The following is a 229398-nucleotide window of genomic DNA, read 5'->3' as shown; positions in this document are numbered from 1 at the left end:
AATCCCACAGCTGGGGGGGGACTCCAGCAACCGAGAATCATCTAAGTCCACCCCCCTGCAATGCAGGAATATGCAGCTGTCCCGTATGGGGATCAAACCTGCAACCTTGGCATTATCAGCCCCACGCTATAACCAACTGAGCTAGAGAGCCAGCGTGGTGTAGTGGTTAAGAGCGGTGGACTCGTAATCTGGGGAACCGGGTTCGCTTCCCTGCTCCTCCACATGCAGCTGCTGGGTGACCTTGGGCTAGTCACACTTCTCTGAAGTCTCTCAGCCCCACTCACCTCACAGAGTGTTTGTTGCGGGGCAGGAAGGGAAAAGAGATTGTTAGCCGCTTGGAGACACCTTAAGGGGGAGTGAAAGGTGGGATATCAAGTCCACACTCCTCTTCTTCTTCTTCTTCTTCTTCTTCTTCTTCTTCTTCTTCTTCTTCTTCTTCTTCTTCTTCTATATCCATGCACATTCTTCCATGTGTCCTTACTTCCAGGGAAGTATTTTCTTAGCTAGGAGGAAGTACCCAGTGCTGCCCAGCAATTTGGAGAAACCAAAAAATATTATGATATTTCAATGGATGGTGTCATTTGTGTGACTTTGAGGGTTGTGGACACACAACAAAGGCTCCAACCTGACCTGGTCCTGAATCAATTGGGTGGGGAAGGGGGTCACAACAGTGGCGTAGCATGGGTTGTCAGCACCCGGGGCAAGGCAAGTAATTTGCGCCCCCTAACCAGTGGATTTGCGCCCCCTAACCCTAACCCCCAGATGTTGCGCCCGGTGCGGCCGGCCCCCCCTGCACCCCCCCACGTTACGCCACTGGGCCACAAAGTCATGCCTAAGTCAGATTTTGGTGCACTATCTTGGTTCAAAATGGTGCCTGGCATGCAAATGCCAATGAAGATCACCCCCACTCTGCAGGAACCCTTGTGCTGAGTTTGGTGGTCATATCTTGAGCAGCGGACCAACCGATTCCAAAAACAGGTGAAGGCACACTGAAGTGATGTTTTGGTCTGCGCTCTTGATTCAAAATGGCACCCGGGGTCCAAATATTGACAGTATCCACCGCACCACCTTTGTGTGGCAACCTTTGTGCCACGTTTGGAGAAGTTATCTCAAGTAGGGCTGCCATACATCCGGAATTTCCTGGACATAGGTGGGATTCGGCCATTGGAAATCACTGAAATGTTTGGGGAAATTCAGATGTACGGCAACCCATGTCGGAAGTGTATATTTTGGCGAATCTCCTTAAAAATAGCTCAAAAACTTCATTTTGTTTTGAGATTTTGCAAAAAAATAAAAAAAAGTCTGAACAACTTTGGCCAATAACAGTTCAAGTTTTGTGTCCGGATTTTCCCTTTTTGTAAAAATGGCAACCCTATCTCAAGAGGTGGCCAAGCCCACAGTGAACAGGCAGACAGACATATAGACAGAAGATGTGGCAGAGTATTTGGGAATGTGGTAGGATATCCTCCTACCTGCAGTTTGATGTGCTACATTCCATTTTCCCACCCCCAACACCACACCACTTCCTAATGGAGCCTGCATGGATATCCAGCCTGAATTCCTACCACTATGTGCAATAGCTTTTAATGAAAAATAAGAAGTCCTGAGGTAAGCACAATTACCAATATTTCCTCTCAGCCACCTTCTCTGTTCTGGTGATTGGTTTCCATGGGAGTTAAAAGGACTGGCTGAGGATCGGATCAGATCAGTCTCCTTTGCCCAACCTTCTGGCTAGAGGGGAGGGAAATCCAAATGTGTGTGTGAACACACACTCACATACTAAAGGCAGACTTAGAAGACACGGAGGTCATATTTGCGCCATACTTTAAGAGAGTACATCATTGACTCAGAAAATCCTCTTGGTTGCCTTGGCAGCCTCCTGTCAAATCTAATTTTTCTGCTCAATATCATCCCTCCCTAGGCTTTTCTCCTTCCCAATTGTAAACTTTCAGTGACAGACCATCCAACATTTCTCGGGTGCAAATAGGGATGTCCTTTTCCATCAGCATAATAATGTTCAGGTAGGTAGCTGTGTTGGTCCTTTGCAGTCGAAATAAATTAAAAAATCAAAAAAATGTCCAGTAGCACCTTAGAGGCCAACTAAGGTGGTTCAGGGTACAGTGGTACCTCGGGTTACATACGCTTCAAGTTACATACGCTTCAGGTTACAGACTTCGCTAACCCAGAAATAGTGCTTCAGGTTAAGAACTTTGCTTCAGGATGAGAACCGAAATCGTGCTCCGGCGGCCCCATTAGCTAAAGTGGTGCTTCAGGTTAAGAACAGTTTCAGGTTAAGAACAGACCTCCGGAACGAATTAAGTTCTTAACCCAAGGTACCACTGTATAAGCTTTCGTGTGCATGCACACTTCTTCAGATACATCATAATGTTATTACAGTGGATGCTTGGGTTGTGAACGTGATCCGTGCGGGAAGCACATTCGCAACCTGCAGCGTCCGCAACCTGCGCACGTGCGGGTCGCAATTCAGCGCATGCGCAAAGTGTAATTTAGCACTTCTGCGCGTGCACCAAAACCCGGAAGTAACCCGTTCCAGTACTTCCAGGTTTGACGCGGTGCACACCCCGAAATCGTGCTACCCGAAGTGTCTGTAGCCCGAGGTATAACTGTATTTATACCTCACCCATCTGATTGGTTGCCCCAGCCACTCTGGGCAGCTTCCAACATATATAAAAACAGAACAAAACATTAAACATTTTTTAAAAAACCACCTTCCCTATACAGGGCTGCCTTCATATGCAGTGGCGTAGCATGGGTTGTCAGCACCCGGGGCAAGGCAAGTAATTTGCGCCCCCTAACCCGTGGATTTGAGCCCCCTAACCCCCAGATGTTGCGCCCGGTGTGGCCGGCCCCCCCTGCACCCCCCATGCTACGCCACTGTTCATATGTCTTCTACAGATTGTATAGTTACGTTTCTCCTTGGCTCAGGGATCGGATAACTCCCTATCCTCCAACATTTCTCCGATGAAAAAAGGGACATTCTGGGATCAAATCAGAAACCAGGACTGTCCCTGGAAAATAGGGACACTTGGAAGGTCTGGGGTGTGTGTGTGTCTGTGTGGAGTTTGGTGTTCATTGAGAAAGGAAGTTGGGACTTCGTTACAAGCATTTTTTGTGTAATGTGGCGTTGAAACAGATGGGTCCCTTGTCTTTTTTTGCCATATACATCTCCCCCCCCTTTTTTTTTTGCTACATCATGGGGAAAGGGACCTTTAGAACCCACGTCAGTCAATTGGATAGAGACCTTATCTGGTTAAAAAACAATCCGACTAATTTGAAAAGCGAAAAGAACAAAGTTTACACAGGAACAGCCCAGCCATAAAGATGCAGCAAGCTTGATAACCTAAGTCGTTGGGATAAAGGGCTTAGTGTTAAATACTGTGTGAGGTCATGCTAAATACATGTTTGCCATTTCGGTGGGTTGTTTATTAACCCTCAGAGGAAAGCCTGTGTCAAATTAACACATTAAGCAGTCTCATAAGTTGCCTAGTTTGGTCTCTTTACTCCTTTCCTTTTTTTTTTTAGACCACTAACTCAGGACTCCACTTGGTGTTCTAAGAGGAGGCGCTACCCGGGGAAAAAATCCACAAGATGATTTGAGCAGGCCTTTCCCCTCCTCCTCCCTTTGTTGAGTTCAGGGCGAAGGTCTTAGCTGCGAGAGTTTTCTCCAGCAAATCCCAGGGCTACTTTACTCATCAAGTGTCAATTGTGTTGCTGCAATCTATTTTCCCTGGGTTTTTCTGATTTCAACGCATAGGTCTTGGTCAAGGGGATGTGTGTGTGCGCACGCAACACACACCTCTCCATCCATATCTCAGGACCGATTTCGCGAGTTCAAGTTCCCAGTCCGCATTGCAATGAAGATAAGGAGTAGCAGCCACACGCAGGGTACATGTTGATGTCTGCTTTCCTTTGCTGAATTGGGGCTATAAAAATTGCACTCCTGAAAGGACACACAGGCGTCCTTGAGAGCTGCTGAATGTTTTTGTATGCACACTGCAGCAGCACAGGGAGGATGTCTTGGAGACACTGGCGGAGGAACGGGTGTGCGGAGGGAGTGGACCGCCACCAGCCCCACTATTCTGGTAGGGTGCCATCGCAACGGCCCTCCCAGACATGCCCCACGCACCCCTGGCACCACACCCCCACAGGCAGCACACCACGCCCTTGCAGGCGACATAGCACGCCCCCGAGATGCGCGCCACATCCCCCCGGACAGTGTGTCACGGCCCCGGGGGCACCAGCCATGCCCCCACCTGCTCTCCACCCCCAGTAGCGGAGCATGCAGCTTCGCCACCTCTTGGAGAATGAGATGCTTGTTGTTCATCTTCTTCTTCTTTGGCGATCACTCGTAGCCGAGTAAGATTGTCTTCCATAAGCACAGTTTTAACAATGAGTCCGTAAGTGACTGTGGAGACCACTGTAAACATGTGTATGCAGCCTTGTAAGGGATGCGGGTGGCGCTGTGGTCTAAACCACTGAGCCTCTTGGGCTTGCCAATCAGAAGGTTGGCGATTCAAATCTCTGCAACAGGGTGAGCTCCCGATGCTCTGTCCCTGCTCCTGCCAACCTAGCAGTTCAAAAGCATGCCAAAAAGTGCAAGTAGATAAATAGGTACCGCTCTGGTGGGAAGGTAAACAGCGTTTCTGTGCGCTGCTCTGGTTTCACCAGAAGTAGCTTAGTCATGCTGGCCACATGACCCAGAAAAACTGTCTGCGGACAAACGCTGGCTCCCTCGGCCTGTAAAGCGAGATGAGCACCACAACCCCAGAGTCATCTGCGACTGGACTTAACTGTCAGGGGTCCTTTACCTTTTTATGCAGCCTTGTATACTACCACACATAGGCCTGAGTTGTTTTCAATTGCTGCTGAATTCCATCCCCCTCCAACCTGTCTGATTTATTGCAATTTATGGCAGAAAAGGTACTTGCTTGAGATATTTTCAGAGCTGGTGAAATAAACATGACTATTTCTCTTTGCCGGAGAGATTCTGTGCCTTTAACAGAGTCAACACAGGCAGAAATTCATCCCAGTATGAAGATACAGTAATGGAAGAAAGCAACAATGCTTGTTAAATTTCTGCCTGCTGTTCAGTTTTTAAAGGCACGGGGCTTCTGCCAGGGGAAGAGTGCTTCAGTTTTGACTGGAGCTCATTCTTATTTTAATGGCACACATAAGAAAAAGTTGGAAAGCAGGAAAATGGCACCTTTGGTGGAATCTGCAAGACTGGCTGCTTTGTGTTAAGGCCAATGAATGTGTAAGAACAACACAATAAACACATTTCTTAAGCTGAGGGTTCAATACCTGCTAAGCCAAGGGCAAATATTTTCTTTTATAAGATTTCTTTCTTTCTTTCTGTAATTCCATTAGAAGATTAGTGAGTTGGCAGACACTTCTGTCCTAATTGGGAACAGCTTTGCTCTCTTGTAGCCCTTGGAGAGTTTCAGTTTCAAGAATTTGGAACTCTGCAAGAGGGGCAAATTTTTGGAGTGCTTCACTTTAAAACTGAAGCAGTGGGTTAGAGGAACAGGGAGAATTACCAGGAATGGGCACCTAACAAGACACACGTGTCTCGCAAAATATTCTAGGGCAACCACTTTCTCCCCAGCAGGTAAACATTTTCATGCAACAGAGATAACAGGGATGAGGAATTTGGCCGCATTGCAATTAGAGGTGCAGAAGGTCATTTGCCAGGAGAAAAAGGGGACAGGTATTTAGAGTACAGTGAGGATGCTAGTGGCATCAAATGGGGGCATGCACCAAACCTCTATGCATGCAACATACCTCAAAATCAAACCCACATTGCCATTGCAGGGTGAATCCCTGAACCCATACACTTCATTATGTATCCACAAACCACACCTGGGACTGAATACACACACACATATGTATGAAGGAAACATAATGTAAGCCATCAGAGCAAACAATTGTAACTGAATTAAAAGTAGAAATAATTTAAAATAGAGCCTCCACACATTAGCAGGATTGATATAAACACGCGCAGAAAGAAACAATTTCAGTAGGAAGCTAAGGGGAAATTAATAAATAGATATGAATTGTATATGCAGTAATAAAAAGATATAAATTAAGTAACCGTAGAAAGGAGGGGAGGGGAGTTGAAGGAAATGTAAATTGGAATTGTAAAGATTTTGTCTTTGGTTTTTGTTTCAAACAGATCTGTAAAACATGAAAATGAAAATAAATTTTATTTTTTTAGAAAAACAGAGCCTCAACATTCTGAGGCTGTGCATCAGAGTCAGTGGAAAGCCAACAGGAAATGGCTATTTGCACTATGCCTTAGTTGTGAACTTCTCTCAGGATAACTTTTTCACCATTCGGAAAAAAAGACACTGGGTTGTGTCTCACACTAGTCCTACGCACAGCAGACCCATAGAAATCAACGAGCCCAAGTTACTCATGTCCAATAACTTCAATGGGTCTACTCTGAATAGGACTAGCATTAGATAAAGGTAAAGGGACCCCTGACCATTAGGTCCAGTGGTGGCTGACTCTGGGGTTGCGGTGCTCATCTTGCTTTATTGGCCAAGGGAGCCGGCGTACAGCTTCCGGGTCATGTGGCCAGAATGACTAAGCTGCTTCTGGCGAACCAGAGCAGCACACCGAAATGCAGTTTACCTTCCCGCTGGAGCGGTACCTATTTATCTACTTGCACCTGACGTGCTTTCGAACTGCTAGGTTGGCAGGAGCAGGGACCGAGCAATGGGAGCTCACTCCGTTTGCTTGTTGATCTTAAATACGTTTTAGTTATAGGATGAAGCTGAAAGGAAAGTACTAGCCTGGAAGAAAACTCCCCAAATCTACATTAAGGAATGCAATTATTAGGTCAACCAAAATATCACAAAATGTTTCCAGGCATTGGCCTGAAGGTGAAATGGGAATGGTGTGCTATGAAGATCATGCAAAAATGTGGTCTATGTTAATTGATCTTGGTGCAGAAAATGTGTTCTGAAAAGAGGCATTAAGTGAAGAGATGATGTCAAAACTTATCCGTAGACCCATTGACACAAGATTACAAAGAGTGTAACTGACCTTTATGGCTGTGCCTATTGAGCAGTAGCTAGACATGCAGGAATGAAAGGTCTTTTTTTACCCAACGGAGATGTTTATCACCTGTTAATTGCTGCAAATCAAGCTGGCTTTACAGGGACAGCCAGAGGCTGCTTCTTCCAAAGCTGGCAGCTCTGATCAGGAGGAAACTGCGGCAGCTTTTTGTCAACCCCCCCTCCCGCCCCATATTGTGCGGAGTAGACAACTCTTTAGGAGCAATCAATAATGTGGTTTGAGTGCAAATATCCCTTTTTTGGATGATGGTGCAGATCACTGCAAATTCCTTCTCTTGGGCATAGCATGACAGCAGGAGAGAGATGACTTCCTGCTTCATTATCATGTTTCTTTGAGGTCAGAGGAAGGTAGGAAGCCCTTAAGAAAACCCACCAATTTTAGCCAGATTATGTCCTCCCCCGCCCCCATCAAAAGCAGCAGGTAAAGGCTCCAATACTTTGGCCACCTCATGAGAAGAGAAGACTCCCTGGAAAAGACCCTGATGTTGGGAAAGACTGAGGGCACAAGGAGAAGGGGGCGACAGAGGACGAGATGGTTGGACAGTGTTCTCGAAGCTACCAGCATGAGTTTGACCAAACTGTGGGAGGCAGTGGAAGACAGGAGGGCCTGGCGAGCTCTGGTCCATAGGTTCACGAAGAGTCAGACACGACTAAACAACCAAACAACAACAATAATGGCCAGCCCCGCCATCTTGTAATTTGGGCAGTGTTCTTTGTGTACAATGTCACCAGGATATTGGCTATCATGTTAAATGACTTTTACTTAACTGTGTGTCATGTAACTAATACAGTCAGGGTTCTGCTTTTTTGTTTTTTTTAAATTGGCCCTTCATCTTGTCCCTGCTAACAGCACCTTGATCCGCAGACCTTAGCAAAGGATGAAGGTGATCTCTATGTCATTGAAGAGTTTCATCTCCTGAATCCTGCCAAGTCAAGGCACAGGAACAAGGCAGGCTGGAGTGTGTGTGTACTTTCCGTCTACACACACTTGTCTGCTGCCTTGGATGCACCAAAGCCATCATGAGTTTAGTAAGCAACTGACAAATGAAAAAGCAAACGATGGACAAAATGAAATGCTTGAAGATCTCAAGAAATTACTTAGCAAACAAGAACACTGAAATTTACTCTTGTTATTTTGCACACAACCGTTCTTCTCAAAAGGTTGCTGCTGCTAGAGGCACTAGTAAAGGTAAAGGGTAAAGGGACCCCTGACCGTGAGGCCCAGTCATGGCCGACTCTGGGGTTGTGGCGCTCATCTCGCTTTATTGGCCGAGGGAGCCAGCGTACAGCTTCCGGGTCATGTGGCCAGCATGACTAAGCCGCTTCTGGCTAACCAGAGCAGCACACAGAAATCTACTCGCACTTTGACGTGCTTTGAAACTGCTAGGTAGGCAGGAACTGGAACCAAGCAAGGGGAGCTCACTCCATTGCGGGGATTCGAACCACTGACATTCTGATCGGCAAGTCCTAGGCTCTGTGGTTTAACCCACAGTGCCACCCACGTCCCTTGCTAGAGGCACTAGCTCCATAATAAATACGTAAATGCTTGTTGGGTTTTATGAATGGAAGGGGGAAGAAAATTCTGAATATTCTTTTGCTGAATCTCCTTTTGGGAGTTTATGGAGAGGGTGGGTAGTTCCAAAGCCTTCGTTGAAAACACATTCCATTTAGTAAATTGCCAAGTTGTTTGTCTCAGGGTTTTTCTTTCATGCTTCCTGGCGTTTATGTGATGGGCTGCTTTTGTAGGCACCATTCACAAGCATGCAGGAAACTGGAGAGTGCAAGGAAGGGACTTTACTAAACTGTGCAATGCAAAGAGCACTTCCTTATACTGAATCAGTCTACTGGCCCATCTAGCAAAGTGAATACCATCCACACACGATATCCGCCAACCACAGCTCAACGAAGCCTGTGCTACGAGTGTGGAAAGCAGGAGAATGCTCTGTGCAGATCAGGTAACTTGGGGAAGTTATTAGATGTAAAAGATTTTCTGGAAAATAACGGGGCTAATTAAGATGGCAGTAGCAGGGGTCTTGGTGGTCCTGCACTTCACACCATGCACAGTTGCGCTGAAAGCCAGGGGTGCAGAATAGCTGATGCTCACCTACGGCCACAGAATCTTAATTTCCTGTTACTTTCTCATGCATCTGTAATTTTTTTTTTCCTTTAAAAAAATATATATATCTCTGGAAGTCAAACAGACTTCTAAGCTGTGTGGTGAAAAACGTCTTCTTTGATATAAAACATGGGTAGGCAAACTAAGGCCCGGGGGCCGAATCCGGCCCAATCACCTTCTAAATCCGGCCCATGGACAGTCCAGGAATTAGCATGTTTTTACAAGAGTAGAATGTGTCCTTTTATTTGAAGTGCTTATCTGGGTTATTTGTGGGGCATAGGAATTTGTTCATTTTTTGTTTCAAAATATAGTCCGGCCCCCTGCAATGTCTGAGGGACAGTGGACCGGCCCCCTGCTGAAAAGGTTTGCTGACCCCTGATAAAATGTTATATCCAATCAACATTTTGATTCATTAGCTGGCTTCTTTCACCTGCAAAGTGGCTTTCTGAGTCCTAACTCCCCTCACACGCTCACTATGTGCAATGTTGCTGGTTAACTAAGCAAGGCAGCCAGGATCCTGTCTGACATGGGTAGCTGCCGTTTCCTGCTTGTCGAACAATAGCGAAGCTTTATCTCTACTTTCTCCCTTTCGCTCTGTCAGCTGCATCTGTCAGACACACCTGCGTCTCCAAAGCACTGTACTAGAATATCCTAGTTTTACGCCAGGACCAAAGTTGGCTCCTGCTTCTATTGCCTGAGCATGGGGTGGGGGCAACTCCCTCATAATGGTCATTCTGACTTGGCAGAGGTCCTTCTCAGTGGAACACCCTCCCATCTGATGTCAAGGAAATAAACTATCTGGTTTTTAGAAGACATCTGAAGGCAGCCCTGTATAGAGAAGTTTAAAATGTTCGGTGCCATATATATATATAGAGAGAGAGAGTTGCAATTTCAAAAACAAGAACAGAGAGCATATTTAACCACCCCTTCCATTTCCCATTCCCTCCCCCTGTCCTCCTTACAACTTCATACCAAATACTGTACAGCATGTATACATATACCATATGACTTCCTTTCCACACTTTTCCTGGTTCCTTTTGCTTTTCTACTACTCCGCATAATCCACATCTTTTTAATCATCCAGTTTGTTATCTATTAAGTACTCTATTTCAACTCTGCTGGATTTACACGAGACCTTCTAATCTATGTATTTGCCTATACTGGTTCTTGAAATAGTCAATGAATATTATCATTTCCTCCACATATTCCTTATCTTCATTTTCTCTTATCCTGTTCGTCAGACCAGCCAGTTCAGCATATTCAAACATTTTCCAGGCCATTCTTCCTTAGTGGGTACTATACTTGTTCTCCACCTTTGTGCCAATAAGGTTCTAGCTGCAGCGGTGGCGTATAGTAGTAAACTCTTTTGTTTTAATGTTTGGTGTCTTACTGTGTTTTCATTTGTTGGAAGCCGTCCAGAGTGGCTGGAGCAACCCAGTCAGATGGGCAGCATATTATTATTATTATTATTATTATTATTATTATTATTATTATTATTATTATTATTATAAAAATAATGGCTCACCCAGAATTCATTTTGTGCTGTACTTTCCAGGCACAGGTTGGCACTTCAAAGCTCCATTTCCAACAGGCTGTTGTTTTTTTGTCCTGACACCTTCCCTGGAAAAACCTGCTTTTTACTGCTGAAATGGAGCAAATGGTAATCTGCAAAAAACCTGATGGCCATTTGCTCCTGAGAAAGTGCCAGGAGTGGTAGGGTTGCCAAATGTCCAGAATTACCCAGACATAGCTACGATTCGCCCATCAACAATGGCGTCCGGGTGGAATTTTCTACAAGTGGCTAAAATGTCCGGCAAAACCAAGACATATGGCAGCCCAACAACTTTGCCAAAAAAGCTCAACAATTTTTGTGTCCAGATTTTCACTTTTTGAAATATGGCAAATCCTAAGGAGGGGGAACCCACTTGGACACAAACTTGGAAGATCCAGAACTTTGCCTAAAAATGCAGCACAAAAGGAAGTCTGGATGAAACCAGCTTCTGCCTCCTGGGAGCAGATTGGACAAGCTCTTTAGCCATCAGCCTCTCTTTCAGTTGTCAGAGATGTTATTTGGAAGAAACTCTGGCCTTCAGGATTGCTATGAGAGTATCCGTAAGCTGGGAACCTGCCAAATTTTCAGGCATAACGTTGAGAGTATGGAATCTTTTGTGCTTTTTAATGGAGCAGAGATATTTTGAATCCATCTCTGCCAACACTTAACATGTCACATCAGTCTTCCCAGCTCAGATTCTAGCTGAAATCTCTCATCCTCTGGTCAACAGTGTCTCTCACAAAGGGAGGTTGCGGACAACTCATCACCCACCAGATGTTGTTGGGATCCGGTTCCCGTTGGCCTCAGCCAGCATGGCCAATGGCCAGGGATGATGGGAGCTGGGAATCCTGTACATCTGGATAGCAGCAGGTTCCCCATCCGTGCTCTAAAGCCATGAGCAGCTGCGGACCCACCATTCTGAGAGCTTGGGAGGGTTTAATGGGTCAAATCCTCTTAAGGTGAATTTGATGGAGTAGTTTGCTTATTCTTTTAACCCCACGTGGTGTGTTGGACAGCAACTGAATGCACAGCTGAAATAAAAACAGGAAAAGAAAGCTTGGCTGTCTGCTAAGCTTCCCTCCCCCAACAATAAATAATCCAGAACTTACTTCATTATCCATAATTCATAATTCTTCTCTTGGGGGTAAAAGGGCAGGAAGCGTTGCAGGTGGCCAGAATTTTTAGTTGCTTTGTCTTCCATAAGGTCAGCCAAGTGTTCCTTTTTCCCGTCTCGCGGATGAAAAATGATGCAGATCGGCCGGCGTCATGCTATTGTTTTGGTCTTATCAGAATTGGGGCCAAAGCATTTGCTCTAACAACAATAACCTGCCGCTCCTATTAAGATGAAACAACGGACCCAATGGCATCTCTGTATGTGTGTGTGTTTTAAAAGTCACGCTTTAGCACAATTGAACAAATGCCTGCTTAAGTTAGGAGCTAAGGTTCCCTGGGTAAACAGCCATTTTTCTTCTCTGAATTATTAACAAAACGTGTTCCTTGACAGCCAAAGAAGGAAACTCTCACCCTCTCTTTAGGTAAGAGAGAGAGAGAGAGAGAGAGAGAGGCCTTTCCATGTGTTTCTCTTTTTAATACGGTTATTGTGGGAAATCCAGAGTGTTTTTCACAAATGCTTCTCTTGTGAGAGAACAGTAGTTTCCCAGTGCTCCAATACAATAATTTTTATTGCTGCAAAATGTGATTTTGCTTCTCTCCTACCTCCTGTCCCCTTTTACACACTAATATTTTCATGGTGGTTGTGATAGCTATGTCATCTACAGCAAATGGGGTTAGCTCGTAGCATGCCAAATATTGCTGTCCAAAGCTCCCTTTACCCCTTGACTAAGCCGCTTCTGGCGAACCAAAGCAGCGCACCGAAACACCGTTTACCTTCCTACCGGAGTGGTACCTATTTATCTACTTGCACTTTGACGTGCTTTCGAACTGCTAGGTGGGCAGGAGCAGGGACCGAGCAACGAGAGCTCACCCCGTTGCGGGGATTAGAAATTTTTATTGATTATAGTTTAGTAATTCTTTATTGTAACTGATAAGTGTAAACTGTTTAATTATTTGCTGATATTTAATTTTTCCATTTACTATTACATTCTGATGGGTTCTCGAATATTGCTTTATTTGATATAAGCTGTTTATTTTAAAGCTCTCGCGACTTTTTGTATTCAGTCAGATTTTCGTTACATGTGAGCCATCTTTGCTGCCTATTTTGTTTCTTCATCTTGCATATTACTAGAAAGGACGTATACAAATTAAAAGTAAAATGGAACGACACAGCTCCTTTCCTTCCCACGGTGGTACATCTTGCATATGATGAAGATTAAACTTCATAATCTTGCTCTGTGGTTATCAGTTGGCACTTGTCAATGTAGCTTACTTGTAACCAGGCAAGATTCACATCCATTGCTTGGCCTATTTCTGCCTCTAGTCACCCCACCCCTCCATGAGGTTGCCTGTTAGGGAATGTGGCCCTTAGGCTAAAAACATCACTTCGCCACAGAAAGATAACTGCACAGAATGCCAGCTCTGTTTTGACCCTAATAAAGTTGGGAAAGGATGATAATGTGGTCCACCATAGCTAAAGAAGCAATCAAAATGGCAGGAGCTGCGTGTGAGGAAACTGATTGCAGCCTGTGATTAGAGCTGAAAGGGAATCGTTGGTGGGAAAATTGGAAGACGCTTCCCGCCCAGGTGGTAGCATTACACGCCACTGATGAAGGAAAAGAACATTGGATTTTTAACTAGAATGCTTTCCCTAGCATTTCAAGGGCAAATCATATCATTAATGGCAAGATGGGCCTTTTCTGCACCAAACACTTTATCAGAATTTCTGCTTGCTATGGCATTTGGTAAATACCTATGGTAGGTAATCAGTCCCATGCTTGCCCCTATTTTCCCTTTGTAAAATACTTTTTATGTTTTTACATTTACAGCTCTGGTGAACAAATAGCTGTGTGAGATAAGAGAGCTAATTGGTCATGGTTTAGGAGCCTGAGGGAACCTTATTTTAATTGCAAGGTGCCTTAGGAAGACTGTAGTGAAGATATGGGGGTCTGATTATAGTAAGCAAATAAAATAAGTAGCATTACTCTTCACGGTTACATGACGATTTGAAGCAGATCATCCATATCCAAATCTCCATTATGAACCTACCCTGACCCTGACATCATCTTCTGAGGCCCTTCTTCGTGTGCCTCTTCCATGGGAGGTCCGGAGGGTGACATCACAAGAATGGGCCTTTTCTGCAGTGGCTCCCTGTTTGTGGAATTCTCTCCCCGGGGACACTTGCCTGATGCCTTCATTATACACCTTTAGGCATCAGGCAAAAATGTTCCTCTTCAAACAGGCCTTGGGCTGATTAATATTCTATAGCCTTTTAAATGTTTTGTGGGAGTGGGGGCTATTGTTTTGTTTTGTTCTTTTTGCCTTAACTATCTATTTTGTGCATTTATCCTGCACTTTTAATCTTGTGAACCACCCTGAGATATTCGGATGACGGGCGGTATATAAATGTAATAAACAAATAAAATAAAGTCCAAGCCCAACACACATTAATTTCAGAAGGTGTTTGCTCATCTCCATCATGCTATGCAGGTCCAGTCAAGTTAGGCAACCAGAAATTCCCAAGAGAAGGCTGCAAACAGATGTTTTAGTCCCCTTTGTGCTTTTTTCTTTATTTCCCCCACTGGAGCCAGTGCTTACACATTTTAAACTCGGCGGCCTGCTGCCACGAAGACCACCCTCAGGATGGACTTGGAACAATAATACTCCCTTCCCTTCCCTGCAGCCAGCTTGGCTTTAGTCTCAGGATTTTGGAGCTCTTGGGAGCCATGGAATAGACAAGCATTGCAGCTGTTAGAGCTGCGACTGTGACAATATCCTTACACTGAACAGCTGAAAACATCTCAGGATGATTTCGCCACCCCTCCCCAAAGCTTACTTCCTTACTCTTGCACTAACCTGTTCCTGGTTTTTTGCCACAGCTCTTTGCTGCTGTATAGCAAGCCACACAGTTCATAGTTAGGCCAATATCTGCACTACTGGAAGCATCAGTAAGATGCTTTATAACAGGGCTGGGGAACCCCAGGCTGAGGGGGACCAAATACAGTGGTACCTTGGTTCTCAAACGCCTTGGTACTCAAACAAGTTGGAACCCTAACACTGCAAACCTGGAAGTAAGTGTTCCGGTTTGCAAACTTTTTTCGGAAGCCAAATATGCTCTGTTTTGAGTGCCACACTTCCGTTTTCAGTGTTACAATGAGGTCTGTCTGTTTTTGCTATTTACCGTATTTTGTGTTTTTGTTTTTGTAGCTGGGTGGAACCTAGTTCAGGTACTGATTAATTGATTGATTGTGTGACTGCAGTACATTGTTTATTGCTTTCATTTTATGGATCAATGGTCTCGTTAGATAGCAAAATGCATGTTAAATTGCTGTTTTAGGGGTTGTTTTTGAAAGACTGGAACAGATTAATCCATTTTGCATTACTTTCTATGGGAAAGCGTGCCTTGAATTTGGAACGCTTTGGCTTTGGAACGGACTTCTGGAATGGATTAAGTTTGAGAACCAAGGTACCAATGTACAACCCCCTAGGTCCCTGGAGTGCTTTTGGTTGACTGGAACGTGTCTACCATGAAACACAGAGGTGTATGTTTTGTATATGTAAAAAAACTCTTGTGTAGCTGGAATGTAGCCTACAGTACAAAGGGAAGAGTCATACCTGTCGCTCCACCCACTCTTGCCTCTGGCCCCGCCCACCATTGACAGGTGTCCTTCACTAGGTGGTCCATGGAGAAATGTCGCAGTTTGCATGTACTACTAAGCCAAGCCATGTGTGAATAGCTCCTGTAGCGAAGATCACAGCTGTCCTCTCCTAGTCCTTTTGCTGCAGCACTAGCCAAGACTAAGACGTTGTTTGCTTAGAATTGTGTCCAAACCTGGGCTCATGGTTTGATGTGCCAAAAACAAACCTGGGTTACAGCTTGTGGTTTTCACGGAGCAAGACAAACCATGAGCCTGGTTTGGATGCAACATGGAGCCAAAATAACACTTTCGGATTGCAATTTTTGCTCCAGGAACCTGGCATTTTTGCTCACTTTGCACTAAATGTACGAACTGGGTCACTGCAGTTTCAGATTCTTGCCCTGTGATCTATATAAGCACTGACTACAGTGGTACCTCGGGTTACATATGCTTCAGGTTACATACGCTTCAGGTTACAGACTCTGCTAACCCAGAAATAGTACTTCAGGTTAAGAACTTTGCTTCAGGATGAGAACAGAAATCGTGCTCCGGTGGCGCGGCGGCAGCAGGAGGCCCCATTAGCTAAAGTGGTGCTTCAGGTTAAGAACAGTTTCAGGTTAAGAATGGACCTCCAGAACGAATTAAGTACTTAACCCGAGGTACCACTGTAACTTTATTTTGGGATTTGAACACTGCTCCAACACTGAATTATCAGAACTGTGATAACATTGCATAACATTTTAAAACAAAGTATCATAATGATGCATTTTTTAAAAAGGAATTCCACCCTTTTAGGGGTGAAATGAGTGGCATTTAAGGCAAAACATTGGGAGCAACAGGAAACAAACGGGGTTAAAAAGTGAAAGGAAGGTAGACCTGTCCAAATATAATTTGGGGCGAGGTAGAAGAGGGAATCTCAAAAGAGAATAAGGTAAAGCAGAATTTTCCAGACTTTTCATGTTGGTGGCAAACGTTTTGGACATGCATCATTTTGCGACACTGTGGGTTAAACCACAGAGCCTAGGACTTGCCGATCAGAAGGTCGGCAGTTCGAATCCCCGTGATGGGGTGAGTTCCTGTTGCTCGGTCCCGGCTTCAGCCAGCCTAGCAGTTCGAAAGCACGTCAAAGTGCAAGTAGATAAATAGGTACCGCTCGAGGGGGAAGGTAAACGGTGTTTCCGTGTGCTGTTCTGGTTCGCCAGAAGCGGCTTAGTCATGCTGGCCACATGAACCGAAAGCTGTATGCCGGCTCCCTTGGCCAATAAAGTGAGATCAGTGCCGCAACCCCAGAGTCGGCCACGACTGGACCTAATGGTTAGGGGTCCCTTTACCTTTACCTTAATTCAGTTTTAGTAGAAAACCAGAGGTTAAAAGAACCCCTTCCCAGTCCTGGGAGGAGCGTGGAGAGCATTTGTGCGACGCAGCTACACACTGCAGCTGACACACTAACATGTCACGACACACAGTTTGCAAAGCTCTGGGGTTTATTTAAATCAATGCAACATTTTTGCAGCTTTGGTTTCATGGGCTCCTTCAGGGACAAATTTCCTCGTTTGCTTCTTTTACAATCTGGTGTCAACAGACAGTGCCCTCCTATATTGATCAAAAAAATACAAGAGGTGATCTCAGCAGCAGAGGATTTTGTGATGCGCCTCCAGGGTCTGCCTGCCTCCTCCCACTCAGCTGCCCTACAGCTGGGAGAGGAGGCAGCAGGGGGACCGTTTGGGCAGCACAGAGCCTGTGCGCGCCCAAGCCATCCTGGAGAGATGCATGGCTCACGCCCGCTGCAGGCCCCACGGTGAGTGCCGCCTGGCATTTCGTCACCCTCCTCAGTGGTGACACCCGGGGCGACCCGTACCCACTGTACCCCCCTTCCTCCGCCCCTGGGTGATCTTAACATCCACTGAGATTCTTTCCTTTTTTTTAGTTTTGGGTGTGTGGGTGTTTAACTCTCTTTCTTTTTCATGATAACCTCCCTTTTTTTCTTTCTTCTACTTAATATCTTTTTAAATTACTAGGCCTTTGGGATCGACACAATTTCTAACCCTGCCAACTGGTAGTAGTTGCACAGATTTTACTGCATGAAATTCATCTTCCAGGAGCATTTTCAGATTTTGCCACAACCACTATATTCTTGGTAATGGCTTTAGCTGCAGCAGAACTAATAAAGACCTTGGCCTAGACTCCTGGAGCTTGTTTTATTCTGTTTTGTGGTTTTTTAATCTTACCTGTAAGCAGCACACCACCCCCAGCACTTCTCAGTGTTCAGAGGTATATAAATATTGAAATTATAAATAAAATAATTTGGGGTTTAGGGATCTGATTTCATGCTACAGTTGTTCGCTCTTCAACAGTAGAAGGTACAGTGCTACCTTGGATTAAGTACTTAATTCGTTCCGGACGTCCGTTTTTAACCTGAAACTGTTCTTAACCTGAAGCACCACTTTAGCTAATGGGGCCTCCTGCTGCCGCCGCGCCGCCGGAGCATGATTTCTGTTCTCAACCTGAAGCAAAGTTTTTAACCCGAGGTACTATTTCTGGGTTAGCGGAGTCTGTAACCTGAAGCGTCTGTAACCTGAAGATCTGTAACCCGAGGTACCACTGTACTGCAACTGCTACAGTTTATTTTATTTTATTGGACTGCTACAGTTTATTTTATTTTATTCATACGTTTGGGAAAACAGAGTCCCATTTTTCACTCCTGTGGTTCCCAGAAATATACTTCTAACAGTGGAGGCAGTAAGCTGTTAGTAACCAAATTAACACATTGCAGATTATATATTAGATATAATTTAGCAGCCGTGTTTTCACTCACATAATTGAGATGGAAATATGGGTACTATATAAAGGCACGTTTTGACTTTCACCTACGATAGTGTCACCAGGTAAATGAAAGACCTCTGTGTGACATTGCATAGCTATTTCACATGACATATAGGTTGTACAATGCCATATCTTCTATTGCTGACCTGAGCTATGTACTGTAATTATACCCGGAGCCCTAACATTTTCAGTATCTAATGAGAAGCATTATATAATCTATTTCAAACAGAAATGAGCCAGTCCTCGGGTTATTCTGTAATGGAAAGCTCTTTGTCAACATAACTGTGACAGGCTGGTTATTTCCTAGTTACATATTTGCAAAGTAAAAAAATGAACCGTGCGCCGAATTTTCTGCCACATAGTCTCTGCGTTTAATTTCACTTTCACAAGAATGATTAATAACTCAACCCTTTGCATCGGCCCCTGTGGACTCACGCCCACAAGCACTGTGGCCTCTATTGAGTGCACATTTACATCCAACTGAAATTGTGCTGTGCCTTTGTGTTTGCGCCATAAAGGTGGGCGGAGCTGAGTGGTTTATTGCAGGTATAGTCAAAGCGGTGCTCTCCCGGTGTCCGGAACTACGACTTCCACCACCCTGCCGTATTGACCATGCTGTCTGGGGTTGATGGGAGTTGGAGTCCCAAACATCTCTAGGGTACCACATTGGCTACCCTTGGGCTACTGGATGAAAATTCGGAGTCATATGTTATTAGGAGTTTGATCCTAAAATCATTACCTTCCCACTAACCAATTATTGTACGTAAAAGAAGCCCCCCAATGAGAATTGCTGTTATTGTTGCTGGTATCTGTCTGTCTCAAGAGAGAATGTGGTGTGCTTCTGGGGGGTGAAGCCAAACAGCTGCATTAGGAGCACCGAAGTTACCTCCCTGGGGCGTTTAGACTGCTGTGTATGGAGGTCCTGGGCTGCCCAGACTTGCTGATGTGGTCCAAAGGAAGCAGAACAATATCCATTTTACATCCTTAAGATATCAGTGACTTGCCTTCTTCTCTTTCCATGGTTCATTTTGCATATCATAAATCCCTGCATATTTTACAAAAACTATACTATTCAGTGGGATGCGGGTGGCGCTGTGGGTTAAACCACAGAGCGTAGGACTTGCTGATCAGAAGATCGGCGGTTCAAATCCCCGTTGCGGGGTGAACCCCCATTGCTCGGTCCCTGCTCCTGCCAACCTAGCAGTTCGAAAGCACGTCAAAGCGCAAGTAGATAAATAGGTGCCGCTCCAGCAGGAAGGTAGACCGCATTTCCATGTGCTGCTCTGGTTCACCAGAAGTGGCATAGTCGTGCTGGCCACATGACCCGGAAGCTATACTCTGGCTCCCTCGGCCAATAAAGCGAGATGAGAGCCGCAACCCCAGAGTCGGTCACGACTGGACCTAATGGTCAGGGGTCCCTTTACCTTTATACCATTCAGTATTCCATTATTACATCCATCAAAACTTGTTTACACTGTTGAATTCATCTTAATGCTGCCAGCATTTTCAGCTGTATACAATTATTTCCCATGTATTCAATAAACGTTTTCCAATCATCTCTGAATGTATGTTCTTCTTGTTCTCTTATTCTATATGTTAAGTCTGCGAGTTGTGCATATTCCATCAACTTAAGTTGCCATTCTTCTTTTGTTGGAACCTCGCTCGCTTTCCATTTTGGGGCTAACAAAACACGGGTGTGATTGGTCAGTTAGTTTAGTATTTCTATTGTTTTACTTGATCTAGGAGGAGGGGCAGCTACCCCCCCCGCCCCCCTGGCTACGCTCATGAGAGCAGTACATTTGGTACCAGCTTTGCTGCAGGAGATGCCCGAAGGAGGTATACAAGGCACCATCCAGCCTTCTTAGGGATTCTACTCCAGATTTGTATAGGGTTTACTTCTTAGCCTTTTCTTCTCCCAAAGATATTCCACAAGGCAGCAGAAGTTGAGGATCAGAGTTTCATCAGAGTACCTTCCCAGACTGATGAGTCCCATCTGCCCCATGCTTCCCTCTACAGCATGTGCAGAAATAGCCTTCTTGGCCATTGGACCCACTGTTGGTTTTGTCTGCTCAGTCCGCTGGGGTCTGTCTTTGCATGTAGACGAAGTCCCAAACTCCTATTGGCTACTGTGGTGTTCGTACAGAGCCCCTGGTCGTCTCACGGACTATTGACCCGTACACCAGTAATCCGCTGCCACCAGCCAGATCCTCCCCAGTAAATCACTTAGTCTCAGTCAGGTTCTTAAGTTAACAAAGAAGAGTGTAGTTTATTGCAGACACAAATAAACTTTCATAGAATCATAGAGTTGGAAGAGACCACAAGGGCCATCGAGTCCAACCCCCTGCCAAGCAGGAAACACCACCAGAGCACTCCTGACATATGGTTGTCAAGCCCCTGCTTAAAGACCTCCAAAGGAGACTCCACCACACTCCTTGGCAGCAAATTCCACTGTCAAACAGCTCTTACTGTCAGGAAGTTCTTCCTAATGTTTAGGTGGAATCTTCTTTCTTGTAGTTTGGATCCATAGCTCCGTGTCCGCTTCTCTGGAGCAGCAGAAAACAACCTTTCTCCCTCCTCTATGTGACATCCTTTTATATATTTGAACATGGCTATCCTCTTCTCCAGGCTAAACATGCCCAGCTCCCTTAGCCGTTCCTCATAAGGCATCGTTTCCAGGCCTTTGACCATTTTGGCTGCCCTCCTCTGGACACGTTCCAGTTTGTCAGTGTCCTTCTTGAACTGTGGTGCCCAGAACTGGACACAGTACTCCAGGTGAGGTCTGACCAGAGCAGAATACAGTGGCACTATTACTTCCCTTGATCTAGATGCTATACTCCTATTGATGCAGCCCAGAATTGCATTGGCTCACACAAGAACCAACTGCACTAACTGTCTCTCTATTTCCATCTGTCTGCCAACTGCTTTCCCAACTGCCATTAACCAACCAAACCTCGGGCTAAGCCCTTTTATAAACAGGTGGGCTCTGCCTCTGGCTTTTCTATTGGTCTACCTATTAACTCTTTCTCTCCCCTGTACAGACATTTTCAAACAAACGGGCAAACGCCACAGCTACTCTCACCTAATTTAGTCAGCCATTTCCTGGGTGTGGCTGCTGTCGCATGCTGACAGCTTCTAGGAGCCACAGGTGAGAGATCTTTGGTGGGGACACCAAAAAGAACAATGTCACTGGAATTATGGGGTCTAGCAAATCGTTTCACAACTATTAACACAGCCATCTGTCATGGGCGCTTTTGCTAAGATTCCTGCATTGCAGGGGGTTGGCCTAGATTACCCTTGGGGGTCTCTTCCAACTCTATGATTATTATTTTTTTAATTAAAGATTTTCTTGATTTACAAAAGTTTGTGCAATGTCTCTCTTTCATATTCCCCCCCCCCCCCATGTAACATTTTTACAAATCAGTTTCATTTGTTGAGACATTAGGAAGAAAAGGGGAAAAGAGGTGGGGGGGGGAAGATGGGGGGTTGGGTGGCGATGTTTCTATTTTACTTATTATATGTAGGATTTGGTGTCAGTGTTGCTTGTGCAGGTTCTTTGCTGTTCACTTGTGTTCATTTGGTGGTGAGAGAGGTTGGGGTTGGCCTAGGCTGTGGTTGTTCATTTGTGGTTGGCTGTGGTGGTCTTTGTTTTCATGTGTGAGTGGGGTGTGTATGCGTTTTGGGTCAGGTTAGCCATACTGATTTGTATGCAGTTGGTTGATTTTTGTTGTTGTCTTGTTGGGCTGTGTATGTGATAAAGGGGAGCCGTAACGGGGTGAAGGTGTCTTCTTCTATTTGTCCCCGTGTCAGTTTCAGTTTATTGGTTAATTTTTCTAGTAGGGCTGTTTCCCATACAATTTGGTATCATTCTGTATACCTGAAGGAGCGTCTCCACCCCCATTGTTCAGCCCGGACACTGAGATCCAGCACCGAGGGCCTTCTGGAGGTTCCCTCATTGCGAGAAGCCAAGTTACAGGGAACCAGGCAGAGGGCCTTCTCGGTAGTGGCACCCACCGTGTGGAATGCCCTCCCACCAGATGTGAAGGAAATAAGCAGCTATCTTATCTTTAAAAGACATCTGAAGGCAGCCCTGTTTAGGGAAGTTTTTTTTTATATTTAATGCTGTATTGTTTTTAACACTTGATTGGAAGCCGCCCAGAGTGGCTGGGGAAACTCAGCCAGATGGGCAGGGTATGTATAAAGAAATAAATAAATAATACCACTACACGAAGAAACCTACCAATCATAACACACAGCATTAAACAAAATATAATGGGGCAATCTGCAAGAGCAAAGAACAGCTGCAGGAAGTTCTGTGAGGAGGAAAAACAAGGTGGGATTGCCACTCTTCCTTCCGGAAGTCACACACTCTCTTAGGAAAAGGTGTTAAGTGTTGCAGCAAAGGATCGTGAAACAGCTGGAATATTCTATAGAGTCCACTAGTTTTGCCGCTCTGAGATCTTCCCAGGCTCTTCATAAGTTTGCTGCTGTTCTGACACTGATGAGGGAGGAGGAAGGATACTTCTGGTTCAAGCCGGTTCACTATTTTCCAAGGTTGCCAGCCACCTCTGTGCAGGAGAGACAGTGGTCAACTAAGAAGGGGACCATATTGAATTCCAACAATTCCCCTTCCCGCAGTTACAGAATTAATATTAAAGGAAACTTGAGCGACTCAGAGGGGAAAGGCATTTGGATCTGAACCAAATTCTTTTGTTATTACTCAGATCGGTTTAACTCCGGATTGCTAATATCTGGGAGGAATTAAGCCTCCGATGAAACTGCCGTTGAGTCACCTAAGAACAATAATTCATTCAGCTCCATTCAGCTTCCCCTCCCGGCTTTCCCTCGGGAAGTCTTCACCCTCTTCTCAGCTTTGTTAGATAAGGGGCTGTGGTTGCTTGAAGCTCTTTTGACAGTGTTGGCAAAGTGTTGAAATATTCTGCAGGCCTTACAGTCTCGTTGATCCTACCTGTTCCTGTCATTTTATTAAACTGCCCTCACATGAATTAAGGAAAATAACATGAGGCACTGAATTCATTACCCAGAAAGGTGTGCCTCCTCTTTGCGGTGCATACCCTCCAACATTTCTCCAGTGAAAATAGGGATGTCCCATTCCTAATTACAGTGGTACCTCGGATTACATACACTTCAGGTTACAGACTCCGCTAACCCAGAAATAATACCTCAGGTTAAGAACTTTGCTTCAGGATGAGAACAGAAATTGTGTGGCAGCAGGAGGCCCCATTAGCTAAAGTGCTGCTTCAGGTTAAGAACAGTTTCAGGTTAAGAACAGACCTCCGGAACGAATTAAATACTTAACCCGAGGTACCACTGTAATAATAATTTTATTATTTATACCCCACCCCTCTGACTGGGTTGCCCCAGACACTCTGGGCAGTTTCCATCATACAGTGGTACCTCAGGTTAAGAACTCAATTCATTCCAGAGGTCCATTCTTAACCTGAAACTGTTCTTAACCTGAGGTACCACTTTAGCTAATGGGGCCTCCCTCTGCCGCCGCGCCACCGGAGCACGATTTCTGTTCTCATCCTGAAGCAAAGTTCTTAACCTGAGGTACTATTTCTGAATTAGCAGAGTCTGTAGCTTGAAGCGTATGTAACCTGAGGTACCACTGTATATGGAAACATAGCAAAACATTTAAAATTTCGAAATCCTCCCTATACAGTGGCAGCCTTCAGGTGTCTTCTAAAGGTTGTATAGTTACTTATCTCCTTGCCTCAGGAGGTTGCATAACTCCATAGCCTCCAACATTTCTCGAATGAAAATAGGGATGCCCTAGGGAAAAGGGGGACATTCCAGGATCAAATCAGAAACTGGGACAGTTTCTGTAAATCCGGAGCTGTCCCTGGAAAATTGGGACACTTGGAGGGTCTGTGAGCGGGTTGGAATAATAACGTCACCCTATTATGGCAGTGGCAAACTCAGGGGGGCTTTTTCCTTTGCTGTACCACAGGTGTGCACACAGGTTTGAGGCCATCATCCAGGAGCATCCCTGACCTCACTGCTGCCTAGTCCCACCCACCCTGTCCTGGTGAGCAATGGTTGCAGCTCCAAGAGGGTACCACTGCCATCACAAACATATACATACGCACATCCCACTTTCGCTGGTGTACCAGTGGAATGGGGAAACTGTTTACAGATTTGTCATCTGTGTGGGCTTCACGTGGGTGACGCTGTGGTGTAAACCACTAAGCCTTGGGCTTGCCGATCAGAAGGTCGGTGGTTCGAATCCCCGTGATAGGGTGAGCTCCTGTTGCTCGGTCCCAGCTCCTGCCAACCTAGCAGTTTGAAATTATGTCAAAGTGCAAGTAGATAAATAGGTACTGCTCCGGCGGGAAGGTAAACGGTGTTTCCATGTGCTGCTGTGGTTTCGCCAGAAGCGGCTTAGTCATGCTGGCCACATGACCCGGAAAAACTGTCTGCGGACAAATGCCAGCTCCCTTGGCCTGTAAAGCGAAATGAGCGCTGCAACCCCAGAGTCGTTCGCAACTTGACTTAACTGTCAGGGGTCCTTTACTTTTACCTTTTTATGGGCTTTATAGATGAACCCCCTGACATGATGCCCACTGGTAGCTGTGTGTATAACTGTTGCCCCTTTTTGGAAGGTTCTTAAAGGAGCTAATTTAACAGCATGCTGTAAAAGGTTTTGGCAGATAGCCCTAACAGGGAAAGTTAAATGTAAACAAAGAATAGCTAGAGGAAATAAGCACAGAGGCACATTTGCAAGAGATTGGTGGAGCTTAATTGCTTATGCAAGTATTTCAGATAACAGAAGGCAAGTCCTTAGGGTGTGCTCCAATGTATGGATTTGTTAAATGTTTCTTTTCTCTTTGTATTAATTCAAATACTGCATTTATTAGAAAATTTTCTGCAGGGTCTGCATATAGAAGCCTCTTGGTATTTTTGTTTCTGATTTTGCCCAGTGGCTCACGCTCCAGATTTTGTAATGTCCTTTTTCTCCTCTGTTCAATTTTTGATGGGTTATGTTTGTTGTGCAACTTAGGTAATGAAAAGCATTTGGAATGTCTATATATAAAAAAGTAATGAGGAAACTGTAGCAGCCGCCCCCCCCCCCCCGATGTTGTCAGATATCAACTCAAATCCTCCCTGAACACTGACTATGTTGGCAGAGGCTACTCAGAGTTGGAGACCATTTTCGTAGAATGCCAAACGTCAAGGGAGAGAATTCTAACCCAGCCTTCTATCTTAACGTATAGTTTTCTATCTGCTGTGATTTGTTTTGTAAGATGGGCATTCAATCAGTCTGAAGTGGCATGATCCAGATACAGGTATACCACCACAGTAGGCACCCTAGGTGGAATTCATCTAAAGATATCAGAGTTTTCTGGAACTGATTTTACTCAAAAAGGCTACGCACATTACTTTTTCAGTAGCCTTGTGAATATTTGGATTTTCTGCCTCTGGAAAACGAAATGTCTAGCGAGAGACCACTGCTGAAAGGGGAGCTTATATATTTCTTTATTTATTTCATATTCATATTCTCCATTTGTTTCTCAAGTAAATAAATAGGTTAGCACAAGAGTTATAAAACAGAAGAGGAAAGGGACTTCCTGAGCCCGCTCATCTAGTAGCCAGATGTGTTAAGTTGTGGATGAACATGTCAGACAACACAGCGATTCTTCAAACAGCTCTTGTTTATTCAGAGGCCAGAACAGAACTGAACTGAAGGGCTCAGTCAGCCTGCTTATATAGAGCTCCAGTACAACGTTACTGTAGTAACTTTCTAAAACTATCCAATCACTGAACGTCACTTTCGATCCTTCATTTGCACAAAAACTATCCAATCACTGAACGTCACTTTTGATCCTTCATTTGCATAACTATCTACACTTGCACAATAGCTAGATAAAAAATAGCATAGGAAAAGCACTCATATTTTCTCCAATGGGAGCTTCCCTCCCTCTGTGCAAATAGCAGATGTGGGGACCTGATTTGTCTTGGGATGGGGGCAGGGAGAGGCTTAAAACCCTCCCCACTTACACCAGGATCCTGATCTTCATTGTGCCCATTATCTGTGAGATAAAAATCTTACACTCAAGAGCAAAACACATGACTAACCTAACTTGTAGTCTGGCCTCATTTGCAAACTCTGTCTGATCTGCATTCACAAAGCTACTACAGTACTGGGACTTAAGGGTGAAGCTAAAGCAGAGGCCAAGTTGGTGTCTTACTCTTGACAGGGAGGGAAAGGAATAAGCAACCAATGGAACTAGTGTAACTTGGCAAATGCACAGGAAATTCTTGGAAATAGGCATGTTAGGATCTGCAAAGGGCCCCTGCATGGTTAAGTCCAGTCAAAGGCGACTATGGGGTTGCAGCATTCATCTCGCTTTCAGGCCGGGGGAGCTAGCATTTATCCACAGACAGCTTTCCTGTTCATGTGGCCAGCAGTACTAAACCGCTTCTGGTGCAATGGAACACCGTGATGGAAACCAGAGCTCACGGAAATGCCGTTTACCTTCCCGCCACAGTGGTACCTATTCATCTACTTGCACTGGTGTGCTTTTGAACTGCTAGGTTGGCAGGAGCTGCAACAGAGCAACGGGAGCTCACCCCATTGCACGGATTCGAACCGCTGAGCTCCTGATCATCAAGCCCAAGAGGCTCAGTGGTTTAGACCACAGCGCCACCCTCACTTGGAATGGTTTCAGGCTATTTTAGAAATAGCCACCAAGTATTATAAGCCTGATGCAAGGTTTTTTCTGGAGTCCACTGCAGAGGAAACGACTTACCTTAAATGGATAGAATATTGCTAGTAAGAAATAGTGGTTTAGTAGTTGGTGCTTCAAGCGCCCATCTATTTTCTCTGTGTCAGCAGCAGAGCTCTCTTTAGCTGACAGTGAGTACCTAAGTAGTTTAAATGGTGCACATGAAACCAAATCCAAGACAGAGGAAAAAAAATTCAGGAAAATAATAATCATAATGCTAAGACCCCCCCTGCTGTTCAGAAGCATCTCTCTTTCCCTAAAGTAGGCTACATAAATATTGATCCTGACTTGGTGTGCCCTAGATTCATTTGCTCAGGCATTAATAAATATGCCGGAAAATGAAATCAATCTGGTTTTCCTCCAAGTAAATATATTCAGCTCTGAGTACACAATGAAAGCTTGGCAGTCTTGGCACTTGATTATGTAACAAAAATGGGTTATTTGTAGCTACCCAATATTTAAAAGGCATTTGCATTGCTTCAGATGCAAACAGTATTAACCATATTCAAATTGGGTTTCAGCCTGGTGGAGAGTGAAATATTTTCCTTCATTGCCTTCACATCTATTCACTCTGTTTTCAAGAGGATGGTCATCCAGTAGTCTGTGGATCAAATCTGCAACCCCAAAGGAATTTCTTTTGGCTTGTGGTAAAGTAAAGGACCCCTTACCATTAGGTCTAGTCGTGACCGACTCTGGGGTTGCGGAACTCATCTCGCTTTATTGGCCGAGGGAGCTGGCGTTTGTCCGCAGACAGCTTCCGGGTCATGTGGCCAGCATAACTAAGCCGCTTCTGGCGAACCAGAGCAGCACACGGAAACGCCGTTTACCTTCCCGCCGGAGCGGTACCTATTTATCTACTTGCACTTTGTGCTTTCGAACTGCTAGGTTGGCAGGAACTGGGACTGAGCAACAGGAGCTCACCTCGTCACAGGGATTCGAACTGCCGACCTTCTGATCGGCAAGTCCTAGGCTCTGTGGTTTAACCCACAGCGCCACCCGCGTCCCCTTGGCTTGTGGTAGTTCCACCTAATTTTAACCAAGGTGAAAATAAATGCTTCCCTGCCGTTTCACTCATACAAAAATGGGGGGGGGGGGTTTGAACTGTCCTATGTCCATTTCAGAATCTCTTTTGGATTTTAAAGGCAAAACCTCAACTCATGCACTTTGTAATTACAAAACCCGTTGTTAGATCAGCCTAGTAAATAAACCTACAAAAGTTACCAGCCTGCTGAGCTGGTGGAAGAAGAGGGGAGAACTCTGTCTCAGCTGCAGTAGCCTTCTTGTTGTTTTACTTGGTGATGATGACAGGCAGAGTACCTCATCTCCCCTCCACTAGAGTGCACCGACGCCGGTGATTCAGGAAGTTTCCCGCACAGGGCACCAAGCCCAGGGGCGCAAAATTGAGAAGATCCATTTGGGTGTGCAAACTTTGGCCTCACACAGGGCACAAATATTTCAAAAGATGACCAAAGCCCACCCCTGCCTGCATGGAATTCCATGGACTCACCTGCAAGCAATTTTCAGTCGCCTCTGACTGCTATGGCAGTGCTTAAGGCTGTGCTAGGTGGGTGCTAGGCAGGTGGCGCTGTGGTCTAAACAACTGAGCCTCTTGGACTTGCTGATTGGAATGTCAGTGGTTCGAATCCCATCGATGGGGTGAGCTCCCGTTGCTCTGTCCCAGCTTCTGTCAACCTGGCAGTTCGAAAGCACGCCAGTGTAAGTAGATTAATAGGTACTGCTGCAGCAGGAAAGTAAACGGTGTTTCCATGCGCTCTGGTTTCCGTCACAGTGTTCCATTGCGCCAGAAGCGGTTTAGTCATGCTGGCCACATGACCCGGAAAGCTGTCTGTGGACAAACACTGGCTCACTCAGCCTGAAGCGAAATGAGAGCCGCAACCCCATAGTCGCCTTTGACTGGACTTAATTGTCCAGGGGTCCTTTACCTTTACCTTTTTACCTTTACTACTCTTCTCCTAACACTCCTGTGTTTCAAGTTGCATCTTACGTTGCTGTACACATCACTACCTGATTTGTTTTCCCCACCTGTATCCCCCCCCCCCAAAATCCTATTCAATTAAGCTTTCATCTCTGGATTTGCAATGGATGCCTGAAATGTACACACCTCTGCCTATCCGCACCTTACCTTTTCAAATTGGATGGAAGCTGGTTTCAAGGAAAGCACATGAATTTGCCGCATTTTTCAAGAAATTACAAGAAACTGATGGATTATGTGGCTTCTGTGTGCTTGGATTCAGACCCCAGTTTTGAAAGTGCACAACCTGTCTGTGTGTGTGTGTGTGTGTGTGTGTGTGAGAGAGAGAGAGAGAGAGAGAGAGAGAGAGAGAGAGAGAGAGAGAGAATTTTGAAATGTTTTGCAAAAAGCTGGAGTCTTCTTGTCCAACTCATTTATTTGCAGAGCTGTGGGCGAGTGCAATCCCATTCCAACTCTCATTAGATTACAAATGGAAACGAAGCAAGCAAAGTGATCTCCAGGGAAGGCTTCTCCTTTTGATTAAATAACCTAATAATTCAACACTACTCTCCTAACAGATAGCAATCTTTACTATGCCTTTGTGTAGTGGGGGCATTTGCAGGTAATGTTGAAGATTGTATGTCTAGAAGAAGGTGGCAGGCCTCAGTTTGCCCCGTACAGCAGGGCTAGAATCTTGTGCTTTGAAGAAAGAAATACTTTGCGACCATAAAATAAAAGTCAATACATGTTTTCTGTTTTCTGTTTGTGCAAATCTGCATAAACCTCCTTAGTATATATCATTCTGATTTCACAAATTTGCTTTCTCCGCCCAATGTATGTTCTGACTAGAGGCCTACGGACCTAGATGTAGATAATTGCTAATCGAGACATGAAACTGCCTAATCTCTGCAGTTCCTGGTTATGTACAGCTCTCCTTTCTAGCTACAGTGGTACCTCAGGTTAAGAACTTAATTCGTTCTGGAGGTCCGTTCTTAACCTGAAACTGTTCTTAATCTGAGGTACCATTTTAGCTAATGGGGCCTCCCGCTGCCGCCGTGCGATTTCTGTTCTCATGCTGAAGCAAAGTTCTTAACCCCAGGTACTATTTCTGGGTTAATGGAGTCTGTAACCTGAAGCGTCTGTAACCCAAGGTACCACTGTATTTCCTTTCCTTTTCCTTTTCTCTCTCTCAGACTTCTCCCTCTGGCTTGAGAAACAAATAAGCTTTCCAGGTTAGCCCTATAACCACAAGAATCAGAAACTGAGTGCTTCATAACAAATACCACAGGTGATGTTCCTTGAGGTTGAACGTGGCCTCTCAGCAAGGGAAACCCACATGACCTGAAAGTGTTGCTGTGCAATGCCAGGTCAATGATGAATAAAACCACTGCCATCCACGACCAGATTGTGGATGGAGGATTTGACCTGGCATGTGTGACAGAGACCTGGTTGGATGAAGCAGATGGGCCTGTCCTTGCCGCTGCTTGCCCACCAGGTTTCTCTTACGCACAGCAACCCAGGTCATGTGGGCGGGGAGGGGGGGTTGCAGTGATTTTTAGGAAGTCATTAGTCTGCACCAGGCGTCCTATTGGGAAGACCCAGTTTTCTGAGTGCATGTTCTGGAAGTTGGGCAATAGGGGCAGTACAGGATTCCTACTGGTGTACCGACCTCCCCGCTGCACCAAGGATTCCCTGCCCGAGCTGCTTCAGGTCGTGGCGGATATGCTCCTGGAGACACCTAGCTTGGTTGTCCTGGGGGATTTTAACATCCATGCCGACACGACCTTACAAGGGGCCGCTCGGGACTTCGTGGAAAGCATGGCCTCCATGGGGCTGTCCCTGAATAAGTCTGGCCCAACTCATAGCCACGGACATGCCTTAGACTTGGTGTTTACCTCTACGGATGTTGGTGATCTGACATTATCTAAAAGCGAAACAAAAGAAGTGCCATGGTCAGATCACCTCCTGGTGCAACTGGACTTCTCCGCAACCCTTCCCCTCCGCAGGGAGGTGGGACCGATTCGGATGGTCCGCCCCCGCCACTTAATGGATCCAATTGGCTTCCAGAGAGTGGTAGGGGATGCTTTATCCCAAGTTGATGGCCTTTCAGCTGATTCCCTGGTGGCACGCTGGAATGCGGAGTTAACCAGGGCTATTGACTGTCTGGCTCCGAAGCGCCCTCTCCGATTGCATGGAGCCCGGACAGCCCCGTGGTTTTCCCCGGAGCTGAGGGTGATGAAACAATCGTTGAGACGGCTAGAGCGCCGGTGGCGGAAAACTCATTCTGAATCAGACCGGACACGGGTTAGAGCTCAACGTCGAGCCTACCAAGTGGCAATGGCGACGGCGAAGAGGGCCTTCTTCGCCGCCTCCATTGCATCTGCAGAAAACAGCAGCAGGAGACTTTTTCAGGTGGTTCGCAGTTTATCGGAACCACCTGTACCACCGGGGCCTGGTAGGGACCCCAAGATCTCCTGCAATGCTTTTGCAAAGTTTTTTGCAGATAAAATCGCTCAGATTCAGAAGGAGGTAGACTCCACCGTGGGAGCAGGGCCAGGGCGGGAGAGTGCTAGAGTTCTGTCTGGTCCTGTTATATGGGATCAATTCCAATCTGTTACCTCCGAGGATGTGGACAGGCTGCTTGGACGAGTGAAACCGACCACCTGTCTCCTTGATCCTTGCCCATCCTGGCTGATAAAAGCGAGCCAGAAAGCGCTGGGCGATGGGCTCTGCGGGGTGGTGAATGCTTCCCTCTGTGAGGGAGCCTTCCCAGACCCGCTGAAAGAGGCGGTCATTAAACCGCTTCTTAAAAAAACATCTTTAGACCCGGCCAATTTGGCCAACTATCGCCCAGTCTCAAATCTGCCATTCTTGGGCAAGGTGATTGAGCGGGTGGTTGCTGAACAACTCCAAGCACGCCTGGAGGAAACGGACCATTTGGATCCCTTCCAATCGGGATTCAGGCCTCACCATGGGACTGAAACTGCCTTGGTCGCGCTGGTTGATGATCTCCGGCGGGCTAGGGACAAAGGTGAGAGCTGTTTCCTAGTTCTGCTGGATCTCTCAGCGGCCTTTGACACCATCGACCATAACATCCTTCTGGACCGTCTAGAGGGGCTGGGAGCTGGGGGCACTGTCATACAGTGGTTCCGCTCCTTCCTCCTGGGCCGTGTCCAGAAAGTGGTGGTGGGGGGTGAGTGTTCAGACCCCTGGGCTCTCACTTGTGGGGTGCCTCAGGGTTCTGTCCTCTCCCCCATGCTCTTTAATATCTATATGAAGCCGCTGGGAGAGATCATCAGGGGGTTTGGACTGGGTGTTCATCAGTATGCAGATGACACCCAGCTCTACCTCTCCTTTAAATCAGAACCAGTGAAGGCGGTGAAGGTCCTGTGTGAGTGCCTGGAGGCGGTTGGAGGTTGGATGGCGGCTAACAGATTGAGGTTGAATCCTGACAAGACAGAAGTACTGTTTTTGGGGGACAGGAGGCGGGCAGGTGTGGAGGATTCCCTGGTCCTGAATGGGGTAACTGTGCCCCTGAAGGACCAGGTGCGCAGCCTGGGAGTCATTTTGGACTCACAGCTGTCCATGGAGGCACAGGTTAACTCTGTGTCCAGGGCAGCTGTCTACCAGCTCCACCTGGTACGCAGGCTAAGACCCTACCTCCCCGCGGACTGTCTCGCCAGAGTGGTGCATGCTCTAGTTATCTCACGCCTGGACTACTGCAACGCGCTCTACGTGGGGCTACCTTTGAAGGTGACCCGGAAACTGCAATTAATCCAGAATGCGGCAGCTAGACTGGTGACTGGGAGTGGCCGCCGGGACCACATAACACCGGTTCTGAGAGATCTGCACTGGCTCCCAGTACGTTTCCGAGCACGATTCAAAGTGTTGGTGCTGACCTTTAAAGCCCTAAACGGCCTCGGTCCTGTATACCTGAAGGAGCGTCTCCACCCCCATCGTTCAGCCCGGACACTGAGATCCAGTGCCGAGGGCCTTCTGGCGGTTCCGTCATTGCGAGAAGTGAGGCTACAGGGAACCAGACAGAGGGCCTTCTCGGTAGTGGCGCCCGCCCTGTGGAACGCCCTCCCATCAGATGTCAAAGAGATAAAGAATTACCTGACATTCAGAAAACATCTTAAGGCAGCCCTGTTCAGGGAAGTTTTTAATATGTAATGCTGTACTGTTTTTAACACTGATTGGGAGCCGCCCAGAGTGGCTGGGGAAACTCAGCCAGATGGGCGGGGTATAAATAATAAATTATTATTATTATTATTATTATCAACCTGACCCTCAGAACTCTCTCTGCATGTTGTACTGCATGATGAACAATCCTTTGACCGAAAGACATACAATGCTGTGCAGACACAGTGCAGATACAATTATTACACTAGTGAAAATCTCCCTACTCGTAGACCCTGTAGGTCAACTCCAGCAGAGTTCTTTGCATCTCGGGTGTGAAGTGGCCTCCTGGAGCAGAGTGCTGCTGAGGCAGGTTAAGGCATTCTGTTGTGAAGCCAGTGAGCTGTGGGCCTGAGGATTGGTGCCAGTGATCACACAGCCAAAGGCTGCTTTATATTTAGCTGCATCCTGACCATATAGGCAATGGCGCACCTAGGCAATGTTTTATATTTAGTTGCATCTAAAACGCATTTGCAAAATTACTCCATGGGACGGAATCCAGGGTTACGAAAATTGCTTACTTAGGATAGTTGTCAAGCTCAGCTGTGCTAAGGAATGAGAATACTAGCTTGCTCTCTCTCTCTCTCTCTCTCTCTATATATAGGAGTGTGTGTGTGTGTGTGTGTGTGTGTGTATGTATGTATATATATGTGTATACACATGAATGTGTGTGTGTGTGTGTAATTGATGAGAACTTATAATAACCTAACAAGCATTGTAACTGTTAAGTTGCGGGTGAACATATCAGACGACACAGCAATTCTTCAGCTCTTGTTTATTCACAGGCCAGAACAGAACTGAACTGAAGGGTTCAGCCAGCCTGCTTATATAGAGCTCCACTAGAACGGAACAGTAACAATTTTCTGTAACTAGCCAATCACTGAACGTCACTTTCGATCCCTTATTTGCATATGTGGACCTGAACTATCTACAGTATCCCCCTGCTGGCCCAGGGTGAGAACTTCAGTACATAACAGTAACTGAGTATTTATCAGCATTGAGGGGCAAGGGGCAAGAACACAGAAGATCACCTGGACTGAATCAAGCAGCTTGTCCACTTCCTTGAGCCTTACTAACTGAAATGCATCCAACACAACAGGACTAGACACTTGAGATCCAAATGATTCAACTGGAGTCAAGGTCCTGGTGGATGCAGGTAATTTTATCTTCAATTTGCTTTGCCAACAGGTCACAGTGAGCCAACTGTTGCCTCTACCTTCTTCTTTGGAATAGACTTCTTTGGAATATTACCTGGGGAAATTCTGCTGGGTGCCACAGTAAGGATGCAATGGGAGGCAGCAAAGTAATCCTTCTGTGGACTCTAATGTTAGCATTGGCCATTGGTATCTTTGGATGGATTTATATCTCTGTATTGCTTTGTGAGTCTTTCATAAATACTTGCAATCTTTATTTTACTCTGCTAGAAGTTGTTTGCTTAACGTTTGCTGGCGCTTGCGTGTTTTCCATTCTGAAAATTGCTGACCAGTTGCCTACATGAATAAAAAGAGTTTTGTGGTGCCTTTAAGAGTAACAGATTTATTGGAGTGTCAGGTTTCATGGGTCCAGAGCCCACTTCATCAAAAATAGGAAGTGATAATCAAAATGGGTTGGTAGACAGATATATCTACCCTGAGTGAAGAAGAAACTAATTTTACAAAGTGAGGCCAAAAAGTCAAGCTATTAGCAGTAAGTGTGTCATAGTATTTAGACAGGACACAAATCAACACAAAACCCAGTTAAATATCAGTATTTCCAATTTAATTACCAATTTATTTGGTATGTGAAAAAGTGTGCATGCACACGAAAGCTTATACCCAGAACAAACCAAGTTGGTCTCTAAGGTGCCACTGGACAATTTTTTATTTTTTTAATTTATTCCAATTTAATTGTTATGGTGGATAGGCGCCTTTGAGTCTGTTGTAGCAGAACTGACACCTTAAAGACTAACAGATTTATTGTGTCGTATGCTTGGGGGGGGGGACAGAACCCACGACAGGTGCACAAAACATTCATAGGTTGCCAAGTGTCCCAATTTTTAGATGTCATTCCTTTGTTTGAAGGTGTCTTCTGTTTGAAAGCCTTCCTGGTCTAAGTCCAACTTAAAGAACCATTTCTATTTAAATTTGAGGAATTATTTCTAAATTTGCCTCTGTATATATAAATAATCTTAAGTCCCAGGTATATATATATCTGGAAGGTGGATTGTAAGCAGTAAGGTCAGAGAGAAATGAAATGCAAAAAAATAGAGAAAGTGGCAATTAAATTAGAGCTAGCATTTAGGCAAAGAAAGCTCACATACCCTTTGCAAGAGCAGTGGATAGGTGTGGTTGCGCAATCAACTTAACATTCATTCTGTTCTTAACTTTCACTGTGCTCCTCACCCTTCAAGCTCTAATTGAATTCTCTCTGTCTATACTTTTTGCATTTCATTTCCCTCTGACCTTACTGCTTACAGTTCCACCCCTGTCCTCTGTACCCGCAAGTAAGGAGGATGCTTCGTGGGCCTGAAGAGAAAGCATATGTCATTTTTAAAAAGTTGTTAGTCTTTAAGGTGCCATGAGACTCTTCGATGTTTAGGACACATAAGGATAATTACCATGGTTGTCTGTGGTTAATTCCCCCTGTACACCAATCAATTGCCTTTTCATCAGTTAATCCTTAAATCGAAATGCATTTATGTGTCATTATAAAAACTGTTTCCGGTGCCTTTTTGGAACACCTTTTGATTGCTAGGTGGTCAGTTGATAGAAGGTTGGTTTTAACATACCATTCTGAATCATTCGTGATGTTAACACACTCAGACCAAAATATAAACAAGTGTGCTCGGAAAGTTCAGTCCCACTGATAAAAGTTATTAATCAAATAAAGCTTTAGATAGAGCCATAGAATCAAAGAGTTGGACCCTGAGGATCAGCTAGTTGAACCCGCTGCAATGCAAGAATATGCAGCTATCCCTTATGGGATCGAACCTGCAACCTTGGTGCTATCAGCACCATGCTCCAGCCAACTGATGGATAAAGCTTGCAACCCTAATAACCAAAGTGTGAAACTGGAGAGGTGGTGATGTATTTTTCTTCTTTCTGGCAGCAAACTTTGAGGTTCCTACAATTTCAATGTCGCTACTACTTCTGCAAGTAAGTGACTTCAGCCTTGCAGCCAACCTTTGCATTAACTGTTATAACAGTCAGCTTTGCTTTGCTGGCTGAAAACGCATTCAGAAGGCTTGTTGGAGAAAAAGGCTCTTTTCTGTCTCCTGTAATGATGATGTCTCTCGCCTGTTGCCAATATCTCTCACTTTAGGACAGAACGTAGCATTTTCGAACCAACATTTGGCAGCATGTTTTGCTGCAGCCTTACACAATGATCGTCGGCGGGAGGAGATGCAGCAGCTACAAGCAGAAGCTGCAGTTATTAATCAATCTGTGAACAGTGAAACCCTCCGGCTTCCTCTGGAGGAAGATCTGAAAAGGCTCTGTGATGCCCTCCAGTATTTCAAGACGTAGTTTGAGCTAATGAACCAGGGGTATCTTGGTCAAGGGAAAAGCCCATAAAATTGGGTCAGCCCAGAGATGGGGAACCTGTGGCCTTCCACATGTCATTGGATGCCAACTCCCATCAGCTCCAGGCCCAAGCCGGCCTGCCCATTAAGTGCGATGTGGCGGCCGCCTCAGGCAGCACCCTGCAAGGAGCAGCAAGGCTTTTCTGCTGCCCAGATCTGCTGCTGGTCTCCCCTGCCTCTGGGGCAGAGAGGGACCGGTGGCAAAGCTCTGAGAGGATGTGTGTGAAAATCCAAGGAGGGATAGGTCTTGAAGATCTGGCAATGAAGTTTAGTTTGCCTAGCACACTTCTGTAAAATATAGTGTCAGAAAATGCTTCTTCAGTATCATCTACCTGATAACCTGTTGTCATTGGTGTGTCTACAGGGTTAGCATCCATCGGGTTTAGTTTGGTTAACACATCAGCCATTTTTTGTGACAGGCGATGCCTTCATCCTACCTCCCACCAGTCAAGTCCTGTGTAGGTCGAATGCCCCCTGGCAGTGTGCAGAACTGCACATGCCATACAGGAAGGCATGTAGGTGAGGTGGGAGGAGAGGGGAATGGATGAAGGCAGGGTTGTGTGTCTGAATGGGGCAACGTGAGTTGGGCTGTGACGGAGAGGTGGCACCGTTTGATCTTAGACAGGAAGGTGCCATGGACCAGTTCTGGCAGAGTGCCCTGGCTCTCCTCACCCAGCTTGAAACTGGATTTGTTACCACGTCTAGCAGCTTTGAAAGCTTTCTTGAGCAAATCACTAGAGCATCCCAGCGCAGGACTGCAGGTTACAAGTCGGTGAAGCCAAGGGAATAGCAATACTTTATATAGCTAAGATGCTGGCACACCCCATGCACTCTCCTTTGGAAGAGTAGGGTGGGCACCACTAATCACAGGTTTTACATCCCAAACCTCTGGACTGGGCCAGCAAGCAGCTACTCCTCTGCAGAGAATGCCCTGCAAAGTTTATTTGTGGCTGGTGTGGTTGTCATAACGTCATTGGAAGTATAGATGGCTTGAAGCCAGACTGTTCCCCAGATGCTTCTCTGGGAGGGAGGCCTCCTTGCTAACAAAGGCAGGCACCAGAAGTGTCTCTCCATCTGGTGGTGTCCAGCTTGGGCTATCTGGTTTCACCGGGGCTGAGTTCTCCTCTGACAACCTGCTTGTCTTTTTCCTGGCATCCATCTCTGCTCCTTCCACTGGTGTAGAAATGGCTGGCTGTTGTGTTTTGATGGAATATATTCCACTGTACAAAGGTGGTGGCCTGTGGGCCACAAGGAAATGTGACCGTTGGGCCGAAAAAAACACTCCACTGGGAATGAATGAATGAATAACTTATTCTATATGAATCCTCTGCAGATGGTGAGGGATGTGGAGGATCTCAACACTTCTTGCACTTCTGGTATATACTCTGCCCAGAGGCAGAAGACAAGAATCTCCCTACAGTGAGATGCATGAGCACCAGGTGCGAGTTCATCGGTCTCACAGCAGAAAACAATTTGGGATGATATGTGCTTTGTACTTCAGATTAGGGGTGATAAATGGAATGGTTGAAATGACCCTAGAACAGGGGTCAGCAACCTTTTTCAGCTGTGGGCTGGTCCACCATCCCTCAGACCATGTGGTGGGCCAGACTATATTTGGGGGGGGGGGAATGAATGAATTCTTATCCCCCACAAATAACCCAGAGATGTATTTTAAATAAAAGCACACATTCTGCTCATGTAAAAACACCAGGCAGGCCCCACAAATAACCCAGAGATGCATTTCAAATAAAAGGACACATTCTACTCATGTAAAAAAACACCCTGATTCCCAGACGGTCCGCGGGCCAGATTTAGAAGGTGATAGGGCCGCATCTGGCCCATGGGCCTTAGGTTGCCTAGCCCTGCCCTAGAACAATGCCAGATTACTCAGTGAATACAGAATAAGGTGCTTAAAAGCAAAACAAAACGTATCAAAATGCCTGAGACATTCTGCTCCCTGAGGCAAATTCCTTGTCAGTCAAGTAGCACAGCACCCGAGTTTGACACAAGAACCATGCGAGTAAGAATGCAACAACTATGAATGGAATAGAATTTGCTGCCCTTTTATGACATCTAAAATCAGCGGCCTGACTCCGCCTAATGATAGGGATAGTCCTGAGGGGTATTTGTGGTGATACAGAAAATAGAGTTGGGTAAAGATATGACATACCACCAAAAAGCCTGTCATAACATTCAGGCTCATGTGACATGGGGCTTATTCTAATCTGTGAGCTAAACCTAAATAAGTCTATGTGCCTTTCTTTTCAGCATTGGCACAGTTTGTGCAGTTTTCCTTTATTCATCAGCAGTGGCGTAGCGTGGGTTGTCAGCACCCGGGGCAAGGCAAGTAATTTGTGCCCCCTAGCCCGTGGATTTGCGCCCCCTAACCCTAACCCCCAGATGTTGCGCCCGGTGCGGCCAGCCCCCCCTGCACCCCCCACGCTACGCTACTTTTCATCAGCTAGTATTGGAAAGACTGCACTGAGAGAGTCATTAATAACAGACTGATCCTGTAGTGCAGGGAAAAGAGCAACAGGGAATATTTATTCATTGGTCCAATGAACTGGCAAAGACTGCAATCCTACACCCACTTACCTGGGATCACATTTAAAGCATTCTCCCCTGCAATTAATAATAATAATGACTGGAACTGTAGTTTGATAAGGATGCTGGTAATTTTAGCTCTGTAAGGGATAAACTCTTTCTCTCTGTGTGTGTCTGTGTGCTTTTAATATATGAGGCATATACAGCCAAACTCTGTGGGACTTCACGTCTGAGTAGACACATGTAGGATTCTGCAGTAATAACCACAGAGGTACCGTATTTTTTGCTCTATAAGATGCACCAGACCACAAGATGCACCTAGTTTTTGGAGGAAGAAAACAAGAAAAAAAATATTCTGAATCTCAGAAGCCAGAACAGCAAGAGCAGTGAAAGCAGCAATCCCTCTTGCTGTTCTGGATTCAGGGATAGCTGTGCAGCTTGCATTCGCTCCATAAGACGCACACACATTTCCCCTTACTTTTTACGAGGGAAAAAGTGAGTCTTATAGAGCAAAAAAATACGGTATTTCACCTCCGATTATCAACTGAACTTTACACACCCCAGGTTTGAATCATCTGTATTGAAATTAATATTACCGTAACATGACTGAAACTACTGAACTAAATCGAAACCGCAACTGAACACCTTCAACTTGTTTTGGTGGTGGACTGATCCAGTGTTGCACCCCTGAAATGTCACAAACATCAGAGCTTGCTTACATCAGCAGGGTCCCTATTTGGCAGCATCTCTGCAGAGGCTGAGACGGGTGTGTGCAAATGTGAGCCGGCTAGTCCTTGATTCCAAATCTCGGTTCAGACCCAAACACAGAATGTGGTCTTAAAGGAGCCACCACTATCTTAGCCAGCAATTCTCCCCAGTCTGGGTTATTGGGGATAGTAATACCGCCTAAACTCACAGGGCGGTTGTGCAAGGTTTATTGAGACAATTCCAGATCTCAGCACGGCACCCATCCCAGATGTCAAACATTAGCAGCAGTATTATCTGCCTATATGACACTGTTGTAGTGCTGTGGTTACTTGTTTAAAGAGCGCCCCACAAAACGACAATTTCACAAAAATAAAGCAAGCGAGTCTCCCTGCCCCAAGGAGCTTATAATCTAAAAATAAGACAAGGAGGAGATAGCAAAGCAGGGGATATAGGACAAGAACATGAGGATTGTGGGCAATAACCCACTTAAATATGAAAAGACAAATAATGATTGTTTCTATGTTTAGACAATATGTTTATAGTTTTAAGTGTGATAAATAAGTTACTGGGGATAACGGGAAAATATTATGGTTGTTGTTTTTGAAAAAGGAGAAAGATGGGAATGTTGGGATAACACTATATTTGTTTGATTTGATTTTTGAAGCTGTTAGTAGTTACATACTTTTTACTTGCTGGTTTTCAGGTGGATGAGCTATTATACTGAAGGTATTACTCAATGTTCTCCTATTCAGCTATTATACTGAAGGTATTACTCAAACTTGAGAACCCTGTATTTGAAAAGGGACTCATGGCACATAAATACCCAAAGAATGAACTGCATTTTGAAGATTAATCTTTTAACGAGTGCAATTTGCCAACAGTCAATCCCTCTTCTCAGGGAACTTGGAATTGTTGCCCTGCAAGGGGAATAGAGATTTATCAGCATCCATAGCAAGCGACAATTCTCAGGTTTCATCTGGGGGCAGTTATGACTGTTTAAATTGGTATGGTTTTGCTTTAGCTGTATAGTACAGATGGGACCTAAGCCTCAGGTTGATTTAAGGGGCTGGAAAAAAAGCTGCATGCTTGTTTACTGGGGAGTTAGTTCCACCATGTTCCATGGGACCTAGAACCACCCATTATTTTGACAAATGTGTTTCTCAAGGGAATCTGTGAGCAAATGGCAGGGGTGCTTAACTCTGACCGGAGAAAACACATTAAAATAACAACCTATGCTCTTTGTAACGGAGATACAGGGTATATTCACAAAATCACTTTCTCTGCATCCATTGTGCTCCCACTGATAATTTTAGAAGCCCTATTCACATGATGTTGGACACAATACACATCAATCCTATAGCTTCTTAACGAATATAGCTGTGTGGCGTGTTTCCCCCCCTCAAACCAGCTTCAATCCGATTAGAAAACTTGATGCGGAGTAAGTGGTAATGTGAACATACCCTAAGAGACATTGCACGTCTGTCCCCACCCCCTGATGTGAGCAACACCATGTAAATATGGCTTGAAACACAGTGGGGGTGAAATGACCTCACTGCATTTCTAGCCAATAATATGGGCAGGCTCATAGTGATTTTAGCTGTCCCACCTCTGTTGCCTTCCAGCCTTGCGCTGACTTCCCGATCGCAAAATAAAGTGTGGAGAAGTCAGTACAGAGTTTCAGTGACCTCTGCAGATGTTGCAAACAAATCCTGATGTTACCAATTCTGGCGACCTTGGAGTGTACCACCATGGCTATATGTTAATAGAACAGAAACAAAAAACCCAGCCCATTGAAATTCACATTATCAACTTGGAACATTCATTTGGATAATGCTAGCTGTGAACGTGGGAGCAGGCCTAGCTCTAGCTCCCTGCACTTTAAGGATGGCCTTGGGCAAGGTGACTTCTGGCAGCTCAAGCAAGTCTCTGTCAGTGCTTTGGGAAGGGGGGAAAAGCACATATACAGCTAGACATTTTGCTGCTTGCAGAGGAGCAGCAATTCACAACACACACACAGAAAGAAAAATGGGCTGGCCAAGTCATTTTGGCTACTGAGACAAAATCTCCCAAGTACCTCTCTCTCTCTCTGAAGAAAAATGCAGCAAGAAACTTAGTAAATAATCTTTGGCTGCCCTTCAATGGTACCCCAAAACACCCTGCCTAATGGTAGGACATGTGTTGATTGTAAACCGGCGTTTTCCTTACTTTTAATGCCTGAAATGCATTATTCTTTTTAAATTTAGAAACAGAGACACACTTCGCTTTTACATCTGAGAAAGATTTATTTTTTACAGTGTTTGAATGCATCCTCTGCAGAAGAAAACTAAATTAGAGCAGTTAATGATTCCTCCTCCTCCATAATTGTGGGCTCATAAGAACATTTATTCTTCTTTATGGTAGGCCAATATGCTGTGGCAGTTTGGGAATTGCCCCTGAAAACCCTTGGTAAATGAGTGTCCCACGGGGTGGTGTGGCAGAGTGTCCCACGGGGTGGTGTGGCAGAGTGGCACTTCCTGTTTTGCCCCAAGTGGCAAAAGGGGACATACCACCCCTGACCTCAGGATTCCAGAACTTATAGTTGTCAGTTCTGAGGGAAGGGGGCAAGGACCCACAGCCCAGCTGGGGCTCGCTAGCTTGGGGAGGAGTTGCCCCATTCCTCAGCTGGAGTAGGCTCAGGCCAGGTCACATGCCTCATCAAGCCCAGAAGGAGTAACAGGCCTGCGTCCTGGCCAGGCCACGTGGGGCTTGCTAGCTTGGGAAGGAGGTGGGCCAGGCCAGATAATTTGAGTTCTGGCTGCAAAACAAACAAAAAACAAACAAACAAAAACCTGCCTGAAGTGATGTTTTGCTCCCTCCATGCCTCTACTTTTGTTTTCATCAGCCCAAAGAAAAGGCTGCAGTCTGCCTTTCCCCACAACAAGCCGCTGAAGGCACATTTGTTGTTATTTCTATTTTTACAATCAAAACAGCTCTTTTGCACAGAAATGCATGCGCACAAAAGAGCAGTATTAAAAAACAAAAGTTGCAAGTGCATTGATTCCGCGTTTCACTCGTGGGGTTATCACAGCCAACGGCAGAGCTAGCTTGCATGCATTAGCCGAGCCCGTTTGACAGCGTCTCTCTGCAAAGGTTAGTTCGTATGCTCGTTTAAAAGCAAAAGTTCCCACTCTGCAATGATATGCAAAGGTTAAGGGCGGGCAGGTACGCCGGGGGGGGGTCAAGGGCAACTGCAACATCGGGCAGTAGGCGGGCAGGAGCAAGCAAGGGCGGGAGACCCGGCTCCCGCCCGACGGGAACGGCGCGGTGCCTTGTGGGATACGTAGTCTCAGCTGGTAGCTTCTCGCGGAGGCCTCTCCGGGCCCGAGAACTACATTTCCCGGCAGCGCCGGGCTTCCCACGCTCCTCCTCGTGGGTGGGTGGGTAAAAGGGAGAAAAGCGGCGCAGGTTGTCACGTTTTGTTTATCGCCGGAGCCCCGCCCCCTGCTACCTCACGAGGGATGGCGTCACCCCCCCTCCTCATGAATATTGAGAAGGCGTTGCTAATAGAGGGAACTGGGAGGCGGGGTGCAAGAGACGAAAAATCGCGCCGCTCCGACGAGGCCTGCTGCAATTAATATTCATAAGGAGCCTCCGAAGTGGAGGCCGGGCCGGGTGGGAGGAGGCGGTGGCTGCTTACTTGCTGCTGCTGCTGCTCCTGATCCTCCCCCCACCCTCCAGTCCCTAATGGCGCTGGCAGCAGCTGCGCGGCGGCGGCGGCGGGCTTGAGCCGAATGGAACGCGGCGACAGCGACGGAATGTTCGCAGTTGCTACATAATCGCGCCCCCCCGCCCCCCGCCCGCCGCTTTGGAACGCGGCGTGTCTCCGCGTTCCACAATGGAACCTGCGCAGCAACCTCAGCGCGGGAGCAGGGCAGCGGCCCCGACGGCCGGCAAGCGGGAGCGGCCCGGCTACGCGGGCCAGGCCGGCACGGAGGGCGGAGGACCCGGCCCGCTGAGAAGCGGCGAGGCAGCAGCAGCCGTTGCTGTCGCAGCAGCAGCAGCAGAGGGTGTAGCCGGGGGCGGCCCGCAGCGGCGAAGGAGGCGAGGGGCCGCGGCTGGCGGCGGCGGCGCGGCTTCCCTCACGCTGGCGGCCAACGGGACTCCGGCAGCGGCGGCCGTCCCCAGCAGCGGCGGCGCCAACTCGCTTCTGCTGCGGAGGGGCAGGCTGAAAAGGAACCTCTCGGCCGCCGCCTCCTCGTCGTCGTCGTCGTCTTCCTCCTCGGCCGCCGCCGCCGCCGCTGCTGCTGCCGCCTCGCTGGGCACCCGCAGCCTGGATCGGAAGGCGCTGCTCCTGCTGCCCAAGCCGCCCCGGCAGCTCCAGCCTCTGCAGCCGCCGGAGCGGGACTGGGTGCGACGGGACCTCCAGCGGGGATGCGTCCATGTCTACTACTACCACCACCATCACCAGCAGCGAGGGGGCGGCGGCGGCTGCTACCTGCGGCCGGTGCTTTGCACCCTGGAGACGACGGCGGCCGAGGTAGCGTCGCGGTTGTTGCAGCTCGGGCACCGTGGAGCGGGCAGCAGCGCCGTCCGGGTCTTGGGGAAGGCGGCGGCGGCGGCAGCAACCACCGCAGAGGCGCGCGGCCCCCATGAAGAAGACGGGGAGGAAGAGGACGAAGAAGAGGAGGAGGATGAAGGAGAAATGGACGGCGATTTTGCGGCAGACCCGTCCGCCGAGCCCGGGGGAGCAGAAGAGGCGCTGCCCGGCCCCGCGGAGGCTTCGACTTCCCCAGCTGGCAGCCTGACCCCGATACCGGCCGGGAGGAGGCCGCGAAACCGTCGGGGGACCCCCAGCGGTTTGGGGGGCGGCGGTGAGGCGGCTCCCCGACCGGGGCGCTTAGCTCTCGGCGGCGGGGAGAACGGCCGCGCAGGTGGCCGCCCCTGCCTGTCGCCCTCCGACTGCAGCCCCGGGCGGGCCTTTCCTCCTCCGCCACCTGCGCAGCTCTACCTATCGGGCCCGCCGCTCTCCTGCCCGTCCCTCCTGGGGGGCTCGGACACGGAGAGCTTCAGCCCCAGCGCGGAGAGCACCTCGGACCGGCTGGATGCCTACAGCGGCGGCGGCGGCTCCTCGTCTTCGTCGGAGGAGTTAGAGGCGGACCCTCCTCCTCCTCCTGGGCCAGCAACGGCGGAGGGGGAAGGGGCCGGATCGGGGCCTGGCCGGAGCCGCCGGGCCCGCCTGCCGTCGGCGCACGCGGAGAACCCCCGGGGGGGCCGAGCCGCGGGGGAGTCCCCCGGCGCGGGGAAGGCGCCGGGAGGGGATCCCTCTTCCGCCGGGGATGCCGCCGCCGCCGCCTCCTCCCCGCCGCAGCCTCCGGCCTTGTACGTGCAGCTGCACGGGGAGACCGCCCGCCGGCTGGAGCCTCACGAGCAGCCCTTGCAGGTCCAAAACGACTACCTCTCGCAGCTGGGATTCCGGGACCTGTGGCGGGTGCAGGAGGAGGGCATGGACTCGGAGACCGGCTGCCTCATCCGCTTCTATGCAGGTGGGTGAGGAAGGAATTATGTATGAAGGGGTGTGGGTGTGTGAAAGGCCCGCACGCTTGTTTTCGTGTTCACAGGACAGTGTGGATGCCATCCAACCTACTACACCCTTGGTGCGCTTCCTCAGAAATGAGGGTCTGCTGCAGAAATGGAGAAAATGTGAGGTGGAACTGGATCTTATACTCTGGTCTCTGATCCCTACCTGCAGGTTAATTGATGGAGTGAGCAAGCTATGCATGAATTAAAGGCCTGTGTGTGGGAGGTTTGGGGAGAGGGGTGTGATCACATCTTGCAACGCACAGTGGTGGCAAATACTTCCCGGCCTTGGCATTGTCATGCTTTGGGAACTTTCCAGTGGAGGTCAGAAGTTTTGGGCTTCTGACACCATCCAGTCATTTCCCCCAGTCATTTTATCTGAAGAAGTGTGCATGCACACGAAAGCTCATGCCAAGAACAAACTTAGTTGGTCTCTAAGGTGCTACTGGACAATTTTTAAAAATATATTTTTACTGCGTCAGACCAACAAGGCTACCTACCTGAATCTAGAGTCATTTTCCCCAGTCTGTTTTATAGCTGGGTAAGGGCCTTGGAGAGGGGGAGGTAAGAGTTGCAAAAGGTGTGTTTGGGGAGGACCTGTTGGAAACTAGCTCAGCTCACCTTGAAAGCTGTTTGCTGCTTAAGTGCTCTTCAGGTACTTCAGGCTAACATGGAAAGGTTGTCCTCTGGGTCATCCTTTATGCTACAGTCTTAAAACAATATACACAATATACGTATACGCTGGAGGTGAGGTCCTTTGAAATTGCTGGGTTTTGCTTCCACGTAAACATGCTTGGAATCATACCATTGTGTAAAGCATTTTCTCCCCCTTCTCTGTTCACCTTAAAAAAGCTACGCACAGAGGCATCATTGTGCTTTTTAGCTGTTTTGTTCAGCTACCTATGATAGGATCAAGTGGCTATTTTTCAAGTACCTGCAAAAATAAAAACGCTGAGTCTTGCCAGATGGAAAGAGGGGGTTATCTCCTCTTAACAATAATTGTCATCATTTTTCCAGGGCAAATTTGCATGTACGGTATATTAATGAAATATCACATGTCGTAATCTGCTGAGTACACAATGTATGGTTCTCTACCTATTTGTAATGGGGTGGGCGTCTAGATCTAAGGCCTAGTTCCAGAGTCTGTTCAACCAGTGGACTCCATGATATATGTGTGGGATTGTGTTTCTTTACATAGTTGTGGGAGCAAGTCCAATGAAGTCTATGAGATTTATCTACACAGCATGGTTTAAGATTGGCTTCTCAATATAGACTGAAGGCAGGCGTTTGTCTTGGTGCCTGGACTTGGTCAATAACAGCACCCGAAAGTCCCTGTCTTGTCAACAACATTTATATTAGTGTTGCATGTTTAGCTGCCATATAGATTTCCTTTACTGCTTGAAAATGTGCACATAGGAAGGTGAGTCATGCTTTGAATGACCTTTCGGATGAGAGGAGGAGCAGCCCTGGGCTGTGCCATAATTGATCTTTCTGTTAAGGCGCTGTAGTTTCAGGGTTAAATTGGATGCCCTGTGTTTCCTTTTGGGTGAAGCTCTCTTTCCTTGTATTGCTTGTTCCGTACAAAATGTGGGAAAGCTGCAAAGCCTGGACCCACCTGAGTGAGCTGAGCTGTCTCCAGACAGATGCATTTTTTTCAGCTTTTCCATTTCATGTTTTAAATACGCTTTGCTTTCTTTGACTGTCATGCAGGCCTGATATGGCAGAAGCCAAATGTAGCCCGACAGCCCCTTTATGTCCGTCTTGTGAGCTCCCTGATGTTCAATCACCATTCCTACCATTTGCTATCCTGGACAGGTGGCCAAACGAGACCCTGGCTGAGCTGTCTTCAGCTTGAATGCGTAACAGTTGTATAAGCCAGCTTTTAAGGAAATGTTTTGCTGGTCTATGTAGGCCGAGAATAGTTGTAGAGGAACAGGAGCTGAAGACAGCCTTGGGTCCAAGTTTCTATTGTGTGAATGGCACGGATAGAATCCATACATTTGAAATCTAAAAATGGCCCTGCATGTTACTGCTTCTCTTCGTAAGCAGGTACAAGTACGTACTGGCTATTTTGTAATCTGCATTATTATTATTATTTTTAATGCAGCATTTCTCATCCTGATGACGTCCATATCTTTTGGACTCCAACTCCCATCAATCCCAGCTAATGTAACCAATAGATGGGGATGATGGGAGTTGTAGTCTTGTAACGTAAGGGGTGGATGAAGCTGGTGAAGGTCAATTGAAAGTAATGAGAGTCAGTGGAACTAAGACTCGAGACACCCAGGTTCAAATAGCTGCTTAGCAGGGAAGCTCACTGGGTGACCTTGGACCAGCCTTCTCAGACTAATCTACCTTGCAAGGTTGTTGCCTGTAAACAGGCATGCTCCCACTGTCATGCAAATAATTCTCCTCTAGCAATTGTCACAATCATGGTGTGATAATAAGCAGTTGTGTTTGCAAGCTATCTTAGTAGCTATTGTAGATTTGAATGTGATTATTATTTTTTGTGCAGTATGTAAAATCCTTTGCCTCTTAAAGACTTGCCAACTTGAGCCCTGGGGGAGAAGAGAAGATAGCTGGGCAAATACACAGAAACGAAAATAACCTAAATTGAGCATGTTAAATCAACTGGGTTATGAATGGATGTTCACTACCTTGGTGCCATGTTTGAATTTAGCCAGGCGCCAGGTGCGTTTTGCGACTGGCGCAGTTCCAGTTGCGACCACATGGAGCTCACTGGATGTCAGGTTGGCAACTGACATCTCCATCTGGCTGGCCCCTTCAGCTTTCTTAAGCAGGTAATCAGAAGAGCTCATTTGTTGCAATTACGGTATATCCCACTTTTTCCTCCAAGGAGCATGTGGTTCATTCCCCTCCTCCGTTAACCCCTACAGCGACCATGTGAGATAGGTTAGGCTGTTACTGCACCACTGCACCAGACTGGCTTCCTAGAGTCCTTCTGCAAATTAAGCTCTATAAATTAAGTAGGTACATAAATATGGGGAAAACCAAATGTCACTTAGAGAAGCACCTGAAATATTTTGCTTAAAGCTTGAATTTTTGTTAGTCTGGATTGTTTCATTTGATTTTGAATGTGGTATAAACCACTTTTGAGGGGGTTTTCCTTTAAAATATAAATGAAATTAATAATAGAAATGAAATTAATAATAAATGTCATTGCCCAAAAAAACCACCAAAAAGGCACGTATACATTCCGTTGTGGTAACTGTAACCTAAGTTTAACGTGCAATTTGGCGATTAGCTTATATATCTGAGTTTCTGACACTGCCTTCATGTATTTTCAAACCTTGTAGAGGGAACCTTGGCTGCAGGTAGGGGTAGCTGACGCAAAGCAGTTCATCCAGGCAGTGCTCTTTTGAAGTACTAAAAAGCTTGGATTTCAGTAACTGTACCTGCCAAAATTCCCTCTACCTGTGTATTGAAGGTTCATAAGCCCTGTTCTTATTTGAGTCTTCTATGTGGAGGTGATGCTGTTTAACTGGCCCATTTACAACTTGCTTAAAATATCTGCTTCCCAGGGGCTTGTGTGTGCAGCGTTTTTGGTTTCTTTCTCTTTTTTTATTCCCTTGCTTGCTCTACAAAGAATTTGCTGCAAATTATTGTTTGCCGTTAGGTATTTCCAAGCAGGATTTTAAAGTTGTGGCTGGAGGTAATTCGCTAGATTTTAAGTAAGACTCCACTGGTGGTTTTTTGGGGGGGGGGGATGTGGAGTGAGGAATACAAGTACTCTAGGGCAGGGGTCAGCAACCTTTTTCAGCCGTGGGCCGGTCCACCATCCCTCAGACCATGCGGTGGGCCGGACTATATTTTGAAGGAAAAAAAATGAACGAATTCCTATGCCACACAAATAACCCAGATATGCATTTTAAATAAAAGTACACATTCTACTCATGTAAAAACACCAGGCAGGCCCCACAAATAACCCAGAGATGCATTTTAAATAAAAGGGCACATTCAAAACGTAAAGGGACCCCTGACCATTAGGTCCAGTCGTGACCGACTCTGGGGTTGCGGCGCTCATCTCGCTTTATTGGCCGAGGGAGCCGGTGTACAGCTTCCGGGTCATGTGGCCAGCATGACAAAGCTGCTTCTGGCGAACCAGAGCAGCACACGGAAACGCCGTTTACCTTCCCGCCCGAGCGGTACCTATTTATCTACTTGCACTTTGATGTGCTTTCTGTTAGGTTGGCAGGAGCTGGGACCGAGCAACCCCGTCGTGGGGATTCGAACCGCTGACCTTCTTATCGGCAAGTGCTAGGCTCTGTGGTTTAGCCCACACTCATGTTATAACACGGTGATTCCTGGACCATCCGCGGGCTGGATTGAGAAGGCAATTCAATTGGGCCGCATCCGGCCCACAGGCCTTGGGTTGCCTACCCCTGCTCTAGGGCAAGCATAGCATGGGTTTTAAAGAAATACACACAAATATTAAGAGAGCAATTAACTATCTGTTTCAAATAAACTGGCAATTCATTCATATATGTGCCTGTTGAATTGCCTCTCCCATCAGTGATTGGAAGTTAGGCTTAGCTGTTTTGAAATTACTTTTCTGTGGCTTCCTAACCCCCTTGCTGATGGTAGATGAAGGTTCATACAGTACTTGGAGAATGAGAAGCAATTAAAGGAGAAACCTGAGAGCACACATCTAAGTCTTTTGACCCATGCATAATTTCCTGAGAGTAAGACTCATTGACATATTGGGAGCTGAGTAAACGTGCACTGTTCAGACAGTCTTAAAATAATCTTAGCACTCTTTATTTCGTTTCATTGGCATAGTCCATGAATGAGTATATGTTGAGGTAATTATGCACAATGCCTGGAGAATGTACAAAATCCTGTTGAAAGGGCATTCCCCAACATATGTTGGCAGGTATGCATATAACTTTGTGGGGGGGTTATTGTTCTTGTTTGTTATTATGGTATGTATTGTGTTTTTTATATTTAAACTGCCCTGTGATCTTTGGATGAAAGACAGTATAGAAATTAAGAGAGAGAGAGAGAGAGGCCGGGGAATGTGTATAATCTTCACAGATGGATTATGTGCACAATGCCCAGGTGTTTATGCACATTAACCGTGCAACTCTCCTTACCTATAACATACACATTCCCAGTTACTGAACCCGAACTTTTAACATCTGGTACATGCAAGAATGGAAAATGTTATAGTAATAAAGCTTGTAATGATAGTGTTTTATTTGAGGAGCTTTTCAGTTTTGTTCTTGAATCTTAATCCTGGGTTGTTGTGGGTTTCTTTCCCCGCAAAAATGAGTTGGTTTTTAATGCTTAGAACGAACTGTTCTGCTTTGGGGAGTGAAGAGAGGGATGTGCAAGTTAACCTGCAGGCTTCTGCAAGCTCTGTAATGTTTGCAGCAGAAATGGGCTCATCAAAGCTTAACTTTCCATTGTGAAATCTATTTATAGTCAGTGCCCGCATAATACATGCCATGCCTTATATTGTAGATTTCATTGAAGTTTCAAAGTGTGAAAACTCGGAAGTACTGTTTTGTTAAAAACTGTCTTGTTTTTCACAAGGTGGGCAGGCTTTTCTCCTCCTCTCCCCCTCCCCCACTTTTGAAATTTGTAATTTTTTCAGGAAGGCGTGACTTAATTATGAAATCTTCAATGGGTTTATGTGTCATGGAAAAATCTACTGAAGTCGCCCAGTCAGACAACATCCTCTCAGCCAGAATGGGTGATGTCAAAAGAGAAAGAATTAAACCACACACCTTCCTTATGTGTTTGATTTCCGTGTTGTTCCTCCCTCTATTTTATTTGCGTGGGTATTAAGCTGATAGATTTTGAAATAAAAGTAGCAGAGCTGGGACTGTCGGTAGGTGAACCTGAAGCATGTAGAGGAGTATCAAAATACATGCTAGTCTGATACTCTGTATTGTTGGATAGATTGGAAGAGGTGGAGGAGCCCTTTCCCGAAAGGCGGAGAATTTCAAACTTTTTGAGTCCCCGGCTCCCTTGACCAACTCCCTTCTTTCTGCGACACCCCTGTGGGGCTCAGGAACCCAGTTACGTCACCCCTTGCCTGCATAGCTTGCCCCTCACCTCTTTTCGAAACCCTCTCTTGTGGAGTTATCCTTCAGCCACCTTTCCCTTCTCCTTGGGAGTCTTCTGGGCATCCGGTTCTACTCCCCCCTGGTCTCTGAGTTGCCTCTCGAGAGAGGTGCCTTTTCACACTGCCCCACAGGGGCCTGGGAAGAGGATGCCCCCAGCCTTATTGGCCCAGTGGCAACAGTGGGCAGTGTTGGGCTTGCATGGTGCAAAGGTTCCCATTCAGCACTGGGCACTTAGCTCCCAGGCAGGCCTTGCACACGGCAAGCACAAGGAAGACAAGGCCTACCTGCCTACCCGACCTCCCATTTGTCTGTCCATTCCCAACAGCAAGGGCTGGCGGACTGGCTGGCTGCGCTCCCTCACCTACTTGCTTGCGAGGCTGCCTCAGCTCCTGGCAACCAGCACCCCTGGCCAGCCCCAGCGGCATCATTCGTCTGCAGAGCTTGGGGCTGCTGCAACAAACAGTCGTGCAATCCTTTGGGAGGCAGGGACACGAGAGGGCACCAGAGGAGGGAGGGAAGAGGGCCAGGGGCCTGTATTACCCGTGGCACCCCTGACCATCCTTCAAGGCACCCCAGGGTGCCACGGCACACTGGTTGAAAACCACAGCCCTAGGGATAAATGGCTTCATGTTTCACAAGCGACTTCATGTATTTATTGAGCCGGTGCCTCGCTGCCCGCCTGCTGTGTTTTCGGTAGCTGGTAGGCAAGTTTGTTAGATGTTAACTGCTTCCCTCTCTGTCCTGCAGCATTATGCTTGGATGTGTGGTAGAAAGCCTTTCGGCAAGGCGCCCTCTTAAATTCCAACGTTGAGTGCGCAGTCACTAGCAGTACCCTGTATTTTAGCACCGTGGAAGCCTCTGTCACAATAAATGTCAAGTCTGCTTCATGTAGCATGAGCGCTCTCAACTACAATATCCAACTTCTCGTCCTGATGCATCTATTCTCTTCTTGACACTTCTCACCTTTGCTCCGTCAGAAATTGTGCTGCTGCTCTTTTCCGTGCAGGTGTTTTGACTCTTCCACGCGCAGCGTAGGGGAAGTTCCCTGAAAGTGTTCCTGAAGTCGACAAGAGTTACCTTGCGGGCGTAACATCTGAGTCAGAAGCTCTGATGTGGTAATGCTTATTGATACCTAACTGAAAAAGACTTCCCATTGGTTTCAAGGAGGAACAGCATGGAATCCTGTTCCTTACATTTAATTACAGTATTTTCCGCTCTATAAGACGCACCAGACCACAAGACGCACCTAGTTTTTGGAGGAGGAAAGCAAGAAAAAAAAATTCTGAATCTCAGAAGCCAGAACAGCAAGAGGGATCGCTGCGCAGTGAAAGCAGCAATCCCTCTTGCTGTTCTGGCTTCTGGGATAGCCGCACAGCCTGCATTTGCTCCATAAGACGCACACACATTTCTCCTTACTTTTTAGGAGGGAAAAAGTGAGTCTTATCGAGCAAAAAATACAGTATCTAGTTCATTGGTTCCCAATTAGCTAATTACTGAGGACCACCTGTTTTCCAAAAGCAAGCCACAGACTCCCTACTTTTGAAAATTTTGATAACTCTATGGTAGTAGTAGTAATAATAATAATAATAATAATAATAATAATAATAATAATGTCCACTGCAAAACAAAAACAGGTCACCTAGACATTCATTTTTAACCCAAGCTTAAGGCATGATTTGGCAATTATACACACAAACACAATGGATGCTTGGGTTGCGAACGTGATCCGTGTGGGATGCACGTTCGCAACCCGCAGCGGCGCGTCTGCACATGCGCGAGTTGCGATTTGGCACTTCTGCACATGTGCAAAGCGCAATTTTGCGCTTCCACAAATGCACGACCACCAAAACCCAGAAGTAACCTGTTCTGGTACTTCCGGGTTTTGGCGGGTGCGTAACCTGAAAAAATGCAAACCTGAAGTGGCTGTAACCCGAGGTATGACTGTATATATAGAGAGAGAGTGTGTGTGTTTCAGTTTCTAACACTGTGTATTGGTGTTTTAGACGAGATGTGTTTGGTTTTTTGCTTTACTTTAAGGAGAGGCAGTGTTTGAAATACTGCAGCTTAACTTAACCATAACTTTTTAACCAGCCTTGTGGTTGGATTGGTTTGTTGGTGGATGAGCAGCATTTGATAAGCATTCATAGCTCCATTATAAGCCTCTTACTCTTAACTGGGGAGCAGTTGGGTTGGGCTTTGCAGAATTACTACCAGAAACCATGTGAGTGGTGTACAGTCATATTTGCTTCTTGAACTCAGGTTATAAACTTCTGTTTCTGCGTAAAAATATGATAATCTCTTAGCTTCACCCATCCAGCTTAAATTATTCTTTAAAAATTAGATGGAGATGAATATGACCGTGGCGAACCAGACTTTAAAATGCATACTTTGCTGTAGCTTCTTATTAGAGTTTGGAATAAGGTAGACGTTTGCGAACAAGCATTTAATCTGAAATGAGAATTGTGCTGCTAAAATTACCCACCTCAGGGACTTTTGAGCACCTTTTTCTTTTTAACATTAAAATGCACTTGACGATAACCATGGTACCTTAGTACTTGGAGCATGGATGGATCTTCAATACAAATTTCTATACGCTGAAGACTTCAGGGTCAGTTGCACATAGTAGAAGCTTCCATCTGGTTGCTTTGTTACATGAACATTTCTCAAAAGCAGTTTTCCTGAAAACTGTTTGTGCTTGATGGCATCATAGACGCCTAGGGGGTCATCTAGTCCAACCCCCTATAATGTAGGAAATTGGTCTCGGTTTGACTTGGAAAAGGCAGATGAGGCTGCAGAAGAGACATCTTCATTTTCAGCTAGAGCATCTTCTTATATATATAATTTTTTATTAGTTTTTTTAACATATCATTTTCAACAGTAATTAAACATACTTTTACATCTTACTCAAATTTTTGACTTCCATCAATCCTGTCTGGAAATTTTCCCATCTAATCTCTCCGTATGCATTTCTTATCTTCCCTATTACATTTCAAACTCATAACCAATATCTCTATCTTTTTCTACTTTGTAACACTTCGTATATTTCTCCTTACAAAACGTCTTGTAGTCCTACTAGCGTCATTTGTTGATTACAGTTGTTGTTCAAATAATTCATATACTTCTTCCATTCTTCTGTAAATCTCTGGTCCCGCAGGTTTCAAATCCTTCCTGTCATTTCGTCCAATTCTGCATAGTCCATTAATTTCGTCTGCCATTCTTCTTTCATCGGAATTTCTTTTTGTTTCCATTTCTCAGCTAGAGCATCTTCTGAGACACTACAGCAGCTTCTCCCAAGCTTGAGCCCTCCAGATGTTTCGAGACTACAATTCCCATCATCCCTGACCACTGGTCCTGTTAGCTAGGGATGATGGGAGTTGTAGTCCCAAAACATCTGGAGGGCTGAGTTTGCCTAGGCCTGCACAACTCCCTCCAGTCCTAGCCGGCCCATTGAAGTGCATTTTCTTCAAAGCAAGTTCTGCTGGGACCTTACTTCCTAGGAAGTGTGCTTAGGGATTTCAGCCATAAATTAATACAATACTTGGAGGCGCACGTAGTAAATGGGTAGAGTCCTCATCTCTCCAACCAGTTTTGTCCTGTTTCACTTTGCCTGGGCTGTTAGTCATTTCTTTTGAGAGCCGAAAGGCCGCCTTGCTGATAATTCTTTTGCCTTTCATCATCCGACACCGTGACTTGGAAGTTTTGTAACAACTCCTCTCTTGGTGATGGCGGTATTGATATACCTTGGAGCTCTTTGCAATTAAAATATCCATCTGTTCCACTTAGAACATTAGACGCTTCATACAATCTGTCAAGTGGTGTACGTCCACATGAAAGCCATTGGAACACAGGGAAAGAGAATTCAAAGCTCTGATCCAAACAGTTTCTCACCAGTTTTTTTGCTTGCTTTTTGTTTACTTATCTTATTGGCTTAAAAAGGCTAAATGGAAAAACTTTCATTCCCCGTCCCCCCGAAACAGGAAATATGGATGGGATTCAGCATTGCAAGGCCACAGTTACCTGAAAGTGCTCTCTTTCCAAGTTGTTGGTTTTAAAAAAATTCTAGAGCTGCACAAATATATTTTTTATAAATACGTTTCCACTCTAATCACTCTTGAGTAACACTTCTCTTTGTTCAGGAACAATGGGCCAGTGTTCTAGATCCACCCGATGAGATTATAATTTTTTAGCATCTGGACATTCTGCAAACGTCTTCCTTGAAGTCCACAATATCACACACCCCTAATTGTGTTTCTGTCTGACCCAATTCAGATGTTCACCTAAACTTGTGTTCCCTAGCTGCTGCTCTCCAAATGTTTTTGACAACAACTCCCATCATGCATGATCATTTGTCATGCTGGCTGGGGCTCATGGGAATTGTAATTTTAAAAAAAATCTATAGAGGTTACCAGGTTTGGAGAAGGTAGTGAGTTATATCTGAGGAGAGGGTCATGTTCCCTGCAATGTGGAGTGAAATTTTACCCCTGTGCTTTATTTTTGCATTTCACAAGTTGTTGAGTAATGAATAGATGCCTATTGCAAACACAGCATTAAGCAAGCTTGGTAGTTTCAAAGTTTTTAACTTTGTTTATGTAATAAAACTAAATAAGCATGCAACGTTAGATGCATACTTCTTTTTTTCCAGGAAACCACATCACTGTCTGTAGGTGAGAGAGTAGAGGGTAGCCTCACCCATTGTTGGCATGTGGTTCCTGGAAGATTGATCAAAGGTGAATATGACACTCTTGCCAAGAAAGGTTATGAATCTCTGCTTTGGATAATTGTGAGCAAACCAGAGGCTGCAAGATTATCCACTTTCTTTTGTGCATAAGAGGAGGAGTGTGAAACATTTGTTTTTATTTTAGAACCATCTGCAGTTCTGCATTATATTCCAGTGTTGGGAGCCATGGTTTATTCTAACCAAAGTTAGTAAAAACTAATTGACGACCAAACTGTGGTTTTAGGTCTTGGTTATTGGGTGACTTTAGAACAAACCACGGTTTTCTGGAGTCTGTTTGTAACATGGAAAGAGGAGGGGAATGGTGAAAGCCCAGTATTTGTTTTAGCTCTTTTGCAATAATCTAAAACATAACTTAGATGGCATGAACCAGACTTAAGTACAGTGGTACCTTGGGTTAAGTACTTAATTCGTTCTAGTGTTCTGTTCTTAACCTGAAACTGTTCTTAACCTGAAGCACCACTTTAGCTAATGGTGCCTCCTGCTGCCGCCGCGCCACCAGAGCACGATTTCTGTTCTCATCCTGATGCAAAGTTCTTAACCTGAAGCACTATTTCTGGGTTAGCGGAGTCTGTAACCTGAAGCGTATGTAACCTGAGGTACCACTGTATGTATCCCGTGTAGGGTAATGGTTCAGCTCTTTTGTTTCTTCTTAGCTTGCTTTAAGAGTGATGGGGGACACTTTTTTAATACAGTTCATTTGTACCCCTGGCTGTCTGCACGCAGTGGATTGCACATTGAATGCTTTCCTTGGGAACATGTGTTTCCTGCTCAATCCTCCCTTTTGTTGATTGGCTTTAGCTGTGGCCTAGTGTTGTGTGAGCTTATGTTGGACTATGTGGTGATCCCTCCCCGCCATGTGTGAACAGTTGTACTTAGGCTGGGGCAGAGAGATTGTATTCGTGGTATATTTTAACTTTTAGTTGGTAGGGTGGGGTGCATATGAACACAATAGATAATGGACACATGAGCTTTTGAGGGAATGTTATGAGCAATTTAAAAGAACACCCTGCTTCTTGTGAGTATCAAGGTGTCCTCTTTTCCCTTTCCTCCTCCTTACAAATGAGAAATGGAGCACAAGGAAGCACAAAAAATTGCGGTCTTGCCTTGCTTGTAGTATTAGCCTGACCCTATTCCGTAGTCTGGGGCAATCTCATCATGTATTGTGGGTTGGCTTTGCTGTTGAAAGATGGACACCTTGTGATATAGTTCTGTCCGTTCTCAAAAGGTGATCACATTTTAGCTTTAAAAAGAAGCAAGATATGATAAAACTTTCCCCTGTGGAACTGGTCCCTTTGCTTCTTCCTCCCATGTAAGTAAGTAAGTAAGTCTTCCATTAACCAAGTTCCCAGTTTTTTCTTAATGGGAAACCGTAGCTTTAGAACAAGTCAGGTTATGGAGACGTGTTTTGAAGGTGGCTTAATACCCTGTGGTGTTCCAAAACTATTATCCATGGTTTCCTGGTTTGGATGAAATGAGATACCTAATGAAATACTTCCTGCTTTGTTCACAGCAATAGGAAAGCCCCATTGTGGACCAATGGTAATTTCAGAAATATACTAAATGAAATTTCAGAATTAAAATAGAAAATGCCTGTGAAGCTGAGCTCTCTGAACTTGTCCATTGTGTGTTCCAAAGCCACTCTGCACAGCAATATATATATGTACCAAAAACCTTTGTAGAAGAGCATTTGGCCAAGGTTTCCTGAAGAACCAGTATAGCTATGCCAGACACAATTTGCTGTGGCTCCTGTTTGGGACTTTGACTGAACTGCTGGCAGGGCTTCTGTTCAGCTAGACTGACCTGCTTGAAGTCCTGGCTTGTAGAAGGTCCTTTCCTCGGTGTGAGTGGCTCATACTTCTCTGTGTGTGGAAAGGTGTGCACACTTTTCAGCATCTGATCTAAACTGTGTAGAACGACAGCTTCCTCACGGAGGATGCAACAGTTGTCGCTTTAAACCCCTGTGTTATGTAGCAACATTATTTGAGCAGGAAGTGACTAACGACGGTGTTGTGCTAATTTTGAAATTGCAGTCGGATGTTGGGTAGGTGGAATTAAGCATTCCAGCTACCTTTTCCTTTTCACGAACCCTTCTGTGATGATATGGGGGATGATGATATGGGTCAGTTGAGTTTGACTGTGTCAAGCCTTTCCTGGTTGAACTTGTGGCTCACCTTGAATTTGGAAAGGGGTCATGGGGCAATGCTGTTAGCCATTGGGCCACAGTGCTTTGTGTTTATAGAACAGGTTGCCCAAAGTGCTTCATGTACGTAATCTCACTAATGTTTTCATCTTATGTAGAGCAAAGGCTGAGGGGAGGAAATACAGTGTTTCTCCAAGAAGCCACTGGGTAAATTATCTGAGGAGAGAGCTTGAATCATGTTCTTCCTGGATAACAACTAGGGCTGGACGATATATCGTCCAAAACTGGTTTGAAGTCCATGTTGTGATACCGATTTCATAATTCTTGACCTGGCAATATATTGTGAATCATGCTGTGTGTTGGGGCTGAGCCAATGTGTGGCTTTCAACTTTGTGATATATCATAAACTAAACATTGTGATATACCGATATATTATGATGTCAGAAATAAGGATGTAACTATGTAGAGTGGAACAGGGTAATGTCCTGGAAACTGCTGCTGCTTAGCGGGTCTAAAACTGATAACATTTTTACTTTAACATATTATTACAACTGTTATTTTATAGTACAGTCATTGGCTCCCAAACAGTCGAAACCCGGAAGTGACTGTTCTGGTTTTCAAATGTTCTTTTGGAAGCCTAGCGTCTGACGGGGCTTCCGTGGCTTCCGATTGGCTCCAGGAGCTTCCTGCAGCCAATCGGAAGCCGCGCTTTGGTTTTCGAATGCTTTGGGAGTTGAACGGACTTCCGGAACTGATTCGGTTCAACTTCCAAGGTGCAACTGTACAGAGCAGCAACAGGGGCAGAAGGAATCATGAGAGAAGCGATGACTGGCTTCTCGGTTTTCCCCACATCACAATTTTTTTCATAGCACGCTCACACATCGTGATTCGTGACATATCGCCATGTTGAATATTATGAAACTGTTACTATGCTGTGGTCTTCAAACCAATTTTTTGATAATGTAGCGATACCTTGCCCAGCCCTAGTTTGTGTGTGCGTGCGCGCTATGCAAAAATCACGATGTGGGGAAGACTGTGAAGCCAGCCGATGCCTCTACATATCTCCATCCTTATTCCAGACATTGTGATATATTAGTTGGTGCAGCCAACTGAATACCCACAGCCTCGGCAAGATCTGTGCCACAGAAACTGAAGTCTCTCTAAATTCAGCACCCATCTTCTGCCTTCTCTCCAGGGGACTTGAAATGCTTAAATAGGCTTTAGATGCCTGATCACAAACGAGCAAAGCATTTTCTTCTCATCTGAAGGCCGAGGAAGAACCAAAAATTGACACTGGTTATGGAAAATGCCTTTTATTTACTTTTTTACAATTGTATCCCACCTTTCAGGGTGCATATTCTTCCAAGGTAGCTTGCAACTAACATTAAAAGTAAATTATGCCAGTGTATAAGGTGTCAGGATCTCTCCCACAGGGCAGTAGGTGGTCACTGGTTTTTTTCTTAGGGGGGTGAACTGTCCAGCTGGCTCTGATGAGGATTTTGCCTGCCTGCCTTCTTTCCTTCCTCTTGTTAAGCTGCCTCCCTTAGACACTTTAAATTGTTAAAAACATTATTGATGGAACAGGGGGACCCTCCTGATCTCCCCGCCCACCGAAAGCTGAGCCCTTTCTCGGTTTCATAGTTTTTTTTCCTCCTCAAAGGCGAGCAAAAGTAGGTCTCTCTCACCTTGACACTCTCTCCATTGTTAGTACTGAAAACAAATCTTTCAGTAATAAGAGGACGCCTGATGTTTAGTAAACAATATTAAGACTGCAGTGTGAGTTGCATCTAAATAGGAATTCCCATTATGCATTACGTTGCCGCCACGATGATTACTTGCGGCTTCCTGACCACTTAGTCTGCTTTTCTGCAATTCAGAATAATGAACATATTAATCAATGCCACTTCACTCGAGTTAATCTGTTCTGTGAGTGATATTGCCGTGCCTGGTTTGCTAAAGTGGTCTGTCCACCTTTCTTACTCCTTTTGCACAAACTAGTTCACTCCTAACCAGGGCAGAGACAGGGGATGTATGTTGGCTCTACTTACTGCCGTTGTATTTGTGTCAATAAGTGTTCATTTATTGCCTCAGTGTTATCCTGCAAGCGTGGCAGTACATCAGATGTGCAACATGTCTTTTTCTTTTTTTCTAAAAAAAAAATACATCAGTAATGCAGCTGGAAGGGACGCGGGTGGCGCTGTGGGTTAAACCACAGAGCCTAGGACTTGCCAATCAGAAGGACGGCGGTTTGAATCCCTGCGACGGGGTGAGCTCCCGTTGCTCGGTCCCTGCTCCTGCCAACCTAGCAGTTTGAAAGCATGTCAAGTGCAAGTAGATAAATAAGTACTACTCCAGCGGGAAGGTAAACGGCGTTTCCGTGCGCTGCTCTGGTTCGCCAGAAGTGGCTTAGTCATGCTAGCCACATGACCCGGAAGCTGTACGCCGCCTCCCTCAGCCAATAAAGCGAGATGAGCGCCACAACCCCAGAGTCGGCCATGACTGGACCTCACGGTCAGGGGTCCCTGTACCCTTTACCTTTACTAGTGCCTCTAGCAGCGGCAACCTTTTGAGAAGAACGGTTGTGTGCAAAATAACAAGAGTAAATTTCAGTGTTCTTGTTTGCTAAGTAATTTCTTGAGATCTTGAAGAAATCAAGACCTAATTGTCCTAATGGTCAGGGGTCCCTTTACTAATGCAGCTTGAGCATGTTTGAACATTCTTGTTTTTCATGGATTGGGTCACTGTGAAAATAAAACTAAAGCCAGAAAGGACTGCAGCTCTTCTATTTTAGTAGCATGTGTCCAACGTAAATGACATATTTGTTCTCACACAGATTGCAAGAGATGAGGTTTAACTGAACATCTTGCACTGTTCTGCAGGATGCTTGTTCTGAATGTTAGGTTGTTGTTGTTTTCTTCACAAAATGATCTTGCAATATTAAGAAGGGGCGCAATTAAGGGGGGGTAGGTGAGAAGAAATATCTATATTAATGTATAACTTGAAAGCAAATGCAAAAATACATATCTCAAGCGTTTCTCTAAAGGCCAGGCAGTGGAACGAAAACTGTAGGCTGAGATACTGTGTAGGCAGCACAACTCATTATCTTTGTTAACCGAATTTATAAAGGCCTGCTTCTCTGGGGGTGGGGGGAAAGAAAACTAATTTTTTCCCCCTCCCATTGCCAACTAATGTTGTTGTCAGGAGTATGGTCACTCCCAGACATTGTCCCTTGAACAAAGAATATTTTGCCAGTATTCCGTTGCCAGTTTACATAAAATGCTGGTAGATAATTCTGAATGCTTCGAGAAAGAAATGCAGTTCTAATCAGAAATAATTGCAATTTGCGGTGCATTTACTATAGTGTACGCTAACCCTGCCTGCTTGTTGCCTATCCTGAAACGTTAACCTGTTTTATGCTTCCTGCATTCCGATCCATTGGTGTCTTTGCTTGCATGCAGGCATGAAACCATGTTTTCCACGCTGCAAAGGGAATAACAGCTGTAGCTGTTTCCCTGTTGCCACCGCACATTGCAACCCATATTTTGGGACAAGCGCTTGCAGTTCATCTTGTTACAGTCAGCTGAGTATCACAAACTAAATTCCTGAAGCCGAGTTGTTAAGAGTCTCCTTCCGAGGGCTTCCTCCAAGGGCTACGAATGATTGGCGCTTAAGAGCTGTGGTAAAATGAGGATGCGCCGTGCACTTAAAGTAGATTATCGTTCATCTTCAGACTTGGTCCAAGTTAAGAATGAGAGATTATCGTGATAGATAGTGGCTGTTGCATGCCTTTAGTTTCCTGCATCATAACAGCTACTGAGATTGTCGTACGCGTGCGACCACACTTGGCTAGATAACTATATGCCAGAAGGCCTGAGCTTCTGTAGTAAAACCTGGAGATATTATAGCTGCACTGAATTAAAAAGGTGTCTACAGAAGAACATATCAAAGTACAGATTTCTTCTGTCTGCATGTTCCTGGTAATTAACAGATTTGGAAAGGGGTGGAGATGTGATATCCCTGGGTTGATATTTGACCAGTGTTTCCCAGACTTGGGTCTCCAGCTGCTTTTGGACTACAATTCCCATGACCCATGACCACTGGTCTTGCTAGCTAGGGATGATGGGAGTTGTAGTCCAAAAACAACTACAGTGGGGAAACACTGCCTTAGACCAAACGAATGGCCCATCCATTCCACTTCTAAATAGTTTTACTTTTTATTGCATTTCTATTCAGTTTCACGACTTTGATGCACAATTTGCATGCATGACTTTTCCCTGATGTACAAAACAATGAATTTGCACGCATGGACCTGATTGTAATTCCTCATACCCACATTGCTAAGCAGGCACTAATGTTGCGTTGCTTGCGGAAAATTGTTTTTAACAAAGTGAAATATCTGTAGGTCAGTGATGCTAGTAACTCTGACAGTAATATTCTGTTTCAACGATTGAGTTGGTATCTTTTGTTTTGGCTATTGTGTTAAACCCCCTACCCCACCTGCCTCCAACCCTGGTGTTCCAGGTGGTCCCCTGGGCTGTTGCCCCTAAATCTGGCCCAGTAATATCCAGTGACTGCAGAATAAGGTCTTGTTTACAGGACATCCACCTAGGTTAAAAGTGGAATGCAGATCTTTTGTGCTGCTGTTGGCTTGCTTCTTGCATATTTGGTACCCAGAGGCAGACTGTACTTCCTGCCAAGTGAAGTGTGCTCCAGGGTCCTCTTTGACAGTGTTAGCTTATATGTGATTTCTCCATATTATGTTTCAGGATTTGCGTGCTGCTGAATCCTTATGATGTGTGTATGAGAGCGATATACAGTGGCACCTCGGGTTACATACGCTTCAGGTTACAGACGCTTCAGGTTACAGACTCCACTAACCCAGAAATAGTACCTTGGGTTAAGAACTTTCCTTCAGGATGAGAACAGAAATCGTGCTCCGGTGGCGCGGCAACAGCTGGAGGCCCCATTAGCTAAAGTGGTGCTTCAGGTTAAGAACAGTTTCAGGTTCAGAACAGACCTCTGGGAGGAGCCAGTGTGGTGTAGTGGTTAAGAGCAGTGGATTCGTAATCCGGTGAACCGGGTTCGCGTCCCCGCTCCTTCACATGCAGCTGCTGGGTGACCTTCTCTGAAGTCTCTCAGCCCCACTCACCTCACAGAGTGTTTGTTGTGGGGGAGGAAGGGAAAGGAGAATGTTAGCTGCTTTGAGATTTCTTCGGGTAGTGATAAAGTGGGATATCAAATCCAAACTCCTCCTCCTCCTCCTCTTCTTCTTCTTCTTCTTCTTCTTCTTCTTCTTCTCTGGAACGAATGAAGTACTTAACCCGAGATACCACAGTAAAGGACAAAAAATGGCTCTAAAAGCAGTTTCGGAGTGGAAAGCATTCTGTTCTCTCTTCTTGCCTGTGCACACAGGACTCAAATTGTGTTTCTGTGCTCCTCTTATTTTGCAGGGTTTTGATGTGACTCCGCTTAGGACATGCTGCGTTGCTAAACTCCAGAATGAGGAGTGCCAGCCTTTCAGCACCCTGTTAATGGCATAGCTTGGAGTCTTAAGGGAAGGCCCTACATAGCTCAGTGGTATAGCATGCAGAAAGTCTTTGGGTTCAACCCCCAGCGCCTCCAGAAAGATTGGCAATTTTCAGTGTCCGTGTGGGGTGTGCCATAATTTTTCTTTTGGATAATGCATGTTGACGGGATTTTGGGTGGGTGGGAGACCAAAATGGAAACCTGAAATGCATCCAAAACTGTCTTAACAAATCTTAACTAACTTCTCCACAAACTTGAAATGTATTGGCATGTAAAATTTTCGGTGACATTTAAAAGTCTAACTGCCTTTCCCAGAAACAATAATGATCAATATATGCCACATGAAGCTTCCGTGTCGTGAAGCTCCTAAGTAGGCCTTATTTTTTAATGATGGGGGGGGGGGGAATATAAGAATAACTTTTAATAGAATCCATCAACAGCGTTAGTGAACAAATAGAAGGATGCATCATCTGGGTTTAGGAGTTGGTTGTAGGCCTATGGAAAAACAGGGGGGCAACCCACTTCATTATTTTTGCAAAGAAAAAGCTCAGAAGAAGAATAAAAAGTTCTGTAAGGAGTAGCAATAATTGTAGATTAACAGCTCTCCAGGTCACATTAAATGCTTTAATAGTATCATCGTATGTAGTGAGACAGTGATCTTATACACAGTAATCTATGAATAAGCCCCGTTAATTTGGTGGGACTTGCAGCCTGCTTTCGTGATAATATTATCTACTGTCATTATCCTAAACCCTTATTTTTAATTATACCCTGCTGCATTCTGCTCAGTAATACACCTCTGAAAAACCTAAAAGTACTCTTTCTTCCTTAAATTGTAATCTCTGCCTGGAGGATCTGTAGTTTCTAACGTCCTATGGGAGTCCAAAAATAGAAGGCTTGCATGATTGAAGCTAGACTATGGCTTTCTTTCACACATTCACTTGTTACTTGATTTGTGAGTGCATAAGAAGAAAAAAAGCACAAAAATAGTTTGCAGTTCATTTTGAAAGAGAAAATATTTCATACCTCTAAAAGGTTTTGCTCTCAAAACTTACAGTATTTGCATTTTAGGCCTGAAGGATGAACAAAAAGTGAGGTTTTTGCTATTGTATATTTGGGTATATCTCCCTTTATCCGCCCTTCACATCTCTATTTTAATTGGACTTGTAAACCATTAATCCTGCAATGGTAGAGTTGGCTCCAGCAGTAATCTGGAGGTCAGTGCTTTGTGCAAACACTCTTAACTCCTCTCAATGCTGATCAGTTTTGGACCTTGTAAGTTTTAGATGCTAACCATGTTCTCATGGTAATCTGCGGTTGGTGACCGAGCACAAGTCTTAATTCCATGGGTTGGCGCTGCATTAAGGGAGATTTATTTATTCTCACAGAGACCCTGGTTTGCAGCCTCTGTTATTCAGAAGAAATACACATCAGAACATATTTTGCCAATGGATTCTCTGTGAATTCCATGTTTTCGATGACGACACGAAAACATCCTTTACATTTTATTATGTAATTGTTATTGTCACTACTTTGAAGAGGCCAATAAACCATTTGTGACAAAAACTGCTTTAAAAGCCTGATAAATCAGGGTTTCTCAAACTTGGGTCTCCAGCTGTTGTTGGACTACAACTCCCATCATCCCTGGCCACTGATCCTGCTTGCTTGGGATGATGGGAGTTGTAGTCCGACAACAGCTGGAGACCCAAGTTTGGGAAACCCTGGTTTAAATTCTTGGAGGATACGTTCATCAGTCATTGCTAGTCAACTGTATGGAGCCTCCCAGGTTCAGAGATGGTAATCATCTAAATATCTGCTACTGATGGGCCTTTCAATGAAAGATGGCTGTTGGTTTCATGCTCTGGTAGTGCACTTCCTGAAGGTATTTGCCTGGTCAGTGTGGGGAAAGAGCACTGTGGCAGAGCTCTTTTATTATGGGTTGGATCCAAACTAAGTTAGTCACGTGTTGGTCAATGGAACTGAAGTGTGACTAACTTTGTCTGGAAACTAGCTTGAAAAGTGTTCAAATGGGTCATGTTGCACTGCTTTGGAGAGGCCGGGTGTTTCCAATAAAAGTGTATACATAAATATTCATGTTTTATTTTGTACTTGGCTATTAGTGCAGATTCTTGAGGGCTGTTTGATCAGGTCTACTTTGTGCCTTCTCCTAACTGAACTTCCTCTACTACTTTTAAGGAACATGAGCTGCCTTATACAGTCATACCTCATGTTGCGTCCACTTCAGGTTGTTTTTTTCCGTCTTGCGTCCCGTGGCAACCCAGAAGTACTGGAATGGGGTTACTTGCGGGTTTTGCCACTCGCGCATGCGCAGGCATGCTAAATTGCGCTGCGCGCAGACGCAGCGCTTCAGCTTACGTTAGTTCTGTGTTACGAACGGGCCTCCGGAAACGAGGTTCCACTGTATGCTGTTTGAAGGGTTTACAAAAGTGCAAAAGTGTAAATATTCTGTGAAAACAATTACTGGTATTCCGCTGTTTCCCTCTCTGGTGTTGGAGAAAGGTTCTTTGATCCAGGGGAGGTTTCTGTTAGTGGAACAGGAGTCAGCTCTCCTTGCCGCTTCTCACACCTTTCTGAACGGTCTCCCAACCCTTTGGAGAAGATTTGGGGGTGGTGGGAAGGAGATGTCATAGGTCCCCAGCCCTGTTGGGATTTGACTTTGATTGGAGCCTTCCGTGAGTGTGAAGGCCAACTCAGGGGTGGGGAGCCCAATGATTATAAGTTGCTTTTAGCAACACACAAGGCAATTCTTGATCCTGCCTGCTGGTCCTGCCCTGTTCATCTTCTTTGTTCACTGTGATTCCTCACTCCTCACTCAGTTGGTAATTTAGTTCCTTTGCACATTTTATTTCTGATTTTTAAAAACATTTAAGTTGTAAGCAAGGGGCTGCATGTGATAGCACTTGGAAAATCCCCCTGTGAAGCAGGTGGAATTAGAAATCATGTGGACAGTGTCTTGTGAATAGATATCCCCCCCACTATGCAACTTATCAGAGGACGTGGCTGAATAAGAAGGCAGTGCATGCTCTGTGAACAGCCACCGAGAAGTTGGGAGGTAATGAATTGGCAAGCACTAAATGTCACTATTTAATTGCATAGTGTTTGGGGAGGGAGAGAGAGAGACTACCATTTTTGGACCGCTGAGCAAGAATGTACCTTTCTAACTATGTCACACTAAATCACTTTCTGAGAGATTGCTGTATCAGACTTGCTACTGTCTAGCTCGCGGTTGAACTTCTAAACTGGGGAACAGGCCTAATCTTGAGGAGCGCAGGACCTGTTGTAACGCCAAGGTTGCAGGTTTGATAGGGATAGCTGCATATTCCTGCCTTGCAGGGTGTTGGACTAGGTGATCCTCAGGTCCCTTCCAGCTCTACAGTTCTATGATTTGAAGCCTCTTTGAGCCTACATGTGCAGTATTTGAGCCATTGTGTTGTGTTAGAATTTCTGCCATCTGTACTCTAGTAATACAGATTGTTCCCTTCATGTATAAGCATGCATTATGTAGTTTAGTCATCTCAACTGAAGTAGGGCCTATTGTGAAAGAAGCAATTAATCAACCCAATGTGATCTTGGGCATGTTCTTGAGACAGCAGTGCTCTCCTTTTCAAGCGCAATTAATATATTTTCCTCATATTATGGCTGCCACTACCCCATGAAACCTTCCGGAAAATTCCAGCGGGTGGTGGCTGCTCCCTGTGGCCAAATATTCACAAGGAGCTGTATTTCCACCACGTATCAACCCACCACTGCATGCTTGGTCTCCCTGTCCACATTGAGGAAACTTTGGGTGTTTTGTGGAAACAAACCACACAATGGGGGGCTGATCCTGACAGCAAGGGGTGGCACCTGAATGGCAGGCTCCATGCCACAGCTACAACAGAGAGGCCATTTTGAGTGATTTCTGCGTGGCACCTCTCTTTTGAGAAGCAGCCGCAAGAGCAGCAGCAAGTGACCTGTTTTGCTTTCATGATGAGGAAACAGATTTGTCATTACATGTGATATTTATTTTTTAGTTCAAAACAGGACGCTAAACGCACAGATGGCGGGAGTGGGTATGGCTGTGAAATGTCCTGTTGGATCCCAAGTAGAATTGGTTAGGGTGTGGTTGAGTGTGCATTTGTGACTGACTTGTAGACAGTTTAAAATGGCCATGTTTTGTCACTTGCAGAGCAGCATTGTAATAGCATGTATGCACATTTTTGGCTTGCTGTGGAAAATGGCTGCTGGGGTGTTCTGATTCTTGTTGACCCAGTTGAAGATATTGCCATCACTCCTCTCTCTCTCTCTCTCTCTCTCTCTCTCTCTCTCTCTCTCTCTCTCTCATTAGGAAGCTCAAATTCTTGGTCTCTTGCCTCGCTGAGGTTTGTGTGTTAAAGACTGGTATCACATCTAGGGCCTGCAGTCCAGAAGTCATCTCTCTCTGATCCAGAAAAATGTACGAAGTAGGGTTTCTTTTTAGGCTGTTCATCATTTTAGCCAAATAACCAGGAATGGACAAGTGTGTGTGTGTGTGTGTGTGTGTGTGTGTGTGTGTAGCCTTTGTAGGACTTTGTTCAGTCTTTTTGGGACAGGGGAAGGACGCCTTTCAAAATATCCTGCCAGCGTTGTAACACATGCCCACGAACCCATTCTGCAGGTTTTCTTCAGACCCTATCTTGACTTTAAAAATGTATTGCAGGATTGCGATAATGGCATCGTCTCGAGGAAATGGGGAAGAGTGTCGGGAGAAGTCACTGGGTATTCTTGTTCGGCACAGACACTTGGAAAGAGCCCTCTTTTTTCCCCTTTTCATTTGTATGCTGCCTAATTATATTATCAAATAAAAGGCTGAATCCATTAAGTAGCCTAGCCTTTGTGAAGCCTCTGAATTGCTTTTAATTTAGCGGCTGCACAGAAGCTGAATTCGGGGCATTCATAGGCCTGTACTATCTCCTTGACTAGCTGCCAGGTCTATTCATGTTGTTCTGAGTGCAGGAAGTTCTCACATTCAGGAGTGGACAAGGGGGAGGGCAGGCTGAGCTTGTGAGCAAGTGAAGGCCTTTAAGAAAATGTGTGTGTGCTCTGGGAAGGTAGCGAGAATTGGGCTTAAATGAAAACTTCCACTGCTTCCTTGGGGCCTGTTTACAGATTGCTCAGTATGTGAGTAAATAATGAGAAGAGGGATGCTGAGGAAAGGGCTTCTGTGGAAAAGTTAAGGTTCAGAAAGCAAGTCTTGTGAGGAAAGTCTGGGGTTTTTTTGGGGGGGGGGTGTGTGTTAGTTTTAGTAGGAAAATAAACCAGAGTTGGGGAACTTCCAGATATGCTCCCATTGCTCCTGCTGGGGCTGATAGGTATTATAGTTCAGCAATATCTAGAGCGCCTCAGGTTCCTCATCCCTGCTTGTAAACAGAATAAGTGGCAAGGATCAAATCTGTGCAGGAACTTCATATTTTAATCTGAACACTTCCTCTCAGTGAATATGCTGCAGGTGAGGTTTCCTCAGCAGTGTGTTTGGTGCTGAAAACTCACGCCTGGGGCTTAGAGCAGTAGAGTTCATAGCACACCTGGCCAGCTGGCTGAAGAAAAAGGGAGAACGTGACAAAAGCTGAATACTGCTCAAGCCTTAATCTTTCGGTGACCTACTGAATATATGAAATTCAAACCACGGATTTGCTGTTTAGTACACAAATGCTACCACTCCTGGTTGGGGAAATGTCATCTTTTAATATTTTGACTCGGTGCCTGTTTACAGTAACTCCACAGAAGCGGAGTAACTCTGATAATTAAGCAAGTGTGGATTGAACTTGCAACCTGATAAAATTGGTCGCAATTTATTGCTCAGTTTAGGTTTTTTGTTGGTTCCTCCTGCGAGTATAGCTCTCACAGTCCTGACAGGAATAAGTCTGCATCTTGGGTTACAAACTGAAGCTGCAATTGTTCTAATTTGTTCTGTTTAAAACTGAGAGAGAACATTGCACCCAAAATTTGTCCTGTGTGATTTGCTTTGTTTGATGGTATAAAAGGCCCCTGAAGCCTGTTTTTTGCCTTCCTCCCTCCCCCCCTCCTTTACCTCCAACGCTTGGAAGATCTCCAGGTTTTCTTTCTGAAGGAGAGGACTATTTTTATTTATTTTTTGACACACCCAATGGAGTACAGGATATGGTATGGCCATTGTGAACATTTTGTCTGCCCTGTGAACTTGCGAGAGGTGGGGTGGTCTGTGTTGTTTCTGTAGAATACAGGTCTTCTGAGTGAAAGGTTTTGCAGCCAAGTGAAGCATTTATATTTAGATTCTCTCCCCAGTTTCTTAGTGTGCATTTCTCCCTTCCATCGTTTGATCCATAGTGCAACATTTTGTCGTTGAGATCTTTCCTACACTAGTCCTATGGGAACTGATTACTTTGGAGAGTATGGAAGACTTCATTGGATCACACAGTGTAATTATAACTGTATATTATTGATTATTGACTTGAAGATATATGTGTGTTTTGTGTGTATATATAATCTTCCGTGCCCATCAAGTGGTGAGCTGTTTGTTTCAACTGTAAGGCCAAACACTTGATGCCGTGAATGAATTCTACAGGAAGGATATACAAGAAAAGGAAGCCTGTTAGTTGATTTTTAAAATCCTGATTCTATTCCTCTAGCCTAGATCCCAGTACGGTATGTCACCCAGAACTCAGGAACCCTCTGTTCCTTCTCATTTAAACTATGATTATGTTGTTTAAGATTTTTACAAGATGGCGGGTAGTTTTTCGTAATGACGTAAAACAGAATGGAGTGAGAGAAGGGTTTCAGTAGAGCGAAGTTGGACTGTAATGTTTTCATTTTATACACCTCAGTTCTTTTGATCATTGTCAACACATCTGTGTTTTCAATGCATTTTGTAAGGAGGATTATGTGTACTTGTTCCCTTAAAAAAAATCACTTCTGTACCATGCAAAGTGAAATTATGAGTAACTAAAATTACATGTATTAAAACCACTTTGCATAATCCAGCTTCTAGTGATTGAGGATTTGAGCAGTGTTCTGGATTGCTCTCTCTCAACCTTGGGGATCTCACTAAGCTCCCCTTTCGCTTCCAAGACTTCAACGGTTTGGAATGATATATACAGTACTCTTATGTTGGAAAGCTGTCTGGACCCTTTGTTAATAATTATTTTTTGTAACTTCTGCCTTGTTTTCAGTGGTATGTATATTATAGGTTTCGACATCTCAGTCAGCAGAGCATGATCCACACTTAATCTCAGGGCTGTGGGTTCAAACCTCACATTGGGCAAAAGATCTGCATTGCAGGGGGTTAGACTATATGATTCTATAGCTTGTAATACAATTTTGAAATGATTTTGGGGTCTTTTCAAGGGCTACAATAAAATATTTAACTGCAACAAAAACCACCAGCAGAAAATTAACACTGCTTGATTTCAAAATTTATTTCACTTACAGAGCCAGTAGCCAGATTTTGTCTTTTCCGTGATACAGTGGAACCTTGGTTCTCGAACAGCTTAGTTGAGGAACAAATCGGCTCCCAAACGCCAAAAACCCAGAAGTGAGTGTTCTGGCTTTCTAACGTTTTCGGAAGCTGAATGTCCGACGCGGCTTGGTTTTCAAACAGTTTCAGGAGTCGGGTGGATTTCTGGAATGCATTAAGTTCGAGAACCAAGGTTCCACTGTAATTCTAAAAGCCTGTCCCTCTGTAATAATTGTGTGTTCACACTCTGGCATTGCATAAAAGTTCCTTTGGGTTTGCTGCTGTGAATTGTGCTTTGTTGTCCTTGTTTTAGGTTGGGGTTTTCTGCTGGGCTGCATTTCCAAGATTCATTGCATTATTTTTATTGCATTATGCTTTTATTTGATTTTTAGGGAATTTAAGGGAAGTTTTTAATGTTTGATGTTGTAGGGTGTTATAAATGTTGTGTTGGGAGTCGCTCAGAGTGGCTGGTGAAACCCAGCCAGATGGGAGGGGTATAAATATTATTACTATTATTGTTGTTGTTGTTGTTGTTGTTGTTGTTGTTGTTGTTCTTATGAGTTCTGTAGGGGTTGTGTGAGATGTCTAATGAGGATAATTTTTATTTTTATATGAAGTAGATGATAGAGGGATTAACTTCCTAAGAAACAGATGTTGAATTGACATTAGCATGAGCTGCCTCTTGTGTTCTGCACTGAACGCAAACCAGAGCTGGGAAGAGGAAGGGAAAGCAATACCTAGGGCTGTAGCTCTCAGTATTTCACTTTCTAAGGAACACCCTGTGCCTGTAATCTGCCTTGCATCCAATCTCTGCCTAAAGCAACAGGCCACTTCTGACTCTTGAAAGTAAGAGAGGAAATAGGTGGGGTGTGTAGTTTCTCTGGGGGACCTCCAGGAGGAAATGCGTTTAGATTCTGCTGGCGGCAACTCTTGATATGATGGACTAGTCATTTCTTTAACATTTGCTGATGCTGGGTAATAGTGGACTTACTGAAGCAGGGTAGGGGCGAACGCCACTGACCCATGCAGCCAGTCTTCTCCTTGTTATTGTGTGAATGCTCTCATGTAAAAGTGTCAAGAATGCAGCCTGTGGTCTCCTTGTGCACCACTCTTGGGCTGTTTCATAGAATCGGAGTTGGAAGGGGGAACAGAAGAGTCATTCCTGCTAGGCAGGAATCCTTTGGCCAACGCAGGACCCTGAAATAAACACTCTCACTCTCTACCGAATGAGCTAGAGCTTAACTTTCCATTACTTGATGAATTTGAGTTGAATATGTGGACTGACTACTGGGAAGCTAAAAGTCTTGGATCCCAAGTTAGTTATCCTGTTCCTTTCCCTCCCCTCCTCCATAGCCTATCCTTGAGAATAAAAGGACCCTCCTGAAGGGGGTCCTCCATGAAGAGTCAATAGTGTGATGCAGCAGCAAAAAAGGCTAATGCTATTCTAGGCTGCATCAAAAGAAATATAGATCCCCAATCAAGGGAAGCCATAGTATTTTTTTTTAAATTATGTTTTATTAATTTTCCATACATTCATACCACATTATAATTTCTATTAAACTTTTCGGTTTTTTACTTCCTTCGGCTTCTCTGCCAATCATCCAAATTCTAATTTCTTTAAATACACATTTCCAAATTTTGATAATTGCCTTTATACCTACCCCCCACTTCTATTTTGCTTTTTTACAATATTTCTTATGCTGTTACAGAGCTTCTCTAAATGCCACTAACGTTATTCCGTTATCACTTATACATTTCCAGTATTCAACTAATTTCCCCCAGTCCTCGATGAACTTTTGATCTCGTAGATATCTAATCTTCCCAGTCAGTTTATCAAGTTCTGCATAGTCCATCAGCTTCATTCTCCATTCCTCCAATGTTGGTATTTGTTCTTGTTTCCATTTCTGGGCCAGTAATATTCTTGCCGCTGTTACTGCATATTGGAAAAGTTTGTGGTCCTTTTTATTTATTTCATTACCATCAATTCCTAAGAGAAAAGCCTCTGGTTTCTTAACAAATGTATATTTCAACATTTTTTTCAACTCATTATATATCAACTCCCAGAAGCTTTTCACTTTCTTACATTCCCACCACATATGATAAAATGTACCATCTTTTTCTTTACATTTCCAACACTTCTTACATGTTTTGTACATTTTTGCGAGTTTTACTGGTGTAATATACCATCTGTATATCATTTTCATAACATTTTCCTTTAATGCAGTACATGCAGTAAATTTAATACTTTCATTCCATAGTTTTATCCAATCATTAAATTGTATATTATGACCAATATCTCTGGCCCATTTTATCATGACATAGCCATAGTATTAACTCTGTTTTGCCATGGTCAGACCACAGCTGCATTACAGTGCCACAATTTAAGAGGGATATTGATAAGCTGGAACGTCTGCAGAGGGCAACCTTGAATGATTAGGGGTCTGGAAACAAAGCCTTATGAGGAATGTTTGAGGGAGTTTGGTATGTTTAGTCTGGATAAGAGTAGGCTGGCACACGGAAGCTGGATCAAGCTTGTTTTCTCCTGCTCTGGAGGGTAGGACTCGAACCAATGGCTTCTTCAAGTTACAAAGAAGGCGATTCCGGCTAAACATCAGGAAGAACTTTCTGATGGTAAGAGTGTTGGACTCTCCTTCCTTGGAGGTTTTTAAACACAGGTTGGATAGCCACCTGTCATGCATGAACTAGTTGAGAATTCTGAATTTGCAGGGGGTTGGACTAGATGACCCTTGGAACCCCTCCCAACTGTACCATTCTGTGATTCTGTTTCTTTTTACATCAGACGACTATTGTTTGTTGTTGACTTGAGGGAGGTTTTTGCTCATTAAAACAAAGTTGCCATTTATTGGCCTGGAGTAGTTTTTTCTCTATGCACTTAAGCAAGTGCAACGGCTTTTGGCTTTTTTTAAAAAAAAATAAAAAAACGAACAACCCACATCAACTGTATTTTTATAAAAAGCTAATTAGAGTCTTGCTTACAACTGTTTTGTGTGAAAGTGCAGTGTAATGTTTTATGTGGTTTAAGAACAGAGGCTGGTCAGCGAGATGTTTCCCTAAATGAAAGAATTTTTTTAAAAAGAGGAGAATTTTTTTTAAGAGAGGCTGAGAGGGTTTATTAATAAAAAGCCAAGGCTAACAATATCAGCTGCTTCAGAACTCACGAGGGGATTTAAGAAGGACCAGGGAGGAGGGGAAATGCAGATTCAAGGAGAGATTACAAATGTAATAAACCCTGTTGCCAGGCAGCCCAGGAAATTAGATCTGGCGTTCCTTGAAAACAAGGATAAATTGGGTGTTTGATTTTTTTTGGAGTGGTGGAAAGAACACAGGAAGGCTGGCGTTGAATACTGCTTTAAAGCCCTTACTTCCTACTTCCTAGGAAAATTTGGTCGGGGCAGACTGGAGAATAACTCTCTAAGCATCTAGGAAACTTTCATAAATATTGTTTGTGGAAATGTCTGCGTCTAATGGTTCATGCTTTTAATTTAATTTTTTTTAAAAAAAAATAATAGCATTGCAATCTTTTCATGCCCTGTTTTCTTTTCTCCTCCCCCTGGACCCAGAAAGACAGTATTCCTCTGCTCAAAGTGAGAGAAGAGAGGTGTGCAGCTGCCGTGAAGGCATACAAATCATGGGCTAGCTGAGAGCGCTGTAGAGAAGTGTCATATATTTGAATGCTTCTAATGTTTTACGTGATTTGTGGTAGAGCCACCGCTGGCGAGCACGTTGCACTTGAGATATTTTCTGTGCCATAATTTGGGTTTAGCAGTTCCCCCGTAGCTCTCTATATTGCATTTTAATTAGACGTGTATATCATCATGAAGCTGCGTCAAAAATTAATGCATTTGGTCTCTTGTCCTAAGAGGGTCAGTTTCTATAATGAAATGTGTGTAACTGTCTCTGTTTGCTTCCAGCACAACAACTAGGCAGTCACTTAAAGGGCACTTTAGTGAGACAGCTTCATACATCCCATCATACTGTGGGTTTATGCAGCTCAGTGTCATCTCAGCTGCCTAATGCCTCTAGCTGCCTCTTAAGAACCCAGGCGGCTTACATGAAAATAACAAATAAAACAATCCAAAATAAAACAAAACCAAGCATCAATGATAGTATATCAGATCCTTCTCTAAGTGACATTTTGCTTTCCCCAGTTGCCCAGAGAGATCTTCACATGGTCGCAATTGGACCTGTGCCAGCTGCAGAATGCGCATGGCTAATTTCTAACATTGCTCCTCTGTGCCAGTAACCTGTGCTGGTGTGGTCGTCGGTTGTATCACGCATCCTCTTGAGAATGGGTAGGCAAACTAAGGGCCGGGGGGCTGGATCCGGCCCAATCGCCTTCTAAATCCGGCCTGCGGAAGGTCCAGGAATCAGCGTGTTTTTACATGAGTAGAATGTGTCCTTTTATTTAAAACGTACCTCTGGGTTACTTGTGGGGTATAGGAGTTCGTTTATTTTCCCTCCCTCAAATATAGTCCGGCCCCCCACAAGGTCTGAGGGACAGTGGACCGGGTGAAAAAGTTTGCTGTCCCCTGCTCTTGAGCCTTGCCTTTCTTCAATTACACTGCAATGCCAGCGAGGGGAATCGGTCAGGGGCCCCCCAGGGTATGTGTGTGTAGTGGAATAAGCTCCAGTGGGAAGCTGCAGGAGTGAGTGTTTTGCTCCTAAATAAAAGTTCTATGAGCACTAGGAAGTGAAGAACCATCATTCCCTCCATTGGTGTCCGATGACTCCTTATTTATAGCTGTTCTGGATTTTACAGAATACTTACCGTATTTTTTGCTCTATAAGACTCACTTTTCCCCTCCTAAAAAGTAAGGGGAAATGTGTGTGCGTCTTATGGAGCGAATGCAGGCTGCACAGCTATCACAGAAGCCAGAACAGCAAGAGGAATTGCTGCTTTCACTGTGCAGCGATCCCTCTTGTTGTTCTGGCTTCTGAGATTCAGAATATTTTTTTTCTTGTTTTCCTCCTCCAAAAACTAGGTGCGTCTTATGGTCTGGTGCGTCTTATAGAGTGAAAAATACGGTAACTCTGCTCAGTATAGTGGGGATTATGTTGATGTCGTAATGTAGCAGCAGCATGCTGACTCAAATGAAGGTTCTTCCTAGCACACTCTGATGTCGATAAGCAGGTTGGATTGCTTGGGTCCAAGCCAGCACGCTGGTAAGATGTTTCTTGTGTTTGTGTGTGTTTGGTTTTTTTAAAGTAGGATTAAACCTTGCTTTCTTGGCTTGCCCACTCCTCCTTGTGACAATAGAATAGGAGAGGTGTCTGTGCGTATTTGAACCTGCAAAACAAGTTCGTCTCCACCTCGGGGCCTATGCCACGCACCCTGCAGGAGGAAAGTATGTAGCAGGGTAGAATCTCCAAACTAGGTTGCATGAAGCTTCATGGGTGTTCATGCCTGGACAAATAATAAGGCCTGTGGCCTTACGGAATGGATTTACGTTTGTGTGGCATAATGCTGGGGCATGAAGGGAGGGGGAGGCACAAGCAAAGCAGTACAGACAGAAACCGTGTGGGCGGCATTCCCTCTACGACAGTAGCTCTCTCACCATTGAGTAGAAACTGGCCCCTATGTCTTACGGTCTGTGCATTGCAATCCATGTGCTTGTCTGTTGTGGTCTTCCAGATGATTGACAACATACACAAGTCGTAAAACAGCACAGCACCTCGTGGACTGTGTGGATCAGAAGTGTTTTGCTTTTGATTTTAATTCAAATGCTGAGAATGAAATCAAAAGGAGGGGGGGGGAATTTGATGCGGATAAGACAGCATTTACAAACAAGGGAGGAAGAACAAGGTGGGTTGTGGTGTTTTCCGGCACATGAACTGGGGAAAATAACATGTATACTTGGCTGATGACACTTGAGCATGAGCCTTGAAAAAAGCTGTCCAAATTCCTTCCTATTTTTTCTTATGTTGGATGATGCACAGCTGACTCAAATAGGAACAACGAATGCTTAAAAAAAAAATCATTGTAACATGGAAGGTGCTGTATTTTCTTTCCAGTGCTGGAGGTTTAAATGCCAATAAATGTGTGTGTGATCTGTAGTTCATGGCCTGGTAGGTTGTGCATGCTTGTTATATAGACAGTTTCCACTTAGAGTCATGCAGGAGGTTGTGTGTGTGTGTGTTTGTGTATAGCAGACACCCCCAACCTTCAGCCCTCCAGATGTTTTGGACTACAGTTCCCATCATCCCTGACCACTGGTCCTGTTAGCTAGGGATCATGGGAATTGTAGGCCAAAACATCTCGAGGGCCACAGGTTGGGGATGCCTGGTGTATAGCCTGAAATGGCAACGGCACCCCTGTAGTATGAAAAACCTATCTGAAAGCGAATGAATGAGACCAGCAGGCACAATTCCCCCCCCCCCCCCCGTCCCTGTGCCAGCTGTTGCTGAGTGGACTGTGTGCTACAGCAATGGGTTTTCAAACCTTTAGAAGTCCCCAAACAGTTCTCAAATGCCTCAAAAGCTGAAGGTGTGCCGTCTAAGGTAAATTAATTTTGGTCATATTATAGAAGTAGGCTGAAAGCACATTGCGATCTAGTTATTTCAGCTTTAAGTCTGTCTTCCTCCGACCCTCTGTCCACTTCCGCCTTTTAGCTGGCTAAACCTTGGGATCTTCCCATATCACTTTTCAAGTGGTTTCCCATTAATTGACCAAGGGCTTTTATTGGCTCATGAAAAACCGCAACCAGCAGGGCAGGGAAGGGGGGATTGTAGTTGGAGACTGAAACTGTTCTCCTCTGTGTTAACTTTGGAAGGATGGGTTAGATCAGTAGTGTCCAAACTTTTTTCAAAGAGGGCCAGAGTTGATGAAGTGAAGGGCCATTGAGCTTTTTTTATGATTTTACCCCTTAGTTGTTGAGCTTTTTTTTTTAGGATTGAAGTTGTCACGGTTGTGTTGTTGGTTTTTTTTGGATTTTACCCCAGGAAATAAACTGCCACAGGGGCCAGATTAAACCGTCTGGCGGGCTGGATTAGGCCCCCGAAATGGACTTTGGACATGTCGGAGTTAGATGTTGCTGCCTGTATTGCCTTCAATCAGTGTAATTAGCTTTGGCTGAATGGCCTAGTGGACCACATGGCAGGTATCCACATCTTGCATAATTCTGCAGGATTCTAGAGCAAAGTGGTAGCTCTGTGGCCACTTCTGAGGATTGTGGCATTTTACAGGGAAGAGAAAAACTGATCTCCAACCCCCCACCCCACCATACCAAATATAGTGAAACCTCTACTTACCACCATAATCCGTTCCGGCGGCCCAACCTTTAGGCGAAACGGGTCACTGGTAGAAGCGTCGTTGTGCGCATTTGCAGATGGCAGCAGCCGCTTGTGTGCAAACGGCAGAAGCTGCTTCTGCGCATGCACGGACCGCAGCAAACCCGGTATTTACTTCCAGGTTTGCCACGGTTGCGACTTGGATCGGGCCCAAGTAGAGGCGGTCGTAAGTAGAGGTTCTACTGTAATTAAAAACATGCCAGGGAGCTGTTTTTAGTTAAGAGTATTCTTGCTTGCAATTAAGCAATGAACTTTTTTCCATGTTACCTTTACCCTCGCTCCCTTTTTAAACAGAATATTAAAAGAAAATGTGTGATTACCCTCTAGATGAAGTGTTATACCTACTCAGAGATTTTTAAAAGATTCACAGGAATACAGTGCGTGGGCATGCAGATCGTTACACACATGTTCTTGCATGCAGTCACACACATCATGACTCGTGATATATTACCAGGTCAAAAATTACGAAACGGATATCACAATCTGGAGTTCAGGCTGGTTTTGGATGATGTATCCATATATCGTCAGCTCTAACGCATGCATGCACACAAACACACATTATCTGCCTTTCCTAGGAATGTAAATAAGGGTTGATTAAGTCACGCCACCAATTCTGGATATTAGTGACTGTCGTAAGCATGTCAGATGCATGGACACTATGCACCTGTTTATGCTTTTTTTGGGGGGGGGCTTTTTTGGAAAGATCTCCCAGCGCATTTTCTCTAGTGTATATAATAGCCTCCAGTGCCTCAATGTATTTTCCCATGTGCAAATATCTTTTTTTATATTCTCTCCTTCTGCACCTGGTGTGGCTTTTGAAGGAGAATGTCTCTAGGCAGGACTCTTGTTTCCTGTTTGGTTGTCTTCATCCCACCCCCTTCCCTGCTCTGGAAGGTGGATAATGCCAAAAGGTAACAGACCAATTTGTGTCTGGGCACAGTGCCATCCAACCACGTGGATGGATGCAGAATCAACCAAGGCAAAGAAAATCCCACTGCTGAAACCGTTGAGACGGCTGGGAAGGATATTTATGGCATGAAATTCTGACGGAGCTTATCGCTTTGCTGAGTGCCCATGTCTAAAGTTTAAAGGCGTTTGTTGGGTTCATTTCTCTGCACTGCCTCTACCTCCCTAGCTGGCTGGATGAAAGCTTTGCGAGCTGGTGGTCATAGCTCCTCTTCATTTGTTGAAGGTTGAGGAGCTATCGATGGCCAAAAGGGCGAGAATATATTGCTTCCCAATTCATTTTTTAATTGCATTGCTGCATTTTTTTGTCCTTCCAGTGAGTCCTGAGTACTCACTGGAAGGACAGATCGTGAAGTTGAGGCTCCAATACTTTGGCCGCCTCATGAGAAGAGAAGACTCCCTGGAAAACACACTCAATTTGTATATATGCAGTGTATGCAATTGCTACAATTAGGTGAAATTCAGTCTTTCTTTTCACAGACTTCTCAACCACACAGAAGTTATTTTGCATTTAGTTTCTGGTTTATATTTTAAAGTGAATTGTAAGTAAGGAGGGTAGTAGGGTTTTTGAGTTTTGCTCAATATGACTGTTAATTGCTCTGGGACTCTTGCACATGCACTCTCTCACACACTTAAAATTAGCATGTGTGAATTCCTCAGCCTATCTTGAGCTGTGTAGGGCAAAAGACTTGAATTTGAGATGCTATCTGTTTAGTGATGTGTACCAGCAAAGGATTGCTTAATTTTTTAAAAGAAAACATTGACTATGCTTTTGAAAATCCTTTTGCTTTTTCCTCTAGCCACACTGGGGTTTTTTTGTTTTGTTTTTAAGGTTTCCCTTCTGCTGAGTAAGTGCATGATGTAATCGGGGATAATGTTATCCCTGGGTTCCATGTTGTGGTATGTGGCTTCAGTGTAGCCTTTTCTCTTTAAGTAGGCTGAAGAGGCTGTTAGTATTAAATAGACTTGTGTAGTAACGAGGAAGCTTTCGAGAGAGTGAGGAAACCCAAGTTTGGCTCAGTGTGCCTGGAAATGTAGCTTTCTGACCTGATTTCCACAGCTTTTTGGACCCCCTTCCGAGTAACCTGGGTTAAGAGATGGGAAAGTTAGAGGCAGCCAAGAGCTATGGATTGCTCAATGTCTGCTGGCTAAGCCACCATTTTGAAATAAATAGCATAAAACATTTGCAATAAAAAATGAAGTAGACTTCTTCTCTGTTGCTCTTGAAAGGGCTGGAACCAGGCCTAGAAGGTGGAATTTCTGGTATTGAGGAGAGGTTGACTTAGAAGACATCCAATTTCTTGTTTAATGCTGGACTCTGTGTCTCCTCTGTTAACCTCCTTAATTAACCATTTTTTATTCCAGAGGCATGTGTATGTGGAGCCTTTGACTATAAGCATACCATGTGGCATTGGGTGACTGTGGCAGTGGAGTTGGATTTGGTCTTATTAAACCACTTAGTTTTGCAAACATTGGCTCTTCCCATATTCCCACTGGTTAACTCTATGGTAAAATGAGGCGGGTGGCACTATGGTCTAAACCACTGAGCCTCTTGGGTTTGCCGATCAGAAGGTCTGCGTTTTGAGTCCCCGTGATGGAGTGAGCTCCTGTTGCTCAGTCCCAGCTCTTGCCAACAGAGCAGTTCGAAAGCATACCAGTGCAAGGAGATAAATGGGTACCGCTGCAGCGGGAAGGTGAACAGCGTTTCCGTGCGCTCTGGTTTCCATCACGCTGCCCTGTTGCACCAGAAGCGGTTTAGTCCTGCTGGCCACCTGACCCAGAAAGCTGTCTGTGGACAAATGCCAGTTCCCTCAGCCTGAAGAGAGATAAGCACCATAACCCCATAGTCACCTTTGACTGGACTTAACTGTCCAGGGGTCCTTTACCTTTTTACCTTTACTCTGTGAAGCAGCCTTATGTGGAATCAGACCCCTGGTCTATCTAGCAGCCATACAGCAGCTCTTATACGCCTTTCGGTGATTGAATTTTTTTAACTGGATATTCCTGTTCGTCATTTGATTACAAGAGGCCCATATTGAAATAACTGTAGTTGTTGGGATATCTGCAGTAGTAACATGGTCATAAGAATCGTTATGGTTTTGACCTTTAAAGTCCTTTGTGGGTTAGGGTCCTCATATTTACGGGACCACCTCTCCTGGTATGCCCCGCAGAGGACTATAAGGTCCATGAATAATCATAGTTTAGAGGTCCTGGGCCCTAAGAAAGTCAGACTATCCTCCACCAGGGCCAGGGCCTTCTCAGTGATGGCTCCGCCCTGGTGGAATGCTCTATCCCATGAGACTAGGGCCCTACAGGATTAAACCTCCTTTTGCCGGGCCTGTAAGACAGAGCTATTCCACCTGGCCTTTAATTTGAATTTTATTTCCCTTTTCTTCCCCCCCCTCCCCTTTTATGAAGATTACCTGCTCTGGGACCCCACAACTAATTCTCCCCTGGCCTCCTCGCTGGCCCAAGTAGGACTAATTCAGCCAGCTAGCCCTGGTGACTATCTAATGTTTATTGGATGGATTTGCCCCAAATTGATTTTTGAACTTGGAATTTTATTGTTATTCATGCTTTTATACTGTATTTTATGCTGCTTCTATGTTGTATTATAATTGTTTTAAATTTGTTGTTAGCCGCCCTGAGCCCGGTTTTCTGAACCGGGAAGAGCGGGGTATAAATAAAAAAATATTTATATGGATGTGTTACATATTTTTTAAAATCCTGCCATTCCCCCAAGGAGCTCAGGGTAGCATGCAGCACGGATAGGGGACTTGTGGTCTTCCAAATGTTGAATTAAAATTCCGATTGTCCCTGACTGTTGCCCATGGTGGCTGGGGCTGAAAGGAATCTGCAAGCATCTAAGAACTGATCAGGTTGAAGAAGTGCTTTGCTTAAAGCCTGTTCTAAAGGTAAAGGTAAAGGGACCCCTGACCATTAGGTCCAGTCGTGGCTGAGTTGTGGGTTATGGCGCTCATCTTGCTTTATTGGCCGAGGGAGCCGGCGTACAGCTTCTGGGTCATGTGGCCAGCATGACTAAGCCACTTCTGGCAAACCAGAGCAGCACACGGAAACGCCCTTTACCTTCCCGGCGGAGTGGTACCTATTTATCTACTTGCACTTTTTGGCGTGCTTTCAAACTGCTAGGTTGGCAGGAGCAGGGACTGAGCAACGGGAGCTCACCCTGTCACGGGGATTCGAACCACCAACCTTCTGATTGGCAAGTCCTAGGCTCTGTGGTTTAACCCCCTGCTCTACCCTGGCTCTTTTATTGAATGGTTAGGGATAGACCTAGTTTGCTACACTTCTCCATGTGTCATTTTGGTGATAAAGAAACGGGTGACTCGTGGCTGAATTTGGGGTGGTGGGCAGAGGACATAACAGAGCTTGTTGACTCTAACCAATGGAAGTAGGTCATGGCCCAGTGTATTTCTAGTATCTCCTTGAATGGGTTTCATCCCACCACCCCTCTCCCAGCTCTCTCTGCCCCTCCTTTTGTGTGCTGTGTTTTTCCAGCCCTCATCTCATGGCATCCCAATTTTTGTCAGCATTGCTTGCTGTGCTTTTAGATAAATGCTTCATTGTAAAACGGATCACAACAAACAGCTATTGTGCTGCTCTCTCTTTTAGAATGAATGTCTCCTGTGTTCTCTCCTGCTAGTAGGGGTAAAAGGGGGACGCTTCAGTCCTTAAGAGCAGGCCATTCTCTGCTTCTCCAAGTCTCTGCCTTTCTTCCCCTTTGCTGCTTTCATCTTCATTTCCACCCTACCCACCCCCTCTCATGGCTAGCTGCAAGACTTCCAATAATAACTTGTGTGTCTAGTGCATTGCATTTCACCCCCCCTTTTTTTTTACAGTGCGAAATGTGTGGCAACTGGAAAGAGAAATCTTTTTAGCAAACAAGCCTGAGGTCTTGGTGGAGTGTCAGACAGGGCTGTCTGCTCTGTTGCAGGGTTTCTTTGCAGGGTCCTACGTCACTGAGAACCTCACTCCGATGTATTTTATACCTGGGCACCCCCACCTAAATATTATATCACAGGTGCCTCATGCAACCCCATTTTACGTGGCCCTGGCCTCTCTGGAAGCTGCCCTCTCCTTCTATCAATTCCAAGCTCTTTCCTTTCTGGTTTCACTTTTTTCTGTGTAGTTTGAGAACAACTCGGGTGGGCACTTATAAATTTGGTATAGAAAAAACCAGCAACAAAACTTTTCCGCTCCTGGTAGGGAAAAGCTGGGAACAAATTGGTAGGCATAGCACACTAAAGTCAGAAAAGAACTACTTTCGCTTGCTTTCCTTAACAGGGACTGTGTTGGTCTCTTGTACTTTATTTACAAAAACACCACTGAGGTATTGAATTCCGCCCCCTGAAAAATCCACATAATTTATAGCTCTTGTGATATATACCTATATTCTCTCTCTCTCTTTCTCTCTGGGCCTGTCACAGCTGAAGTTGCAACTGCTCCCAGTTCATATGTGTAAAACCCTATATAACCTCATGAATATGGTCCTTTTCTTCCTTTCATGGTCTCCATCTGTGTGTATGCAGATCTGTAACCTTCTAGTCCAGCTGTATCATTTGACATGAGCGTAGCTTTTGGTTGCAGTTGATTGCAGATTGATGCTACAGTGTATAGAACTAGGTGGCCACAGGTTCTCTGCTCAGGCAATATATAACTTAACCTTATTGTACACATACAGTGGTACTTTGGTTCTCAAATGCCTTGGTACTCAAACAACTTGGAACCCAAACCCTGCAAACCTGAAAGTAAGTGTTCTGGTTTGCAAAGTTTTTTCAGAAGTCAAATGTGTTCCGTTTTGAGTGCCACACTTCTGTTTTGAGCGTTATGCTGAGGTCTGTCTGTTTTTGCTATTTATTTGGCATTTTTGTTTAGTTTTTGTGACTGTGTGGAACCCAGTTCAGCTACTGATCGATTCATTGATTGTGTGACTGCAGTACATTGTTTATTGCTTTCATTTTATGGATCAGTGGTCTCGTTAGATAGTAAAACTCATGTTAAATTGCTGTTTTAGGGGTTGTTTTGTCTGGAACGGATTAATCCGTTTTTCATTACTTTCTATGGGAAAGCACGCCTTGGTTTTGGAATGCTTTGGTTTTGCAACGGACTTCTGGAATGGATTAAGTTTGAGAATCAAGGTTCCTCCGTACTTCCTTAGGAGTTGTGAGCCTCTGGTAGCAAGTGTTCTAATCCCAATTCTCCCGGTCATTCCCTTCCTGCTTGAAATTCTTCCTTCGCCAAGTGTCTAGTGTATTTATGGCCCAGATGCTGATGCTCCCATAATCCAGCTTCACTCTCAGCCTTATCCTATTGCTGCATGACAGATGCTTGAGTAAAATGGATGCCATCTTCCTTTTTCTGTGGCTGACCCTGCTCGCCTCCTAAAGTTTTGCTCCTGTTTCCCACAATCCTCTTCTGTCAACCTGTGCATTAATTGACAGGAATGCAGTACTGTGCTGTCTCTGCAGCTTGCGTGTCTGACAAAACCCCGTTTCCTCATTAATGATCATGTGCAGTCGCTTTGTAATCTGTGGCATATGGTGACTCCCCCATGGTTTTTCCTCAACCAATTTTTTCTGCTGTTTCTAATCCTTCCATCTCTCTTTCCAGTTCCTGCTCTGTTCCTTTGGGGTCCAGAATCCTTAGCTAAGGAAATATGTAAGCAACTGTATTTCTAGAACGGCACAGATGTGGATGCTGGGAGCTGTGGTTCTCAATTACCAGTTGCCATCCAATAAGGGTTGTAGTTAGCTAAACCCTGCTTGGCCCTGTATGCCCGAAGGAGCATCTCTACCCCCATCGTTTAGCCAGGACACTGAGATCTAGCTCTGTGGGCCTTCTGGTGGTTCTGTGAGGAGTAAAGTTACAGGGAACCAGACGGAGGGCCTTCTTGGTAGTGGCACTTGCCCTGTGGAATGCTCTCTCATCAGATTTCAAGGAAATAAATAACTATACAACTTTTAGGAGACATCTGAAGACAGCCCTGTATAGGGAGGTTTTCAGTGTTTGATGTTTTGTTATGCTTTTATAATTATTGGAAGCTGCCCAGAGTGGTTAGGCAACCCAGTCAGTCAGGCAGGGTACCATTATTATTATTGTTGTTGTTGCTGTTGTTGTTATCATCATTATTGTTAAAACAAAAAAAATTCCTTCCAGTAGCACCTTAAAGACCAACTAAGTTAGTTCTTGGTATGAGCTTTCGTGTGCATGCACACTTCTTCAGATACACACACAATAATTGTTGTTATTATTACTCCTACTCAGAATAAACACATTCAAATTAACAGAACTGTGTCAGTTATATATCTTAATTTCAGTGGGTCTACTCTGAGTAGGACATGTATTGGCTACAATAATAAATTCTTGAGACACTTATTGAGATAGCTGGGAGTAGCCTTTTTCAATGCTGCAGTCACAATTTAGGCATGTGATTGTATTCTCCCCCTGCTCACTGCCCCCGGCTGTATATTAACTCAGAATGCTGGGGGGGGGGTGTACTTTCTCCATGCGACTGAAGCACTGCCTTGCAGGGGCCAGAAATCTGTCCTCCCAACAAACTAGTTACATTGGTATTCACCATGCCGCAAAACAAACCCGTCATCTGGAGAGATTCTGAGGAGTGGAACAGGTCACACTTGGGTCTTGTGAAAGACAGTTGCGTACAATGGCACAATATTTTGCCGAGACAGCCCTGCTGAGGCTACATCTAAACTGCCCCCTGGCTTTAGAAGGAGGGCAAGGCTGCCCCGCTGTGAAGTTGGCCCATGGTCACTGCTCCGTACAAAATGTATGACGGTTTGTTTCAACATTCTGTCGCCGAAACCACGTGGCAGTTACTCTTCCTGTTCGTGAATGACAGAAGTTTGAACCCAATGCTACCTTTTGAATTGTTAATTTTGCTTTCTGCTTTTTCCCTTTTCTGCTTCATTCTACCCCACCGCCCAAAGGAAGGTGGACAAGGTTAGGGCTGGGAGATATCTGGTATCCAACTTCATAAAACATCACGATATGATGATATATCAATGTCTGAAATAAGGATGGAGATAGGTAGAGGCAGTTTCCCCCACATTGTGATTTTTGCAACACAAACACACAAACTTGCATCATGATTTGCAGTATATTGCCAGGTCAAAAATTATGAAAACAGTATCATGATACGGACTTGAAAATGGTTTTGGACAATATATCGCCCAGCCCTAACACATATAATGATTCATGATATATCACCAGGTCAGAAACTTTGAAATTGATACAGTGGACGCTCAGGTTGCGAACGTGATCCGTGCGGGAGGCACGTTCGCAATCCGCAGCGCTGCGTCTGTGTACACGCAGGGTGCGATTCGGGGCTCCTGTGCATGCGCAAAGTGCGTGCTTATGTGTGAGCGCCGAAACCCAGAAGTAACCCGTTTCAGTACTTCCGGATTCGGCGCCATGTGCAACCCAAAAATGCGCAACCTGAAGCGTCTGTTACCTGAGGTATGACTGTATCACGATAGAGGCTTCAAACTTGGATATTGCCCAGCCTTGGCAAGATATCTCTGACCAGGATCACGAGACTTCTATTATTTATGCTTCACTTGGCAGGTGTTTTTTCTTTTTTTTTCTTTTTAGCAGCTTTAACTTCCTAGTATGTAGAACAAACTATCAGTTTTACTCCTCATTCTCTTCTGTTCCTCCCTTTCTACTGCTTCCTACATGGTTTATTGGAGCAAATGTTGACGAATTTAAGAACTTGGTTGGAATTGACTGGAACAATGTGGCTGCAGCAATACGTCTTTTGCATAGCCAGGCTGTTGTGGGGGTAGGAAACATGGCGTACCTGCTCCCCTATAAGTGAGGTTTAAAGTAGCACTAAGCAGTAGCTTAAGGGGACATGGGTGGTGCTGTGGGTTAAACCACAGAGCCTAGCACTTGCCGATCAGAAGGTTGGCGGTTCAAATCCCCGCAACAGTGTTAGCTCCTGTTGCTCGGTCCCTGCTCCTGCCAACCTAGCAGTTCGAAAGCATGTCAAAGTGCAAGTAGATAAATAGGTACCACTTTGGTGGGAAGGCAAACGGCGTTTCCGTGCGCTGCTCTGGTTCGCCAGAAGCGGCTTAGTCATGCTGGCCACATGACCCGGAAGCTGTATGCCGGCTCCCTTGGCCAATAAAGCGAGATGAGCACCGCAACCCCAGAGTCAGTCACGACTGGACCTAATGGTCAGGGGTCCCTTTACCTTTAAACAGTAGCTTACCAAGAAGGTGTACATCTTGCAAACTTCTGAGTCAGCCACCTCTCTTCCTGTCAGGTGTTTTCTTCCTGCTTCTTGACCAGGTGTGGAAATGTAAACTGCAGGCAAGTGGCTCATGAAGTGATGTACAATATTTACATGTGTACGGCACTGTAGTAGGTTACCAGTTGGTCAATGGGCGTCTACGTTGAGTCGGAATAACCGTTCCTCATTATGAAAGGCAGCGTCAGGTCAGGTAATATCAGCATGAGCGTCTAATTGCTGCCTGCCTGAAGGACAATTGCAGCAGGGACTAGGAAAAGAGAACAATTTAACCCCAAGCTATTTTTAAAAAATAAAAAAAGGTTTATATATCAAACTTGCTGAAATCTCAGCCTGCGACTTCTCAAAACAAGTCCATTTCCCTTTGTGTTCCTGCTGTGGTTTCCCCCCCAAGATGAAAATAGAAGCCAGTGAGTAAAACTCCACTTTCTGAGATGCGAGCTGCATCTCCGATTCGAATCTTTGCTGCACAAAGCAGCCAAAGAGCAAGACTGTGAAGAGCCATCGTGAGCCTTGGAGGCATTGACCTGACTATCTACTGAGCCATAAAATAGACAAGGGATGGCATAGGTCATCAACTTTGCAGAAAGCAAATGTGAAAATAATTCTGAGTTGACCTCAAAGGCTGTTCTTGCATCGATGTGTATTAAGCTGCGGTGCCGTCTCTCCCGCTGTGTGTGTTTGTGTGTGCATGCATGCAAGCAAACGTCATTCATCAGGGTAGAATCTGAGGCAGGATAAAATGGATTTGCTGGTGTGTTCCTCTCCCCCCCCCACCCCCACCCCTTCTTCGGATAGCAAAACATGCCAGACGGCATTTTAACACTTGTCAAGAAAAGAAGGAGCAGTGAATTAATCGGCTGGGAAAGAAAATAAGACAGTCGCCATACATTTATTATGCTTCTTGCTCTTGGTCGCTAGTTTAGAAACTGGCTGTGGAATGAAAGGAAACAAGGGAGGCAGCAAAGGGGGCATTCCTCCAGCCCAGAGCCCAGATTTTTAGTCTCTTTTGGCAGCTGCGGTTGAAAGGATTTCTGGCAGGAGAAACGGACAAGACCTTTGTGGCACAGACCTGGAGAGCAGCGTCCAATTTAGAGGTAGACAGTTCAGGACTGGATTGGTCTGTCTTCAAATCTGCCTCCCCAGTCATTGGATTGATCATCTGAGATGGGTGTGAGGTGATGACTTCTAGGCTGATCTGCAAGAATCAGCTGAGAAGTGGGAGTTGCTGTGGGTTCCTGGGGGGGGGGGAGGTTTGGCCACACCAACCTCTGACCTGTGGCCCCCAGAAGGCTAGTCAAGGCTGAATTTGGCCATCTGACCAGGCTCTAGTGATGCAAGAGCCCTTAGAGCAGCGGTTCTCAACCTGTGGGTCCCCAGATGTTGCTGAACTACATCTCCCATCATTCCTGAGCTCTGGCCTTGCTAGCTAGGGGTGATGGGAGTCGTAGTTCAACAACATCTGGGGACCCACAGGTTGAGAAAGACTGCCTAGTAGAGGAGCATCAGCTGAGGAGGAGGAGAGATTATTGCCCTTTGCCCTGATCTTCAAATCATTCCATTTGAAAGTGGGAAAGGGGAGATCTGGTAGGCTTAAGTCAAGACAGGACCCTGATACAGTCAGAGATGCATTGTCTATTGAATTGCAGTCTATTGTCAATGTTCTAAGCATTTTCACCAATTCTGGGGCAGATAAAAAATATGAACGGTTTGCAGAATTCGGCTTATCATGGCTTGGCTTTGCGACACGTGTGAAATACACACAAGTCTGAACGCAGCTACGCCTAGATTACACAACTGAAAGTGTTGCACAAACGTAACAGAGCGTTACTGCTTCTGAGTGACCAAAACGGTGTTAGAGGGTTGAATCTGCATGGAACCCCAAGTTTGGAAGCCCTGTTTTAAGTAGCAAAAAGTCCATGGGATTTGAGGGAGCAGTTGAAAGTAGCAGCCTCTGGTTAGCGTGGTTTGAAGCTGTGCTTCGTTTTAAGAAGTGCTGGTGGAAGTTCATGGGAAATGTTTTTGCCGTAGATACTCCAGTCAGGAATTCGTTGTTATGAAGCAACAAACATGTTAATTATATAATTCCACCCCAGCAGAGCTGGGAACAACCAGACTTACTCATGACTCCAGGCATTTGAATAGCCCATTGCGATGCAGGCCATACATCTTTCTCCTTGAACCGAATCCGATTCAAAAGAGGCTTAAAAGGGAATTTTCCTTTCAGCTTGTGTCCAAAGGTAGCATTTCGCTCGCCTTTCTGAGTGAAACGACTTTTTGCAACAAGGACGGCCACTTGAGTCATTTTTGTACTTGGAAGACTGGTCCAGCATGCCAAATAGATAAACCCCCAGTATATCTTACGGGTCAAAGCAGTAGTTTATTTAACTGTGCTATTCATCAAAGATGCTCTCCGCATGTATTTTGTAGTCAGGAGTGTATTTTAGAATACGAAAGAATCTCTGAAACAGTCCTGAGCACATGAAGCTGAGAACTCAGACTGAAATGGGTTTCAACTACCGATGGAAACCCAAATATTTCACAATACAGATGTGGCTTGAGCTTGCTTGTGTTTTGGCATTTTTGATCTGGCAGGTGGGGGGAAGGATTCAGAAGTTGAAACTATAAATTATAAATTTCATACATAAAAGAACTAACTTGCATTTGAAAGCGCCCTCTTCTTTCGTGATTGGTGACAAAATTCTTTAATTTATGCTTTTTAGTACATTAAGCTTAGAATTAATTGTTAAGGCTGGTAAACCGTTGAGATATTTATAATTTTCTTGTGGGGATGTCTCCAATTCAGGAAGTTGTTGTTTTAAAAAATTGGCTTTTGTATTTTAAACTGTAGTTTTCCAGAAGAGCTAACTAGCTTTGGTGCCATCTCTTGAAAGCAAAGATTATGTGAGAGTTAGAGCTTTCCTCCTAAATTCCTGTCTACTTCTCTTTTTTTAATTAAAATTATTTTCATCTCCCCCTGCACTCTTCTTGCTGCAAATCTTCAGAGAACATTCTAAGCAATGTCAAAAGTTTTTAGTCTCCTTGGGTTCAGTGGGAGAGAGGGCTAAGCTCAACTTAATAAATAAGCACCTTTGCAAACCAGAGTAACTGTTATGGGCGTCACACGCAGTGCAACAAAGCACACTCTGCAGCCTGTTCTATTGGCTAAATCAGAATCATTCTTTCAAGAGCAATTTCAGCAATGGAGGGGTGCCAGGAAAAAATTGGGGGTGCTATAAGCAGCTTACATAAAGAAGCCAATTAAAGACACAATAAACCCTCCAGAAAATTAGATAAAGACATATTGCAACTGTATATTTCGTAGGTGAAACAGAATAATGCACAACATTAAAAATTGGATTCCAGGAGACAGTGGGATAAACACACATTTTTAAGTGACTTTTAAAGGGCATTACTGTCTCCTTCTCACAAATTACCTGAAGGAAGGCATTTCAGATGACTTGTCACCAAGAGAGCCTACATCTCTTGCGTGTGGTCACTAAGGGACAATCTGTTGGTCGTGGAATGACATGAAGGGTTTCCTTGGAAGTCCTTAAAGATCATCTTGGTCTGTACTGGGTGATGGTGGTCTGCAAGGAATTCGTATGCACGCCTATATTTCAGCCCTCCAAAGGAATTTCTTCTTATCTTTTAATCGGATGGGATTAAAACTTTTTGTTCTTTGGAGCAGATTTAGAAGGGATATTGGGGAGTTGCCTCTGTCCCCATTCCACTGGTAGACTCACTCCATTGGATGCCCCCCCCAAGTCATTCTTTTCCTGGGGTAACTTTAAATCAACCCAGCACGTTAAATATACCTACATAGTAATTTCTGCCTTGCAGGAGATCTATTTACAAAGTTAAGCCTTATGGGGAAATGGTTTTTTTACCCTACAGGGGCACATTTGTGTTCAACAAAGACAGGTTAGATTTCCTCTTTTTGGGGGGGTAGAAGGGGGTTGTCTGTGCGAGTGTGAAATGCCTTAAAACGCTTCTGACAAAACGTGGGAAAATTTTGATAATTGGTAGCTTTCCCTTTTCTGTCTGATTAAAGATCGCTAACCGATATTTTCATTAATCACTAAATTATTGTCTAGATGATAGCAAGGGGCTTTGATCGCATGCCAGTGGCATGCAGCGCGTTCTACCAATAAACAATTAATTACAGTGCAGCATTCTGCCAACGGTGATGTAATCACTGCTATACAAAGAGCCTTTAATGTTAACTGTGGCGCGAGAAATTTGGAAGGGAAGCTTTTGGCACAGGCTTTCAGAAGATGATTTTGAAACAGTGGAGAAGAGAACCTCTGCCTTTTTGTGCGCTTGGTTTTACTTTTTTACTTGCAAGGTACAAGTGCAGGCCAAGTTATTCTCCCCCCCCCCCCCCCCGATAATGTTTAAGGCACATTTTTTAAGGAGGAAGGTGGTCTTTCTCCTAAAACTACCCTATTATCATTTGCTGTCTGTTGTCCCTTCCCAACTCCTTAGCTAAATCAAACTAAAGTGTTTATCTCCTAGTTAAGCAGTTTGCAGACTTTTCCATCTGTAAGACGGAAGGGACAATGAAAAACCACTTATTTACCCTGGCTGCCCAGCTGCAGTGTATGGGGATCCCAGGCCTACGTTGCTGCCTGCCTGCTATATCCATTTTTCAGCCTGTTGTGTTTGCACTTATAGAATCATAGAATTGTAAGAACTGGAAGGGATTCCGCGGCTCATCTTGTCCAACCTCCTGCAATGCAGGAATCCACGACAGGTGCTATAACCTCTGCTTAAACACCTCCAAGGAAATAGAGCCCTCCACCTTCCGACGGAGTCCGTTCCACTGCCGAACAGCTCTTACCACCAGAAAGTTCTTCCTGGTGTTTAGTCGGAATCTCCTTCCTTGTATCCTGAAGCCATTGGTTTGGGTCCTTCCCTCTAGAGCAGGAGAAGACAAGCTTGCTCCATCTTCCGTGTGATAGCCCTTTAGATATTTGACAATGGCTATCATATCTCCTCTCAAGTCTCCACTTATCCAGACCAAGCATACCCAGCTCCCTCAACCGTTCCTCATAAGGCTTGGTTTCATCTTGGTCGGCTTCTTCTACACACATTCCAACTTGTCGATATCCTTCCTAAATTGTGGGGCCAGAACAAGACACACAGTACTGCAGGTGTGGTCTGATCAAGGCAGTACTATGACTTCTCATGACCTGGACACTAGAATTCTGATAATGCTATTTTTTTGCTGCTGCACCACACTGTTGACTCCTGTTATTTTGTGGTCTACTAACACCCCTAGATCCTTTTCACATGTACTACTGGCAATCCTGGTGCCCCCCATCTTACATTTGCACAGCTGGTTCTTCCTGCCTTAGCAAAAACACTGAGGCAGGTGGAACTTACGTTAAATAAGCACAGTGTAGGTGGCTGTATACTGACTGTCTTGATAGACACTGCTCTGGGTAATCATAAAAAGTTATGCTATCGAGTGGACGTCTACATTTGGCTCTCCTGCACTTTCAAAGTAAAAGGGCAGGCAACCCCTTGCTATACCGAAATGGGAAGGGGTGGGTGGGAATTTAGGCTCTGATGTAAGCCTAAATAGATTCCCCTCCCCCGCTGCTATTTTTCTGCAAGGACAGGGTTAGAAGCCACCTACTTTGGGCTGACTTCCATTTAGTCTTCTCGTGTACTATTTATAAATGCACGCACCACATTAGATGGAGATAGACGCAGCACTTTTTTTTTTAAAAAAAAGCAATATAAGCAAAAGAGAAATGTCTGCTGCAGGACACTTGGAATCTAAATTGAGATGCGGTGGGGAAACAGAGGGGGAGGCGAGGGCTGCAGGCTAAGCCCTAGCAACTTTAGGCCCCAGATATCAGCAAACCTGTTTCGTTCCCTAACAGAGGGGTGTGTCTTGGTACCTTTCACCATTGCCAGAATTATGAGGATTGGCAGTTCAGGGGACTGTTTTCTCTGTGGCGAGTTCCCTCTCTATAGGGGTGTGTCATCCAATAGCTTCCACTGTTTGCTGAAGGAACACCTCTTTACCCTGGACTCCTAAGAGAGGGATTATTCTGATTTGTAAATGGTTTCAACTGTTTTCCATACTGTATTTTTATATTGTTGCCCTGGAACCTTATGGTGAAACATTGCTAAGAAATCCAATAAATAGTGAAGAGGGGGATTTAAGAAATTCTATTATTTTTGTTATTATCACTGGAGGGGAGAAATGTGAGAGGCAGGGGGGGGGGGAAGAGGACTGCTAATGCAGCTTACATGTACACAGGGATCATTAGAGCTGCAGATATGGCACGAAATTACTGTTCTTGGCAGCTGTCATTGTACTAGCAGGCGACGGCAAGAATGCACTGAACTTACAATGGAATGTGTTCATTGCACAGAGCATGTCATGAATTGAGTTTTGTAGCACTTGCTGGTCCTTCGTTGCTACTCCTTTTTTAATTAGTGCTTGCAAACTATGTCATGTTTCAACGTTTGCTCTGCTCCTTTGCCATTCTTCTGGTATTGCACCAAGTCCTGCTACCTTCCCACCAACTTGCCTGGTACGAAGGAGCAAAGCCATAAATTTTCCAGTTCTGCTTAAACAAGTTTCTGTCTTCTTCTTCTGCTTCTCATTAATGTATTTACCGCAGCCATCACTTGGAACGACATGTTTTCTTCCCCCTTGCCTAAGCACTCTTCCAAAAGAGAGTTTTGTGGAATGGGAGAAAGAGTCTCTTGGGCATCATTTACAGGCTGATCTTTAGCTGTTGGACCCTTTTAAAGCTACTTAATTTTTAATGGCTGCTTATAGATCTGCTGATTGTTCATCTGGATAGGGTTTAAAAATAAAATAAAAAAGCTGCTTAAATGGAAATGGGTAATAAGGACAGAACAATGACGCGTAGACGAAATTGAGTCTGCTATTTCAAAAGCCCTGGCTACTGCTGCTAATAACAACAACAATAGTAATAGTAAGGTCCTCTGCCTGGTTGTTTCAACTTTTTTTCTTTTCTTTTCTCTTCTTCTTCTTCTTCTTCTTCTTCTTCTTCTTCTTCTTCCTCCTCCTCCTCCTCCTCCTCCTCCTCCTCCTCCTCCTCCTTCTTCTTCTTCTTCAGAAGCAATATGACAGGTATATGCAGATGCTAATTTCTGAATTTTGTGTTGGTGCTTTTAGGCCTGTTTAAAGGTGCTGAATTCCATCCTTCCTTTAGTTTCTCATGGGAGATGTAAGAGCGTGGGGAACTGGTGGGAAAGTTCTGCTGGTCCTTCACATCTTGACAAGGACAAGGGAGGGAGAAGAACATTTAAACTGTATCAAATGACTTATTAAATTGGGTGGGGAACTCGTCAGGCTGACGAGCTAGTAGTCCCTGATCTCCTCCATCCCTCTGTGGACCAAATTTTAACAGGTCAGGAATGGTGGGAACTCTTGTCCCAGCAACATCTTGAAGGGAGGGAACAGATCTCCTATCCCTGGTTTTCTGCTTACCAACATTTTTATTAAGAGGTTGTAATAATAATGGGAAGCTTCTTAGTATTACATTGCCGGGGATAGAAAAGAAGAACAAAATCAACAGAACTTGATTCTGAACAACTAGGTCCAAGGGTGTTGTTGGATAGCTGCAGAATGTGCAGATGGTCAGGATTTGAAGAAACCTTGGTGGGCCCAAGAGAACTTGCTTTGTGTGTCTTTTTTTTTTAAATAGTAGTTCTCCACTGCTGCATGGTAGGATGGCTTTTCAAATTGATAGATGTCGATATGGTGCATGTGTGTTTGAGACAGAGAGAGAAATCAGGGCAGAGGGAACTGTTCAAAGATGGGATGAGAAAGAGAAATTCCACTGGGGCAGCACATGAGAGTGTTGAGTAGCTTTTTTCTTTTACATCATAAAAGGATGAGCTCTAAAGTTCCATGGAAAGATCAAGTATTTGAATTAGTCGAAGCGTATTTTCTCTGCTTCTTCATGCCCTTTGGGATCTCCAGACGATGGGCCCCTCCTTCCTTCCTTTATCTGGAAAATCTGTTCCCAGTTTTTTGCCTGGCTCTTCCTATCGTTTAAACACAGCAGCTCACAAGGAAGAAAAGAAGTGTGTCTGTGCTGGATGATGAGCAAGGAGATCATTGCTGAGACCGTGGGCATATGTGGCTGTTGTAGTGGAAAATAGGATGCAAAGTGATAATGGTGTTACCTACAGATGACATCTCCCCACAAGGTTTGCAGCTTCTCCTAAATCAGGAGTGGGAGCCTGTGGCTCTCCCAGATGTTGCTGGACTCCCAACTCCCACCATCCATGGCCCTTGGCTGTGGTGGCTTGGGGCTGATGGGTGTTGGAGTCCAACAATATCTGGGAAGGCCACAGGTTACCTGGCTCCGGCGTAAAGAAACAATTCAGTTGCGCAAGGAGGAGAGGAAGACCTTAGTATTATTATTTTTTTAAAAGGGAAATCTGGTTTGTTGTGGAATATTCTGTACTTTATTTCTCTGAAGAATTTGTCCATGCTTCTATTTCAGATTAGAAGTTAGGGTCTTGTTGTTCCCCATGAGATAATAGCGAGGGCACAATATCTATAATAAAGAGAACACTTTAACTGGTAGGCTGTTTGTCTGTCTGGCCCTGTTTCACACTTCACAAAAAGCCAGAGGATAGATTAGTGTGGTGTTCTGACCTGGCTTGTGTGTTTAAAGATTAAGTCCAGGATCTAAAGAATAACCTTGCATAATCTTAGAGCGCTTCCTTGCAAACACAGAGGGTTTGATGATTATCTTTACTCATGATTGTAACCGTCATTGTGCTATTCTAGCAACTCTTTTTGCCTTTGCCTGTGGGTTTTCAGGGGGGTAAGTCAGGAATGCAGATGGAAGGAACAGCCTGAACATGTCAAGTGTTCTGAGCAAAGACCCTCAATATCCTACCCAAAATATGTATCCTCGTAACATAAAGGTTGTCTTTAGTGTTTATATCAGTGGTTTCTATAGCCTCTTCATTCATGATTGAGGCAGCCCTTGGTGTGTTATTGAAATAGCGACAAATTACTGAAAATACTGAAATGGTGAATCTCCACAAGTGCCTTCTCCGTTCAAGCCTCACAATAACTGTGAATGCGTTTAGACAAAATGCAAACTTAGTTTGATGCAGGAAAGCACAAATTAAGTTTACACGTTTGCTTCTAATGATGACCATTGTAGCTCTAATTTGATTATTTGGAATGTGTGAAATTGCTATCACAGGTCAGCTATGGAAGTTAATTATCTCATTGAAGGCGGTTATATTATGAAGGGATGCAAGGTGAGAGATGAAGAGCCTGTCTCTACTCTGTGTGTGCGTGTGTACGAGAGAGTGAGAGTGAATGTGTCACTTAAGCTGTTAGTAGGAATTCTGTAGCTTCACACACTTACCTTCACACAATGTGTAATTAACTTGAGGAATTTTTTTACCTCAGGATGTGGTGAGGTCAGTACTTGAGATTTACAAGGGAATCTGAGAGATGAATGGGAGATACAGTTTGTCAGTATTAATGGGCAGCTAAATAGAAACTTAGCCCCAAAAGTTAGGAACAAGATTCAAATCCTGACTGCGTAACTCGGCTCACTAGTAACATTGAACCATGAGGACGAGATGGTTGGACAGTGTTCTTGAAGCTACCAGCATGAGTTTGACCAAACTGCGGGAGGCAGTGGAAGACAGGAGTGCCTGGTGTGCTCTGGTCCATGGGGTCACGAAGAGTTGGACACTACTAAACAACAACAACCTTGAACCAGTCTCTCAGGCCTACCTCACAGGGCTAATCTGAGGCCAAAATTAGTGCAGGAAAGAAAGAACTATGTCCATTGCCCTGAACTCCTTGGAGCAAGGGCAGGCTATAAATGCAAACATAAATAAGTGAACCTCTCTCAATAGAAACAGTTTTCTTCTGTGTGTTGCATGCTAGGAATTTGCATTGCCTCCAATCCCTGTTTAAGGACCATCTTAGTCTACCACCTTGTTTCTGGTAGTGACCAACCTTTGGAAGGTCACCAGTAGGAAATGGCCTCCTGCTTCTTGTGAGCTTCTTCAGGTACCCAGCTAGCTGCTGTTGAAAATGGAAGCCCTTTTCGGATTCTATAATTGGATTGAAGTAAGCAGGGGGACGGGATAGAGCAGGAATGAGTGTGCTTGCCCTGCCGTCTTGGGGCTGTTCTGCTTGCCCACCTAACTCACGGAGGGTGATTGTCTTCAGAGCCTTCCATACGATGCTGATGTTTTACAGGCCTGATCTTCAAGGGCCTCTATCCTAGGCGGAGAGCATCTTTTATTGTTGTTGTTGTTGTTGTTGTTATGTATTATTATTTATTATTATTTGTATACTGTCCTATACCTATAGGTCTCAGGATGGTTTACAACACAAAGTTACAGTATGCAAAGCACAAAACACATAATCAAAACAACCAAAACATAAAGACAGTAAAACGTGGCTTTTCACTCAACCAGCTAACTCCTTCTCCCAAGCACATTGAGAGTTATCCTCCAGAGAATGTCCATTATGTCTTTTCACGGGTGATTCTTGCAACTCCGTGAAAGGATCTCACCTTGCAAGCGAAATTTTCCACATTTCCCTGCTGGGCTCTCTTATGAGTAGAGAAGGTTGCATACTGTAGACAATCCCCAACCACAAGTTGGAGGGCAACCAGAATAGCAACAGCAGGGACAGGTGGCTAACTAGTAAGCTGGTTTCACGATCTCCCTCTCATGTTTACTTCACCCTTTTGGAGGGTTTAACCAGCACTTGGTGTGTTTCTGCAACATTGCCTTTAATACTGGTGGTGCAAAAGATTAGACTTTTCCAGAAAGGCATGCCTTAGGGCATGGATGGGGGAAGATGTGTGGGCCTTGCAGATGTAGTCTGATTGCAGCTCCCATCATTCCTGACCATTTGCCATGCTGATTGGAACCTGGAGATCCAGCCATGTCTGAAGTACCACAGAGTTCCCACCCATGTCTTAGGCAGCAGATCATGTATGTGTGTGTGTGTTTTAATGCTAAGATTGCTTGTCTTAAGTAAGAAAGGAAATGTCAATTAATAACGTGGTGCAAAATATGCCTAAGATAAAGTTGATACTTGGAAGGGGAAATCAATATTTGTTCCTCCATTCCATCTGCCTCTTCTATTGCTATGTGTGAATCTAGGTGTGCAACTTCTCTGCAGCACAGATTTTCCCTGTAGGTGTTTCTGTTTCTGAGCAGGCCTGTATTTGAGTTGCAATTGCCACTCGTGCTGTTCCGGTAGTTGTGAATCATTTCTGCTATGCTAATAACCAAATTCTGATGCTCGTGTGTGTGTGTGTTTTGTTTTTTTATTTCCACTTTACCATGCTGTATTATAATCAGATGAGTCACTTTCGAAACATTACCTAACCCTCACAGTAGTGAGTTCACATCCATTTCCCTGGTTTTATTTTTGTTTGTTCTGAAAGTAATGTTGACTAAGCTGTTGTCAACTCATATGGTAGCCATTTAATATTCATATTTTTAATTACAGTGCTTCCGACTTGCACTGTGCAGTTTACACGTACAAAGTGCTAACTCCCTGTGACTGCCGAGAACCGTTTTTGAGTGTGCATAAATAAATCCTTTCTTTCCAACTTTGCAGTGAGACCAATAGATTCCCCTTCTTGTGATTACAAGGACAGAGACACTAGTGTTCAGGGTGCAGAAAGTGAGTTAAAGAGGGCTTCCTTCCTGTGATTTCTGCCTGTGATTCTTTGGTTCCACTGCCAACTGAAAGCAAACAGATCTTCCCAGTTTTCGGAACCCTCCAAAGACACACAAACCTGCCACAAGCAGCAATTCCTCTTTCATACACCACCCAACACTCTGAAAAACAATAACTTAAGATCTGTCTGCAATCTAGATCTGTTCTTGCCTAATAAATCGTTATCCTCTACGTAGCAACGTTTGTATTTTTAAAAAATATTGTTAGTGGTTATTCAGAAGAGATTTTATATAAATTAGTTTAGAGCTTCAAACTTTTTAAAATACTTTAATGCGGCTTGAAATGTTCGACTTGACAGCTCAGGGAAGTTACCTAGCTTTAAAAATCATATCAAACCAACTCATTTGCCAGTTTCCTTCATTCCACCGCCAATTTGCTTTATTGGTCAAGGACTTGGAAACCACTTGGTCCCCACCATATTCCCTCAAGTGGGAGGTCACATACTCACAGGAAGGTACTCATAGGTGTCAACTTGCCCAGGTGGCAGACTATGCAAACCAAAGTTCTATTGTCCCTTTGTAGTAGGTGCTTAGCATGTACTTCCCAATACATATCCTGTCTCCTGCCTGTTGCCCCAACACATTCCTCCTATGTTAATCACTCTAACCTCCCCTTTTCTGATGAAGCAATGGTGTAGTGATGATGCTTAATGAACTGTATGCTTGGATAAGATAGAAACTTTGAAAAGTCCTTGTCACCCCATCCTCAGGGTTCAAAATTCCTCTTTGAACCTGTTGCGCAATAAATGTTGGTCTATTTGTTCTGGTTGGTGGCTGGACTCCTTCCTTTATTCTGCAGGGACCCACAGGCTCTGCCCAATGAGCTGGGTGACTGAGCAGCTAGATTTCTCCATAACACTTGTGAGCATGGGGGAAAATAAAACCAAAATCTATCTTCCGTTTCAGCCTAGTAAAAACTGACCTCTGCCTTATTCCCTGCATGTTCTTGAAATGAGAGTGATAGGGGAGATAACAGAGATTTTAACTGAGGCTTGCTTTCAGTTATCTAGCATGGAGGTTTTTCAGCAGGGGTATCGTTACACAAGAATAGGAATAAAGAGAGAATGAATTAAAACAGGCCTTGCAAGGATACTTCATGTGTTGGAAGAGAACCTTGGATTTTGCGAAAGTGAGTTTTCAAGAGAGGAAGGCATACAACAAAATTTCTAGAGTGTTGGGGTTTTTTTGAGTGCGTGTACATGTAAAAGAGCAGTGTAAGTTGCAAGCAATCACCCTCCCCCCCTTTTATGAAAACATCTGGTGAGTGTATTTAAAGATGGGGGAATCCCCCTACCTCAACGGTGTGTAGTATTTTCCACTATGTGTTTTGTTGCAAATAAGGCAAATGTCTACTCAGAAGGATTCTCCCCTTGTTCTTTTATTAGAAATCAAGAGTTCAGGGTATTTTCTTGTTGAGAGAAATAAATTCTGCTGCGTCCCCTGGGGCTTACTCCCACATAAGTTGCATATTGGAAGGTGCCCTGAGTCCCATTAAACGCTGCCCACATTTCCGAGCACAATTCAAAGTGTTGGTGCTGACCTTTAAAGCCCTAAACAGCCTTGGCCCAGTATACCCGAAGGAGCATCTCCACCCCCATCATTCAGCCTGGACACTGAAGTCCAGTGCCGAGGGCCTTCTGGCGGTTCCCTCCCTGCGAGAAGTGAGGTTACAGGGAACCAGGCAGAGGGCCTTCTTGGTAGTGGCGCCCGCCCTGTGGAATGCCCTCCCACCAGATGTCAAGGCAATAAACAACTGTCTGACTTTTAGAAGACACCCTTAGGGAAGTTTTTAATGTTTAATCTTTTATTGTGCTTTTAATATTCTCTTGGGACCTGCCCAGATTGGCTGGGGAAACTCAGCCAGATGGGTGGAGTATAAATAATAATATTATTTATTATGTGCAAACAGTGTTGAGCACTTTGTTGCAGCTATGTTGCTTAGAACAGGGCTGCCATTGGTGCCCCCCCCCAATATCTTGTTGAACTCCCATTAGCTCCAACCAGCATGGCCTAATGGTAAGCGATAATGGGAATCATGACAAGCCAAGCTTAATTGGAATGGGTTTCTTTCTCTCGGTGGAGCTACAGGAAGTGTGAACTGGGAGCAGTTGGACTGCATGCTCCATATTAATTCTGGCTTATCACAGTGTGCGAATGTGACTATTGTTTTCTGGTCTGTACCACTTCTTCAGATTGTGGGTGGTGGCTTAGGAAGATAAGGACACGTTATGTCAAGTCGATGGGCTATACTACTGAACAGGCCTAATCTTGTCTGATCTCGGAAGCTAAGCCTGGTCCGTACTTGGATGGGTAACTGCTTGGGTATACTGGGGGCTGTAGGATTCTCCTTCTTTATCCTATTGGGATAGCTTAGTTGGTAGAGCACGAGACTCTTAAGGATATATGTGTGTGCATGTGCACGCATCCATATTCAAAACTAGCATATTGGGAAAAATGGCTTTGTGCATGTTATGATCACCATATGACAAGTTGGACCAGGGCGGTGAGACTGAGGCTGCTTGGTGAAATCCCCCATCTGTGAAGCAATATTTGGCTCCATCCACCCAGCGAGCTGCCTGGGTCGCGGGTGGCGCTGTGGGTTAAACCACAGAGCCTAGGACTTGCCGATCAGAAGGTCGGCGGTTTGAACCGCCACGACGGGGTGAACTCCCGTTGCTCGGTCCCTGCTCCTGCCACCCTAGCAGTTCGAAAGCACGTCAAAGTGCAAGTAGATAAATAGGTGCCGCTCCGGCGGGAAGGTAAACGGCATTTCCATACGCTGCTCTGGTTCGCCAGAAGCGGCTTGGTCATGCTGTCCACATGACCCGGAAGCTGTACGCCGGCTCCCGCTGCCAACAAAGCGAGATGAGCGCCGCAACCCCAGAGTCGGCCACGACTGGACCTAATGGTCAGGGGTCCCTTTACCTTTACCTTACCCAGTGAGCTGCCTGGGTACCACTTTTGTCAATGCTTAGCATCTTTCTGTAAAATTATCTGAATAGCCGCACAAAAATCTACAGGATGCTTTTGATCACTTGGTGCTATTATGAATGCATATACATTGAGCAATCTTTTTTAAGATTGTTTTCAGTAGTTGAGTGGCATTTGAAGTAGCCATGCTGTATGTTGTGTCGTGGTGATTGGATCCTTTTTTTACGAATATGATTTGGAACTAACGAAGCACGTTGAAGAGGAGCTTTTTTAAAGAAAAACCATGCTTGTAACTTCATCGCTAATGTGACTAATCCATTTGGACAAGCAGCTATGAACTTCTGAATGGCTTATTAAGCGATGCTTGAGTAACTCGGTTGGTTAGAAAAAACAACCTTTGTGCTGGCATGACAGTCTCTCTCTCTCTCTCTCTCTCTCTCTCTCTCTCTCTCTCTCTCTCTCTCTCTCTCAAAAAAAAAAAAAAATAAGTGAACAAGTGGCTATGTTTGCTTCAAAAGCAGGCTATTTTTGTTCCAGAACAGTTGGACAAGGAGCCTGGAGGCAAGGCATTAAAAAAAAAGCCCTTTCTGAAGCTGAAGGCTGTAAAATATTATTTGGAGCGTCAACTGTAGATATATAGAACACAGATGAGTATCACAGCAAAAAGGTTGCGGGGTGTGTGTGAACTGCACGGGGTAGGGGTGGCGGTTGAAATAATTATTTTAAAGATGCATATTTTTAGTGAACTGGTAAGCTGGATGTGTAAAGTCTGACTTTCTCTAAATCGAAATGATATTTTTAAAATAAAAATGGAAATCTGTCCTGGCACCTTAATACTGTTTTTGCAATAAAAGCCTATCACCATAATTATCAATATCCTATAATCATGTCACCTGGCCTTCCATAGATCCTCTTAGTATGACAAAGGAGAACTGAACACTTCACATTCAACTTGTGTGGAGGTTTCCAGCTGACAAAACCCCCCCTTCCCCCTTTGTCTGGTTTAGCACTACATTTTTAAATGGTTAACCCTGCATGTTAGCATAGTTTGGTGGCATTTTTAGTAGCTAATCATGTGAGCTCCCATTGTTTGCCGTGCTATGAGCGTTTTCCTTACAATCAAGCAACATATAAATTGTATGAAACAAAGTGTGGGCCCAACCTCAGTTTAATACCAGCCCTCCTGATGGTGGCTTAGTCTGTTGCTTGAGAATGTGTCTTAAGTTATCCTTCCTTTCCTTCTACAAAGTGCTTTTATACAATATTTGTTGTTGTTGTTTAGTCGTTTAGTCATGCCTGACTCTTCGTGACCCCATGGACCAGAGCACGCCAGGCACTCCTGTCTTCCACTGCCTCCCGCAGTTTGGTCAAACTCATGCTGGTAGCTTTGAGAACACTGTCCAACCATCTTGTCCTCTATCGTCCCCTTCTCCTTGTGCCCTCCATCTTTCCCAACATCAGGGTCTTTTCCAGGGAGTCTTCTCTTCTCATGAGGTGGCCAAAGTATTGGAGCCTCAGCTTCACGATCTGTCCTTCCAGTGAGCACTCAGGGCTGATTTCCTTCAGAATGGAGAGGTTTGATCTTCTTGCAGTCCATAGGACTCTCAAGAGTCTCCTCCAGCATCATAATTCAAAAGCATCAATTCTTTGGCGATCAGCCTTCTTTACGGTCCAGCTCTCACTTCCATACATCACTTCTGGGAAAACCATAGCTTTAACTATACGGACCTTTGTTGGCAAGGTGATGTCTCTGCTTTTTAAGATGCTGTCTAGGTTTGTCATTTCTTTTCTCCCAAGAAGCAGGCGTCTTTTAATTTCCTGACTGCTGTCACCACCTGCAGTGATCATGGAGCCCAAGAAAGTAAAATCTCTCACTGCCTCCATTTCTTCCCCTTCTATTTGCCCTTTCTCGTCACTCTGGCAGGTTTTATTTATTTATTTATTTATTATCTTTTAAAGCATATAGAGTAGGACCTTGGCATACATTGCCCTCTGGTAACGTAAACTTTGGGTTCTGAAAGTGGCAAACCCGGAAGTATTTCACTGCGCGTGCAGAAGCGGTCCCTCCGGTTGCAGAAGGACAGGTAGATTCATGCCAGAGGTGTGATGGTCTTTGAAGTAGAGTGGCTCCAACCTGCTTAGAGTTTCATTGGAAAATTGCACTCTGAAATGGAGTTGAGTTCAACTGCGTCTGGGCATTTACTGAAACACATGGAGAGCTAAATTGGAGATGGGAGAGGAGAGTATACTCACAACCTGCCCCCCCCCCCATGTTCCTTCGCATGCAAACTGCTCTTAAGATTTTCATGCATTTAGCGGGACAGTCTGAAGCCTTTTTTTTTTTAAGGATGCTTAATTGAATGAGCTTATTAACTCTTCCTGAAATCAGAGAAGCCTTGTGGCAAGTTATTCAGTAATAACAGTAAGATTATTTATTTTATTAGCATTATCTGTTGCACCCACCAACCCCTGCAAATCTGACCCAGAACCGACGTAACCCCCCTGATCTGGGGATCTTGCACACAATTTGATCAGGGTTTTCAATATATTGTTGGGAGTGGGGACGGAAGGACGCATGTGCAGGCTGCCATGTCTGCCCCTCATTTGGCAGCCCTAGATTTGCCCCGCGGCGCCTCAACCTACTCCAGTCACATACTGGGGCTACCTGAAACAGTCCAATTTTGTTTGGGATCCATGATCCAACCCGAGCCTGTGCATAGCCCAAATCATCGTTGTCATCATCATCGTCGTCATCATCACCCTGGGTTTTTGCTTACTTGGAAATTTTCAGTTGAATCTGCTAAAAAACCACTTCCGTGTTTCACACTAATCACAGGAAGATCTGCAGAGTAGTAAATTTTTAATTGCTTGTGTGTGCATGCCTGAATCATCATCATCATTTATACCCCACCCATCTGGCTGGGTTTCCCCAGCCACTCTGGGCAGCTTACAGCATATATATAAAAACATGTTGCCCTGTCCCCATTTTAACCTTTCACATGTTTAGTCATATGCCTAAACACACCTTGATATCAGGCCTGCTTTGTCACTTTAAAAAGCTAGCAATATGTTTCCGTAACAACATGCAAAATTGGATTCAGTAAACATACCAGGTGTCCAATTAACATGCTGGGTCGCTGGATCCTGTGGGCACCTAGGACAGAGATTTCTTGCCCCACCCCACTCTTGACCACTGGTTTTCATAGTATGGCAGTGATAAGGAGGAGGAAGAAACAAATATTTTGCCGCCTCCCCCCCCCACTTATTATTATTAATCATCATCATCATCTTGGCATTGTCTTGGCATTTAGGAACGCTGGTAAAGTTAAATCTTTTAATCAGAGCTTGTCCAAGTAGCTGAAATGGCAAGTGTCTTTTCCCACATATCTCTTAAAAAATACCTTATGATTCTATAACATGTAGCTCTTAAAAATACCTGTGATTCTATAACATGTAGCTCTTAACTTCATAAATCTCCTTCACTCCTATAGGGTTGTTGTTTTTTTAATTTGAACGGTCTCCAGGCAACCTTACTAATTACTGGCTATATACTTTGTGTTCTCTCTCTTTCTCTTTCTAATGGTGATGACCAGAAATGATGGCTTACATTAAGGGCCTGCATTGTTCTTTGCAGTTATAGAATCTCTCTCTGCAGTGCCACTTCATTTCTCTTTACCAAGAATATGGTACTTTAAAAAATGTTTAGATATGCAAATAGACTCTTCAAACAACGTGCTTGTATATGTGCCTTTTCTCTTTGTTTTACCCCCTCCCCTTCCCAGGGGGGCTTGAGAGTTTTGCCAATTTCCATTTGTCAGGAAGTTGACTGTTGTCTTGAATACGGGGTAATAAAGAAACAGCAACTACATTCTTTTTCTGCTCATTTAGTCTGGAATCTGGTAGTCAAATCAGCCATCAAACTCTTTATACCTTTAAACATTTCTCAAACTTGCATCTGGTGCATAACCTGTTGGTCTGAAAGTTGCAAAGGAGTTTTGAAAATTTTGAAAATCTTGCCCTGCATAAACTGATTCTCGGTCAGGAAGTTTTAAATATCTGATGTATTGTTGTGTTTTTGTATGCTTCTTTTTCAAAGTTTAAAATCATGCTCAAGGTGGCTTGCAACATACAAAAACACACACACACACACACAAAATTGTAAACATAACAGAAGCTAGTTTGGGGGGCACCCCTTCTGGGCTTAGAGGCAATCTCCTTTTTTGTAATTTCTGGAGAGAACAAGCCCACACTTTAAAGCAGTGGTAGGCAACCTAAGGCCCGGGGGCCACATCCGGCCCAATCGCCTTCTAAATCTGGTCCGTGGATGGTCCAGGAATCAGCATGTTTTTACATGAGTAGAATGTGTCATTTTATTTAAAATGCATCTCTGGGTTATTTGTGGGGCTGCCTGGTGTTTTTACATGAGTAGAATGTGTGCTTTTATTTAACATGCATCTCTGGGTTATTTGTGGGGCATAGGAATTCGTTCCTTTTTTTTTCTTTTCCCCCAAAATATAGTCTGGCCCACCACATGGTCTGAGGGATAGTGGACCGGCCCACGGCTGAAAAAGGTTGCTGACCCCTGCTTTAAAGCCTTAGTTTACCCCAGTGTTTTTCAACCACTGTTCCGCGGCACACTAGTGTGCCGCGAGATGTTGCCTGGTGTGCCATGGGAAAAATTGAAAAATTCAAAAGATTTAAAAATAAAGTATTTTATAATTTTTCATATTTCTGTTTACTTACTATTTCATAATAAAGTAATTACAAAATACTTTCTTTGTGTTTATTTGATTCCTATTCAAGAGAATTACTTTATATATAGTCAATATAGGCACAGAGTTAATTTTTTTAACAATTTCTAATGGTGGTGTGCCTTGTGATTTTTTTTCATGAAACAAGTGTGCCTTTGCCCAAAAAAGGTTGAAAAACACTGGTTTACCCTTCTGTACGTGAAGTGAGGTGGACTCCTGCAGAATGCAGGAGCCAGCCCAGAGATTTTTGCTACCCTAGGCAAATGAAAACCTTGGTCCGCACTCATGAGTCTTATTGCATGCTGTGCTTCATAATACCTGCACATTAAATGGTCGAGAGTTGGTTGTGATACAGATGTCCTCATTTTCATTTTGAATGTTGTGTTGCTTTCCCCCCTTAGCTCTCTTCATTTACGGTTTTCTTTCCCCTGGGCAGTTGACAGAGATCATAAGGCTACACCCTCTGGGGTTTTTTGGGGGGTGGGATGATGTGGGTTAGGGTGGGGTGGAGGAGTCATCTCTGCCACTGAATTGCTAAGTTGCCCCTGTGGTCTGCCTCCAAAAACTGAGGCAGTGGCTCTCCTAGACTTTGGTGTAATGGGGGCAGGTTGCTCCAGCGATGTTGACATCCCTGGTGAATTGCCTGAATGGCTGGGCCATTACCCATTGCATTTTCCTCTCTGCACCTGAAAACTCCACGTTGAAACAGCGGTTCTCAACCTGTGGGTCCCCAGATGTTGTTGGACTACAACTCCCACCATCCCTGAGCTCTGGCCTTGCTAGCTAGGGATGATGGGAGTTGTAGTCCAACAACAACAACTGGGGACCCACAGGTTGAGAACCGCTGAATTACATGGTAGTGTTACTCCCTTTGCCAAGAAAGTGGTGTGCTTTTTGCGCCCAGTGAGAAGAACATCTATTTTGGAAAGAGTAACATAGCGCTACTCTCCCCAAGCTTAGAAGGGGAGGCCGTCAGGTTAACTGTGGCACTTCCCGTTTCAAGGGGCTGCATGAGAGAGTCAGGCAAGCTCAGTTGGACTCTTTCTATATGGATGGGTGCAGTTACGCAAGGACAGCTTGGTTGAAGAGGGTTTTGGTCATGGCAACCCCAAAACAGGAGGATATTCCAGCATCCAAATAAACTTGAGAGGATGTACCCCTGCAGTTGGTTTGTTACATGATCTAGTTGCATGGTCATATTTAAACCTGCTAAAATAAGTGCTGTTAGCAGATTTGCTATACACGTCTTTGAATGGTGACTTTTATATGCAATTTGCTGGGAACTTTTGTTTTGCTTAGTTGTAGAGATACAGTTCGATTAAAATTTGCCAAAACTTCGCACTTGGTTTATATAGCTAGCTGTCTTATGATTTACTTGGTGGTTGATTTTTGTGATAACTCTATGAAGCTTAATCTGCAGCTTGGTAGCTCTCTTTCCTCTCTAATTTTAATACTGCAGCCTAATTTAAACACGGAGCCCACAGGGACATTCTTCTGAAAATGTTTATATGTCTTGAGCATATCCTTAACCTCTCCCTTCCTTTTCTTGCCTGGGTGGAGATGAAGAAATATGAAACATAAATGGATTGTGTCACAGTCAGATAACTTGTGCGCTGTTTCTTAAAGAAAAGAAAAGTGTTCTCCCCTTGAGGGGGAAAACACACTTAGGGAGGTTCTTTTTCATCCAAATGAACAGGATTGTTTTTTGAAACAGAGAGAGTTTCCTTTGAAAGAGGTTCTGTAGTGGAACGGCATGTGCCAGATTTCCTCAAGCTAGTGCCATCCTTATCTTTTGGACTACAAATCCCATCTGTGCTGGCTAGGGCTGATCAGAGTTGTAGTCCGAAACACATGAAGAGCACCAGGTTGGTGCACAGACTGTGGCACTGAGGAACTCACCTGCCCTGGACAGAAGATTTGGAAGTGGTGTTTTGTCTTTCAGGGCTCACTGGTGAATTTGGCTTAAAATGTGCATATTTGGAATGTTTCAATGTTATGGCAGGACTTGCATCGCTGTATTATCATGAGTTACTGAGGTATGATCTTCATATAGAGAATGCAAGCTTTGGAACTTTGGAGTTATTTGAAGAGACAAACCTTTCTCTCTCTTCTGAACCCTGCTTTGTTAGTGCAACAGAAGACATTGAAGGCCACAACACAGCCCTTGCACTTTCTCAACACACACAACTGACCTATTTGGTGGGTTATTTAGATTCTTGAGACTGCGGGTAAATTATTTTATGTGCCCTCTGTCTCTCCAAAGTCCGCCTTGTGTTCCAAAGCTCACCTGGTTGCCACAGGCACCCAGCAATTCTATGCTGGTGAGTGAACTGGCCAATTCGTTTCTGGGCCAAATTCAAAGTGCTGGTTTTGACCTATAAAGGCTTAAACGGCTCAGGACTGCCATACCTCAAGGACCGCCTCTCTCTATATGAATCTACCTGGACCATGCAATCATAATTTAGGGCCGCCTTTGTGTGGCTCCTCTACAAGAGGTCTGGAGGCTGGCAACATGAGAACTGGCCTTTTCTGCAGTAGTTTCCAGTTTATGGAATGGTCTCCCCAAGGAGGCTCACTTGGCTCCTTCGCTATGCACCTTTAGGCACCAGGTGAAAACGTTTCTCTTCAACCAGACGTTGGGCTGATTAAGATTATATTGCTTTTTAAATGTGTTTGTGGGAGGCAGGGTTATTTATTATTATGTATTTTATGTTCTCATTTTGTATTTTGTTAACCACCCTGGGATAATAGGATGAAAGGGGGTATAAAGGTAAAGGTAAAGGGACCCCTGCCCTTTAGGTCTAGTCGTGGCCAGCCCAGCTCTGGGGTTGCGGTGCTCATCTCGTTCTATAGGCCAAGGGAGCCGGCGTTTGTCTGCAGACAGCTTCCGGGTCATGTGGCCAGCATGACTAAGCCGCTTTTGGTGAACCAGAGCAGCGCACGGAAATGCCGTTTACCTTCCCGCCGGAGCGATACCTATTTATCTACTTGCACTTCGACGTGCTTTCGAACTGCTAGGTTGGCAGGAGCAGGGACCAAGCAACGGGAGCTCACCCCGTCAAGGGGATTCAAACCGCTGACCTTCTGATCGGCAAGTCCTAGGCTCTGTGGTTTAACCCACAGCGCCACCCACGTCCCTGAAAGGCGGTATACAAATTAAAATAATAATAATAACAGAAACAATGGAAAAGGTGTTTATTTTTCTTTCTATTTTTAAAAGTTCCTGGGGGGTAGCTCATGATTCTGACCAACACCGTGGCCTGCGAATGACACAGCAAAGAGGCATTTCTGGAACTGCCTGGGATTTCTTTGTTTAGCGTAGGCAGAGGCTGTTATTTTAGTTAAGTCTTCCTTCTCTGAATATAAAGTGGATGCACACTCCAAGGCAGCTCTGCTTCTATCCTGGAAGTCCCCATTCCTCAAAGCAGCAGTTGAAAGCAGCAGAACACAGCAGGGAGTTCTTAGATTTAGTCAGATGACTCACTCTTTTTCGGGTGTATTAATAATAACATGAGCTTTAACTAAGCACTTCCATGCCCTTTAAAAATTTGAAAAATGTGGTGATAATGAATATATTTTCATTCTCTAGAAACACCAGCGAATCTGAAATCCTTGTTCTAAATTGACACAACAAGCACGAGCCCATTGTGGAGCTTGGCTCCGTGCGTGGGGCTCTCCTTTAGTATTGCAACTCAGGTTTGGCAAAGCGTATCCCAGTTTGCTTTGGAAAATCTTGGGTGAAGAAACAATTCATGGAGCCTATTACAGATGTCAGCTCCACCCAAATGCCACAGAAGCCTTCTAAGATTCCACCTAAAGAGGTTCAGCAGGAATGGTATTTGGTACTGGCTAAAGTATTTAAATAAACATAAATGATCTAGTTTGTGCTTTAAAGGATATTTAAGATTCCTAATGAGCCAGGCAGACAGGACTGTTAATTCTCTGAAGCATGTCCCCCCACCCCATTAGTCAGTCTTGTCCACTCTGAATCTGACAGCTGTACCAGAGGCAGAATACAAGCATATCAGTGCAATGATGTGTCTTTCTGCTCCCATCCTCATTCCACCTCTTTGGGACTTTGTTGTTCCATGGCGACCAGAAACATGCACGCTGTGGGTGCTAGCTGACAAAGTCATATTTGGGATTGACTTTTGAAATTGGCAGACTTGCCTTCCCCATGGCCGGCTTAAGTACATTGGATCAGTTCTTGAGTATGACTTGGCCGCATACCACCCTGTAAATGTTATTGTGTTTATATTGATTGCACACGTTCTGTGCTCGTGTTTCTTTTAGACGTTTTCCAAGGTTAAGCATGTGACATTTGTTCCACGCTCAGAATCTTCGGATCCAAACAGCTGTGGCAACCACTCCCCTTAGCAGATGCATAAGGCAGCCTGAACAAATGTCTTTTGACAGCTACCCGGTCCCTTTCTGTGTCAAGCTAGATGTCCAGCCTTGTCCTCTTGTCCTTGCAGTAGCACCTCCTTGAGGGTATATGTGCTTGCTTGATGGCTTGCTTGTGTGTGTGTGCTGTGAGTAAAAGTGAAATGCACCACTTACATTCCCTAGACTCCTCTTCCAGTGCTCTTCGTTGCAAACTAAAGATGGATCAGACTTTGGATAGCTCAGTTAGTTAGAGCGTGGTGCTGATGATGCTAAGGTTGCAGGTTCAATCCCTGTATGGGATAGCTGCATATTCCTGCATTGCATGGGTTTGGGTGGTTGTTGTTGTTGGATTGTTGTTGTTGTTGTTTATTGAATTTATATACTGCCCTATACCCAGAGATTAGATGACCCTCAGGGTCCCTTCCAACTCTGAAACTCTATGGTTCTATGATTCTAGAGCTTATCTAGTAAAGGTAAAGGGACCCCTGACCATTAGGTCCAGTCATGGCCGACTCTGGGGTTGCGGCGCTCATCTCGCTTGGTTGGCCGAGGGAGCCGGCGTACAGCTTCCGGGTCATGTGGCCAGCATGACTAAGCCGCTTCTGGCGAACCAGAGCAGCGCATGGAAACGCCATTTACCTTCCCGCTGGAGCGGTACCTATTTATCTACTTGCACTTTGATGTGCTTTCGAACTGCTCGGTTGGCAGGAGCAGGGACCGAGCTCACCCCGTCGTGGGGATTCGAACCGCCGACCTTCTGATCAGCAAGCCCTAGGCTCTGTGGTTTAACCCACAGCGCCACCCGCGTCCCGTTTATCTACCATTCACCAAATGAAGCCATGGGAAATGTGTACATTTCCCCTGCACTGAAAGATCCTCTTTCTCTCGAAGAGGGGAGATGGGAAAAGGTGCGTTTGAGATGTTGTTAAGGAGCCTGGAGAACAGCAAGAGTAAGGTATGTTTTATAAGTTATTGTCGTGGCCCCTTGGCTCCACCCTCTAGTGGCATGATTTGGCAACCCCAGATGCAGGGGGGGGGGTGGGAGGAAGGAAGGAGAAGGCGCTTATGGGGGCAACTCCAGGTGGAGGAGAGAGGGACGAGAGAGATCCTTCTCTATTAACTCTTACTGTCACAGAGGAGGGAGCAGATCTGCTGGCTTCTCTCCACCAGGGATGGTGGAGGACTTTTGACCAGCCAGAGGGGGAGAGGCTGAACAAGAGGAGGTGGCAACAGACATGGAAGCAGAAGGGCAGGAGACAGTCTTGTTGGCGAGAACCTGGCACTGCCTTCGTAGGTGGGAACAAATTCATCTGCCCCGATGGAACATGCATGTGCATGTTCATCAGACTTGTAGGCCATGGATTCCATTCAGTTATGAAATGCTTGCCTTTCTGATGGACCTTGGAATCTTGGGTATCTGGTGCTTGCTGTACCACTCTTAGCCTGAATAAAGACCGCTACCTTGTATGCAAATAGGAGTCAATGGCGTTGTGTTTTGGGATGAGAGTCTGGCAGCTATGGTTTTTTAAATAACCCTGTGGAGGGAGGGGAAATCAATTTTAACTTTTGATAATTCATGTAGCTCCTGAGCAAGCCTGCATAATAATTGGTTGCTATAGTAATTAAAGCATAGTGATTTGCATTAAGAGTCTTTAAATTTGGAAGCATAACCTGAACTCTTAGGAGTCGTACCTTACTTAGACGAGGATGCAGTGGTCAGTTGGGCTCTTGATACACAGGTAAGGACACTGAGTGCCTGAGAGTGCCCAGAAGCTATTACTGATACCTACTAGAAGGAATAGTCTGCCTTCTATATAAGATTAAAAGTAAACGTCCGTGCTACTTGGTTGCTCATCATTTTGAAAATTGAATGTGGCACAGGGAACACAAATTACAAGATGAGCTGATTGAATTCAGTGAATTGCCTGGGTGTGTGAATGCCTGTGATGACAGGCCTGTTCCTACTGGATCCCAAGAAGTCCACAATAACAACATACCAACATATATTGCTTCCTATGTTGGATTTTATAATGCTGGTAGGATATATTTCCCATGATGTGTGTTCCCTTTCATGGAAGACAGCCTTTAACTCAATGCCCTGATAAAGGACTATGGATGTGACCCAGGTCTCTGTTTGGCTAGCCTCTCTAATAGCTTTTAATAGATAAGGGCCGGCAAATTTTGGCTTGGCTTAACAAAGCAAGCAATTTGTGGTTGCCACTGGCCCCTCTTTTCCCCAAGGTATGTGCATAGAACCTGCAAAAGGGAGGAGTGTTTGCTGGGGTTTTGCAGAAGGCCGAAGCTGAGCTTTGCTGCTGCCACTTTCTACCTCTCCATCCTGAATTTCTCTCTCTGTGGCGGAGAAAGAGGCTTGACTTACGCTAGAAATGTGGCTGTTTTTATGGAGTTCTGTTGATAGACCAATTCCCCACAAACCTGTCCTATTCATTCTAAAAGCCATCTTAGGTTTCTGGGTTTCTTAAAGTGTTTAGTTGTGCGCGTGCGCATGCGCATTTATCTCTTCTCATGCATGCGCATCAGAGTTATTTTAAGGCGGAGTTTCGCTGAATGTTTCCTGATCTTGTAGTTTTGGTTTTGAACCTAAGGCTTGGCGAACGGGGTTTGCTTTTTAAAAACCTTGTGAAACCCTCACCTGTCACCATTGCCAAGGGTACCAATCCATTGTTGCTCTCCGCTGCTCTGAGGGGAAGAGTTTTCTGTGTTTCAAATTCAGCTCCAGGAACAATGCAGTGAAGCAGTGCATTTGTGGCATTTTGGGGTTTCCCCCCATATCTCTGAACTTTTTAAGCAATCCCTCAATATAGCAGTAATGAAATAGTGGGGGGCGTGGGCGGGTTTCTTGGTCAAATCTTCATGTGGATATTGCATAATCACAAAAGCACAGTTTTGCTGAGCAGACAGGCGAGCTGTAGATCTTTGGCCAGTATTTGCAGTGGCGTCATATGGAACACGTCCTTTAAGAAGCCTGGGATTTGAGTCAGCTTGTGGCTTCCTTAAATGTTGGAAGCCCTGTAAGTAAGGATCTGGTTTGCATGACTTAACAAAAATAAATGTGCACTCTCAACATTTGGTGGTTTTTGAGGGAAAGCGCTGAGATGTCACCGGAAACAATCACACTGCAAACTTTGGTGCAAGCGGCTTTTAGCCTAGACATTCTTTCCAGATGAGCAAAGTTTGCTTTTTGACCAATGGATGATGAACTCCTTTTTTCCCCCCTTCCCCCTTTCTTTTTTCTGTTGTATATGGATATGCATTTGCATAATTTGGAGTCCTGCCACGCACCCACCGAATTTCCTTTTGGAGAGTTTTTTAAAGAACGGTTGGAGACGCAAAGGGGGAATATTTTAGGTCTAGTTAAAGCTGCCGGAATAGGCCAGTGGTTCCATCACCTGTTCCAGATGTCTGCCGTGCAAGAGACCGAGTTTGAAATGGAGAGTGTCGGGTGTGTTGTGTTTTGATGTGGTAGCAGTTAAAACAGCAACACACCAGACACCAGCATTTGCTACTGAACAGTCCCTGCTGTTTGTTCTAAGTAAACCTGAAATCTTAGATTGGATACTGCTAATCATGTGCAGAGTATTTCTCCACACCCCAAAAACATTGGAGATTTTGTGATTTTGTCTGGGCAGACCATAGATTAGAACCTGATATCCTCTTGTTAATGTGCAGAACTCCACACACTTGCTGTGTGTTTAATATATTGATATATTGTTATATAATATATAAATATTATAATTGTCTCTTAAGTGGTTTACAAAAATAACAAAAACTATACAATGAAACTGAAAACTGTGATGCAGTATAAAATGCCCCCAAAGCAAAAATGCAGCAGCCTATTTTGAAGTTGTTTAAGAGTCAGGGACACCATCCTTCTTCGCCCAGAGCATGTAACAGTCAGTCGGCTCACACATACGCATCACAAAATGCTTTCAGAAAGGCAGCTGTTACTCCTTTGTGCAGTACCTAGGTGCATGTGTGCGCTCTACTGCCACGCATGCATGTGCAGAAGCGGTCCCCCTGGTTGTGGAAACCTCAGGATCCGACTGGAGCTCCGGAACGGATCCTGTTCGCAACCGGAGGTACCACTGTAGTAGCTTAGGAGCTGGATGCTGAGAGATTCTTAAGCTGAGTTTAGAGTTATTCTAGAGTTCATTATTTGATCTGTAGCACCAATGGGTCAGTCTGCTTGACTGTTAACCAGAAGGTTGGTTGGTTGGTTGGCTGAGTCCAACCAGGGACAGTTGTGGACTAGATGACCCTTGGGGTCCCTTCCAAGTCTACAATTCTATGATTCAGTGCTCCAGAAAAAATTCTTTTTGGATTCGTTTTTAATGAGATGATTGAAAAATTGCTACTTTAGCTCCGAGACGTCTAGAATGTCCATGGCATTGATGGATGATGCCGCCATTTCATTGTGTTCATTTTGGGGTCAGTTGTGCCTTTTATTTATTCTGAAGCTGGGGAAAGCAAAACCTTTCTTCCTTTGCCTTTGTTAGTAGACATGTCTCATGGGAACAGCCATCCAAGTCCCAGAGCTAATTTGTAGAGTTCATCTCAGGTTCAGAGTTCTCTCTGTGCCTCTCCGCTAATGCCCGCATAAGACTCTGTAGTTTGATGGGCTGAGGTATCTCAAAAAGTTATTTATGCCCAAATGAGCCCATAGTTCTGCATGTGGTGTTCATAGAATGTCTTAAAACATATTAGTGTATGTGAGGATATGGTCTTGACAGTGAAGAACAGTGGAGTGCCCTTTCTCACGAGCTCTGTTTAAAGGAAGGAAGGAAGTCTTTTTGTAAAGGAAACATTTAAAAATTTAAAAATAAGTAAGTGGCATTCTCCCTAACTTAAACATTTCTTAATATTAAAGCTCACAGGATATGATGGAGAATCCCTTACTGTTGTGTTTGTAAAGCTGTTTATGCTTAGGTGCTGCCTGGGGGCTTCACAAAGGCAGCTAGACTGGTGACTGGCAGCGGCCGCCAAGACCATATAACACCGGTCCTGAAAGACCTACATTGCCTCCCGGAACATTTCCGAGCACAGTTCAAAGTGTTGGTGCTGACCTTTAAAGCCCTAAACGGCCTCAGCCCAGTATACCCGAAGGAGAGTCTCCACCCCAATCATTCAGCCAGGACACTGAGGTCCAGCTCCGAGGGCCTTCTGGCGGGTTCCTCCCTGCAAGAAGTGAGGTTACAGGGAACCAGGCAGAGGGCCTTCTCGGTAGTGGTGCCTGCCCTGTGGAACACCCTCAGATGTCAAGGAAATAAACAACTCTCTGACTTTTAGAAGACTTCTGAAGGCAATCCTGTTTAGGGAAGCCTTTAATGTTTGATGTTGTATTGTGCTTTTAATATTCTGTTGGGAGCCGCCCAGGGTGGCTGGGGAAACCCAGCCGGATGGGCGGGGTATAAATAATAAATTTTATTATCATCATTATCATTATTATCATTTTATTATCTTCCATTTACATTTTTATTGATAATATTATCATCACCATCCATCTGGTTGGCTGCTATGAAAACAAGATGCCATGCAAATGGACATTTCGTTTGATCAAGCATAGTTCTTTTGTTCGTCGTTCTAGGGAACTCCTGGAGTACCTGAAAACTTCTAAGGGATTCCTACTGGATCTTACCCTGAAATTGCATAGCCAGAGGGTTATATTGAGAGCATTCCACAGAACAGGGGTGGGCAGACTCCAGGCTTGTTGAATCTATTTCATTTTTGCTAGAACTCCCAAGAATTTGCCACCCAGTACCAGGTGCTAAAGATATATAGATCGCATTAAAGCACCGAGTACCTCTGAACACTTTTGGAGCCCAGGAATTTGTTTATATTAGCAGAACTGAACTGACCTCACAGTCCTTTCACATACAAGACCACACCATAGCTTTGCTGCTATGGAAGAGTTGGGACCCCTTAGGCCTTGTGTTCCAAAGCTCACCTGGTTGCCACAGGCACCCAGCAATTCTATGCTGGTGAGTGAACTGGCCAATTCGTTTCTGGGCCAAATTCAAAGTGCTGGTTTTGACCTATAAAGGCTTAAACGGCTCAGGACTGCCATACCTCAAGGACCGCCTCTCTCTATATGAATCTACCTGGACCATGCAATCATAATTTAGGGCCGCCTTTGTGTGGCTCCTCTACAAGAGGTCTGGAGGCTGGCAACATGAGAACTGGCCTTTTCTGCAGTAGTTTCCAGTTTATGGAATGGTCTCCCCAAGGAGGCTCACTTGGCTCCTTCGCTATGCACCTTTAGGCACCAGGTGAAAACGTTTCTCTTCAACCAGACGTTGGGCTGATTAAGATTATATTGCTTTTTAAATGTGTTTGTGGGAGGCAGGGTTATTTATTATTATGTATTTTATGTTCTCATTTTGTATTTTGTTAACCACCCTGGGATAATAGGATGAAAGGGGGTATAAAGGTAAAGGTAAAGGGACCCCTGCCCTTTAGGTCTAGTCGTGGCCAGCCCAGCTCTGGGGTTGCGGTGCTCATCTCGTTCTATAGGCCAAGGGAGCCGGCGTTTGTCTGCAGACAGCTTCCGGGTCATGTGGCCAGCATGACTAAGCCGCTTTTGGTGAACCAGAGCAGCGCACGGAAATGCCGTTTACCTTCCCGCCGGAGCGATACCTATTTATCTACTTGCACTTCGACGTGCTTTCGAACTGCTAGGTTGGCAGGAGCAGGGACCAAGCAACGGGAGCTCACCCCGTCAAGGGGATTCAAACCGCTGACCTTCTGATCGGCAAGTCCTAGGCTCTGTGGTTTAACCCACAGCGCCACCCACGTCCCTGAAAGGCGGTATACAAATTAAAATAATAATAATAACAGAAACAATGGAAAAGGTGTTTATTTTTCTTTCTATTTTTAAAAGTTCCTGGGGGGTAGCTCATGATTCTGACCAACACCGTGGCCTGCGAATGACACAGCAAAGAGGCATTTCTGGAACTGCCTGGGATTTCTTTGTTTAGCGTAGGCAGAGGCTGTTATTTTAGTTAAGTCTTCCTTCTCTGAATATAAAGTGGATGCACACTCCAAGGCAGCTCTGCTTCTATCCTGGAAGTCCCCATTCCTCAAAGCAGCAGTTGAAAGCAGCAGAACACAGCAGGGAGTTCTTAGATTTAGTCAGATGACTCACTCTTTTTCGGGTGTATTAATAATAACATGAGCTTTAACTAAGCACTTCCATGCCCTTTAAAAATTTGAAAAATGTGGTGATAATGAATATATTTTCATTCTCTAGAAACACCAGCGAATCTGAAATCCTTGTTCTAAATTGACACAACAAGCACGAGCCCATTGTGGAGCTTGGCTCCGTGCGTGGGGCTCTCCTTTAGTATTGCAACTCAGGTTTGGCAAAGCGTATCCCAGTTTGCTTTGGAAAATCTTGGGTGAAGAAACAATTCATGGAGCCTATTACAGATGTCAGCTCCACCCAAATGCCACAGAAGCCTTCTAAGATTCCACCTAAAGAGGTTCAGCAGGAATGGTATTTGGTACTGGCTAAAGTATTTAAATAAACATAAATGATCTAGTTTGTGCTTTAAAGGATATTTAAGATTCCTAATGAGCCAGGCAGACAGGACTGTTAATTCTCTGAAGCATGTCCCCCCACCCCATTAGTCAGTCTTGTCCACTCTGAATCTGACAGCTGTACCAGAGGCAGAATACAAGCATATCAGTGCAATGATGTGTCTTTCTGCTCCCATCCTCATTCCACCTCTTTGGGACTTTGTTGTTCCATGGCGACCAGAAACATGCACGCTGTGGGTGCTAGCTGACAAAGTCATATTTGGGATTGACTTTTGAAATTGGCAGACTTGCCTTCCCCATGGCCGGCTTAAGTACATTGGATCAGTTCTTGAGTATGACTTGGCCGCATACCACCCTGTAAATGTTATTGTGTTTATATTGATTGCACACGTTCTGTGCTCGTGTTTCTTTTAGACGTTTTCCAAGGTTAAGCATGTGACATTTGTTCCACGCTCAGAATCTTCGGATCCAAACAGCTGTGGCAACCACTCCCCTTAGCAGATGCATAAGGCAGCCTGAACAAATGTCTTTTGACAGCTACCCGGTCCCTTTCTGTGTCAAGCTAGATGTCCAGCCTTGTCCTCTTGTCCTTGCAGTAGCACCTCCTTGAGGGTATATGTGCTTGCTTGATGGCTTGCTTGTGTGTGTGTGTTGTGAGTAAAAGTGAAATGCACCACTTACATTCCCTAGACTCCTCTTCCAGTGCTCTTCGTTGCAAACTAAAGATGGATCAGACTTTGGATAGCTCAGTTAGTTAGAGCGTGGTGCTGATGATGCTAAGGTTGCAGGTTCAATCCCTGTATGGGATAGCTGCATATTCCTGCATTGCATGGGTTTGGGTGGTTGTTGTTGTTGGATTGTTGTTGTTGTTGTTTATTGAATTTATATACTGCCCTATACCCAGAGATTAGATGACCCTCAGGGTCCCTTCCAACTCTGAAACTCTATGGTTCTATGATTCTAGAGCTTATCTAGTAAAGGTAAAGGGACCCCTGACCATTAGGTCCAGTCATGTTTGATGTTGTATTGTGCTTTTAATATTCTGTTGGGAGCCGCCCAGGGTGGCTGGGGAAACCCAGCCGGATGGGCGGGGTATAAATAATAAATTTTATTATCATCATTATCATTATTATCATTTTATTATCTTCCATTTACATTTTTATTGATAATATTATCATCACCATCCATCTGGTTGGCTGCTATGAAAACAAGATGCCATGCAAATGGACATTTCGTTTGATCAAGCATAGTTCTTTTGTTCGTCGTTCTAGGGAACTCCTGGAGTACCTGAAAACTTCTAAGGGATTCCTACTGGATCTTACCCTGAAATTGCATAGCCAGAGGGTTATATTGAGAGCATTCCACAGAACAGGGGTGGGCAGACTCCAGGCTTGTTGAATCTATTTCATTTTTGCTAGAACTCCCAAGAATTTGCCACCCAGTACCAGGTGCTAAAGATATATAGATCGCATTAAAGCACCGAGTACCTCTGAACACTTTTGGAGCCCAGGAATTTGTTTATATTAGCAGAACTGAACTGACCTCACAGTCCTTTCACATACAAGACCACACCATAGCTTTGCTGCTATGGAAGAGTTGGGACCCCTTAGGCCTCTCTATTGCAAATGATCTATCAGTAGATCCCAAACCTCCCTTCTACCCACCCCTACTGTGGTTCACCCTTAAACCTCATCATCATCTGAAGGGAACTACCAATCCTGGCCACATAATACGGCTGGGCATCCTAAAACATGCTCCATAATCTTCTGAAACTCACAGCTCTCCTTGGGTAGGCCAAGGCCAAGCTATAGAATTTTAGGTGACACCTCATAAGAAGTGCTTGAGGCCTGGTTGTTCTTCCTCTTTTATAGATGGAGAACAGAAAGTGAGCAGCTGAGTGCGCCTCCTGCCAGGTGGTTGAAATGGTCATGTCCCATGAAGATCTCCCAGGACTAAGCAGTCAGGGGAAGGGCTGTGGCTTGGAGATGAAACACATGCGTTGCATGCAAAAGGTCCCAGGTTCCACCCTGGCATCTCCAGGGACGGGACACCCCTGTCAGCAACCCCCTGCCAGTCAGTACAGAAACATTACTGAGCTAGATGGAGCAGTGGCCTGTCTTGGTATAAGGCAGATTTATCGGTTCCTATGTCGTGTTTTTCTGCTATATATGGGTTCTGTCAGTTTGTGATGCAGCCCATCAACCGTATGTTGCAGCCTGCCAAGTGAGAGGCCATCCCCTTGTTTTCCAGCCCCAGTAAAGCTGCAAAACCAGGAGGTATATGGAGCCTTCAGTGCAACTTCATCCATGGCTGATGGCCTCTGGATCATAAGCCACACAGCCCTGTTTATGCTTCCTGGGAAAGTCAACATTGTCCCTGCAATTGCCAAGGCAGACTAGCATTCCAGCTTGCTTCTTCCTTCCATAATGGATGTTTGATCAATTTGAGCATAAGCTGCATTAAGCTTCTTACGTGGCACTTATGCCACCTTTTGCAGTTTGATCCTCATGCTATTTAAGTTATTTTAATTCAAGTCATCTCATTTGTTTACCCCGTTCTCTCTGTGTGATTATGCGGGGGGGGGGGGTGTCAACTAGTTGCCATCAGTAAGTTGCCTCTCCCTCTGTTGTCTTGTATAGCAAGCAACAACTCTCGGTGCTTAAACAAAACAAAACACTGTGCATCTGAATATATATTGTGATCCAATGAAGCATCTCTTAGAATAAGTGTCCCTTCCAAGCAGACATTTTTCTGCTATGAGAGCACACACCATGTGTTAGAATCCAAACTGTACATGTTCTCACCGTTTAGCAATTCAGTTTTCAGCAGCTTGGTTTTTCTATGACCAAATAGATTGCTTTTGCATTATGACGTATACTATACAGTGCAACAGGGAAGAGGGAAAAAAAATCTCTGAAGGGCAGTTGTGAAAGTGGATGTGTATATGTAAAAATGAAGGCAGTCCATGTGTCAATTCTCTGATCTGTGGAGTCTCAATAAAACTTGGTTTTTAGTTTTTAGTTCAGCTTTTTTTTTAGAGAAAAGAGAGCAAGACAGGCACACAACTGCTTTAATAAATTCTCTAAAAAGACAGCTCTTTGGAAAAAAATCAGGTGATATATTTGAGTTTGCTTTCATTTCAGATAAGGCACAACAGTTAATACTTTTACAAAAGCCCAGGGCTCACCCCTCTCTCCCCGCCAAGCAGTGTCCAGAGCACATGGGGTCACAGGTGTCCCTTTGGAGAATAGATGACACAGCAGAGACTGTTGTGATTTAAGAAATAGGGTATATACGCCTATTTGTACCTTCAGTTTGCATGGAGTGAGTCCAGCTCTTACAGCATGGCTCACATCAGTACAGGGAACCTTTCTGTGTGTCTTCTTCCAAGATGGATCTCAGCTCTTCTTCCTCCTACTTCCCAGAAGACCCTTGCCCTCCCCCCCCCCCACCCAAGGTGTTACCCTGGCAACCTTTGAAATCTGGTCACACCTGGTGCAAGAAGTTCCATTGTCTTGTTAATGACTCTCTTAATGGCCCCAGTTTGGCCAGGCTACCCAGGAATTCATTTGCAGCTTATATTCTCCTTTCATATCACAAATAACCCCAAATCCTAGCATTTATTCATTTTAGCGTTTAGGGGAAACACTCCCTCCACCCCCAAGTTCTGTAACAATACTAAGCACTAGTTGCTAGCAAATTAGCAGAGTTTAAATCCCATCATTTTCATTTCCAGGAGTTTCAAATGTTTTTGAACTTCCAACTCAACTCCGCAATACCCAACCTAGCCAATGGTTAGGAATGATGAGAATTGTACTTGGGTAACCCAGTGTAAAAAAGCTTTCAGTGCCCATTCAGCTGGGGTCACTTTTGCATGTGGCACTGAAATAAACTAAATTCCCACCAGAACATGAATGTTTTCTCATATGCCATTCAATTAATTCAGTGGGGCTGGTGCTGGCTGCTTGACTGCCCAGGATTTGTTGTGGCCATGGGGTTAGATCAGCCTTCTTGCCATGCCTCTGTGACTTTTTTTTTAAAGTACTTAATACACCACCTTTTCAGTCAAGTAGCACCCAATAGGGCCAACATGAATTACACTTTCTCTCTGTGTAGGTATTGGGAACAAACCCTTTGCTGAATTTCAAAACGGAGCAAATAGAAAAGAAATTATAAACTTCACATAACCTTCTGCCTGAATCCTGAGGGGTGTGTGTGTGTGTGTGAGAGAGAGAGAGAGAGAGAGAGAGAGAGAGAGAGAGAGAACGAGAGAACAAACAATCTAAAGTTGGCATACCTGTGGAGGAAGATGCTTTAAAAGTACTGTAATGGCAGACCTCATTGTTCAGTAGCTGCTGTGGTATGCAAAGAAAGACTACTGGTTAAAAAAGGAATAAAGGGGAAGACAGTATTTTTGGTACAACTTCAGCCCTCTAGCACCACATGAATTAGTTTCTTGCCATCTTGTACCACAAGTGATGAGTATGTTTGAGAGATCCTGTATTGAATGTCCTGGGAGATTGAAGTATTCTCCTACTGGCTTCTCTGTCTTGTGATTCCTGATGTCAGATTTATGTCCATTTATGTCCAGACCAACACTGCTACCTACCTGTGTCTTAATATGGTCCAGGTAGCTTCCAGCTAAAACAATAAATCGTTCAAGGTTGGCCTTGGGTTATCAGACCTGGGAATTTGTGGTGAAAGGCAGGTAACTAATTAATAATAACAGTAGGCATCACAGCCAGAGGACTGCTTCTTTGACCCTGCAGTCTTTGAGCCATTTCCTGGGGTTCTGTGGTGAGGAATAAATACTCTGTTGTGTAGAGTGGGAGAACTCTAGCGCATGCCAGTCTCATGCTTTGCCAGCTCAGTTGGTAGAGGCTCAGTGGTTTAGACCACAGTGCCACCCGCGTCCTGCAAGTGACTGATAGCCTGGTGCAAAATGCGCCCAGTGCCTGGCAAATTTTGAACGCTGCTTCTAGCGCCATCTGTGCTCTGGACAATGAGTCAGCCACGTCTTACTCATTTTCATGGCTGCCCTGTTTTAACCATCAGAAAGTAAGAAATCTCAGTGAGTCATTGCTCCTTTACTGTTTCTGGCATTGGCTGCTTCTCTCTCTCCCCCACCCCCCCACTCTGAATTACGACTGCAGGGTGATTTGTTGGGATTAGGTACTGGTTGCTGCACGAGTGGGTATATTCAATTTCCTTTTGAGAATCAATAACTTGAATTATGAGTGTATTTAAAAAACCCAAATAGGGTAGGTCAGCTTGGAAAGACAGCTCTCTTGGTGCCTTTAGTTAAAAACATATAACAGAAATAATTAAGTTGCTCCTCTTTTAATAGCACTCTAAATAAAATATATTGCCTGAAGTAGACCCCTAACATTCCTGTCCTGTCTTTATAACTTGGGCAGCATAAAGTATTCCAGCTCTGACCACTTCAGTGCAGACAAAACGAGTGATATTAACTCTCTACCTTTGCCTGCAAGCTGGAAAAAAACAATAACAGTAGGAGCTGTCCACTTGTTATTGCTTTTCTTTGAATAAGGAAATGTGGAGGATGTTGGTTTTGAATGGGACATGCAATTCTCAAGTTTTTCTGGCCGAGGGGAAAAAAAGAGTTCACTGCCTATGCTGCTTGTTTTTTGTGCATTTGGTTTTATTTAGTATTTTTTGAAGGAGGGGAAGAGATTAAATGGTTGCTGTTATCTCCCTTTAGTAACTGAATGTATGCAACCCTGCAATATTGAGGACACACAGCCCATAGTAGTTTAAACAGTAAGCTAGTGGGAAACTGCTAGGCCAGGGTGAACAATGCACCCAAAAAGCTTGCATCTCTTTGTGCCTATCAGTACTGCCAGTATTTGGGGGGGGGGGGCGGGGGAAGGGAGGTAAGTAGCCCTCACCTGTTAGGCTTCAAAGGCTTCTATGAATGTGAATGTTAAGCCACACCAGGGAGTGAAAATAGCTTGCCAAACAAAATCCACTTATTCACTGTGGGTGGCTTCCTGTTGTTAATCAATAGCATCTTACCCTTATCTCCAGCAGATCCTGTAACAGCAATTAAAGCAGATCACTGTTGCATTCTAGTGTGTGCAACCTTTGGTCTTTACCCCACAGGGTATTGTCCTGGGGCACTTTAAAGGGGTTCATTTCTTTATGGCGAGAAAAGGCAAAACTATGGTCTCCATAAATGATTTGCCCATCTTTCCTTTTCTCTTTCCCACTGCTGCCCCACTTTTAACACTCAATGTGTGTTTTGGGCAATGCAATATGTGGACCGGGTCCTGCTGCTCTAACTTAGCTGATGGCCATTCCATCATATGGAAACTCCTCTGGTGCTCTGTGCACAATGCTGTGTTATAAAAGAAAAAATTGTGCAGAAGTTGAAGCTCCTGGTGCTTGTTTTCAGTGCCCTTGTGCTTCTTTTCTAAGTTGTACTGGTTGACTCCTACAAGACCTGCAGTATAGGTGCTCTCTAAACATCAAAATGTTTAATTTTGTAGCTGTTGCAAATGATGGTTTGGCAGCAAGTTGCAGGCGACTCTGGGGGGTTGGGGCGCTCATCTCGCTTAACAGGCCGAGGGAGCCGGTGTTCATCCGCAGTCATGTGGCCAGCATGCCTAAGCCGCTTCTGGCACAACAGACCACCAAAGCCAGAGCAGCGCATGGAAATGCCGTTTACCTTCCCACCAGAGTGGTTCCTATTTATCTAATTTTTGGGGGCGTGCTTTCGAACTGCTAGGTTGGCAGCAGCTGGGACAGAGCAACGGGAGCTCACCCTGTTGCGGGGATTCGAACCGCGTTAACCTTCTGATTGGCAAGCACAAGAGGCTCAGTGGTTTAGACCACATCGCCACCCGCACCTTAGAGACCAACTAAGCTTGTTCTGGGTATAAGCTTTCGTGTGCATGCGCACTTCTTCAGATACACTGAAGCAGAAGTCACCAGACCCTTATATATAGTGTGAGGGTGGGGTTGGGTTTTCCTCAGAAGGGTAGTAGGAGATGGGTGATTGATTCAATGGGTATGGTAAATCTGTTGACGACTGTAATTAGTCCTACAGGAAAAAGCAAGGGATGGTATGCAGATGACCAAAAAAAGCTTTAGCATATGTAATGAGACAAGAATCCAATATCTCTATTCATATGAGATCTCTCCATAGTTTTCAGGTTAGTGATAAGTTGTAATTCAGCAATCTCTCTTTCAAGTCTATATCTGAACTTCTTTTGTAATAAGACAGCTGCTTTGAGATCCTGTACTGAATGTCCTGGGAGATTGAAGTGTTCTCCTACTGGCTTCTGACGTCAGATTTATGTCCAGACCAACACAGCTACCTACCTGTGTCTTAATATGGTCCAGGTAGCTTCCAGCTAAAAGAATAAATCGTTCAAGGTTGGCCTTGGGTTATCAGACCTGGGAGTTTGTGGTGGAAGGCAGGTAACAAATATAATTAATAATAACAGTAGGCACCACAGCCAGAGGACTTCTTCTTTGACCCTGCAGTCTTTGAGCAATCTCCTGGGTTTCTGATGTGGTCCAAGACATCCATCCTCTCATGCAGATTGAGAAACCGGTTGTGCAAAGTCCTGGAGTTCACGGGACTATTTTGTGTGCATAGATTACCTCCCCCCCCCCCCACATTGTTCATGGGATTGGGTTTGTAGAAATCAAAATTTGCCGCTCCATAAACTGCTGTGTATTTTTAAGCTGTAGGTCCCTGTGAACCTGCGGGTTCTCACGACGGCCTTCATTTTGTCTCGCTGTCTTGCGCCTTTTGAGCCATGTTTGAAAGAGGAAAGCTTCCTTTTTTTTACTGATAAAAGCTACTTGCTGTTTCCATTTCAGGAAAGCCCCACAGCATTGGCAACTCTGAACGGATTCAGCTCTCAGGAATGTACAATGTTCGAAAAGGGAAAATGCATTTGCCGGTCAACAGATGGACAAGACGCCAAGTTATCCTTTGTGGGACGTGCCTAATTGTATCATCGGTGAAAGAGAGCCAGACTGGAAAGATGCATGTGCTCCCCTTAATCGGTGGAAAGGCAAGTGAATCACTCGGTTACTCTGCATATATGGTATACCAGAAATAATTAACCAGATCCTGTAAAAGTTTCCCATTGGGCGTAGATCTGGCCACACAGCATTTCCATTTGGATCCTAATGGGAGTGGGGTGGTGAGATTTTCAGTTGCACCATACTATTTCTCCTCTTCATGTTCTGTTAAATTATGTACATGAATTGCTTTAAGAAGCCATGTTCATTTTGCATTTTTAATTTCTTTTCTGTGTATCTCTGACTCTTCGTTGCAGAGGCTTTGTTGCCATAATACTGTCTAAAAGTCTGTGCGTCATCATTGTGCCTTGGAAACGGCACCTTCTGATCTTACGGCGGCCTAGTGATGTAATGTTTAATGGGTTGGCGTCATGGGTAGCGCCGTTATTTTCCAGCCCATAATCTTTGAGTTGATTTCCAGGTTGGGGGGGTCTTGAGTTGTGACCTGAAGAAGCAACTCTTTGACCCTGACGATGAAGAGCAACAGGCAAAACACATTGCTTTGTTGACCCGACAGAGTCGGAGGATTGTTGTGTTCTTATCATGCCTAGTCAATAACAGAGGCGTCCTGTTTTCTGCCTCTGCTTTGACAACTCTGTTCCTCTCTGTGCTGAAGAAGCTCTGAGGATTAAGAAAGCAGTTAAGTCACTAGGCTAGCTTCATCTTAAGGAACTCCTTTTTAAAGCCTGCAGCCCTCTCAGAAGTAGTTGGACTACAACTCCCATGATCCCTGGGAGTTGGCCAGGCTGTCTGAGGCTAATGGGAGTCCCAGCATCATCTAAGAGAGGACCACATGTTCCTTGTGCCTGCTCTAAAGTATTATAGGCATGGCAGGAGAGAGGTTGTGTTATGAGTAACTGGTGATCTCATTAACACTGCCAAATTAACCTGACGGTCATTGTCCAAGCCATACTGTGCAGTTCATTCACCACCACAGTCAATTTTTTAAAATTGCTAGATAAAGAATCAAATGAGCAATTCAAATAAGCATTTCACCTTTGCAAGATTGTAATCACCTTGAATGCAAGAGCTTGCTGGCAAAATGTTGTCTTGGTTGTGCTCAGCGAATTGGTGGTAATTGCAAGCTTTCCAGTGCAAAAAAGCAGTGTTGTGCAGAAGGCAGTGAGGATACTTATTTTCATTCGTTCTTTGGCTTACTTCATTTCTTGTTACACATGCAAGGAGTTGCATATGTTCGCATTGTTTCATTTTTTTCAAAGCAACTTTTAAGAATTCAACTATCAATTGGGTTGTAAAGCCCTGAAATACATAATGTATCTGCTGGTCCGCCTTGTGCTCTCCAGCCATTAATATTTCCCTTTATACCTCTGCACACCTTCCTTGCACACCCTCTCTGAATCTTGGGGTAGATCTTGGTTTTCAAAAGGCATGTGAAATGGTTGTTTCTGAGCAGTCCTGGCAAAACTAAGTTGAGTGGGCTGCTAATGGGCAAATGGAACCATGCATTCAGAATTACAGTCTTGCAAAACAGCTGCCCAAAGGTTTGCTTAAAGGTTGGCAAAAAAGAAAAGAAAGAAAAAAGGTTTTGTATCTTTCATCCAACTTTTAATTTTTGTATTGGTTTTGGGGAAGGAAAGAAATCTAAGAATGACAGAAATAACCAATTCAATACAACTGAACAATTCAGATAGTCCATCTTTCTCGCTAGAAGCGGTCACATCCCAGTAGTAGCTATTTTTAAATTATTTGCATGAATAGAATTTATTAAAATTTTTAGAAGGGACTGTAAGGCAGCCCACACTGGCAAATTAATTCTACTTTGTATGCTTCAGTGTGTAAACAGCAACTCATACTGAATTGGATAAAGGCTATAATGCATGAGTCAGTTTACACCGATATGCATGTGTTTAATCTGATTTAGACCTATGGACTTGAATGAAATTTAACACAGCAGCCTTAATGGTCATTAAATCACTGTGTTAAATAGTAGCATTTTGTTATTACTAGTCTGTACAGTGGTACCTCAGGTTAAGTACTTAATTCGTTCCGGAGGTCTGTTCTTAACCTGAAACTGTTCTTAACCTGAAGCACCACTTTAGCTAATGGGGCCTCCTGCTGCTGCCGCGCTGCCGGAGCATGATTTCTGTTCTCATCCTGAAGCAAAGTTCTTAACCTGAGGTACTATTTCTGGGTTAGCGGAGTCTGTAACCTGAAGCGTATGTAACCCGAGGTACCACTGTATTCTCTACATCTGGCTTAACAACTTCCAATCTTTGGCCACATCTTCTTCCTTCTCCTCACATACCCTTGCATATTCTTTCTAGGATTATTATTATTATTATTAATACCCCACACCCACTCTGAGCGGTTCCCAGCAAATATAAAACATAATAAAACATTAAAAACTTCCCTATACAGGATTGACTTCAGATGTCTTCTAAATGTTGTATAGTTATTTATTTCCTTGAAATCTGATGAGAGAACTTTCCACAGGGCAGACACCACTACCAAGAAGGCCCTCCCTCTAGTTCCCTGTAACTTTACTTCTCGCAGAACCACCAGAAGGCCCTCAGAGCTAGATCTCAGTGTCCGGGCTAAATGATGGGGGTAGAGATGCTCCTTTGGGTATACAGGGCCAAGCAGGGTTTAGCTAACCACAACCCTTATTGGATGGCAGCTGGTAATGAGAAGCACTACTCCCAGCATCCACACCGGTGCCATTCTAGAAATACAGTTGCTTAAGTGTTTGCTTAGAACCACAGGGATGGGGCACCTGCGGACTCCAGGGTTTGCTGGTATCCCACCAGTCCCAGTTAGCATGGCCAAAAGTCATGATGGATGGGATTGCAACAGGAGCTCCTGTCCCATACTGTTCTTCAGGGTCAATCTACCCTCTGTCGGTGATATGAACAAGCAGGTACACTCTGCAGACGACCAAGGGCAGCATGAACCCTGAGTGCACTAACTTCTCCCAGAGGGTTAGCCTGGGCCAACAATGCCTGAGTCACGGCAAAAGTGGGTGCTGAATGCCTAAGCACAACTAAATCTGTAATGGCTGGCAAAAGTGTATGACTCACTTCTTCACATACAGAGGACTTAAGCTGTGAAAAACTCTTGTATACTAGCACCTTCACTTGGGTCCAGAATATAGGTACAGTGGTGCCTCGCAAGACGAAATTAATTCGTTCCGCAAGTCTCTTCGTCTTGCGAGTTTTTCGTCTTGCGATGCACGGTTTTCCATAGGAATGCATTGAAAATCAATTAATGCGTTCCTATGGAAACCGCCTTCCCCCGACCTCTTCTGGCGGGCGGCATTTTAAAATCGCCCGGGACAGCGGAGGACTTCTCTGCTGTCCGGGGCGATTTAAAAGCCCCTGGGAAGGCAGGCAGGGGGGACAAAGACTTTTGCCCCCCGCCTGCCTTCAGAAGAGGTCCAGGACAGGCTTCGCGGACCTCTCCGCAAGCAGCGGGAGCGCTCCTTGCGGAGAGTTGCCAGCGCGCCCAGGCTTCCCGCCGCCCGGCTTCGGGACATCGTTCCGAAGCCGGGCGGCGGGGGGAGGCTTTCCCGCCCCGCCGCCCGGCTTCGGGACATCGTTCTGATGTCGGGCGGCGGGGGGAGGCTTTCTCGCCCCGAAGCCGGGCGGCGGGGGGAGGCGTTCCTGCCCTGCCGCCCGGCATCGGGACGATGCCCCGAAGCCGGGCGGCGGGGGGAGGCTTTCCCGCCCCGCCGCTCGGCTTCGGGACATCGTTCCGATGCCGGGCGGCGGGGGGGAGCTTTCTCGCCCCGCCGCCCGGCATCGGGACGATGCCCCGAAGCCGGGCGGCGGGGGGAGGCGTTCCTGCCCCGCCGCCCGGCATCGGGACGATGCCCCGATGCCGGGCGGCGGGGGGAGGCTTCAAAAGCCGTCCGGGGGCTTTTAAATCGCCCCGGACAGTCCCGGGGCGATTTAAAAGCCCCCGGTTAGGCAGGCAGGGGGGACAAAGACTTTTGCCCCCCGCCCGCCTTGGGAAGAGGTCCTGGACCTCTTCCGAAGGCGGGCGGGGGGCAAAAGTCTTTGCTCACCCCTGCCTGCCTTTCCGGGAGAGCGGAAAAGGCAGCGCTGCCTTCCCGCTCTCCCGGAAAGGCAGGCAGGGGGGAGCAAAGACTTTTGCCCCCCCCCGCCCGCCTTCGGAAGAGGTCCAGGACCTCTTCCCAAGGCGGGCGGGGGGCAAAAGTCTTTGCCCCCCCTGCCTGCCTTCAAAAGCCGTCCGGGATAGCGGGAAGCGCTTCCCTACTATCCCAGACCGCTTTTAAAATGCTGGCGGTGGGGAGCAAAGCCTTTCGCCCCCGCCGGCCTTCCTGGACCTCTTCTGAAGTCCGGAGGGGGGGAAAAGGCTTTGCTCCCCACCGCCAGCATTTAAAAAAAGGTCCCCGAGATTTCCCTATGGGCTTTCGTCTTGCGATGCAAGCCCATAGGGAAAATCGTCTAGCGAAGCGTCGCAAAAACCGAAAAACCCTTTCGTCTTGCGGGTTTTTCGTCTTGCGAGGCATTCGTCTTGCGGGGCACCACTGTAATAATAATAATAATAATAATAATAATAATAATAATAATAATAGAAGATTGATTGTACTCCATCCATCTGACCCAGTTGCCCCAGCCACTCTGGGTGGCTTCCAACAGGATATACAAAAACACAACAGAGCATCGTACATGAAAAGTTTCCCGATATAGGACTACCTTCAGATGTCTTCTAAAAGTGGTGTCATTATTTTTCTATTTGACATCTGATGGGAGGGCGTTCCACAGGGTGGGTGCCACTGCCAAGAAGGTCCTCTGCTTAGTTCCCTGTAACTTCACTTCTTGCAGCGAGGGAACTGCCAAGATATCTGATTTTTTTTGTATCCACAAACACGTGAATTCACCACCCCCTTTTCTGCCACCAAGGAGAACAAATCTGCCCCCACAGACCCTTGTGTTTAGTGTTTCTTTCAAACTCTCTGCAAGTCTAATAAATCTAGTTGTTACAACAGTGTTTCCCTGCCAGAAGCAACCAGCAATGTGTGCAAACTCGTACAGAATGGCACGGCATAACTTGAGTTGTGGGTGTGTGGAGGGGAAGACTCTGTATGGAACAGCTGTTCTTTGGAGGCAGTCCATGTTCTTTGAAACGTGTAGATGTGCCCTGACACTTCACAGTGTGTGGAGCTCTGTGATTTGTCAAAACAGTCCTTCATAGTTATGGGTAGATCTAAATTGCTTTAGTTGGAAAGATTTACACATTGCATTTGAGACTTCCCTGGAAATTATTTGGGGTTTTATTATTATTATTTTAAAAATGGTTCTAGTCTTACGAGATATAGGAAGAAAACTCTTACCTGCAGGAAGCCTTGTTCATTTAAACAAATGCTTTAAGAGTGGATAAGAGCTCTGTTTTATGCAGTTTTGGAAACTAGGGGGAAAGCCAGAATTCTTTCAGGAGCATAGCTGTCAACCGTCCCTTATTTGGTGGGAAAGTCCCTTATCCCAGCTCTGCTGTCCCTTATTGATGATGTCCCTTAAATTTCCCGGGTTTCAAAGGAAGCAGCTCCTCTCCCTCCCTCCCTGCCGGCCAGGGAGGAGGGAGGCTCCAACTGTGTTGCTTGGCTGCCTTGCTCACCCAATAAGGAGTCTAAGAACGACTGGGGGGTGGAGCTTACATGCCTTGTGCCAAACAAATCGGCCATGTTGCCGAGGGACTCACTTTTGCTCAGCGCTTCCCAGTGGAGAGGTGACGGTGGTTTTCCTTGCTGCATCCCCTTTGCCGGATTGCTGCGCTGTGGGAACCACTGCTTGAGGCTTCGTTTGGCTGCTGGCTGGGCTTTCTGCCTTTGGCTCGGAGGGGCTCAGAAGTTGAACATACCTGTGTTCGGAAAATCCCTTATTTTGGCTGCTGATTCCTTATTTTCGAGGCTGCTGGTCCCTTATTTTCAAATCTGTAAGGTTGACAGCTATGTTCAGGAGTATTTAATGTATCTTGTAAAGGCACTTAAAAGCACCAACTAAACCTTTTATTGAGATTTCTCTGCAACAGATTTATCAGCATTCCCCACCCCCACCCCATACATTAGCAGCACACGCTATACTTCATGCACCCCAGCAGTTTTGCATATCAGCTGCTCTGTTTCCCTCAAGAAGGGTGTGGTGAATCTAAGAGGCAGAATGGCGTTGACAACTTGCTAATTAAAAGATCTTGCTATAAAGCTGAAAGGAGGTGTATTAAGAACTGTGACCTTGTGCTTTCAGACCCACTTGGCCTCCTAATACTTCCTGGTTCATAGAGGTATCTAAATTGACAAGTGTAATCCTTTGAGGGTTTACCCAAAAGGAAGTCCCATTGTATTCAGTGGGGCTTAATTCCAGGTAAATATGGATAGCATTGCAGCATGCATGGCATCAAACATTTTTGCATAATTATGTGGATCTTGAAAACTCATTTACGCTTAACAAGTCCAAATGAATGGAGTCTGGATGATTTAGGATGGCGTTCTCCGCTTACTTTGGCCTCAACAACATAGCCACTCTGGGAACTGTGTAATGTTAAATGTTGTACACATCGCTTTTCGGTCATACTGGAAGTCTTTGAGTCTTTTTTTGAGTCTTGATTAGGTTGGATGCAAAGCAGCTCTGGTCCTTCAAGAGTGAGGATTTCTGCTTCTCTGATAGGACTCCACCTCCCTCACTCTGTGCACCCCCTAAATCTCTTCTTTGAGGTTCCCCTAGCCCTCTGGAGCAGATGTGGGGAGGAGGGCAGGGGGAGAAGTCCCATTGCACAGGAGGAAATCCTTGCAGTGGCAGGACCTTTTAGTTTAGCACCGCTGCTGGTTAATTCAGAGGCTCAGCTTCCATCTTTAAAAAGTATTGTTAGTATTTAAATATTGACTTTTGTTTCAAAAAGAAAAGTCAAGGTGGATCACAAGCAAAAGCCAACAGCAAAATAGCAAAATCTATTAAAAATATAACTACCCCTAATTGAAATATACAGTAAAGCAATTTAATCAAAAATAGTTGAATATACTCATATTGGGTTTTGTGTTTTTTTTTTCCAATCCTTTCCCCCGCACCCCCTAAAAATGCAGGTTGAAGAAGTTAAAAAGCACCAGCACTGTTTAGCATTTAGCTCTTCTGGACCTCAGAGCCAGAGTTACTACATCTGTTTCGACACTTTCACTGAGTACTTGCGGTGGCTACGGCAAGCTTCAAAGGTAAGACGAGCTTTGGACTCTTCCGGTTATTCAGAATACCCAGTATATTGTTCAAAAACCACCTGCCCTATTGACAAAATGGGTGTGGCGTGGGCAATTCCAAGTTAACGTTGACCAGCACTATTCTCCTCCTATTACAGGCAGCAGGTGGGGGCTGATAGACAAATGCTGCTTTAAGGCCACCCAGGAGAGGTGCGGTGGAAGGACTTTCCAGCTCATGCTCTTAGCTGCTGTACCACTTCAGCTTATTCCAGCCAGGCAGCAACTTGTATGTGCAGCTCTGACTGTAGTCATCACTCCCCGCCCCCCGATTGATTCTTCTTTATTGCCACTGCCGCCACAAATTTGATAAAATTTACATAGGCCCAGACCAAATGCTCTAAGTCAGGGGTGGCCAACTCCCAAGAGACTGCGATCTACTCAAACTGGCAGTGATCTACCCCATTTTGGAGGGTTCAGGTCAAATTTTTTGAGCTTTTTTTTTTTGTTGAGAGGAGGAAAAGCACAGTTTCTTAGCATGCAGGGCAAACTTTTTGAACTTCTTTGGGGACCCAGTGATGTACCACAGCCGTTCAGGGATCTACTGGTAGATCACGATCTACCTGTTGGACATGCCTGCTCTAAGTCAGTGGTTACCAATCGGTGGTCCATGGACCCCGGAGTGTCTGTGGCGCCACCCACATAACAAAAACTACCATAGAGTTATTGAACTTTTCAAAAGTAACAGGACCATGGCTTGGGCTTTGAAAAACAGCTAATTGGGAAACACTGCTCTAAGCTGTTTTTAATGTTGTATTTTAAATTGTTGCAATCTGCCCTGGGACTGCAGTTGGTCATTTATTATTATTATTATTATTATTATTATTATTATTATTATTATTATTATTATTAATAGAAGTAGTAGCAAATGGAGTGCCACACTCTTACAAACTTGAACTTTAGGTGGTGGTTCCTGTCATCATTCTGTCTGTTTATTTGCATATTTATAATTGGCATTTTTATCGAAACATTTCAAGGCGGTGTATAATATATGAGGACAAAATCAGCACAAAAACATTGCTGGGATTGTTCCACACAAGTTGCACCCACACTGAGTGGTCGTCCCCACAATGGTTGGAATGTGCCATTGATGCTTCCAGTTTTCCTGGAAGGAAGGCAGAGAGGGGTTTATGAGTGGGTGTACTAGCCTACTGTGTACAAAAGTAAACAAATTCTGAACCTGAGGCGCGTTGTGATGGAACACTCCTATGATTTTCCATGACACATTGTGATAGAGAGTAATTGTAATCAAGAGGATTACAGTTGACGGTTTAAGACGGTTAGACTGTTTCAATGTGAAATAGGCTTCTACATGTGGAAACTTAATGGTGCATTCGCGCACACACACACTCGCTCACTCACTCACTCACTCACTCACTCCCAGAAGCTCAATGGTGGCAGCTGTCTTAATGTGACATTTGTGTGGCCTATGTATCCTTGCTGTTTTTCCGTCTTCTTCCTCTCTCACTTTGCCTGCTTGCTTCCTTTTCTTCCTTTGCAAACTGAACAAGTAGAAGTAGTGCCAGGTGGAAGCACCTCAGCCACACAAGAGAACCCCCCCCCCTTGGTTTTCCCCTCCCCTCGCTGTCGCGTTCAACTTGATTGTAATTGTGTGCTCCAAAATGAAAGCTGCTCATTAGTTCTGGTTATCCTCTTTCTGGGAGAGCAGTTGTCTCCTTATTTCCAACAGCTTGTCTTGGAAATTAAGGCAGATCTAAATTAGAGTGAAGCAGCATAAAAATAATAAAAGTTTAGAAGTATGGGGAAGATTGAGTGAAGAAGAAAAAATTACTGATTGCATGAGATTACTGTGTACCACCCTGTGCCTTCTCTTACTCTTTGTTCAGCTGCGTTGGGAAAGTTGCCAGTGTAAGCTCAAATCTCCATGCAAGTCGCAGTTGACATCTTCTTTTCTTTGCATGCTGATGCCATATAAACTTGCTCACCACAACAGAGCCCAGGATTTGGCAAAACCATGCAAGCCAATTCGCTTGTGCTTCCCACAAATTCTGTTGGATTGTGTGGTGACCGTGCAACTTGACATTTTAAGACAAATAACTTGATAGTATCGAAATGTTTGTGGTTTGTTGGATTTGGGTGTCTAAGTTTGTGGGTGTCAAAGTTGTAAGCAGAAAGAGGAGGAGAAAAGGGAGTCTGTCTAGTAATTCTGTTCAGTCTCCTGCTCCATGAGTTTTTTCTTTTGTGATGGGTGAATAGAGAGCCAATACAGACAGCCGTAACTTATTACAGTGTGCATTCAGCTACTTGGAAACCCTCCATTCCTGTTACAGTATTAAGACACTGTTGACCTTTTTATACAGGGCCTGGAAGTTATAAGGGGTTCTGGGAGTTCATAGGAAGTGCACACCAATAATGAGTCATCTGCAGCCACCTAACACATTCCCGAGAGAGATGGGAACTCATTCAGCAATTTGTCGGCTAAGTACAAGGCAAGACAGGGATGCGGGTGGCACTGTGGGTTAAACCACAGAGCCTAGGACTTGCCGATCAGAAGGTCGGCGATTCGAATCTCCGCGATGGGGTGAGCTCCCATTGCTCGGTCCCTGCTCCTGCCAACCTAGCAGTTTTAAAGCATGTCAAAGTGCAAGTAGATAAATAGGTACCACTCCGGCGGGAAGGTAAACGGCATTTCCGTGCGCTGCTCTGGTTCGCCAGAAGCAGCTTAGTCATGCTGGCCACATGACCCGGAAGCTGTACGCTGGCTCCCTCTGCCAATAAAGCGAGATGAGCGCCGCAACCCCAGAGTCTGCCACGACTGGACCTAATGGTCAGGGGTCCCTTTACCTTTACCTTACAAGGCAAGACACCCCAGTGCCCTCTAAATCTCTCTTTCTGCTCACCTTTAGGCAAGGCAACAGGAACCACTTCTTGCCCTGTTGTTGAACAGCACCAGGATTCCTAAATGTGTAGTGAAGTGGTAGCCCCAATAACTTGAGGCCGTTGACTGTGGATGAGGCTGGTTGCTTGTTGTTCCTCTTCATTATTTATTTTATTATATTACTTGCTTTGAGATATATTTATTTCATCTTTGTTTCATAATTTTACATAGCTCTTGATTGTATGTCAGTGGTTAACACTAAGCTCACCTTCAGTGCTGTTTTTCTAGAAAAAGGGGTGCCGGAACTCAACATGGACGCCTCCCTTGTCCTCTTACAATGGCAATGGCGCCCACCTGTTGGAATTGGAGAAAAAGCCCTGCTCACCTTCATTTTCCTCATAAGAAGGTTCCCTGCCGTCCTCTTACCTAGTGCTCAAATATTATACACAGGCCCATGTATTGTATACATGAGTTGAGATGCATTTGGGGGGACGAATGAAACTTAAGAAGGTTGAGCAAGTTGCCACGAATGTGACTGACATATATTTGTGGTTCATGGTTTTGCTATTCGCAAATGCGTCCTGTTCTAGAATCCCTTTGTGTAAATTTGCATTTGTGCCGTAAGTGAATACAGTTCAGTGATTGAAACTCTTCCCCACCCCACCAGTTCCTTTTCTTGCTAAATCTATATTTAGAGAGCTATAGGACTGTGTAGAGAAATGTTGAGATTTGTGTGTAGTTGTGTCATCTCTAAAATTTACTTTTTAATGAACACTTGGACATGGGGAGAAAATGTCGTATGTGTTTGGGGGGAAGTGATTTTTTTTGGGGGGGAACGGTATCTAGACCTGGATTGCCATGCCCTTGATCAGAGTGGGGAATTGTTTGGACCAGATATTGCTGGACTCCAGCTCCAATCGACCCCAACCAGTATGGCCAAGAATCAGAGATAATGGGGTTTGTAGCGCAGCAAAATCAAGAGGGCTGAAGCTTCCCCAATCCAGTTCTACATGCATGTATGTATTCACATCTATAAACTGCAGGACTAGAACAGGATTATTTTATAGTCCCTCTTTATGTGTTAATTGTGTGAAGGGGCTCCATATGCTTAAAAGGTCAGTGAAGCTGTGCCGTTGCCTGTGGTTGCAAAATTGACTTACCATTTGTTTAGGATAGACGTCTGAAAAGGGGAAGCCTGCATTCATAGACCTCTGTGGGGGCTGGAATCCGGAATCAGTACAGTGGTACCTCGGGTTAAGTACCGTATTTTTCGCACCATAGGGCGCACCGGACCATAGGGCGCACCCAGTTTTTTGGGGGAGAAATAAAGGGGGGAAAATTATTTCCCCCCCAGGCGCGGGGCTGGGGCGGGGGAAGCTCGAGCTTCCGACCCCAGCCCCCAAACAGGCAGCTCTCTGCAAGCCGTGGGAGCACTCCCGCTGCTTGCGGAGAGGTCCGCGAAGCCTGGGCGCGCTGAGCTCAGCGCGCACAGGCTTCAGCATGCTGGCAACTCTCCGCAAGCAGCAGGAGCCCAGCGCTGGGCTCCCGCTGCTTGCGGAGAGGTGTGCGAAGCCTGGAGAGCGTGAGGGGTCGGTGCGCACTGACCCCTCTCACTCTCCAGGCTTCAGCGAAAGCCTGCATTCGCACCATAGGACGCACACACATTTCCCCCTCATTTTTGGAGGGGAAAAAGTGCGTCCTATGGTGCGAAAAATACGGTACTTAATTCGTTCTGGAGGTCCATTCTTAACCTGTAACTGTTCTTAACTTGAAGCACCACTTTAGCTAATGGGGGCTTCTGCGGTGGCAGAGCACGATTTCTGTTCTCATCCTGAAGCAAAGTTCTTAACCCGAGGTACTATTTCTGGGTTAGCCGAGTCTGTAACCTGAAGCATGTCCGACTCTTTGTGACCCCATGGACCAGAGCATGCCAGGCACTCCTGTTTTCCACTGCCTCCCGCAGTTTGGTCAGACTCATGTTGGTAGCTTCGAGAACACTGTCCAGCCATCTCGTCCTCTGTCGCCCCCTTCTCCTTGTGCCCTCCATCTTTCCCCCACATCAGGGTCTTTTCCAGGGAGTCTTCTCTTCTCATGAGGTGGCCAAAGTATTGGAGCCTCAGCTTCAGGATCTGTCCTTCCAGTGAGCACTCAGGGCTGATTTCCTTCAGAATGGATAGGTTTGATCTTCTTGCAGTCCACGGGACTCTCAAGAGTCTCCTCCAGCACCATCTGCAGTGATCATGGAGCCCAAGAAAGTAAAATCTCTCACTGCCTCCATTTCTTCCCCTTCTATTTGCCAGGAGGTGATGGGCCCAGTGGCCATGATCTTCGGGGGTTTTGGGGATAGTAAGGAGCTATGCTGAAGGCATGCCCTGTCCATAGGATTCCTGGATCTAAATGGTATTGAGGTCCCCATAGGGAAGTGACTCCATCCTTGGTTGAAAGTGGTGAATGGTGACTCTCTAACTACTGAGAGATGCATTTCCACACTCCCAGCTTTTAACAAGCTCCATGATGGGGCACACAGATTAGAAACTGTTTCTCCAGCCAAACTGCCATTGGTGTAATAATCATTTGGTTCTTGCTACATACAGTTTATATATATTCCTTACATTGTGCAAACATGCTGCCTTGCCTTCAAACAGTGCAGTGCTTTTTTTTTTTGCTTCATGTTCACTTGCAACAGAGGTAGGAGTTTGCTTGTGCTACCTGCAGAAAATCAAGGTTAAGGGGACAGTGAACTTTCATCTCAGCAAATTTATTGGGAACACGCGAACAATTCTTCTTTTGCGGGAGAGAAAAGGTTCACCTTCATGCCTGAGAATATCAATACATTGTAATTTGAGGAAAGCCCACCCAAGGGTAAAATGCTTCACAGTTGGGCAAGGGCACAGACCATAAAAATGATCATAGGTTAAATGAATAACCCTTCTAGTTTGTACTGAGGGGGAGGTCACTGGGATAATAGCTGATGGGACCAGTTTGAGGATTTCCCTTTGCAATGCATGCATGTGATTGACACCTGTCAAATTTAGTAGTAGGCTACATACCACAACTAGATTTCCTCCTCCTATAACAGACACCATGGCCAGTAGAGGTAATGGGAGTTGTAAGTTCAACATCTAGACGTCCTCTGGGGGTCTATAAGCTGCTGCTTCTTCTTCTTCTTCTTCTTCTTCTTCTTCTTCTTCTTCTTCCTCTTCCTCTTCCTCTTCCTCTTCCTCTTCCTCTTCCTCTTCCTCTTCCTCCTCTTCTTCCGTAATGCAATGGACTAAGACAATTTCTCCCCTATACTGAAGCTCTGTTACTAATGAGGGGTTTCTTGGAGGGTATGTGTCCTCTGTCAAACCACTAACTGATAGTACAAAATGTGGGAAATCTTCAGGTCTTTCTTTCTCCTAAATTAGACACTGTTTTTATTGAGGAGCCTGAAACGTGGAGACAAAGTTAGGACTGATGTGATTTTTGTGGCCGTTTCCCTGGCTATTTAGGTAAAAAGAAGAGTTTAATGTGAGATACAATTCCTTAATTGTAACGTTTGCTTTTACAAGACTTGACAGGTTCTGATTTGATGAAGCAAGGTCATGCATATGTTCCTGTCAACTTGTAATTTTCTGCTCGGTTAGATTTTATATATGTTTTCTTAAAGCGATGCTGACAAGAAAGCCACATACCTTCATTTGACAGGTAAAACAATTTTTTTATTTAGCCTACGTAATTTAAACCAGTGAGATCAAATCTGTTGCCACCACAACTTTGTGTTGGGCAATGTCTTACAGTCGCTTGACCCAAGCAAGTTCAGTTTAGTTTTCCACTTGGCCACAAACTCAGGTAGTGATTGTTAAAATGGGATAACTTCTATGTACTCCACCCTGAGCTTCCTGGTGGGAGGGCAAACTGCAGGACCATAGTACATTGTTTTTATCAGGGATGGGAAACCTGAATCTCTCTAGGCATTGATAGACTCCCTCAGTCAGCATGGCCAGTGGTCAGAAAGAATGGGAGTTGGAGTCCGAGAAGACGACTTGTAGAATCTTTAGCAACAAAGGCAGGGTATAGAAATAGCACTTTTTGCAAATGGCACTTTCTCGGTTTTCGTTTTTGTGGACCATGTTTTTGGATGCATTGGCCTCAAACTGTGTTTCTTAAGGAGGCAATTTTTTAAAAATTAAGAATTCACAGAATTGCAGGGGTTCATATGGGCACCCAAGAGTCATTTTGTTCAACCCCCCTGCAATTCAGGAATCTTTTGCCCACGATGGGAATCAAACCGACGGCCCTGAGCTTAAGAGTCTCATGCTCTACCAACTGAACTCTAAACCTTCTTTCCCCACCACCGCCTGTATTGTTCTGGAAAGATGAAGTGTGCCCCACTTCCCTGTCCTGTTTTGGTGCTTCTACACGCCATGCAAAGAAACTTGGATTTGCCACTTGAGATTTATGACTAGAGATGGGAGTTACTTCTGTGCTGGCGGGATAGCTTTTAGTTTGCCACCGTCCTCAAAATAATTCTCGGTACCCAGAAATTATCTAGAGAGGATGTGGTTATATGACTTTGTCTTTCTGTGGGTGAACACCAAGTGGTTTTCAAATAATGATGATTTACAAGACTCTGCACTTTAGAGTGCAAGCTAGCAATAGAACATGCTTCAATTGCTTCCTCTTTCTGCCATCAGACTTGCATGGCGTATCTTGCTTTCTTGAATTCCTCTTCACTTCTCGTACAGAGTTTACTGGCATTATTTTATTAGGAATGGCACACTCTTGAGACCCACACAGTTGCCAGTGCTCCACCCAGGTGCTCAAAATACGCAGATTTCCTGTAGTTTTAGAAATATACCTTAGGACCACCGTGATAGACAGTGTTGCACCCACTCTGAAATGGTTGAGCCTGCCTTCCTGCTCCAAAGTGGTTGTGGGGGCAGGAGGAATCCTTCTCCCCCATGAAAAGGTACCACTCAGAGTTTGGCGTTGTTGACTGTAGGGCCATTAGTCATCTCTTTTTGCTCCAACCAGGATTCCCTGCCCCTCCCAATTTTTTTGTTAATAGGCTTTAATCAATGGCTTGTTCTGAGGGGGTAGCCTGTTTTTGTACATTTGAATCAAAGGATGGCAGAGTCGGAAGGGACGCTGAGGGTCATCTAGTCCAGCCCCCTCCAATGCAGGAATCTCAGCTAAAGCATCCATGACAGATGGCCACCCAACCTCTGCTTAAAAACCTTCAAGGGAGGAGAATCCACAACCTCCCAAGGGAGACAGTTTCACTGTCAAAACAGTTCTTACCGCCAGAAAGTTTTTCCTGATGTTTAGCTGGAACATTGCTTGAGTTTCATTTGGTTTACAGTATGCGTAAATGTATTTCCTGTTTGGAATAGCATTGGTGTCGGGGTGGGAGTGGGGTGCTGAAAACCCCCAGTTTTCCCTCTTGTTAATCGGTATTTTGCCATGCCAATGACAGATTTCCAAATGGGCGCATGGGTCCGAAAACCAAGCAAGTTCATTTGTTAGATTAACTGTTTTTAAACCCTTGTTTATAAATTCAAAAGTGCTGTCTGCTTAGGCAGCACTTTAAAAAACACACACATCAATTAAAGCTAGTGTGATTAATAGACTTAAGATCGTCCTAGTTGATTACTTTTTTTTAAAAAAAAACTTTAGTTGTTGAAGTGCCAATTCGTTAAACCAGGGGTCAGCAAATTTTTTCAGCAGGGGGCCGGTCCACTGTCCCTCAGACCTTGTGGGGGGGCATACTATCTATCTATCTATCTATCTATCTATCTATCTATCTATCTATCTATCTATCTATCTATCTATCATCTATCTATCTCTATCTATCTATCTATCTATCTATCTATCTATCTATCTATCATCTATCTATCTATCTATCTATCTATCTATCTATCTATCTATCATCTATCAATCAATCAATCAATCATCTATTTATTTATCTATCTGTCTGTCTGTCTGTCTATCTATCTATATGGGAGGGGGAATGAACGAATTCCTATGCCTCACAAATAACCCAGAGATGCATTTAAAATAAAAGGACACATTCTACTAATGTAAAAGCACGCTGATTCCTGGACCGTCTGTGGGCTGGATTTAGAAGGCGACTGGGCCAGATCCAACCCCTGGGCCTTAGTTTGCTTACCCATGCCTTAAGCGCTAGTTCACACCCTCTGCTATGTTTTGTTGCCTAGCAAGGAAGATTCTCCTTTCCCATTTCACACAATCCCTGCCCGTGTTAAAACTCTAGAGTTGGCTTCTAAGTGGGGCTTCCAGCTGCTGTTCTTCTGAGTGATACGCAAATATTATGTAGCTTTGTACAGAGCAAATTTTCATTGATGGTGGTTAAATATGAGCGCAGCTTTTGAAAAGTGCAAAATGAATTATTTTATTTTTATTATTTATTTATTGAATTTTGTATACCGCCCTATACCCCTGGGCGTTTCACAGAAAAGATCAACATAAAAACCACAACCCAATAATACCCACCCCCCAAAAAAATTAATTCTCATTTGTGTTGCTTGTGCAATCACACTTTTTGATTTCCCATGCATATTCTGCTGTGGTTTTGAGATTATGGCCAATGCAACAGCCTGCACATACTTTGCATGGTAATTCCAATATGAAATTATTCCAATTATCAAAGTAAGTTACGTTGCCAGAGTGCTAACGTGAGAAGCAGTTCTGAGATGACCTTTGCGGTATATTAGTTGGCATTGTGAGTAGGAGAGTTCCTAGTTGGAAAATGGACCTGGAGTAAATTCACAGGATGCTTTTCACACATAAGACTAAAAGCACCATTTTCACATAACTATCTCTTTGCCAAATGGAAAATGTGCATTGGCTAGAACATGTATTTGACTTGAAAGGCGCTGTGTCTTCTGCTTTCTGTTTTGGTTTTTATCTTGCTTCCCAGTCCCAGTTGGGACCATCATCTCACAACATTCATTCATACACCCAAATAGGGCCTTTTTAGTGTGTGATGTGTGAAAATTCTCTATACTGGTGGGGAATGTCCTTAAGAAATTTGAATTCTTGTTCTTTGCTTGCTTGCGTTTTCCTTGGAGCTAAAATGAGAACGGTTTTCCTTTCATCAACTGCTCCATAAATGGGTAGAAGTGTCCCACCTCCCTAGCTCAGTAACTTGAAAGCTTATGTAGTTCGGTGTAAGTCACCAAGCCAGGAAGAATCTGGTTCCGATCTCCTGAGTCATGAATTCCTTGGCCCTGTTCTGAATAAGTATGATTTATCGGACCAGGATTACAGTACGTTTCCGAGCACAATTCAAAGTGTTGGTGCTGACCGTTAAAGCCCTAAACGGCCTTGGTCCAGTATACCTGAAGGAGCATCTCCACCCCCACCGTTCCGCCTGGACACTGAGGTCCAGCACCGAGGGCCTTCTGGCGGTTCCCTCGCTGCGAGAAGCCAAGTTACAGGGAACCAGGCAGAGGGCCTTCTTGGTAGTGGCACCTGCCCTGTGGAATAATAATAATAATAATAATAATAATAATAATAATAATAATTTATTATTTATACCCCGCCCATCTGGCTGGGCCTCCCCAGCCACTCTGGGCGGCTTCCATAAAAACCAAAAATACAGTAAAATCACACGTTAAAAACTTCCCTGAACAGGGCTGCCTTAAGATGTCTTCTGAATGTCAGGTAGTTGTTTATTGCTTTGACAACTGCTGGAAGGGCATTCCACAGGGTGGGCGCCACTACCGAGAAGGCCCTCTGCCTGGTTCCCTGTAGCTTTGCTTCTCGCAATGAGGGAACCGCCAGAAGGCCCTCGGCGCTGGACCTCAGCGTCCGGGCAGAATGATGGGGGTGGAGACGCTCCTTCAGGTATGCTGGACCGAGGCCGTTTAGGGCTTTAAAGGTCAGCACCAACACTTTGAATTGTGCTCGGAAACATACTGGGAGCCAATGTAGGTCTTTCAAGACCGGTGTTATATGGTCTCGGCGGCCGCTCCCAGTCACCAGTCTAGCTGCCGCATTCTGGATTAGTTGTAGTTTCCGAGTCACCTTCAAAGGTAGCCCCACGTAGAGTGCATTGCAGTAGTCCAAGCGGGAGATAACCAGAGCATGCACCACTCTGGCGAGACAGTCCGCAGGCAGATAGGGTCTCAGCCTACGTACCAGATGGAGCTGGTAAACAGCTGCCCTGGACACAGATTTAACCTGTGCCTCCATGGACAGCTGTGAGTCCAAAATGACTCCCAGGCTGCGCACCTGGTCCTTCAGGGGCACAGTTACCCCATTGAGGACCAGGGAATCCTCCACACCTGCCCGCCTCCTGTCCCCCAGAAACAGTACTTCTGTCTTGTCAGGATTCAACCTCAATCTGTTAGCCGCCATCCATCCTCCAACCGCCTCCAGACACTCACACAGGACCTTCACTGCCCTCACTGGTTCTGATTTAAAAGAGAGGTAGAGCTGGGTATCATCTGCATACTGATGAACACCCAGCCCAAACCTCCTGATGATCTCTCCCAGTGGCTGCATGTAGATGTTGAAAAGCATGGGGGAGAGGACAGAACCCTGAGGCACCCCACAAGTGAGAGCCCATCCCCCCCCACCACTTTCTGAACACGGCCCAGGAGGAAGGAGCGGAACCACTGTAGGACAGTGCCCCCAGCTCCCAGCCCCTCAAGACGGTCCAGAAGGATGTTATGGTCGATGGTATCAAATGCCGCTGAGAGATCCAGCAGAACTAGGAAACAGCTCTCACCTTTGTCCCTAGCCCGCCGGAGATCATCAACCAGTGCGACCAAGGCAGTTTCAGTCCCATGATGAGGCCTGAATCCCGACTGGAAGGGATCCAAATGGTCCGCTTCTTCCAGGTGTGCCTGGAGTTGTTCAGCAACTGCTCGCTCTATCACCTTGCCCAAGAATGGAAGATTTGAGACTGGGCGATAGTTGGCCATTGTGGCCGCATCTAAAGATGGTTTTTTAAGAAGCGGTTTAATAAACCGCCTCTTTCAGTGGGTCTGGGAAGGCTCCCTCACGGAGGGAAGCATTCACCACCCCACGAAGCCCATCGCCCAGTCCTTCCCAGCTAGCTTTTATAAGCCAGGATGGGCAAGGATCCAGGAGACAGGTGGTTGGTTTCACTCGTCCAAGCAGCCTGTCCACATCCTCGGAGGTAACAGATTGGAATTGATCCCACTCAACTTGACTAGACAGAACTCTAGCACTCTCCCGCCCTGGCCCTGCTCCCACGGTGGAGTCTACTTCTTCCCGAATCTGAGCGATTTTATCTGCAAAAAACTTTGCAAAATCATTGCAGGAGAATATGTGGCCCGTACTGGGCCCCGATGTTACAGGTGGTTCCGCTAAATTGTGAACCACCTGAAAAAGTCTCCTGCTGCTGTTTTCTGCAGATGCAATAGAGGCGGTGAAGAAATTCTTCTTCGCCGTCGCTATCGCCACTTGGTAGGCTCGACGTTGAGCTCTAACCTGTGTCCGGTCAGATTCGGAATGAGTTATCCACCACCGGCGCTCTAGCCGTCTCAATGATTGTTTCATTGCCCTCAGATCCGTGGAAAACCACGGGGCTCTCCGGGCTCCATGCAGTCGGAGAGGGCGCTTCGGAGCCAAACAGTCAAAACAGTCAAGATTGTCTTTGACATCTGGTGGGAACGTCCTCCCACCAGATGTCAAAGACAAAAACAACTTCCAGACTTTTAGAAGACATCTGAAGGCAGTCCTGTTTAGGGAAGCTTTTAATATTTGACGGACTATTGTATTTTAATATTTTGTTGGAAGCCGCCCAGAGTGGCTGGGGAAACCCAGCCAGCTGGGCAGGGTATAAATAATAATAATTACTATTATTAGTAGACAGACCTGAAGCAAGCCACCACCTCTCTTCTGAGACCCTCCTTTAAAGTGTGGGAATACTAAGGTTGACCTGATTCACACTGCTATCTATTGTGAGAATTACCAGGATGAAGCATATAAAAGTGTTTGAAATACCCTGTATTAGAGCCCAGTGTTCTTATGACCATGCCTCTCTAACTTGGGCAGTTTGGATTAAGTTTTCTCTTCTTGGGAATCTTTGTTTTTCAAATAACCCAGTCAAACCCAGCCAGCCTCTCTCACTGCCAATCTTCAGCCATTAAGTTCTCCAGAGCAATGAACTCCTGCCTGTTTTCCCTGGGTACGGCTTGCAAAGCCATTAGTATTACTTCGCCTTTTCATTTCTGTCCAATTTAGATGATTCGTTTGATTATATTCTTAGCTGAGGTTTTAAAAAGCCGCCGCAGTAAAAACGTCAAGTGAGCAGCATGGCTTTATTTGGTGCTGGAATGAATAGCTGAAAGATCTGTATAACCTTGCGATGGGGGCAGGCATGGTGGGCTATCTTTTTCTGCCTTTCTTTCCTTTTCCCCCAGTCAGGACATACTCTGCTGACCTTCCCGAAATAGCCTTTTTCTCTGGATAAGTATTTGCATTATGCACAGAGAATGGAATCCTTGTATCCTAACTTGTAGGTGTCCAGCAATTAGTAAGTTCACCTGCTAGTATGTGAAGATTCTGTTATTTTGCCCTGAATATTCCCTCTTCACCGGGTTTCTCTTTCACCCTGAGAGACAGGCTAGAAATCTAAAATAATGATATTTGGGGGAAGGGAAGAAAAAGGGGGAAGCAGACCGTTCCTGACTCTGTATTCTTCCTTCTCTGAGGTTTAAAGCAGGGATTCCCAACCTGTTTGTCACATAGCCTGGGCAAGTGGGTCGTGGGCTTTATAAATAAACAGAATGGTGTTTTTTTTTTTTTGAACAAATGTGATGGGCTCGTATGATGGACAACTCTTATAATATACCAACAATTTTTTTTTAACACTTTGTTGAAACTTGTAACCGAATATCAAAAAAGCCTGCGTCTTGCATCTTAACACTTGGGAAGTGCTCTCTGACCGATGGTGGCAGATCCAGTGATGGTTTGCCCCAAGGTGCTCATACAGGGAGTTGTTTTGAGTGATTCTTACAGCTTTGCCTCTGATACATAGGCACTCTGACATCTTTCAACAAACTCCACATTAATAGGTGGAGTTGCGCAAATTTTTGCTTGAATGTGCATAGGCAAAATTGCAGCTAAAATGCAAGCGAAAATTGATGGGTGACAATAGTAAATAAATTTGGACTTGTGGGTTGCCATAACTAAAAGGTTGGGAGCCACTGGTTTAGAGGACTCTCCGGGCCCTGGGGGCTTGTTTTTGCAAAATGTACTGTATTTGTGATGTGTGAATTGGGGTGACCAATTACTATATTCATGGGCTTACCACACACAGACTGACTGACTGACTCACTCACTCACTCACTTACTCACATAAACAGGTATTCCATTAAGATATAGCAGATAACACTACAACAGGAAGTGCCCCAGGTCAAGCAAGAAGCCAAATGCTCGTGTTTCGTTGATTTTAATGTTGTGGTTCCTTGTTTCGTTGTAGATTGCATCACAGCGAATAAGCTCAGTGGATCTCTCATGTTGCAGCCTGGAGGATCTCCCTGCCAACCTCTTCTATAGCCAGGACCTCACTCATCTCAATCTGAAGCAAAACTTCCTAAGGCTGAACCCTAGCCCATCCACAGCCAGGGGACTGAACGAGCTACAAAGGTACATTAACAACAGCTAAAACAAAAAAATATATTGTGTTCCCGTTTTTTCACTGTTGTCTAGAATGGATTAAATCAGCTCCTCAAAAGCTTCCAGCTTTGTTCCCTTTTGAGATTCCGCGGGACCTAGTTGGGCGTCCCCAACTGTCATTCAAAAGAGCCTTGCCCCGTTTTTACATAACATGATGGTGTCGTGGGAATTCACTGATGCAAGAGTATCTTAACAGTGGGTGCGTTCCTCTCTGGGTACAGGGCCTTGCCAAAAGTGGGTGGAGAATCTTCCCTAGAGGTGCTTGATTTCATCACTGTTGCAAAGAAAATGACAAATTGTTGCTGGCCCACATAATCTTTTTTTTGTTCTAGCCGGCTTGGCTTGTTGGTCATTTCTGACAGTGTGCAAGAGAGAAAGAACCAACTCTCTTCCCATTTAAAAGGCTTGCTTCCCTGCTGATCTCTTTCGAAGGCAGTTCTTCCATATCACAGTTTTTCCAGGAAATGGTTAGTTCCAAATCTGAGGGTACTATCAATAGTCCAATTTATACACCTAACACCCACCAACAAAATAATATAAAACAGGAGCAGATGACTGAAGCAACCTGTCAAAACTCTGTTGAAACTTAACGTGTGCAGCATTTGGTTCAAATACTATACTTTGCCCTCTCTTGCCATCGTACAAGGAGACAACTGTTATACAGCTATGCATATTTGGTTGTGATGGATGGAGAGAGAGTTATTTGGTTAAAAGCATCAGCAACACATTGGGGCAGTGAAAAAGCGCCAACACCATGAGGGGGTGTTGCCATTCCTCACGCCCGCCTCCAAATGTCTCACCACTGGTTAAAAGAGAACATAAAGGGAAGAAGGCATTGCATAACATTGCTTGGGTTGGTGGCCAAAGAAAGTAAAAATGCTATGAAGAGTCGTGCTTTCATCCTTCATCTGACTTGGAGATATTTACATGATGAGATGTCAGGAAGTCCAAAAACTGACCTGCATGTACCAAAATAAAGCATGCAGAATAAACACAGGTGCATATATTATCTATAAGTGTGCAAGCCAGGTACTCAAATGTTCTGCTACTTACATTATGCCTTATGTGATACAGCCACGAGCAAATCTCAGTTCAGCATAGGATGGATTTGTTTCAATTAAAAAAAAAAAAAGTTTCCTCTAATGGTGAAATTGGGTGGTTGGGTGTTGAAAGGATTAGAGGCAAAAGCCTTAGGTAATGAGAATGCTCCATGACTACCCAATAACTACAGAATGCTGAGGGTCCATTTGGGAAAAAGATCCGAAACTGGGTTGGGGAGGAGGAAGAATGAACTTGCCTCTTATTGGCTCAATATTAACCTTAGAGGAGGGCAGGTCCAGCTTGCTGCTATCCTGAACAGCAGTACTTTGGTTGAGGATAAGTCGCAAGCCCATTTGATCTTATATCTCCTGCCACACCCCCACCGGTCGACTACAAGGTTCTTGCGGCCATTACCAGCAATTAAAACAAATAAAAATGACGGTAAAAAACTGGCAAGATTTCAAGCCAGAACAGCCACCAAACCAGCAGCTGCTCCATCAAACAAAACACTTTCATGAACAGAGACGTGCCTTTGGCCTCCCCAAATGTGACCCGGCAGAATTCCGAGTGATTCTTAGAACTATCAGTTTCCAGCGGCTTCATTCAACGATAACAGTCGTGTCTTGTCACTCGCTGGTTATCGGGTGCCAGTTTGTGCTGTGGCTGCTTATCAGCAAAAATTCCTTTCCCCTTTTTTCCAAGGAAGGGGTGTGTTGAGCAGTGTGTTCTGGTTGGAGTATGTAATCGGTCCGTGTATAAAATATCCCCCAGGGCCGGCATTCTCTGACCTTTCCCCTCATGTAGCCAGGAGAGAGCTTGCTTTGCTGTGATATTCGCAGTTTAACTCTAAGACCATGTGTCTTCCCTGTACGTGTGGCGGAACCCTCCTGTGAAATGTACACTGGGGAGCTTATCGCCCCTGTATGTGCTTGACAACATTTCCGAGAACCAGTTTGCACCAAAACCATAAAAGGGTGGGGATGTCTGCCATCTGAAATCCTGAAGGACCACTGCCAGTCAGTGTAGAGTAGAAAATACTGACCTAAAGGTACCAGTGGTCTGCCTCAATATAGGCAGTTCATATTCGGTTCATATTATTTGCATTAATAAAGTCCCTCTTGAATCTGCCCATTCTCTCTTATCTTTTAGACTCTCCTTGTGGAGAGCACAAAAGTTCTATTATCTGTTGAGCAAAACGCTTGCGATTTGGACGCGCTCCTGGTTTGATCTCTCATCTGCGGCCATTTGTCTGCTTTGAAAAGAAAGCAATTAGGCCTTTGTTGCTGTGCGTGAGGTACATTATATCCCTTGGGCATTATCTCTGGGTAAGCATAACCCTGCTGTAATGGGGAAAATCTCACTCAGGTTAATATGCAGCGTAGCAGTGGATAGGGAGCCCATGTTGAAATATCAAGAGTAGAATGGATTGTGGCGCCTGTATCCTTCAATCATGCAAGCAAGCAAGATTGAGCTGAGCTTTTCCATTTGGCAAGGTTGATGATCTGCTCAAAAACATTCTACATGTCTTAAAACATGGTGTGATTGCGTGAATGCCTTGGTGCAAGGCGTAAATAGCATTGGTCCTTAGCAGGCAAAGTAAAATGTTAGCCAAACTTTATGGCATACTTTGCAAAGTGGAGAAGCTGTTGCGGATACCACAAACACTGCTTACAGTCATCGCACTGACAATCCTTGGATTAGCAAGTTTCACCCGCCACACCGAACTCTTTTTTAGTAGAACATTCCAAATGGAAAGTTTACAGGGAAGGCAGGCTATGGAGACAAGTTAGCCTCTAATTTTGAGGGAAGCGTGCTTTTCAAACAACACAATTAACTTGCCGTGGAACTTTTCCATGGAGAATTAGAGTGGCCTTGTAATTTTGCCTCTCAACCCATGTCACAAATTGAACTTGCCCGCTGGCCTCTCCTTGTTGAGAGTCTGTTCGTAGCACTATACTGTGTGAGAACCAGCTTTATGGTTAGCTGCATGTGTGGCCCACAGTAAGGACCACCAGCAAGCTATTAGCAGTTGACCGTATGCATGGTGATGGGCGAAGGTCCACCAGACCATTCAGTCTTCTGATTCCTTCAAGAAGCAAATGGAAGCCCTTGACCAATCCATTTTAGTGACTTATTGAGACATAACAACAGCACCTTTCTTTTTGTATGACTCAAAATTGATTGTCTTGGCTGTTCTGTATTTGCTGGTCAGAATGGCAGGAAAAACCTAAAATATTAGGTTTTTTCATTGTAGTTCATAGGGAACTCCCCAAGTACTACAATGAAAAAAAACCTGATAAGCCTTACACAGTTGATTCATCTAGTTCACAGAATTTCGGCAGCTCTCCAGCATTTCAGAGAGCAGATACAGGTGTCTCGCTACCTGCATGAGTTTGAGTCGCACATGACCGTATATTGCGCAACACCGAGAAATAAATTAAATAATCCGATTTAAACTGCCGAAAGGCGCAAAGAGGGCCTGAAAAGTGCAAAAGGGTACAAAAGATCAGGGAAACGGCCAGCAGTCCCAGGAGCCTTTGCAACTGCGATCCCATGAGCCTTTGCACTGACCTTTGAGGCCTGTGGATAGTTGGAGTTTTTGAGAAAGGAGGTTTGGAGGGAGCGGTTGTGGGTTTTCAGAGGTTTAGAGGAGTATTTACAGGCTTTTTAGATGGTGTTCCTCACTATGCACTGTTTCACATATACACATGGTACCCAGGAACGTAACCCCCCCCCATAACTGGGGAGACATTCATTTTTATGAATCAGGGGACGTTTTGAGTGCAAAGCGGATGTTCTACCACTGAGCCTACGGCTTTGTCTAAATTTTGTTCATTAAGAAACTTGGGAAGCTCATATTGTGGTTTAAGATGTTTCTTACCACTCCCTTTTCGTTTTAACTTACCCTCACTTTTTATATGTGAAGACACTGACATGTTGGCAATATAAATTTAGAAGCTTCATAAACGCTGGTCGTTGTTCAGCGGTATCTTGGGTGATTCTTTTGTATCGGAAAACAGAGGAATGAATAAATCTCAGTTTACGACTATGCAGCTCAGATGGTAGCTATACTGCCATGTTTCATGAGCACCCCATGCAAGTTGGCTTGAGATTTAGAGCAGAGTTGTGGAGGAATTCCATTACATGCCCTTTTATGGTTCAAAAAAGAAATGTGTGTTTGTGATGAAAAGAGCAATCCTATTGTAACAGCTCTTCTTTCAGGTTGGGGAAAGGTGAAAGATAAAAATTTCTCCAGATAAACTTGACACTGGAAATTTTTAGCACGTGAGGGAGGCATGAATTCAGTGTGGTAAAATAGAAGACGCCACTGCCTGGGTGGGGTGGACAATTCATGTGTGGGAGTTGGACAGACCTACTTTATTACCCTTCTTTGAAATGAGACAATGCTTCGGCCAATGAATAAGACCTTATGAAGTGAATCGCGAGGTAACAAATCTGTAAAAAAAGAATCCTCAGTGCAGTTCACACAATGAAGGGATTACTCCCAAAATCTTGAGGGCATCTTGTTTATGAGCAGGTATGAGAGAGATGAAAGATGGAACTTAGATTTTAGAGTACAGTGGTACCTTGGCTTAAGAACAGCTTAGTTTATGAACAACTTGGATTAAGAACACTGCAAACCCGGAAGTAGGTGTTTTGGTTTGTGAACTTTGCCTTGGAAGTAGAACATGTTCCACTTCCTGATGAGTGTGTTCCATTTGTAAATTGAGTCACCCGCTGATATGGGAAAGCACACCTTGGTTTAAGAATGCTTTGGTTTAAGGATGGACTTACAAATAGTGTTTGGGTAGGCAGGGTCACAGCTAAACTTTTGCATATTTGTAACAATATGCACTAATATTTTCTGTTTAGATATTTTTACTATAACAAAAAAAAAAAACTGTGGAAAAAAATGACTGGAGTGTCAATGTTTGTCATCAAGGAATGGCAACCTATTTAGCTTTGGTTTCCTCATTTGTTTGACCTTCTCACCACAACAAATGACATCAGTAAAGATAGGAGTTCAGCATTCAGTACCACCCAGACAGTTCTCTCTTTAGATAATGGCTAATTCTAGTGTTTTCTAAATTCTATAGCTTCGACATTTTGTGAGCCCTAGAAGTTCTCAGGACCATTTTGGGAATTCTTTATTTTTTAAGAAAATGCCCCTTCTTTTCTGACTAATAAGCAGTGGCTGATCTAAGCAGTTATGCCTGAGCTGGACTTTGTGGATCAGCTCAGTTACCAATGCTGAGCTCCATTCTTTCCAAGGAATTTCTTGCCCTAGTTCTGTTGGTGGTGGGTGGGGAGGAAGGATGCTATCCTTGGGGGAGTATTCTGACTGCAGGTGCTTTTGGGATGTGGTACTTGATGCTTCAAACCTAGACAGCATCTTAAAAAGCAGAGAGATCACCTTGCCAACGAAGGTCCGTATAGTTAAAGCTATGGTTTTCCCGGTAGTGATGTATGGAATTGAGAGCTGGACCATAAAGAAGGCTGATCGCCGAAGAATTGATGCTTTTGAATTGTGGTATTGGAGGAGACTCTTGAGAGTCCCATGGACTGCAAGAAGATCAAACCTATCCATTCTTAAGGAAGTCAGCCCTGAGTGTGCACTGGAAGGACAGATCGTGAAGCTGAGGCTCCAATACTTTGGCCACCTCAAGAGAAGAGAAGACTCCCTGGAAAAGACCCTGCTGTTGGGAAAGATGGAGGGCACAAGGAGAAGGGGACAACAGAGGACGAGATGGTTGGACAGTGTTCTCGAAGCTACCAGCCTGAGTTTGACCAAACTGCAGGAGGCAGTGGAAGACAGGAGTGCCTGGCGTGCTCTGGTCCATGGGGTCACGAAGAATCGGACACAACTAAACAACAACAACAACAACAACTTGATGCTTGATGGATACTGTGGTTGCCTCTGTTCTTATGGGTGTGTATATTCCATGACTCTCCCTCACTCCCATCATGCACCGGGAGGAGATTGAATGAAGGGAAAACAAAGCCCTCTGGTGAACTTCGTCAGGAAAAGAGTTTCCTCTCATCCATCTGAAGCTGACACAGATCTTTGCATTCAGCCCTTTAGCTGGTTGCCTGCAGGCACACACACCCTACTCCCTGTTGTTAGGCAACCTGAACAATGTGGCTGCACATGCAGTCTTGGTAACTTGGATTGTCCCCTTTCTTCCTTGAGTAATCACTTCACGTTTTTCCCCCTCCCCTTTTTTCTTGCAATCAAGATGGGCCTAAGTTCAGGGGCAAGTTCTGCTTTGCGGATGCTGAGATCACCAAGGAGGAATTAAAGAATAATTTCCCCTTTCCAAAGGAAGCCTTAAAAAAAAAACAAAAAACCCTTATAGAATTAGTTTGCCTTTTTAAAAAGCAGTTACCCAGGGTGAGAAAAGTCTAATTAAGGTGCTAAGAAACTGCTTTCTGACAAGTGCTGCTAATTGAAAACTTAACAGTGATTCACTTGCTGGCTTTACTGAAATTTGAAAGCTTCTGGTGAGGATTTTCTGTCTGATTGTAAAGTCATGACAGACAAACAGAGTGAAGCGATGCAGTGCATATTTTCTGCTCAAAAAGCCCTTAAATCCACACACCTCCCATGGGACTTATAATTTAGTACAATTGGTTTACATTGGGGTGTGTCTGTGTGTGTGTAGGGATTTTCAAGACTATGGTTGTGCTGCAGATCGTGGAATATTTCTCAGATTGCAGAACCTGCCACTACATGCTGACAAACTGAGATTGCATTTTTAAAATAGAATGGGTTTCTAGCTCTCATGATTGCAGACGGAAACTTGGGAAAATTTTGAACAGGTTTTTAGCAAAACTTTGGGATAAATGAAGCATAGGGCATTAAAACAAAAGCTTGTAAATGCCACTTTCTGGTGATTAAAAATCAACGCCATGTGACCAGCTATTCAACCTTTCACAGATGGGAAGATGGCTGCTTTCTTGGTTTTAGGCGCTTGTTTACAGTGCCGCGAGAATCTTAGCTGTTTTTGCTGCAGCAGGGGCAACACAGCTGCCATCTTCAGAAAAGGTGTTTGTGTGTGCAGCTTGTTTGCTGATAGAACAAAAATTATTGAGGGCTGATAACTTTCCAGAACATTTTGGAACTTGGGGTGGTAAATACAAATGGTAACTTATCATGGTATATATTGAAATAAATAGCACCTTGGTAGTCCTTTAAGGGTATTTCTATATGGCTGAATTGCAGGAAAGTAGGATTTATAATAAACACCAGGAGAAATTTCTGTCCTTCAAAAAAAAAAAAATCATTTCGACTCAGAGATGTGTTGCCTTAGGTGTCTGTACATACTGTCAAGGAAGTCTTTGTCAAGGTTGCTCCAAGTGTTCGTTCTTTCCCAGTTAAGAGAATAATAATTGGGGGGAAATAATTCTGAATTTGTGTCTCTCCAGTTTTGCACCAGCTATACTACTGGCATGATCAATGGTTGCTAATGCAAGATAGGCACAGAGATTTAAATAACCGCATTTAAAACTCTGCAAGCTTGCCTACTTTGTGTGACATATTTGAGCTGCGACTGCTTTTCTAATTGTAAACGCCTGGGGTTTTAAGGACACTATTGCAAACCCCTTGATCACCCCCAACTATATTTTCCCCTCCTAAGCCTGCACCTTTTGTCATTGAGGAAACACGTTGGTAGAGAATACCATTAATACTGAAGATCTTCCAGCACCTTATTGCTAATTGTTTTCTTAGCGCTGCAGAAAATAAATTTGTGTGGCTTAAGCAGCCGCTTGGTGACAGTCTATGGGCAGTTCACTTCTTCTGCATAACACTGCCTTAATTTAATATGCAATTTATTGTTTCGTTTTACTCCTTCTCTCCTCTCTCCCCACCCCACCCCAATCGTAGATTCAGCAAGCTGAGGAGCCTTAACCTTTCCAACAATCATTTAGGAGAGTTCCCATTGGCAGTCTGCAGCATTCCAACCTTGACTGAGCTCAACGTGTCCTGCAATGCACTCAGAAGTATCCCAGCAGCCGTCGGTGATATGAACAAGTAGGTACAGATGGCCAAGGGCAGCATGAACCCTGAGTGCACCGACTCCTCCCAGAGGGTTAGCCTGGGTCAATAATGCCTGAGTCATGGCAAAAGTGTGTGCTAAACATCTAAGCACAACTAAATCTGTAACGGCCAGCAAAAGTGCCGGTGTATGATTCACTTCTTCACATACAGAGGACTTAAGCTGTGAAAAACTCTTATATACTAGCAGCTTCACTGGGGTCCAGAATATGGCAGCAATATTATTATTATTATTATTATTATTATTATTATTATTATTATTATTATTAAATTGATTGATTGTGCTCCATCCATCTGACTCAGTTGCCCTAGCCACTCTGGGTGGCTTCCAACAGGATATACAAAAACACAACAGAGCATCCCACATTAGAAGCTTCCCAATACAGGGCTGCCTTCAGATGTCTTCTAAAAGTTGTGTCGTCGTTTATCAGTTTGACATCTGATGGGAGGGCGTTCCACAGGGCGGGTGCCACTACCAGGAAGGCCCTCTGCCTGGTTCCCTGTAACCTAAGGTTACCAGATTTTTTCCAATGAATCTGGGGACACTTTTCAACTTCAATAGGAATGGTAGGATTTTGTCAGGGGACTGATTTGTAAATCCGGGGTGACCTTACTGTAAACCACAACACTTCTCATAACAGGGGAACTGCCAGAATGTCCTTTGGAGTTGCTGCAATACATGTTTATAAAGAGTTGTTTTGGGGTTGTTGTTTTTAATGTTGCTTTTGACAACCCCCTCTTCTCTTCAATAGCTTACAGACCTTCTTGTTGGATGGGAACTTCCTCCAGAGCCTTCCTGCTGAGTTGGAAAGGGTGCCCCAGCTTAGCTACCTGGGTCTTTCTTTCAATGAGTTCAGCGGCATTCCCGAGGTGTTAGAGAAGCTGCCTGCCATGGACAAACTCTGTATGTCTGGAAACTGCATGGAAACGCTCTGCTTGCAGGCGCTGAACAGAATGCCACACATCAAACATGTAGATCTAAGGTACGTAACCTTGCGAGAGAACGGGTGAAGCTCAAGAGTGAAGATGGCTGTCCGCATCGTTTCAAGATATTGGCTATGACTGGTCATAAATTTCATATGCAGATGCTGAACTTTCGAGCAAGGGCATTCAGTGCTAGGGGTGATGTTTGTTAAATATCTCTGCTTCTTTTTTCACGCAAGCAATCAAATCAAGAGTGACTTCCTCTACAATAAACGCAGGATTGGCAGTGTTTAGTTGTCATATTATTACATTAGCCTGCAAAATTGAGAAATAGACTGTTTTAACCAACCAGAAATAATTACTCATCTTCATGCAAATAATGTTGACCTTGTACGTGAGGGATTCAATCCTTTACCTCAAGGATAGGACCTTCGGGCCAGGTTTGGCCTGCCAAAAGGTCTGGTTTGGCCCATGAGGCCATTTTCCCTAAACCATGCCCCTTTACCCATCAACTGATGTCACCAATGACATCTACTGATGGGTGGGGCTTCTCTTCTCTCCGCTCCATCCAAACGGAACAGAATTTTTTTAAAATTTTAAAAATACAACATTTAAAACAATGTACATATCATACAAAATTCTTTAAATGCTCATAGGTTTTGGCCATTGCCTGATAATTCCAAATACAGCTGCAGGGAGATGCCTGTGTTTTAATGGGTTAAGGAGTTAGAGCAGGTTGAGGAGTTAAACTTATGCATGCTAGAAGATGGCATATGGTGTAATCTAGGGATGAGAACACTTAGAAAAAGAAAGAAGTGCAGTCCTGGTCCTTCCAGAGCTTTCATTGCACCCCAAAGCATTCTACTGATTGTGTGATTTAATCGATCTTGTCAGCTCAGCACTGAAAATAAAACTGAACTCTTCAGAGTGCAATGAATTGGTACAGGTGGCTGCTTTTTATAGATCACCTTTGTTTCTGCAGCAAGTCAAGGACTGGGCAGGACAAGTATTCTCGACCTGCCATGATTTATAATATGGGCATGTATGGGTTTGGGTGACCCACCCCAAATATAAAATACTGACCTATTGGATCACATCACCATTGTCAAGTGTTGGGATTGGGGTGGGATGTAAACTTTTATTATAATGCCTTTCCCAAATGGAGAACTTGGAATATGTGCAAAGCTTCATGTTTATAAACCCCTCTTCCCCACTTTTTTATCCTCCGAGGAATTCAAAGCAGTGCTTTAGTCTATGAAGGTATTCATATATTATAGTGGAAGTCCTAAGTTTGGGGAATGTCGCATTCCCATTTGAACATCTGCAATCCCGGAAGAATTTTGTTTATAAGCAAAATCTCAGAAATGCACCAAGTACTAACATCCACTCAAAGTAAGAGTTGTCAGCATACACTGGTGTATATCTCCCTCTTTGTCAGTCATACGCCATCATTTCATGTTGACAGTGGTAAAGTGATCTGGGATTGTTGACGTTCATATGTGAATGTTGATGTTCGCTGCACTTTGGAAAATGCATGTTTTCATTGGCTGGGATTATTCAGCGTGCGTCCTGATTGCAAGAAGGATGCATATGGTTAAGTTGAACGGGACCCCACTTTGGCTGCAACCATTTCAGAACTAATCAGAGCAGTATCAAGCTTCCTTTTGCATAGGCACAATCTCCAGTAGCAAAACTTCGAAAATGATGATTAAAAATGCAACCTGCCAGTTTATGGAATTGCAGAGTTGGAAGGGCCTACAAGGATAATTTATTCCAACTCCTTGCAATACAGGAATCTTTCACCCACCGTGGGGCTCAAACCCTTGACCCTGAAATTAAGAGTCTCGTGCTCTACCAACTGAGCTATCTCTCAGCATCCTCTAATGCCCTAGTGAAATGAGGGACAGATACTTGGGAGCAGTTCATGCTGTTTGCCTCACAACCTATTGGTGGTGGGTTCCAAGATTTTTAGCAAAAGGGTCTAGTGTATGACCTGAGGAGTGCTTGAAGATGTAGTGTTACTTAGAACTAAACGTTGGAAGGGAGACCATTGGGACCTCCATGTGAGTCACTATGAGCTTTTCATAAAAACAGGGCCCATTTGAGCACCAGATTTTGGGCTTGTATTTCATTTTTGCTTGGGACACTGAGAAAATGATAGTTTTAGAGCCAAAACTTCCGCTTTCCAACCCCTTGCTGACATACCCCCATCAACAGCATAACTTTTTTCCTCCCTCTCTTATTCCAGGTTAAATGTCATCAGGAGGTTGGTGGCGGACGGCGCTGATTTCCTACATCACGTCACCCAGCTCGATCTTCGGGACAATAAACTAGGCGAGCTTGACGCCACCATCTTCAACAACGTTGAAATACTGCACTGTGAAAGAAACCAGCTGGTCAGCCTCAAAATCAGCGGATATTTGCTTAAAGCTCTTTACGCCACTTCAAATGGTAAGTTCACTTTGAAGGCAGTTCAAGCAAGGACTAGGTGTTTTCTGGTCTGCTCGTCTTATAGTGGATTTGCATACTGTGTTTAGGTTCAGGATTCATCCAGTCCCTAGCGCACAAGCGCGATGCAAACCATTTAGAGGAGCACCATGCCAGTGTCAGAAATGAATAATAATGCATTCATACTGTGCATTTTAGGGACGTGGGTGGCGCTGTGGGTTAAACCACAGAGCCTAGGACTTGCCGATCAGAAGGTCGGCGGTTTGAATCCCCGCGACGGGGTGAGCTCCCGTTGCTCGGTCCCTGCTCCTGCCAACCTAGCAGTTCGAAAGCACATCAAAGTGCAAGTAGATAAATAGGTACCGCTCAGGCGGGAAGGTAAATGGCGTTTCCATGCGCTGCTCTGGTTCGCCAGAAGCGGCTTAGTCATGCTGGCCACATGACCCGGAAGCTGTACGCCAGCTTCCTCGGCCAATAAAGCGAGATGAGCGCCGCAACCCCAGAGTCGGCCACGACTGGACCTAATGGTCCCTTTACCTTTACCTTTTACATTGGTGTTAATTTACTCAACAATTCTGTGATGGTTGTGTTGCCACCAACTGCTGCTGCTGGGAAGGACCATTTAGCATGCATTTAAGTTCTGTCACAGGCTATATTTTCACATCCCGTTGCCATTTATCTCCAGCCGTTAACATTCCTATCCCCTTAACACCTGTGTACACTTGTATGTGCATATATATACACACTCTGCCTGAAAACTGAGGTTCACACCCCATGTGTTTGACGAATGCTTATGCCATATTAACATTTGTTAGTTTTTAAGGTGCCACATGCCTCTTTGTTGTATCATTTCTTCTTTTAGTTTCCTTTGGACTTAATCATGACCCATGTAACAGAAAAGCCTGTTGTCCCTTGCTCTGGTTTTCAGAGTGGGCTAAGCATTTTCTGCAGCGAGAACAACCCTCGGGCCAAAAAAAGTCCACTTGTATAAATTATGCAAATAAAGTGGATTTGCACAACTGTCTTTTGCATAAAGCTGTTTCTGCTGAGCATAGGACCTTGAGGTCTTCTCTCTCTGCTGGAAGCACTGAAGAATTGATTGAAGTAGGCAGCTGAGCTCAGTGAGTTACGAACAGGCAGCAGTAGCGCTCATTCTTTCTTCTGCCGTCTCCCACCTCTGGACTGCAGATAGGCCCTAAGTTCATGGTGATGGATTTGTTGTGTAACCTTTTAGCCCTTTTTGATTAAAAAAAGAGAGAGAAAAGACCACCCTAAATTTCCCTGTGCATAACCTTATAGTTGAGCAGTGGCATGGGTTTCAGAAATTGGCAGCAAAATCCAAGCATTGCCAAACCATTGTTTCAATGGATACCTGGACTGATGAACGTTGCGATTGTAGGATTAGGCTTTGTTAGTTCTGTGCATAAAAATGGATATGGCTGCTAATCACGAGTTGAAGGATTTAATGTAAGGTCAACAGGGTGTTAGGATAGACTTCTTGTCTACAAACGAAAGGCAGTGCCATGAAGTGCTGCTGGTGGTGCTGTGTGAAGAATAGCCTTGGGGAATGATTGGGTGAGGAATCATTGATTTACCATAAGCTTAGTTCTCGCTCAGGAGATAAACCTATGTCTGGGTTGTATCACTGCAGACAGGGTCGGTCGGTGATTGAATGCTGCTCTATACCATGAAAAGTGAAAAATTCCTCCCTGCAGAATACTAGACGTTGGGAAGAGGATTTAGCTATTGTTGTGGATGTTTTTCTGTGTGGATGGTGTGTGTGTGTGGTGAATTCCACAATCGTGAATTTCTCTCCCTGCCTCCTGGCAGTCTGAAGTGGTGCATTACAAACACACGAATCAAACCTTAAGAATGTCTTAGTCCTGGGGATAAAAATATTCCTTGGGCTCTCAGATTTTGTATCCTACTGGACTTGCAGATCAGATCCCAGAACTGATTTGAGACTGCATTTTAGAAGCAGCAGCAGGAGGAAAAGTTTCTTAAATAACAGAGAACTATGTCTGTTGAAAGCTAAGGAGAAATGGAAGAAACCACTATCTGGTGTACAGTGGTACCTTGGTACTTGAACGGCTTGGCTCCCGAACAAATCGGCTCCTGAACGCCGCAAACCCGGAAGTAAGTGTTCCGGTTTGCGAACGTTTTTCAGAAGCTAAATGTCCGATGCAGCTTCTGCTTCAGTGCAGGAAGCTCCTGCAGGCAATCGGAAGCCGCGCCTTGGTTTTTGAATGGTTTCAGGAGTTGAATGGACTCCCGGAACGGATTGAGTTTGAGTACCAAGGTACCACTGTACTATGTCTATTGAAGATCCCTTTAAGCCATATTAAATATTCCTTACAGTGTGCGATGTACAACTTGCATGATGGGGAAACAACAAACCTGGGAAGTAGTACATTATTTTCAATCCTAATTTTTCTTTGTTTCTGGTATATATTAATTGTGTTCCTTTCACAGAACTCGTTCACCTTGATGTGTATCCAGTTCCGAACTATCTGACGTACATGGATGTTTCTAGGTAAGCCCTAATATACCTTTTTGAAAATACGGTGCTAGCATGGCTGAAACAAAAATTACTGTAGCCTTGCTAAGAGGGCTTGTAGAGACACACAAGTAGCTGGGGTTACTGTTCAGGATTGATCCATTAGTTTGCATGAGCTTTCCTTACTTACTCTCTTCTCCCTGCTACCATCTTCTACTGTAGTTTGGCATTACATGTAACGGTTACCAACCTAAGTTGAAATAAGGCTTCGGTTAATTTTCTGTCTGCGTCAACCCTCAGAGAGGTTGGAACAAGGAAATCTCCCTCCGCCCCCCTCTCCCTCCCCCTCTAGCACGTGCTAGAATTTTATTCACTTAAAATTAAAATTTTATTTATTTTAATTGGATCTGTCAAAATGTGTTTTGGAATGCCCAGACTCCATTTATTCCTCGTTGTGAAGATGACTTCTACAAATCAATATGTTCATTCTGAGATCTGGTGATTTAAATCATCATCATCATCATCATCTGAAGAGTGTTTTCTGGGTTTTAAAAGACACAGCCAAATACATCTGGCAAGTTTGTGAGTGTGTTTCAGACACACTGCAGCATTGGACCTGGGTTATTTTTCAAATTACACTGCAGAGCAAATCTTTAAGCGCACTAGTAAAATAGCCCTATCTTAAAGGCCTTGGCTTATATGTCAACTCTCCCTCGAATCACAGTGCTTAATCCAGGCATAGGCAAACCCTGCCCTCCAGAGGTTTTGGGACTACAACTCCCATCATCCCTGACCACTGGTCCTGTTAGCTAGGAATGATGGGAGTTGTAGTCCCAAAACATCTGGAGGGCCGAGTTTGCCTGTGCCTGGATTAATCTGTAGCACTGAGGGAAATCCCCTTACAAACAATAATGTATGACCCTAGGGTTGTTAAAGCAAATCTGCAGGGACCGGAAGATTCACTCCCATTGCGTACTCATGTGCTTTGGTTTTGCTTGGTATCTCTGTCTCCCTTCCCTCCTGCGGAACATTCACCAACACAGCTAGATTTAAAAAGAGAAAAGTTTTCCGATTCCATGCATGCGATGCTTTTTCTGATGCCTGCAAGAGCCTACACGCTAGGATTAAAACAACATGATTCTAAGCAGAGGAGGTCATTTGCGTTTTTGAGCATTGTTTTGGGTGGTTTGTTTTGTTTTGTTTTGTTTTAAAAAGAGCACCAGACCTTGAGTTGTCCTAAAGAGCGAAGCGACTGTTTTGTCTAAACAAGAGCACCAAAGAGACAAGGGTGTTGCCTGAGGGTACTGCCAGTGACTTGAAGCATACAAGTGCATGAGTCAATGTATTTGCGTGCCAGAATCTCATCAGTATGTGCGCATGGATAAGTAATTTATTAGAAAAAATCAGTGTGTCCTCCCCCCCCCACCGTTATTTCCACAAGTCATCGTAATGAGGAATATTTGACTTCCCAATATCTGAGGCTAGCTATGTTGACAGCTTGTTTTCATAACAAGATTATGTATTCACTTTCTTTTCTCATATCTTTGATTAACGTGGCATTTATTGCACAACCCCAAAATGTGAATGATGCACTATTTGTCTTCCTAAAAATACGTTTCAGCTTAAAGCTGTGTTAGGGACGAGTAAAGCCTTTTAAAAAAAATCCCCTTATTTTCCAAGCTGGTATTCTACTGGAAATGTACTCAGTTCACTATAAGCAAAACACTGTTGATAGTGTAAAGGACAGAACAGGACAGAGCTGCAAGCCAGCATTTTGTATAAACTTCCCCTGGGCTGAATAAGAAAACAGCTAAACATCCTGCTCTGTTGCCTTATTTAAAACCCACCAAAGAAAAAGGGATGCATACAGCAGGATGTATTTGTGGGCACAAACTTTCATTTGTAGAGTAAATATTGGTAATGAAGGAATACGGTTCTTGGGAGTTCTCCTGAATCTGGTTGAATGGCCACTGCCCCTGTTTCCTTTGTCTAAACTCTAGTTCCTGTGAAAATGCCATCTTGGAAGTTTCTGTGCAGAGTGGTTTGGAATTTTGGTACACACGCTCTTTGTGCTGTAAAAAATCTTTGAAGACAAGATTGATCTATAAGTGCAGGACCAGTCGATGTAGGACCCTCCAGAGGTTGTTAGATTGCAGTTCACATCATCCCTGACCGTTGACCATGCTGACTGCTGGACCTGCTGGTTGTTGGAGTCCAGCAACATCTGGCTGCCTCCAGTTGGCTGCACTGAATTTAATGATCATTCAAAAATCTGCACTGGCTAATCCTAAATATATTCAATGGAAACATAGGCGAGCGTGTAAGAAAAGCTACACTTTTGAAAGGAAGCACATTGCTACTGTTCCAGTTGCTATTAGCATTTTCTGCAGCGTTCATTTGCTTTTGCTCCCTGCTCCCAAGCAAAGCAAAGCAAAGCAAAGCACTATTGCCGCATGTTACTGTTAGATGCACCTGTGGTGCTCATGGTCAACAATAAGCTCTTGTTGTTGAACTGCATGGCATCATTTTGCAGGTTGTGGGTTGAGAATTGTGGAAACCTTGATTTGGGCGGCGAGCTCCACTCCAAAATGAGTCGCTGGGTTGAAACAACAGATGATTGTGTCTGGCCCAGTGTTGGGCAAGTTGCATTTGCGGCCCCAAACATTTCATTTCATTGCATCGCCTATCCTGGTTTAAAACACATATGCTAGTTTTTCCATACCTTTTAACCTGTTCGTTTGTTGCCTCCTTTGTGCAGAAACCACCTCGAGAGCCTCCCTGAATGGGTCTGCGATAGCAGGAAGCTGGAAGTTCTGGATCTGGGCCACAATCAAATATGTGAACTGCCTGCCCGGTGAGTCTTGCAGACATAGTTACACAAGTAGGAACAGGACGCACAATTCAGAAACAATTGCGGAGTCAGTGTTTAGCTTGTTTCGGTTACAGATGGACGGGTATTTTGTTTTTGCCTTCTGTTTGATGTTTTTCAACCTCACAGCGTGCTATTGTGTTGTAAGCTGCAACATGGCCTCTCTTCTTCTTCTTCTTCTTCTTCTTCTTCTTCTTCTTCTTCTTCTTCTTCTTCTCCTCCTCCTCCTCCTCCTCCTCCTCCTCCTCCTCTTTAACCTCGACAAAAACAAAACACCCAACTCCTTTAATTTGTAGACAGACCTTCTAATGCTGTTCAGCATCATGATGCCTGGCTTCTTCAGTAAATGTTAAAGTTGTTCTTCTCAGTAGTCAAAAACCTTTCAAATCTCAAGGGTGTGAATGGAATAAGGGACCATGGCTTAATGGTAGAGGATCTACAGAATCTTCTGGTAGGTCTAGGAGGGATTGAAAGCCATGAAATCCACTGCTGTTTGGTGTTAACACAACTGAACTAGATGAGCAAATAGTCTCACGTGGTATGAGGCAGTTTCCTAGGAACCTGCCCTGTGGCTACATGGCATAAACAGAATCTCTGCCTCACCTCCAACAAACAAACAAACAAACACCTAATAGGCCTGGGCGATATAGCGGTAATATCGTCAAACCTGTTTGAAGTCCAAATTGCGACATCAGTTTCATAGTTTATAAGCAGGCAATAGATTGTGAATCAAAATGTGTGTGTGCGTGCTATGCAAAAATCATACCGTGGGGAAAACAGTGAAGCCAGCCAGTGTCTCTGCGTAGCTCTATCTTTATTTCTGACATTGTGATATATCAGTATAATCACGATGTTTAGCCATAAAGCTGAAAACCAACTATTCCCCAGCTCTAACACCTAACAATGTTTTTAAAAAAGGATTGGATGGCAAATGGAGCAATAAAGACAACTGGTCACCACACAGAGGATTTAGTACCAAAGCGCTTCGTGTGTAAACATGTTGAAAAAGTAGAGATGAGGAAAAAATGGTTTTTAGAGAGGAAAATGTGGATTCCAGGCTGAAAAAGGCAAGATGGGAAGAATTAGGTTAAAGGCCTTGCGGCGGGGGGGGGGGGTATGGTACTGTTTAAATGTTTTGGATTATCACTTATAATCACTAAGGAGTGCAGCTAATGTTCTCTTGGTAAGGTTTCCAGTGTGTAAGAACACTTCGCTCTCTTTGGTGGTTTTTGTTATGACTGTGGCAGCACTTGCTTAAACTGGAAGGACTTTGAATGATCTAAAACCACAGTTTTAAAGTTCAGGGACCATTTTTATTTTATAGCTGGCCCAGCATCTCTGCATACATTTGCTTAGACCCAGCTTCCCCAAACTGGTGACTTTCAGATACTGTCAAAGTCCAGCTCCCATCAGCATGACCAATGGCCAGGAATGTTTACAAATCTAATAAATAATGGTGATGATGTTTGGAGCTAGGAGTCCAGCGACTAGCTTAGGGAAGGCTGGCATAGTTTATGCAATTTGTTATGTTTCTGTTGGTCAAAAAAAGAACACTAACTGCTTCCACTTCCCTGGGCGTCCCGAGTTTTCACCAGCTATTGCTCTCACATGCTTCCAAGACTTTTTCTAAGGGGTAAGAGCTGTCCTTGTTAACCAAGCAAAATAAACTTGGAGTAGTGAGTTGAGTACTATGCTTTTGGTTCATTCGCACAATGATTGAAAAAGAGGGAAAAAATGCAGAATACATGCAGAGTTGACTAAGCATTAGTGTGTGGGTGCTTGGGCAGTTCTGAATAATTTCTGCTTACTAGAATAGCAGATACTATTTTCATCTCGGCATGTGAAGCTGCCTTCTGCAGAAGGCCGGCCACTGGTCCACCTTGCCCACGTATCCTCCGGTGGGCAGCAGCTCCAGGGTCTCAGGCAGGAGAGGTCTTCCTCGTCATCTGCTAGGAAGGCCAGAGATTGAACCCGAAAAGTTCTTCATGGGAAGCGTGTGTTCTTCCAATGAACTGTAGTCCCTCTGCACAAATCTACAAAGCACAAAAATGTAAGAGCGAAGTTATACACACTTTGGGGTGCAGTCATAGTCATCTTTTTTTAATGCCTCCTGCGAGCGTTAAACAAGGCTTCTTGATTTTTATATACTTTATTGATGAAGGTCTTGAATTGCAGGCGTGAGCATAGCAGCAACCTTGTCTCCTTGCTCCATAAAGAGGTGATTCATAAAGCGGTCTTCTCTATAGCTTAACAACAGGCTCCTATAGTTTCGTTGCCTGCCATCCCCCCCCCCCCCGTAAATGACTAAAGTTTATGCTGTTGACAACTCTGCAGGCAAGAGAGAGAACCCCCTCCTTCAAGTTAAGCTCCAGCAAATTCCCAACAGTTCATTAAAAGGGAAAGTGCACAAACGTTTGTTTCAGTGCTAGATTGGGCACGCTACCAAAAGAAAGTGAGAGGGAGCAACAAACTTAGCAACCACACCCACTCGGGTGCTCTCTTTAACAAGTGAAGTGGAGGTTGTTGACCTACGTCCTCAGCTGTGCGATGCAGCCCAGTCGTCATCCTGAGATAACTGCGAATGATGGCACTTGCACAGATTATCTGACAGCATCCACCAAGGGAAAACAATGTCTTTTATTGATTGCTTTGGCACGATGGCCCCGGTGACCTGTAGTTTGTGGCCTGATGATGACAGTGGGTGGATACGATTTGTAAGGGAGAAGAGCGAAAAGGCATGGGTTTTGGTGGGGAGGAGGGCTTGGGGTGTGTGTGTGTCTTTTCTAATACGTAAACGGGTGGAGGAGGCATCTGCAGTGCTGAGTAATTTGCGAATCTTTGATTGAAAGAAGGGTCAACCGTGGGGCATGGGCGCCTTCTGATTAAAACGTACAGATGCAGCCACAGGGAGAACAAGGCAGGTGGCAGACGAGAATAATCTCCCATCTTCAGCAAGATATATCCCTCCCCACCCCTCAAAAGACCACCTGATTCAAAATCAGAGCTTGAGAACTTTAAAAAATGCAGATTCATGGTGTGGTTTCGATTTCCAGCTCTAAATTTGTTTAGTTCAATTGGCTTTTCAGAAGCCACATTGCCCGTTAATGTGTCTTATAAAGCATCTCTCTCTTTATCTCCCTCCCCCTTCTCTATGTGGAAACAGAACGGTTGGCCGCCCCTAGCATGTAAAAAGCTCAAGACAGTAAAGCGGATTAGATAAATTTCATTCCCTGTAGAACTGGAAGGAAGCTTTACGTTAGTCTAGTATTAAAAAGGGGGAGGAAAGGAGGGGAGAGGAAGAATTTGGAAGAGGAGAGGAAGAATATGAGAAGATGTTGAGTCATTTTTGGTTGAGGGGAAATATTGGATGAGCAATATTTTAGGAACAGATTCTCCTTGGGTGGTTTCCCCCACCCCCCACAAAGAAAGAGACTTTGACCAAACAGCACTTTCAAACAATGGCACTGCTCAGGGGTTGTGTATGAGAAGTGTTTCGCACATCACACAGCCACAAACTATGGTTTCCTCACAGAGTATGTTCAGAAGAGAGCCAAAGCCTAGCTCTCTTGACTACAGTATTATATCCTGACGGGTGTGCCTAAAGTGTTTTTAAGTTTCAGAACAAACTCAGATCAATAACTAAGGTTTTGAATTATTTCAAGAAACAATAGTTTATAAACTAGCCACATTTGGCCTAGTTCAGACACAATGACAAAGCAAATGCTTTCTCTCACTTCTGGCGTTGTTGCAAGGAAGGGAGAGGAGGGGGAATTGTTCAGGCCTGAGGCTGCTTTCTGTAATGCCAAACCACGGTTTAATGTTACATCTGAACCAGGCCATTGTGTTTCAGGAAACCATAGTTTAAACTAACCATTTCTTGTTCGAGTGCTATGACACACCGTGGTTAGTTTAACCAGAAAGTGGATTCTGTGCCTAGGCTTCTGGTCCATGAAGAGGCCCTGAGAGGACTGTACCACAAGTCTTGGTATTGTTTCACTTACTGTTTGTTCCTTTCTCTACCACCACCCCCAGGTTATTTTGCAATATCAGCTTGCGGAAGTTGCTTGCAGGACACAATCAATTAGCCAGGCTACCAGAGAGGATCGAACGGACGCATGTCGAGGTCTTGGACGTGCAACACAACCTGCTTACAGAGCTGCCATCTAATTTGCTGTTGAAAGCTGACAGGTAAGCAAAAGCAGTGTGTGTGTTTGTGTGGCCTCCCCTACCTTCTCTGCCTCTATTTACAATCCAGCAAATTTTGTGTGACTGCCCATTCAGTTGAAATCCTATTGCAAATTTCTCAAGTGTTGAGGCGATGAGAATTTCCAAGCTGTTTGGTGTTCTCAATCTGTCTTGGTCACATAATTAGTTGATGAGCTTACCGCTTCCTTCTTTTCCCCCCTCTACCCACCCCATTTTCTGAAGTCATAGCTTCCAGCCCTAAAATAATGGCGCTCCAGAGTGACCAGTCTTCTGACTCCACATAAGGTTACCTTTCCTTTCGATCTGAGAGCCATCTGTGAAGGGAGCAGATGCTCTTTCTAATCCATTCAAATTGAAATTCTTCTTGTGGTTCCAAGGTTTATAAGGGGGTGTACTAGCTGTTTGGTTTTTTGTTTTTTCTTAAAAAAAATGAAATATATTGTTTCAAAGCATTTCAAATGTGTCTCAACAAACTTTTTTTTGTGTGTAAAACTAACTCTGAACTGAAATGCAAAAGTAATAATGCACAGTAGCTTTTCATTGGCTGGTTTTCTTCAAGAGAGAACGAGTTTAACTTCCTTGAAGTTAAACTTGAAAGTTTCCACCGATCATGCGTTGCAACAGAGTATGTTCGGAATACCAGCACTTCTTCTCCCTAGGGTCAGTACATTTTGAGTTTTGTTTCTTGCGGAGTGTCTTAATTCTTGGACCTGTTGCCCTTGGCTGTGAGGATACAGGTTTGGCTTTTAATTTTTGAACACTGCCAGGAATCTTGGTCAAAGGTGCTTCATGCTACTGGGTGGAGGTCCATTGGATTTTTTCTTCCTTTTGGGGGGGTTGAAGGGAGTGGAGACTGCTGAAAGTGGGAGCAGACTATTCCTCTCAAAAAAACAAAAATAGGAGACATTTTTGTGTCCTAGCTCAGGTTCTACAAATGGCCTTGAAAAGATGAAAAGCAAGCTGGGAGTCCAGGGATTATGATCCATTCCCAACATGCCCCTGACCCCGGGTTTCAAAGCATGCATGGGAATCTTCAGGTTTTGTTTTGGTCACACAGTCTCTTTGACTACATATTGTCATCTGGAGATCCGCAGGGCTCAAGCCACATCCTTGATGAAAATTATGATCTCCCTTATCAGTGATCTAAGAGAGAACATCAGGAGCCCTCAGCCCCTTGGTTTTTGAGACTGGGACTCATCTTCTGAGATTTCAAAGGAATGACAGAAATCCAGTTGGTACATTATTATTTTTTTTCTTCTTTGCCAACCATGCTGGAATGAGAGCAGTACATGGTTCTGTTAGCAAAAAACGAAATGTGAAGAAAGCACAACTCAGTGGAGGGACCTACAATGTTTGTCTAGATTGAAAAGAACAGTGTGGTGTAGCGGTTAAGAGCAGTAGACTCCTAATCTGGGGGACCGGGTTCGCGTCTCCCGTCTCCGTTCCTCCACATGCAGCTGCTGGGTGACCTTGGGCCAGTCACACTTCTTTGAAGTCTCTCAGCCCCACTCACCTCACAGAGTGTGTGTTGTGGGGGAGGAAGGGAAAGGAGAATGTTAGCCGCTTTGAGACTCCTTAAAGGGAGTGAAAGGCGGGATATCAAATCCAAACTCCTCTTCTTCTTCTTGTGGCAGATCAGGTGTTTGTGGATCAGAGGACACATATTCAAGCCCAATGTTTTGGGGGACCAACTAACTTATACAGTGGTACCTTGGTTTTCAAAGGTAATCCGTTCCAGAAGTCTGTTCCACTTCCGGAACATTCGAAAACCGAGGCGCAAAGGGCGGTCTGCCAATTCAGTAAAGAAATTTGTGAAAAACAAGAGATATACACAGCGGAAGCTGTTAGACTTCTGAGGCGCGTTCAAAAAACAAAAGCATTTACTTCCGGGTTTTCAGTGTTCAAAAACCGAACCATTCGGCAATGGAGGCTTCTTAAAACCGAGGTACCACTGTACTCAGAGTAGTACTGTATAGCTAGTCTATTAATTCTCTGAGTATTGGCTAGTCTATTATACTCGGAGTAGTATAGCCTGTCTATTAATTGCAAAGGGTGTACTCTGACCTAGCATTTATTTATTTAACAAAATGTACATTCTGCTTGATTGCTATAAAATGATCACTAAAGACATTTACACGTAATTAAAATTTGCATTTTTTTTTTAAAAAGGATTAAAATGCACCAACATCTATGCGTCTAGATAGGCTTGCCTAAACTAAAACGTTTTTAAAAAGTAAAGATAAAGGGACCCCTGACCATTAGGTCAAGTCGTGGCCGACTCTGGGGTTGCGGCGCTCATCTCGCTTTATTGGCCGAGGGAGCCAGCATACAGCTTCCGGATCATGTGGCCAGCATGACTAAGCCGCTTCTGGCGAACCAGAGCAGCGAACGGAAATGCCGTTTACCTTCCTGCCGGAGCAGTACCTATTTATCTACTTGCACTTTGACGTGCTTTCGAACTGCTAAGTTGGCAGGAGCAGGGACCAAGCAACAGGAGCTCACCCCGTCGTGGGGATTCAAACCGCCAACCTTCTGATCAGCAAGTCATAGGCTCTGTGGTTTAACCCACAGCACCACCTGTGTCCCTAAGCAGGTTTTAAGCAGATGCCATATGGCGGGAAGTTGCCTCCCTGTTGTCAATGGGCAGGGAGTTCCAAAGCTTAGGTGCTGCCACATTAAAAGATTGATTTCTTACAACCATGGAACCCGTGGTAACAATGCCAGCTCTATAGCTCAGAGTGATCAAGTGGGCAGAAATGGGGCAAGGTTGACCCCAAAAGCAAACTGGTCCCAAGCTGTTAAGGTTTCCATACCAATAGTAACACCTTGAACTTGGCCCGCTAACAAATCGGCAAGGAGTGCTGATTTCTAAGAAGAGGTGATATGTGCTAACAGGGCCTCACTCCTGTCAGCAACCACGTAGCATTGTTCTGTGCTGACTTTGGATCGTACCCCTGAGTACCTGTGGGCACATTATTAACAGTCCATACGCCACAGAAGATTTTGGTCTAAATAACCAGCAGTCTACAAGGCCAAACTTGATATGGCACACAGACGCCTGCCACTTGGGGCAGATGGATTTATCATACAGGTTTCTTTTTTATCTTAACTTTTCCATCTTCCAGCCTACTTTTTACTGGGGCTGCAAAGGAGGGGGGTGGCGGCGGTTGGATTTTAATCGGGCCAATATTTATAGCTCCTAAATGTCTTGCCGCCTGTCACAGGCTACACTCAAGGTAGCGTAATTGCAACATCTCCCTCTGTTCTTGCCTTATGAAATTTTCATGTCTCTCTGTGTCTGTCACTTGCAATATATCTCTAGTGTCGCTTGTTTTAATGTCTGACTTTTAAAAATGCCTCCCAATTTGGAACCTGTTCTTTGGTGTCCCCACCCTGTTAAAGACGTAAAGGCCCACAATAATCTTTGACACATACACAAACGTTTCACCGCTAAGACAGTGTGTCTTAGTGTTCATCTCCATCATTCCCAGCCGCAGTCCCATGGCAACCATAATCTTTGTGTGGTCCTCTTTAAGATGCTTCACCCCAACATGGATAAATACCGTATTTTTCGCTCTATAAGATGCACCAGACCACAAGACGTACCTAGTTTTCGGAGGAGGAAAACAAGAAAAAAAATATTCTGAATCTCAGAAGCCAGAACAGCAAGAGGGATCACTGCACAGTGAAAGCAGCAATCCTTCTTGCTGTTCTGGCTTCTGGGATAGCTGCGCAGCCTGCATTCGCTCCATAAGGCGCACACACATTTCCCCTTACATTTTAGGAGAGAAAAAGTGAGTCTTATAGAGCAACAAATACGGTAATTTTCTTCCGAGTGCTTACTCTCGAAGGCACTGGAATGTGTTCAGGTTGGTCTTAGTCATTTGGCCAGAGACATCATCCGTGCTAGGAAGGAGAACTTAACTTGACCGAGCTAGACTCAGTGGGGAGCGACAGATAATCAATTGGGTTAGCGGGTAGCAGATGGCACCGTGAAAATGGAGAATTCCTCTGGGTGGTAGGGATTACCAGAAATGTGCCTTTAACCTTCATCCTTGCACCTGCATCCTCGCAATTTGCAGTTGCTCACGTTGTTCCTTCTAGAAAATAACGATCGTATTCTTACTATTCTTTCCACTCTGCTTCTCCTCTAAGCTGCTTGCTTTTTTTTCAGATCAAGGGATCAGATACCGAGTGCATTAATGAAAGCTAGTGTAGGTATATTTGGCTGAAAGACTCAATGGGCATCCTCCAGCAAATCGTTGGCTTTGTGGGGTCTTAACGTCTCCTGATCACCCCACCATGATTGAGAGATTTGGAAACGCTAATATCTGCGTCTGGTCCTAAATCTCTTAGGCTTTCCTCACTTGGACAAAGTTGGTTTTAAAGCTGAATCGTTGCAAGACTGCAAATGTATCAGTTGCTAAAGGAAATGTGCAAACCTGGGGCATTTCCAGTGTCTTTTGCGTTTATTTGGTCTTGGCTACAAGGGCTAAAACGGGACGCAGGTGGCGCTGTGGGTTAAAGCCTCAGCGCCTAGGACTTGCCGATCGAAAGGTCGGCGGTTCGAATCCCTGCGGCGGGGTGCGCTCCCGCTGCTCGGTCCCAGCGCCTGCCAACCTAGCAGTTCGAAAGCACCTCCGGGTGCAAGTAGATAAATAGGGACCGCTTACCAGCGGGAAGGTAAACGGCATTTCCGTGTGCGGCTCTGGCTCGCCAGAGCAGCGATGTCACGCTGGCCACGTGACCCGGAAGTGTCTCCGGACAGCGCTGGCCCCTGGCCTCTTAAGTGAGATGGGCGCACAACCCCAGAGTCTGTCAAGACTGGCCCGTACGGGCAGGGGTACCTTTACCTTTTTTTACAAGGGCTAAAAATAAAAGCCGGCGTGATTCCTCCTACGCGTTCCTCTGTTTGTTTGATGTTTTGTGTGTAGCCTGTCACTTCGAGCTTTCGCTTGCATCCCTTTGGGTGTGTTGACATCAAACAGTGTGTGCGTACGTGAGTGTGCGGCAGGCTCAGTGCGTACCTCCATTTTGGAGGGTAGGTACTTGGTGGTTTGTATTTGCAGCCTGGAAATATTGGCCCATAGTGTGTGTGTGTGCGCGCGCGCACACACAAAACATTCAGCTGCAACGAGGTTCACTTCTAAACGTAAAGGTCCTAGACCAGCCCAGTGCAGAAGCTTCCCACATTGTGAAGCTTTATAAAAATAGAGAGGTTATGTATATGTCTATAGCAGGCACCTAGAGTGAATTCTTTAAGGTAGTGGATTTGCCTCCCAGAATGCTGGGGCTTTTCTGCACAAGCAATGGCCTGGTGTCTTACAGATTCCCATGAAATGGTCTAATGGCCTTGTTGAATGAATTGGGTCTTGCAAGCTGGTAGGCCTGCTGTGACAGGAGATACATAGTACTGTTTTGAGAATTCTTTTGCTAGCTTCCTAAATCAAACTAGGATGTTTTGGAGGCTATCTGTTTCCACTTGGATGTACATAACCTAAGGGAAGACACTGACTGTTTCTGCCTATACCAGGGTTTCCCAAACTTGGGTCTCCAGCTGTTTTCGGACTACATCTTCCATCATCCCAGACCACTGGTCCTGCTAGCTAGGGATCATGGGAGTTGTAGTCCAACAACAGCTGGAGACCCAAGTTTGGGAAACCCTGGCTTATACCTTCAAAATAAATTCTCCTTAGAGCAGATTCACGCATGCATGTTCCCTGTTGTGCCTCATGGCCTAAAAAGGTTTGTCATGTGAGGGGCAGCAGCTGGGGTCTTGACTGTTCTATAGATCTATGCACCACAATTTTGCAGTCAACTGTCATTTTTTGATATTCTCCCCCTCGTACTGTATAAGCTGAAGTGAGGTGCACACATAGGCTCTTGGTGTAATCTAGAACCCGGTTCATGCACTATTCCAAATACACTTCCCTCCCACAACAAGGGCAGAAAGCAGCCAAGGTTGCCCTGTTCTCGCTCACGTGAGATTAAGGTTGTGTGTGTGTGTTTGCGAACGACCCCTGGAAAGGGCTGTGAAAGAACCTGCATGGAAGGACTCTTGTCCTTAGATCCAAGAGTGTATCTTGGCCCAATTGCCTAAGATATCGAGTGGTCGGCCCTCCAGTCAAAATAGCTACATGGGGAAAGACGCACATCGTTTAGAATTGGAATATCTTTTCAGAACACTAGTCCCTAGTGAGGTTCCTGGAAGCTGCTGTTTAAAGCAGGCTTCCTCAACCTTTGCCCTCCAGATGGTTTGGGACTACAATTCCCATCATCCCTGACCACTGGTCCTGCTAGCTAAGGATCATGGGAGTTGTAGGCCAAAAACCTCTGGAGGGCCGAGATTGACGAAGCCTGGTTTAAATCATGAGGTGCTCTCAGGCATATTTGTGGCTCTCTGTTGTTTTTTATACTTATTTGTTATTTTTATATTTATATTTTATGTTTTACTGTTTTATATTGTTGTTTTTGTATTGGAAAAATATAGCATTTCATTACCCAGTGTTATTTCTTGTCATTTCAAATGTAAGGGCAGCTTCTCAGCTCTTTTATGATTTCTGTTTTTGTTCCTGCCTTGTTTTACAGTTGGGTTGTTCTCTCCCCCCCCCCCTTTGGTTGTTTGTGAATGGACGTGTAATGTGTTTTGATTACTAGATGGAAGGATTAAGTCAAGTGGCTTCTGCCCATTTTCATAACCTCATAAATTTCAATCCCACCTCCCCTGCCCCGTTAGGAAGGCTCACAGCTCTTGCTAAATAATGAATGGTCCTGATGATTAAGCCTTGTTTTTTTCCTGTGAGAATGACTTCTCTGGAATGTGTAGACCTAACCTACTTTCGGTTCTCTTGAGCTCCTGGACAATTTTATTTTTAATGGAAAGGCTTTTATAACACACTCTCTCACACACAAAAGCCCTCTGCAGAGGTCCACGTGGCGTCGCAGTCGTGTGTCTGGCCTTTTCTTTGCTGCAGAAAGCAAGTTTCAACAGGCGGGGGGGGGGGGAGAGAATACTGAATTTATTAATTGTCAGATTAATAAATTTCAGGATTTTGTGTGGTTGTCCTTTCTCTGATAAGAAAACGGTTACTGTTTCATCAAGCCCTCTTTCCTCTCTGCTTGTAGAGTATGACTTAATTTAAGTTCTGACCAAAATGCTGCTATCCTGGACGGCTCAGTTGCTTAGAGCGTGGTGCTGATAACCTCAAGGGTTTCAGGTTTGATCCCCTCAAGGGACAGCTGCATTACAGGGAGTTGGACTAGATCAGTGTTTCTCAAAGTGGGTGATACTGCCCCTTGGGGGTGGATCCAGGAAGTGGTAGTAGCCATGGGTGCAATGGGGGGGAGGGCATTGAATAAAAATAAGGGGACAGTGGAAGCACAAAGAAAGAAGAAAAATTTGAAGGGGGGGAATCATTCATACATGTTTCACCTGTAGTGTAATGAAGCTTACCGCCAGGTCAGGCGTTGTTGTGGGACGGCAACAACATTCGCCAACAGCGTTTGGCTTGGCCACAGCTTCACCTAGGCCCAGGATTGATTTGATTGATTGACTGATTGACTGACTGACTGACTGACTGACTGATTGATTGATTGATTGACTGACTGAAATAGATCTTGCAGCTTGCCTGCATGTTTGGCCAACGGCCAGTGTTGCAGGATGTAGGTAGAACTACAGATACATAAAATAATGCAAATTTGTAAAAGCAGCGCTGAGCCTTGCTTGCCTCCCATCTCTCCTCCAGAGCAGCTTTTGTTTATCTCTCACTTTGTTGTTGTTTAGTCGTTTAGTCGTGTCCGACTCTTCGTGACCCCATGGACCAGAGCACACCAGGCACTCCTGTCTTCTACTGTCTCCCGCAGTTTGGTCAAACTCATGTTTGTAGCTTCGAGAACACTGTCCAACCATCTCGTCCTCTGTCGTCCCTTCCTCCTTGTGCCCTCCATCTTTCCCAACATCAGGGTCTTTTCCAGGGAGTCTTTTCTTCTCATGAGGTGGAAAATAAAATAAATAATTTTATTATTGCAAAATTAAATAAATAAATAAATAAAATAAATCAAGGTCTCCATCCCCCCCCCCTTCCCACAAGCCCAGGGTAATACAGTAATAGCAAAATTTCGGCTTCAAAATTGCTTGAGGGAAACAGCAATGACCCTCCTCCCTCACCCCCATGCCAATATTTTGTTTCCACTCGCAGTCTCGGAGGTGACATTGCATTGAAAGAGACTACCCTCACTTCTCAAAAGAAAATGAAAACTACACTTAGAAGTATAGTTACCCCTCTGAGCTGATTCACATGACCCACTTTGGGGCTTAACATTCACACTGTGCCAGTTTCTTTTGTCATCCCGGATTGTGTAACCTGAAGCTCTTCCACAAAGCCCAAAATTCTTCCTGACCCTGGAGAATGACAGGCCTGTGGAAATAGATCGGCACCTATTCCACAATATTCTTCTGTCAAACTACTTGTTCTCTTTAAATATGGGGAACTTTTGGGCCAGAGAGGAGGAGGAGAAGGGGTGAGGGAGCAAACTTGCTTGTCGGAAGAACAAATGGTTTTGCATTTGTTTCTGTTTCCTTTTAAATTTTGATTTAATTGTTTGTGACCTTGCAGCCATGACAGCTAAGAATTTTAAAACTAAAGCGTGCCTGCGTGCACACACACACACACACACACACACTCTCACTACAGCCGGTTTTCTTGGAATTCAAACAGAACTGGCACACCGCCTGCGAAATACCTCAGGGAATCTGTTCACTACAAGCAGGAGCTGCTCTTGCTCCCAGCAAAAATGATCTGTATGTTGTACCAAGATAACCCCAACTATGTACTTGAAATAAATGGGATGGCATTTGTGAGAATAGTTCTGCTTGTGATATCACGGTGCTTTAAAAAACACAGAAAACCTGGCATAATCGTCAGTTTTAGAATAATAAGAGAGGAAGTTTGGGATGATGTGGGAGAGACACTTTCTATACTTACTGAATGCTTTAAAGCACCATCTTTCTCTCTCTCCTGGGCTTCTTGTGAACTGCCCTGAGGCCTATAGGTATAGGGCAGTATATTATTATTATTATTATTATTATTATTATTCCATTGCAATGAATCCTGGGCCCACTGGTTTTCAAGCTTTCATTCTGTGGATTAGATGCACATACCCTCCAGCATTTATTTCTCCAGTGAAAATGGGGACGTCCTATTAAATAATAATAATAATAATAATAATAATAATAATGTTCTTACTTATACCTCACCCATCTGTCAGGCGGTAGAGGAAGCAACCCCCACGGCAGGTTGCCAGGAAAGGAGAAGACAAGGAAAAGTCCTTACCATCTGCTTTTTTATTCAATGTTCACACAGAGAGAGGCTTGGGAATCCAGCCTCTTGGAATAATGTCCCGAGTGCTCCAAGTGCTCCATCTCTCCCTCTTCCTCATGCGTGTCTGTCAGCTGTTGTCCCCTGGTGCTGCCTCCTCCTCCTCTCCCATTACTTCCCAACTTTCCCCCTCATTTGCCTCTTAGCTGTGACCTCCCTCAAACCCCTGTTGTAATTTTGAACTGTCTTCTTCTCCGGAAGGGTCAGGTTGGGGTGGCGGTCTTCACCATTCCTCCTCTGCCCAGCATGTTTGCTGGAAAACAGACAGTCACCATGGCTTCCCGGAAAGCCAGTGTGGTGTAGTGGTTAAGAGCGGTAGTCTCGTAATCTGGTGAACCGGGTTCGCTTCCCCGCTCCTCCACATGCAGCTGCTGGGTGACTCTGGGTCAGTCACACTTCTCTGAAGTCTCTCGGCCCCACTCACCTCACAGAGTGTTTGTTGTGGGGGAGGAAGGGAAAGGAGAATGTTAGCCGCTTTGAGACTCCTTAGGGTAGTGATAAAGCAGGATATCAAATCCAAACTCTTCTTCTTCTTCTAACCATTTTGTTCATGTAGCGCAATGTGTGTACAAACCTCACATGCTAGTTCCTACTTGTGGGGTACTTTCACTGTTTCCCATGCCACAGTGCATTCTTTTGATACAGAAAATTCTACCCGGTGACAATAACAACTAGGTGCTTTGGGTTCGTCTGTAACTCCTGGCCGATTTGAGCATCCTTTGTCATTTCTGTGGTGGCTCAAGTGCTTATTCTCTTCTCTGCATATGCCACTTTTTGTGTGAGTGTCTGGAGGTGGTTGGAGGATGGATGGTGGCTAATGGATTAAAGTTGAATCCTGACAAGACAGAAGTACTATTTTGGGGGGACAGGGGGCGGGTGGGTTTGGGGGACTCCCTGGTCCTGAATGGCGCAACCGTGCCCCTGAAGGAGCAGGTGTGCAGCCTGGGAGTCATTTTGGACTCATAGCTGTCCATGGAGTCACAGGTTAATTCTGTGACCAGGGTGGCTGTCTACCAGCTCCACCTGGTATGCCTGCTGAGACCTTACCTGTCTTGCCAGAGTGGTACATGCGCTGGTTATCTCTCACTTGGTTATCTCTCACTTGAGCTACTGCTATGTGCTCTACGTGGGGCTACCTTTGAAGGTGACCCGGAAACTACAATTAATACGGATGCTAGACTGGTGACCGGGAACAGCCGCCGAGACCACACAACACCAGTCCTGAAACACCTACATTGGCTCCCAGTACGTTTCCGAGCACAGTTCAAAGTGTTGGTGCTGACCTTTAAAACCCTGAACGGCCCTGGCCCTGTATACCTGAAGGAGCATCTTCACCCCCATCATTCTGCCCGGACGCTGAGGTCCCGCACCAAGGGCCTTCTGGTGGTTCCCACACTGCAAGAAGTGAAGCTACAGGGGACCAGGCAGAGGGCCTTCTCGGTAGTGGCTCCGTGACCCCACCCCCAGTGGAATGCCCTCCCATCAGATGTTAAGGAGATGAGTAATTATATAACATTTATGAATCATCTGAAGGCAGCCCTGTATAGGGAAAGTTTTTAAGGTTCAATGTTTTACTATGTTTTTATATATGCTGGAAGCTGCCAAGAGTGGCTGGGGCAACCCAGTCAAGATGGGTGGGGTGCCCATTATTATTATTATTATTATTATTATTATTATTATTATTATTATTATTATTAATTTATTTTAAAATTAATTACGGAATGGATAAGTGTGTGAATTTGACATCGATGTACTTTGTTTTTCAGCTTAAGGTACCTGAACGCTTCTGCCAACAAACTGGAAATGCTGCCTCCAGCCACTCTTTCGGAAGAGACCCACAGCATTTTGCAGGAACTGTATTTGACCAACAATCACCTCACGGATAAATGCGTGCCCTTATTAACGGGCCACCCGCACCTGAAGATCTTGCATATGGCCTACAACCGCCTGCAGAGCTTTCCCGCAAGGTAGGAGCAGAGGCCACCATTGCCAGGGACTGCCTTTGCCAGGGACGCTTGAGGGAGGTGGTTGCAATGACTCCTCCCACAAGTCCCGTGTACACTGCCGCTTTGAAAAGCTAGCACAAAAGAAAGAAAGACCCACAAATGCAGCTCAGGGTCTCTGCCCCAAATAGCTTACCATCCAAACCTCTTTGATGTGCAAAACAATGGGATGCCATGAGCCTGAGAGGTACCAAAACAAATGGAGAAATATGAGTGGGAAAGGCTAATTTGGGATCAGCGTAAGCAAATGCAGTTAAGCTTTGTCTTCGTTGGGGAGCAAAATGCATTTTGGTTCCCTACTGAATGTTGTATATTTTATGTGCATTTTTGTAAAATGGCAGAGACGGATGGGATATCCCGGTATTTTTTATTTATTTCACATGCTTGGCAAACCTTGGTCGCCAGGCCGAATAGATCAGGGGTTTATGGAGGGGAGGAGTGTGACCTGTTTCGTATTGTGTACACAAAGGCAGGCAAGGCGATTGGTATGCTCACTGCTTACCCTGGGCAGTAGCAGATCAGAGGAGGAGAGGATGTTGGGGATGCTAGCCTCGTGGCACCTTGCAAAAACCCCAGGGAAGGAGGAAGCTGGAATATGAGTTTGCATTCCTGCCCAAGGAGCCAGGACCAGGCAAAAGAGGGAGGCTTGATATTTTTGCCCGCTGGACTGACTTGTGCCCATGTGCAAGCATGCAGTGGTTCTAAACCTATGGGTCCCCAGATGTTGTTGGACTACAACTCCCATCATCCCTGAGCTCTGGCCTTGATAGTTAGGGATGATGGGAGTTGTAGTTGAACATCATCTGGGGACCCACAGGTTGAAAAAGGCTGCTCCAGAGTATCAGCAACGTGTGATATCCCTCCTCTCTCTACCCCACATTTCTTCCTTGTAGCACATTAGTTCCAAGGTTTCTATTTTAAGAAGTACATTGACAAACTGGTGTGTTGTTGTCGTCCCCCCCCCTCAGAGGAGTGCAGCCCAGGTTCCAAGCAAGGGTTCTTGAAACCCAGGTCCCGTGAGGAACGGTTGAAAGAACTGATGTCTGTTTAGCCTGGAGAAGGAAAGATTAGCGGCAGTTCTGATAGAGAGCTGCCTTCAAATGTCTGAAGGGCTTTCGTGTGGAAGATGGATTAGATTTGATATTTGTTGCTGCTACACCCTACTTAACAGTGGGGCAGGTTGCCTTGGGAGGCGATGAGCTCTCCTTTGAGGCATTTAAGCAGACCCTGGACATCTTTCCAGAGAAGCTGTGTTGCGTCCTGCACTGAGCAAGGCATTTTGACTAGATGATTCCCCAAGGCCATTTCCAGTTCTGTGATTAAGTTTGCCTGCAGCATGAAACCACCCATGTCTGTAGCATTTACAGCACTTCCTTTTCTTGTGGGCCCTCGCCAAAACCCTTTGAGGCCCATTGATTAGTGCCATTTGATAAGTGGAGCTGACCCAACTATGTTGAATGCAAAGCCTCGCCCTCTAAAATGAGACCATGAATGCACAAAAGATGGACCCCGCTGTCTTCAAGACCCACACCAGCTACCCATAGACCTGCTGCCACCTTCTGGAATGGATGCATTTGTCCACCGTTGAATGCTAATTCAGACTGCTGAGCTCTCTGAGCCAGCCACACATTGAAAGGTTGCCATGCAACAATTCATTCGGAGGAAATTGCCTTTTATCTCAGAATAACAGCTTTTAACATAAAGTTTCTGAGTACTTCCTAATAATCAAAACGTGTATTTTCTTATCATTTTCTTTTCTTTCTCTCCCCTTTCTCATGTGTGTGTATGTAGTAAAATGGCCAAACTTGAAGAGCTGGAAGAAATTGACGTTAGCGGAAACAAACTGAAATCTATCCCCACAACCATTATGAACTGTCGGCGCATGCATACTGTGATTGCACACTCCAATTGTATCGAAGTCTTCCCAGAGGTCATGCAGCTTAGTGAAATCAAGGTACAGGTTTTGTTTTTTGGAGCTCCTTTTAGGTATTTTGAAGGTAGCCTGCAGTGGAAATACAGCATCGTGCCCAAATTGTCAAGGTGTGAGCATGTCATGTGATCGCTGCAGTGTTTCAGAGAGTACCGTTGGTTTTTCCTTGTTGTCTGAACCCAAGCAGAGAGATTCCCTGGGGAAATCTATCAACATACCAGCACTGTGGCCAGATGCAGAAGAGGTGTAAATGGGGATATTTTGCATTGATATGTCTGGGATGAAGAACGAACTGGTCAAGCCATCTTTTTTCAACTAGCTGCATAGAATTACCAGCTTCTAACACCAGATCGATGCGGGTGGCACTGTGGGTTAAACCACAGAGCCTAGGACTTGCCGATCAGAAGGTCGGCGGTTCGAATCCCTGCGACGGGGTGAGCTCCCGTTGCTCGGTCCCTGCTCCTGTCAACCTAGCAGTTCGAAAGCATGTCAAAGTGCAAGTAGATAAATAGGTACCGCTCTAGCGGGAAGGTAAACGGCGTTTCCATGAGCTGCTCTGGTTCGCCAGACACGGCTTAGTCATGCTGGCCACACGGAAGCTGTACGCCGGCTCCCTCGGCCAATAAAGCAAGATGAGCGCCGCAACCCCAGAGTTGGTCACAACTGGACCTAATGGTCAGGGGTTCCTTTACCTTTAACACCAGATCACCCACAAAGTCATTCCCAAGAGTCACATGCTGTCCATTCCCAAGGTTCACGTTGGAAGACCACAAAGTAAAATTTAATAGGTTGGACGTGGCTTTTAAGCTGTGTCTCTCCCACTCATGTTCCGAATGCTATGTTGTGTGTTTTGGATTTGTGTCACATTGCCTTTAATTACGTGCATGGGCTATATTCATTCATTCCACATCTCTGCAGTGCAAGAGAATAAAGGATTCATTTGAGAGGCTTTAGGATTTTATCATTAATAACTTATTTCCCTGTTTTATTCTCTCCCCCCCCCAACTTGGTAGTATTCTCATTTATGTTGGGAACCGCTCTGTGATTTTTGGATGACGGGACGGGTGGTATACAAATTTAATACAAATAAATATACTACCTAATAAATAGTTAAATATATTTGCCAGTGTTCCAGCTCTTTGCCATTAATTGCCTTTACTTTGTGGCTTTAAATTTTTTTTGTTTGTTTAACTCAGACTAGCTTTTAAGCACACTTTTAAATGCATAGGCTTCCCTTTATTACAGGCTAGAGGTGGGCACCAGCAGCTATCTCTAAATTAAGAGGACTCCTTCACCCCATCTATGTACTCATATTACTTTTAATTAAAACTTGCTTAATACGGATGTGCTCCATCAAATTAAGAAGAAGAATTACCCTGATAACACAGACAGCAGGCAGATTGCTGCTTGTTTTGCAACATGAGTGAAGTTTGGAAGGTCGGGGGAACAGAAATCACACATTTTTAATCAATGTTTTGTGATGCTGTGAAATATTGCAAAAGAATTTACGTCGTGGTGTCTATAAAAAGGTGCCTGGTGCTTTTGTGATACAGCAGCTGTGTAACTCCCTAGAGGAGAGGAGAGGCTTTGGCCCAGTTCTTTCAAACAACCTGTTTTTGGGCTGTGCTACTTCAGACTGCCGGTGTGGGTTCACACATAAAGCTCCTTTGTGAAAATCGGCAGTGTTCTTACACACAGAAAATTAGATGTCAGGGAAAAGGGATTCTTCTAGTTGCACTCTATACTTTAATAAGCCTCTTGCACCCAGATGCAGCGGCTTCACTTCTCCATTCATGTTACCAGGGAAACAAGCCAGGAAGCAACATTAAACCACGGTTGTCAGAACTGGGAAACCATAGTTAATGGCTCCCAAACAAGCCAAGGTTTGAAACTACCTTTAAACCATGGCTTCATATCCAAACTTGCTCATTAACGGAAGGCTTCTGCTTCAGACAAAGTGGGAAGCGGTGGTAAACCGTGGTTTGCAGGCTTGTTTTAACACTTGTGCAGAGAGAACAGTGCAGCTTGTTCACGTCTCAGTGACACAGTCATCCAGACATGGCCTCTTATGTGAGAATGTCACACACCTGCTCTCCTAGGAGTCTTCCATCATGTGACCTCCCACATGTGGTTTCTGACATGGTACAGTCCAGACAATGGCTTGCCACTTCATCCACTTAGCCAGAAATGGACGAGGCCAGAGGATTCAGGCTGAGAACTCATTGTTTTCTCTTCTCTCTCTTTCCAATTCTTCAGTGTGTGGACCTGAGCTGTAATGAGCTGACTGAAGTCACGTTACCTGAAAACTTGCCTCCGAAGCTGCAGGAACTAGACTTGACTGGAAACCCCAGACTTGCCCTGGATCACAAAACCCTGGAGCTATTGAAGTAAGGAACAGTCAAACTTTATTACCCGGTAGGCAGAAGGGTACACAAAGCACTCAGGAAAGAAAACACACCCAGTATATAAACATCAGGTGCACATCATTTGAAAACTGGTCTGGGAATGGGGAGAGAAATGTTCCTTCTTTTATTGCTACACTAGCTAAATGACAGGCACATTTTGGTCATGCAGATTGCTGCAGCTCCCTCACAAAATCTCCAGCTTGTTTCTTGCAACCGAAGCCCAATAGTGCCATTCTTTTCCCTTTCCATTACCCTCTGGTGCATGTCATGGGGGTAGGTTTCAAGGCCTGTTCTCCATACCTAGCAACTGTATCTGTTACTGCTACCATCTTTCTGTTCGATCCAGAGAGCTGTTCTGCTCCCCCACCTAGCTGGGGAGGGAGAGAAAATGTGCCCCATGCCAGACTCAAAACATCCCACTCCTGATCCGTCCATGCCTGCCAATATACCGTATTTTTTGCACCATAAGACTCACTTTTTCCCTCCTAAAAATTAAGGGGAAATGTTTGTGCGTCTTATGGAGCAAATGCAGACTGTGCAGCTATCTCAGAAGCCAGAACAGCAAGAGGGATTGCTGCTTTCACTGCGCAGCAATCCCTCTTGCTGTTCTGGCTTCTGAGATTCAGAATATTTTTTTTCTTGTTTTCCTCCTCCAAAAACTAGGTGCGTCTTGTGGTCTGGTGCGTCTTATAGAGCTAAAAATACAGTATATTTATTTCATATCCTGCCTGTCGTTCAAGGAGCTCAGAGGACATGGTCCTCTCCTCTCCCCCACCAGTCCCTTTATCCTCAAAACAACCCAACCCTGCAAAGTAGGTTGGGCTGAGAAAAATGGTGACTGGCCCAAGGCCACTCAGTGAGTGAGGATTGAACCCTGGTCTCCCAAACCCTAATCCACAGCTCTTAACCACTACACTGTTTTGGTTCCACCGTAGATGCCAGAATGAGCAGGGAGACCAAGCAATTCGGGGGGAAGGGCATACTTTCTGTTGACAAGGGAGGACTGAGTTGTCCAAGAACTTTTGTAGAAAGGAAGTTTGCAGTTGGAGAATCAGGGAGGGAATATAGTTGATTGTCATAAATATGTAGCCATGTTGCAGAAGGTAAGGGTTGGGGGGGCGTGTTACGCTGAACTTAAGACTAATCAGGAGGGTACTTTCCCCACAAGCCAAGAAATGGCAGTTTCTTCTATGTACAGGAGTTTACAGTGAGAACTCAAGATGCTTGCAAAAGAAGCTCTTAGATAATAATACCTTGGTTCTCAAATTGAATCCGTTCTGGAAGTCTCTTCGACTTCTAAAAACATTCGAAAACCAAGGCACGGCTTCCAATTGGGTGCAGAAGCTTCCTGCACTCAAACGGAAGCAGCATCAGATGTTCGGGTTCCAAAGAACGTTCGCAAACCGGAAAACGCACTTCTGGGTTTGTGGCGTTTGGGAGCCGAAACGTTTGAGTCGCAAGGCATTCAACAACCAAGGTACAACTACCGTTGTTTTTTTGCTCTATAAGACGCACCCGACCATAGGATGCACCTAGTTTTTAGAGGAGGAAAACAAGAGGCTTTGTGTGGCTATCCCTGAAGCCAGAAGAGCAAGAGAGATCGGTGCGCACAGTCTCTTACACCCTGAAAAGCTGTATGGTTTTCAACAACGAAAAGAGCCAGGTTTCTTCACTTTTTGTCCCTCTTTAACTGCCGTGCAATCTGAATTCAGCAACTCCTGACCTCAAGCCTCACCGTGACAAAGTTCTCCTTGACTGAAATTTATTGTTGTCATTTATGCTGATGAAGATAGCTGCTACTGATGCTGTTTTTTTTAATTGATTCTCAAATTGCACAATAGAGTTTCTCATGGCACAATCTGAGGCTTTCTTCCTCCTCCACTGCCTCCTAGGAACACTCTGAAGCTGTGAGCAGGCCTTAAATGCCTTTTGTAACCTGCAGGTTCCAAAGGGTGAAATTGTCAGCAAGTTCATATCTTCAGAGATCACTTTCCTCACTCTTTGTAAACATCTGCCTTGCCTCCTCTGAGCCTCCTTGCAAACTTGTAAAAACACGTCCTGTGTGAATTACAGTTGCCATAATGCTAACTGCAAAGAACACAGCCTTTCCCGTTCAATTCGCTAAGCTATTTTTCTCAAAATCCTTCCTGGAAGTCCACATCCGCTGTAAAGCCTGTCTCGGCCTGCTGCAGTGCTGCCTGCTGTCAGCCAGTCGTGCCTTTGTTTCCAGTCCTTGCCTCAGGTTCCTTGACTCTTGTACTCTTCCTTTACTTCTGTCCCATTTGTCTTCAGGGCCAGATAATGTGCCACCTTTGCATGATGTTCCATCGTGCCCTTGCAGAGTAAAGAAATTAGAACCCAGGGCCAGGGCTATGCAGGGAAGAGGCACACCTTGACATTCTTTGCCTCCCCATAAAGTTACGTGGGTCAGCAGTTTAACATACTTGTTGTGACAGCTATATGCTGCCTCCAGGATCAGAAAAAACGCTTCCCAGCAGCAACAGTGAGAGAGGGCTATTGCGCTCATGTCTTGCATTTGGGCGTCTCATGGTTGTCCAAGACTTTGGTTTGATCAAGCAGGGGGTCTTCTTAGGTGTGTGTGTGTGTGTGTGTGTGTGTGTGTGTGTGTGTGTAATTTATAGTTTTAAAGTTTACACATTTCACTAATTTTACATTCATTTTGACATTTCAAAACTTGACTTCCGCCCCCCTCTTTCTGTGGTTCCTTAAATTTGTTTTTATTTAATATCTTTTGCATATCCAAATTAACTTTATTTGCTCATTTATTCATCTTCTTTATATATATACTCTTATAAAATTGTAGGTTGTTACAATAATCCTGCTAATGTTTTTATCTGTTTATAATTTATCTGTAAATATTCAACAAACCATTTCCATTCTTTTATAAAAAGATTTCTTATTCTTCCGGTAAGTTTCGCCATTTCTGCATGGTCCATTAAGTTTTTGTATCAATTCTTCCCTTACTGGGACTTCTGCCTCTTTCCATTTTGGGGCAAGTAACATTCTTGCCGCTGTAGTAGCATACATGAATAAGTTTCTATACATTTTGGGCAGTTCTGTCCCTATAATTCCCGAAGGAAAAGCTTCTGGTCTTTTTACAAAGGTTATTTTAAACATCCTTTTCATTTCATTATATATCATTTCCCAGTAAGCTTTGACCTTACTACAAGACCACCGCATATGATAGAAAGAACCTTCTTTCTCATTACGGGGCCTTCTTAAATTTCATAGCCACTTCTGGAGGTTGGTGTCAGAATGGAATATTGGCATAGCGGCAACTCTTGATTTCTCCACATATATCCTTTATTCATGCACCTATGGAGCTTTTAAAGGGACACTTGTTGTCCTCTGAACTGCCGCAGTGCTGGAGCACGTAGCAATTGGGCAGTCGCCCAGATCTGTCGCCCCTTTTCTTCTTGGGTCTCACGTGTGTGTCCACACACACACACACTGTACGTGAATGAATTAAGTCCGAAGGCCACGTCAACCTCCCTTCTGCTTCATATGCCCAGAAATTCAGACCAAAGGTTAACTGCTCCTGGGGTTATATAGTTTATTTGAAAGGAGGAGGAAGGGAGTGGAAGATTGATAGGGTGACAATATGCTGAAGAATCTACAGTTTTCCATGCGTAATAAAAGACTACTTGGTGTTCAGGAGAAGGGGTAGATGTGAAAGTAGCACAGTTTCAGGGAGAGCTTTTCCTCCTAGAAAAAATTGCAGGTGATAGGAGCCTTCAGGGGTGCCTGTCAGGCGATTGCTGCCATATAAGACCAACATAAGGTTTGCAGCAGCCGTGGGTGGTTTTTGTTTTCCTGCAGGGAGATAAGATTGTTGGGCAAGTGGATCTCTATCTGAACAAGCGAGAGTCTGTTGGCTGAACACCAAAGATAATACATCTTAGCAGAAGCATAATCAAAACTTGGCAAAAAAGCTACGCTGTGAACGTAATGTGCAAATATCTCAAAGCTAGGGGTGGAAATCATGTTTGTATTATTATTTTTTGCAATGCAGTATCCAGGCAAATTCTTGTTCCCTCCATTTCAAAAAATTCTCTCATGTTCGACAACACTGCTTTTGCAAAAGAAATAACCGAGTAAAGGGCACGGTAATGACTAAATGCCTGCCTGTTTTCCCCTTTCTGTAGACAGGGACTCAAAACTGTTACCTCCTAAAAAAGCAACTTTTAAGTATAGGAACTAGAATGCAGTAAGAGAGAAGGAACATTCAGACTGTTATACGCTTGGCATTTGAAGCATTAATTCTTTGCGGGGTTTGCTTCTCATTGCAGTAACATCCGTTGTTTCAAGATTGACCAGCCTTCAGCCGGAGATGCCTCAGGAGCCCCAGCCGTGTGGAGCCATGGTTACACGGAAGCCTCGGGAGTTAAGAACAAGTAAGGATAAATAGAGAGAGAGTTTATATGGAAAAGAGAAGTGCATTTCCTCTCCACAGGGCCTTCTATGCAAGCGATCCAGTATATGATGGAAGAGTCTATATAATTAAGTAGAAAAAGGGTGTGCATATTTTTGGGTAACTAATGTACCGTATTTTTCGCTCTATAAGACGCACCTAGTTTTTGGAGGATGAAAACAAGAAAAAATATATTCTGAATCTCAGAAGCTAGAACAACAAGAGGGATCACTGCACAGCAAAAGCAGCGATCCCTCTTGCTGTTCTGGCTTCTGGGATAGTTGCGCAACCTGCATTCGCTGCATAAGACGAACACACATTTTCCCTTACTTTTTAGGAGGGAAAAAGTGAGCTTTATAGAGCAAAAAATACGGTATGTCCTGTCCACAAGAGGTTCTCTCTTCCATCTTTTCCCAAACCCTTGTCTTACGTCTAAGCAGCCCTCTCAACTATCCCTATTCAGTCCAACGTTTTCCACCGATTCATCCCACACCCACAGTTCAAGATCCTAAGCATCCCCTCCTCTCTGGGACCTAGGAAGCTTCTTGTATTGAGCTAGGCCCTTGAAGCACCTAGTTCAATACTGTCTGCACTGGCAGGCAGCAGCTCTCCAGGGTATCAGTCAAGAGATGCTACGAATTGAATATAGGGCCTTTGGAATGCAGTGCATGCCACACGGGTGGCGCTCTGGTTTAAACCACTGGGCCTCTTACCGATCAGAAGGTCGGCAGTTCGAATCCCCGTGACGGGGTGAGCTCCTGTTGCTCTGTCCCAGCTCCTGCCAACTTAGCAGTTCGAAAGCACACCAGTGCAAGTAGATAAATAGGTACCACTGTGGTGGGAAGGTAAACGGCGTTTCTGTGCGCTCTGGTTTCCATCACAGTGTTCTGTTGCACCAGAAACAATTTAGTCCTGCTGGCCACGTGACCCAGAAAGCTGTCTATAGCCAAACACCGGCTCCCTTGACCTGAAAGCGAGTTGAGCGCCACAACCCCAAATTCGCCTTTGACTGGACTTCACCTTCCAGGGGTCCTTTCACCTTTTTACTTTACCTGCATGTACTCTACCTCTGGACCTGTAATATTTGCTTTAAATTAAAGCCCTTGCTCTGTTCAAGACATTTTATGATGCATGCCTGACTCCGGAGGGGTCGTCTTCTTCCAAGTTGGCCACAGAGAGGGTTTTTCTTTGCTTATCCAACCTACAGCAGCAGAGTGTGGTGGATATGTAGAAAAGATGCAACCTGCTTGCGGCGAGTCTCTCACACACTTTAATCGCCCCATCCGTAAAGGCATCTGCGGCAGAGTCAATCCCACTTAGCTCAGAGGATTAGCTGGAAAGCTGGTCTCGTCTGCCTCAGGGGTGCAGCCTGTGCGAGGGGGTCAGGGAGCAGGTCTTGTTGCTCAGTTATCTGTGTTTAAAACACCCAACTGCCCTCCCCAACCAAGGTCTCCTCCTTTGTTTGTGACTCGCTTAATGTTCTGTCAATCGGGGCTGGTGTAGCATCGCAGCTGCTGATCTGACCTCCATGTATGCCTAGAAACAAAATAAATCTGTTCCACACCCGTCAGTAAAGTCGGCAGGAATAGTTTGCAGTCCCTCAGCTGATACGGTGGCAAGGTGCATGCAGCACTGAGGCCATCATAAAAAGATTACTGCATTAATTTCGCCTTGCAGGTGCGTCATCCTCTCTGTAGTAAGACGTAGGCAAAGCCTGCTGTTGCTTGCCTTGCAAAGTATTAGGTAAAAGTAAAGGGACCCCTGACCATTAAGTCCAGTCGTGGCCGACTCTGGGGTTGCAGCGCTCATCTCGCTTTATTGGCTGAGGGAGCCGGCATACAACTTCCGGGTCATGAGGCCAGCATGACTAAGCCGCTTCTGGCGAACCAGAGCAGCACACGGAGACGCCGTTTACCTTCCCGCCGGAGTGGTACCTATTTATCTACTCACACTTTGACATGCTTTCGAACTGCTAGGTTGGCAGGAGCAGGGACCGAGCAACGGGAGCTCACCCCGTCGCGGGGATTCGAACCGCCGACCTTCTGATCGGCAAGTCCTAGGCTCTGTGGTTTAACCCACAGCACCACCCGTGTATTACTCAACACCAAATAGTACAGTAAGGGCAGACAGGCTGCAGAGCCAGTGGTCCAAACCAGCTCATTTCCCACCATTCTCTGGTCAAAACTGCCCTGGTCTTTGACCACTTGTTTGGCCTCATTTCTGTAACTGTGTCTCTCAGTATCACCTGTGCATCCTCAGTGTTGCTCGTTCTCCAAAGAAGCGTTTGGCGGGCATTGTGAGTAACTTGGGTAGAAAAGAAAAGGTAATGGTATAGAATCAGTCTTGGGTTAAGCCAGTCTTGGCTTTGAAACAGAAATGGTTGAAAGGGAGCCCCGTTAAGAAATGTGCCCTGCACTTTAAGAGCTTAATAACAGTGTCCATGTCCTATCTAAATTCTGCAAACCAAAACAATACTTTTATAATTACAAAAATAAAACTGGTTGCAGACAATTATGTATAAATTAGCTTCATGGCTGAGTTGGGATCTGAACCCTGGTCTCCCTGGTCATAGTCCAACACTAAACCATGCTGTGAGTGCATGTTCTCCTTCAGAATAATATGTAGGTGAATACAGATATTATTCACAAAGTCCTGAATTTTCCACCTTGGTTTCAGATTAACCGCCTCTTTTCACTTTGGACTGTGAGAGTAGGGCATCTTGTTTTAGGGAATGAAACTAATTTTTTTGCTAATTTCTTTAGTGAGGGGCCGTAAAAATACGTTTTTGGGTGTGAGGAATTAAAATCTATTGCTTTTGTGATTGGAGAACATTTAGCTTGCTAAGTCTGCATTTGATAAGAAGCACACAAACAGCATTTGGAAAACCAAAGAAATTTAATTTTACCTCCTGAAAATGTCAGGCAATGCTAAAAAATAAAATAGTAATAGTAACATATAAGTGCAAGTACTTGGCAATCATTTTTATTTTTACAGTGGTACCTCGGGTTAAGTACTTAATTCATTCTGGGGGTCCATTCTTAACCTGAAACTGTTCTTAACCTGAAGCACCACTTTAGCCAATGGGGCCTCCTGCTGCTGCCACACAGCCGGAGCCCGATTTCTGTTCTTATCGTGAAGCAAATTTCTTAACCTGAAGCACTGTTTCTGGGTTAGCGGAGTGTGTGACCTGAAGTGTATGTAACCTGAAGCGTATATAACCCGAGGTACCACTGTACTTACCAAGCATACTCATTTTACCAAAATAGATTTTGGATTCCCAAGTCATACGACAAATTTTAGCACCCCTCATTTTTGGAATTTGGAAGTTCAACACGCCCTACGAGAGTCTCGACAGACCTGTGTATTGAATGAATTTGTTTTCATAATCCATGAGAGGGGGTGAGGGTTGAAGAGTTTGATGACCTGGCCATGGAAATGTCACGTGGGAAATTTGCCGTGGGAAGTGAATTTTTTTTTTGTTAAACCCCATTTTCTTTTTGCTTTCTTGCACAGGCTGTGTGTGGCGGCTCTTTCCGCCAACAACTTCTGCGACAACCGGGAGGCCCTCTACGGCGTCTTTGACGGGGACCGCAACGTGGAAGTGCCTTACCTCTTGCAGTGTACCATGAGCGACATCTTGGCTGAGGAGCTGCAAAAAACAAAGAGCGAAGAGGAGTACATGATCAACACTTTCATTGTAATGCAGAGGTCAGTTTTGTGGCTCAAAGCTTGCAGGCATCTGCCTCGTGACACTGGACAAGCCCAGCCGTCCCAAAAGCCTTTGAATAAGTTTGTTTACTTTTTCTGGTCACTTCCGCAGGGCTGATTCGAGACTTGGCAGTTCTTCATGCAGTGCCACTGAAAAAATCTATCACCGTAGCCTTACGCAGACTGCAGATGCAATCTGGGAAAACACCCAGTAGCAGCAGCAGCAGGCCCTAGTGGTTACATATTCTGGGAAAGACCAGCAGTGATGGTGTCTTTTCAAAGAGATTTGGCTGCTGTTACCAGACTTTTCCTTTTTTATCAGAGCTACCCCAGGTTCTGAGACACTTTAGTTGCAGAGTAGTGACATAAATAGGGACGCGGGTGGGGCTGTGGGTTAAACCACAGAGCCTAGGACTTGCCGATCAGAAGGTTGGTGGTTCGAATCCCCGCGACGGGGTGAACTCCCGTTGCTGGGTCCCTGCTCCTGCCAACCTAGCAGTACGAAAGCACGTCAAAGTGCAAATAGATAAATAGGTACCACTCCGGCGGGAAGGTAAACGGCGTTTCCATGCACTGCTCTGGTTCGCCAGAAGCGGCTTAGTCATGCTGGCCACATGACCCGGAAGCTGTACGCCGGCTCCCTCCGGCAATAAAGCGAGATGAGCGCCGCAACCCCAGAGTCAGCCACGACTGGACCTAACACTCAGGGGTCCCTTTACCTTTACCTAGTGACATAAATGGGAGGAGGATAAAAATAACACATTGGCTTGTGTTTAATGTAGCCGCCCCATCAGTGGAAATATTTCCACGTGAGCCATGGGACTGCTCCCTCTCTTCACCCTGTTCCCTCCCCTTCAGAGCTCCTCTAGAAGAGATTTAGGAGATGGGGGCAGGAGGAGAGGAGGTCGTCCCCATTCCACAAGTCAAATTCCTTGCTCTGATGGGACAGTTACTTAGCACTGCTATGGATGCGAGCCTCTCATCTTAATCTGCCCGTGCCAAATACCCACAGATACCACAGAGCAGAAGCAGGTAACCATTTCCCCCACCAAGTGGAATCACCTCGCTGCTGCTTCTGTACTTTCTGTAGAGCCAGTGTGGTGTAGTGGTTAAGAGCAGTGGACTCGTAATCTGGTGAACCAGGTTCACGTCTCCACTCCTCCACATGCAGCTGCTGGGTGACCTTGGGCCAGTCACACTCCTATGAAGTCTCTCAGCCCCACTCACCTCACAGAGTGTTTGTTGTGGGGGAAGAAGGGAAAGGAGATTGTTAGCCGCTTTGAGACTCCTTAGGGTAGTGATAAAGCGGGATATCAAATCCAAACTCTTCTTCTTCTATTGCTAAGCAGAGAGAGAAATGGGTCAGCAGTTTTGCTCCATTGCTGTTTTTCACAGCCTGCTTTCTCCATTAAATTTCCCAGAGCCTAATCCTAAGGACTTTAAAGACGTTATAAAGATAAATGCCATTTGCTTCTTCCTGTATCCCCCCACCCCCGCAATATAAAACTTCAGAAAGGATCAAACATGAATTACTTTATTTACAATTGCCTAACTTCATTGCAGCCCATCTGAGTATTAGCCCAGGCTGATTCATCAAAGATAAATTGTTTAAATTGAAGCCCAAAGTGGCTTTTGGGAAGAAAAAGAAAGAAATGCTTTTGTATATATTTAATGTAGGCTTGGCAATCCTGAGACGACTTGAAAAGACCAAATTTTAAGAGTTGCCATTAATATGAAACTTAAATCACTGTCTGGGCCAACTCACAAATCCATGTGTCACTATTCTTTGGTTCCATGCAGTAAGACTCCCCCCCCCCCTTAAAGAAAGTTTATTGCATCCAGTTGCTTTGAAAAGAAATATAAAAAGAACTAGAATAACTGGAAAATAATACTCCCTTTCTGAGCTCCCCCTCACCACAATACCGCAGTGGGGGACTGGATCTGGGCCAAATCTGACAGGTGTGTGTGGCTGCTCACCTGTCAGTCATCTGATCTCACATTGCACTTTGAAGCCACGACAATCAGCTGATCATACGCACTTCGAAGCCCCATGCAAAGAGCCCTGTTCTGTGATTTGAAATCCCAATGGTCAACTGATTGTAGGGCATGTCAGAAGCCCCTTTTAGCCCAGCCTCCTTTTTACCTGCCCATACCTGATGTCAGGTGATCTTGCTTGTCCATAATGGTCTGAGGTTGCCCACCCCTAACCTAATAGAAGTTCAGGGCCTCCCACCACCACCCCAAACTCATTCTAGACTTACCAAAATGCTTTTTTCCGAATTGCAAATTTGATTCTGTGCTTCGTTAAAAGTGGGCGCCCTAAATTTCACATGAAATTCTGGTGGTGGTTCTATTACTATATTATTCTATTATTTTTATCCTCTTCCCATTTATGTCACGGCCTAGGACCCTCGTACCTACGGGACCGCCTCTCCCAGTATGCCCCACGGAGAGCCTCAAGGTCCATAAATAGCAACACCCTAGTGGTCCCGGGCCCTAAGGAAGTTAGATTAGCTTCAACCAGAGCCAGGGCCTTTTCAACACTGGCTCCGGCCTGGTGGAACGCTCTGCCTCATGAGACCAGGGCCCTGCGGGATCTGATTTCTTTCCGCAGGGCCTGTAAGACAGAGTTGTTCCGCCTGGCCTTTGGCTTGGAGCCAGTTTGATTCCCTCCCCCTCTTTCTTTTTCCTTTCTCCTCCTGTAATGAGGCTGCATTTTAATATTTTAATGTTTCGATATTTTAATGTTGTATTTTAATCTTGTTTTTAAGTTGTATTCATTCAACTTGTTTTTATTATTGCTTGTTAGCCGGCCTGAGCCCGGCCTTTGCTGGGGAGGGCGGGGTATAAATAAAAATTATTATCATTATTATTATCAAGGCGGTGGCATAGGACCTGACTGCTTCATGGGATGTGTGGCACGGCTGGCATTGTTTTGGACGGGGGCGGAGGGGGTGTGTTCCTATCTTTCTCTGCCAAAGCACGAGAGCAGACGCTTGCATTGAAGCTGACTCCACTTGTTTTGCCAATGTTGTCTTCCTTGGAACCCTTAGGAAACTTGGAACGGCTGGGCAAAAGCTTGGAGGCTCTGCTGTCCTTTGCCATATCAAGCATGACCCGATAGACCCAGGCGGATGCTTCACGTTAACCTCTGCGAATGTGGGGAAGTGCCAATCTGTTCTCTGCAGGAACGGAAAACCTCTGCCTTTATCCAGGTCTTACATGATGAACTGCGAAGAAGAGTTGAGGAGGATCAAGCAGCATAAGGCCATCATCACAGAAGTAAGGAATCGAGTTGCTAAACTGGAGGAGGGGGGAGGCCCTATAGAATCACAGAATCATAGGGTTGGAAGGGGAGGAATCACAGGGGCCACCCACTCCAACGCCCTGCAGTGCATGAGTCTTTTTGCCCAACGTAGAACTCGAACCCACAGCCCTGAGATTCAGAGTCTCATGCTGAGCATGAGCATATTGGTTGCTCTGCTTTCAAAACCTGTGCCGGAATGCCCCGGACAGGATTCCTTTCTGGTTTTTTGCACAAATTTCCAGCTGTAGCTGAAAGGGAGGTAATGGCACCGAAGCAGCAGCTTAAGATATGAGGAGGTTCGTGGCAGCCTGTCTTCCTTAAAGAGAAGTGCTGCCCTTACATAGCATGCAAAGCATTTCCCAAGCAGGGTGAAGGTGAGCTTGGTGGTAATAATAATAATAATAATAATAATAATAATAATAATAATAATAATTATTTATACATAAATACATGCCTCACCCATCTGGCTGGGTTTCCCCAGCCACCCTGGGCAGCTCCCAACAGAATATTAAAAACACGATAAAACATCAAACATTGAAATCTTCCCTAAATAGGGCTGCCCTCAGATGTCTTCTAAAAATCAGGTAGTTGTTTATTTCCTTGACATCTGGTGGGAGGGTGTTCCACTACCGAGAAGGCCCTCTGCCTGGTTCCCTGCAACCTCACTTCTCGCAGGGAGGAAGCCGCCAGAAGGCCCTCGGAGCTGGACCTCAGTGTCCTGGCTGAATGATTGGGGTGGAGACGCTCCTTCGGGAATACTGGGCCAAGGCTGTTTAGGGCTTTAAAGCTCAGCACCAACACTTTGAATTGTGCTCGGAAATGTCCTGGGAGCCAATGTCGGTCTTTCAAGACTGGTGTTATATGGTCTCAGTGGCCACTCCCAGTCACCAGTCTGGCTGCCGCATTCTGGATTAGTTGAGGAGATAGAGGCGGCACACATTGGATGCAAGCCATTCAAGCAAAAATACGCTATTTCTACTCAACTCTGCATCTAGCAATGTGTGACATAATATTTTACTTACAAGACTTCACATCTTCCCACTGTTTGTATATCACATTCTCGGTGATACTATTTATAGCGTTTAAAGCTCATCGGGTATACAAGGTCCTACTTAATTTTAAGAGACTTCCCCCGTTTCTACCTCCCCCTCCCTTTTGCTTTCTCCTCATTTTTTTGTCTGCTCGCACCAGCAAACATGCCAGTACCCGTGGACTAATAAACTCCTCTTATCTCGACTTGCTTGGATCATAAGCCAGCCAGTAGCTTGGGATTTAAATACATACATGGCATTGATTTCTCCAAGACTTGTATTTTTAACAGCGTCTCCACACACACCCTCCCCTCAGATGTTAATCCACCTCCCTTTGGGAAATGTCGTATCTAAAGAGGAAATGTAGTTAAGGAACTGGGGCGTGCGGAAAACATTGCCACTCCAGGGCAGCCGACTGAAAACAAATAGGATTCCACACACCAACACCTTCTTCTCATGGCAGCTTGCAGGCTTGATAGAAATGTGTCGTTTCCCGCCTTGTCAAATGAAGATGAAGAATTTTGGCTTGGTGTGGTTGAGGAGGAGATATAGCCAAACCCATCCCTCAGTTTTTCACATACACTACAGTGTGTGCACATTTTATGTTAACCCCCGAAGGGAGCTGGAGCAGATTATCCTTTGTGAGTGGAGTCCTTTCCACCACACTATTTAGAGGCCACGTAGATGAAACAAATTTGTCCTGTAGGCCTCCTGTCAGATAACCACCGACCATCCTTGCATACCTTGGCCGAAAGATGAAGCATTTTTCTGTGTCTCTGCCCAGGCATGTGCTGCCATGTTTGTTCCATTGTGACGCCGAGTAGTCGGTTTATTATATGCTGAGTTTCCTGCAGATTTGTGCTCAGAGGTGCTTACAGAAAATGACTCTAAAGACAACACCATAAATGGAATGCATAATTAAAATTACATTATTGCTGTCGCGCTGACAGTTCCACGATTAACCATTCATTCAAAATATACCAAAGAAATTTAAGCGAGCCTAAAGTTTAGAGGCAGGCCAGTTGCAAAGTAGCCCCAAAACTGATGACAATAGGCTGTTTTCCCCCAAGGCGGGGTGGGTGTTGGATTCAAGTTCAGAAATCCCCCCTGTGGCAGGTGCTCCATCATGAAGGCTCCTGCGACAGGAAAGTGGGCCGTGTCAGGTGGAAGCAAACACTCCCTGTTTGCTTCCTTGGTTCTGAACTATCAGAATAGGACAGCAACTTTTAATCTGTTGTCTCAGATGATAGTATTGGCACACTGGACCTAAATGATGAGCGAGAGAGGAGGAACCAACAGCTCCAGGGCTGTGGCCAATGCTAGTCCTGCTCAGAGTAAATGCACTGAAGTTAGTGGGCAATTAGATCCATTAATTTCAGTTGGTTTACTCTCAAGTAAAATCTAGTTGGATCCAACCGCCAGGATCCTGAACCCAGTTCCATTGCTTGCTGATGTAGTAATGTATTTTCTCATGCCCTTCGGCAGGAGGATGAAGGTTTTGCAAAAGCTCACTTGGTAATCCCCTTGGCTCCCCTACCCCAAGCCAGCCTGTATGGTTAACAATCCAACCATTCGCCATAATGAGATGTATCCTCCTCCTTTCCAGGATGGCAAAGTGAATGGTGTGACGGACTCGACGAGGATCTTGGGGTACACCTTTCTTCACCCGAGCGTGGTTCCTCGCCCTCATGTGCAATCCATCACGTTGACTCCTCAGGATGAATTCTTCATTCTGGGCAGCAAAGGCCTCTGGGACAGCCTTTCCGTCGAAGAAGCCGTGGAAGCCGTCCGGAACGTCCCCGACGCTCTGGGAGCCGCCAAGAAGCTCTGCACGTTGGCCCAGAGCTACGGCTGCAACGACAGCCTCAGTGCTGTGGTGGTCCAGCTCAACGTCACCGAGGACAGCTTCTGCTGCTGCGAGCTCAATGGCGTCCCCCCTCCCAGCCCGGGCATCTTCCCCCAGTCGGTCAACGTGGTCATCAAAGACAAGCCTTCGGACGCCCTGGGGATGCCCTCCTCCAGCAGCGGCATGGCCTCCGAGATCAGCAGCGAGATCTCGACCTCCGAAATGAGCAGCGAGGTGGGGTCCACGGCCTCTGACGAGCCCCCTCAGGTAACCATGAACGAGAACAGCCCGGCCTACCCCAGCGAGCAGCGCTGCATGCTCCACCCGGTCTGCCTCTCCAACTCTTTCCAGAGGCAGCTCTCCAGCGCCACCTTCTCCAGCGCCTTTTCGGACAACGGGCTCGACAGCGACGACGAGGAGCCCATCGAAGGCGTCTTCTCCAACGGCAGCCGGGTGGAAGTGGAGGTGGACATCCACTGTGGCCGCGCCAAAGAGAAGCTCCTGCTGCTGCAGGCCCCCGTGGAGGCCAGCGACGAGGGCATCGTCATCAGCGCCAACGAAGACGAGACCTGCCTCCTCCGCAAGGCCGACCCTTTGGCCACGGGGACCATCGGGCGCCGGCGAGGCAACGGCTCCGTAGCCCCTCAGGAGAGGAGCCACAACCTCATCGAAGTGGCGGCCGACGCGCCGCTCAGGAAAACTGGGGGGTACTTTGCAGCCCCGGCTCAGCCAGATCCCGACGATCAGTTCATTATCCCGCCGGAGCTCGAAGAGGAGGTCAAGGAGATAATGAAGCAACACCACGAACAACAGCAGCAGCAGCAGCAACAACAACAACAGCAGCAACAACAGCGGCAATACCAGATGGACCAGCTGCCAGATTATTACGACACGCCGCTATGACCGAGCTTGACAAAATAAGCTGACCAGACACTGAGAGCTTGGAGGCTCCTTAGGTTTGTATTACACTAGCAGGGTAGGGAGGGGAGAGAAAGAGAGAGGGGGGTTTTTTGGTTCCAATTTCTCTTCCAGACACTTCCCCCTCTACTGAGAACTGCAGCTGCTTCTCCCCGTTTGTTAGCAGTAATAATCACAGATTATTCCCTCCCTTCCCCCTCTCTTCTAGTGATGTTTCACCAGTTAGAATTGAACTAGTTTAACTCTTCCCCTTCCTTAACATATCAGATGTAAAAAAAAAAGCAAAGAAAAATAAGAATAAAAGGTTTAATATATTGCAGAGAAAACTGAGGATGACGTTGATGTAATATTTTTTAAAATCGTTCTTTCCCCCCTCCCTTGGTTTGTTTGGAAAACACAGGGCAGTATTGCCAGTGCTAAATGATTAAGTAATATTGTAATACTGTATTTCTTTGAGAGAAAAAAAAAGGCTTTTTTGGTCTTGAAAATGGATAGACATTTGTAGAATTATGGAGACTAACTCCTAGGAGTTGCTTTTACTCTTTCAGGTGACTTTAAGTCACTGAGATTCACTAATTTTCTCTGAGAGAACAGCTGATTGGGAAATTCCTGTAAATAACTCAGTGTTGTATAGTGATGCTTCAAACGTTTTTTGTAGTCTCGGCAGGAGGACGCAACCTGACGAACTGATAGTTTGTCTCCCCCACCCCGAATCCCCAACCCCACGGGGTGCTTCCGCATGTATGTCAAAAGCTCCCTCCGCCGACATGCGATACAACCAAGCTTGGAGATCAGGGAGATCGTAGGAGCTCTTGAGGGTCTCCCAGCAGAATTAACTGGTTTGGAAGGCGTTGGCCCATTGTGTCTATGGCCGCCATTGGCTGGCTGAGCCAAAGTCACCAACAGTATGTTTGCTCATGTGTGGAATTGCCCCTAAGTGATTGGTTCTTTGGGCTACGACTCCATAATAAATTTAGCAGGAGTGTAGGAATTAGGCGGATGTTGGGCCACAAACACCTGAGTTACTTAATTTTTATTTTATTTTTTTTGTCTTCTTCACCATTAACTCTTTCGCAGGCACATTTTTGTGTGTGTTCCTCCCTGCTGCCACAACCAGCATGATTGTATAGAGTTCATTTACTGTAGATCATTTACATACCAAGAGTTATATTAAAAGAAGAATGCACAAATGAACATGTCATAATTTTTGTTATAATAAATACGAAAATTTACAAATACTTGAAGTCTGCGGTATATGCTTGCTGTTCGATGCCGGCGGAGTTGGGTTCTCAGAATTCCTTATGGCAGCATTAGATAGATATAATCTGGCATGGCATTGTCCTCTGTAAAACTCTTGAAAAGATCCCAGTGTTGAATTATTATTATTATTATTATTATTATTATTATTATTATTTGTGTGTGTGGGGAAATTCCACATTGCTAATATAAATTTTGCTTCCAAGGTATTATGTGCAGGATGTAAGAGATATTGAAGCAGTGTGTGCATATTGCAGGGAGAACAAAATGTTGTGAGTGACTGGAAGAGAGTTTTCAAAAATTAGGATGATCGCCAAACGACGGGTGAAAGCCCTACGGACTCGGCAGTGGAAACTGGAGTTCGTACAACAGTGTGTGTGTAACGTATGCCAGGAAATGCTTGTATATCCACTCGGAGAGTTTGCTTTTAATCTTCTTTTCTTTTTGCAACGAGGATCACTGTTCTGTCTTGCTTGTTCTTCGTAGACAACCATACAGTCACCGCGAAGGATTCTTGAGATGTCTGTAGTTGCATCTCACTCTGGAGTCTGTTTCTGCCCATTTCATCCTCCCTCCCACTGCAGCTGCTTGCAGTGCTAAAGAGGCAAGCTGCTCTTGGGTTTATTGGACCTCTGCCTCTTGTATACCCAGTGCTTTTTTTCTAGAAAAAGAGGTGCTGGAACCTCACCACAAACACCTCTTTCGATCGTTCTCTTAGAATGGCAGTGGCGGCCACCTGAGAGAACCGAAAGTTCTGGCTGGGATAAAAAGCCCTGGTTCTACATGGCAGCCTAAGCACAACAGTTTAGTCAATCATTCATTTTTGTTTCCAGCGGCTACGTTCAGACAGTGGATTATTTTGTTTTCCCGATGTTCCCTTACCTGATAATTTCCTCGTTTTATTTGCTCGTTCGCATGGTATTGAAGTCGTTTCTGCAAATCTACTGGACTGTGGTGGAAGTTCAGCCCTTACTTCCCTTGTTAATTACTTCCATGAAGGAAAAAATCTGATTGTAGGATTAAAGTGATGAAATCTGTGGCATCCCGCCCTTGTCAATGCGTGGATCATGGAGGGAGCAGAACTGCACATGCGCAGAAAGCATGTGGGAAGAAAGGCATGTCCATTGACATTTGTTGGGTGTCACTGTGCCCATAGGTATGAAGGAAATTTGATGCGACGTACCAGTGGATCACTCAAAAGAACGGTAGTCCCCTAACACAACAGTATGAAAAATTTGGATGAGTGCTGCCATTATAATCAGCAAGAAATGCCGTGTCTGAACGCACTGTGTCTACCTCACTGTATCACAAACTACGGAGGCCCAACTTGAGATTCAGAAATGAACTTTGAAAAGCCGCTTCCTGCTTCTGCCTGTACTGGAAACCTTCGAAAAAGCCCGCCACTCTATTTCCCTTCAGATGAAAATGAACCAGTGAAAATGAAGCCTTGGGCTGCAGCTGAAGAGCATTTCACCCATGCTGTACAAGTATTTTAAATCATCCTCGTAAGCGTCTGGGTTTCAGAAGTCATTGGGGGTGCATTGCTGAGCTGGAACAAGCTGTTAAAAGCCCAGAGAAGCAAGCAGGTGGTGGAGACACTCGACTTCCATGCTCAGCCGTAAACCGAAGTGCTTGAATCCATTTCGTTTGTTTACAAGGAAGAGGACTCGTTGCATTTGCTAAAGCAAATTCTTCTTAGTGGGTGATTGATCATAAGCACCCTGCCTGCGCACTCAAAAAATGTGACATACTAAAAACCCATCAGCCTTCCGTTTGTAAGTAATGAAGTCATTTCCATCGCTTGACATGATTTATCACTCCCAGCAACAGCCAAATAAATCTTCCTAGAATTTAGCTTTCCTACGACTACAGGAACTAATATCATTGCGTTGCGGTAGCACTAATGAGAAACGTTGTCGAGACTTGGGCCTTTGCCAGTGTTTTCAGATCATTAATTTGGCCTAAGCGCCAGAGGTTTTTGCCACTTTCCACTTTTGTGTCAGGTTTGTCGCAAAGGCTTAATAACTACGTTTTCATACACATTGAATAGGCAGGTGTCAAACAGTGATGCCCTTAGGACTTTATCTTATACATGCTGAGGTTTGTCAGTCTACCTGGTTACAGTTGGTTCTCCTTTTATGGAGGGTGTAGTTACATGTTGTTGTGTAGTGGCTTTTCCTTTATTTTATATTCTTTTAAGAAGATGTATAGGCTGCTTTACATTTTTGGCCAGAATTCCTAAGTGGTTTACAGAAATTATACAATAAAATCTGAAAGTTTAAGTATAGAATCATAAGGTAGAAAGGACCATCTAGTCCTGTGGTGGCGAACCTTTTAGAGACTGAGTGCCCAAACTGCAACCCAAAACCCACTTATCACAAAGTGCCAACATGGCAATTTACTGTATTTTTTTACATGTGTAGCAGAGTTGTTGAGCTTTTTTGGGGGAGGACTGCCCAAAGTTGATGAGCTTTTATTTGTGGGGAGGAGGGTAGAAAATCACTAACCAAGAATGCTGAAAGTAACTCGCGTCACTGCAGACCGACAGCTGGTTGGCGGGTGCGCAACTCCCCACAATGCCGCTTCAGGTGGCGAGCGCTATAGGGAAGGTTTCCTGCTAACAGCAGTGTGGGGCGGTGTGGAACTCCCTATGACAAAGCAACAAGTAGAGCGACTCTACAGAGTGTTTCCCGCCCACATTGGCATGGGTGTGTGTGGAAAGAAACTTTGCCTGCTGGGTCAGTGGTGCGCATGCCAACTAAGAGGGCTCTGGGTTCCCGCTCTGGCCCACGTGCCATAGGTTCACCAACACTGTTCTAGTCAAACCCCTTGCAATGCAGGTTTACAAGAAATATTGTAAATTAGTTTAAGTAGCAATGTATATGGTATTGTAATCTTCTTGCTCACAATACGTGCATATTTTTCTGCCTTGCAGCTGTGTTTTTTACATACTCGGAAGCAGATTCCTCACCAAGGGAAGGAGGTGAAACACAGATTGGCATGTATCTGTGGAGCTGCTGCTGCTGTTTCTTTGGCAATCACTCGTAGTCGAGTAAGATTGTCTTCCATGAACACGGTCTTAACAGTGAGTCTGTGGAGTGACTGTGGAGGCCAATTCTGGATCCACACATCCTTCCACAGTGGGGACATAGGTTTGCGGACGGGAGTTGATCACGGTGAGGGCTTGCCAAACGTGCCTTCCTCTTAGCACCTTTATTCCTTTCGTCCTGAGTTCGAGCATCAGGCACGTATTGGCTAGTTCCCTTTCCCCCTTCCTTAGCAGCCCCAGAGCACTGTCTAACTTTATTTCCTATTTTTATAAGGTGAAGGATGAATACAGTAGGTAGGTAGATATTAGGCATGTCTTTTTAATCTTTTCAATATTTTTCCTTGTTAAAACCAGTTTGTTTGTTTTTCTCCTAAAGAGTGTTTCTGCTGCTATCAGCCTTTGACTTACCAGCTCCTGAAACTGAAAAGCAAATCCCTTCCGTCCTATTTTCACCATATGAAAGTCCAGCCAGGGGAGGTGGATTGGGTCAAAGACAGTGATTGGAGCTACTGCCACAGTTGCTCCACAAAACAATGGTCTATGTATGATCTTAGTGTCAACAGCATCTTCTGTGAAATGTAAATGAGGCTCATCTTTTGCCTAGTTCATTGTAGCTGTTCCCTTGGCATAACCTATTACTTCAAGCAGGCCAAAAATAGGGGTTTGTGTCTTATTTATGCCTGGCAGTGTGTGTGTGTGTGAAAGAGAGAGTTTGTGAAGTTGTGTAAAAATTAGATGGTTTAATAGATTTATAAGGTTGTCTCGTTCCCAGGCACTGATGCTCTAGTAGTGTTTGACTAATGAGGGATGTTCATCATGGCTGTCAGGAACAATTGCGTTTCCAGCTGTCTGCCCTTGCTTACCTGTGATTCCTTGAATCTTTTATGGCTTTTTTAAGATTCAGAAATCTTCTGTGTGTTAAAATGCACGCTGCCGTCAAGCAGACCGTGCCCTGTCTCTCCCAAAATCATATGCCACAGGCAGGCTCTGCTTCCTTAATAACAAAAATCAGAAAAGGTCAGCCTTCTGGAGCACAGAGCCTGGCACTGCTGCTGCATAATCTAGTCCAGGAGAGGGTGAAATGTATGCAAATTGCAAGGCACTGCTTCCATGCTGAGCTATGAATGGTCCTCGTGCATAGAGCAATTCTATACAGGCAGGCAGAAGGATGTTAGCTCAGTGGCAAAGAACATGCAAGAGGTTTTTTGATTTAATCCACAGCACCTCCCAGCTTGGGCTGGGAAAGACACCCGGGGTCTTCATCTCCTAAGGAACCACTGCTAAATAGTCCAACAATACTGAGCTCAATGGGTAAATCTTATGTTCTGCGAGCCGTTTTAATGATTCCCTGTCCTTTCTCTAGTTACAGGTTTGCATCCTTATTGGGAAGGGAGGAAAATGCATGTTTACTTTTGTACATTTATTTATTGCAAACACCATTTAATCCTTTTTTTTGGCCAAGACACCAAAAAAAATCTCAATAGAAATGTAAAAACAGCCAATGAGCAGCAATGCATTAAGAAGCAGCAATCAAAGACAACATGCAAATAGGAGTGGGCAGAGCTAAAACAACTTGGCAAAAAAACACACCATAGTATTAAAAGATTTCAAGAAACCCATGAACACAGGTTGGGAAAAAACATAGCACAAAGGGAAAATCGGAGCCACAAGCAGCAGTGAGGGTGGGGGCAAAAAGTGTGCTGTTGACAATGCATTTCAATCCCAAAAGGAAAGCAATGTCTCTCTCTTCAAGGAATTCATTGCTACGGGATCTTGAGATGGCTGCTAACCATCTGCTTCTTTTTTATATATACAGTGGTGCCTCGCAAGATGAAATTAATTCGTTCCGCAAGTTTTTTCTTCTTGCGAGTTTTTCGTCTTGCAAAGCACGGTTTCCCATAGGAATGCATTGAAAATCAATCAATGCGTTCCTATGGAAACCGCCCTCAGACCAGGTCTGGGGACAGTCTGTCCCCCGACCTCTTCTGATGGCTGGGGGGGGGGGGACAAGGGCTTTTCTTCCCACTGCCAGCCTTCAGAAGGCTGTTCGGAAGGCTGGCGGTGGGAAGAAAAGCCCTTCTCCCCACCTCCCGTCCCACAAGCTCCGGGGACAGGAGGGCTGTGCTGCCGACCCCCAGCATTTTAAAAGCCCCCGGGACAGCGGAGGTCTTCTGAAGGCAGGCAGTGGGCGAAAGTCTTTGCTCCCCCCCGCCTGCCTTCAAAAGCCGTCCGGGATAGCAGAGAAACGCGCTGCGCTTCTCCGCTATCCTGGGAAGGCAGGCGGGGGGGAGCAAAGACTTTTGCCCCCCGCCGGCCTTCAGAAGAGGTCCAGGACCTCTTCTGAAGGCCGGCGGAGGGCAAAAGTCTTTGCTCCCGACGGCCAGCATTTTAAAAAGCGGTCCAGGATAGCGGGAAAGCACTATCCCGGACCGCTTTAAAAATGCTGGCGGTGGGGAGCAAAGCCTTTCAGCCCCCGCCGGCCTTCCTGGACCTCTTCTGAAGCCCGGAGGGGGGCGAAAGGCTTTGCTCCCCACCGCCAGCATTTAAAAGAGGTCCCCAGAGATTTCCCTATGGGCTTTCTTCTTGCGAAGCAAGCCCATAGGGAAATTCGTCTTGCGGAACGACTCAAAAACGGAAAACTCTTTCGTCTTGCAAGTTTTTCGTTTTGCGAGGCGTTCGTCTTGCGAGGCACTGTAAAGGACAAATCTTGGGAGGGGAAGCGAAAGCCCATTAATTAAACTTGCGATCAGTAGTATACCAATGAGCAATAGCTCCCAAAGCAGTATTCCCCCCTCCTTGTGACATTTCTTAGGCCAGACTGACTACGATTACGAATGAGCCTATAGCCAGAGACTGCATTGGGATTCTGATGAGTGGACTTGAAAGCCCACAATAGTCAAGCATTGTCATTTAGACTCTTGCATTGGAGCCCTCCATTCTTCCTTCTCTCTTGACCAGTGTGCTTTGTAGACCCTGGCAGCCCCTTGCTGCTTACCTGCCTTCCTTCAACCCCATTTCCTTAAGTGATCAATTTCCAACCTCTTGTGGGAAGAAGCCCTGTTTCTCCTATCAATGCAGATGCAGTCCTGAAGCCTGTCGCAGGAAACCAGTGGTAGCATCACTGAGCCTAGTAGAAGCAGTCCTTATTAGACCAAGTCACAGCAGAGATGCAATTAGTCCATTTAAAAACAAGCCCATCGACACAGTAAGGAAATCTAGAATTACTTGCACAAACACATCCTTTTTTGCACAAAAAATATATATATTATGTTGCCCGACTTAAAAAATGCAGTTCGGCAACTCCGATTGATGGCTAACTTTCAGCAGCAGGAAAACAATCCATTCCCAATGTGTTTCTTCACAGTGTCGTCCTAGCGTTGGCTACACCAGGGTGGCAAAGGTCCTAGCCCCGTCGATGCTTTCTGGCCTCTTGTAGGCCTTGTGCTGGTCTCCCTCGCTGTAGGTCCTTTCAAGGCTGTACTGCACCTTCGCCGCCTGCCTCTGGAACTCCCGTACGCTCCGAATGGTGAGGAAACAGACCACAGTGCTTGCGAAATACAGGCAAGCCACCAGGAGGCCAAAGAGAGCCACAGAAGCATCTCCGCCTTGCACGCTGCAGTTCATGGATGTGTAGCCTCGCCTGGCGTAAAGCCTCTCTCTTTTCTTGCACACCTCCGTTGCGTTGACTTGCAGGACAAAGTGGAGGTAGAGGCCCACGGCCACTATGTACGCCAGGCAAGCGAGGATGTCGAAGAGGCATTCCGTGATGAGCAACCGGACCGAGAGGCGATGGATGGGCTTCCCTCCGGCGACGAGGAAGAGGATGGTAAGGCACAGCAGTGTTAGGCTGAAGGCCACGCCGCCGTAGACGCAAGGAGCTCTCATCTGGTTGAACTGCATGTCCAGGTCCCTCACCTCTTGCAACTCTACCCCTTCAAAGGGGCTGTAGGCGGAATTGATGTTGAAGGAGCCCAGGCCTCCCATGGAGGTGAAGCCAGAAATGGATGCCTGAGCTGCTCCTATGCAGACCAGCACCAAAATGTTTAGTGTGATTTCAACGAACTGCAAGATTCCTGCAGAGAAAGAGAGGGGAGAGTTAATATTCCTTGTATAAATCCATGCCTCTGAATAGTTTTGCTGCAGAAAAACTCATGTCTGTGTGTTTATTTATCGGTTATCTTTAAGTGTCAAAACCCTCCTGTAAAATAAAGGGCACAAGCAACGAGGACATAAGTGCAGTAATGTTAACACTAAATCTGAACCACACATAAGACTAAAACATAAATCCAGTTTGGTCAAATAGCCCAGCACAATCGTGCAGAGTATGATTACCGATTGATAAAAACCCACCATTTTACCGGAGCACACAAAGGTTTCTGGGATCTGCAGGGTAACTGTGTCTCAGGCTTGGATTGCACTCACAGCTCATTGCATGGTAAAATTGTTCCTGACCTGTACTACTAAAGTTGGAAGGGTGGTTTATAATGGAAAACTGGCCCATATTCTAAACAAGGTAGATGTTTGGAAGATGGTTCTAGCCTTCTCCCTGACGTCGTATGGGAGAAGAGACCTGCAATGGCATATAATTCAACCGGCTGAAGATAAGAAAAGGTGAAGTAAAAAAAGGTAAAGGGCCCCTGGACGGTTAAGTCCAGTGAAAGGCAATTATGGGGTCCGGCACTCATCTCACCTTCAGGTCGAGGTAGCTGGCGTTTGTCCATAGACAACTTTCCGGGTCATGTGGGCAGCACGACTAAACGGCTTCTGCCGCAACCATGACGGAAACCAGAGCGCACAGAAACACCATTTACCTTCCTGTTGCAGCAGTACCTATTTATTTACTTCCACTGGTGTGCTTTTGAACTGCTAGGTTGGCAGGAGCTGGGACAGAGCAATGGAAGCTCGCGGGAATTCAAACCGCTGACCTTTTGATCAGCAAGCCCAAGAGGCCCACTGGTTTAGACCACAGCACCACCACAGCTGCTAGGTGACTATCTGGCCTCTGCTTAAAATAATCCACTGAAGGGGAGTTTGTTGCATTCAGTGATACAAAACTGCACAAGCCATGGAACAGCTTCACGACATAAGACACTCTTTGTCTTGGGGTCCTTGCTACGAGACCCACGCATGAGCCAAATCTGTAACAATAATGGTAGCTCTTGTCTAAATTTTCCATTCATCCATCAACAGCCAACTGTATTTAGTTATGCAATGTCTGCAGTTATCACAAGATAGCATGGCCATTTTGAAGCTTCCACCATAGGATAATAGCCATTTAAAAAAATAACAGAGTTAAGAAGTTTTTATGTACTTTACTCCCCCCCCCCCAAAAAAAGGACAGGGAAGCAGCAGCATATTACAAACAAACCCAAATAAAGCAACCTAGTCTGCCACAGTTAATCACGGGAACAGGAGAGAAAACGCAGAATGCACACCCGGCCGCTTAAATAACATACAACTCAGGTTGGGATGTGAAAAGTAACCAATACTAAAAAGTTTTCACAAGTGTTGAAAAGAGAGAAAGCATTGAGGTGAGGCTGCCTTGTGGTTCCGTGTGGATGCTGCCTCTGAAAAAGCTGCTCCATATGCCCACCCACTGGTGGGATAGAGAATAGGGTCTTCTCCAAGGATCTTGACCAGTCATAGAATCATAGAGTTGGAAGGGAACTTGAGGGTCATCTAGTCCAACCCCCTGCTATGCAGGAATCTCAACAGTTCCCCATCCAGTTTGAAGCTTTACCAGGCCCTGCTTAGCTTTACAAATGTGCTAGCAATTTAGACTGGGAGGAGTCAGGGTATTGTGCGGGAGAAGGCAATCCTTTAAACCCCTAACAGGTTGTGACTGGGATAGTTAAAGGGACTGACTGGCTCAGAAATAACCAGGAACCAATTTAGAGGAAATCATAGAATTGTAGAGTTGGAAGGGACCCCAAGGGTCTGCTTGCACTGGTGTGCTTTTGAACTGCTAGGTTGGCAAGCCCTAGGCTCTGTGGTTTAGACCACAGCGCCACCCGTGTCCCTTCATCAATGGTTACAAGCCATAATTGCCTATATGCTGCAAGGCTGCATGTCAGTCACTGATGAACAGCAATAAAAAAAGGGTTATTGCCTTCATCATCGCATGGTTGTGGGCTTCCCCCAAGGCATTGGGTTGACAACCGTAGGAGTCCCGATTAGGGTTTTAATGCTGTTATGTTTGACTTCTTGAACATCTTCCAGAGTCCAGATTCTCTTAAACGAGAGTGCTCCTACCATGAAACAAGGCAAGAAGAGAGTGAAGGGAAGGGGAATCAAATTAGGGCTGCTAGCACACTGTACAGAATTTGAAGAGTCTAGTGTTGTCTGTTTGAAACACCAGGCCTTTGCAACAGCCATTGGAAGACTTTTTAGTACGAAGCTTACAATCCTCCCAGCTACTGGAAGGGACTCAAGGCGGTTGTTATGCCTTGCAGTGGCAGAATTTCAGTAAACCAGGATGCACAGAGGACCTTCTGAAGTCATTTCAGAACTTCTTCCAAAACAATTTTTGGTGGAGTGAATGATCTCTGCCAGGAGCTCTGAATCAGCACCCACTGGGATTCCAAGTGAGGCCAGAGTGTAAGGCCCAAATATTAAGCCATCTCTCCCCCCACCCCAAAAAACACTGATAAAACAGGCCTTGAGTACATTTGACCTACATTATTCTGAGGCGTGTTCTTAGTAAGTTATTTTTGTATTACTGTGCCAGAAAGAGTAAATCAGCAATGGGGGTTTGGGAAGGTGCTATAGCTTAGGCCTCCTTGCAATGCTGGTACAACATAGGCCGGGGCTGCCTATTAAATACCTTCCAGGCCACAACACACAAGCACATTACAAGGAACTCGTAAGTCACTTTCAGCAGCACTTTCATAACTAGACACTGGAAGGGCCTATCAGGAGTGAACATGGATCACGTATGGGAAACTGCCCTATTAGAAAAGTTAACCAACAAACTCAAACTAGCACTGGGACAAGCTACAGAGGATGCCTTCACCCCAGTGTGATTCCCCTTTATTACACACTCGCAACACAACAGGGAAATGACCTATTCCTTGCAACAGCATACAAATCAATATAACGCAACCTTGGGACATACAGTGGTACCTCGGGTTAAGAACTTAATTCGTTCTGGAGGTCCGTTCTTAACCTGAAACTGTTCTTAACCTGAGGTACCACTTTAGCTAATGCGCTGCTGCCATGCCACCACAAGCAATTTCTGTTCTCATCCTGAAGCAAAGTTCTTAACCCGAGGTACTATTTCTGGGTTAGCAGGTTACCTGAAGCGTCTGTAACCCGAGGTACCACTGTAATATAAACACAACCAACCTAGCTTGGGAACCCCATACCTCTTGCAATATCAATAAAAATTAATGAATAAATAAATAAATACACAAAGGACCTACCATGTGATGCTGACACAACCTTCCCTACACTAAGAATAGACAATAGAACAAAAGAACAATATCTCCATCAATCCCGCTTTCCCCCAACTGCAAGAAGTCTATGACAAAAATGTCTCTCACCAAACCGTGAAAAAGATTATGAACTGAAAGTGGAGACAATGGATGTACTGTTTCCTGTTTATCTGTTTGTAACAAAGAAACCCTCAATAATTTTTTTTTTAAACAACAACATTATGAACAAACCACCCTGTTGGGTAGAGTGACTGGCCAAAACTCGCTCACTAAGCTTCACGATTGAGTGGAGATTTAGCCCTGGTCTCGCCATGTCTCAACTAACACTTCCAATGTCTACACCAAACTGGCTCTCAGACCAAGTTCATTGACTGGATATTTTTCCATTTAGGTTTAGTTGCAGAAATGCAGCTTGTTACTCCAGACACAGTATCTGGTGTCAAGAAGGGGTTAGGGATACGCACAAGTGCAATCTTTTCCCATTAGTCTGGCATAATAAAGGCCTCTCTCTTAATGTAACTATTTACCTGTTGTGCAACCACATACGCTCAAACATTTCTGTGATGAAAATAGGGATGTCCCATTCTGTTGTGATAATACCCCACACATCTTAATTGGGTTGCACACTGGGCAGCCTCCAACATACATAAAAACATAATAAAGCGTTAAACACAAAAAACCCCTTCCCTATACAGAATTGCCTTCAAAAGGCTCAGGGTGGGATAAATTCATGTCCTCCAACAAAAATAGGGACATCCTAAGGAAAAGTGGGACATTACAGGATAAAATCAGAAACCAGTATGACTTCTCTAAATCTGGGATGTCCCTGGAAAACAGGGTCTGCAACCAACTTAGAGACATAACATATATCATTATAAAAGTGGGGAGGGGGAGGCAAGGAACCACTACCACTGTCTTTAGAAGAGGCACTCACTAAAGGTCTTGATTAATCTTCTGAATGTTGGGAGAAATGTGCCCAGGGAGACTTCACAACCTTGCAGTTTGGAAGTTGGAAAAGCCTGAGCAAAACCAGCAGAAAGTCCCTGTAAATTTGTCGTGTGGATAGCTAATTAACTTAACTCTATGCCTCTCCTCAAATGTACAGGAAGACTCAATGGCTGCAGAAAGTAAGTTTTAAATGCAGTTATGCATAGTGCAAATAAATGACCAAGGCTTCCCTAAAGCAATACCAATTTATTACTTAGCCACTTGGGGGCAGGTTAGGATAAACAAATGTCTACCCAGAGTAACACTTTCATGCTGCATAGTTTGATCTCTTGCACCACCTAACTGCCGACTACCTGCCTTGTGTTTTGCTTCCTGTGGAGGAAGCCTCCCTTACTAACAGGCGAGGCTCCCAAATACCTGCATGTTTGGCTGGAAAGTCTGCGCAGGTGGAATGGCACAGGCAAGCAGAAGGATGTCTCCACTCAAAACTAGCCCAGAGTAAGGGGCATTTGGGTTGCAGCCTTAGTCTGGATGCAAGCTTGTGTATACTTACAGAAATGCGTAGACGACGCCAACAGTCTGAAATGACCCAAAATACAAAACCTAGCTTCCCCGAAGGCCTGCAGAGTTTGATCAGTCACAGAGAGATTCTTAACAAAGTGTACCACCTAGAAGTTAACTGCCAATTGTACCTGCCTTCTATTTGTGGAGGAAGCTTGCAAAACCTGTCTTTTATTTATATGAGCTGCCACAAAGTGAGAGGCGGCAGTTAGTCGCTTGGTTTGTTTTATCATATTAGGGCAATGTTTGTCTGCATACCTTCATAGATGTGCCTGAGTTCTCTACAACTGGAGCAGTGGGTATTTTTATTTTTGCATTTTAAAAAGGGAAACTTTTGTTCAAAAATCCAATCGGACTCCTTTCCTCCAGCTTAAGTTTATACCCTCCTTTTTATACTTCTCCTAAGTATAGATCAGGGACGCAGGTGGCGCTGTCGGTTAAACCACAGAGTCTAGGACTTGCCGATCAGAAGGTTGGCGGTTCGAATCCCCATGACGGGGTGAGCTCCTCTTGTTCAGTCCCTGCTCCTGCCAACCTAGCAGTTCGAAAGCACATCAAAGTGCAAGTAGATAAATAGGTACCACTGTGGTGGGAAGGTAAACGGCGTTTCCGTGCGCTGCTCTGGTTCGTCAGAAGCGGCTTAGTCATGCTGGCCACATGACCCGAAGCTGTATGCCAGCTCCCTCGGCTCCCTGGCGCCGCAACCCCAGAGTCGGTTACGACTGGACCTAATGGTCAGGGGTCCCTTTACCTTTCTAAGTATAGACCAGGTTCAATCACTGCCCACTGCCTTAAGATGCTGTTTTTTTATTATATGCTTCAGTCCAAAACAGAGATTCTGGATAGACAGGTCTGCAGGAATGTCAGGGTGCTAATATTACGGAGAAGGGAAGGTCCTCAGCCCATGTCCCTATTGATCCTCCTTAGTTGCTTGGCAATACCTGCAAACACCTATCCAATACTGTGGTCGCAAAGCAGTAATGAAAATATAAGCCAAGTTTGATATACTTATTATATTATTATTATATATAGCAGCACACTGAGGGGGATTTTTCCACTCTAAAACAGCCATGTGAGTAAGGCTAAAGTGAGCATTCTAGCTAAATGCAAACCTAGCTGACACAAGGTATGTGCTGTTGCACGCAACTGAGGTCATCTCCCAAACACCCCGTTCTTCCATCGTGGCCCTAAATGGGCTTATTGGATCCCTTCGGACAGAGGTGAGTTGGCCACTGTTCTCCATGCTCTGGTAGCCTCCAGGCTGGACTATCCCAATGCACTCTACATGGGCTGCCCCTGAAGACTTTTCAGAAGATTCAACTGGTCCAAAATGCAGCCGCCGGATTATTGGCTGCTCACATAACCCCTGTTTTGAAACAGCCTACACTGATGGCCAGTGCATTTCACATTATGTAAGGTTTAAGGAAAATCTTAAAAATAAATTGTAGGAGGGCGGTAAGGGATGTGAGGCTACCAATAGCAACCAGCCAGCGTGTCGTCCTATCTTACTTCTTTGAGTCTCAGGTGAGAGGAAATGTGGTTTGGTTTCTCTTTTACCTGGAGACCCAAGTGTTATGGAGTCTCCTCGACTTCTTCCACCCTGCCTGTTTGTCCTCGCCTCTTCTCACATTCCTGTAACTTTTCTCCCAAGGCCGATTCCCCAAAGAGGGCAACACAAAACTGTGAACAGCATCTCTTACTAGCAGGCAAGGCTTCCATCTACCTGCACATTTAGCCAGAAAGTCTGTGCAGGTGAAGCAAGGAGAAGGATGTCTCCACTCAAAACTAGGCCAGACTAAGGGGCATTTGGATTGCAGCCTTAGTCCGGATCCAAGCTTATGTCAGCTGTATTCTTACAGAAATGCTTACGGATCCCAAGCAATCTGAAATGACCTAAAATACAAGACCCTGAAGGTTACAGAATCCAACGGAGGGCTTCTTTGCTCCTCCAGCTCGAAGTGAGTTCAACTAAGGCCTAAGCATGCCATAACAATAGTTCCAATATTCACCCCACAGCGATTTCTATCAGTATCAAAACACTTGCTCGATTCATCAGAGAGAAGTAACAAAGATGCTGTGTGCTCTGAGAAGTGGAATTTAGAGGATTTTAAAGGAAAACCCGAAAGCGCTGAAGCTGTGGTCCTGAGGGAGGGCCCCAGAGGAGCAGTGCTCAAAAAGGAATGAAGGAAACAATATTTATTTATTTTCACAGTATCCTGGCTTTCCTCACAAGACCTAAAGGCAGCATTCATGGGTCTCGCTCTTGCTCAGACCACTTTCTTCACTGGAATTGAAGAAAGAAAATAAATTCTGCGTCCAAGAGCCCTTTCAATTCCCTTTTAAAAAGCAGCTAGTTGAATTATTAGGCTAGTTGAATTATCTTTTTGCCCCTGAACACTCTACTGGGATGAAGGGTGTGTGTGTGTGCAATGGAATACAAGATAGGAGAAGGTTGCAGAAATCTAGGAAAGGGATGTTCAGGGCATGGACCATGGTTTTTGCTGAGAAGATGGGGGAGGAAGAGCCTTATTTCTGCAACTTTGTAAAGGGAGAAGGGTCATAAATCAGCAACAAAGGGAATACAGGAGACTAAGGGTAGAAAGTTAAGGCTACATGCCTGTGAGATACAGAACTATGAAAGTTATTTATTTGTTGTTGTTGTCATCAACATTTCCATACCTTCCATAACCATCTAGTACCCTATGAGGGTGGATCACAAATTAAACAAAACAAGGGAAGAAGCACAGCGTGTATATATAAAAAGCTTTCTACATGCAGGGAAATATCTCCTGAGTTATATATACAGATTTGCTAGCATGTTTCCCTAACTCCATTAAAAAACAAAACAAAACCCATAAACGCAGATACATGCATATAGTATTTATATGCACAGTTCATTCTCATATATTTGCCAGTCACGGAATTTGATTATTTTTTTTAAGGCAGAGATCTGGTTAGTTTTGACACAGCACCTCGATCCCAAAAATAAGGATGCACTTCTTCTTAGGGCAGTTGACCTCTGTTCCAGTTCCTTTAAGATTCTGATTAAATGTTCTGGTTGTTAAGCGGGGGGAAGAGTAGCTTTCAGACACACATGAATTTATGCTGGCTTATTAATGCATGAGCATATCCCGGGGGAAGGAGGGGGAAATCACTTTATAGCTATATCCTAATTTTATTTGCTGATGGGATTCAATTTAGTCACTTGCTAATTTGCAAATGGGAAGTGCCCTTGTTGGGGGCACACAGGTGACACTGAAGACGGAAGGCAGGGAATAGCCGTGGTCAAGGAAGCAGGGTACTTGCTTTGTGAAGAAAGAATGGCAAGGAAGCTGGCACATATGTGTGTGAGTGAATAATCTGGAACTGCCCAATGGAGGAGCATTTTTTGTATTATTATTATAGACAACAACAACAACAGGAGATTGTACCTGCAAGGAAGGTCTTCCCCCAAGTCATTTCACCTGGGGCATTCACACAACAGAATTATTCTATACACATTTATTCAGACTCAAGTTCCATTGAATTCAATGACACTTACTCTCAGGTAAGCAGACACAGAACCGTAGCCTCAGAATCTGATAATGCCTGCAGAACCGACTATACATTTATTTGGCTAATGGTAACAATCTGGTCGTTTTGCAAAATGCCATCCTATTTTAGAGTTTAGCTCTCTCTGCAATCCTTTTCTAGACCAACTTTTACTCTGAAATCTCTTTCAAGCTCACAATATTCTCTTAAGGCAATCCCCCCCCTTTCTGTCAAACTGTTGAAAGAGTTCCATTTATTCTTGCCTTCCACCTATAAAGCACACTCAAGTTTGTGCTCATTCTATCAAAAAGAGGTTCTCCGAGTAAACATAATTGACATATGCTTGACTTTACAAAACTATTAATCTCTCTCTCGGTAGATCTAGTTGTTCAAACATGGAAAGCAATGCACCATTTAAAACACACACCTACCTGTAGACTGAAATAGCTAAAAATGGTACTGAAAAACAGCAAGACCACTTCATCAAGTCCAGAGATCCACCTCTAATCTCTGGTCTCTAGACCTCTAATAAGCTCTAGGCATACCAGTGATGGAAAAAATTACTAGGTATTTTACTATGGCAGATGAATTCATATTAACCACAAAGAAGTCTTCTTACCCATTTGATATGTGATTATATCCAAAGGGAGAGCTATTTATTAGATAACTGGATAATGCGGATTCACAGCACGATTCTATACATGTGTGCTCAGAAGTTAGTCCCATGTACTGCAGCCTACGACAAACATCACATTTCTGTATGGTCATGAGAATGTGATAATGCTTACCAAATCAGATAACTCCTCTCTGGTTGCAGCTGCTCTCCAATAACATTAAGGGTGCTTCCAGGAGACAGGTGTTTGGTATTGCAGACAATGTATTTTATCAGATTTTCCACATAACGGGAAAATCCGGATTGGGGAAGGAAAGACAGGCTGGTATTTAGATACCAATAACATTGTGAGGATGCCGAAAAAAATTGTCATGCAAGAGGAGCACTGGTCCCACAATCCATTTCTGTCTGGAAGCACCCCAAGCAGCCACCATATCGCAAAAGGTTGCCAAATCCACACTTCAACTTTTTGTTCTGCTTCAGGGCCAGGTAGGTCTGATATAGACATTCATTCCTAAATACTCAGAGGAGTTGTCCTCCCCAGCTGGTTGGAATTTCTAGGAATCCGATCCACTGCATTCTTAATATTTGATAGCGAAAAAGAAGCTGGCTCGTTTACTTTCACCCCACCTTGTCCACTCTCCAGAAAGTGAGGAAAAAAGAGGAGAAGCTACCATCTACCTCTACCCCGCAGTAAAAAACCTTATGGGTCTTTCTTTAAAGCTTAATATTTGCACAGGCACGGCCCTGTCATTGGATAGAGTGAGGCATCTTCCCCAGGCAGTTGATGTTGGGTGCCACGAGAGCAGTACATTTAAGTAGTTATTTAATTTATTAATGCTGCATTGTTACTGCTAGCAAGGGGTGTGGGGGAGAGGGGTTTGTGGGATTTTTTTTAAAAAAAATTGCATCAGGCTACATACGCTTCAGGTTACATACGCTTCAGGTTACAGACTCCGCTAACCCAGAAATAGTGCTTCAGGTTAAGAACTTTGCTTCAGGATGAGAACGGAAATCGTGCTCCGGCGGTGTGACAGCAGCAGGAGGCCCCATTAGCTAAAGTGGTGCTTCAGGTTAAGAACAGTTTCAGGTTAAGAACGGACCTCCGGAACGAATTAAGTACTTAACCCGAGGTACCACTGTAACTCAATTGATCTTGGGGGTGTAGGTGCCATTTGCCTCAGGCAGCAAAATTTATTGGGCAGGCCCTGGTATTGGATGATCGCAACTAACATCAAATAAGCTAAATATGTTCTTTTTTAAAAAGATGACCACAACTTCTGAGGACCCAAGAGAGAGCTTGATTGGGCTGGGCTGGGGGGGGCAGGATACAGAAAACAGCTTGAAATTCTCTTTAGTTTCCTCCTGCCAAGTGAGCATGCTGGGGAGAAGCCAAGGGTAGAAGGCTTTTTAGTTGGCAGTTCCATTGAACAAATGGAACTCACTTGTAAATAAATACGCCCAAGACTGGGCAGTTCTTGCTTCCCTTGAGAAGGTCAAAGGGGAGAATTTTGGGAGAGGGCAAGAAATAATGCCCAAATGCCTGTAATAAGCTCAGAATGAGCTGCAGGAAACTTCACTTTGCTATATAGCTTGAGATGCCTTGATGTCACATAACATTAACGGACTGACAAGGGAAGAGTAGCCACACACCAAAAAGGCCGACATTCAGCTGCTGCCGGAAGCTGAACTTCACTTTGGCTGAGGTGAAACTTCAAAAAGGGCCAAGGGAGTGGAAGGCTGGAATTTAAGGCATGAACTAAAAATAACTGTCAAAATCCAAAGCTGAAATGACTCTAGTGAGATATTTAAAATAGTCATATGAGGTGAATTTTGTAAGAGACTCATGATAATTTATTTCGCTGAGGTGCATGGTGGAGAATCAGTATCCTAAAGGTTCTCTCAAGCTTACAACTCACGACACAATCTCATAAACTGTGTTGTGTGCTGAGAAGAAAACACAAGTCACGAAATGATGAAATCTGGCTACTGTGCTGGAAACTGAATGTTGAGTAAATTCAGCTGTGCGTAATCCAAGGTAAGCATTTAAAGGTGTGCGTCATAGCTTCAGACTGAGCACCTGATTCCAAGCAATGGAGCCAAACGCACAACACTGTTAAAAAAACAGACTGAGATGGCCAAGGTATCATTCTCCATTGCCTTTACAACTTTTGGCTAGGAGTTTGGGAAAGGGGACACATACTGTTATTTAATCCCAAGAAATGAAATCGGCCGTGTATCATTACCATCCTTTCAGCAAGGGCACTGAAATATGCAGTCATGCTGGATTCTCCAAATAATGGAAAAAACTGAAACATTTGACTCCCTGGGGTCACTGAAGATGTATGTGAAAACCTGCGGCTCTTTAAACCTTTATCAATGACTATTTGATATGCTAGGAGGTTGCTAGCCAGGTGTGGCCAGTAAGTGCCCCCGTTTGTTATAAAATTGGATTTGGCTGCAAGCTGTGAATTTAAATTACTTGATCTCCTCCTGTTCTTTGTTCTGCCTGAGGAACAGTTCAGGGAAAGCTGAAACCTCTTATTCTTTCTGCTCCCCCAACAAAAGACCCACTTTAAACAACTTTGTGGATCAAAGGATGCGATTGAGTAGAGCAGTGTTTCCCAACCTTGGGCCTCCAGATGTTTATGGCCTACAATTCCCATCATCCCTAGCTAGCAAGACCAGTGGTCAGGGATGATGGGAATTGTAGTTCAAAAACAGCTGGAGGCCCAAGGTTGGGAAACACTGGAGTAGAGTAAGACAAATGTTTGCATACCTCTTCTTGAACACAGGTTTGAGCACTTCTCAGAAAAAGTCTCTTTTCGAGGATAAAACAACGGTGGTGAAGAATCAACATATTCCTGAGCTGTTCCTGGATTGTTTTGGTGAGGGTCTGCAAAAGCTGTGGGATATCTAGGATTTTCCATTGTTCCTTCTGGTGACCTACAGGTGGAGAAGGATAAAGAACTGATACCTTAAGCATCGCCTTCTTAAAACTTATTTTACTTAAAAGTGATTTCTACACCACTTTTCAAGGTCATAGATTCTCCCATATGTTCTCTCCCACCAAATACTCCCTTTATTGTTTGAAACCCTGCTCTGGAATCCTCTGCTGTCCAACACCGAGAGGACAGCAGCAAAGAGCGGGGACACCTCAGTGATGGCACCACACTGTGGAATGCCCTTTCAGTGGAGATTTGGCACACCTGAACACTTCTTATGGTTTTAAATAGTGAAAAGGTAAAAGGCCCCTAGAGTGACTATGGGGTTGCAGCGCTCATCTCGCTTTCAGGCTGAAGGAGCCAGCGTTTGTCCACAGACAGCTTTCTGGGTCAGGTGGCCAGCATGACTAAACTGCTTCTGGCACAACAGAACACCATGACGGAAACCAGAGCGCACGGAAATGCCATTTACCTTCCCACCTCAGCAGTACCTATTTATCTAATTGCACTGGCGTGCTTTCGAATTGCTAGGTTGGCAGAAGCTGGGACAGAGCAACTGGAGCCCCCATCGCGTGGATTCGAACCGCCAACCTCCTGATCAGCAAGCCCAAGAATTTCAGTGGTTTAGACCACACCGCCACCCATGTCCCCTTTTAAATAATGGCAGGCAACCCCTAACCCACCTAATTAGGGCTGGTAGACCCTATTTGGCCTTTGAGGCCATTTTTGCAAGCCATGCCCTGCAAACATGTCAGGTGTGGGTCAGCTGAAAATAGCTCCCTGCTGAAAGATGAGTTTGCAGGCATTGCTGATAAGTGGTACCTGTAAATTCTTGTTTCTTTGCAAGTGCTGACAATCAGCTGGTCTGCAGCCCTTGCAAAGAGCTATGCCTTTGCTTGCATGGTTTGATTTAAAATGCTTCAACTGACATGATGTTGATGTCAGGTTATTGACAAGCAGGTGGCCCCATCCACCTGTCAAAATATAATATGGGACTTGGAGGGGGCTGAACCACCTGGCCTGCTTGTCTGTTCTTCATTCTAGATTATGAGCACTTGGGTGATTTAAGAAGGTCTTCAGCAGAAAAAAATTGTCTCTCCTTGTTATGAATATGTAAAGGCTATTTCCTTTTTGTAGGTCTTCACTTTGGCTTTGGGTTTTAACACTGAATATTAACAAGGCTCTGTGCATGGGGGGGGGGGGGGTGAAGTTCCCCATTATTTAAAAGGTACAATTAACAGCATTTTAGCCCCTTTCCATAATAGCTATCATGCTTGCCCTTGGTCATATAGGTTACTACAGCTCTGCAAACTTGTTTTCAAAGTTTACTGAATTAACTCTTATTGGCTTTCGCTTAATGTTCTTCGTATTTCTTATTTTAATTATTATTCCAACCCTAAGCCATCATTTATTCACTCAATTAGATTTTCCAGTCCTAGCATCTTTTGCATTCATCTGTTCTCATTGGCAGAATTACAAGTACACCAATGCAACTGTAATCAGCAGACATTAATTACCGTGGTCCTGCATACAAGCTACACTGTCACCAATTAGAAGCATCACCCACTTTGCCGCTAGCTTATCTCTTCTAATGAATATGATCTATAGGAACAAATTAATCAATTGGTTGTAGGCATAGGTGTCAAGATGTTAAAGTCTGGCAGGGCAGTAACCCTTCCTCCCCACCTCCTTGACCTTTAGGTTTTGTGTTTTTTGCACTGAACAGCTGTGCAACATAAGCTGTGTGATTTATAAGTCTTTCTACTAAACAGAGAGCAATCCCTTGGACACCAGCAACGCAGCTGCCTCCCTCTTTTAAACAAGCCACATGCCAGAAAATAAGATGCACCACTAAGAGTGACAGTGATCACAAATGTGAGCTCTGTCCCAACAACCATGGTGGTTAGCTGTATTTCCAGAGAAAAGAGAGTTCCTGGAAGACTTTGAAATTGCCTCATTTAAACGCTTGCGCGCACGCTCTCTCTCTCTCTATATATATACAGTGGTAAAGGTAAAGGGATCCCTGCCCATTAGGTCCAGTCGTGACTGACTCCGGGGTTGCGGCACTCATCTTGCTTTATTGGCCGAGGGAGCCGGTGTACAGCTTCCAGGTCATGTGGCCAGCATGACTAAGCCACTTCTGGCAAACCAGAGCAGCGCACAGAAATGTCGTTTACCTTCCTGCCGGAGCAGGACCTATTTATCTACTTGCACTTTGACGTGCTTTCGTACTGCTAGGTTGGCAGGAGCAGGGACCGAGCAACGGGAATTCACCCCATTGCAGGGATTCGAACCGCCGACCTTCTGATCGGCAAGTCCTACGCTCTGTGGTTTAACCCACAGCGCCACCCGCGTCCATATACAGTGGTACCTCAGGTTAAGTACTTAAATCCGTTCCGGAGGTCCATTCTTAACCTGAAACTGTTTTTAACCTGAAGCACCACTTTAGCTAATGGGGCCTCCTGCTGCTGCCATGCCACCGGAGCACGATTTCTGTTCTCATCCTGAAGCAAAGTTCTTAACCCGAGGTACTATTTCTGGGTTAGCGGAGTCTGTAACATGAAGCGTCTGTAACCTGAAGCGTATGTAACCCGAGGTACCACTGTATTAAAATAAAATATAAATATATTAAAAAGTCTAATGCTTTAGAATAATGCAGCCTCAGTGGATTGTAAATAGAGGGAGGGCATACATATTTTTAATTCAGTGTCCCTCCCCTCCACCGTGAAAGGAGACTATTTACATCTAAATGGATGCTCACGTGAATGTTAAGAAGCCAGCAAAATATAACCATGACTTTGTATTGTGTTGCATTGGAATGTTCTCAAATGGCTCAGCCACTCCTTTATAAGAAGGAAGCAGAAAATACAAGCGAGTGCCAATTTATGTGTGTGCACAGGACCGCAACCTCAGTCACCTTCTTTCATAACAATGCCATCCTTTCCCAGTACGCAGAACTATTATAATGTCATGCATGGAAAGATACTGGAATGAGTTGTTACTCCCTGTCCCCACGGTGACGCCTTTTCTGGCTTGGATATCACCCATGAAGACAGCTCCATCTGCACTACTCTTAACAAACTACAACTCCCAGGATGCTTTGGGGGAAAGCCACGGCTGTTTAAAGTGGCATGATGGACCCCAAAGAGTAGGAGAAATATGGCATACTGTGCATTAGTTGGCTCCCTGCTTCCTGACTGTGTCCCATTTTCATTTTTTAAACTTACCTTCCATTTGAAGGATACGGTTTCCTATTTCTTTCTTCAATATATCGGCTCTCCCTCTGTCTGTAATCTGTATTGTGATGAGGTCTCTCTGAGTGAGCCATCTTCTGCCTCGCTGAAGTTGTCTGCAGGTACAGAAAACACAAAATCTATGGATTCAGTTTGCTGAATGACTAGCGTTTGCAAAACAAAATTACATTTATTAGTAAGGAAGACAAAGGAGGTATATGTAGGGGTGGGGAGAATTCTATGTAAGCAAACTGCAACTGTAGTCCTTTTAAAGCTTGTGGTGTCCTATGTGTCAAAGTGAGCAGAGGACCTACCAAGCCCTCAAAGGTAAAAAACCACAACCCTCATATAATCTGAAGCTGTGAAAGTTAGGAAAACACTAATGGGGGGGGAAATGAGAGAAATACTAAAAACAAATGGAGAGGGAAATCCCGTTTTATTTTAAGCATCAGCAAAACCCATACAGTGGTACCTCAGGTTAAGAACTTAATTTGTCCTGGAGGTCTGTTCTTAACTTGAAGCACCACTTTAGCTAATGGGGCCTCCTGTTGCCGCCGGAGCACAATTCTGTTCTCATCCTGAAGCAAAGTTCTTAACCCGAGGTTCTATTTCTGGGTTAGCAGAGTCTGTAACCTGAAGCGTATGTAAGCCGAGGTACCACTGTACATGGGAACGAAATGAATAGAGAGCTCTATACCCAGTTCCAAAATCATTCATTTAAAATGTGGAACCATCAAAAACAATGATAAAAACTAGCGTATTTTTCCATGTATAAGATGGCCCCATGTATAAGACGACCCCTATTTTTTTAAAACCCAAAATTAAGAAATTAAGTTGTTTAACTTTTGGGGGGGGGGCTAGGGGAGGTCACGTCCGCCAATCACTCACCTGCCTGCCTGCCACTGCCAATCGCTTGCCACAGCCACTGAAGACTGCACACCTTGCTGCAGCCACCAATTGCCTGCCCACTCACTGCCACCAACAACCCACCCACCCACTTGCCGCAGTCAATCACCAGCAGGCCTTGTCGCAGCCACCAACCACCTGCCCAATCGCCACTGCCAAACTCCTGCTTGCTGCTGCCATTAATCGCATGTCCCCCCTCTGCATTCACTATCCGTGTATAAGACAACACTCTATTTTTACCTAATTTTTTTTTTTTGGCAAAAAGCATCGTCTTATACATGGAAAAATACGGTAATTCTCAGAAATGCAGCTTCTTTAATTCTGTACACACACCACCCCCAGAAAGTACAGCTCACCACCAGTTTACTTTCTTCAGCACAGCCAGCTAAAATCTTCTACAGACTGGTTCATACACTGGCTCATATACAAGACATACGTAACAATGTTGCAGTTGTCAAAACCTATTTCTCATGGGCTCCACCAGGCAGAGGGCCTTCTTGGTACTGGCACCCACCCTGTGGAACGCCTTCCCATCAGATGTTAAGGAGAGGAGTAATTATATAACATTTAGGAAACATGTGAAGGCAGCTCTGTACAGGGAAGCTTTTTAAGGCTTAATGTTTTACTATGTTTTTATATATGCTGGAAGATGCCCAGAGTGGCTGGGGCAACCCAGTCAGATGGGTGGGGTATAAATAATAAATCTTCATCATCATCATCACATGGGGAGTTAAAGCCTGCTGTGCTTGCTGCTGCAGAAACTAAGGAATTGTTTGTTTTGGGGTTTTCCATTTGTAACAAAAAGCATGTGCACTATCAGGGTAGTTCATGGGTAGACAAACTTAAGGCTCGGGGGCTGGACCCAGCCCAATCCCCTTCGAAATCCGGCCCACGGACGGTCCAGGAATCAGCATATTTTTACATGAGTAGAATGTGTCCTTTTATTTAAAATGCATCTCTGGGTTATTTGTAGGGCCTGCCTGATATTTTTACATGAGTAGAATGTGTGCTTTTATTAAAAAGGCATCTCTGAGTTATTTGTGGGGCATAGGAAAATCGTTCATCCCCCCCAATATACTCCCCCCACAAGGTCTGAGGGACCTCTGCTAAAAAATGTTTGCTGACCCCTGAGGTAGTTGGATAGAAGGGAGTTGGGTGGAGGAGCCAGGATTCCAACCAATTAAGTCTTCTTCCAGCTACTCCTGTTGTCACTGTTTTGCTTTATACCGCTCAGATGGACAGATTTCACCCAAGGGCCTCTGTTATGGAGCAGCGGCTTTAAGCAAGGGCTTAGGTTCAAAAATGTGCAATTGTGACAAGAAAATAGGAAGCTGCTAATTATACAGAATCAGACCAGGGGTCCATCTAAGTCAATTCTGTTGAAGCTGATCAGCAGTGATGCTCCAAGATCAGTTCCTGGGACCTTTTTCTGCACTGACCTATGGCCCTTCTTCCCCCAATGATGGGAGAAGCTGCCTTCTTCCTTCTGCGCAAGAGCTCCAGGAATGCTGCCCTGCCCTGCCCTGCACCTGGCAGTTCGGATTGCAGGCTACTCTTTTCTCCCCCATCCAGTCTGCAAATAGACTTCTTTGCAAAGTTGGATTTGCTGAGTTTCAAGAGCGGGAAAAAAGCATCCAGATTTTTTTGGGGGGGGGGAGCTGCTCTCTCCTTCTCATTCTCTGCAATCCAAAAGCCTACCTAAAACTCCAAAAAAAACCTCTACCCATTTGCAGCAAGAGGAGGCACAATATTTAAACAGATCCCCGTTGTGTGGACAGAGTGAGGTGTCAGGTGTCTAGTGACGTGCATAGGGCTGCTACCTTTGCTGTGGCAAAATACACGACAGGGCGGGGCGGTTGGGGGGCGATCCCCCCCAAAAAAATCTGATTCTGAAGTGACTTCAAAGCAATCCATTACAATCTATCGCAGCCTAACAGGATGGGCGTGGGTGTAGCCAAGGGGGAGCAATAAAAATACTAAATTAACAGAGGTTCTAACCCTCCCCCTAGCAGAAGACTGTACCCCCCCAACAAAAACCTGCCTCCCTTAATGTCCTTTTTTATGGGGGATTTTTACACGTGATCTCACCCCCCCAAAAAAACCCTCAACTAATTTTGGGAGCGATCTCCTTTATATATAGAGAGGGGGAGGGGAGAGAGAGTGTGTTTGGAGAGGACCCCTAACTTGGCAGAGATTGAAAGAGAGATTCAGAAACACAATACTGTTATCGACGCAGGACGTAGCATTTCACACTGAAATACAGGTGGCAACCTTAGTAGCGGGGAGGAGGCTGCCATGAAACCCCCGAACCTCAAACTGGGCGGGAATTGGCAAAGGGTTTGGGGACACCCCCCCCCCTCCTGCTCTGAAGCCACACTATATTTATTGGTTTGGCGTTTATCTCCCATTTCCCTGGGACTCACCTCTGCGCTGGCAAGCGAGTCCTCTGCAAGGCCCTCCCAACAAGCCCAGGCGCTCAGGACCTTTGCGCCGTTGCTGGAGGCACGTCGGAAGAGAATTCGGGCTCGAAGTGGGCGCAGGAGTCTCCTCTGTTTCCTCCCGAGAGGCTCTCCGGAGACCAGCAGGGCGGCATTTCCTTGTTTTCTATTTGTGTGTGAGAAAGAGAAGGGGAGAGAGAGAGAAAGGAAGGAAGGAGGGCGGCGGAGGGGGGAAGGAGAGCGCGCGCAGGTAGGACTCGCCCGGGTCCCGCCCCTCGGCTCTTCTTCTTCTTCTTCCTCAGGGGAGGGGCGGGTTTCGCTTGGCGCCGCCCGGAGTTTCACCGGCTCTCGAAGGCCAGAGGAGTGACCTGCGGCACCTGAGGGCAGCAGCGGGAGGGGGCGGGCCCAGGAGGACGGAATGGCGCGGCCGCCGCCGCCGCCGCCTCCACGCGCTCTGAGGGGCGAGGGCGCGCGCGGGTGGCGGCGGGGAAATCAGCCCCGGGAAAGGGAGCAGGTGCAGCAAAAGGGCGAGGCTCCTGTGGAGAAGGGGGGTTTGCAAGAAACGCAATGCAAGGAGGGAGCCCACCTGTGGAGGGAACGTGGCCCTCTGAGAAAGAGAGAGAGAGGTCTGAGGGCGAAAAAGCGAAGAGTTGATTTATGAATCCTGTGGAACGCCCTCCCACCAGATGTCAAAGAGAGAACAACAACTACCAGACTTTTAGAAGACACCTGAAGGCAGCACTGTTTAGGGAAGCTTTTAATGTTTGATGCATTACTGTATTTTAATATTTTGTTGAAAGCCGCCCAGAGTGGCTAGGGAAGCCCAGCCAGATGGGCGGAGTATAAATAATAAATTATCATTATTATGAATTGCTTCCCATAAAGCGATTTAATGTAGTGACCTGGGGTGGGATTTGAGGTTGCAATAGCTCCATTTGCACAAGCATTGCAGTTTGCTAGGTACAATGATTCACACACACGCTGTTCTGGGGGATCTCCACAACAAGCCATAAGTCCAGATCTTCAGGAAAGGTTTTATGTTCCCTTGATACGTGTCACCTTCAAGACCCAAGTGCATTTGTAAAAGGGATGCTAGAGATACGTGGCACCATAGGGATGTGGGTAGCGCTGTAGTCTAAACCACTGAGCCAATTGGAAAGTTGGTGGTTCGAATCCCCGCAACAGAGTGAGCTCCCG

General features: G+C 45.0%; 2 protein-coding genes across 5 annotated transcripts; one reads left to right on the top strand and one right to left on the bottom strand.

Annotated features, from left to right (window-relative positions):
- Window positions 1-43742: 43742 nt before the first annotated feature.
- On the top strand, window positions 43743-209062 carry PHLPP1 (PH domain and leucine rich repeat protein phosphatase 1). 4 transcript variants are annotated; one of them, XR_014170161.1, is made up of 18 exons: window positions 43743-45573; window positions 127363-127559; window positions 134627-134752; window positions 149092-149258; window positions 157216-157362; window positions 158139-158369; window positions 160559-160761; window positions 163231-163291; window positions 166014-166109; window positions 170157-170312; window positions 181474-181674; window positions 183502-183664; window positions 185897-186027; window positions 190356-190460; window positions 193991-194185; window positions 197239-197467; window positions 200130-201325; window positions 208958-209062. XR_014170161.1 is itself a non-coding variant. In XM_081918147.1 (17 exons), the coding sequence occupies exons 1-17, from the start codon at window positions 43926-43928 to the stop codon at window positions 201270-201272; spliced, it is 5199 nt and encodes a 1732-aa protein (XP_081774273.1). In that variant the 5' UTR covers window positions 43743-43925; the 3' UTR covers window positions 201273-202525. The 4 variants fall into 4 exon arrangements, 1 of the variants encoding a protein (XP_081774273.1); XR_014170162.1 differs by lacking the exon at window positions 208958-209062 and adding an exon at window positions 203701-204403; XR_014170163.1 differs by lacking the exon at window positions 208958-209062 and adding an exon at window positions 202365-202525.
- On the bottom strand, window positions 208975-228676 carry LOC309373795 (MARVEL domain-containing protein 3-like; the record flags this gene model as incomplete). Its single annotated transcript, XM_081918331.1, has 4 exons — window positions 228187-228676; window positions 224852-224973; window positions 221459-221625; window positions 208975-209666 (listed from the first exon to the last, which is right to left on the bottom strand). Exons 2-4 carry the CDS (start codon window positions 224950-224952, stop codon window positions 208975-208977), a joined length of 960 nt encoding a protein of 319 aa, XP_081774457.1. The 5' UTR covers window positions 224953-224973; window positions 228187-228676.
- Between the last annotated feature and the right edge of the window lie 722 nt (window positions 228677-229398).

Source organism: Podarcis melisellensis, assembly GCF_964234715.1.
Source record: "Podarcis melisellensis genome assembly, chromosome: 7".
NCBI classification, from domain to species: Eukaryota; Metazoa; Chordata; class Lepidosauria; order Squamata; family Lacertidae; genus Podarcis; species Podarcis melisellensis.
Note: the sequence above shows the minus strand (reverse complement) of the source record. Positions and strands in the feature narration are given on the sequence as shown.

Excerpts from the sequence above, each read along its gene's own strand:
- PHLPP1 (XM_081918147.1), top strand. The coding sequence starts at position 43,926 with ATGGAACCTGCGCAGCAACCTCAGCGCGGGAGCAGGGCAGCGGCCCCG. Across the intron at positions 45,574-127,362 it reads CCTCATCCGCTTCTATGCAG|GAAAGCCCCACAGCATTGGC; the intron begins GTGGGTGAGGAA and ends TTTCCATTTCAG. Across the intron at positions 186,028-190,355 it reads AAAACCCTGGAGCTATTGAA|TAACATCCGTTGTTTCAAGA; the intron begins GTAAGGAACAGT and ends TTCTCATTGCAG.